General features: G+C 45.8%; 1 protein-coding gene across 4 annotated transcripts; it reads right to left on the reverse strand.

The window, feature by feature from the left end:
- Positions 1–2442: 2442 nt before the first annotated feature.
- SH3RF1 (SH3 domain containing ring finger 1) lies at positions 2443–166987 on the reverse strand. 4 transcript variants are annotated; one of them, XM_068973956.1, is made up of 12 exons: positions 166884–166987; positions 164994–165476; positions 52348–52623; positions 51511–51606; positions 36849–37151; positions 35716–35826; positions 27183–27331; positions 26051–26221; positions 23542–23801; positions 19063–19367; positions 14213–14505; positions 2443–4283 (listed from the first exon to the last, which is right to left on the reverse strand). In XM_068973956.1, the coding sequence occupies exons 2-12, from the start codon at positions 165384–165386 to the stop codon at positions 4115–4117; spliced, it is 2526 nt and encodes an 841-aa protein (XP_068830057.1). In that variant the 5' UTR covers positions 165387–165476; positions 166884–166987; the 3' UTR covers positions 2443–4114. The 4 variants fall into 4 exon arrangements, with proteins under 4 accessions (XP_068830057.1, XP_068830059.1, XP_068830058.1 ...); XM_068973958.1 differs by having other exon boundaries at positions 27183–27295; positions 164994–165481; positions 166884–166958; XM_068973957.1 differs by having other exon boundaries at positions 23542–23798; positions 164994–165481; positions 166884–166958.
- Positions 166988–252985: the final 85998 nt, after the last annotated feature.

A 252985-nucleotide genomic window follows, 5' to 3' on the forward strand; every position in this document is an offset into this window, starting at 1 on the left:
TAAGGTTTGCATGAAGGCTGGAAGGTTATAAGGGTCTCAAGTATCTTCTTTCTCTTTCTCCCCCATCATGCTAAAATGTGGCTTCCATCTTAAAGGTCACTTATGACTCAAGATAGCTGCTGGAGCACCAGCCATCATGTCTACATTGCAGGCTGCAAGAAGGAAAAAGGAAACAGCCAGAGGGTGTGTGCCTCCTCCCTTTTAGAAGCTTCACAGAAGTTCCCTTTGACACTTAGCTTCCATCTCAGCAATAACTCAGTAACGTGGCTGTATCTGAAAGAAATTGGAACATGCGGCTTTTCAACTGAGGGCATTTCCCAGGAATCAGTTAATAAGGAGGAAGAGGGCAGCAGATATTGAGAGGCAATTGGTAGTTTCTGTCCCACACTGTCAGTTTTACTTTTGGATTTTCACTTTTATTGAGTCCCATGAGCTCTTCATATATAAAGGAACCCTTGTCTACCATAAGAGTTACAAGATTTTTTTCCTACTGTTCTCTGTTGACTGTAAGGCCTTTGTCATGTAGGTATGTTTTCTGTAGTTGAAGTTATCCCTGTTTTCTTTTTTTATGGCTTCTGGTTTTTAAGTCACCCTTAGAAAGGTCTCACTTGGAAGTCTCCTCTGGTCTCTTCTAGTGCTTTTACAAGGGTCTCAGACCAAGACAGATTCAACTCGAGGTCAAAGCTTTCTGGAACTGAACTTCTCTAAGTTGTCGGCAATGCAGTGGCTGCTGGCTCACTGACCACTCAGCCATCTCTGGGCTTTAGGGCATGACTCAGGTCGTCTGACCTGTAACCATGGTACGGGATGGTGGCTTGAAGACCACGTCACCTGCAGGTCTCGCCATTGGGGCTCCTGGGTCAAGATGGCTGCAGAACAAGACTTGGCACTGGGTGGGATCAAGGTGCTGTTTTAAAGATAGAAACCTAAACAGCCAAGTCAGAAAGTTAGTAAAATTTATTAGCAGGAAAGACAAGAGAAGTAAAATAAATATTCCCTTATAAACCAGAAAGAGGGCGTTTTAAGACATCCACAGTTCACACCAGCCACCCTATTACCTCCTTCCAGTCTCTGGTGCAACTCACCACCAGGGGCAGAGCCAGGCGTTCACAGGAGTCAAGGAAAGGCAAGCCCACGCTCAGCCTGGACGTGGCAACCCTTATGGGACATCCCCTCCATTATTCTGGCGGGCTGGCACATCTGGAAAGGAGCAATGTGAATAGGCTGCTGCCTTAATAAGAGCACCGTTTTACTGGCTTGAGACCATTTAAAAAATTTCACACAGATACACACAATGAGCTTACAACTTACTCTAAAATCTATTGAAACTTGAACCCTAATATTGTAAAGAGCTCTGAACTGAACTAATTGCCTGAGTTTTGGAGGATGAAAACACTGCCCTGCTCTCACTAGGGACAGAGATGTCCACGCATCACAGGGAAATGCCGCCCTCACTGGCTCCTTCTAGACGCAGTCAGACTCAGCCAAGGGCACATGTGCACTCTGGGAGGATGAAGTGAAATATTTGAAAGCAGAGGTGAAAACAATGCACGTGTTAAAATAGCACTTTTCAATACAGGGCTGCGGTTTCCTCCTCCTCACTGTCACCCAGGGAGGAGATGGGGCAGAAACAGGAGGAAACTAAGTCATCACTGTCTTGCCCACCTGGTTACAGAGGTCACTTTTGGCAAAACCAAAGTGCCATTAGTGGTAAAGAACCCACTTGCCAATGCAGGAGATGCTAGGTATAGGGTTCGATCCCTGGGTCGGGAATATCCCCTGGAGAAGGAAATGGCAACCCACTCCAGTATTCTTGCCTGGAGAATCCCATGGACAGAGGAGCCTGGGCGGCTCCAGTCCACGGGGTCACAAAGAATTGGACACGACTTAGCAAGTCAACAGCAACAACAAAAATTAAAATAGGAAAATACATATATTTTTAACCTGGTAGACACAGTCTTTTTAAACTTAGGACTTTGTGGTTTCCAGGGGAGATTAAAGTCACAGTGAGTCTGCAGACGATGTTCCCAAGCCTTGCTGAGACCTACAGGCTGTGGCACAGGTGGTTTAGGTCTGGTCCTTCTGTAGCTAAGAAAAGACTTGCGAAGTCATCAGATGGTGTAGCCACCGTGAAAGGGGAAAGGGCAGCAGGCATGTCACTCTTTCCCTGGTGAGATGCTACACACTCTTTCAAGAAGACTTTATAACCCTTGGGGAAACCTTAATAAACAAGGTTTGCTGACTGGAGGGCTAAAATATATCATAGCCAGTAAGCTGATTATTGTAGAAGCGATTTGTCTGAGGTATATGCAAAGAATCTTTATGAAGCAGAAATGATGTCAAATGTGTCCCATGTTTAAAAAAGAAAAGAAAAAAGTAAAAGAGTCATAAAGTTTGAACGTCAAATTTTAATCTTGAACCTTTTCTCCAGTCTTCAAATTATTAACATGAAAAGGAATGATAAACTGCAATTTTATCATTACCCTATCGCCAAGTAACAAGCCCTTGTTACAAAATCTCCATCTACTGTGCCCAAAAACCAACAGAAAACCCACACATTATCTAAGTGACCTATTAACAGATGAAAGTTTAACCAACTTCATACCAGGAATCTATTAACAGAGGTACTTCAGTCACATAGCTTAAAATATGGAGAAAAGACAGGTAAAAAAGTGATCTTATCTGGTAGTAGTCTTTTTACTTCTTAAAATTTTTATAAAATACACTAATTTCCCAAAATAAAGAATATTATGACACATTGGTGTCAACTTACACAGATGAAAGCTGATGGCAGCTTTTTTTTCTAGCTGAAGTTCATTTCACCAAAACTTTATATATTACATGAATATCCCAGTATTTTTTTTAAAAAATTCAATACACAGGAACATAATGTACAGTGTCTTATAAAAAATGGTTAATTTAGGAATGATTTCATTTCAACCACATAATATATCTCTTTAAGACCATAAAACTGCTTGCAAGAAGACTCTCAGTCCATGTTTTGACTCCCTAGTTGTAATTCTTAGAGGTGAAAAATGAGAAGGGTTTTCGTTTTTGCTTTCTCATGAGAAAACTGTGGTCGCTGTCTCCACCGCTGCCAGGCCCCCTCCCTGGCTCTGCTGTGAGGGGGGCCCTGAGCCAGGCTGTGCGGCTAGCTGGGGTGGGGGCGGCATGGCTGTTGCAGAGGGGCGGCAGGGATCATGGGCTCAGCCCACACGTGCCCGGCAGCCTGCAAGGGGTGCAGCCAGGGCCTCGGCCGCCCAGGGACAGCAGCGCTCGGAGCGACCTGGGCAGACGAGGGGCTGCCCGGCCCAGCCGCATGGCCGCAGCGTTCCCTGTGGCCGCTGTGTGGGGTGCAGCCCCACCCAGGGGTGGGGGGGCATGGGAAGAACCCTGCGAAGGCCTGTGGCCCTCATGGGGCCCTCCTGCACCACACACAGAGGCCGCCTGCGGTGACAGCACAGGGACATTCAGGGCCGTTCGCAGACAGGGCGCAACCGCGTTTCTTCAACGTCCAGCCACTGAGCCGAGCCACTTCTGTGATGCAACTAAACCTATTTCTGAATACATGCTCTCCAAGGGTTGTGCTTTATTCCCCCTTCTCCTAGGAAATCGGAGACCCTCACAATTAAAGTGAGGACTGGGTTCTGCAGTGACTCCAGGCCCAACCAGAAAGACAGGTGCCCACCTTGCCACCTGGGCCTCCCTCAGTGCCCTGGGTTCACTTGCGGGCCCTGACTTCCCAGAGAGATGGCCAAGCACGACAGCCGGCATCCCGGACCCAAAGAAGGGAGTGAGCCCGGGAGGGCGGGGCCGTCTTCTTTGCCCTCTGAGCCACCAGGGGGTCACCCAGCCTCTCATTGGCTACTGTTTCATAAATTAATAACTTCTCAAAATCATAATCCAAAGAATTCATCTATTACAGGAAAAATTCAAGTTTAAAAAAGCAAATAAATTAGTTAAGCCTTGTAAACAGTTGTCCATCTCAGCTAGGTTCCTTTGTGGAGTGTATCAGACAGCTCAAGGCAGGTGGCAGGTGACCAAGGCAAGGGGCGGAGTGCCCGCGGGCCGTCGGAGGGCTGTAGAGACAGATGCGGTCCGGCCCGGCGGCCCCTCAGATGTTCTCCACGAAGCTCCCGGGGAAGAGCCCCGTCTTCCCGTTCCGCTGCAGCGTGCCCTTGAACCAGCCGTCCTCCCGCTTCTTGTGCACGAACACGATGTCGCCCTCCTTGAGCTCCAGCTCTGCCTCGCTCTGCGGTGGGTAGGAGACCACCACCCGGTGCCTGCGAGGGGGAAACAGAGAGACAGTGGGTGACAGAGAGGAGGTGGGTGACAGAGAGGAGGTGGGTGACAGAGAGACGGTGGGTGACAGAGAAATGACAGAGAGACGGTGGGTGACAGAGAGATGGTGGGTGACAGAGAGAGACGGTGGGTGACAGAGAGACGGTGGGTGACAGAGAGGAGGTGGGTGACAGAGAGGAGGTGGGTGAGAGAGAGATGGTGGGTGACAGAGAGGAGGTGGGTAACAGAGAGGAGGTGGGTGACAGAGAGACGGTGGGTGAGAGAGAGGAGGTGGGAAAGAGATGGTGGGTGACAGAGAGACAGTGGGTGACAGAGAGGTGACAGAGAGACGGTGGGTGACAGAGAGATGGTGGGTGACAGAGAGGAGGTGGGTGACAGAGAGGAGGTGGGTGAGAGAGAGACGGTGGGTGACAGAGAGACGGTGGGTGACAGAGAGATGACAGAGAGACGGTGAGTGACAGAGAGACGGTGGGTGACAGAGAGGAGGTGGGTGACAGAGAGGAGGTGGGTGACAGAGAGACGGTGGGTGACAGAGAAATGACAGAGAGACGGTGAGTGACAGAGAGACGGTGGGTGACAGAGAGGAGGTGGGTGACAGAGAGAAGGTGGGTGACAGAGAGATGGTGGGTGACAGAGACGGTGGGTGACAGAGAGATGGTGGGTGACAGAGAGAGACGGTGGGTGACAGAGAGACGGTGGGTGACAGAGAGGAGGTGGGTGACAGAGAGGAGGTGGGTGAGAGAGAGACGGTGGGTGACAGAGAGACGGTGGGTGACAGAGAGATGACAGAGAGACGGTGAGTGACAGAGAGACGGTGGGTGACAGAGAGACGGTGGGTGACAGAGAGACGGTGGGTGACAGAGAGGAGGTGGGAGAGAGATGGTGGGTGACAGAGAGACAGTGGGTGACAGAGAGGTGACAGAGAGACGGTGGGTGACAGAGAGGAGGTGGGTGAGAGAGGAGGTGGGTGACAGAGAGGTGACAGAGAGACAGTGGGTGACAGAGAGATGGTGGGTGATAGAGAGATGGTGGGTGACAGAGAGGTGGTGGGTGACAGAGAGACAGCAGATGACAGAGAGGTGACAGAGAGATGGTGGGTGACAGAGAGATGGTGGGTGAGAGAGAGGAGGTGGGTGACAGAGAGGTGACAGAGAGACGGTGGGTGACAGAGAGGTGGTGGGTGATAGAGAGATGGTGGGTGACAGAGAGACAGTGGGTGACAGAGCGACAGTGGGTGACAGAGAGACAGTGAGTGACAGAGAGGTGGGTGACAGAGAGATGGTGGGTGACAGAGACAGTGAGTGACAGAGAGGTGACAGAGAGACGGTGGGTGACAGAGAGATGGTGGGTGATAGAGAGATGGTGGGTGACAGAGAGGTGGTGGGTGACAGAGAGACGGTGGGTGACAGAGACAGTGAGTGACAGAGAGATGGTGGGTGATAGAGAGACGGTGGGTGACAGAGAGACGGTGGGTGACAGAGAGGAGGTGGGTGACAGAGAGACAGTAGGTGACAGAGAGACAGTGAGTGACAGAGAGGTGGGTGACAGAGAGATGGTGGGTGACAGAGACGGTGAGTGACAGAGAGGAAGTGGGTGACAGAGAGATGGTGACTGACAGAGAGATGGTGGGTGACAGAGAGATGGTAGGTGACAGAGAGGAGGTGGGTGACAGAGAGGAGGTGGGTGACAGAGAGACGGTGGGTGACAGAGAAATGACAGAGAGACGGTGGGTGACAGAGAGACGGTGGGTGACAGAGAAATGACAGAGAGACGGTGGGTGACAGAGAGATGGTGGGTGACAGAGACGGTGGGTGACAGAGAGATGGTGGGTGACAGAGAGAGACGGTGGGTGACAGAGAGACGGTGGGTGACAGAGAGATGACAGAGAGATGGTGAGTGACAGAGAGACGGTGGGTGACAGAGAGGAGGTGGGTGACAGAGAGGAGGTGGGTGAGAGAGAGACGGTGGGTGACAGAGAGATGACAGAGAGATGGTGAGTGACAGAGAGACGGTGGGTGACAGAGAGGAGGTGGGTGACAGAGAGACGGTGGGTGACAGAGAGATGACAGAGAGATGGTGAGTGACAGAGAGACGGTGGGTGACAGAGAGGAGGTGGGTGACAGAGAGACAGTGGGTGACAGAGACAGTGAGTGACAGAGAGGTGGGTGACAGAGAGATGGTGGGTGACAGAGACGGTGAGTGACAGAGAGGAAGTGGGTGACAGAGAGATGGTGACTGACAGAGAGATGGTGGGTGACAGAGAGATGGTAGGTGACAGAGAGATGATGGACAGTCAGGCTCCAGAGCACACAGAGAGAGATGGTACATGCGGGGAGAGAGAGTCAATGATAGACAGACGGGGGAACAGATAGATGGTAGATGGGTGACAGAGAATAGGTAGACAGATGATACACGGGGGGAGAGAGAATACATGAAAGATGGACGGGGGAATAGATGATGCACAGGGGAGTAGATAGATGGGGGAACAGACAGATGATGAGCGGCAGGAGGAGGGAAGGGGAGGATGAGAGATGACGGAGGGAGGGGGAGGAGGGGGGCAGAGGCAGATGACAGTAGAATTTGGGGAGGGAGAGGGAAGGTGGGGGCTCAGCTGCAGCTTCTCAGAGTCAGGCAAAGCCAGTGTGCATGCCTCAGATGTTGACAGAGCAGGACAGAGCACAAATCTGCCTACGATGTTGGTAAAATGAACCAAACCGCTACCATCCCGTTGAGCAGAGACCTGCTGTGAACAGCACTTGGACGTGCATAAAAGTCCACAAGTGACCAAGGACTGAGCTGGATGAGGCTGGACTCCAGGGAAGCTCTTCCCGGGGCAGCTTGTCCCAAGGTTCACACAAGGAGGGGGACTGGGGCCACCTGCTCAATCTGATCGCCACGGGTCTGACCTATGGTCTGCCTCTCCGAATGTTCTCAGGGATCACTGGGAGAAGGTGTAATTATCACTTCAAGATTCCTGAAGCCTGGCTGGTTTAAGGTCAGCTACCCCCTGCTTCCAGGCTTGTTTCCTTCTGCAAAATTATGCTCAAGAGCCACGGAAGCCATGGGGAGGTGGGCTGTGTCTCACCCTGTGTGGTCTCTGCCCACCTGTGTGACCAATAGGAGCCTGCACAAATGATGATCTGGGGTGCTGAGGCTGGGTCCTAACAGGTGTGCGGCAGCCTCCGGGAAACCACCTAGGCTGCCAGGTGAGTCATCCCCCCGCGCACAGACGTGCAGGCCCGGTAAGTCAGGTCTCTTTCCAAAAGTCGGTGGCGACGTGGGCAGCCACCTGGAAGGGATCTTCTCTCCCTACTCAAGCTTTCACAAGACTGCAGCTCAGGTGGATGTCTGGACACTAACCTCAAAAAATGCCCTAAGCCAGGACCAGTCACGTACACCACCCCCAAACTCCTAACTCTCAGAACTGTGAAACAATACATGTTCACAGTCAATTTGAGCCTCTGATTCCGGAGTAATGTTTTACACTTATAAATGTGGACACACCTCTCTCGCTGGTTGATGCTAATCAGTGAGTATTAAGCTATTCAAGTGGTTGAGTTTCTATGCTCATTTGGTTCTCAAAGTCAGAAAATGAATTTAGAGCCTAAACGGTGACCCCCTCCACTATTCTTGCCTGGGAAATCCCACGGACAGAGGAGCCTGGTGGGTACAGGCTACAGGGTTGCCAAGAGTTGGACACAACTTAGCAACTAAACAACAACAGAGCTGTAAAACCAGCTCAACTTCTACTCTCATTTGGCACTGAAAGTCAGAGCGAACGAACTTCTAGCCTCCTAGGACTCACTCTTAACAGCACATAGAGAATGTCATGGCTGAAAATATAGTCGTCGGAACTGGGTCTACACAACTGCCTCAACCTCATGAAACCCATCGGAGCGCAGTCCTTCTGGAGGATCACTGGTTTTACCAGCCTCCAATCCATAAGGACCAGAATCCATTCACGCGAGGACGTGAACAAGAGCCTCAGGCTATGACTTGCTCAATAAAGGCATCTCTGCAAAGGCCCAGTGGCCGCCTGGACCATTCCTGGGTGACCCTGGGCTCGGGAACCAAGTTGCCATCTGGGCTGTGGAGCAGAAGCGCAGCATGGAGGCTGCCTGGCTGTTCGTGAGAGGTCCTGGGAAGCCAGAGACAGGACAGGCTGTGAGCAAGCCTGTGGGTAGCCGGGGAGGCCTGGCCTCTTGTGAGAAGTGGGCCTGGGGCTTATGCTCAGAGCAGCTTTTGCTTGAGCCTCAGTCTCCTCATCTTTGCACTAGGATGGCTGTGACCACACAGGTGTTACCAGATGATGTGGGGACAACAGAGGCATGACACACTCAGCTACAGGGTTGCCAAGAGTTGTCTATGACAGAATTCACACCTTAAGTGCCAGTTCCCACCACGACTGTGTGTCTTGGGCAAGGGCGGGCGGGCGCCTGGTGCTTCCAGGAGGTATGACCTGGAGGACAGCAGCCTGAGCACACGCCTGACAAACTCTAGAACGACGGAGCCAGGGTTCTGGAAGCCCTTCTCTGACAGCTTGCAAAGCAGGATGAACGAGTCCATCGTGGGCTACTCTGGAGGAAGGGATCCAGATGAGAAGGTGTCTCAGCTCCAACGCCAACAGGCTGAAGAGCCTGTGAAAAGCTGCCATCTGGGGCAGGTTAACATTTGAGCAAGCTCCATAATTATAGAAAGAAGCACACAAGTAATTCAGAGCTAATCTCTGATGAAACGTATTGCTCCTGGTCCTCTGTGAGCTGCCTTAAAGGTGAAATGGAACAAAAGCAGTTCTTGAAAAAAGTAACTAGATTAACATTTGCATTTTAGAAAATGCACTAAACCAACTCTGTCAAACATTTTCTGAACTAGAACTGCTGCTTAGCTAAGACCACAATCTTCCTGCCGAGTCCCCAGGGGAGAGGGTTTCCATGGCTGAGTGATGAGCCTCCTGAGTTGAGTGGAACGAGAACCATGACCTTGGAAAATAGGGAGACCACTAGCTGCAGCAGAGACTCTGCTCAGACCCCGGCCCTGGCTCGAAGAGCGATGTGCCCACAGATTCCCAACAGGGACGTTCAAGACCAACGCTGGGCACAGCGGACCACCATCTCAGGCCCGGAGAAGCTTTGCCAAGTCCATATTCTCTGACCCCAGGCAACGTGAGTGCAGCCACAGAGCCCAACACCTGTTGCTCCAGCCACGCCCCCTCGAGTGTTCTGAGCAGGGATTCTGGGGCATCCGGTGCCTCAGGGGCCATACTTCTCTCCACGCCCGCCATGGACCGGGGGTCCACCTTCCACGTCTGCACCCCAGCCTTGCCGCTCTGGCGCCTCCCACCTGAGCAAATAACCTGCCTGTCCTCCCAGCCTCCAGTCTCTTCCTGTCCGCACCGCATTCTGCACATGATCAACATACTAACTTTCTTAACTGCCAGTTCTATTTGCAGCTATTTCTCGCTCAGTATTCTTTACAGCTTCCCACCTCCTCGGAGCAAGGTTACTCCCCAGTCTGGCATGTGAAGCGCTCAATGGCCTCAGTCTCTGCAGCTACAGCTAATGGTTATCCCCGTGAATGTGCACACACACCTGTGCACAGGGACACAGCCCCCAGGTATGGCCTCTGCCCCCAACCCCAGGTCTTGGTTCATACGGTCCCCTGGGGGCTCCCTTGGACAAACCCAGAGTCCACCCATGTCCAACAGGCTCTCAAAGCCTTGCTCCATCTGCCCCACGACTGAAGGAAACTTCATCCCTGACTAGATTCCAGAAGCCCTGTGCATGGTCCTTAGCACAGTACACACAGCCATCCTTCCTAAGAACGTCCAATGACAAAAGGAAAGGTTTTACTGTATAGCAAAGTGATTTTTCCAAATGTACAACGTTCCTCAGAAAGGAATGAAATTCTGACAGAAGTTACAACATGGATGAACCTTCAAAATATTATGCTAAGTGAAATCAGTCACACACAATTCCACCTATGAGGTGTGGAGACTAGTCAGACCCAGAGAGACAGAAACGAGAAGGGGGTTTGTCAGGAATTGGGGAAGGCGGGAATGGGAAGTGAGTGTTTAACGGGGTGACGAAAAAGCTCTAGAAATGGATGGCAGTGATGGTTAAACAACAATGTGAATGTACTTAAGGCTACTGAACTGTATCCCTGAAAAAAAAAATGGCACATTTTATGGACATTTTACCACAATTTTAAAAAAGATAAATGAATTTAAAAATAAATGAAGGGACTTCCCTGGTGGTCCAGGGGCTGACTCCCTCCTCACAGTGCAGGAGCCTGGCCAGGGTTTAACCCCTGGTTAGGGAAGTGGATCTCACAGGTTGCAATTAGGAATTCTTATGCTGCAACTAAGACCCGGTGCAGCCAGACAAATACATATTTTAAAAAATTAATGGAAAGCTGAAAGAAAGAAGACAGACAAGGAAGGAGCAAGGAAGGAAGGAAAACCATCCAGAGCTACGTGGCTCCTGGTTGTTGGGATGTGCCTCCTGCTCTTTTCGGACAAAGCCCGGAGGTCGCAGGGGGCACGGAGGGCGGCTCACAGGCCCGGCTGCGAGGGCCTCAGCCTCTCGTGCAACCCTGAGATCTGGGGGGTGCTGACCAGGGTGGAAGGCAAGAAAGAGACACCTGCTGTGCGAAGCAGCTCCCCGGACACCCCCAGGGCAGTCTTTCCGCTCCAGGCTCAGGCACTCTGGCCTCTGCTTCGATGGGCACTTGTAGTCTTTCGTTAGCACAAATTTCCCACTTCCTTAATTTTTTTGGTCTTTCTCATGTTTTCTGCAGTTCATGTCTTTTTGCTTCTAATCTCTCCGGATCTCGCCCAGATTTAGTCCCCAGGCTCTGGGAGGCAGGGTGCCTGCTGTCCTGTCCGGGTGGCTGACCTCTACTACGGTATGTCACTAGCACAACCAAACTTGCCTGCTTTGTAGTTTGCTTGAAGTCTGAGCAACTTGCGCTCATTGCTTCACCCAGTGGGTTTACGGTCACAGCCTCGGATTAATCATTCCGTGGAAGCCCAGCTGCCTCTCTATAAATCTATCCTGTCCAATTTGTATGTTTTCTGGTATGGTCCCTGATCAAGGGTCAGAGGTCCTTTTCCAGTTTAGCAGATAGGCTTATAGGTACATGGTTATCAGTTTAAATCCTAAACTTGAAAATATACGGAGATGACTTGCTGTGTCTCCTTTATCTGTAATTTCTTTTTCTGTGTCACATGTACTTTATTTGCCATCCCTTCTGAAATATTTTATTTCTCCTTTCTCTTTGCCGTTTCCTAATTATTTTTCTCAGTCCTTCCAAAATAGAGCCTGCACTTTCTGCTTTATTATCTCCGCTGTCATCAATTCTATTCCGCCCCCAGAATACAGCATTTCTTGCTTGTTTTCCTCAGTCTCTCTCACAAACACAAAAGATTCCTTCTGCTCCTCAGAGAACAGGCTCAGTTGGTACCAGATCTGCCAGCATGCCTCCAGGCGCCTCCCTCGCTCTCATAGTGTGAGATGGAAGCAGAGCTGCCCTTTCTCCCGCTGGAGGTTTATGGGGCAGGGTCCCACCTCGAGAGGAAATTTTATCCCTGTTGTCACTCTCCTCTGTAGATGAATCCCATCTCATACTAGACTGATATTAGACATTAAAAATATTTCTGTGGAACTCTAGAAGGAAAAATTCTACCAGAAGAGCCCCACGCTCTCGCACTTTGCGGGGGCAGGAGTCGTGACATTTAGACTCTGGTGAATTGAGGATGCTAAGATCCTGAAATGCTTCCTAAATTACACTGATGTGAAAGCTAACCTTCCCTGCATTTTTAGCATGAAGTGGTTTTTCTTAGGTTGAAATTTTTTAAATTCCAAAAGGGTAATCCCTAAAATACATCCTTGGAAGTTTTTGAGTAACCAAAAAATTTCCTTCCCAGTGGATAACATAATAGACTGTTTTCCTATGCTACTTGCTTCCATACGTTTTTCCGATTGTGTCTATAGTCAGGCAGACCTAAGCAGCTGAGTTAGACACATAGCATCACCATCACTGTAGGATGGCAAAAAGGCTGTGAGAAGCTGGCAAGGTTGGCTGTTAGACTCAATATTCCACTGAGCACGTGGATTATAAAAATATAAACGTGGGGCAGAAATTCTCTCCAAAGACCACTTTCCCACTTGTAAAAATGGAAATGCTTCCATAAAATACCAGGCAGAGGATCCCAGCGTGCCCTGCCCACGTGTAAACCCGCCTGCTCCTTGTCTGGAGGGGCAGCCGCCTGGGGCCCCTCCTGTTGAGAGGCTCTGGACTGTGGGAGCCTTCTGTAAGCAAGGAGCCCCTCTGTGAGCAAGGCTGGGGTGCAAAAGCTTGGAGACTGGCACACCTGGCCTCTGGAAAGAGCCAGCGCTGGGGGCAGGGCCAGGGAGAGGTGGCGGCGCTGGCCAGAGCCTGGCGGGGCTGGGGGGGGCTCTGGTACAGTGAAGCAGCCCCCCAGGCAGACACAGGGACACCACCAGTGACAGGAGAGCGGGCAGGCTCAGCTCGCAGGGGGACCTGCACTCAGCATCGGGGGCCGAGACTGCCTCTGTGGCCCAGAGAGAGTAAATGAGTCACTGGACTGGGTCCAGGAGCAGAGGCACCCTCCCTGGAGAGCCAAGAGACACCGTAGGAAAAGGCAAGACTCTTGGAATGAAGGGGGACGTGAACTTGGGGCAAAACCTCAACGCTTTACTGAGACTCCAGTGGATGAGGGGAAAGACAGAATGGTTTCACGGGTGAGGCAGAAACACTTTAGGGTAATGTCTCATTTCAAAACTGGTTTTAGAAGGGTCAGAGCTACACAGAATTATCTCATGCCCCCATAAAAGTACACAGCGAATGGTGTACTTTGTATTTCAGGCATAGATTGTTTGATTAATTCTTTCCCGAGTTACTTCTGGGTAATAAAGTAAGCCCCCCAAACTGTCTGAGTGCAGGCCTCAGGTTTCAGTGGGTATTTCATCTGAAATACAGAGTTCAGGTGGATTTACGTCATTGTAAAGTATAACACTTTACAGTAAGATCCTGAATCATTAACAGAAAATACTGCCCCAAAGGCGACACTTCCACAGATGAGAAACATGCTCTGTGTCAGACGCAGGGACACGGGGACTCGAGCCTGCAGAGACAGATGGCACCTCCTCCAGCAAATGCTTACATACTCATGCTAACATTACGGGAAAACAGTCCTCTAGTTTCAGAGTGCTTCAGGCCATCTTCCAGGCAGCAGACCATGCTGCACTTTTAATTCATATAATCCGAGCAGGTTTTTGGTTTTGTTTTTTTTTTGCTCTTGGATCAGCTTTATTTTTTCCCTAGCAGGTTTCTGTTTTATTAAGTAGATTTTCTTTCCTAACATGCTCCGAGAGCCCCAGCGGCGAAACAGACAGGACAGCTCCCATTTGTAAAGGTGACTCGAGGCCACAGTCACTGAACGGGGTTCACTGTTCTGAGGGTAACGGTGCCCCGTCAGCGGGTCAGCAGGGGTCAGGCCAGGAGAACCCTGCCACACTCTGGCTCAGGAAGAAGCTGAAGAGAACTCGGGGGGACGGGACACTCCAGGTGCCCTACAACTAGCAGGCAGTGGTGTTCATAAACCTTCGATAAAAAGGGCTGAAGATGAAATGAGGGTGGCTGGCTGGCCGTGAACGAGGAGCCAGGAGAAGGCAGGGACCAGGGCTGCCGTGAGCACTGCCCCGTAGAGGAGAGCTCTGGAGACGTGATGGAAAGGGGTGAGGATGTAGAGGGGACCGCAGAGATGGAGCGCGTCACCCGAGGGGCACAGGAGCCAGCGCCGGCTGTCACCGCAGACCCCAGGAAGGAGCCGGAGATGCCGCGGGTGCCACAGACCTGGCGGCTCCCAGCGCCCATGACGAGAACCCACCTCTCGCACACGGCGGGCCGCACCTCACTGGCTGTGGGGCCCAGGGACGAGCAGGGTTGCCGGGGGGGTGGCGCCACTGGGGCCGAGTCCAGGGAGCAGGCCCTGCGCTGGGGGCCGGGGGCCACGGGGTCCCCATCGCAGGGCCCGGGGCAGGCGCATGGGGGCCCCAGGGGCCCGCAGGACAGCTCGGCCCCCAGCTCAGCATCCAGCGTGGGTGAGGCCGGCGGTGATCCCCGCGGCTTGCGCTTGGTGGAGGCCCCGGACAGCAGCTTCAATAGCCCCTTTTTCTCTTTCTAAGAAAAAAAAAAAAAAGTGCATGGGTTGGAGACATGGTTCTGCTGGTAGAGTTTCAAGTTCAGATTTGAGACTTCCAAGGGACCCCTGAGGGTGTCTGGGACTCCTGGTCTGGCTCCTGGGGCTGTGCGCTCAATGCCCTTCACCTCTCTGCACAACCCCCACCCACTTGCGCATCTTCCCTGGTTCTGGACACTCAGGTGCTCACCACCAACCTCCATGGAGGTGGGATGAGCAGATAAAAAGGATGAGAAACCAAAATCCCACCAATTCACTTCCCAGGCTTGGTGAAGGCGAAGTAGACACTTGAGGACAAAATGGAAATTTCAGACAATAGCTTTAATTTCCTGAAATTCTGCCTGTTCTATACTCAACTAACATAAACCCACTTGCATTTTAGTATCTTACTCCACAGCCATAGACCTGCAGCTTATCCCTTACAGGGGATGATGTCTTGATCAGGGTGAAGGGCTAAGTCATATTCACTTATCACTATGTTGATGAAATTTAACAAGCTGATAATAACAGAAGTCAAACCATATCTGTTGTGCAAATACTTCTTTAATTAAAAAAACAAAGTCGTGTCCAACTCTTTATGACCCCATGGACTATAGCCAGGCTCCTCTGTCCATGGGATTCTCCAAGCAAGAATACTGGAGTGGGTTGCCATTACCTTCTCCAGGGGATATTCCCCACCAGGGATCAAATCTACATCTATATTTCAGGCAGATTCTTTACCAAAAACAACTACAAAATTAAAAAAAAAAAAAAGCCCATCAGTATAATGAAAAGATTTTACGTCTCTTTTTGCAAGCAAGTGTATAATTGAGAATTACTCCCATCAACCTCACGCCATAGAAGCCACCTCATGGGTCTTGGTCTCCTGGGGTCTTTTCCTTGTGGTCTTGCTCTGCTAGGAAACCAGATCTAGGGCTGGCTCTTCTCTGTGCCCAGACCCCAAGTGTCAATATTCTTCTGATGCCCAAAGTAATAACAGCCATCATTTTAAATTGCTTTACTAATGTGTCACCTGGGTCATCAAGTCCTCTGACTGAAAACACGGTCCGAAAATACAATAGTTGAGAGAAATAACCCTTTAGAATGCTCCCTAGGCAAACTGGGACTATTAAGATCCCCTAACAGGGAAGGAGAACTGTAAGCAGCCCTAGAGGAGAGAGAACACCGAGGAATTCTTCCTGAATACTGACTTAGTTCCCACTCAGTCAAATATCCCTTGGGCGCGGTGGCGGGGGGTGGGGGGATCCATAACAACAGAGTTCAGTGAGAGACAGTCTGGCAGAAGGAAATAAAGGTAAGCATTTATCAGACGATCAATCATCCCAGGCGGTCTGCACCACGGGCCCCATTTACCTAGCGTGGCCCACAGCACTGTTAACCTGCGGGGCAGGGATTTTCCCCATAAAGGTCATTATAGAACACTGATCAGAGGTCCCCGAGCTACACATTAGGCCCTTGTTAGTCATCCACTTATACAGTAGTGTGCGTATATCAATCCCATCCTGCCTCTCCCTCTCTTACCTCCTGTTAACCATGTTTGTTTTCTACATCTGCGACTCTACTCTGTTTTGTAAACAAGTTTGCTTGTGCCCTTTCTCTTTTTCTATCCCACACATAAGCAATATTATATGGTATTTGTCTCTCTGTGTCCGCCGTACTTCACGCAGTGTGACAATCTCTGGGTCCATCCATGTTGCTGCAAACGGCATTATTTTGCTCTTCCTTATGACTGTGTACATGTCCCACACCTCTTTGACCCACTCCTATGCTGACGGATACTTAGGCTGTTTCCACATCTTGGCTGCTGTAAACAGTGCTGCTGTGAACAATGGGGTGCACGTATCTTTCTGAATTATGGTTTCCTCTGGGTATATGCCCAGAAATGGGACTGCTGGGTCATATGGTTACTCTATTTTTCAGTTTTTAAGGATCCTCCACACTGCTCTCTGCACTAGTCATCATATTTACATTCCCATAACAGTGTACAAGGGTTCCCTTTCCTTCACATCCACTCCAGCCTTCTCATTTGTAGACTTTCTGATGATGGCCATTCTGACCAGTGTGAAGTGATATTGATACCTCATTGTAGTTTTGATTTGTATTTCTCTAATAATTAGTGAGAACTGATCTTAAAAGTTACAAGAAAATATATGCATGGCCTGAAATTCAGAAGGAAATCCTGAAGCTTCAAGGGCAGTGGGTGGGCTCTCCAGAAAGAAGCTCCAAGCACACACTGTAAATCACCCCAGCAGGTGAAGGTGCAGAAGCTCCCGATGATGAAGGCACTTGTGTGATGATGATGCCCCAGGAAGTGACAGAAAGGCCTCCACAAAAAGATCAGGAGATGGGCCCCCAAGAAGAACATACCACGGCTGTGGCAAGTCAAGATGCTGAAGGCCAGAATGAACTTAAACTTACAAAAATGTGAATGACCAAAAAAAGTGGGGGTGGGGTGTGTGCTGCTTTAAAGTTTTGTTGGGAACAAGAAAGACATGGATCTGGTGCCTAGGGTGGATGGTGGTCCTCAGACGCATGAAGAGTCCCTTTCAGACTAGACAGGAAGTACAAACCTTGGTAGGAGGGAAACGGGGGAGCAACTGGGATTCAGAGATGAAACCACTCCTCCCGACAGGCTGATCCACCCCGGCGGACTGAGGAAATTAACAGCTGGAACACAACTGATCTCTGACAGATCCTGGTGAACCTGGGACCAAGGTCAACTCAACATGCCAAAGATAGGCATGTGTGGTCCTCATTTTCACAGATGACCACAACAGTGCTTGCAGACCACCTGGGAAATCCTAAAACAGGGTGTCTGATGAAAGGCTGACTCAGAAAAGGAAGTGAGACCAAGGAAGTCTCCTACACGAGATGTGGGCTAACAGGTTACAGCAGAAATGGTGAGGCGACTGGGGGACTGTTTGGATGGGAGAATGAGAGACAGCTGGATCTCATCCAGGCATCCGCCAAGCTCTCTCCAAGTGTCCCGGCAAGAGGATGGAGTGATGGGGGTGAAGTGACACTCCTTGCACTAATCATGGGTCACTGAGTTTATAGCCATTAGGGACAACCTCTTTAATGAATTGGGAACATTGAATGAGGTGGCAGATTTAGAAAGGGAAATTAGAAACCTGTGACATGAAGCATATGGGGGGGGAAAGCCCTCAAGAGTGAAGCCTTTAAGAAAAGATGATAACCCTGAACTCCCTGCAGGGATCACATAGAAAGGAGACCATCATTTTCTATGCAGTCCCTCAAAGCGCAGCGCGAGGGTCTGAAGTCACAGGGAGACAGGTGTGTGCTGACAGAGCTTTCCAGGAGTTCGAGCTGCCTGAAGACAGTGTTGATGCTCCGCAACAGGACACAGGGACCACAGAGGCCAGTGGCCACTTGTCAGGAGGGGGACTGAGCGGGGCAAACAGGTCACTGCTCTCTGCTTCTGGTGTCTTCGCCCTCCGGCCCTGATCTTCCTTCCTCCCTTATAAGGAGATCCCTTTGCTTATTATATTGGGCTCACTCAGCTAATCCACTCATCTTTAGACCTTTAATTGAATCACATCTGTAAGACCCCTGCTGCAACGTAAGGAAATGTATTCTCAAATTTCAGGGATCAGGACATGGGGGCCGTTATTCTTCCTAGCACAGGCATCCTGCAGATTGCATGAATCCTTCCTTTGGAGGCCTGGGCTCCAGAGCCCGATGCTCTGAGACAATGGCCCCTGATGCCTTATCCTGGAACCTTCAGATCTAAGCTGTAAAGTAAGTTTACTTTCTGAAGATCCTGGCAGGGTTGACCACATGAGCTTGAGTACAAGTTTAATGTAGTTAATCATAAACATTGAACTGATACTGATCTTTTGCAAAAGCACTCATGTTAACTCAACAATTAAATATTAACTTTTTAGTAGGCTAAGTTTATTTCCTTATAAAGCCCTGCTCACAGGCTCCCTGGTCATTTAAAGAGCGACGTACATGACCGTGAAAGCAGGTGTGACCCCACAGCTTCCCAGAGCTGGCAAGCGGTCTGGGGGGCACGCATGAATACGGAGTGGAAGTCACGCCCGCAGCACGATTACCAGAGTCTGCTGCAGGCTGCTCTTTCTGTGCACGTTTCACCACCACACACGCCTCTGTCTACAACCCAGCCACAGGTCAGTCTTTCAAACATAGCTTCCCACTTACAATTTCTTTGAAATTCAGGCCCAAAGGATCTTTTTTTTATAAAAAAGATCAAATTAGAAGTTAATTTCCCCCTATATCTCAAGTCAAGAGAAAAACTATCCGCATCCACACAGATTATAATCAAATACAGTGCAGGAACAATGAATCCACCAGCAACACTTAGGATCTACAGTTCCAGCTCCTTCATATCCTAAGTGCATTTCTGCAGAACAGTTAACCAGAAGCAGAGCTCACTCACCGGGAGGAGTTCAGGGCAGCGAGGGGTAGGGGAGTGAGCGGCTAGGGGACAAGCCCCAGAGCTGAATGGAACCCCACCTCCCCGCACCCCAAGTGGGTCAGCAGCTGCTGGGGCTCACCTTGCCGTCCTTGTCTGGCCTGGCTGCCGAGCCGCTGTCAGGAGAGGTGGGTGTCCCCGGGAGCAGGGTCAGAGGGCGGCCGCTGGGCTCGGGCTCCAGGGAGGCGGCAGGGATGCTCGCCGGGGCTGTGGTGCAGGCCAGGGGGCCTCCGACCCGGCCCAGGCCGCTGGCAGCTGCGTGCGCAGGGGGGCCCAGTGGGGCAGGGGGCTGTGGCGACGCCAGGGGGTGGTGGGACTGCCCCGGGGTGCTCTGAACCTGGATGGGTGTCACGGCTGCCGTGGGACGCTCCTGGCTGTGCGCTGAGACTGGACAAGGGAAGAGAGGAGGAAAGCGTGAAGAGAGGAGGAAAGCATGAGTGGAGCCTCGCTGCTCACTGAGCCCTGCGCATGTCAGTGATGAGAAACCATGGCGGTTTAGACACTCTGACCCTCGAGGGGCCCCTGGACATCATCCCCTCCCTGATCCCAGGTCAGCGCCCCACTCGGTCCCATGACACAGTGTCTGCTGCCATGTCTGCTGTGTGACAGCAGGGCGACCACACCCAGGGGTGCAGGAGTTCCCCCGGGCTCCGGCCGAGGCACCACCCCTCACGCACCCAGCTGGGCAGAGCAGCCTGGCCCCAGGGTCGCTTCCTATTCTCCCTTTTCTCAGAACCTGCCATCCTCCTCTGGATTTTTGGATAGAACTGAACATGTTTTCTCTATCACTGTTAACCAAGACCCCTGGGAGGTTTTAAACGCTTCAGGAAGAAGAAAGCTACTTAAGGTCTGACTGTGTCTGAAACAGAGCGGTGACTAAGCTCATCCCAGCACCCAGACGGCAGTCCGCGGGCTGTGCCTCTGCAGCAGTGGGACCTCAGATGGCTGGTCTCGACCACAGGAGTCACATTTTCAAGTACTATCGACATTCTCAGGACCCGCCCAGGAACAGTTTCTTTCAGACTCGTGGTCTGGAGACCAGGCTTGGACTCACAAGCCGGGCAGGCGAAGCCAAATGAAGCCGATGTAAAGTGATGGTGCTGAGACTGTGCTGCACCCCCCCTTCCTGTTATTCAGTGTCTTCTTCCACCTCCCTCGGCAGAGTGCCTTAAAGTGCCACCTTCCTCTGTCAGACTGTCCCAAAGTGCCACCTTCCTGTCAGATTGTCCTAAAGTTCCACCTTGCTCTGTCAGACTGTCCCAAAATGCCACCTTCCTCTGTCAGACTGTCGCAAAGTGCCACCTTCCTCTGTCAGACTGCCCCAAAGTGCCACCTTCCTCTGTCAGACTGCCCCAAAGTGCCACCTTCCTCTGTCAGACTGACCTGAAGTGCCACCTTCCTCTGTCAGACTGTCCTAAAGTGCCACCTTCCTCTGTCAGACTGTCCCAAAGTGCCACCTTCCTCTGTCAGACTGTCCCAAAGTGCCACCTTCCTCTGTCAGACTGTCCTAAAGTGCCACCTTCCTCTGTCAGACTGTCCTAAAGTGCCACCTTCCTGTCAGACTGTCCCAAAGTGCCACCTTCCTCTGCAGACTGTCCCAAAGTGCCACCTTCCTCTGTCAGACTGTCCCAAAGTGCCACCTTCCTCTGTCAGACTGTCCTAAAGTTCCACCTTCCTCTGCAGACTGTCCCAAAGTGCCACCTTCCTCTGTCAGACTGTCCTAAAGTGCCACCTTCCTCTGTCAGACTGCCCTGAAGTGCCACCTTCCTCTGTCAGACTGTCCCAAAGTGCCACCTTCCTCTGTCAGACTGACCTGAAGTGCCACCTTCCTCTGTCAGACTGTCCCAAAGTGCCACCTTCCTCTGTCAGACTGTCCTAAAGTGCCACCTTCCTGTCAGACTGTCCTAAAGTGCCACCTTCCTCTGCAGACTGTCCCAAAGTGCCACCTTCCTCTGTCAGACTGTCCTAAAGTGCCACCTTCCTCTGTCAGACTGTCCTAAAGTGCCACCTTCCTCTGTCAGACTGTCCTAAAGTGCCACCTTCCTGTCAGATTGTCCTAAAGTGCCACCTTCCTCTGTCAGACTGTCCTAAAGTGCCACCTTCCTGTCAGATTGTCCTAAAGTGCCACCTTCCTCTGTCAGACTGTCCTAAAGTTCCACCTTGCTCTGTCAGACTGTCCCAAAATGCCACCTTCCTCTGTCAGACTGTCGCAAAGTGCCACCTTCCTCTGTCAGACTGCCCTGAAGTGCCACCTTCCTCTGTCAGACTGTCCCAAAGTGCCACCTTCCTCTGTCAGACTGTCCCAAAGTGCCACCTTCCTCTGTCAGATTGTCCTAAAGTGCCACCTTCCTCTGTCAGACTGTCCCAAAGTGCCACCTTCCTCTGTCAGACTGTCCTAAAGTGCCACCTTCCTCTGTCAGACTGTCCTAAAGTGCCACCTTCCTGTCAGATTGTCCTAAAGTGCCACCTTCCTCTGTCAGACTGTCCTAAAGTTCCACCTTCCTCTGTCAGACTGTCCTAAAGTGCCACCTTCCTGTCAGATTGTCCTAAAGTGCCACCTTCCTCTGTCAGACTGCCCTGAAGTGCCACCTTCCTCTGTCAGACTGTCCCAAAGTGCCACCTTCCTCTGTCAGACTGTCCTAAAGTGCCACCTTCCTGTCAGATTGTCCCAAAGTGCCACCTTCCTCTGTCAGACTGTCCTAAAGTGCCACCTTCCTGTCAGATTGTCCTAAAGTGCCACCTTCCTCTGTCAGACTGTCCTAAAGTTCCACCTTCCTCTGTCAGACTGTCCTAAAGTGCCACCTTCCTGTCAGATTGTCCTAAAGTGCCACCTTCCTCTGTCAGACTGTCCCAAAGTGCCACCTTCCTCTGTCAGACTGTCCCAAAGTGCCACCTTCCTCTGTCAGACTGTCCCAAAGTGCCACCTTCCTCTGTCAGACTGTCCTAAAGTGCCACCTTCCTCTGTCAGACTGTCCCAAAGTGCCACCTTCCTCTGTCAGACTGTCCTAAAGTGCCACCTTCCTGTCAGACTGTCCTAAAGTGCCACCTTCCTCTGTCAGACTGTCCCAAAGTGCCACCTTCCTCTGCAGACTGTCCCAAAGTGCCACCTTCCTCTGTCAGACTGCCCCAAAGTGCCACCTTCCTCTGTCAGACTGTCCTAAAGTTCCACCTTCCTCTGTCAGACTGTCCTAAAGTGCCACCTTCCTCTGTCAGACTGACCTGAAGTGCCACCTTCCTCTGTCAGACTGTCCCAAAGTGCCACCTTCCTCTGTCAGACTGTCCTAAAGTGCCACCTTCCTCTGTCAGACTGTCCTAAAGTGCCACCTTCCTGTCAGATTGTCCTAAAGTGCCACCTTCCTCTGTCAGACTGTCCCAAAGTGCCACCTTCCTCTGTCAGACTGTCCTAAAGTGCCACCTTCCTGTCAGATTGTCCTAAAGTGCCACCTTCCTCTGTCAGACTGTCCCAAAGTGCCACCTTCCTCTGTCAGACTGTCCTAAAGTGCCACCTTCCTCTGTCAGACTGTCCTAAAGTGCCACCTTCCTCTGTCAGACTGTCCTAAAGTTCCACCTTCCTCTGTCAGACTGTCCTAAAGTGCCACCTTCCTGTCAGATTGTCCTAAAGTGCCACCTTCCTCTGTCAGACTGTCCCAAAGTGCCACCTTCCTCTGTCAGACTGTCCTAAAGTGCCACCTTCCTCTGTCAGATTGTCCTAAAGTGCCACCTTCCTCTGTCAAACTGTCCTAAAGTGCCACCTTCCTCTGTCAGACTGTCCTAAAGTGCCACCTTCCTGTCAGATTGTCCTAAAGTGCCACCTTCCTGTCAGATTGTCCTAAAGTGCCACCTTCCTCTGTCAGACTGTCCTAAAGTGCCACCTTCCTCTGTCAGACTGTCCTAAAGTGCCACCTTCCTGTCAGATTGTCCTAAAGTGCCACCTTCCTCTGTCAGACTGTCCGGAAGTTCCACCTTGCTCTGTCAGACTGTCTTAAAGTTCCACCTCGCTCTGTCAGAGTGTCTTAAAGTTCTACCTTGTTCTCTCAGACTGTCCTAAAGTTCCACCTTGCTCTCTCAGACTGTCTTAAAGTTCCACCTTGTTCTCTCAGACTCTCTTAAAGTTCCACCTTGCTCTGTCAGTTCAGTCGCTCAGTCATGTCCGACTCTTTGTGACCCATGAATCACAGCACGCCAGGCCTCCCTGTCCATCACCATCTCCCGGAGTTCACTCAGACTCAGGTCCATCGAGTCCGTGATGCCTTGCTCTGTCAGACTGTCTTAAAGTTCCACCTTGTTCTCTCAGACTGTCCTAAAGTTCCACCTTGCTCTCTCAAACTGTCTTAAAGTTCCACCTTGCTCTGTCAGACTGTCTTAAAGTTCTACCTTCCTCTGTCAGACTGTCTTAAAGTCCCACCTTGCTCTGTCAGACTGTCTTAAAAGTTCCATCTTGCTCTCTCAGACTGTCTTAAAGTTCCACCATCCTCAGACTGTCTTCACATCCTCACAGCCTCTGGTGTACAAGGTCTGAGGCTGCTCAGGCCCCTCTCCCAGGGCCCGGCCCAGCGCCCACCTGTCCTTGCAGCGCTCCGGGCCTGGTTGACAGTCATCTGTCCGGACACGTGCAGCAGGACCTTAGCCTGGGGGCTCGTCTGGACGTGAGCTGCTGACACCACGGCTGTGGGGACCCCGGGACCGCCAGCCACGCCGTTCCCCGGGGGCTTCTGGGCAGGCCCGCCTGCAGGGGGAGGGTTGGCCGGGACTCCCCCGCGACTCGCTGGGCCAGTCGTCAGCATGGGGACTTTGCCTTGGGAAGCACTGGTCACGGCCCTGCTGAGACAGAAACCCAGTCCGTCAGCAAGAGGGAGAGAGGACGACCAATGCCAAAGAAAATGGTGCAGAGCTTCAAGATGTAACCCTGTAGAATGCGGTTATCGGACCAAAGGTAAGAACAATGCACTCAAGGAACAGCGGCCCCAAGGCAGAGAAAGCTCTGGAAACCTCTTCTGAGGGGAGAGATCGCACAGCACTCTGCTGGTGACACAGCTCCTCGGCTAGCCTCCCCTCTGGGGGTAACTCTCCCCCGGGCTTCTAGGGCCTGCACGCTTCCTCTCGGCCTGTCAGAGCGACGTCTAGGCTGTCACAGCTGGGCTCACGTGCGCCTTCTCTGTACCTGCCCGTGTACATGCACGAGTGCACGCACATACTCTTGTCATGTCCCTCGGGCTCCCTCCACCCTGCCTCCCCCTCACCTGTGTTTCAATTCTGTCATCCCGAGCAGCCTGGCCTTAGGCCCAGGGCCTCGCGACTCTCCTCTGTTTCAGGTGGATTTCCTCTATGACCCCTGATTACAAAACACGATGTGGAGTCCTATCAGTCAATTCCCAGTGAAATGCTCCTGACTCAGTACAAGTTTCCTGACAGCAGGGCCGCGTGCAGTGGTTGCTTCCCACCCTTCCTGCGTGCGCAGTCACAGCAGCACAGCTGGCCCGCAACAAGTGTTTACCGGCTGAATTTCATTACATTCGGTTCAGTGCAGCTTTATGTAACATACTTTTTAATATTCTAAATTCATTTAAACAACAGTTCTATAGATAGAAACTTTCTACCAAGCAGAAGGCTTCATTAACTCAAACCACATTATTTACCATGAGGAATAACAGAGAATTTTCCATCAGGAAGCGTCTCTCCAGAGACTTTTGATAGTTTGTATTTGAGTCTTAGGAAAATGTTTTCTTCAGAAAGTCGACATGTGGTTGTTGCTTGGTTTATCTCCCTTAGTTATTGTGGTTTTTGTTTGTTTGTTTTATCCCCCCAGGGAAGACAGAGCTACCGTCTTCTGGGCTGTGAATGTGGATTTTAGCATATACCAACAAGAACGTTTACACTGATGAAAAATCTGCAAGTCTAATTGGAGCTAGTGTTCTGTTGCCATCTGCAATGACAGTGATCTTCATTGGATTAGGCTGCCAGCCAGCCTGAGGATTGAGACCGACATCTGACAGCATGTCAGTTCGTTCAGCCACTTATTCAGAATCAGGGGCTTTGAGAAATGATTTAACACAATTAGGTTGGACCGTTTATTAAGAGCCCACTGGCCAAAACCCGGGGTTTTCTCAGCACTGACTCCATCATAGGTCATCACGATCATTCCAGGGCAAGCTTCCTCAGTGCCCAGAACGGGGACTATATTTAAATACAGTGAACAGTGTATATCAACACATCCCAAGTGCTTGCCTCCTACTATCCTAGAACAGGTTTCTCAGCCTCGATGACACTTGGGGCCAGACAGCTCCCTTCTGCGAAGGCTGTGCCATGCCCTGCAGGGTGCTGTATGCATCCCTGGTTTCTATTCACTGGCGGCGAATAGCACCTGCTTCCCCATCATGACGATCAGAAGCATGTCCAGACACTGCAAAAATCCCCTGGGGAGCAAAACCCCTCCCCTGAGAAGGGTGAGGGACTCATGTCATGTTAAAGGAGTTTCAGTTCTGATTGCATTATAAAAAGCAATTGTGAGAATTCAGACATAATCACCAAGCTATGGGAATACACACCTGGCTTTCAGCACCTCTTCACTGGGTGACCTCAAATTGTTTAACCTCTCCACCTCAACCTGCTCACCTGTGGAGTGGGGATCATAACAGCACATACACCAGGGAGCTGTTTGAGGACCTGGCGTTAATGTGCAGAACAGAGAACTCTGCGTGCCAGGTGTCAGGCAAGCATCACATAACCAAGAGGATTAATAACATCACTTGTGCTTATAGTAAACAGCACTAATTTCCTAGCAGAAAAATACTGAAAACAGTGTAGTAGAGTCTTCTCACATGTGACTTAAAAGCAAATAATTTAAAACCGGCACCTGTATTGGGAGAAACTTACAATTTCACATGTGAAGAGTAAGCTAAAATCTTGAGGATTAGAAGGGACTTTGGCAAATACAGGCAGGGACCTCTAAAATGCCAGCTGTATAACACATAACTGTAACATGAGAAGGAACTGTGGATAGGCTGGAAATCATGGGAAAGGACAAAGCTTCTGTGTTCAGGGCTCAGCAAACCACTTGCTCAGAGCCATACCTCGTGACGGGGGCCACGTAATTGCCAGGAAAAACCCCAATCTTGCTGGTGTGCATGGACGTCCCCTTGAACCAGCCGTCCTGGCAGCGCTCGAACACGAGAAACATCTCTCCCTTCCTCAGCTCCAGCTCATCCTCTTTCCGGGGAGTGTAAGGATAAATGGCAACATACCTAGAAGAGGAAAAAACATCGGACTTCAAGGTGAGTAACAGACATACCACACGATGTGCAGAACTCTTCTCTGGCACGAAGCCTTGAATGTTTTGTACAAAAGTAAACAGAAAGTAGAATCCTTTAATCTGTGGGCAGCCTCGATCACTGTCCACTGAACGGCAGCCATCCACTCTGAAAAGGCAGAAGCCGCCTGACTCAGAACCTCCCACCTGGCCCTCCTGGTGCAAAGGTGATGATCCCGCCAAACGGTACTCGTGGGTGTGGAGGAATTGATGCCACCCCCCGGCGTGCACACCTGCAGCAGGGCATCAGATGCCCGCTGGGAAACTGGGCCTGCAGATGGCCCTGGTGAGACCTGGGAAGCAGCCTTGTTGAGGACATGTGGTCCAAAATCCCGCCGGGAAGCTCGGCACACAGCCTCTCCGCGCACACTGAGCCAGCAACGGGCGGCACCTGCATCCGTGGGCTCAGTCGGGGTAGACGCTGAACTTGCAAGTCAGAGGCAAAGCAAGTCCAGATCACGGAGAGAGCCCAACAGCTCATCTGCACAGGTGACAGCCACCGACACAAGGAGAGTGGCGGCAGCGTGAACAGGCACCAAGTGTTTCCTGGGGCAGTGTGCACGGAGGGGCCTCCGCCCGCAGGCTGCACTGAGCCATGAGCAGAATGAATGGAGTAACCTGACTCTGGACACTCACTGTGGGCACCGCTGCACCTCCTCTAGGTCTGACCTGTGCGGGGCCCTCCCTGTCCCCTCGCACCCTTACTTGGGGATGAAGGTGGGAACGAAGCCCGGGTAGCACTCGCAGAGGAAGGCCAAGAAGGCCCAGCCTTAGAGCATGAGCTTCCCAATCACAAACACAGTTGGCACCAGTCTGGCACCAGCTCCCCCCAGAAAGCTGTTCTCTGCCTCTCTATTTGGGTTCGGTCCAGGGGCAGAAAGGACCCCCGCACTTACACGCTGGGGCGGGGCTGTGGCCGCGGGTGTGTGGTCTGGTCAGCGGGTCCAGCTGTGGGCCTGGGGCCCATCCCGGCAGCAGCAGCTACAGCAGTGCCCGTGGGGGTGGCCGCCTGGAGAGGGGGCGGGGGGAGAGGAGGATTCAGAGTCTGGAGAGAGAAAGAAAAAGAAGGAACAGATGACTTATCTACATCTCTTCCAGTAAGTGGAAGGGAAAAGGAATCAGAAACCCATTTAAAAAAAAGACATCAGTGGCATCTACACAGAGGAGCAGCTACACGCTATACCCAAGCCTCCTGTAAGACTCCTCTCTATCCTCCTTCAAGGTCTTAGGGCCACAGAAACCCTTCTAGCAAACAGGTAAGTAATCACAACTGGGAGGAGGGAAAGAACAAAAATTACAAGATTGCTTGCAATTTCAAGATTAATGGCACTTCTAAGCACAAACTAGGATCAGGATCCAAATGCCTTCCAAGGGGCAGCTCTGACAGCACAGGGCTTGCTGGGGATGAATTTGTGACTGTTTCTGCAACCCGAAGCTTCAACATAATAGCAGACAGTCCAGCTGCACTGTACACCATGCCCACAGAAGAAAACCTCGATGTCACGCCCAAGAAGAAAATCTCCTCGGACATCTGGGCTTCTCAAACCACAAACAACAGCGAGCCGCAATTGCAGGGCCATGCTGGCTGCTTTTGTGTACTCCTTTCTTGTTAGCTCTGCCGGCTTTTTAAGCTCAGGACTATCAAGGCTGGTAATCTTTAACAAGCACACCGCAAGCAGGTGCTGGTCCCTCTACGGGCTCTGCCCATAGGACTCCACACCTTTTCAGAATCAATGGAGCGCCTGCTATTTTCTAATCTACACAGCCCAGATCATTCTTTAGGGTCTGGATACTGAGCAAACAGGCACACACAGATTCGCCTGAACCCCTACCTTGCCCAGCTGCCCCAAATCTCTGAACCACTCAGTGTAAAACTGCATCAAGGGAGAAATAAGGAGGCTAAAGACTGCAACTTGGGCAGGGAACGTGGTGTCTCCATGTCAGAATAACGGAAGAAAAACCCCATGGTTTCTGAACACGGAGAACACCAATGGGTTTCTGTCATCTGGGAAAAAAATCTGACACTTCATTAGCAGTTACTTCATCTGTCTGTTAAGTTACACGGTTCCAGAAACACTGCAGGAGAGAAGAACCTCAAGTTTCTAGATGCACACTGCAACTGTTGCGCACATTGTGTTCCCTTTTCCCACAGTGGAGACTTTCCCCACGCTGCGGCCCAGGCAGGACAGGCTCGCTGACAGCGCTCCCAGGGCGGGCAAGGCCAGCTGGACAGTCGCACAACAGGCTGCGCTGTGACTCCAGGTGGGCACACACGGGGCCTGGAGCCCTCATGACCCTTAACGAGGAAAAGGCTGAGCACCTGAGCTGCTGGTCTCAGGACAAAGTGGGAGAAACAAAGCTAACCCCGGTAGGAGACTTAGCGCACGTGACCCGGGTGGGCCCGGCTGGGCCGCCGCACACAGCGGCACAGGAGCGCCTGAGGTCACCACTGAGCCGTCTCCTCTGTGTCTCTCCAGGCCCCACCTCATAGCTGTGTGGCTGCGGAGGCGCAGGTGACAAGTGGACAAAGGAACTCAGGCCACCCACCGCTGGAAGGACTCAGTCGAGGGCCCACTCGGCTCTGAGAATTCCACTGGCAGAGGCAAGAGAGGGAACCTGACCTTCATGGCAGCAGAGGCTGTACTCACCGGCTCTAGACAGAAGGAGGCAAAAAAAGGGAAGGGAATCCATAGGCCTGATAAAAACACAGGCCGCATTATGCTACCAAAATGCAAGAAAAGGCCACGAGAGTCGGACCATAAAGAAGGCTGAGTGCAGAAGGACTGATGCTTTCCAACTGTGGCGCTGAAGAAGGGAGTCCCTTTGACTGCAAGGAGATCAAGCCAGACAATCCTCAAGGAAATCAACCCCTGAATATTCATTGGAAGGACTGACGCTGAAGCTCCAATACTTTGGCCACCAGATGTGAGGGGCTGACTCACTGGAAAAGACCCTGATAGTGGGAAAGACTGAAGGCAGGCTAAGAAGGTGACAGACAATGAGGTGGTTGGATGGCATCATCAACTCAGTGGACAGGAATTTGAGCAAACTGTGGGAGATGGTGAAGGACAGGGAAGCCTGGCATGCTGCAATCCATGGGGTCACAAAGAGTTGGACATGACTGAGTGACTGAACTGAACTGAAGAAAAGGTCATCTCCTATAGTTAGTAAGTACAGAAAGGAAATGTTTGGTGTGTATGAATTTTATAAAGCGTAAGTTAGACTCACTTGACATCTGGCATACCCCAGCACTGGGCTGTGTATCTTCGGGAGAACACGCACGTGTGTGTGTGTGAGTATGTTGGAGGGTAAGCACACAGAGCAGACATCCTAACTGGATTCCATGACGTGGCCATCCTGTGAGGCTGGTCAGATGCCAGGGCCCAGGCACGGCCAGGGCTGGGCTGGCCAGCAGGCCCCACGGGTGCTGGTGAACAGCCCACACTGAAAGACCCCAGGGACAAAGATGCCTGGGAGGAACCTGCTGTGAGCCGTCCCGTGGGAACCACAGCCTCCCCCTCGCTGGGGCCTTCTGCAGCTGGCCTGCTTCCACTGAGTGCTGCGGAAGGGCTGAGGCTGTGGCCGGGCCTCTGAGATCCGACACAGGGGATTGGCTGTGGCCTTGTGGTCGCTGAGATGAGGTTCTGCTTGTGCTTCTGCAGATCCAGACCCTCTGCTACCGGCACTGGTGTTTGGAGACCATGAGGATGTTCCCTAAAATCAGGGCTCGGGGGTCAGCTGATGGGGGAGGGTCAGGTCCGCCACATCCAGACTGTTTCTGACCCACTGATCTTGGGACAAGGAGGCAGCCCAGGGCTGGTGTCAGAAATGCCGTGCAGACTCCAGTCCCCGCTCAGCCCCTGCAGGCCACCCTCAGTTTCCCTCCAAGAACAAAGCATCCTGTCCAGGTGGCTGGCTCCAGGCTACCGTCGGGCCATGAGACAGTGAGCGAAAGTTCAAGGCTGTGCTGTGGGCCCCTCCTGGCTGGTGCCCCCTCCCCTTTCCCCTTCCTGCGTGATGGGGCACATCGGCCAGGGGACAGTGAGGAAGAATCCAAGGCTGTGCTGTGGGCCCCTCATCACTGGCACCCCCTGCCTTCTCCCCTTCCAGTGACCAGTGCTGAGATGCCCAGGCGCTGAGCTCCACGAGGTCTTAACCATGGGTGAGGGCTACGGGCCGCTGACCAGGAAAGCGCTCTGCTTGGAGCTTGGGGTTCTGGCTGTAAATGATCTGTCCTCTCTTTCTTTAATTAACTTTTTTATTGGAGGATAGTTGATTTACGATGTTGTGTCAGTTTCTTCCCCACAGCAGTGATTCAGCCTTACACAGACACATACCCACTCTCTTCCAGGCTACATTACCATTTGTTTCCCGACAGCCCTTTGTGTGTGCACCACCCCTCTCTTTCTGGGGTAGAAAGTGACCACCAGCGTAAGACTCTGGGCATTTCTGGGTCCTCTGAGCAAAGATCATTAAACACCCTCCAATTCCATCCTTCCTAAACATCCGCTTCCAATGAATCCACTTTCAACTCTGTGCTGTGAACTCAGCTGCTCGGCCAATAGAGGGATAGTGGCTGGTCATCCCCTCGGGGAGTACTGTCACTAATTCCTGCAGCATCAACCCCTTGCACACAGCAGTGTGTGTGCACCTGAGTATCTTGCCTTTTTTAAACGATGAGTTGGAAGTAGAAAAATGGAAGCGCTGATACTAGTGATTAAAAAAGCACAGGCATCAGGATTCAGTAAAGTTAAGAAGATGGGAAGTGAGCTTTTGTCTCATCTGGATACCCAGTAGAATTAAGCCTGTCAGTCGTAGGCACAGCTATGAAAAAAAGAAAAAAAATGAAAGTACTTAAAATGCTAGAAACAGATGCTTGGAAGATGGTGTCTGAAGGGGAGATGTAATTAAGGATCTGGCAATTAGGAAGATTAATTAATTCTCTCTGGGAATGGACCTCCTCTCACAGCTGCGGATACAGGGCTCCATCTCTGACACATGAGGAGAGGGGTGCACGCGTGCTCCCTGACTCGCAGAAACGATGCACGTGGCCCTCTGCTGTCCACGGAGCTCTCAGCAACATGGCTCTGGCGCCCAGGAGTGGAGGCTTGGGGGCAGGCTCTGGTGGTTAGGATCCACGCGGCCGTGGAGCCACACGCCGCCTTGCTGTCCCCATGCTGCCGGTGCCCAGCTCTGCCCACAGGAGGTGCAGATGCTCAACGTGGTCTTTCTTTGGCAATGAGAAAACCTCCTGTGCTTCCACTGCCCTCAGGACAGTCTGATACAGATCAGGAGACCCTGGTCCCCGAGATGCCGAGCACTTCTCTGTGGTCACTGTGAAGCTGGTTCTGCTGCTGCTGCTGCTGCTGCTGCTAAGTCGCTTCAGTCATGTCCGACTCTGTGCGACCCCATAGACAGCAGCCCACTAGGCTCCTCTGTCCCTGGGATTCTCCAGGCAAGAATACTAGAGTGGGTTGCCATTGCCTTCTCCAATGCATGAAAGTAAAAAGTGAAAGTGAAGTCGCTCAGTCGTGCCCGACTCTTCGCCACCCCACGGACTGCAGCCTACCAGGCTCCTCCATCCATGGGATTTTCCAGGCAAGAGTACTGGAGTGGGTTGCCATTGCCTTCTCCGAAGTTGGTTCAGTTCAGTTCAGTTCAGTCATTCAGTCACGTTCGACTCTTTGCGACCCCATGAATCGCAGCACGCCAGGCCTCCCTGTCCATCACCAACTCCCAGAGTTCACTCAGATTCACATCCATCGAGTCAGTGATGCCATGCAGCCATCTCATCCTCTGTCATCCCCTTCTCCTCCTGCCCCTAATCCCTCCCAGCATCAGAGTTTTTTTCCAATGAGTCAACTCTTCACACGAGGTGGCCAAAGCACTGGAGTTTCAGCTTTAGCATCATTCCTTCCAAAGAAATCCCAGGGCTGATCTCCTTCAGAATGGACTGGCTGGATCTCCTTGCAGTCCAAGGGACTCTCAAGAGTCTTCTCCAACACCACAGTTCAAAAGCATCAATTCTTCAGCTCTCAGCCTTCTTCACAGTCCAACTCTCACATCCATACATGACCACAGGAAAAAGCATAGCCTTGACTAGACGGACCTTAGTCAGCAAAGTAATGTCTCTGCTTTTGAATATGCTATCTAGGTTGGTCATAACTTTCCTTCCAAGGAGTAAGCGTCTTTTAATTTCATGGCTGCAGTCACCATCTGCAGTGATTTTGGAGCCCCAAAAAATAAAGTCTGACACTGTTTCCACTGTTTCCCCATCTATTTCCCATGAAGTGATGGGACTGGATGCCATGATCTTCGTTTCCTGAATGTTGCACATCCTGCCAATTCCAAAGGCGCCACTTCTGCCTCTCCAACTGCCAAGCGTGACAGTCCCGCCCCTACATCCAGGCCCTGCCCTGACCCTCTGGACCCTCCACCATGGGCCACAGGGGCCAAGTACATCTTGGCTCTTCTGAGAAGCTGACACCGTTTACTCTGAGGTTCACACACACACACACACGGTTTAGTTGTGCTTACACACCGTTAGAATGCAATGTGACTTCAAGTTCGCCACAAGCTGCATGCAGCCTTCGCTGCCCCAGCTACCTTGTGACATCTTGTGACTAAAACCTCCTGGCTGGCCCCGGGGGTCACCCTCCCTTGTTTCACAAGGTCCACTGCTGGTGTGCAGAGGACACAGGAGCAGATCTGCACCCTCCTCCCCACAGAACCAGGCGGAGGAAAACCCACCCTGCTGTGAACAGTGGATGTGTGAATTACATGGAATACCAGAGTTGTTTCCAATGTTAGATATTTAACATTTTAACTATTACATGTGAGACAATTAGGACAACACACTCACAATTTCATTTTGCGTAAAAGATTAAACAGTTTTGCCTTGTGAAACAGTGCTGGAAACACCGCTCGCTCCCCGGTCCAGCCATGGCCTCAGGACCTAAAACCCACACCAGGGAAAGGGCGGCTTCCTTCCCATCACGCCACCTGTTCTTGCTGTGACTACACTCTAGGTTTTGGGAGGATCTCACACTTTACACAGGACACTCGCCAGGTTGATGGAAGATTCAGAGGGCACCTGTTATGGAGATTTTCCCACTTAAACCTAACACATTAAATCCAGCACTCCTGCTTGCCAACTCTGGGCTCTGAGAGCCAGGCGTCACCTGGGACAACAGGCCGTGGGTCTGCTTATAATTAGTTTTCCATTAAGGGGAAGTGGCAGAGACACATCGTTAATAAGTCCTTGTGCTGAACATTCAGGCTCTCTGATATGATCCTGAGATGAAGTGGCTGGGTGTAAATTAATTTTGTGGGTTCGTGTTCTCTTGTGATTGGTGCTCAGGATGCCCTAGGGTGCACCCAGCTAAGAGTAACTGGCCATTCCCTCATCGTAAAATAATCAGCCCACAAGGGCTGAAACACAGCCAGCTCCACATCTTTTCCACTAATTAATTTTTCTACAGGCAGAAAAATCAGCCATTTTTCCCTTAACAAATCAAGTTAGAATTTTGCCACATGAAAAGGTCATTTGGAAATGAAAATTCCAATAGCGTGTGAATGTACTGGGGTGGGTGGGAAGGAAGGAAGGATGGACAGACAGGATCTTCTCCGGAGATGAGAGGGCAGGAAGACTGGGAAACTTGATTCTGGGTGAAACACTCAGGGCCAATGGAACCTCAGGGAAACCACCTTTCCGTAAAAGTTACCTGACTCCCCTTTCTCCCCAGAGGAATCAATGCAACTTCTCCCACCCTACACAGTTGTTGTATCAAGGAAGCTGTAATTGTTCCAGAAACATTAACAAAAACCAGCCTGAATGCTAATTGGAACTTACTAACTTCTATTTAAATACAGGAACACGCTTACTTAACTCTACAGAAAGCTTGCAAAGGTACACTCGTCTCTAGTTCACTAGTATCTACTAGCTAGATACTAATCCTGCGTTTATTTATAGCCCACCTTATTCCAAAGTCAGCTTTCAACTATTCATAAAATGTATCAAGATATGATAAATAAAAGAAAAATGAGGCAAAAGGAAATGAGGAAAATACGAGTAGATGGGGCCAACAACAAGCTGTGAGGCCCCGGCCTGGGGTGGATGCAAGTCGGGCCTTCGGTCTCCCATCTTCACGACATATACAAAGTCCACGACCTGAACACAAACCAGCCCCTGGGAAGCCTCGCCACCCCTGTGCACAGAACAGAGAGGACGCTAACGACGAGCCAGACCCCAGGCTCCGAGCAAAGCGGCCGGCACGTCACAGCTGCCACCGTGCTGGCAGAGGGTGATGGGCAGCTGCCCCAGTCCCCCACCAGGCCCCAGGTGGTGCCACCTCTTCAGGGCAGACAGGATGCCTTTCATCTTATAGGAGGGGATACAGAGGCCCAAGGAGGCTGAGTAACCTCTCAGCTGCATCATTCACGCACCACTGGGCTGGTTCCCTGCCCCAGGCCTGACCCCGCTGCTGGCCACAGCTTCCCTGGGCAGCACAGCCAGCAGAGACTCTGTGGGGCGGGCAGAGGGCAGTGGGCGGTGTCCCCCTGGGAGAGGGGCATCAGGACCCCCACTGCTGGCCACAGCGTCCCCCGGGGCATCGCAGCCAGGAGGGATTCTGTGAGGCGGGCGGAGGGTGGGTCCCCCTGGGAGAGGGGAGTCAGTGATCTCTCTCCTCACTCCCCTCACACTGGAAGAAAGAGCCTGAACATGTAACAGGGTCATGTCCTGGACAAGACAGGCTCCCTCCCCACAGTTCACCTGCAAGCTCAGGAGGCACAATCTTTAGAGCCTTGCTTTCTGCCTCCCAGGGTCGCGTGCCTTGTCTCTGCTCTTTCAGTTTTCACCCCTCGGGGTTCCTCTTTGCATCAGCCTCCCAGGACTGCTCTGCTCCTCCTATCCGTTCCCCTGTTAGGGTGTCCCCCCTGTCTGATTGTGTCTGCAGGCTGCGGGGTTGTGGGCAGAATCACTCACTTCTGAGAGCCCCCAGGCACCGCAGCCACACAGGCCAACAGGAGACCAGGGACCCAGAGTGGAATTGAGATCAGAGCCAAAAGTCCCTGCTCTGGGGACCAAGGCACCGCCCAGCCTGGGGAGTCCAGCCTCCTCAGTCCCTGGATAAACCAGCCCGCCTAGAAACCGGACAGAAGCAAAGGGGAATAAGCCTGCAGAGAACCGGGCTGAGCTCTAATGAACACTGAAAGCTTCCCAGGGCTCTTTCTGTCGCCTCAGGCCACCCACCTCCACTGCTAAAATAAAGCGCCGCTGCAGGCCTGAGCCTATGCAATTTTTTGCTAAAATTAACAGAGACAGAGGTGAAAGACAGAGACCTCCGCCACCTCCAGTAAGCGTCAGCAGGGTGGACGGGCCGGGCCAGCAGGCAGGGGTGGGGGAGTGGAGGGGAGGGCTATACTCACTGCCAGGGCGGCTGGGTAAGGGGCCTCCGCCGGGAACGTGAATGAGGGGCCGGTGGTCACGGGGCTGCTGGGGGGTGGGGTCACAATCAAGCCAGTGGTACTTATGTGAACCTGCCAAGGAAACAGCAGTGAATACAAGGAAGACACCTAACGAAACAGACGAGACCAGCTAACCTTGGGAGGCCAAATCGCAATGAAACACACAAAACCTGGAGTGTCTGTTCTGGGGCAAGGCAGAGTCCTGTGCAGGTTATTGAGCCCAAACGTGTGGTGGGTGTCATGCGCGTCAGACGCCAAGGAGCCCCTTGATAAACACTGGTCTCGACATCTCATGTGTAGGATCCCATGGCCACTGCCTCAAATGGGTGTGGCCTAGACCTGTCTGGTGCATGACGAGCCAGCCCATCAGCACCTCCCCAAGGATCCAGTTCAGGGGGGCTCTCTGGATGCTCACCTATCCGCTAGCACACTGAATCTATGTACACGCTTAAGGCACATGGTGCTGTCTTCAGGATCACATCTCAGGACCTGCACCTTCCCCTGGGGACCCGTAATTAAAATGCAGCTGCCCAGATGTGCCACGGATTGCAGGCAACTGTTTACAAAACCCTTCAGGGAACGATGCCAAACCAAACTACCTGTGTTCAAAGGTGTCTTATCCAGAACACTACCTGAGATGAATTCACTAGGAAGAAACTGAGTTATTCGGGTCCCTTGGTGCCTGTGTTGAGCTACAGGATCGATTTCCCTCCTGCTGCACCCCAGCATGACTGCAGACATCTGGAGGAGGGTGGCTCCTGCCCAGATGGGCCATCCTTCTTCCACTATTAAAGGTGGAAGGAAGGTGACTGCTTGCAACCTTGCTCTCCAGCAAACAGTGTCACACCAAAACTGCTGGGCTTTGTGTAACAAGAACTTAATCCTAAACCTAGTTTCCTCAGTCCCAACGATTAGGAAGAAGATGCTCAAGACAGAGACAGGCTCCGAATGAATTCCCAGGGGACCTGAAGGAACTTTCAATTCCCCAGGACAAGGCGCTGTCAAGGTGGGGAAACCAGCACATGGCTGATCTTCACAGGTAAGTCTGTGCTGCTGGAATTCACACCCTCCTGAACCATTATGGCGGCCCGTACCTGAGAGGGTGCGCTGCAGGAGAGCCCGGCCAGCTCGCCGATGCGCGCCGCGGCTGCGGGGTTGCTGGAGCTGATGAGGACCGGGGGGCTGATCTCCATGGAGTGGCGCTGCTGGGCGGCCTGCGACGCCTTGCTGGCCATGCTCAGCGAGGTGAACGAGTGCCGCTTCTTGGTGTTCTTCTTGCCGTCTGGCTGTTTGGGGGCCGTGCTGCTCGGGGTGGTGGCCAGGGCGCCCTCCCCAGCCGCAACCCCTGGCCCGGGGGGCTGGTCCCACTCGATCAGCTGCTTGGCTGCCGAGTTAAACTGCAAAGCGACAAGAGAGGCGAGGTCACACGACAGGGACTCTCGACACACCCGTGTGTAAAGCCGAGTGTCAGTCCTTCAGAGTCTCCGTCTGCGAGTGCAGGCCTTTCCCACGTGCAGCGCCTTGTCTCAACATGGGGACTGCGCTGTTCCTACGTCACAAACAGATGCTAAACCGAGAACAAGGAATTCCAAACTCACACCAACAAGGTTGAGAACGTATTCCCCCCTCAAGAATCTTCAGAATATCTAATTGCTTTTTTCACTTAATGACAGCTTATTGTATCTAGCTCTGGGTTGTATACATAAGCATGCCTTCCATGATTGGCTGTCTTTTTTTTTTTAATTTATTTTTTGTTGAAGGATAATTGTTTTACAGAATTTTGTTGTTTTCTGTCAAACCTCAACATGAATCAGCCATAGATATGGTAACAAAGATTTATTTCAGCCTCCAGAGGAAACGCAGAGAACGGTGAGCGGCAGGCTGTGTGGTCAGCCTGTTGACACCAGTCTTGGCTCAGCCGGGCTGCTTCCGGGCAGTGACCGTGGCTGTGAGCATGTGCACACTTACAAGGAAATTCACTTCCCGCCTCCCTGCCCTGTGCAGGGGCCTCCCAGAAACATCAGTAGAAACTCCTGATTACCATCGTTCCGTCACATGCCCATTACTTTCCTGAGCTTACATTTTGAATTATAACAGGCTAAGACCTGAAACCCAAGTCCTGTTGACTGGTGAACTGGCCTGTTTGAAAAGCTGCCTGAGTGCAAAGCCAGGGCAAAGCTGCCCACGGGGCTGGGAACGCCAGCAAGAGAGGAAAAACACAGGCAGCCTGTGCTCCACGAGGGCAGAAACAATACTTCCAGAAAGCTTCCATGACAGCCAGCTGCACCCAGACAGTGCAGTAATGGGGAACACTGAGTGCAGTGTGATCTCTTAACCAACATGCAGATGACAAGTAACCTCCTCAGAGGCGAAAGCTGCTCGGTCGTGTCCAACTCTTTGCGAGCCCATGGACTGTAGCCCGCCAGGCTCCCCTGTCCATGGGATTTTCCAAGCAAGAATACGGGAGTGGGTTGCCGTTCCCTTCTCCAGGGGAGCTTCCCAAACCGGGGACTGAACCCTGGTCTCCCGCATTGCAGGCAGATTCTTTACCATCTGAGCCCCCAGGGAAGCCCAGCTGCTCAGAGGGAACCTGGAAACCGAGAGGAGAGTGGACACTGCCCCGCCCCAGCACTCTGCAGACCAGATGTACTATCACATCTTGACAGGCGAAGGCTGCCTCCCACCTACGGTTGAGGACGTCCTTCTAGAAGGATGGGAACCCTGTCAGTGATGCTCAAGGACTCCGTCTTGCTCTGGCAGCAGCAGCTTGGGAGGCGTGGTGTCCGAGCCCTGAAACCCTGGCTCCCTGGGGACTCAGTCAGAACCTAGTCTGACAGTTTTTCTAGCACGAGCTCATCCCTCCTTCAAGGCACGGGTTCTTCCCACGTGGTAACTTTCAAGACTTGTGGGGAGTAGTGCCCGCTAATGCCCAAATGCTGGGGGCGCGGGATGGATCACAGCGCCACTGTGTTGGGGATGGGGGCTGGGCTGCTAGGAAAGGGCAGCCGTATTCCAGCACCATCATGGCACATGGCCAAGAGACCCAGGATTCACGATGTTGCCCTCTACGGCCACACCACCCCGAAAACACCCGATCTCATCAGAATTCATGCTGCTGCCTCCATCCTTCTTACCCCAAACCCGTCACCCAGTGAGACGGAAGACCCGCTCTGCAATGCTAGAGCTCAGGGGTCCGGGCGCAACTCCTTCCACGGTGAGCCAATCAGACAGGAAAGCAAGGACCCGATGACTTTCCATGGAATGTCACGGGATTCTGTTTCTTCAAGTACACACACACACACACACACACAGGGATTCGTTGTGCTTACACACTGTTGGAATGCAATCTGATTTCAAGTTGGCCACTGGCTGTAGGTGGCCTTTGCTGACCTGGCTGCCCTGTGACATCTTAGGAGCTAAAACCTCTCAGCCAGCCCCAGGGGTCAGCGATCTCCCTGAACTTCTGTTCAGCTTTCTCTGCACAGCCTTCTCTGGCCACAATCCGTGTTCATGAGCACACTCCCCACCCTCAGAACACCTGTTCTGTGCCCTAGAACACCCTCCTCTAGCCCTGCGTGTGGACCAGCTGCCAAGGGTGGACATGAGGGGAAACGCAGCACCCTGGAGCGGACAGCAGGGACGCATGGGATTGGTTGATCTGAAAATAGACAATGTCCCCTTTGGGGAAACTCTGAAACAGAGAAAGAATTAGTTTTACGAGACGCATAAATAAACATGGGGGAAAATACTGACATAATAACAGCAGTAATAACAAGGCAATTTAAGAAATATGAAGATACTTTGTGTGTGTGTGGTTGGCCTGTTTCTCAAAGAGAATACCGTCTTTTTAAAAGACAGGACTTCACTTTTTCTAAACGAGAACAAAAAAATCTAATGAGAACAAAGCTGAATAGTCACCGTTTTCCATAAAGCTTTACAGGGGACTTGGTCTCTAGATTCTGAGCATCAGAGCATGGACACAGTAGGTCTGCATAGAGGAACCTTGTCTAATTCATAACCGAGTGTTTGCTCCTCAATGGGATCAGTTTTCAATAAAAGGCAAATACAGACTTTAAATATAGATTATATAAGTAATATGTTTGTTATTTTAAACAGGAAATGGTGTCGATTATCATGAATGAAAGATGACAGGCCTCGGCCAGCTTCTGCCTGCATCTCCTCCCCTGACCATCCTGGACCTGTTTCCCAGACCTCTCCTGTTTGACAGTTCAGAACACTCCCTTGCATGTACTTTCCATGGAGATGTTGTTAATTAAGCAGCTGCCTGTTTAATTTTAACACAAAAGAAACTAAACTCTCTCCATTCACAGCATCTCATGAGAAGCCTTTCCTGTGAGCAGAGGCAGGCTGGTTGTGTGGTGCCCACCCATCTCCTTTTGTGCACCCTGCCTGCACAGCCACATCCACAAGGCAAACTCCCAAAAGTGAAGCTGTCAGGTTAAAGTGCAGCCTAAAGCATTTTTGAATGATACTGCCAAGTTGTACTTTCAAAAAAGTGTCCATTCTCATCACCTCTGACAAAAAAGTGAATAAAAAGTCCGTTTCGCATACTGTTAGCAGTATCAGGCGTTACTGATGTTTTGTTAAAATTTCTAACAGTTATAGTATTAGGCATTACCATTAAAAAAAAATATCTATCAGATGAAGAGGCAATTTATATTTTCTTTTAATTTGTTTTTCTCTATTAATGAGATTAAGTATGTTTTTCTTTCCCTAGGAATTGCTTATTCCCACACTATCCATTTTTCTATTGAGTTGGTATTTTTCTTATGCATTTATGAGTTCTCTTTATATAGCATATAAATGTTTCTTTAATATATTGGAATACTATGTATGCATGTATATATATACATATACAAGAGTGTATATATCCTCCTTGGAAGAAAAGCTAGGGCAAACCTAGACAGTGTATTAAAAAGCAAAGACACCATCTTGCTGGCAAAGGTCCATCTAGTCAAAGCTATGGTTTTTCCAGTAGGTGTGTATGGATGTGAGAGTTGGACCATAAAGAAGGTTGAGCATAAAAGAACTGATGCTTTCAAACTGTGGTGCTGGAGAAGACTATTGAGAGTCCCTTGGACTGCAAGGGGATCCAACCAGTCCATCCTAAAGGAAATCAACCCTGAATATTCACTGAAAGGACTGAGGCTCAAACTGACGCTCCAATCCTTTGGCCACCTGATGTGAAGAACTGACTCACTGGAAAAGACTCTGATGCTGGGAAAGATTGAGGGCAAGAGGAGAATGGGACAACAGAGGATGGGATGGCTGGATGACATCATCGACTCTATGGACATGCATCTGAACAAACTCTGGGAGAGGGTGACGGACAGGGAAGCCTGGTGTGCTGCAGTCCATGGGGTCACAAAGAATCAGACACGACTTAGCAACTGAACAACAATATATATCCACTGAGTTAGAAATGTTGTTCCAATTCAGCTTTTAACTTGATATATATTTGTCATACATAAATATTTCTTGGATGTGTAAATTTATTCATCTTTTCCATTATGGTATCTTAAGCTAACATCATACTTTAAAAATCTTCTTTTTCTACAATTATTTTTTAAAAATAAAATCACTTTTCTTCCAGTGTATTTATGGTTCCTCCCTTTGTCCTCCTGGGTGTCTTAACCATGTGGACATTTTGTTTTGTGTAAAGACAGAGACAGGGACAGAGCGTTCTTCCTTCCATGTGGCCCAGCAATTTACATAACCCCATCTTTTCCTGCCAGCTCTGAAAACCCACCTTCACAAGTGAGGGTCTCAACAGAGACCCTTCTGCTGCACTGCCAGGCCAGTGCCCATCCCCAGGGAAGATGCTGTGTGGTGGGAATTCACGCCTCAGCCCCCTTGAAGCAGAAATGAAAAGTGTCTGCCTCACATTACAGTCCTCTGCAAGGTGCTTTCACACAGCGGCAATGGGGATTTTGTATGTTCATCAGTCTTTCATTGTTTTCTGCAATTTGCGTAACAAGGCTTTTGTTTCTGGATGATCTAAATACAAAAGCAAGCTTTGTCTTTATTCATAAAACAAGGCTCCCCCAGAGCAGAGGAATAACCAGCAGACTGGAAGCGTTACTCAGGAGTGTCTTCAAATGGGTCCCCAGGTAGCAGCTCCATTTAGATGTCTGTACAGATCCGGTGCAAGAAGAAAAACGCTGGGGTCCCAGAACCATCAGAGGGCGGGGGTGGGGAGGGCGGCCTCTAGACCGGAGCTACCCAGAGAAGCCGAACAGTAGCCACAGGTGTGGTGTGGAATTTTCCAGTAGCCCCATTTTAAACAATAAAAAGCAGCAGGTAAAATTAATAATGCATTTTATTTCATAAAACTCAGATATCACCACTATGGCATGTAATCAATATGAAAGATTCTGAGATAGGCACATTCTTTTTTTGTATGAGTTTTGCCACCCAGTGTGCTCCGGGCAACTGCCCCACATCCCAGCCGAGACAGGTGCAGCGTGAGTGTGGCCCCCCAGGATGCACGGGGGGCTCAGGGGGCACCTCCTATGGTTCACTGAACACAAGGAACGTGTGGGACAGGAAGGACCTCAACGGTCCCCGCCCCACGCAGCGGCGTCAGATGCGTCCTGAGCTGCCACAGCTGGCTGGGCGCACAGCACCCCAGCCCCATGTGCCACAGGGCCGGGAAGGGCACTCTGGGACCCGTCTCACGTCCAGTCAGGAGGGGCAGCCCCAGCCCCTGAGCTCTGAGCACATGTTAACTGTCCTCCCCTCTGGTGGGCCTGGCTGTCAGAAAATAAATACACTGGAAGGTTCTGGAACATTCTTTTTCAGGTTTCTGATTTTGAGATGTAAGAGATGAAGCGGGGGGAGCACACCATCAAAAGCCAGAAAGGATTTTCGTTCAGGAAGCTGAGGAAAGTACTCTCCAGAAAGCCACACTCTGAGCCTGGAGGTGAAACGCCCAGGGGGACTCGGGTCTCTGTCTCCACAGCTGAGTAGACCTGGGGGACGTTCAAGTGAGGTTTCTGTTTTCTCAGGAGCAGGATGGGGACCTCTGCCCTGCGTACCCAGGGGCAGGGGAACGCGCATCACCACCGTGGTGCAACACCCAGACGCCCCTGCCCTCATCATGACCTGAGACCCAGCCTGCCCGTCACCTGTCCTGTCTCCACGTGCGTCTCCTACTTTTCAGACATCACACACAGCTGGGCTTGACGATCTAGAGTTTTACATACGTACGATGTACAAATGCCTTTCCTCACCCCTTCAGAGCACACAGAGGCCGAGACCTCAGGCCTACGACTGCTGTCAGACCTGGAGGGGACATCCCCTGCCCCTACGTTCTCTGAGCGACTGTCACAAGCCCAGCAAGCTACACACTTAAGCTTCTGTAAAATACCTTGATTCTTCCATCTGAACAACAATTGAAACAAAAGCAGTCTGCAGCAGTCTTAGGAGACTCAAGTTCGATCCCTAGGTCGGGAAGATCCCCTGGAGGAGGAGATGGAAATCCACTCCAGTATTCTTGCCTGGAGAATTCCATGGACAGAGGAGCCTGGTGGGCCACAGCCCATAGGCTTAGAAAGAATCAGACACGACCGAAGTGACTTAGCACACATGCATGCACTCTGCAAGCCAAGTGTGGACGCCCTGCAAGTATTGCTAGCTGGGGTCTCTGCAGAGGCAGGAAATTCGGAGAAGACACAGGGCCAGGAGGGTGCCCAAAACCGCAGGTGAGAAGACCCCCAGCCGCCAAGGAGGCAAGAGACGGGGGCAGTAGTTGTGATGGTAACTCTTACAAGGAAAGGAAGGAGGAAGCATCACGGCAGGAGTCGCCAGCACTGGGAAAACGAATCAAGAGGAGAGCAGAGGGGACACAGTTAGCCAGCAGTCGGGAGGGCGACAACCACAGGGAATTCTGGCAGGAAAGGGAGGGGGAGGGGGTGCAGACAGGGGAATGGCCTGCGGGACGCGAGAGGCTGCCCCCTCCCAGGACGCGGAGCCTGGCGGTGAACACCTGAAATGGAAAGCAGGCACACAGGCGTGGCCCAGCCCAGGTAAGCAGGTGCACGGGGAGGCCACACCAGGAGGGCCAGAGCCCCAGAGCTGCGTTGGGGTGTGGGACTTCCCTCTTCCTGCCCGCCTGCAGAGAAATGATTGTTCACGCAGCCATGAGGCAGGGAACCCGCCACGTCGCTGTCATCAGGGCCACCAGGGCGGCTGCTCCACACCTCCTGACTCAGTTTCTGAAGCTCATCAACTTCACCACAGGGGCCGGTCCCCAGGGGCTTCACACTTAAGATGAAACAGACCACACACATGTGCAGAACAGGGCACACACGCATCCTGTCTCTCTCAGGACACAGGACAGGCCTCAACTCTTGCTTAATAGAAAGCCTCAGTTACTACCAAATTTAGTATGTACGTAACAATGTACTAAGGATTTCAAATGACAAAATTTAAGGCCTTAAAATATGGTGGGTTTGATTAAGGTATGATTTCCCTCTTAAAAAAGGCAACCTCAGTAATCTGACGTTGTTGAATATTTCATCACTTCTGAAAATCAATCTTCTGGGTGTTCAAACTTGAAAAGCTGTCATTATTCTTGATAAAATATCCTCAACACTTCTCAAGTGAAGCTTGAAGATCACAGTGACTCTGCGCTAGCCTTACGAAGACTAGCTCTCAGCACGTGAGTTCGGAGGCAACAGCAAGGCAAGGGGGTCGAGGGCAGACCCAGGCTGTTGGAGAAAGACTACAAATCACCTCTCAGTTACTGGATGGGTGTCCCCAAACAAGACGCTTAACTTATTTTAAAAACGGAAAAATAACTAAACTACAGTGTAGCTCCCAGAATCATTTCACAGTCACAAAAACTGGTGGAGAGTGGCACTCTATTTGTGCAGAGAAAGGCAGAATCAGACATGTACTGTCATTAAAGCACACAGAGCAGGAAGGAAAGAATATTTACCAAGATGACATGTGATGGGCCTAAGAGTTATTTCTCCCCAACTCCTCTGCAACACGATTATATCAGAGAAATAAAATGATTAACAGTATTCTTCACATACGACAAGGCTCCCAGGAAAACACGGAATCCTGCACACACATCACTACCCTCTAGGCACAAGCCAGGCTGTAAGAACGGACAAGCTGCAACCGGGGAAGTCTGATGCAAGGACTTTGTGTTTTGTTTCCACAAAGGAGGATCAGGAAAGAACAGCTTCCTGAGAAAGGACAGTTTCCATCAGGACCCTGAAGAGAGGTGTGTTTCCACAGACACATGGACAAAGAAACATCCCTGATGAGTTGTAAAGACAGAAATTCCAAGGGACCAGCCTAGTGAGGGCCCAGGGGGATGCGGCCAGACTAAAGAAATGGTGGACTCCGGAGGAAAGCACGGCATACATCAGACACCAGCTGGTCACTCACGTGGCCTCTGCTCCAGGCTCAACAGGACGCGAGCACGTTCATGTTCTATGGAACTGCCTGCTCATGCAGCGAGAAATAAGCAAACATTAACCCATCTTTAGAATCTCAGCTCTTGGAGGGTTTTCCTCACGGAAAACAAAGGGAAACTCTTAAATGGGAAAGAGGCTGCTGCGTAATAGAGCGTAAACTGCCGAGTAAACCCTGGCCTGATTTCCTTTTTTTCTGAGTAGGTCTGGGCAGGTTGCCTCCAGCTGTCCACAGTGAGCAGGGTTTTTCCTGGCGTCCAGAGCCGACCTGCCCTGAGAACTTTAGAGTCCTAGCCCTCACTTTCGTCCCTGTGGTAAAACGAAATGCCACTATTACACCAAGCTGACAACACTCAGAAGACCTGAGAAGCCTCAGGACAAGGCAGAGCCCATGGGCTGAAGACACTACTCAATGCGGGGCTGGTGGACTAAGCCAGCTCGACTTGCAGATGGATGAACATAAGATGCTGGGCATTCAGTAAGTCTCCCTCGTTGATTCCTAAACCGTATCTCTGAATTGCATTTATAAAACTTAATTTACCTCAGAATTGAAGGAGAAAAGCTTCCTGACTTTCCAACAACTTTATAGAAATCACTTCAGAATTGAAGGGGTATTGGGGAAGCCAAGCAATATAGTAAGTCTCTTTACAACTTCTCCCCAATTTTCCTACACTTCTCGTTTTAAAAAAATGATTTCAATGAATTGAACATTTCACTTTTGCATCTGAAAGGAAAAGAATACTCCCTTAAATGTGAATGACAGAATATCCTTTTATACCGTTTGGTCTGCTCTGACTGAGAGAGCAAAGCCAATGGCTCTGACCCTTGGCTCTCATTCTCTAGGGCAAAGACTCTAGGTGAAGGAGTGAAGTGAACCATGCTCTTCGCTCCTCTGAGGGGCACCTTGGCAAATGCCAACTCCGCACCTAAACCTCCATGTGTAACTCCCTGGAACACGGACGATGTTTCCCAAGCCCCTACATCCACAGCTCTCACTCCCCTGAAAGCTGCACCTATGCTCCTAGAGATACACATGTGGTCTTCTCTAATCAGGGCTGATGACACACTTCTGGTCTCTGGCCACAGAAGTATCTCCTAAGATTTGTCCACAGGCTGATTCTGAAAGCTGAAAACAACAAACACCACCTCATCACTACGCCTTCAACATGCATGGTTTGCTGTGTGTCACTGATAACTCCATAAAGTTAATTTAGAAAAATGAGGATCTTTAACAATTAGGCTACCCGACTTCTGCTCAAAGCGGGCCAAAGGAATAGTGCCAAGCTGCTGAAAATTCATCTCACAAACAATCAGGGAGACGACCTGGAGAGGCTGCAGGATCTAACCCACAGGGTGTCAGTACTGTTTCCTTGGTCTGGAGAAGTCTAAACTGGGCATAACCAAGCCCTCATCCAGCTCCATTTAAAAACGAACAAACAAAACCAAAGAACTTCCAGAAGTCACTAGAGAGACTCTGTGCTTCGAGGATGGTGGTGTCCGAATGTAACACTAAGATAACCTGGCAAGAAAATGTCAGTCCTCGCTGAAAGAGGTGAAGGTCAGCAACATCCAAGTCCAGCTCATTTCCGGTCAGCTCACCAGGTCCTTAGGCTGCCCACTCAACTGGCGTTCGGTGAGGCGACTAGGAGTGGCGCTGTGCACGGGAGCCCAGGTGAGCCAGAGGGAAAGACGCTGGGCCCAGGAGCTCAGGTCCCTCCAAGGGGTGCAGAGGGCAGAGGGCAACACCCACAGAGGAGACACAGACGGGGGACACTGTGCGGCGCAGAAATGCCAAGGGCAGCGGTGATGGCTGCAGTCACCCCGTAGCACACACACATCTCACGGGTGCGGGCAATGCGCAGCACTGCCAGCCCAGCTCACCCCGCGGCTCTGCTTCACAGATGAGGACACAGTCACTCCACAACCGCTGGTCCAGCCAGGACTGGGGTCCTGGCCCTCTGGGCTCAGAGTCCAAGTTCTTTCAGGACCATAGCGCCCTCTGTGTGAGGCAGGGCAGCTGCAGAGGAAGAATCACTCTGCAGGAGGCGCCGAGGGCAGGCATGCCTGCAGAGGGGTCACCGGGCCGAGATCTAATTGAGGGATACACCCCCCCACACACACATCACCCCGCCCCTGCTAGCACCAACCACAGAACAAGACTGCAGTCCAACAGGCCATGCCCACTTCACGCCACCTCCACTTTCACATTCCAGCTGTAGCAGAGTTGCTAACTAAATTTTTTGTTGGAAAAACTGAGTGATAGTTTACATGCATGACTAGATTTAATGAAAATGTACAGCTCATAAGCCCACAATACGCAACAATGTCTGAGTATCGTCCAAAATGCCAGATTTAGCACTTACTTCATCCCAACTTTTGGCATGCTAAGAATCATGTCATCTTTGTCCAAATGACCCTGAAATGTGAGTGAGTCAGCTCTGAATTAATGAGGGTGTTAAAATCTTCCGTGCGGTTTTAGAGGAGCCTGGTATTTCTGAACAAAGAAAGTAGCAAGCTACTGGTTTCTTCTGAAACCACATTCAGTCCTTGACAAACACAGCCTTTTACACATATCTTGATGTGGTTTCTCCAAGAGTCCCCTGGGTTTCCCCAGGGAACGTCTATCTTCCTTCCTTCCTAGTTTCCCACGTCCAGGGAGATCCATCCAAAGAACAGAATCCACAGCCTCGAGGCTCCGATGAGCAAGTCTCCGGCGGGGGGGCGCGGGGTATGATGCGATCAAGGCAAAGACCCCTCCTCTTCAGAGCCCTGAGGGGCAGAATTCGAGGACATGCACATGGCCTTTCTCTTCCTGCTCACTTCCCACCAGACTCTCCTCTGTTCAAACCCTTAAGATTCTGGTACTTTAACCAGAGGTCATTTGTCACCTCTTGTGACACAGGTCAGGAGCAGGATACACAGTCCTGCTGCTGGAGGGGGCTGGGATTGAGACAGGAGATGGAGGGAGGGGTGGGGGGGTCACAGGGGAGGGGACAGCACCCCAGCAGTGCCTCTAACGCCCTGGGTTCCCCACTCAGCTCTCTCCTCACCCACTGCTGATGCTGAGCTCCCAACCTGCCGCAGGCCCACCCCCCACCCCCCCCCCCACCCCCCCGCCCCCCCGCCATCCCGGTCAGAGTTGCTGCCTCAGGCAAGTCCCACCCGCAGGCATCTCTGCAGACCAGCCGCCCAGCAGGACTTGGGGTTCCAGCCCTGCCGGTGAGGCTGTGACAGCCCGCATGCTGCTCTGGAGACTTGGCCCTGAGCTGACTTCCTCATGGGATGGGACACTGGGGCCCTTAAGGACCGTGCGGCTGTCCTCTGGGTCACGTCTAATCTGAGCTCTGGACCGCAGTGCACAGGACACAGTGGGGTCAGGGCCCCTGAGATGCCTTATCACATGTACCTGCTCGGTCCTCAGGAGTAAGTCTGGGGCAGCACCGTGCAAAAGTCAGAGGCACCTAACACGGTGCAGACCTAAATGTGTGTCTGCAAGGTATAAGAAAATAATTTACAACTGGGTTTCTGTAACATCGTCTGTTTTTACAGCGGAGACAGTCTGAGCCCTGAAGGGGTTTATGGAGCAAGAGAAAGACATTACTCAGGAAAGAGCCTGTTTGTGATTCCCAACACTAGCTGGGTTCACTCCATGTGAGGCTGGCTTGTACAGCCACCTGTCCTTTACTTGAATTTTGTAGGTTGCTATTGAAATCTACCCTCCTCCCCTAAAGGCTGAACCCCATGCCAATCTCCAGGTGCCAGGAATGTCCATCCAACGGCCAGACATCAACGACAAGCTCACAGTCCCCATCCTCCCCCCAAGAGAGACGATCTGTTCACTCGTCTCAACTGGCAAAACTGCAGTTCAAATGAGGAAACTACTCTTGTGAAATTAAGAGGCAGGAGAATACAAGTACTTTGAACCTGGGCAGACGTTTATCTTCCCAACCGAAGTCAGAGTAAATAATCCTCATGACTCAAGCGACTCTCAGTGACTCTGGGTTTGCTGTGGGTGGATCATTCATGCCCGTCACTCAATTCTATACCTGCCCGGTAACAAAAGCACGGTAGTCCTCTTGCACACCTGCCTGGTGTGGAGGCCAGCACTTGCACGCCAAGTGCTGGCTTGTAGCTCAGCTCACACAAGTGGAGACAGGCTCTCATTACTAAGCTCGTGTACCCACGCTCCCAACAGTAACCATCCAAATACCTGGAAACGCATGTAACTTTCCATGACCACAGTTAGAATACGTAAACAATGTACCGGAAGGGTTACCTGAGAGCTGAGAATTTCCTCTATTCTTTACTTCCAAAGAAGGAAAAACAATTGTAATAAACAAGAACATCTGAAGGATATGAACAAAACTCAAGGTGTGTACACAATCTGAATTACCTTTCCACGGTTACATGGTAGTCAAAGTAGTTTATTATGAAAACGGGGGCCATCTCACTGTCTACAGGGAGACTGAACGACGGCTCTAATGACACAATTTGTCGTTCTTGTTCTCAGGATCATGTCAAAACAAATGCCTCAGGTGAAAAGGCACAAACGTGATGTGGTTTTACTTTGATACATGCTTAAGATACATGCGTTGACATCTTAAAAACAGAATCACCTTCAGTTTCCCAACAGTCTATGTGCCTCTTACTTTCTGGCCTGTGCACACATTGGTCATCCTGCGTGAGTGTCCTTTCTGCTGTAAAAAGGCACCTTTTCCATTTTTTTGGTGAAGTGCTACCTACTTAACCACAGAGACATCGCTAAGAACTTGCTTCTTCCCAGAAGCCTTCTGGGATCTCAGCTAACCTTGCAGGGTTGTCTGGGCTGGTGTTTCAGTCTCTGAAATGTCTTCAACTTTGTTTTTGGCATTAAATCCTTTTTTAAAAAATTATGTTCATTTTTTAATTGATGGAAAATTGCTTACAATTTTGTGTTGGTTTCTGCCACACAACAACGTAAATCAGTCATAACTATATATAAATACCCCTTTGTTTTTTGTATGAAACTCTTATGACTAAAGGACATGAAACTTTATTATAAATGATGTTACAAAGTGAAAGTGAAGTCATTCAGTCATGTCCGACTCTTTGCGACCCCATGGACGGTATCATGCCAGGGTCCTCTCTGTCTATGGGATTCTCCAGGCAAGAATACTGGAGTGGGTTGCCATTTCCTTCTCCAGGGGATCTTCCTGACCCAGGGACTGAACCCAGGTCTCCCGCATTGCAGGCAGACTCTTTACCATCTGAGCCACCAGGGAAGCCCATGATGTTATAAGGCCTACTGTAAATTATAACTTCCTAGTTCATTTTTGCAGAAGGCGATGGCACCCCACTCCAGTAATCTTGCCTGGAAAATCCCATGGACGGAGAAGCCTGGTGGGCTGCAGTCCATGGGGTCGCAAAGAGTCAGACACGACTGAGCGACTTCACTTTCACTTTTCATTTTCATGCACTGGAGAAGGAAATGGCAACCCACTCCAGTGTTCTTGCCTGGAGAATCCCAGGGACGGGGGAGCCTGGTGGGCTGCCATCTATGGGGTTGCACAGAGTTGGACATGACTGAAGAGACTTAGCAGCAGCAGCAGTTCATTTTTAATTTAGTTTGTTTATTCTTTAATACAACATATTACTTAGTACATACTCCTAAAGAGAGACTTTGCTGAATCGGATTGGCTGCATGTTTCTGAATAAAGCTGATTAAAGTGGGGAGGGTGGCTAAGTGGCTGCTGGGATGAAGTGTGGGCAGTTCATTGCTTAATTAATGCTGACTGGAGGCTACGCTGCAAATCAGTGTTTGAGTTGTGAGGTGTGGCACATAAACACAGAGATACACGCATCTCCCACCTTAGTCAGGACCTCACCACCCACCCTCTGACCTCAAAACTGCAAATGGAACCCAGAGGCTACAGGCAGCTCAGGGTCCCCACTCTACAGACATGCCAATGCTCTTAGCAGGGGACAAAGTACAGAGCTCAAACATTTCACAGTCCCCTGGTCCTCAGGAACTGTAGGGCAGGATAGAGGGATTCCACCCCACAATCTAGAGCAGGGGCATTCCTGGGGCTTTCTGCTGTGAGGGCTTTTTTTTTCCTTAAGTAGACTAGGTTTTTGTCTTTCTTTGTTCCCTAGTTTTATCCAAGAAAGGGATATGCAACACTGTATCACTTAGGTGTGCAACAGTGAGGCAACGAGTGTGTATACTGAGAAATGATGGTGAGGACTCCTGAATACTCACCCTGCACACTTAAGACTGCGCCGCTAAGCAGGATACTAACACGATTGATGCTTCCACACACTGACTCACCTCAACATATGAAATTGGGAATATTCCTATTTTGTCTGCCAGCATGCCTTCAGCCCAGTTTTCATCCACTCTGCGGATCACAGTTAGAACGTCGTCCTAAAGAGACATCAACAGGCATTACTCCTCCTGACCCTAGGAAGCGTGCCACCTAATTTTCTTTTTAACAGGAGACTCAAGTTGTAAGAGCACATGAATTAAGACGCCATGCCACGTCTTTGGGATGTGACCACAATGAGGTGATGAACTGAAGGGCACCAGACCAGACCAGCAGCCTGTCGGCACCTGCCACCCCACCCACGCCCTGAACTCCCTTTCTAGATGGACTCTCAGGCTCTGCTCACCTTCTCTCCGATAAAACACCAAAAGCCCATTTAAATGTACATCCTACTGTTTTTCTTTACCAAAAACACACAACATTCTGGTCAAAACCCCAGAGCATTTTATCAATTCAGTTGATACAGTCTGGTATGCTTTTCAGCAAAGAAATTTACATATAAAATAAGGAAGTAATGATGCTTCATTTTGTTATTCATAATTCAGGGAATTAAAATCCCCGAGTGGCATGCACCCACCCGAAATCATAGCTTAGAATTACATTTAGGCCCGAAATATGAAAATGATACCATACAGCGCGTCAACCAAAATTATCTTTCATAGAGAACACTCTGTGCACAAAATTACTGTCTTTCTGATCTGAGAAGCCTGCTTCCACATATTTTTAGAAGCACAGAGAGAGAGTTCACATAAAACTATTGTATTTTTTTGTACAGGCCATAGTTCATGCATGGAGGTACACAGAAGAGCTGGCAAACAGAAGGCAATGTGCTCTAACTTTACCTTTGCAAACGGAAGGCAGTCTTTGTCAGCTTCCTTGTCTTTAACTTCAAAGTCATAAAGTGCTTTGCACTGAGGCGGGGGCTGAGGTAACGGTTTGATGATCTGCACGAAGTTGGTGGGGAAGAAGCCGTGGACGCCGCCAACCTCGCCGTGGTACCAGTTCTCATCCACCTGTCGCCGCAGGACAATGATGTCGCCTTTGCTGAACTTTAGGTCCCCGGGCTCCTTGCCTTCGTAGTTGTATAATGCTTTGGCACATGGTAACTGAGGTATTCCCTGAAGGAAAGAGGGGAGTTTTAATGAAAGAACTGTCCCAAAATGTCTGAAAATTCAACTGTTTCACTGTGGTTGTTAATAGGTCCAGATCAAATACACACTTTGTCTTAGGAAGACAATCCCACATAAAAAACTGCATGTGTGTGTGTGTCACCAAGAGCAAACAAAACCATGTCACACGAGGAAATAACAGCAAGACACCCCCGGACCCTGAGAAGGCACTCTATTCCTAAGGCTAATGTAGCCAGGCTTCCACCCTATTCAGGGTTTTTAGGATGTGGAATACCGCTAAGCTGGCTTCCTGGCATAAAATTCAAAAACTCATTAAAAACTTAAATTCTGACATTAACTGCACCAAAAAGAAGGCTGAGTGCCAAAGGCTGCAAGGAGGTCAATCCTAAAGGAAATCAACCCTGAATATTTGTTGGAAGGACTGATGCTGAAGCTGAAGCTCCACACCTTCGGCCACCTGATACGAAGAGCCGACTCAAGAGAAAAGATCCTGATGCTGGGAAAGATTGAAGGCAGGAGGAGAAGGGGACAACAAAGGACGAGACGGTTGGATGGCATCACTAACTCAATGGACATGAGTTTGAGCAAGTTCCAGGAGATGTGAAGGACAGAGAAGCCTGCTGTGCTGCAGACCATGGGGTTGAAAAGAGTTGGACACGACTGAGCAACTGAACAGCAAAGATTGCCCAGTACTTTCAACACAGTGAGTGGCAGGAGTAAACTTCAGGCAACAGCCTGGTTATACCCTGGTGCCTGCAACCGGAAACACACTGCCTTGCGTGTTGGGTTCGTTCAGTGACCAGGAGCCCTGCAGAAGGCAGCCAGGGGTTGACGGCACTCTAACCCACCAACAGACGTTGGGCCCCTGGCCCTGTCCTGCTCCACTGGGCTGATTCAATTAAATTCCAAGAGACTGCAAAGTCAGTTTGTGTCAGACTTCCCCAAAGAAAACTTCCTGTATTAAATAAAATGAATCTCACCCTGATTTCAAACCCAGCAAAGTTCACTGATTTTTAAAAGGCTGATCCCCACAGAGACTGCCGACAATGAAGGATATAGAGTAAAGTGATTGAAAAGCAAGCAAGACTGCATTTTCCTTGTGCCAAAACCATCCCGAGAGCTGGGAGCCACAGGGGCCCCTCGGTCACCTCCTGCAAAGGCTGGGGGTTGCAGCCTCCCCTGGCCCCCAGACCTTCGGCCGCCTTCCCAAACTGCTTCCCGGGCAAGGGCCCCGGCATCCGCGGAGTTTACATTTCACTTGGCTACATATGAAAGGGAGGCTCAGGGGCAGAGCCGGCCAGAGAGAGAGCCAGAGGCGGCGGCTGGGCATCGCAGGCAATGTGAGCTTTGACAACAGTTCTTAACCCAAAAACACACTTCGGTAAACAGTGACTGCTTTCCTCCCATAAAAAAGAATAACTATGGCATGGGCCTGTTATACTTTTCTAATGTTTTTGCTTCTCCATTATATATACAGGTATTTTATAGGACATTAAATCCTCATGAGAGCGGCACACGGACACTTCTGATTCACTGCTTTCCGGCCCATTTCTGCCCTATCAGGCGTACTCCAGTACATCTGGCAAAGAGCAGCGTGGTGGTCTGGCTGAGGTCCTCACGTGTAAATAAAACCTTCACTGCCAATTGATTTTATAGACTCTAAATGCCAGTGCCCAGATATAGATGCACAACAGCCCCTCTAAATTCAAATTCCTTCATGCATTTCTTACTGCCCCATAAAGTAAAAAAGATTCCATGGCCTACTAAAAAGAACATTTAGAAGATACTCTTGTCATAGGAACAGCAATAAAATGTGTAAAGTTTAATGACTGAGCTGTATCCCAATTGGTATAAACTCTGGCTGATTGCAACTTGGCTTCCAGAAACTTCCAGAAAGAACTGAGCCCCCTGTGTGGACGCCCTCCTGCCCCGGTTTCCACCCTCAGCAGGCGGGCCAGTCTGCTGTCACCATCTCCAGTATCAGGGGCGCCTTGGCTCCGTGCTCCTGTCTGAATGTCTGTGTGCCCCTGTGATGCGGATGCTGAAGCCCACCCCCTCCAAGGCGATGCTGGAGAGCTGGGTGCTCAGGGCATGAGGTGGGGCCCTCAGCAGTGCAATTAGCAGCCCAGAAGCCCCACAGTGAGGGCGCAGCAAGGGGCACAAGCAGTGGACAGGAGGGCCTCCTCCAGACAGCTGGTCCTGGACTTGCCAGATGCTACAGTGTGAGAAATCGTGCTTGTCATTTACAAGCTGTGCCATCTGGGGTGTTTTACGAGGCAGCCTGGACGGACTGACAGTCTTCCACCGGAGCTTACCAAGGGCACCCGGCCCCCACCACGTTCCTACCTGGAGGGTCCCCAGTATGTCCCCGGAGGGACACATCCTGAGGTGACGAGGAGGCCGGCTTTCCCCCTCTTACAGTTTCCTGTCTGTCTGGCACGGAAGCTTCTGTTGTTTGGAATCACCCATAAATAAGACCAAGTTCGGGGCTGGGTGAAGGCCCACAGGACAGTCCGTTCCCACACGTACTAGCCGCATCTGCTTTAGGACTAGACTGAATGCTGCCGCCTGGGGGAGGTCCCCACCCACCCTCAGGGTAGGAGGAGCAGCTGCTCGTCCTGAGCCCACTGCACACCATCCTCACTTGGCTCCCAGCCTGGTCCCCATGAGACCAGGGTACCTGGGCACAGGGGCTGCAGGCTCCCATCTCTCCTCATGAGCACCCACCTGGGTGCCCGTGATCACAGCCCTGCTGGATGAATAAGGGAAGAATGAACCTCATCGCTGGTGGGCTGAGCACTGAACTGTGATGGCTACGTGGGAAAAACCACCTCCACAGGGTCAGCTGCTTCAAAGACAATTCTACGGTGGGTCAGGCTCACCAGCTACGGACACGCGGACCATACCCCCCAGGCTTGTGAGTCATGCTCCGTGGGGATGCATGGCTGCACACCCGTGGGGCCTGTCCCCAGCACCTCCTCTGGGCCCAGCACGTGGTGGACACACACGGTGGACACAGGAAGAGCAGAGGGAGGAAGGAGGCCTGTCACTCCGCAGCCCCTGGGGCTGCCAGGGGACCTGGCACCTGTGCACAAGGAGAACCTGGAGAAACGAGAGCCGCCGCTGCTAACTGGCGTCCCCCTCAGTGTGTGCTGCAGACAAAGCTGAAAACGTGACACGCTCTGGAAGAGGGCAGCTGAGGGCTTTGCACTGAGTGAACTGTTGGCATCTGAAAAACGCGAAGCCAAGCCTGCAGCAACCACAGCTAACAAACATCTTTCTCACCGACTCTTCTGGTGGTTATGAGGAAGCAGTCACACAGCTGATATATTGTATTTTTTCTTGGATGGCCTTAAACATGGAGCGCCCAACTGACAAACCATTACAGAAAACAAATCTTACAAATGTTTCAAAGGGAAGAGAGCTCTTGAGAATGCAGTCACTGAAATAAAATGAAGGGAACTCATGCCGCTCGTCACCCTGTTAGTTTTCTGTTTCATCACTTTTAATAATTATGATAACATTTTGCAGAGAGCAGCAAAATTTCCTGGGAAAATTAGTGACAGTAACTTGATCTGCTGTCTTGAGGATTCATGGCAGGATGAGGGCTATTTCCTGGTAAAGCATTGACTATTTTATTTGGGAAACACCTGGATTCCCGGCAAGAGCCCTGCCCTTGCCTGCCTTTCCTCCCACCTGCCCCGGGGCCATGGGCAGACAGGGAAGAACGGCCCTGCCTGAGGGGCTCTGCAAGGCCCCCGTCCAACCGTCACAGAAAGCCAGGAAGGTGGGTGAGCCGGAAGCACAGGGGCAGGGGCATATGGGAGCAGGTTCCAATACTGAACAGGACGGTCAGGTGAGATCTCTAGTTCAACTGTCTGGGCTAGATTTTTCTTTTTTTTGGTCCAGGGTTTTCATTGATGTAGTGGGGAGAGATGCTCATATAATTTGAACATGACATTAAATGCGAAAGGCAGTTCACAGTTTCAGAATTAAAACAGCACTGGAGCAGACCCACACACATATGGACAATCAAGTAAACGTGTCAAGGCAACTTAACTAGGGAAAAGAAAGTCTTTTCAACAATGGATGTGGAACTCTTAGAAGTCCATAGGAGAAACCCCTACCTCACGCCACTATAACTTGAGATGGATCTCAGAATCGAATGCAAAATCTAAACCTGTAAGTTTTCTAGGAAAACACACAGAATAATATCTTAATGATGAGGTAGGTCTCCTTTGCACCCCCCCCCATCTTAACTAAACATTAAAATTTACAAGTCGAACTTTATCAAAACTGAAAAATTCTGTTCATCAAACGAGACAATAAAACTATAAAAATTCATGCTACATACAGGAGGAAAGACTTGCAATACCTGTATCTGACAAGGGACTTAAATTCAGAAATATGAAGAACTGCAAGTAAATACCAACCCACCAACCCAGCTGACAACCAGGCAGAAGATCTGAACACACCCTTCCAAAAGGAACCGCAAAGGTACGCAACGTCCCTGGGCATCAGGGAAATATAAACTAAAACCACAACGTGTTATTGCTTCATACCCACTAGGATGATTAAAACTTAAAAGGCTGACAACAGAAACTGTTAATGAAACAGAGCCAACAACTCACACACGCTGCTGGTGGGCATTTAAAATGGTGTAACCACTCTGGAAAACTACTGAACAGTTTCTTGTAAGGTTACAAACACAGCTCCTCATGGCCCCACAATTCCAGTGCTGGGTGTTAATCCAAGAAATGAAGCTGTGTCCACATAAAGGTCTACACAGGAATGCTCCCTGCAGAGCTATTCACAATGCGAACACTGGGAACCCAGGTGGTCCATCTGCCGAAGATGAACGCTGGGCTCCTCAGCTAGTTTAAAACAGAGAAAAGGGCAACTTACAGACGCTTATGGATGGAAAACCAGAATAAACACGTATCAGAACTGTCGTTCAGTCACTCAGTCGTGCCCGACTCCTTGTGACCCCGTGGACTGCAGCACGCCAGGCTGCTCTGTCCTTCACGACCTCCTGGAGCTTGCTCAAATTCATGTGTATTGAGTTGGTGACGCTATCTAAGCATCTCATCCTCTGTCACCCACTTCTCCTTTTGCCTTCAATCTTTCCCAGCATCAGGGTCTTTTCCAATGAACTGGCTCTCTGCATCAGGTGACCAAAGGATTGGAGTTTCCGCATCAGTCCTTTCAATGAATATTCAGGGTTGATTTCCTTCAGGATCGACTGGTTTGATCTCCTGGCTGTCCAAGGGACTCAAGAGTCTTCTCCAGCACTCCCCTTAGAAAGCATCAATTCTTTGGCGCTCAGCCTTCTTTATGGTCCAGCTCTCACATCCATACATGACTAATGGAAAAACCATAGCTTTGACTAGATGGTCCATTGTTGGCAAAGTGATGTCTCTGCTTTCTTATTACACTGTTTAGGTTTGTCATAGCTTTCCTTGCAAGAAGCAAGTGTCTTTTAATTTCGTGGCTGCAGTCACCATCTGCAGTGATTTTGGAGCCCAAGAAAATAAAATCTGTCACTGTTTCCACTTTTTCCCCTTCTGTTCGCCATGAAGTAATGGGACTGATGTCATGATAGTTTATTTAATGTTGAGTTTCAAGCCAGGTTTTTCCCTCTCCTCTTTCATCCTCATCAAGAGGCTCTTTAGTTCCTCTTCACTTTCCACCATTAGAATGGTATCAGAATACATATATATAAATTACATTTATATGACTTTGAGAATAGGTAAAGCCAAACTACTATAAAGAAACCCTCACAAGGCATGAGAAAATAGATGTATTTTATATCTGGCTGGGATGTTGGTTAGTCAGCTGTAGACATGTGTCAAAACTCAGTATAATTCCACATTTGAGGATTTCCACACTGTGATTCACTTAATGGAAGTTTTACTTCAATATTAAAATGTTTTAAAAATAAACCAGTGGCCTCACAGTGAAGAAAACTTAGAAATGACCGCATACGCCGGATCTGCAACTATGTACGCATGTGGGGGGAAAGATATGCAAGTGTCTCAGTCAGTAACAAGCCTACCTGGGCAAACAAGAGACCAGCAATGCCGAAGCAGAGACCAACACCCGACAGGAAGGAGGCCCAGCACTGAGGCCGAGCAGCGGGTGTCTGTGGCCATCTGACCCCACACCAGTGCCAGCGGCCTCTCCCTGGATGGCTTGGACACAGTCTGAAATCCACAAACAGAAGGGACACAGGGCTCTCAGTGGGGAGAGAGAGGTACAGATGACTCTACTTACATCTCACCTATTCTCTCTACATAATATTTGAAAATACTATGAAAGACAAGCTGCAGAAGCTGAGATGTATTCGTGGGGCACTCAGTCTTCAAATACAACAGAGAAGTCTCATGCAGGGAGAGTAAGTCAGCTCCGTATTTGCTGATGGAAAAACACAGGCTGAAACGGATGCATACATTATTTAAGTGGGATGAAAGGATTTCCTGACAGCCAAGGGCTGTTCAATACTGCAGTGAATTATGACACCTCTGTCACTGGAGACTTGGAAGAATCCAACTTCTCACAAGATGAGTTCCGCCCAAAGGCAAAGGAAGACAGGACAACCTGTGATCTCGATGACTCCTGTGGCTACCAGACCATCCGAGAGGGTGCTTTCATGCCTGCTGGTTCTGCCTCTGTCCCCTCTTTAGGGGTGGCCTCTCCAGCATGCGGAGGGGATGAGGTGTGGGCAGGGTCACTGATGGCACATTTGGGAAGAAGACATCTGGGTGTGAAGGACCTAAATGCGACCCCAACACCCTGGGGTCTAGGTTACAGGAGAGCTGAGGCAGCTCAGCTGTGGGCCACACACACTCGGCCCGTCCTCAGACCACGTGTGCTTTCCATGCAAGAGTGACGCATAATGTGCCTGCTTTCCGAAGGACTGCTCTGCTGGCAGAGCCAATGTGAAGACGGCACGGAGTCACAGAGCGTGACATGCTCTCACTATGGAACAATCTACTCTAAGGACGGAAAGTCAACCCTGTGAACCCAGACGGCACCATCAACATCTTCAATAAGGAAACAAACTCGTGGGTGCAAAAGCTGTGGGATCTGGGCTTTCAAAAACAGGTCGAAGTACAATCTTCTGGCCTTTTCAACTAAGCTCTTTCACCTTTGACTAAGTCTGTCTTAAAAGGATGCTTAAAATACTTGAAAATATTCTGTGGGTGAGATGAGTGTTACTGAAAAACACTGTCTTTATGCCTTAATTTCTCCAAATATATGATGATATAAGAGGAAAAGAAATACCCATGTGCAATAAATAATTTTTATCAATAGCAGATTATTATTTTGAAACGAGTGATTTTATTGAAGCACTCTTAAAAAAAAAATAAACCTGTATTCCAATTCAAGTATAATGATTTCCAAAAATAAGAAATAAGAGAAACCTAAAAGGAAAGATTTACTAAGATACTTCTGATAAGCCCAAACCTAACTCTTCTTTCTCTAAATAACCAAACAATAGGTTATGAATTAAAGTATTTTCAACCAAAATGAGGGGCTTCCCTGGTGGCTCAGATGGTAAAGAATCTGCCTGCAATTCGGGAAACACAGGTTTGATCCCTGGGTAGGGAAGATCCCCTGGAGAAGGGAACAGGTGCCCACTCCAATATTCTTGCCTGGGAAATCCCATGGACAGAGGAGTCTGGCAAGCTACAGTCTAGGGTGTCACAAAGAGTTAGACATGACTGAGCAACTAACACTAACATTCAACCAAAATAAATCATAAAGAGATAAATTATTTTTTATATTTCTAGATGATTAAATATATAGCAGTGAGTGTAAATTAAGCAAGACTTGTAATAAGCATTTAAAACAAATGACAGTTTTTTCATACTGTTCCTGGGGTTCTCAAGGCAAGAATACTGGAGTGGCTTGCCAGTCCCTCCTCCAGTGGACCATGTTTTGTCACTGGAAAACACTGATGCTGGGAAAGATTGAGGGCAGGAAGAGAAGAGGAAGACAGAGGATGAAATGGTTGGATAGTATCACAGACTCAGTGGACATAAATTTGAGCAAACACCAGGAGACAGTGAAGGACAGGGAAGCCTGGTGTGCTGCAGTTCATGGGGTTGCAACAACTCAGATGCAACTCAGCGACTGAACAACAATGTACGGCATAAGAAGATACCTGATGATTCTGGCTGCATTCATAATAAAATCTGAGATGAGAAATTTGATCATTTGAGGTGGCCATGGGAATGGATTCAATTATGGCTAAAGATCTACTAAATACCTACTACATATCTGTGTTTTTAAAACTGTGTTATAACTGAATGTTTCTTTGGGTAAAGCAACTAGGCTGTCCTGTCCACAGGCTGTGTGCACAGTGAGACCAGGGCAGTCTCCTGACAGCCCAGTGGGCAGACCAGAATCAACTCACTGGATTTCACGCCAAGAGATCTACCACACTCATCTCGTTAAAACTATCATTTCTATCAGATCAGGCTTTTTCCAATTCCCTTCCAGCAAACTCGGTTCAAACTCTTCTCCTAACACTTAAGATCCCAAACAATTTTCTCAAATACCTCATCCTCCTTTCTCAGTAGGTATCCAATATTCTAACTCCCTAGTCCCCAACACAGTCTCTCTTCTCCCAGCCCTGGGACATTTCTCCAACACTCTCTCCATCTGAAGAGCCCTCTTCCCCAGACCCCACGTCCACTTGTCAGAAGCCCATTTACCTTACAAGACACAACTCAAATACAACAGTGTCCAACCCCTTTCTTATTCCTTAATAGAGATGTACATCTCCTTCTGGACCCCAGATGGTTGTCTACGGTTGTCTATGGTTGGCTTAACTGTACCTTTTAAATATACACTTGCATTCTTAGCTAGTAACAGTGTGAGACATAAAACACTCTGAGAGCAGGGATAGTCTCTGACACAGTCGTGAGTCCCCTGCAGGGCCCAGCTCTGGGCCTTACACACAGTAAGTGCATTTACTGAAAGACGAGGTCCCTCCTCCCCACACCCTTTCACAGCAACCTCACAATCCTAAGAGAGGAGAGGCGTTTCTGCCTGTCCCCCCGGCCCGCCCCCACCAGCCTCATACCCTCTGGCCAAGTCGCCAGGGTGTGTCTGGTGTCCTACGACCAGGAACTCTGTGTGAGAAGTCAGTGGGGTGGCCTATGTAGTGTTCACTGATATACAACCACCCAACAGAAGGTCAGGGCACTGAGATGGGCATCTGCTTGTACTTTGGTTGTTTTATCTGATCTAGGAAAGGAAATCAAAGAGCACCCCGCAAATCAGGGCGGTATGCAGTCGTGGCTAAACACCGGTGTTTACTTGCTTGAGTCCCTGGTGGCTCAGATGGTAAAGAATCTGCCTGCAATGTGGGAGACCCAGGATCGATCCTTGGGTCTAGAGGATCCCTGGAGAAGGACACAGCAACCCACTCCAGTATTCCTGCCTCAGAAATCCCGTGGACAGAGGAGTCTGGTGGGATGTAGCCCATGGGGTTGCAAAGAGTCAGACATGACTGAGCGACTAACACATGGAAGTTCTAGAAAAAGAGGGAAAACATGCATTTAATTTAGTTTGGTCGCTCAGTCGTGTCCGACTCAGCCCGTGTGACCCCATGCACTGCAGCACACCAGGCTTCCCTGTCCATCACCAACTCCCGGAGCTTGCTCAAACTCCTGTCCATCAAGTCAGTGATGCCATCCAACCATCTCATCCTCTGTAATCCCCTGCTCCTCTTGCCTTTAATCTTTCCCAGCATCAGGATCGTTTCTAATGAGTCAGTTCCTTGCATCAAGTGGCCAAAGTATTGGAGCTTCAGCTTCATCATCAGTCCTTCCAATGAATATTCAGGACTGATTTCCTTTAGGATTGACTGATTTGATCTCCTTGCAGTCCAAGGGACTCCTAACAGTCTTCTACAATACCACAGTTCAAAAGCATCAATTATTCGGGGCTCAACTTTATGGTCCAACCCTCACATCTATAGATGACCACTGGAAAAACCAGAGCTTTAACTATACAGACCTTTGTTGGCAAAGTGATGTCACTATTTTTTAATATGCTGTCTAGATTTGCCATAGCTTTTCTTCCAAGGCAGCGAGCATCTTCCAAGGAGCCATTTCATGGCTGCACTCACTGCAGTGATTTTGGAGTCCAAGAAAATAAAATCTGTCACTGTTTCCACCGTTTCCCCATCTATTTGCCATGAAGTGATGGGACCAGATGCCATGATCTTCGTTTTTTGAATGTTGAGTTTTAAGCCAGCTTTTTCACTCTCCTCTTTCACCTGCATCAAGAGACTCTTTAGTTCCTCTTTGCTTTCTGCCATAAAAGTGGTGTTATCTGCATATCTGAGGTTACTGACATTTCTCCTGGCAGTCTTGATTCCAGCCTGTGCTTCATCCAGCCCAGCACTATGCGTGATATACTCTGCATAGAAGTTAAATAAGCAGGGTGACAATATACAGCCTTGACGTACTCCTTTCCCAATTTGGAACCAGACTGTTGTTCCATGTCCAGTTCTAACTGTTGCTTCTTGACCTGCATTTGATTTCTCAGGAGGCAGGTAAGGTGGTCTGGTATTCCCATTTCTCGAAAATTTTCCACAATTTGCTGTGATTCACACAGTCAAAGTCAGTGAAACAGAAGTAGATATTTTCCTGAAATTCTCTTGCTTTTTCTATGATCCAACGGATGTTGGCAATTTGATCTCTGGTCCCTCTGCCTTTTCTAAATCCAGATTGAACATCTGGAAGTTCAAGGTTCACATACTGTTGAACATCTGGAAGTTCAAGGTTCACATACTGTTGAAACCTAGCTTGGAGAATTTTGAGCATTACTTTACCAGCATGTGAGGTGGGTACAACTGTGCGGTAGTTTGAACATTCTTTGGCATTTGGCTTTCTCTGGGATTGGAATGAAAACTGACCTTTTCCAACAAACATGTATTAGCATACCAGAAATTTTTAAGAACTTAGAGAAGAAGACTTGAAAGCAAGTGAAATCAGGAAAATTTCAGTGGCTGTAAATGGGTGAATTTTATTAGTATGTGAACTATATCTCAAAATGAAAGTCATTAGTTGATATCTTAAAAAAGTAAAAAACAGACCAAAAAGCCTTTGGTGTGAGTAGTCAAATTATATTCACTTTTAAGATAGTCAAATTCTTTCATTAAAGCTTATAAATACACTAAAAGCATTTCAATGGCTGGACAGAAAAATATCGACAGCAGGGCTAACGATCAAGATGGTGAGTGTCCCACTTCCCCAAAGGAACAGAAGTCCAAGCAAAGATAAACACATGAGACCAACCTACACTTATAAGCGTCTGTGCAGCAAAGGAAAGCACTGACAAAATAAAGACAGCCGAGAGCCTGGGAGAAAATATTTGCAAACGATGCAGCCTAAAAGGGCTTAGTTTCCCAAATACACAAACAGCTCATATTCAAAAGCTGAACAACCCAACAGAAAATGGGCAGATCTAAATAGACATTTCTCCAAAGAAGACATGAAGATGGCTAATGGGAGCGTGATAAGGTATCCAACATTGCTAATTATTAGGGAAATGCAGATCAGAAGAGCAATGAGGCACCACCTCATGCAGGTCGGAATGGCTGTTATCAAATACTCTGCAAATAGCAAATGCTGGAGAGGGTGTGGAGGAAAGGAAAACCGCAGTACACTGCTAGTGGGGATGTAAACTGGTGCAGCCCCTATGGAGAACAGTATGAAGGCTCCTTAAAAACTAAAGGAGAATTATCAAATGCTCTAGCAATCCTACTCCTGGGCATGCATCTGGAGAAAACCATAGCTGGAAAAGATACATGCACCCAAGTGTTCACAGCAGCACTATTTACAACAGTCAAGATGTGAAAGGTACCTACCTAAATGTCCATCAACAGATGATTAGAAAAGAAGGTGTGGAATAGATATGTATCTATATACACAGATATACATACATATATTCATATATATATATATATATATATATATATATATATATATATTTACTCAGCCACTGAAAAGAATGAAATAATGCCATTTGTAGTAACATGGATGGACCCAGAAATGATCATTCTAGGTGAAGGAAGACAGACAAAGACAAATATCATACATTACTTATACATGTGATCTTAAAAAGATGATACAAATGAACTTATTTACAAACCAGAAACAGACTCATAGACATAGAACACAAACTTATGGTTACCAGTGGGGCAAGGCGGGGAGGGATAAACTGTGAGGATGAGATTAAGAGATACAAACTACTATATATGCTATAGATGAACAGTAAGGACAGGGAACTATGTTCAATATCTTATAATAAACATGATCAGAAGATCTCAGCCAGCTAACTTGTTACTTATGTGCATGGGCAAAACAAAGACATCTTTAAACACACAAAATCTCAGGAGGTTTATGCCCTGTGCATTTCAGATGAAAAAAAAAATTATTCAAGGAGGCAACTCCTATGCAAACCCACATCCACTCACTAGAGAGATGACACATGATGCAAAAAATGTGACTCCCATATGACTGGGGAGACATGAGGAAAATGGAAAGAAATGGAAAGAGGACCCACCAGACACAGGAGCTGGGCCCATCCCACCTGTAGCGGGGCAGGACCCCCGACACTGGTTACGTGGCCTTCTGCATGGACCCAGATCCACGGCAGCGGCTAATGGTTATATAATCCCAACACTGCAAGTGCTGTTTTTATTGGGCTTCAATTTTTAGAATTAATCTCCACACACAGCAAAGAAGCCTTAATTAGAGCCACGGAAGGGAATGTTATCAACTGTAATAATGCAAAAAAAAAAAAAAAATCATATGCTGAACAAAAACCAGCTGTTCGGGAAGAGGAGGTGGGAGAAGACGTCTGAATTTTAGGACAGGGCATCTGAAGTTGATACTGTCCAAGGCTCAGCAATCAAGAAATGGAAGCGTCTTATAAGGTTGTACAGGTAACCAGCAGAACTACAGAAAACAGAGTAAGCACCTACCTCTGGAATTCAGGACCAGCTATGAAAGGACAGACACTTGCATTTTTCACTTTAGACCCCGCTGTGTAGTTGCCTATTTTTCTACCATGAATAGGTATAACTTCAAAAATAAAACGCATAAGAAAAAGGCAGGCAGTGTGTAAAGCTCAAAGGTACTCACTATAAATTGTAATAGATTCTCTTGTTTTTCAACATTCAAAGATGATGAATAACAAAAAAGATAACCCTATACTGACAACCTCACTTTAGGAATCAAGCACTGAAAATAGTAGCTGAAGCCTCCTACATGTTTCTTCACCAACCATATAGCAGCCTTTAAAAGAAAATGAAGTAAAGCTGGTGAACCCTAAACACTTGCCCCTCACTGCCAGCTCCAAGCCCCCCTCACTGATGAGGATATTCAGTTGCATAAATCATCGACTCTTGCACATTAATTCAGTATCAGCAGAATGACAGTAACATCCTCACTTCCCTCGCTTGTCATTCAGGCTCCGTCTCTCACAGTAAGTACACAGGTTTTAGTCTGCTGTGCTAATAAGTTCCTTTATGGACATAAAAAAGGAGCATATGTATACAATAAGTTCAGCTGTTTAAAAATGGGGGGAGGGGGCCTAAGTCGCGTCCACGATCATGCTCCTCACTTCCCTGCAAGAAGTTCTGGCGCTCCCGTCGGCATGACTTCACAGTGAGAGTTGACCTCTAGCTGCTGCAGAGCACAAGAAGCGGCAGAATTAACAGTTCAGCTTTGAAGAAAATAAAAACGTACACACCTTCCCTCCGCTCAAAAAGGGATTAGTTCACTAACTGCTGAGAAGCGTGGCGGTCACTTGACGTGTGAACTTCAGAAACCAGCGGGTACTCCTGATGACCAAGTATCTACTCACTGACAAGCTCCTTTAAACAGCTGGATGGAGGGGTGACACGAGAATTATTAAAACCACAGTCAGAAAAACTTGATTCATCAGAGAGAGGAGATTTTCAGATGTTTAACACAGAGACATTATTTTTCTCTGAAGTCTCGCAGAAACATAAGAGCAGGCCCACCACACCGCCATCGCTGACCTGACTTGCCAGGGCACAGCATCACACTTCAGCGCTCATCTCTCCTGCGTCGCAGGGTGGAACCACACAGGTGAGGGCTTCGCAGGTTCTTGTACAGAAGTGAGGAGTGTGACTGTGGCGACAGCATGGCTCCCCTTTTTCTTAACAACTGAACGTTGGTTTTCACGAGCTGTTCCTTTACCTTCCTAATGGAGCACCTTGTTCCTTCTCTGTATCCCAGCTTAAGGGGAGTATTGGTAACATGCTCTCTAAGCACACAAGGTCTACAGTCATGTTAGAAGGCCTTAAAAGGGGAATTCCCTGGTGGCACAGTGGGGGAGAATCCACCTGTCAATGCAGGGAACACGAGTCTGATCCTTGGTCTGGGGAGATCGCTCATGCTGATGAGCAGCTAAGCCCGTGCTCCACACGAGAAGCCTGTGCACAGCCAGGAGAGGAAGGCCGGCGGCGGGGAAGACCCAGCACCGCCAAACACACATAAATAAATGGGAGAAGCGCTCCAGAGGCTTGGGAGAAGAGAACTGGAGAGGGAAGACGACAGCAGGACTGGCTGAGCACTGACGATGCGCGCTCCACACTCGCCACAGCCGGCAGGTCAGGGATCACCATTATTCCCACTAATAGGCTACAGAAACCAAAGCTATACCTCTGGTGACCCCAAAGCTCACACTCACCTCAGGACGGAGCCTTTACAAGCCTGACAGGGTGACGTTAAAGGCCAGTATTACACTTATTCTTTATGTGCAGCTCCTGGGCCTAAAGCTAAAGGGACGTCATGACAGCCCAAGCTCACTGCAGGTAGAAGGAAAGGTTTTTCCCCGCAGCGGTGACTCCGAGAGAGGCTGGCGGCCCCGCCCGTCAGCACCCAGCCCCAGTCCTCAACGAGACACGCCTCCTTTCCCACCCAAACACCTACTCCAAACCCACAGCCAAGAACACTGCTGAGTCTTCACAGGGGTGTCAGCCAGCGCTGGAAAGGACGATGAGCCACGTCTAAGTACAGTGTGTCTGTGTTGTTGTTATTCTGAGGCTGAGCAGGGATACCAGGTATCCTGTACCAGCTCCCACCGTCTGCCTGCTGGACACAAATGGGCTGAAGAGAAGTCTTTGCTCAATTTTTTGTCTTCCACTGTTAAATTCTTTTGAAAAACAGATGTTCCATTAAAAAGATTTCCTCAGCTTGTACCCTACAGATCTTTATAAACAGCCACTTGGACCAAGGAGATATTTTTCATTCTCTACTTAAATAAGAAGATAAAAACTAAAAAAAATGAGCATTTGCAAGAACAGAAAAAAAGTTATAAAATCAAGCACTGAAAGATCTCCATGCTGAACTTAACAAACACACAATAAATTTGTAAATGCAAGGAACGTTTATTTAAACACAAAAGAACATTCACAATCCAGTGTATATGTCCACATTACTAAAAGGATTACTCTAATATAAGCTATTTTATATATTTTACATAGTCGGGAAGATCCCTTGCAGAAGGAAATGGCAACCTACTCCTGTATTCTTGCCTGAAGAATTCCATGGACAGAGAAGCCTGGTGGACTACAGTCCATGGGGTTGCAAAGAGTCGAACATGACAGCAACTTTCACTCAAGCCATTTTACAAGTTAATAATTTTATAATGAGGCACATTTCATAGAAAAAGCATGAGAATTCCAGAAAAACATCTACTTCTGTATCACTGACAATGGTAAAGCCTTTGACTGTGTAGACCACAAAAAACTGTGGAAAATTCTAAAAGAGATGGGACTACCAGACCACCTTATCTGCCTCCTGAGAAACCCAAATGGACATGGAACAACGGACTGGTTCCAAATTGGGAAAGGAGTACATCAAGGCGGTATATTTTCATCTTGCTTATTTAACTTACATGCAGAGCACATCACATGCAATGCTGGGTTGGATGAAGCACAAGCTGGAATCAAGACTGCCAGGAGAAATATCAATAATCTCAGATATGCAGATGACACCACCCTTATAGCAGAAAGTGAAGAGGAACTAAAGAGCCTCTTGATGAAGGTGAAAGAGGAGAGTGAAAAAGCTGGCTTAAAACTCAGCATTCACAAAACTAAGATTATGGCATATGATCTGATCACTTCATGGGAAACGTTCAGTTGCTAAGTCATGTCCGATTCTTTGTGACCCCATGGACTCCAGCATGTCATAGCAAATAGATGGGGGAACAATGGAAACAATGACAGACTTTATTTTCTTGGGCTCCAAAATCACTGAGGATGGTAACTGCAGCAATGAAATTAAAAGACACTTGTTCCTTGGAAGAAAAGCTATGACAAATCTAGACACTGTATTAAAAAGCAGAGACATCACTTTGCCAACAAAGGTCCATATAGTCAAAGCTACAGTTTTTCGAGTAGTCGTGTATGGATGTGAGCGTTGGACCATAAAGAAAGCTGAGCGCCAAAGTACTGATACTTTCAAACTGTGGTGCTAGAGAAAACTCTTGAGAGCCCTTTGTACTGCAAGGTAATTGAAACAGTCAATCCTAAAGGAAATCAACCCTGAATATTCATTGGAAGGAGTGATGCTGAACCTGAAGCTCCAATACTTTGGCCACCTGATGCAAAGAGCTGCCTCATTGGAAAAGACCCTGATGCTGGAATAGACTGAAGGCAAAAGGAGAAGAGGGTGACAGAGGATGAGATGGTAAATGGCATCACCAACTCAATGGATGTGAGTCTAAGCAAGCTCTGGGAGATTGTGATGGACAGGGAAGCCTGGTGTGATGCAGTCCATGGGGTCGCAGAGAGTTGGAACAACCTAGCGACTGAACAACAACATCATTTTGACTTCATGTTAACTGTATAATCTACTATTTTAAAAGTAAACTAAGTGTTAAAATGTTTTAAAATAACTCTTATTTTCAAGTTGCTTACATACGTGGAGACCAGTTTCCATGGAGTTAAGGGGTAAGAAAACAGATAAAAGATTATAAACATAGTTTCACTGATACAGTTCCCTGCGTGACTGAATAGCAAATATCAAACGTGCGCATGGGCTGAATACATACACAGATACTCACAAAGCTGATGGGTAAAGGCATTAAAGCCTTGGTTCTCACAGACAAGGTCTGTGAGAGTTAAATTTTAGCAACAGTGAACCTGATCCCTCTTCGGAGGCACAGATTCACAGGGTGCTGCTGCTGGAAGGAACCCACACGATTATTTAGACCAACTCCAGCACACTGGGGCAAAACGGCAAATCTAATGGCAGCATCACACAGCTGGTCAGTGCCAAAGTCAGGACCCTAAACCCTGAGATGTTGCTTCAGTGGGCCAGTGAGACTTGGCAGAGGTGCCGTTCAGAGCCTTCAGCTGAGCTGCTTGTCCTGGACTGAGTGGGCCACAGGTCATCACAGGATAATCAGAAACACTCCCACAGAGCTGGGAGGCAGAGACAGCAGTGATGGGGACGATGCTGCCGGCTATGGACACGACACACTGCGTCTCATGAGGCGGGAAGGTGGAGGGGGACCCGGGCCTAGGGCCGCATGGCCTCCAGACAGAGGAAAAGGCAGGAAACCTTCTTGGAGCGTCCCGGGAGCACTCGGGCTAGCCTCCGCCTTTGAATCAGCCCAGGGACACTCTGACCTACCAAACTGTAAGGAAATAAATTTACATTGTTTCAGCCCGAAGTTTCTGGTGATTCACTGCAAGAGTAAAAAAGCCAACACTGCACGTGAACCCAGAGCCAACCCTCGCTCCCCTGGCCAGTCCAAGGAGGCACAAGGCCACGGGACAGGTGCGGCCCCATCTCATCCGCCTGAGGGGACTCCCCGGGTCACACGAGGACAGCAGGCAGCGCTGTGGGGCTCACGGCCAGGGGAGACGGCTGCTGGGGGCCCGGCCCAGAGACGGACCCACGCGATGCCAGGCAAGGCCACCCTCTGTTTACCTTAGCTCATTCTTGGAACTGTGTTTGCTTCCAAGTGAAATACGATTTACTTTGAATACATTTTACAGTGTTCTACTTCAAAGAGTTGGTTGGACCTTCCAAACAGCATCTTATCAGAACTCTGTATTTTTTTTTTTCCCTAAAATGTATTCCTCCCACTAAGCTGCAGCAGAAGCCGTGCTGGTGACCCCAGATGACCGTGTGGACAGAGCCCTCCGCTGCTGTCTGCAGTCAGCGTCCCAGAGGACGGCGGGGCGGCGGCAGACCCTGCGCCTGCACGCAGAGCAGCCCCTAGCCCGCCTCCCCTCACCCCCAACAACCAGCCGCAGCCCCGGCATGGATTGCCAGGCACAGCTACAGGAAACCTCACAGCTCTGAGCCCAGGGGCCAGGACACCACGTGGAGCACAGCGAGAGCCAAGGAGGCAGACGCAGCCCAGGCAGCGGGAGCGGCTCCTCCCCTCCACCCCCGACGTGCTGCTGCTCGGCCTGGGACGGGCCCCAGGAATGAAGCAGTGAAGGAAAAGGGTGAAGCGAGCACCTGCTGAGCAGAAGCGTGTGTCAGCCAGGCTCTCCCAAGGCCCACTCGTGTAAATACTGACCCACCTCCTAACTCCAGCCATCACCAGACTGGCCCACTACAGTGGTAACAGGTCACTCTGCGCCCCGCACCATCAAGGACGCTAACAACCACTGCCCAGGTCGAAGCTTAAAAGCATGGCCAGAGAGCAAGGTGGGCGCCCCATGCACCGTGACCCATGGGGTCTCATCCCAGCGCTTCCCCAACCTCACTTGGTCTTGTTTTCCTTTATTTGCTTTAGGCTTTGGTTGTCGCTCTCATCTACTCAAGTAAATAAGATTGAGTAGAAGCATCTCAAATACACTGGGAGATAGCGAAAAATACGAATTTACATCAGAGTCCTGTGCACATGGAGCAAACTCAGACACTTTTACTCTTTGTCTCAATAGATTTTAACAGAATCACTGGCCCCTCTGGCTTCTCAGGTGGCGCAGTGGTAAATAATCTGCCTACAGTGTACCAGATGCAGGAGATATGGTTCGATCCCTGGGTCCAGAAAGATCCCCTGGAGGAGGAAATGGCAACCCACTCCAGTATTCCTGCCTGGAGAACCCCATGGACAGAGGAGCCTGGCGGGCCTCGTTCTTTCCTCCCTGATGTGGCTGGTACCCATCTTCTCCCCGCTCCACACCTGGTGTCCCAGGTCCAAAATTCTCTGAGCAAACGTTCACTTTGGAAAAACCATTTAATAGAGGATTCTGAAGATTAATAAGTTCTTTTAGATAGAAGGAGATTAAACTAATAGTGAAATCTGAGGTACCCTGATGATACATGAATGTGTAGAAAATGGTCACCACATCTTTATCCAGCCATCTGCTGATGGACACTCAGGCTGCTTCCATGTCTTAGCTACTGTGAACAGTGCTGCTGTGAACACTGGGGTGCGTGTACCTTTCCAATTTAGAATTTTCTCCACATACATGCCCAGGAGTAGGGTTGCCAGATCATATGACAACTCTCTTTTCAGTTTTCTGAGGAAGCTTCATACTATTCTCTATAGTGATACACCAATTTACATTCCAACAGTGTAGGAGGGTTCCCTTTTCTCCATACCCTCCTCAGCATTCATTATTTGTAGACTTTTTAAAAGGGCCATGCTGAGCAGTGGAGGTGGTGCCTCATTGCCGTTTTGATCTGCATTTCCCAAATAATTAGCAAAGTTGAGCATCTCTTCATGTGCCTGTTGGCGATCTGTATGTCTTCTCTGGAGAAGTGTCTGCCTAGGTCTTCTGCCCATTTTTGAATAAGTTCTTTTTTTCCTGTTGTTGTTGCATAAACTGTTGGTATATTTTAGAGATTATTCCCTTGTTGGTCACATCATTCGCAAACATTTTCTCCCATTCTATGAGTCATCTTTCCTTTTTGTTTATGGTTTCCTAAGGAGGCAAAGATTCCCTGGTGGCTCAGATGGTAAAGCGTCTGCCTCCAATGCGGGAGAACCGGGTTCGTTCCCTGGGTTGGGAAGATCCCCTGCAGAAGGAAATGGCAATCCACTCCAGTACTCCTGCCTAGAAAATTCCATGGATGGAGCAGCCTGGTGGGCTACAGTCCATGGGGTCACAAATAGTCAGACATGAGTGAGCGACTTCACGACAGAGACAAAAGACCTATACTCCAAAAACTATAGGTCACTGATGGGAAAAACTGAAGACCACACAGACAGATGTAAAGATATACTGTGTCCTTGGACTGGAAGAGTCAATACTATTAAAAATGACCATACTACCCAAGGCAATCTACAGATTCAATGTAATCCCTATCAAATCACCGATGGCATTTTTTAAAGAATTAGAACAAATAATTTTACAATGGAAATACAAAAGACCCTGAATAGCAAAAACAATATAGAGAAAGAACAGAGCTGGAGGAATCATGCTTTCTGACTTCAGACTATACTACAAAGCTACAATAATTAAGACAGTATAGTACAACAAAAACAGAAATATAGATCAATAGAAAAGGATAGAAAGCTCAGAGATAAAGCCACACACCTACTGACAATCTACCAAATAAGAGTTAACAATACATTATGGAGAAAAGATAGTCTCTACGTGGTGCTGGGGAAACCGGACAGCTACATGTAAATGAATGAGACGAGAACACTTCCTAACACCATCTATAAAAATAAACTCTAACTGTCTTATTGTTGTTGTTCAGTCACTAAGTCATGTCCAACTCTTTGTGACCCTATGGACTGCACTATGCCAGGCTTCCCTGTCCTTCACTATTTCTCAGAGTTCGCTCAGACTCATGTCCATTGAGTTGGTGATGCCATCCCATCATCTCTTACAGACCTAAAAATATAAGACCTGATATTATAAAATTCCTAGAGTGAAACATAAGCAGAACACTCTTTGACATAAATCAAAGCAATATTTTTTTAAATCTGTCTCCTACAGTAATGGAAACAAAAGCAAAAATAAATGGGACCTAATAAAACTTAAAAGCTTTTGCACAGCAAGGGAAACCATATATACTACATATCCTTGACTGAATGCAATCAAGTTAATAACTTAAGTTATTTGCATCTTACTCTATAAATTAAAAGAAATACATTATTACCACTGATTTGCTAGATACAGTAGACTTTCATATTCAAATCAGGTAAGACATAATCATTTATAAAAGAGGCTGATGGAAAAAATCACTCCCGAGCAAGTGCTTAGACACGAGGACCTGTGAAGCAGGATCCCTATTTCAACACATGCGCAATTAAGATGCCAAAACATCCTCTCTTCCAAAGTATTCTTAATTTCCTGCCTAACATCACCTTGAAATTTCAAAACTCCTCAAAAATATGATGATGGAGATGTTGAGAGAATGGAAACTAACATAACATAAAAACCAACCTTCACAATTTACAATAAAGGAGATACTTTATTTGTCCCAATCACAGACTTGTGTGGGATCTTCAGGAACAGTCTTCTCAAGTGTGACTTACAAAGGGCTTATGGGAAAAGTGTCTCCTGTACACAAGTGACTGGTTTGGGTCCCTGTTAATGACTACACTCCTTTCTTGCTGAAGAAGGACAGAAAGGAGGCCTAGACAGCCCCTCCACCTCCTTAAAGAGCTACAGCATAGGCCAGTAGGCAAGGAACAGCTTTCTTCTGCCACAAAAAGAAAGGACAAAGGTAGCTTTTAGTGGTGTTTTCCAAGACTCTTTAATAACTGTTCAAATAAAATTTTTTATGTCAACAAGAAACAAATGAGTTCGGACATGACTGCTTGTTGGAAGCCTTTGCCTAGAGAAGACGTATGTAGAAAAGGGATGGTTCATTTCTATAACATCACAAAGTTTATGAGCGTACAAAGCTCAAGCTGACAGGTTTTGTCCATTAGCAGGGCTCAAAGGAACGTTTGTTTGTTTTTAAAAGCAATAAAAGCTCATGTCATTACTTCTGCCTGAATCTGTGACCGGCGGTGGGGGGTGAAGCACCTAGAGCCTGAGCACGGCTGTTGGTGACACGCAGACCTTCACACGTGGAGGCACCAGACCCAAGCAGCCTGTGGGCAGGTGGACGTGGCCCCAGCATGCCTCCACAGCCCACGTGCTGGAGTGGGTGCTCTCCCAGGAGTCCCCTGCATCTTCCCAAACTGGCTACTGACAGCATCACACCAATGCTCTGTAGTCAGCCCTAAATACTGACATGTTTCCAGCTCCACTGGCAATGCCAGGCCCCTTACACAGGCACACCCACACACGCCTGACCCTGAAGCTGGGCGATTCTAGAAAACCAGACAGTGAGGTCTTAGAGGGGAACCAATGTGGGCTGTGAGGTAGAGAGTGGGAGGGTTGGGGAGTGCCAGACCTGGGTTTCACCCATCACAACCTCTTTGCCTCCTGAGCCTTGCTGAGGTCAGCTGCTCTTTTCCTTTCGAGACAGTCATTCAACTGAACAATATGATGATGTCCTGCATTCAGTGAAGGCTCAGGACCCTCACCTCAGTCCACAGCCATCACTAATGATCCAGGAGCCGCTCAGGAGGAGATGCCTATCTCTGGATGTTGAGGCTGGTGCAGAAAAGATCCCTGACTTCCCTATCAGCTGCGGTAGGAGACACTGCTTTTTTTTTTTTTTTTTTTTTTTGTACACTGGCTCAACAAGGAATATGCCAAGACAGATCTCGTGCCCCAGGGTGTACTCTAAGTTACAGCAGACAATTTACAGCGGAGTACCACCTCCAGGGAAACCAGCGGAAAACAGCAACAAACAAGATTACACACGTAAGGGATTATCTGCAAGATAAGGCTTTCGCTTCCTGACTCAAATTCTTGGTGGCTCCTCCTAGTTTTCAAGTGGTCCTACTTACAGGACCAGCAAGATGAAAGCTTCCTCATTCCACATTTTTGCAAGTATGCCATCTGTGTCATCTGTTTCCTACAATGATATTTCAATTGAAAGGGACAAGTTTGGGTCATCGCTACAAACAAAGCATCACTATGAACAAAGCTAGTGGAGGTGATGGAATTCCAGTTGAGTTATTTCAAATCCTAAATGATGATGCTGTGAAAGTGCTGCACTCAATATGCCAGCAAATTTGGAAAACTCAGCAGTGGCCACAGGACTGCAAAAGGTCAGTTTTCATTCCAATCCCTAAGAAAAGCAATGCCAAAGAATGCTCAAACTACCGCACAATTGCACTCATCTCACATGCTAGTAAAGTAATGCTCAAAATTCTCCAAGCCGGGCTTCGGCAATGCGTGAACCATGAACTTCCTGATGTTCAAGCTGGTTTTAGAAAAGGCAGAGGAACCAGACTGCCAACATTGGCTAGATCATGGAAAAAGCAAGAGAGTTCCAGAAAAACATCTATTTCTGCTTTACTGACTATGCCAAAGCCTTTGACTGTGTGGATCACAACAAACTGGAAAATTCTGAAAGAGATGGGAATACCAGACCACCTGACCTGCCTCTTGAGAAATCTGTATGCAGGTCAGGAAGCAACAGTTAGAACTGGACATCAAACAACAGACTGGCTCCAAATAGGAAAAGGAGTACGTCAAGGCTGTATATTGTCACCCTGCTTATTTAACTTATATGCAGAGTACATCATGAGAAACGCTGGGCTGGAAGAAGCAAAAGCTGAAATCAAGATTGCTGGGAGAAGTACCAATAACCTCAAATATGCAGATGACACCACCCTTATTGGTAGAAAGTGAAAAAGAACTAAAGAACCTCTTGATGAAAGTGAAAGAGGAGAGTGAAAAAGTTGGCTTAAAGCTCAACATTCAGAAAATTAAGATCATGGCATCCAGTCCCATCACTTCATAGGAAATAGATGAGGAAACAGTGGAAACAGTGGCAGACTTTATTTTGGGGGGGCTCCAAAATCACTACAGATGGTGACTGCAGCCATGAAATTAAAAGATGCTTACTCCTTGGCAGGAAAGTTATGACCAACCTAGACAGCATATTCAAAAGCAGAGACATTACTGACAAACATCCTTCCAGTCAAAGCTATGGTTTTTCCAGTAGTCACGTATGGATGTGAGAGTTGGACTACAGAGGAAGCTGAGCACCAAAGAATTGATGCTTTTGAACTGTGGTGTTGGAGAAGACTCTTGAGAGTCCGTTGGACTGCAAGGAGATCCGACCAGTCCATCCTAAAGGAGATCAGTCCTGGGTGTTCATTGGAAGGACTGATGTTGAAGCTGAAACTCCAATACTTTGGCCACCTAATGCGAAGAGCTGACTCATTTGAAAAGACCCTGATGCTGGAAAAGATTGAGGGCAGGAGGAGAAGGGGATGACAGAGGATGAGATGGTTGGATGGCTTCACCGACTCAATGGACATGGGTTTGGGTGGACTCTGGAAATTGGTGATGGACAGTCAAGCCTGGCGTGCTGCAGTCCACAGGGTCACAGAAAGTGGGAGATGACTGAGTGACTGAACTGAACTGAACTGATCACGGTTTCCTTCCGTGCATACAAAGAAGCTCTTCTTTCACAGTTCTCATACCCTACAAGTATTCAGAAGGTACGCATCAGATGCGAAGCTCTGCGCTGGACTCTCCAGGTAAAATGATGTACGAGGAAGACACGGCCCGTACAGGTGGGGAGCCCAGAGTTGGGTAGGGACAAATCCCAGGCCAGAAGGGCCAGAAGGAAACAGTAGCTTTTGACCCCAGAACGTCTCAATCGAAATATCCTATATACAACAGAGTGAGTTAAATTCTATAAATTTAAGAGTGAGTTGTGGTCTCAGCTGCACAGTTTAGCCGCACAGAAGAGAACTATGACTCTCGGGAAGCATCATTTTTTTCTTTCAGGAAAATATTTGAATTGAAAGGTGAACACTACTCACTGACCCTCACTCTCCAAATTGGTGGGGACAGGAAAGGAGAGGGAGGAAAAAGAGCTGTGTCCACAGAATGCGGGAGGAGGAAATAGGCTGCATGTGGAAACAGGGTCCTGCAGATGTGATCTGTCCACACGGCGTCACCCCGGGGTGGGCTGAGCCCCTGTGCAAGCAGTGGCGCCCCGACACAGAGCCCGCGTGCAGGCAGAGGGGCCGTGCTGAGGGGTAGGGGCTGGGGAGCGATGCAGGCGCCTTTAGAGAACACCAGGGGAGGGAGGTTGGCAGTGAGTCCCCCAGGGCTGGGTAGGCAGGTAAGGACCCCTCCCCAGAGCCTCCCAAGAGAGGGGCCCTGTCCCGCCTCGTCCCAGCCTCTTCTCTCCAGGCTTGTGGCTGGGAATTGACATCAGCAGACCTTGGAAATGAACATGACATCCCTGACTCCAAGGCATGAGTGGATGAAAACAGCCTTCCCAGGACCCGTTCATTCTTCATGTGAAATCCAACACAATAAAGACGCCTCGCGCTTGTGCACATCCTCGAGCCTGCCTTCTCCAGAGACCATGGGTCCCTCCCCCACCAGGCAGCCCCGTGCACCCTGCCCTGCAGCAGGGGAGACGCCCATGGAGCCGCAAGTCTAAGGGGTGTGCCAAGGCTGGCACTTCCAGGAACAAGAGTACTGGGGAGCCACACACCTGTCTCCTCCATCACTTCTGGACCCCTGCCCTCATGTGAGGTACCGAAAAGGATGAAAACGCAGTTGTAATCATTATAATTAACTGAACAGCTAACAGGAAAAAAGGCCCACATCCCCAAACACTGACACACCCAAAATCTTTAAAGCTTTTCTGGCTTATTTAATAATTTTAACCTGCCTGCCACAGTTCAGTAAATTCTAAATGGAAAGCTTTGTGCAGAAGTGGCCAGAATTGGCCAGATAATTTCTTCCATATTCCCTGTATCAGTTTTGTGTGTGTGCGTCAAGCTTTCAGCAAGGAGTGTGAAACACATGCTCTTTTCTGCTCCAGTATTTTGGCGGCTGCGTCTCTAGGGAATTACTTTATCAATGGATCACTTGTAACTGACTTTGTCAATGGAACTATGTAGCTGCCTTGACATCTTCAGCAAGTTCCGTATCATGGAAAAGAAAAAAATTTATACACACACACACAAATGAAAATTTATGGGACTACATTTAAATTCTCTCATTCTGGTAAAGACAGTTTCAGCTTTAAAAGTTACTCTGAAGAGACTCTTCGTGGTTCAAGTAGAAGCTTTGCCAAGCATCTAAGCTCCAGCTTTCTGTGCTTTTCACAATTCTATTTCCACTGACGCAACATTCAAGTGCCTTCAGAATAAAGTGACCACTGATCCCAACAATGAACACAATGCCTGCCCCAAACCACTTCAATCAACTCAGGAAGGGCTCTCTGCAGTCAGACACATCAGACTGCAGCAGCGTGGCCTCAGCATCAAGCACTGACACTCTGCTGGCATTGCAGCTCCTTCACAGAGCTGGTCCCCACGTGGGGCCGAGCGGGCACAGCCAGGAGAGTAGCAGGCGCTCCCTGCCCATCACACTCTGGCTGAGAAGCCAGACAGGCAGAGTCCCCGCGGGGGAGGACTCAGCCACAGCACAAGCACTAAGGCATGCCTGCCGGCCTCTCCTCTGCAGAAGTTTCAAGTCAAAAATTCTGTTTCAAGGGCCATCGGCACAGGATCCCAGCTTAAAAATAAACCAAGTATCTCCCTGTGTCATCAGAAAAAGGGGGCCTGCAGGGAAAAAACTGAGTCGTGGACCCCCTCTCTACCATGCTGAGTTTGCTGCATGCTCTCAGGCAGACTGTTCACCCTTCCCAAGCTTCTTCACAATCATGTTTCAGGGTGAAGTGAGGACGCACAGGCAGAGCATCTGAGGCTGTGGAGGGCCGCAGGGCGCCCCCGGCCACGCTTGGACTGAAGTGTCAGCAGGAACCCAGGGTCACCCTCCAGCAGACAAAGCATGAGGACCTCACACGCACAGTGATTTGAGGAGTCCTTTTCCCTTTCGTATAAACAAGTGCCTGTGGCCATTCCAGGGCTGTTATGTTCCACTTCAGTATACAGAGATACTAGGTCTGCAGGTTAAAGCTGGTGTTCAGAACTGCTCCTTCTGGGACAGACAGACTTGGCCCCACTAATAAGGGTGCTACAAAGGACTGAAGCTGAAGCTCCAATCCTTTGAACACCTGATGCAAAGAGCCAACTCACTGAAAAAGACCTGATGCTGAGAAAGACTGAGGACAGAAGAAAAGGGCAACAGAGGATGAGATGGCTGGATGGCATCACCAACTCAATGGACATGAATTTGAGCAAGCTCTAGGAAATGGTGAAGGACAGGGAGGCCTGGCGTGCCGCAGTCCATGGGGTCACAAAGAGTCAACACGACCGAGGGACTGAACCACAAAACAAAGGCTGCTCAGACTGCTGAGTGCCCGAGGGGTCATTACAGCGTGGCTCCATCCACAATCACACCCTGCCATCCCTGCACGGCAGGGGTGAGGTCTCCCCACAGGTTGCCAAAGGCTGCTCAGACTGCTGAGTGCCCGAGGGGTCATTACAGCGTGGCTCCATCCACAATCACACCCTGCCATCCCTGCACGGCAGGGGTGAGGTCTCCCCACGGACTGCCAAAGGCTGCTCAGACTGCTGAGTGCCCGAGGGGTCATTACGGCGTGGCTCCATCCACAATCACACCCAGTCATCCCTGCACGGCAGAGCTGAGGTCTCCCCACAGGTTGCCAAAGGCTGCTCAGACTGCTGAGTGCCCGAGGGGTCATTACGGCGTGGCTCCATCCACAATCACACCCTGCCATCCCTGCACGGCAGGGGTGAGGTCTCCCCACAGGTTGCCAAAGGCTGCTCAGACTGCTGAGTGCCCGAGGGGTCATTACAGCGTGGCTCCATCCACAATCACACCCTGCCATCCCTGCACGGCAGGGGTGAGGTCTCCCCACGGACTGCCAAAGGCTGCTCAGACTGCTGAGTGCCCGAGGGGTCATTACAGCGTGGCTCCATCCACAATCACACCCTGCCATCCCTGCATGGCAGGGGTGAGGTCTCCCCACAGGTTGCCAAAGGCTGCTCAGACTGCTGAGTGCCCAAGGGGTCATTACAGCGTGGCTCCATCCACAATCACACCCCGCCATCCCTGCACGGCAGGGCTGAGGTCTCCCCATGGACTGCCTGTCGCCTGAAGAGAAGGTCTCTGGGTCTGGGGCCTGGACTGAGGACAAGGTCTCCATTTAGAAGGTAACAGACACTCGCTGGGTGATGGAAGAAGACAGCCCACGAGCCTCGGGACTACATCAGCTGCTGTTGGACTACAAACCTGAAAGAAGGAATCCTGTCCAGGTTTACACTCCACTGATGTTACTGGGTTTTCCTCCTGCCCTTTCCCCCATGGATATCTGGTAAAATATTTTAAAATATCTTTATCTGCTGTACTAAGGCAACATAAAGGATGGAGATTTTCTTCTCATTCGGGCCAGAGTTACAAAGGGGACCAAGGGACTAGCCGACTCCCGGCAGTGAGCACGAGGGCTGTTGAGAACTTGTCCCGAGAGAACCTCCAAGGTATTAAAAGAGACACAGACACACACACACACTCAGAGAATACGAAGTCAAGACAATTCTCCATCTAAGGCCTTTCCATACAGTTCAAAAAGGACTGAGTGTGTATTTTAACCTCCTTGTTGTGAAGTAAACCATCCACAGAAACATACACAGAACAAGAGCTGCAGCTGAAAGACCCATGACACCGAGAGACACGTTAACCACTCGCAGTCAAGAGGCAAACCCCGGCAGAGCAGGAAGCCTCCACCGGATCCTGGTAGCAAGCAGCCCCTTCCTTTCCTAAAGGCATCTGCCATCCTGCCTCTGACCTAGGTCCACAGCCTTAGACACGCTGGCTCTACAGTCCTTTACGAGATGTTACTTCAGTGAATCATGCAGTGTGTATTCTGATGTGTCAATCTGCTTCGGCTCCATGCTGTGTGTGTGAAATTTATCCGTGTCGTTACATGTACTTGTCAGCTTATTCCTTTACATCGATGCATAATCCATTGTACGCATATACAATCTGTCCATCTAATCTAAGTGGACATGTGCGCTCTGTCCAGGCTTTAGTTACTATAAATATGCTGTCATGAACATTCTTGACTGTGTCTTCTGTATGAACCTCTGTTACTAAGAAGTGCACATTGGGAGTGAAAGTGCCGGATCATGGTATATGCCTATCCAAACAATTTGCACTCACACCGAATTCCTAACGTGGTTAGAGCAAGTCCGTTCCTCCCCAGGAGAGCCAAGAAGTGCTGGCTGCTCCTCCTCCTCCTCACCATACATGGAGGGGTGTCACAGCATCTCACCCCAATTGGACGTCCCAGTTTCTCATTTTCAAAAGCCCATGTGGCATGTGTTTTAACCCTCCATATATTTTAATCCAACAAGACATTGTTACTATGTAATACAGTGAGTTACTAGACTTCTCTTCATAGGCATGTTTACAGTTGCACTTCTGACCAGCTGGGATAATTTTTCTCCTACCTAAATAACCCCTCCTAATATAGTCTTAGTCTAAAATCTGTTGGCAACAAACTGTTCAATTTCTATTTGTCTGAAATGTCTTTATTCCACCCACATACTTGAAGGATATTTTTTGGGGGCAGAGAACTCTAGGTTGGCAGGTATTTTCTTTCCACAGTTCAAAGATACGACCCCATTGCCTTCTGGCTTCTGCTTTTTATGCTAAGAAGTCAGCTGTTGACTTAAGTGTAGCTTGGAAAGTAATTTGTCCTTTTTTTCCCCTCCGGTTGCTTCTAATGTCTTCTCTCTCTTTTTGCTTTCATGAGTATTATAACCATATGACTTGGTAGGAGTTGTTTATTATTTATCCTTCTTAGAGTTCACAGCAGTTCTTGAGTTTGTAGACAGAAGTTATCATTTAAGTACTGAGTCACTTCCTGTTCAAATATCACTGTGTTCCATATTAGCGGGCATCTCCTTTCCAGCTTCTGTTTGTAAGTTCATTGATACTTCTCACCACACCCTGTCACCTCTCTTCTGTGTTTTTCATCCTTCTGCTCTTTGTGTTTAACTGAATATTTCTTTTACCTATTTTTCAGGTTGCTAAATCTGTCTTTGGCAATACCTGATCTGCTGCTTGTTTTAATTTGCAGTTCTAGAATTTTCATTTGGTTCTTATCTATACTTTCCAGTTCTCTTGAATTCCTGTCTTTCCCTGAAAATAGTAAACCATTTGGAAGTCTGTTCCTCCTAATACCAATCTATGAAGCGTCTGCATTTTTCCACTGCTATTGTTTTTCAAGCTTTTGCTAATGTTGTCCTTCCTTCTCCAATGTTTATTTTTGATTGTCAGATGTTGTTTTTGGAAAACTGTTAGTAGAAATAATTTGAGGGCTGGATAACATTATATTCTTCCAGAAGGGATTTAAGCTTGTTTCTGCCAGACGCCTAAGGGACTAGTACTCTGGACTCACCCTGACGTTGTTTCGGAGAAAGAGGTGAGGTGAAGCTAGGCCTCTGTTCTCCCTAATCCTGGCCCCATAATTCTTCACTATCTTATAATCTCCCCAATGCCTCTAAGTAGAATATTCCTAAATTTAAAGACAATTTTTTAAAGAAAAGTTTTAGGGTCACATCAGAATTGAGAGGAAGGTACAGAGAATTCCCAAATGGCCTCGACCTATTCACATGTATATAGCCTCTCCCATTAACAACATTCCCCACCAGAATGGTACATTTGTTGTAACTCAAGAACCTATGTAAACACGTCCTAATCACACAAGGTCCACAGTCTACATCAGGCTTCAGCCCTGGTGCTGCATGTTCTATGGGTTTGGACAAATGTACAATGATGTCTCCCCCACTGTACTATCATACCAAGAGAGTACTTTCACTGCTAGAAAAACCTTCTGTGTTCCACCTGTTCTTCTTTGCCCATCTTACTCTCTGACAAGCATTCATCTCCACACTCTCTCCATACTTTTGTGTTTTCTAAAACATCACAGAGTTGGAATCATACAGGAAGTAGCTTTATCAAATGGGCTTCTTTCACACAGCACTATGTATTTAAGACTCCTCTCTGTCTTTGTGTGGCTTAATAGCCTATACCTTCCTAGCATTGAACATTATTCTAACACCTGGATGTGTCAGTTTATTTTTGCATGCATTTATTGCAAGACACCTTGTGGCTCCAAGAACACGTTTTTACATTTTAATTTGCTTTCCTGCTATTCCTTGGAAAGAGGGTTAACCCACCTTATTGAGCGCCCCACAAGGGCTCTGCATTCTGTTTTAACAAGCTGATCATTTACTCTATCTCCTCAAAGTCTACCCATATATTAACAAGTGACTTTGTCTACTCTTGCTTTAGTTTCATCCAACAGGATATTTATTTTCAACTTTGGTTTTATCCAACAAGACTTGTTCTTATCAACTATTTAAAATTCTTAAAATAGTTTTGACTATTTTACTTTAAAATAATGAAAAAGAAACACCCAAAGTAAACAAAGGTCACATACAAGACACAGAGGGAAGACCAGTGATGGCCATGGCAGACGGCATCTGCAAGCCGAGGAGGGAGGCCCTCAGAGGAAACCAGCTCTGCCACACTTTGACCTGCCACTTCTAGTCTCCAGAACACCAGGGAAGGAAACTGCTCTTGTGGAAAGCATTAAAAACAGTCATCTATAATTCTATGATTTTTACTTTGAATTACATGAAGGCCCACCACAGTGTATTATGTTTTATAAAAGTGAGTCTGGAATGGCATAATAATTCTTTAAATATGAATAAGATTACTGACTTTTTATATTAAAATCATAAACAGACTTAGTACTTGTTCCACAAATAAAAATAAATACATACATACATAATGAAACTTTTCTAGCACTGTATGGTTAGAATAGTAGTATCAGTTCACTTCAGTTCAGTCGCTCAGTCATGTTGAACTCTTTTTGACCCCATGGACTGCAGTATGCCAGGCCTCCCTGTCCATCACCAACTCCCGGAGCTTGCTCAAATGCATCCATCCAGTTGGTGATGCCATCCAACCATCTCATCCTCTGTCATCCTCTTCTCCTCCTGCCTTCAATCTTTCCCAGCATCAGGGGCTTTCCCAATTAGCCAGTTCTTCGCATCAAGTGGCCAAAGTACTGGAGTTTTAGCTTCAGCATCAGTCCATCCAATGAATATTCAGGACTTTCGGATTGACTGGTTTGACCTCCTAGCAGTCCAAGGGACTCTCAAGAGTCTTCTCCAACACCACACTTCAAAAGCATCAATTCTTCAATGATCAGCTTTCTTTATAGTCCAACTCTCACATCCATACATGACCACTGGAAAAACCATAGCTTTGACTAGATGGAACTTTGTCGACAAAGTAATGTCTCTGCTTTTTAATATGTTGTTTAGGTTGGTCATAGATTTTCTTCCAAGGAGTAAGCATCTTTTAATTTCATGGCCGCAGTCATCATCTGTAGTGATTCTGGAGCCCCAAAAAATAAAGTCTGTCACTGTTGCCATTGTTTCCTCATCTATTTGCCATGAAGTGGTGGGACCGGATGCCATGATCTTCGTTTTTCATATGTTGAGTTTTCAGCCAGCTTTTTCACTCTCCTCTTTCACTTTCATCAAGAGGCTCCTCAGTTCATCTTCACTTTCTGCCAATAAGGGTGGAGTCATCTGCATATCTGAGGTTATTGATATTTCTCCTGGAAATCTTTGATTCCAGCTTGTGCTTCATCCAGCCCAGCATTCTGCATGACGTACTACGCACATAAATTAAATAAGCAGGGTGACAATATACAGCCTTGATGTACTCTTTTCTCATTTTTTAACCAGTCTGTTGTTCCATGTCCAGTTCTAACTGTTGCTTGTTGCCCTGCACACAGATTTCTCAGGAGGCAGGTCAGGTGGTCTGGTATTCCCATCTCTTGAAGAATTTTCCATAGTTTTTTGTGATCCACACAGTCAAAGGCTTTGGCGTAGTCAATAGAGCAGAAGTAAATGTTTTCCTGGAATTCTCTTATTTTTCCTATGATCCAATAGATGCTGGCAATTTGATTTCTGGCTTCCCAGACTTTTGTAAATCCAGCTTGAAGCTCTGGAAGTTCTCGGTTCATGTACTGTTGAAACCTGGCTTGGAGAAGTTTGAGCATTACTTTGCTAGCGTGTGAGATGAGTGCAATTGTGCGGTAGTTTGAACATTCTTTTGCATTGCCTTTCTTTGGGATTGGAATGAAAACTGACCTTTTCTAGTCCTGTGGCCACTGCTGAGTTTCCCAAATTTGCTGGCATATTGAGTGCAGCACTTACACAGCATCATCTTTTAGGACTTCAAATAGCTCATCTCGAATTCCATCACCTACACTATCTTTGTTTACAGTGATGCTTCATAAGGCTCACTTGACTTCACACTCCAGGATGTCTGGCTCTAGGTGAGTGATCACACCATTGTGGTTATCTGAGTCATTAAAATCTTTTTTGTATAGTTCTTCTGTGTATCCTTGACACCTATTTTTAGTATCTTCTGCTTAGATCCATACCATTTCTGTCCTTTATTGTGCCCATCTTAGGATGAAATGTTCCCTTGGCATCTCTAATTTTCCTGAAGAAATTGCTAGTCTTTCCCATTCTATTGTTTTCCTCTATTTCTTTGCATTGATTAAGAAGTCCAGAGAACTTTCTTATCTCTCCTTGCTATTCTTTGGAATTGTGCATTCAGATGGGTACGTCTTTCCTTTTCGCCTTTGCCTTTAGCTTCTCTTCCTTTCTCAACTATTTGTATGGCCTCCTCAGACAACCATCTTGCCTCTCTTTTTCTTGGGATGATCTTGATCCCTGTCTCCTGTACCATGTCATGAACCTCTGTCCATAGTTCTTCAGGCACTCTATCAGATCTAATCCCTTGAATCTGTTTGTCACTTCCACTGTATAATCGTAAGGAATTTGATTTAGGTCATACCTGAATGGTATAGTGGTTTTCCCTACTTTCTTCAACTTAAGTCTGAATTTGGCAATAAGGAGTTCATGGACTGAGCCACAGTCAGCTCCCAGTCTTGTTTTTGCTGACTGTACAGAGCTTCTCCATTTTCAGTTGCAAAGAATATAATCAATCTGATTTTGGTGTTGACTGTCTGGTGATGTCCACATGTAGACGCTTCTGTTGTTGGAAAAGGGTGTTTGCCATGACCGGTGCATTCCCTTGGCAAAAATCTGTTAGCCTTTGCCCTGCTTCATTTTGTACTCCAAGGCCAAATTTGCCAGTTACTCCAGGTATCTCTTAACCTCCTACTTTTGCATTCCAGTCCCCTATGATGAAAAGGACATCTTTCTTTGGTGTTAGTTCTAGAAGGTCTTGTAGGTCCTCATAGAACCATTCAGCTTCAGCTTCTTTGACATTAGTGGTTGGGGCATAGATTTGGATCACTGTGATATTGAATGGTTCGCCTTGGAAACAAACAGAGATCATTTTGTCATTTTTAAGACTGCACCCAAGTACTGCATTTTGAATTCTTGTTGATTATGATGGCTATGCCATCTCTTCTAAGGGATTCTTGCCCACAGTAGTAGATACAGTGGTCATCTGAATTAAATTCCCCCATTCCAGTCCATGTTAGTTCACTGATTCCTAAAATGTGGATGTTCACTCTTGCTATCTCCTATTTGACCACTTCCAATTTACCTTGATTCATGGACCTAACATTCCAGGTTCCTATGCAATATTGTTCTTATAGCATCAGACTTTACTTCCATCACCAGTCACATCCACAACTGGGTGTTGTTTCTGCTTTGGCTCTGTCTCTTCATTCTTTCTGGAGTTATTTCTCCACTCTTCTCCAGTAGCATACTGGGCACCTACCCACCTGTGGAGTTCATCTTTCAGTGTCCTATCTTTTTGCCTTTCATACTGTTCATGGGGTTCTCAAGGCAAGAACACTGAAGTGGTTTGCCATTCCCTTCTCCAGTGGACCATGCTTTGTTAAACATTCACGTATATATATACACTATATATATATGTATATACCATATGTACACACACACACACACACACACAGTCCATGTAATTCTCCAGGCCAGAATACTGGAGAATACTTATACTTTCCCTTCTCCAGAGGATCTTCCCAACCCAGGGATCAAACCCAGGTATCCCGTATTGCAGGCAGACTCTTTACCAGCTGAGCCACAAGGGAAGCCTGAACAGTACTATATCCTTTTAAAAAATGAAGAAAAGTTAACTCTTGACTATAGGACACTGAGGAAGAAAAGACAGGAAAGGTTCCAACAGTTGTTTTTTTCGTTTGCTGTATAAGAAAACTATAGTTGATTTACTTGCTGGAACTGCTAAATATGCAGTGACACCTCATAATGAGAAAGTTCTCCTTTGAAGGGAAAATAAAAATGTTTTATAACAGTGGTTTAGAAAAATCAAATGGCCCAAAGTTACTGCATCAAATAAGATTTTCCACCCTTTCTAGCATTATTTTTGAGCCAGAGAATAAGTTAAATTACCTAATGAAAAGGTTAAAAACAAAGTCCTCTGAACCCACCTTTCATGTATTTTCTATAATCAAAAATTGTCAAGCTACTGTTTAATTTTCATCACTTTAAACCACAAATGAAAGGCCTCATGTTTAGACTACCAGCAAATGAATGAATATATATATATAACACCTTAAATATATTAATATTATTGTTCTTATTCTGCAGTGTATATCCATCTACACACAGTAATGTCAAAAATCCAAGTTCTTCACTCTTTTATACACTATAATTTTCCATAGGGCTGGTCAATATAAATGTGTATTTAAAATTATATACCTTTGTACATGTCCAAAAAACCTACAGATTTGTTTTTGCTCCAACTTCTAATATTATATTCTATATGGATTCAACATATGGATCCTTATTTATATAATATTTAGAAAGAAATCTGTGTTATAAGAAATAATGCATTTCCTATAGAAATAAATTTTTAATTCACCTTTTTTAGATTATCCAATTTGCATAAAACTTTAAAAATGCATAAGTGAATAAGCAAATGAATATTAAAGAGGATAAGAAATATTGGAAGAATTACTACTGTTAAAATGTCTATACCACCAACAGTCACCTATAGATTCAATGCAAACTTTAACAAGATTCCAATGCCTTTTTTTTTTAATAGAAGGAGAAAAAAAATCTAAAATTTTTATGGAATCACACAAAAAGAAAAAACCAGGAGGCCTCACAGTTCCTGACTTCATGTTCTAGTATAAAGCCAGGCATCAAACCAATATGCTCAACATCACTGAACATCAGGAAAATGCAAATCAAAACCACAACGAGGTATTACCGCATACCTGTCAGAATGGCCATCATCAAAAGGAAAACAAGTGCTGGAGAGGATGTGGATCAGAGGGAACCCTCCTGCGCCACTGGTGGGGATGCAGGTGGCAAGCAAAATGGGACCTGAAATGGGAACGTAAAAGCCACTGTGGACCACAGTGGGGAAGTTCCTCAAAGCACGCAACAGAGCTACCATGTGACCCAGCCATCTTATTTCTAGGCATGTATCGTCAAAAAAACACAAACCATTAATTTGAAAAGTCAGATGCATCCCAATGTTCATAGCAGTATTATTTACAACAGCCAAGATAGGGAAGCCCCCCTCAGTGTTCATCAACAGATGAATGGATAAAGGAGCCGTGGAATATGTTACTCAGCCATTAAAAATACATGAAATGATGCCATCTGCAAACACATGGTTGGACCTATGCTAAGTGAAGTACGTCAGAGAAGGACAAACACTGTGTAACTTCACTTACATGTAAAGTCTAAAACACAAAGCAAATGAACTAACGTGCAAAACGGAAAGAGACTCAAGGATACAGAGAACAAGCTGGGGCCTGTCGTATGCGGTGGGTGGGGGGAGAGGAGTGAGGCAGGTGAGGAAGATTAAAAGGTAGGAAGTCAGTTATGAGATAAGTCATGGGGCCGTGACGTACAGCACAGGGAATATAGTCAGTAATACTGTCCTAGTCTTGTATGGTGACACAAGGTTACTAGACTAATCACGGCAATCAGTCCACAATGAATAAAATCATCAAATCACTATGTCGTACATCGGAAACTAACACAACATGGTAAGTCAATCACACTTCAATAAAAAAGAGAGCCTCTATATAATGACAAAAAATTAGCAGGAAGTTATAACAAATCTATATATCATATATTTATTAAAATTGCCTCAACCATGTACAGATTAAATTTAATAAAAATACAGGATAAACTAATAAATCCGTCATTTGTTAGGAGATCCCAAAGCACGTTCAGTGCAGTAGAGGTAGAATGCCCAGGAGCCTTCACACTGTTTTCACATACATGTTGCAAAGCCCTGTATGTGCTAAGTCACAGAACAACTCTCAATGGATTTTCAAGGTCAGTTATTATACAGACCACATCTGGTCACAAGGCAATTAAAATTAATAATCCATGGGTAAATTTGAAATTTTTCCACGTGGAAAAAATTTTTTTTAACATTTCTAAGTAACCCTTAATTCAAAATAAAGATTGGAAAGGAAATTTATACATTAGTAAGAATGAGCCACAGCTCACAACAAAAAACACATTATGATGAATATATTTCCATTTTTTCAAAAATATTTGTACACATTTGGTAAAGCACACAACTCTATCTCTACAAGACCAGTGAATGATAAACATAACTTGGTAGATAAACAGAGCAGTGAAAGAACAACGTTACCTCCCGGTACTGGTCACGCTCTGACTCTTTAGCTGGGAGAGGTCCATCATCCATGTAAGTTTCATGGCACACATACCTCACGGTCTCTCCTGGGCACATACACACTTGGGGCCAATTCAACTCTCTCTGTGCTCCTCTCGTCACTTGAAATCCCCTTTATTAAAAAGACAGCTCCACCTCTACTTACTCTTCTCTTCCTGATCACAGATTAGCAAGATATTTCAGGTCCCAGAAGAGACTAGGGAGCAAGATGCTTCTGCACCCACAGGAATTTGTGGGGCTAACTCATGTGAGTCAGCTGACAAGCTTCTAGAGCTTTAGGGGCAGAGCCACGGGGAGGCTCCTGTCTGGGGTCCTCAGTCCTTTCACAGTCAAAGGGCAGCGGGAAGAGAAGGGACATCTCCAGAATGCCCTGGAGCCAGGCAGACACAGGGCCCACCAGAGGACTCCAGATACACAGAAAGGAGGTGGGTGACTGCTGCCACCTCCACTTACCAGGGATCTAAAGATTTTCTATGACAAGGTTTAAGACATATTATCAATGTTTTTGAAATAAGCATTTTTGGAAAAGAACTGTATTTACTTAACAACGACAGAAACAACATAATTTAGAATTTAAGTTTCTACTGGGAAAATAATGTGTTTTTTGTTGTTGTTGTTTTAACTTTACTCCCTCCATCTGGCTGCCAGAATCAGCTTTATCAATCAGCAAATACCAGTGCTAGCTCACTCCACAGGGAATCTGTTGATGCAAAACCCAGGAAACACTTTATCTCCAGTGGGAATATCTTCAAGAAGGGATTAGAGGGGGCTGGAAAGGCAGGATCCTGTGGGGGGTGGGGGTGGAAAAAAACAGTAATATGCTGAACTGAAAACACATATGCACACATGGGAATTATTTTACTTTCAACAAGTTCTGAAAGTAGTAACAACACTGGGGAAAGTAAAGAGTAATTTCACACGGATGTTTCGAGAAGGCTGAGAGGGCAGGCATTTAGCCCTCACACTGGGCTAGTGGTAAAGAACCTGCCTGCCAATGCAGGACACGAGAGATGTGGGTTGGATCCCTGGGTCAGGAAGATCCCCTGGAGAAGGACATGGCAACCCACTCCAGTATTCTTGCCTGGAGAATCCCACGGACAGAGGAGCCTGGTGGGCTATGATCCACAGGGTCGCAAAGAGTCAGATATGACTGAAAAGACAGCACGCTGCTGAATTTGTCTGCTATTTCTCAGCCTCTGTCTCCTCAGGTTGCCAATTTCCTGCTCCAGGTTATAATTCTGCATTCATAACACTGTTACTGTTTCCATGGTAACTTTCTGTGATGTCACACAGAAAACATTGCCGAGTTACCCCACAGCCTCGGTTTCCCAGTCAAATCATCTGTGGATTTTAATCTTTCCAATGGAAATAGGAGGTTTACTATTAAAAGTTCTAAGGAGAAGGTCTCAACACTGAAACCCCATCTACCATACTGGCTGAGACAAGAACCACCCTGACAGCCTGGGACCCGGGTGAAGCCCAAAGGAGCTGAGTCCACCTCCTGGATTTGCACCCAGACCCCTCCAGTTCTGAGACATTCGCCTTGGGCACATATCTAACGGTCTCCAACTTCAGTTTATCCAGCTGTAAAGTGGCCAAGTACCTCAGAACCATTAGAATGGTCCTGGGGGCCAGGTCCCCAGACCTGTCCAGTGGTCACGGCTGAGGGAGCCGGGCACCTAGACCCAGCTGGCCTCAGGCTCCTCGGGATGCCCAGACATGGGGGCAGGTCCCATGCAGATGGGCGATGCCATCAGATCACAGAGGCGGGGATGGGGAGAGGGTCACTGCGACCTGGAGGCCTGGGCTTGGCCAGCAGCGGCCTTGGTGAGGCTCTGGAGCCTGCAGGACAGAGCCCCCAGACTGCTCCTGGGCCCCCAGCTCACCCACTGGCCTGAGGCTGGGTGAGAAGACCAGGCCCGCCTCTTATCTCACTGCTCAGCCTGATGACCACCGGCCCCCGACGGCTGGCTGAGTGGGCCACTAAGGGCTGCTCACTTGGGGGCGGCACTGCAGCCCTGACCAATGGCTGAGCAGGACTGCTAATGGTCCTGTGGTAACTGTTGCCTGGTAACAGGGTGGCTGTGGGATGACTGAAGAACACCAATGGCCACGTGCTAAGGGCTGTGCACGGGCCACTAGTACATTACCACAATGCCTGGCAAATGACCACTTGAGAATGAGGTCACCTTGCCCTCCCCAGAACTCTCAGTGACCTCTGACCTCCAGATACAGAATTAAAGAGGAAGCCACAGTTGAGTCACTCAGTAAATATCTGTGGAGGGCCTGGTCTGCACCACCCAACACCTGGGCGCCAGGAAGGTGGAGGAGGGTGGTGCAAGTGCCATGGCCCGGGCAGAGGCTGCTTCTCCCCCACCTCCTCGGCAGGGGCTGGCCCCTGGGATGAGATCAGCCTTGGTTCTGGGCCCTGTTTGCTCCTGTGCCCACACATCTAGGCAAACAGAACATACGCTGAAAGCTCAAACAGTGAACCTCTGTGCTCAAGAAACGGAGTCCAGCGCAGGCAGGGCTATTTCAATTTACCATCTCCAAAGGAGGGGATGTGGTTCTTTACAGAGGGTAACTTAAAATGAACGAAAGTCTTCAGCTTGCAGACAGCTTATAATTATTATTTGGGTTTAAGGCACTGTGACAATCGTCTGAACCTCTGAAAACACAATGGAAGTAAATACCTACCTTCAGAAACCAAAGTATCAGTTAATTCAAGGCCTGCGGAAGTGCCTATTTCTAAAGAAGTAACATAATAATTTTATCTTGCAACTTTGTGACAAAAAGAGAACCAGTTTAAGCTCCCTTAGATACACTGTTGTCATCAGATATTTAATCAGTGCACCTAAAGTAACATTTAATAAATTTATCTTTAGAAACACTGAAGCAAAGACAAATATCATACAATATTACTTATATGTGGAATCTAAAAAATTGATAAAAATGAACTTATTTATAAAACAGAAATAGACTCACAGATGTAGAAAACAAATCTATGGTTAACAAGAAGTAAAGGGGGGTGGTGGTGATAAATTGGGATATTGGGGTTGAAATATGCACACTAGCATTTATAAAACAGACAGCTAATAAGGACCTACTGTATAGTACAGGGGACTCTACTCAATTCTCTGTAATGGCCTATATGGGAAAATAAGCTAAAAAAGACTGGATATATGTACATGTATAACAATCATTTTGCTATATAACTGAAACTAATGCAACATTGTAAATCAACTATATTTCAACATCTTAAAAAAGAAATGCTAAGGTATTCTTCAATAAAAAGTACTTTGAATGGCACAATTGTGTGTTTTCTGAGTAGAGAAAGGAAAAAAAAAAAAAAAACTACAGGAGGGAAATTCAGCATTCTGTACCTAGACAGCAGTGCGAGTTATAACACTGTTTGGGCTAGAAGCTCTTAGGAAAAAAGAGTTTATGATTAACTCAGCTTGGAAATCCTGCATGAGACTGACATAAGTGTTAAAGGGCTTGGGAAGATTCCTTGGAGAAGGAAATGGCAACCCATTCCAGTCCAGGATTCTTGCCATGGACAGAGGAGCCTGGCAGGCTACAGTCCATGGGGTCGCAGAGTCGGACATGACTTAGTGACTAAACAACAAGTTCTGCAGTAAAGAAACTGTCCATGGGGTCACAAAGAGCTGGACATGACTTAGCGACTCAACAATGAAACAGAGATATCCTAATCGTTCAACAACCCCCATTACAAATAAGAATGATCGTCTACGAATGTATAAAGCGTATAAAAGTGTTAGTCACTCAGTCGTGTCCAACTCTTTGCAAACCCATGGACTGCACCCCGCCAGGCTCCACTGTTCATGCGATTTCCCAGGCAAGAATACTGGAGTGGGGTTGCCATTTCCTTCTCCAGGGGATCTTCCCAACCCAAGGACTGAACTCAGGTCTCCTGCATTGCAGGCAGATTCTTTACTGTCTGAGCCACCAGGGAAGCCCATAAATGTGTTAAGTCACAGCTAAATAAAAGAAAAGAAGCCTGTTTGGTTGAGGACACACCTAGAATATACATATACAAATACACATATCTCCATATATCTGGCATATACAAATATGTGTTGAATGAATGACTGAATAATCCTCTTTCATTTTTCTCACTCTAATCAAGAGACAGCTGGTCTGATATACCCTACAGACCCCCTAAAAGGAACAGGGGGGCTGAGAGAACATGACAGAACAAGAACACAGGCCGTGTGTGAGACAGCCAGGGCTGTGTGATCTTGTGCACTTTTTGCACAAGAGGAATTAAAACATTTTCACCCCATAAGACCCCATGTGAAGAGAGTACCTGGCATGAGCTTGGCACAGAGAAGGATTCAAAAAATACCACTCCCCTCTCCCTCATTCTGACTTTTCCCTCATTTAAATCCTGAGGAAATAACAACTCAGGGGACAAGTAACACGTCATGGGGGACTGCTGAGTGAGATGAAGTAAATAGGCTAAAACAAACCCCCCACCAAATCTGAGACAAGAAGAAACTTGCTTCTAAAGCCTGTAACACTAGCCCCATTCACGTTCCTAGAGGTCTTGAGTGCTAGAGTGTCTTTTAACCTTGAGGTGTTCATCCTGTTTAATCACACTAATTCAACAAAACTCCCAGCAGATAATTGTATTAGGTCGCCCTATTCTGTCAAAGCCCTTGCATCTTCAAAATCAAAACAGTATTTGTACAATTAAATTTTGTCTCTTTCCTCCAACAACCCTGAAACATTAAAATGTCCCCAATTAAGCCAGGTTTAAAGCTCCAAATTGAAGAAGGCAATGGCACCCCACTCCAGTACTCTTGCCTGCAAAATCTCACGGACAGAGGAGCCTGGAAGGCTGCAGTCCATGGGGTCGCTGAGGGTCGGACACGACTGAGCAACTTCACTTTCACTTTTCACTTTCATGTATTGGAGAAGGAAATGGCAACCCAGTCCAGTGTTCTTGCCTGGAGAATCCCAGGGACGGGGGAGCCTTGTGGGCTGCCGTCTATGGGGTCACACAGAGTTGGACACGACTGAAGCGACTTAGCAGCAGCAGCAAAGCTCCAAATATGCTGGCAACAGCTTCCCTGGTAGCTTGGGGGGTAAGGAATCTGCCTGCACTGCAGAAGCCATAGGAGAAGTGGGTTTGATCCCAGAGTCAGAAAGATCCCTGGAGAAGGAAACGGCAATCCACTCTAGTATTCTTGACTGGTGAATCCCATGGACAAAGGAGCCTGGTGGGCTACAGTTCAAGGGGCTGCAAAAAGTTGGATGACTGAAGTGACTTAGCAGCAGCAGCAGCATGCTGGCAACAACACAAGTATGAAGATCATTACTGAATACACACCTAATTTACACAAATAAAACTGCATCTTGCCTAGTTGTCCCCCTTTGATGAGGCTGGGCTCATGCTTATGTTGTTTCTGAAATCTGAAATAATCTGACATACTGAGAAGTTGATTTGCTGAAGAGAAGGCTTTGTAAGAGGGTGGGCTTTCCTTCCTCTGTATCAATCAGTCACCAGAGAATGAAAGAGAGACAGGAATCATATATTAAGATGAAAATTTGTGGCATTACCTGACATGCTGACAGAATAAGGGGCGAGTCAGGAGGAACTGCTGCACTAAACACACTATTTACGTTCCAGTAAATCCTGCGTTTTAAAATGTTGACATTTGTTTTGAAACTAGATTCAAATTTAGTACACAGTATTTCTTTGTTGGCAAGAGCTTCAAGTGAGTGATGGTTGGTCTAACTGTTTTATACACACTCTGTATGGAGGGTATCAGAGGCCCTATGAATCAGTTCAAAAATTAACACCACATGGACAGTCTTGGAGGAAAAGAAATGACTTGTCACATTCCTATCACAAGAACAAGCCTGTATTTTTGTAATCCCACTGATAAGGCAGTACTAAACATGACAAACTGCCCCCCATTAATGCAGTCTCTCTTATATTAAGAACTCTGATTTTGCAAAAACAAGATAAAATCACCCCAAAATGGAGGCCAATTTACAGACCTGTCAAATGCACAGCCCTAATCAGAGGGGTCCAGGGTGGCCCACAGCACATCCTTCGGGGGTTATTTTTAAAGCGTCTGATCTCATTCATGTGCTGACACGCACTCACGGGTCAGAAAAGCCCCCTGCCATAGTTTCTCACTTAGTATCACAGTCAGGAACTCGGCGAGGAGCTCAATGACATTCTTACAGGACTAAAAAATTCTGTTCTTTCGCTTTCTTGAAATTTGCCAACACACCACACTGACACTCAGTGAAAGTTTTCTGACTCAAGGAAAGGAAAGATAACACCAAGAATATGTGAAGAATTTCTTAACAAAACACACACACACACACACACACACACACACACGGGAAAAACCCAAATCCTGACTTGGGAAAACAAGCAAACCATATCCACAGGAGTTCTCAAATCCACTTTGGTGGCAAAAAAAAAAATAACCTGAAAGAGCAATTCCAGCCCACTGGAGCCTTTTACAATGGGGTCTTGCCCTCACCAACAATGGAAGAACAATAAATACATTTTCAATTCATGTTTCTAAGGGGAATAAAGAGTGCCGGGATCTGGAGGGCAGCCAGCGCAGCAGCCGGAGAGGCCCTGTGACCGGACTCTCTCAGATCAGCCCTTTCGGGGGATCGGGAGAGTGGAACTAAAGAGCACCCTTGGAGAGGGTGCGGATGAAACGTGACCAGACCCAGGAACCGCCAGCTAATGTGAGCGATACCCCACTCCCAGTGACCTGAAAATGATACCGCTGTGCGTCACACGCGACTCCAGGCATGGGGGTGCCGGCAAGCTCCCAGCCTCGTGCAATAACTTTGTGACTTCACCCAGGATCCTGCCAACACTACCCTGGAGTCTAGCATCCAAGAAGACTGCACATAGGATTTAATCAAACTACATACATGAAGTAAAAAATGTCTCAGTCAACCACTTGGCCTGTACCATGATAAGTTATACTGAGCAACCCCACCTCAAGCTCTCAGGAGACAAGGTTCCTGGTGGGACATACAGCTGCTGCTACTACTGCTAAGTCACTTCAGTCATGTCTGACTCTGTGTGACCCCACAGACGGCAGCCCACCAGGCCCCCCCATCCCTGGGATTCTCCTGGCAAGAACACTGGACTGGGTTGCCATTTCCTTCTCCAATGCAGGAAAGTGAAAAGTGAAAGTGAAGTTGCTCAGTCGTGTCCAACCCTCAGCGACCCCATGGACTGCAGCCTTCCAGGCTCCTCCGTCCATGGGAGTTTCCAGGCAGGAGTACTGGGACATACAGCAAGCCTTGACAAACCAGGGAAACTACACTCAGGACCATGGTCATTTTACAGAAACAGGGCAGGGACAAAGCGGATGGGGCCACAGTCGAAAAGGACACGGGATCTGCTGGCTCCTGAACATCCCACCAAGACTCCTATATTCTAAAACAAGTCATCACAAACATGCAAAATACTTGGCTCATGCTGCCAAGTGTTAGCAGTTGCTGCCCAGAGTTGAAATGACCTATGCCCTCCCACCCACTCCAGTTTCTCTGGGATTAGGTCTGTCCTGTTGCCTACAGAGCCCACCAGGCCCCCCTCTCTGCTCCCTTTGACTGTGTTCCTAAAGGAATTCTCCATCAACGGAGGATGCAGTTACCACTGTGCTGTGCTCAGTCGTGTCCGACTCTTTGCGACCCAATGGACTGCAGCCCACCAGCCTCCTCTGTCCATGGGATTCTCCAGGCAACAATACTGGAGTGGGTTGCCATGCCCTCCTCCAGGGCATTTTCCCAACCCAGGGATTGAACCTGGGTCTCCCGCACTGCACGCAGATTCTATACGTCTGAGCCACCAAGGAAGCCCACAGTTGTCACTGGGCAGGAGAAAAAGATGAAAAATCAACCTTAAAGCTGTATTTCTTTTTCGGTAGACAAATACAAAGCTTTCTAAGAAACATATGTGCATGCACACACACACACACACACACACACACACACAAAATGTATTTTAATATTAGCTTTAGCAAAGTTTTAACAAAATTTGAGAAATGTTTCTATTAAGTCAAATACACGTGTCACTCAGTTGTATCCGACTCTGACTCCACAGACTGTAGCCCACGAGGCTCCTCTGTCTGTGGGATTCTCAGGCAAGAACACTGGAGTAGGTTGCCATTTCCTCCTCCAGGGGACCTTCCTGACCCAGTGATCAAACCCGGGTCTCCTGCAGGCAGATTCTTGACCATCTGAGCCATGAGGGAAGACCATTAGGTCAAATGTTTCCTTCCAAATAATTGAGTAAACAAGTATTTTTCATTCCTATTAAATCAAATACACATAACCTAAAAGGCCAGTAAATGACAAGCATTTTAGCTACACAAAGTTCACCACATCCTGACACCCCCAGGACAAAATGAGATGACACTAAGGCTTGAATCTGTGTCAAGTGTGGGGTCTGCAGCTGCCCGGGTTTGCCTTCTGCTCTGTCCTGCACCCACCCAGCTCCTAGAGAGCTCCCAAAGCCAAAAAGCAGGCTGAGTCCCCACTGTGCACCACCCCCCAGTAATGAATAATGGCATCAGAACTTCCTTGAGACTCTGGGTTCTAAGGCCAGAAAATAAAAACCAGTTGGAAAAAAAAAAGCAATGGAGGAAAAAGATGAAATACACACCAAACAAAATAAAAATCAGACAGCTTGTCCCAGGAGAGGACAGCGGTCTTTGCTTTTGTCCTTCAGTTCTCAAATGAGGACCCACCTCCTCCACAAAGTTTTCCCTGAAGCCAGGTCTGTCTGAGGTTCTCCCACGCATTCCCATCTACAGCTCACATCCCCTGCAGGTCACTGTGGATCCCCTGGAGCCATCTTCCCCACTGGGACTCAAGCTGAGGGAGGAGAGAGACTATATGGTGCCTGTAATTGTACTATTTTCAACATCAAGCTTGGCCCATGATGAGAGTCACTATTACTGGAAAAGTGCAATCATATGTGTTCAAACCCTGTTTCTACCACTGTGACATAAGATGCAAAATGGAGACAGTAAAGGCAGATATGCAGCCATGAAATTAAGATGCTTGCTCCTTGGAAGAAAAGCTATGACAAACCTAGACAGCGTGTTAAAAAGCAGAGAGGTTATTTTGCCAACAAAGTATAGTTTGTCTGCATAGTCAAAGCTCTGGTTTTTCCAGTAGTCATGTATGAATGTTAGAGTCTGACCGTAAAGAAGGCTGAGAGTTGAAGAATTGATGCTTTCACACTGTGGTGCTGCAGAAGACACTTGAGAGTCCCCTGGACTGGAAGGAGATCAAACCAGTCAATCCTAAAGGAAACTGGTCCTGAATGTTCATTGGAAGGACTGATGCTGAAGCTGAAACTCCAATACTTTGGCCACCTGATGCAAAGAACCAACTCATTAGAAAAGATCCTGATGCTGGGAGAGAGAAAGGGCAGGAGAAGGGGGTAACAGAAGGTGAGATGGTTGGATGGCATCACTGACTCAATGGACATGAGCTTGAGTAAACTCCAAGAGATAGTGAAGGACAGGAAGGCCTGGTGTGCTGCAGTCTATGGGGTTGCAAAGAGCTGAACACAACTGAGTGACTGAACAACAACAACAAAGGCAGATAAGATTATCCATGACACACCAGGCAGGCTGGCACAAGGGCCTCCGTGAGTATTCCGGGCTTTCCTTTCTCCCATCCCCCTTCCCTTCTCACTCCCAGCCCCAAGAGCCTTTCTGCCTTTTTACCCTTCTCCTCCCTCTGCTTCTCCTTCTGGTCCCTCCTCCTGTGTTTACCTTCCTGCTTATTTCCACCTTCTTACCACGAAGGATCATTTGCATCTGAAACTGCAAACTTCACCTTCTAATCTACAGTGAGACAAAACATTTTGTGTGGCAGCTTTGCACTTTCTCTAGATATGGCTTAACCTATGATTATGCATAATATGAGGCCAATAATGAAGCAATGCTAATCTCATAAATGACAATGAAACATAACGCAGACTTCAGTTCATTATTTCCCCAAAAAATGCAAGCCTAATGGGGTGTTTAAATTATTTTTTTTAATCTGTTGAAACAGAATTTCATTTACCTAAGTGGTTTATGAAACACATTTCTTTTCATAATAATATGTATAACTTTGCATAATTATTTCATTATTTTGATGCTACTCAAAAAAACTCTTGTTCATTAAAACAGAATTATTTTCACAAGACAATGCAAATAAGAACAGGAGGCTTTCACCACTACTATTCAACATAGTTTGGCCACAGCAATCAGAGCAGAGAAAGAAATAAAAGGAATCCAAATTGGAAAAGAAGAAGTAAAACTCTGACTGTTTGCAGATGACATGATCCTCTACATAGAAAACCCTAAAGACTCCACCAGAAAATTACTAGAGCTAATCAATGAATATAGTAAAGTTGCAGGATACAAAATCAACACACAGAAATCCCTTGCATTCCTATACACTAATAATGAGAAAATAGAAAGAGATATAAAGGAAACAATTGCATTCACCACTGCAATGAAAAGAATAAAATACTTAGAACTATATCTACCTAAAGAAACTAAAGACCTATATATAGAAAACTATAAAACACTGATGAAAGAAATCAAAGAAGACACTAATAGATGGAGAAATATACCATGTTCATGGATTGGAAGAATCAATAGAGTGAAAATGAGTATACTACCCAAAGCAATCTATAGATTCAATACAATCCCCATCAAGCTACCAACGGTATTTTTCACAGAGCTAGAACAAATAATTTCACAATTTGTATGGAAATACAAAAAACCTCGAATAGCCAAAGCAATCTTCAGAAAGAAGAATGGAACTGGAGGAATCAACCTGCCTGACTTCAGGCTCTGCTATAAAGCCACAGTCATCAAGACAGTATGATACTAGCACAAAGACAGAAATATAGATCAATGGAAAAAAATAGAAAGCCCAGAGATAAATCCACACACCTATGGACACCTTATCTTTGACAAAGGAGGCAAGAATATACAATGGATTAAAGACAATCTCTTTAACAAGTGGTGCTGGGAAAACTGGTCAGCCACTTGTAAAAGAATGAAACTAGAACACTTTCTAACACCATACACAAAAATAAACTCAAAATGGATTAAAGACCTAAACGTAAGACCAGAAACTATAAAACTCCTAGAGGAGAACATAGGCAAAACACTCTCCGACATAGATCACAGCAGGATCCTCTATGACCCACCTTCCAAAATACTAGAAATAAAAGCAAAAACAAACAAATGTGACCTAATCAAACTTAAAAGCTTCTTCACAACAAAGGAAGCTATAAGCAAGGTAAAAAGACAGCCTTCTGAATGGGAGAAAATAATAGCAAATGAAGCAACTGACAACAACTAATCTCAAAAATATACAAGCAACTCCTGCAGCTCAATTCCAGAAAAATAAATGACCCAATCAGAAAATGAGCCAAAGAACTAAATAGACATTTCTCCAAAGACATACAGATGGTTAACAAACACATGAAAGGATGCTCAACATCACTCATTATCAGAAAAATGTAAATCAAAACCACAATGAGGTATCATTTCACACCAGTAGAATGGCTGTGATCCAAAAGTCTACAAGCAATAAATGCTGGAGAGGGTGTGGAGAAAAGGGAAACCTCTTACACTGTTGGTGGGAATGCAAACTAGTACAGCCACTATGGAGAACAGTGTGGAGATTCCTTTAAAAACTGTAAATAGAACTGCCTTATGACCCAGCAATCCCACTGCTGGGCATACACACCGAGGAAACCAGAATTGAAAGAGACACGTGTACCCCAGTGTTCATCGCAGCACTGTTTATAATAGCCAGGACATGGAAGCAACCTACATGTCCATCAGCAGATGAATGGATAAGAAAGCTGTGGTACATATACACAATGGAGTATTCCTCAGCCATTAAAAAGAATACATTTGAATCATTTCTAATGAGGTGGATGAAACTGGAGCCTATTATACAGAGTGAAGTAAGCCAGAAAGAAAAACACCAATACAGTATACTAACGCATATATATGGAATTTAGAAAGATGGTAATGATAACCCTGTATGTGAGACAGCAAAAGAGACACAGATGTATCAAACAGTCTTTTGGACTCTGAGTAGGAGAGGGAGAGGGTGGGATGATTTGGGAGAATGGCATTGAAACATGTATAATATCATACATGAAACAAACGCCAGTCCAGGTTCGATGCATGATACTGGATGCTTGGGGCTGGTGCACTGGGACGACCCAGAGGGATGGTACAGGGAGGGAGGAGGGTGGGGGGTTCAGGATGGGGAACACATGTATACCTGCGGCAGATTCATGTTGATGTATGACAAAACCAATATAATATTGTAAGGTAATTAACCTCCAATTAAAAGAAATAAATTTATATTAAAAATAAAAAACATGTTGAAACAGAATTTCATTTACCTAAGTGGTTTATGAAAAACATTTCTTTTCATAATAATATGCATAACTTAGCATAATTATTTCATTATTTTGATGCTGCTCAAAAAAAATCTTGTTAATCAAAACAATTATTTTCACAAGACAATGCAAATAAGAACAAGAGACCAAAACCATTTACACCCTTAAATCCAAAGTTCCATACAAAGTCCACTAATCTAAAAAATACAACAAACTAGAGAATATAGCAAAAAAGAAGCAGACTCACAGATACAGAGAACAAACTAGTGGCTACCAGTGGGGAGAGGGATGGGGGAAGGGGCAACACGGGGGTCAGGGGTAAGAGGTACAAACTATTAGGTATAAAATACGCTCCAGGGATATAGCATACAACACAGAGAACACAGTCAATATTTTATAATAACTATAAATGGAGCTATAAACTTCAAAGCCTGTGAATCACTGTGCTGTTCACCTGTAACTTACATAATATTGTACAGCAACTATACTTCAATTTAAAAAATAATAAAAAAATTCTTAAGAAAAAAAATTAAAATCTATACACTGCTTTTTTTTTTTAAATATCAGTGTTGGAAAAGACTCTTCAGAGTCCCTTGGACTGCAAGGAGATCCAACCAGTCCATTCTAAAGGAAATCAGTCCTGAATATTCATTGGGAGGGCTGATGCTGAAGCTGAAACTCCAATGCTTTGGCCACCTGATTCAAAAAACTGACTCTTTGAAAAAGACCCTGCTGCTGGGAAAGATTGAAAGCGGGAAGAAAAGGGGACAACAGAGGATAAGATGGTTGGATGGCATCACCAACTCAATGGACATGAGTTTGAACAAGCTCCGGGAGTTGGTGATGGACAGGCAAGCCTGGTGTGCTGTAGTCCATGGGGTCGCAAAGAGTTGGACACGACTGAGTGACTGAATTGAACTGATACACTGATTAAAAAAACAAGTCTCCACTGTTGTCCATAATTGAGCAGGTTTGGAATTTCAATCCATTCTCTATGGACCTAAATCCAATGTCACCGTGCTGCCATCATTCACTGGAGAATTCAGAAAAGGCTGGGTACCACATCAGCCAGATCCACGGTGGATGAGCAACTAGGTCAAATTCTTCTTTCCTTTCAGTTCAGTCACTCAAGTCGTGTCCAACGCTTTGCGACCGCATAGACTGCAGCACGCCAGGCTTTCTTGTCCATCACCAACTCTCGGAGCTTACTCAAACTCAAGTCTATCGTGTTGGTGATGCCATCGAACCATCTCATCTTCTGTTGTCCCCTTCTCCTTCTAGCTTCAGACTTTCCCAGCATCAGGGTCTTTTCTAATGAGTTGGTTCTTCACATCAGGTGGCCAAAGTATTGGAGTTTCAGCTTCAGCATCAGCCCTCCCAATGAATATTCAGGACTGATTTCCTTTAGAATGGACTGGTTGGATCTCCTTGCAGTCCAAGGGACTCTCAAGAGTTTTCTCCAACACCACAGTTCAAAAGCATCAATTCTTCAGCGCTCAGCTTTCATTATGCTCCAACTCTCACATCCGTACATGACCACTGGAAAAACCATAGCCTTGACTAGACACACACCTTTGTTGGCAAAGTAATGTCACTGCTTTTCAGTATGCTGTCTAGGTTGGTCATAGCTTTTCTTCCAAGGAGCAAGCATCTTTTAATTTCATGGCTGCAGTTACCATCTGTAGTGATTTTGAAGCCCAAGAAAATAAAGTCTCTCACTGTTTCCATTGTTTTTCCCCATCTATTTGCCATTAAGTGATGAGATCAGATGCCATGATCTTAGTTTTCTGAATGTTGAGCTTTAAGCCAACTTTTTCACTCTCCTCTCTCACTTTCATCAAGAGGCTCTTTAGTTCTTCTTCACTTTCTGCCATAAGGGTGGTGCCATCTGTGTATCTGAGGTTATTGATATTTCTCCCGGCAATCTTGATTCCAGCTTGTACTTTATCCAGCCCGGCATTTCTCATGATGTACTCTGCATATAAGTTAAATAAGCAGGGTGACAATATACAGCCTTGACGTAATCCATTCCTCATTTGGAACCAGACTGTTGTTCCATGTCCAGTTCTAACTGTTGCTTCCTGACCTGCATACAGAATTCTCAGGAGGCAGGTCAGGGTCTGCCTTCCCATCTCTTTCACATTTGCACAGTTTGTTGTGATCCACACAGTCAAAGGCTTTGGCATAGTCAATAAAGCAGAAGTAGATGTTTTTCTGGAACTCTCTTGCTTTTTCAATGCTCCAGCAAATGTCAGCAATTTGGTTTCTGGTTCCTCTGCCTTTTCTAAATCCAGTCTGAACACCTGGAAGCTCATGATCCTTCTTAGACAGCCAGTTACCTCAGCTTGAATAAAGTCCTGTGTGTGTCCACAGCATGTTTCACAGTGGACAGTTACAGACTAGACTATGAATATACAAATGTTATATGTGTGGCCGGCAGACAAAAGCATTTAGAAGTTTTGTTCCCATTTATATTGGGCAATCTGTCAGACGCCAAGAAATCTAGCACAAAACTGTGCTGACCCTACCCAAAGACAGTATCTCATGGTCACCCCTTTGACCCACACTCACAAGTGGGGCTTTGCACCATGGTATTAACGTACATTTTACATCCCAATGCCAACAATGCAAGAAAAATTACAAAATCCAGTTTCAGATACTTCTTTCTAAATGTAGCTAATCTCTCACTTTTCATACCATGACTTAGTGTTTTGTTAATAGTGTTGGAGAGAAATAAATGCTTCTGGGATATCTTCATTATCTCCTTTGTAAAAGGGTCTCTGAAAGATATAATCATTACAGAAGAAAAAGTAAAAATTTCTAGTCTGAAGCAATAGAATGACAGGATGAATTCAGCACTCTTTTTAATACTTATTTTAAATATGCTTTCATCACTTCTATCTTTCTCTTCTTAGAGCAGTTTTAGGTTCCCAGAAAAAAAAGTAAGCCAAAGAATGAGAGTTCCCATATACCCTGACCCCTCACAGTCCCCACCATCAGCAACCCCACTAGGAAGGTGCATTTACTATTATCCATGAACCGACACTAACACATCTTGCTCACCTGAAGTCCAAAGTTTAAGTCGGAATTCACGTTTGAAGTTGTTGGGCATTCTGTGGGTCTGACAAATGTATAACGGCACTCACCAGTCATTACAGTATCAGGCAGAGGATGGAGTCACTGCTCCGAAACTCTTCCACCTGTCCCCCTTAACTGCTGGCAACCACTGATCTTTTTCCTGTCACCACAGTTTTGCCTTTTCCAGAATGTCATCTGGTTGAAATATAAAATATGCAGCTTTTCCAGATCGGCTTGTTTCCCTTGGTAATATGTATTTTATGGATCCTGCATATCTTTTTACAGCCTGATGGCTTATTCTTTTTAGTGCTGAATAATATTCCATTGTCTGGATATACAACAATTTATCCATTCACTGACTGAAGGATATCCAATTGCTTTCGTGTGTTGTTAATTATGAATAAAGCTGCTCTAAACATCTGTATTGGAGATGGCAATGGCAAGCCACTCTAGTACTCTCGCCTGCAAAATCCCATGGATGGAGGAGCCTGGTAGGCTGCAGTCCACGGGGTCACTAAGAGTTGGGCACAACTGAGCAACTTCACTTTCACTTTTCCTTTCATGCATTGGAAAAGGAAATGGCAACCCACTCCAGTGCTGCTGCCTGGAGAATCCCAGGGATGGGGGAGCCTGGTGGGCTGCCATCTATGGGGTAGCACAGAGTCGGACATGACTGAAGCGACTCAGCAGCAGCAGCAGCAAACATCTGTATGAATGAACATTTTGACTCACTGGAGTGCAAGTGCTGGACCACCTGCTAAGAGTATATGTAGTTTTATAAGCAACTGCTACACTGCCTTCTAAAGTGGCTGCACCATTCTGCACTCCCCTCAGCCATGAATGTGAGTTCCTGTTGCTCCACATTTTCAGTAAGATATGGTGTTGTCAGCATTCCAGATTTTGGCCATTCTTATTTTGGAGGGGCGAGGGGGGCTGCGCCATGCAGACTTCGGGAGAGTGGCCACTGTAACAGGTGTAGTATCTCACCGTTGTTTTAAATTGCATTTCTCTGATGACATATAATATGGAGCATTTTTCATATGCTTATTTGCTATCTGTTTTACTTTCTTGGGTGAGATGTCTGTTTAGGTGTTTTGCCCAGTTTTAAAAGGGTTGTTTTTCTTTTCTATTTTATTGAAGCATCATTGGTTTATAATACTGCATAAAATTCATATATATTTCAACTTCTATGTACACTATAGCATGCTCACTATCAAAAGTTCAGTTTCCCTTCATCACTATACAGTTAACCCCTTTACTCCTAGTTGTTTGCTTTTTTACTGTTGAGTTTTAAGAGTTTTTGCAAATCTTGGATAACAGTCCTTCATCAGATATGCGTTTTGCAAATATTAGCAAATATTAGTCTAATATTTTGCAAATATTAGCTTCCAGTCTAAAAGCTTCCATGCGGCTTTTCTTCTTATTCTCCAGACAGTGTATTTTGTAGAAAAAAATTTAAACTTTAATAAAGTTCAGCTTATCAATGTTTCCATCCTGGATCATGCCTTTACCGTTGTATTTAAAAAGACATCATGAGACCCAAGGTCACCTATATTTTCTATGTTATCTTCTAGGGAGTTTTATAATTTTACATTTTACATTCCATTTTGAGTTAATTTATGAAGAGTATAAGGTGTGTGCCTAGGTTCCTTTCACTGCCTGCTGATGTCCAGTTACTCTACTAGCTTTTATTGAAAAGACTATCTTTTCTCAACCATACTGTATGTGCTCCCATGTCAAAAATCAGTTGACTGTATTCGTGTGGGTCTATTTCTGAGCCTTATATTCTGTCCCACTCATCAACCTGTCAGTTCTTTTGAAAATTCTTTTGCCAATACCACCCAATGGTGGCTACTGTAGCTTTATATTAAGTCAAAGTCAGGTAGCATCAAGTCTCCAACTTTTTTGTTTTCCTATATTGTGTTGCCTCTTCTACATGCACATTTGGGAATCAGTTTGTTGATATTCACAAAGTGACCAGCTGGGATTTTGAATAGGATTGCACTGAATTTAGAGATCAAGTTTGGAAGACCTGATATCTTGACAATAATGAGTTTTCCTATCCATGGAAATGGACTCTCTCTCCATTTATTAAGTTCTTTGATTTCTTTCATCAGAGTTTTGCAGTTTTCTTCATATAGATCTTATACATATTTTGTTAGGTTTACACATACTTCATATTTGGAGATTATGCTGTAAATAGTATTGTGTTTTTAATTTCAAATCCCACTTCTCTGTTGCTAGTATATAGGAAAGCAACTGATTTTTATAAACTAATTTTGTTATTTGCAACTTTACTACAATTGCTTGTTAGTTCTAGGCATTTTTCCATCAGTTCTTTAGAATTTTCTACATAGACAATCATGTCATGTCAACTGTGAACAAAGACAATAATTTGTTTGTTTTAAAGAATGAAGAAATACAAGCAGAACTGCCCAAGAGCGAATGGGGGCAACAAAGAGTTTGACACCTTCCTTTCCAATCTGTGTACCTTTCACTTCTACATTGGCAAGGGCTTCTAGTATGATGTCTGGAAAAGGACTGGTGAGAGGGCACATCCTTGCCTTGTACCTGATCTTTGTGGGGAGGGTCTGAGTTTCTCACCATGAATGGAAGAAGATGTGGTAAGACACACACACACACACACACACACACACACGACCACTACTTAGCCAGAAGAATGAACTAATGCCATTAGCACCAACATGGATGGATTTAGAGATTACCATACTAAGTGAAGTGAATATGAAATCACTTATATGTGAAATCTAAACTATGACACAGATGAACGTATCTATGAGACAGAAATGGACACAGAGAACAGACTTGTGACTGCCAAGGAAGAGGGGGTTGGGGGGGGGGATGGAGCAGGAGGCTGGGGTTAGCAGATGTAAACTATATATGGAATGGATGAACAAGGTCATGCCGTATAGCATAGGAACTATATTCCATATCCTATGACAAACCACAATGGAAGAGAATATTTTAAAAATGCATATATATTTTAACTGAATCACTTTGCCACAGAGTAGAAATTAACATAACATTATAAATCAACTATATGCCAATTGAAAAAAAAAACACACATACAAATAGAAAAGGAGCCCAAACTTGGAGGGCATGTGGCCAGGCACTGACCAGGGGCTCTGGATGCATGAAAAGCCCCAAGGGCTGGACTGGATGAGACCAGGTGTGTCTGACAATGAGGAATAAAACACTGGCCTGGCCTTGGGGTGAGGAGCGGGAAGGAAGTGTTTAGCAGGGAAGATGAAAAGTTCTATAAGTGGATACACACCATGAATGGACTTAACGTCCAAGAACTATACACTTGAAATGGTAAATTTTATTATACATATTTCACTACAATAAAAAGAAATACTTTAAAAATGAGGGGGAAAATGCTTTCATTACTGTTCAAAAATACTGGGTCTCTTCAATTACCCTGGGAAACATGCCACAATTCTCCAAATCACTTCAGTGCAGTCACAGTCTGCAGACTGAATTTTGAACAAGAAATCGAATATGAACACTTTCATCCCTATGGAGAATAAGCAGTAGCCAAGATCTGCATCAGGATCAAATTTGATGTGGCTTCCCTGGTGTCTCAGTGGTAAAGAAACCACCTGCAATGCAGGAGGTCACCTGCAATGCAAGAGATACAGGTTCAATCCCTGGGTCAAGAAGACCTCCTGGAGCAGGAAATGGCAACTTGCTCTAGTATCCTTGCCTGCGAAATCCCATGGACAGAGGATCCTGGTGGGCTATAGTCCATGGGGTCTCAGAGAGTCAGATACAACTTAGCAACTAAACCCCAAACCACCACCACAGAAGTACAGGTAATCTAAAAGTAGATTTTGCTCAAGCTAGTCAGGGGTTAACTGTTCTTCCATGGCGCCCTAAAAAGTATAGCATTTAGAAATCAGACTTTGGACATATCCACCCTCGAACACACAGCCCTGGGCACAGAAGTCTGAGTCCTCCACCCAAAGGCCCAAATTCCTTCATAATCTTCCTTACATAAAAGAGAACTCACAGTAAACCCAGTTACCTGATTTCTCAATGCATAAAAAATTAAAAGGCATGTCTGATAGGTATAAGGAGAATAATATGGAAGAAGTGACAGAGTCAGGGAGAGACAGTGACTTGGGACCAGGGCAGAAGTGGAGTCACGCTGAGCACAGGGCAGGGGTGCCAAGCCGTCTGGGGAGGGTCGTCTGCTCTGTGCGGTCTTAGTCCAAGTAATGGAGGGGGCACTGATGCCTTTAAGAAAAGACTTAATAAAAACTACAGAGAGAAAAGGAGGTTCTGGTATCAAGGTAACACAACAGTCTGCCAAATGTGCATCCATGAAGATACCTTCTTTCCCAATGATGTCAAGTAAAGGAGCCGACGCTTGAGTTTCAAGATTTCCTTCCTAAAAGAAGCTATTTTCAGGCTAAAAATGAACACACTCTCCTTCGATACCTTCTCCAAGTACTGGAGGGACGTGAACAAGGGCAGCGTGCATTTGCTCTCCCGTGTCCACTGTCTTCTGCTCCCTGTGGCCACTGTGGGCAGGGCGGGGATGCAGCTGCCCTCCCCACCCACAGCAGGGTCCCTGTATTCCTGCTGCAGAAACCAGGGCCTTGTTAGTGTGGAAGGCAGGAATATTTCTTCCTTTGGGCTCCTCTGCTTTCTCTCATCAAGCCAGCAACCACCAGAAATCAATTATTTACTTGTCATCTTGTGTAAAATCATTGTGTTCACTTAAATGTCATGCTTTTTATTTTGAGGTTTTTATCTTGTCTCAGTGACAAAAATAATAGTTGGATAGACAGGGTTTTTTTTTTAATAATTTACACCCGTGCAATCAATTCAAATTAGCTTGTGGTAATCTAAATTAGGGGAAAAACAGAAGGGAGGCAAGAAAAAAAAAAAAGAGGAACTCTTCATTAATACGTTAAAGATACACTAAACTTACTTCAACTCAAAGTGAATCACCTGTCTGCCAGGATGCCTCCGCCTCACTGCCTGTCTACAACTAGAGAAAACTAAGACAGGAAATAGCTTGTGTCCCAAGCTGTGCATATTTAACAGTGAAATTGAAACTGATATAATTCTCTGTCTTCATGATGAACTTCTTGTAACTGGAAGAAAAACGCCAAGAGCTGGCTGCCTCTTCACAGGGAGCCTAATGAAGACTCCCTCTCATTCTGAATGCATGTCATTTCATGAGTTCCAGCATTAAACATTTACACTTAGCTTTCATTAGTCGGCATGAATGAGCCAAGTGAACTTCTCGGTGATCCTCTCTTCTGCAAATAAATTCCCGTCTTCTAGCACTTCTCGAGTGCCCATTTTGGAGACAGTGGCTGGAGGAGGAGGAGACCCCTATTCTGCAACGAGAGCAGCCATGGTCTGGCCTTTGGACATCTCAGCAACTCGCAGGCCGGCCCATGTCCAGCACCTGGGCACCCATCTGGGCGCCTGGGCACCCAGCTCCGGGGAAAGTCATTTCCACCACACTGGAGTCCTCAGCCAGACAGCTGAGTGCCCTGCTCCCAGCTCACTCTGGAACATGACTTTCCATGAAAACGTGACTGCATGAAAAGAGTACCATTCATACGCTTCATGAGGTAAGCACCATCATTTTCAAGAACACAGTCAAAACAGAGGTCTCAAGTGTCATGGAAATGAATGAGATCACCAGTCTGGCATAGGTAAAATGTGCCTTCAAGGGGCAGACAAACAATTCTGCTACAAGGCTAACATTAAAATTCTGTTAAAAGTTCAGTTAAATTTGGACGTCACATGTCAAAATGGTTTAAACACAACTCAGCTGTACCACTGAAAGGCCCTGAGGGGTTCACCAGAAGTGAGAGGCACACGCTGCCTGTGACGCGCCGTGCAACTTGCTGACACCACCCATTCCGTGCTCTCGGGGGACCGCGAGTAATCCCAGAGGCATGGGGCTGAGAACACGTGGCTCCGAACCACGGCGAGTCCCGGCGTGGTTTACTCCTTTTGTCATTCTTCTTTCACGTGGAAGATTCCTGACACTCTCTGCTCCTGACAATGTTTATAAACAGATTTCAGAGAAGGCTTCAAACACACACAAAAAATTGGTCTTTCCAACCGAGTGACCTAGACAGTGAAACAGCTGCATCCTTATCTGGGAGACTCAAACCTGGATGCCCTTTTAAGATCTACTTTCCACAAAACCAACTCAAAAACTGCCCAAATTGCCGGTTTTGATCTCCATCAAAGACAACTCATGCATAAGTTAAGCTTTACCATGATCCACTATACTAACAAGTCTGTTCCAGGAAAATTTAGAAAATGTTGACATTGGAAAAGAAGGTTTGGTGAAATACGCAGTAGGCTAAAATCTCCACACCAGCCTTTCATTACAACCTATAAAGACTATACTCTTAGTAACATACCTCATAATCCACAATGATGCCTTACAGTAAGAGAACACAGCTGTTTGTGACCACTTTGAAATACACAGAAATCCTGGATCACTATACTGTATACCTGGAACTAGCACAGGGTTATGCAGGTCAGTTATACCTCAAAAACATACAAACTCAGAAAAAGAGATCAGATTTATCAGAGGTGGGGTGGGGGGAGTTGGATGAAGGTGGTCAAAGGTACAAAATTTCAGTTATGAGAGAAAGAAGTACTAGGGATGTCATGTACAAGACGACAAGTACAATAAAGACTGCTCCAGGTCATATATGAAAGTTGTTGAGAGTGTAAATCCTAAGAGTTCTTATCACACAGACAATGTCTTTTTCTATTTTATTTAATCTATGAGATGCTGCTGCTGCAGCTGCTGCTGCTACTGCTAAGTCACTTCAGTCGTGTCCATCTCTGTGCGACCCCATAGACGGCAGCCCACCAGGCTCCCTCGTCCCTGGGATTCTCCGGGCAAGAACACTGGAGTGGGTTGCCATTTCCATCTCCAATGCATGAAAGTGAAAAGTGAAAGTTAAGTCACTCAGTCGTATCCGACTCTTCACTACCCCATGGACGGCAGCCTACCAGGCTCCTCCATCCATGGGGTTTTCCAGACAAGAGTACTGGAGTGGGGTGCCATTGCCTTCTCCAATCTATGAAATGGGTGTTCATTAAAGTTACTGTGGTAATCATCTCATGATGTACAGAAGGCAGATCATTATGGTGTACCCTTAACCATACACAGAGCTGTGCGTCAATTACATCTCGATGAAGCTGAAGTGAATAACACATAGGTACTCTTAAAAAGGGGACAGCTGTTAAATCCGAGATGACAAAACGTGTCATACTTTCCTCCCTAAAATTTGTCATGAATTTCTTACTTCATCACTGACACAGTATCTACATTCTACAATTCTAACACCTTTGTATAGCACATACATGGAAGTGCTAAGCTAAACATAACCTCGGTGCTTAACAGATACATAGACTTCCAATATAATCAACTGTATAATCTGCTCTTCTAAAAGTAAGCCTCCTTCCCCTCCCCCATTCAAAGAACCCCACTAGCTCCTCCAAGTCACACTGTGAAGTGTGACGTGTACTGTGTAATCATATGTCCAATCCATGTGCTTGGTTCATAAGGCTGACTTATTTTACTCCCAGGCAAAACATTCTGCAACAGAAGTCAGCAACGTGGTGATCATTATTACCTGCATATAAGCTGTTAGTTGTTCCGTATATTTTGACAACTCCCTAACAGGAATTTAAGGTAACAGAGTTTAACTCCAAGTTAACAACATTGTTGGCTATATACTGGAACAAAATGAAAACAAAGTTCACTCTAATAAAAGCGGAACTCATACTCTGAGGATAAAATTCAGACAGTTTACTGTTTCCGTGTTAATCTTTCACCTTCTAAACTGCATTTTACAACTAAAAGTGAGAGATAATGGAGGCTTAGAACTCTCTGCTCTGTGACACTTTAACTTTTATGTAGATCCGTCCTGCTCCTGATTGTACCCCTAAGTCACCAGATCTGCTCAGAAAAGGCGGTCTGGACGCTGTCTGACCAAGACCCTGCAGGGTGCGACGGCAACCCTGGGCATGTGCGGCGTGGATGGAGCCCCAGGATGCACACAGTGTGGACCGCACCCCTGGATGTCTGCAGTGTGGACGGAGCCTCCAGGATGCAGGTGGTGTGTACAGCGCCCCTGGATGTGCATGGTGTGGATGGCACCCCTGGATGCACGCAGTGTAGACAGAGCTCCTGGATGTGCATGGCGTGGATGAAGCCCCAGAACACACACGGTGTGGACAGCACCCCTGGATGTGCACAGAGTGGAGGGTGCCCCAGGACGCAGGCGGTGTAGACAGTGCCCTAGATGTGCATGGAGAGGACAGAGCCCCAGGATGCAGGCGGTGTAGACGGCACCCCTGGATGTGCATAGAGTGGATGGAGCCCCAGGATGCAGGCGGTGTAGACAGCAGCCCTGTATGTGCACAGAGTGGACGGAGCCCCAGGAGGCAGGCAGTGTAGACAGAAGCCCTGGATGTGCACGGAGTGGACAGAGCCCCAGGACGCAGGTGGTGTAGATAACAGCCCTGGATGTGCACGGAGTGGACAAAGCCCCAGGACACACATGGCATGGACAGCGCCCTGGATGTGAGCGGGGTGAACAGTGCCCCCGGATGCACACAGTGTGGACGGCACCCATGGATGTGAGAGGGGTGGGCGGTGCCCCTGGATGTGAGCAGTGTGGACGGAGCCCCAGGATGCACTCAGTGTGAACAGTGCCCCCGGATGTGAGCAGGGTGGATGGAGCCCCTGGCGCATGAGGCTTATGAGGAGCTCCACCCCGTCGCAACCCCTGCCTGCACAGCTGCAGCCCCTATGGGGGGGGGCACACACGACATCACCTCCAACGTCCCTGCAGGTGACACAGGTCCCCCTGCACATGCACACTCCCCAAGCCTCCCACAGGACGCTGAAGCCCACACCTCAGGGGCCCCTCTCCTAGGAAGGCACCGAAGGTCACCTACTCAACTGACAGGGGAGGAGACACAGATCAAGGCCAGGAGCACTCTGGGGGCCGGCCATATCAGCCTTGGTACAGCTGCAGGCTCACGGATGGTGGGAAATGGAGGTGCAGGCGGATAGAGAACAATCTCAGCAGGCTAGGGGAGAGGGGCTGGCTGGCGGGGGGTGAGGGCAGCCAAGATCAGACCGAGATCAGACCTTGCTCCCTGCCCCCCACAATGTCACCTCCAGAAACCACTCCTCAGAGAAGGGCAGCCACACTGGGCAGTCACAACAGGTTTTGGGGGCTGTGCACTGTGAATAGGGCAGGCTGGCACTCCACTTACTCACAAGCTTGTTCTCCAAAGGAGGAGAAGGACTGACAGACCCACAAACACATGCCAAGCTCATGTCAGGCTGCATCAGGTATGGAGAGAAAAAACTAAGTGGAGGAAAGGCACAGCGACCTGGAGCAGCATCAGCAAGAGGACCGAGGAGCAGGGACTCACGGACAGAGACCTGAACAAGTGGGAAAGGGAGTGACTTGGGCAAAGGAATGGGGAAAGCCGAGCAAAGGCCCTGAGCAGGATGGTGGCAGAAGCGGCTGCAGAGGTGGGCATCCTGTCCCGTCCTGCTTGGTGCCCCTGAGGCACCGAAAACCAACAGGACCTTCCCTATAACCAGCAAAGAACGCCCCGCCATTCCAAACAGCCTGCAGGCATGGGAAGGTGCACATCCGCCCGAGATCCACCAGCCAGGTCCCGTGTGAGTCACTGTCACTGTGTTCCGAGTGTCCCTGGGAAATAGTCGCTGTGTGCTCCAGGTGTCACCAGGAAACAGTCACTGTGTGTCCCAGGTGTCAGCAGGAAACAGTCACTGTGTGCTCCAGGTGTCACCAGGAAACAGTCCCTGTGTGTCCCAGGTGTCACCAGGAAACAGTTGCTGTGACTGTGTTCCAGGTGTCACGAGAAAACAGTCGCTGTGACTGTGTTTCAGGTGTCACAAGGAAATAGTCACTGTGCTTATGTTCTAGGTGTCCCCAGGAAACAGTTGTTGTCTGTTCCATGTGTTACAAGGAAACAGTCACTGTGACTGTGTTCCAGGTGTCATGAAGAAATAGTCGCTGTGACTGTATTTCAGGTGTCACAAGGAAACAGTCACTGTGCTTATGTTCCAGGTGTCCCCAGGAAACAGTCATTGTGTGTTCCATGTGTCATGAGGAAACAGTCGCTGTGACTGTGTTCCATGTGTCATGAGGAAACAGTCGCTGTGACTGTGTTCCAGGTGTCATGAGGAAACAGTTGCTGTGACTGCGTTTTAGGTGTCACCAGGAAACAGTCACTGTGCTTAGTTCCAGGTGTCTCCAGGAAACAGTCGTTGTATGTTCCATGTGTCATGAGAAAACAGTCACTGTGACTGTGTTCCAGGTGTCATGAGGAAACAGTTGCTGTGACTGTGTTTCAGGTGTCATGAGGAAACAGTCACTGTGCTTATGTTCCAGGTGTCCCCAGGAAACAGTCACTGTGTGTTCCAGATGTCCCCAGGAAACAGTCGTTGTGTGTTCCAGGTGTCACCAGGAAACAGTCACTGTGACTCTGTTCCAGGTGTCCCCAGGAAACAGTCACTGTGTGTTCCAGGTGTCCCCAGGAAACAGTCACTGTGACTGTGTTCCAGGTGTCCCCAGGAAACAGTCGTTGTGTGTTCCAGGTGTCACCAGGAAACAGTCACTGTGACTCTGTTCCAGGTGTCCCCAGGAAACAGTCACTGTGTGTTCCAGGTGTCCCCAGGAAACAGTCACTGTGACTGTGTTTCAGGTGTCCCCAGGAAACAGTCACTGTGACTGTGTTTCAGGTGTCCCCAGGAAACAGTCGTTGTGTGTTCCAGTTATCCCCAGGAACCAGTTGCTGTGACTGTGTTCCAAGTGTCATGAGGAAACAGTTGCTGTGCTTATGTTCCAGGTGTCCCCAGGAAACAGTCGCTGTGTGGTCCAGGTGTCACCAGGAAAGTCACTGTGACTGTGTTTCAGGTGTCACCAGGAAACAGTGTGACTGTGTTTCAGGTGTCACCAGGAAACAGTCACTGTGTGTTCCAGGTGTCATGAGGAAACATTTGCTGTGACTGTGTTCCAGGTGTCATGAGGAAACAGTCGGTGTGACTGTGTTTCAGGTGTCACCAGGAAACAGTTGCTGTGCTTATGTTCCAGGTGTCCCCAGGAAACAGTCCCTGTGTGTTCCAGGTCACGAGGAAACATTCGCTGTGACTGTGTTCCAGGTGTCATGAGGAAACAGTCAGTGTCACTGTGTTTCAGGTGTCACCAGGAAACAGTTGCTGTGTGTTCCAAGTGTTACCAGGAAACAGTTGCTGTGACTGTGTTCCAAGTGTGCCCAGGAAACAGTCACTGTGCTTATGTTCCAGGTGTCCCCAGAAAACAGTCATTGTGTGTTCCAAGTATCCCCAGGAAACAGTCACTGTGACTGTTCCAAGTATCCCCAGGAAACAGTCACTGTGCTGATGTTCCAAGTGTCCCCAGGAAACAGTCATTGTGTGTTTCAGGTGTCACGAGGGAACAGTCACTGTGCTTATGTTCCAGGTGTTCCCAGTAAACAGTCGCTGTGACTGTGTTCCAGGTGTCACCAGGTAACAGTCGCTATGACTGTATTTCAGGTGTCCCCAGGAAACAGTCACTGTGCTGATATTCCAAGTGTCCCCAGGAAAGTCACTGTGTGCTCAAGGTGTCACCAGGAAACAGTCACTGTGTGTTCCAGGTGTTACCAGGAAACAGTCAGTGTGACTGTGTTCCAGGTGTCCCCAGGAAACAGTCGCTGTGTGTTCCAGGTATCCCCAGGAAACAGTCGCTGTGACTGTGTTCCAAGTGTTCCCAGGAAACAGTCACTGTGTGTTCTAGATGTCATGAGGAAACATTCGCTGTGACTGTGTTCCAGGTGTCATGAGGAAACAGTCGGTATGACTGTGTTTCAGTGTCACGAGGAAACATTCGCTGTGACTGTGTTCCAGGTGTCATGAGGAAACAGTCAGTGTGCCTATGTTTCAGGTGTCACCAGGAAACAGTTGCTGTGCTGTTCCAGGTGTCCCCAGGAAACAGTCACTGTGTGTTCCAAGTGTTACCAGGAAACAGTCACTGTGACTGTGTTCCAAGTGTCCCCAGGAAACAGTCACTGTGCTGATGTTCCAAGTGTCCCCAGGAAAGGCACTGTGTGCTCAAGATGTCACCAGGAAACAGTCGCTGTCTGTTCCAGGTGTCCCCAGGAAACAGTCGCTGTGACTGTGTTCCAGGTGTCCCCAGGAAACAGTCACTGTGACTGTGTTCCAGGTGTCCCTAGGAAACAGTCACTGTGCTTATGTTCCTGGTGTTCCCAGGAAGCAGTCACTGTGTGTTCCAGGTGTCACCAGGAAACAGTTGCTATGTGTTCCAGGTGTCCCTGGGAAACTGTCGCTGTGACTGTATTCCACGTGTCACTGGGAGGCCCCCAGTGCTGGGAGCAGAGGAGAGGGCTCAGAGTCCATCCCACAGAGCTGCGAGGAAAATGGGACCTCGAGAATGTCTGTCCGTGGCTCCGGAAACTGAGCCCAGGAGGGAAAGCAGCCAGGGTGATGGGGCAGCCACTGGGGGTGTCACCAGGAAACAGTTACTGTGCTTATGTTCCAGGTGTCCCCTGGCATGGTGGGGATGGTGGGGGTGCTGGACGGTGGCCAGCTGGTGGCTGTGGTGCAGACAGGGCAGCAGAGACTGAAGGCTGAAGAGCAGATATCAGCAAGGAGACTGGACAGGAACTGAGCCTGGAGTCCCTTGGGGCTGTCCTGGGGCACACAGTGCCCTTCTGTGGGGGACAGTGTGTTGGGGTGGATCACCCTTTCAGCAGAGACCCCCACGATGTGCACACATCGCCTAGGGTTAAGGACAGAGTGCAGAGGGAGCCCAGGCACGTCAGTCCCAGAGCGGGGGAAAGGACATCATCACGGGCCCTGCGGTGAGGCTGGGTGCACAAGGTTACAGACCTTGAACAAGTGATGGCGGACACAGTGGGGCTAAGGAGGGCAGCTTGTCCACTGCAGCCTCAGCACCTGGGCGGGCACCCCCTTGGCAGGAGAGTCTCCTGGCGCTGAGTTCAGGGCCCAGGGTGAGGACAGTGTCACCACTGGGCATCAACAAGGTGGCCCTGCTACAGTCCAGACTGACGTCACACCTGGGGGCTGGCACGGGAGGAGGAGGAGCAAAGGAACCAGGCTGTGTAGTAAGCACAGTCACTCAGGTGCCAGGGCCAGGGCACAGTGAGGGGCACCTGGAGGGACAGTGAGGGCACCTGGAGCGACAGTGAGGGCACCTGGAGGGACACAGTGAGGGCACCTGAAAGACACAGTGAGGGCACCTGGAGGGACACAGTGGAGGGACACAGTGAGGGCACAGTGAGGGGACAGTGAGGGGCAGCACGTGTCAAAGCTGCTTCTAAAACATGGGGAGAGCAGTGAAGTGGCCTGAGGGAGGCGCAGGCGGAGGAAGCGGTGTGTAAACACGGGGTCCTGAAGCTGAGAGGGAAGAGCCTGGCCTGCAAGGAGAGGCCGCGACCTCGGTGGTGCACCGCAGGGACAGGATGCCACAGGCCAGCCAGCACCGCGCTCTGACCACCCCCGAGGGGAGAGACAACACCCACTGCCACCACCAGGACCATCTGACTGCAGAGCAGCCCAGGCTAGGACTCACGCTCCTCTCCTGCTGCGTGCATTTAACGTGAATGAAAGAGGTGGGTGGTTAAGTACCTTTGGTAAGTGAATGAAGATGCAGCTTCCAAACAAGGCAAAACACGCTGTACATAAAAGAGTATATTTTGCTTCTGAAATTAAGTTCAACTCCTACTGGGTTTATTTTTCACAATCACTTGACATTTACAATTCAACTTTGAATTCATAAACCAAAACGAGTCTGCTTTCCACCACAGTTGTCGTGTCTCTATATGACGTTTTTCCTGGTCACCAAAACACCACCATTCCATGACAGTGAAAAGCAAAACACACAAGATGCTATCAGGAAGAAAATTTTGATGATATTTGATTTGAAAGAGTGGGGGATAGGAGAGAAAAGAATACTTAGATGAATTAAATAATTAATGACACAATCACAGCTCACACTACCTGCATTTAACCACCCTCCATCCCCAGAGGGAGGAACAGAAACAGCACAAACCAGCAGCTAATATCTTTAGTTTAGAAACTTTCTAAACAATTGGCCATGATGCACCATCAACTTGAAACTGCTGCAGATAATAAAAGTGTATCTTTATAACTCTCTTCAGTGCACCAAAACTGTCATGAAGGTGAAAAGTCAGTTTTATAAAACTGTGACTGGATGACAGATGAATAAGTAAAAATAGTATTAGTTATCCTTTAGTTCAGTTCAGTCACTCAGTCGTGTCCAGTTCTTTGCGACCCCATGGACTGCAGCATGCAAGGCTTCCCTGTCCATCACCAACTCCCGGAGTTCACTCAAACCCATGTCCATTGAGTCAGTGATGCCATCCAGCCATCTCATCCTCTGTCATACTCTTCTCCTCCCACCTTCAATCTTTCCCAGCATCAGGGTCTTTCCAAATGAGTCAGTTCTTCGTATCAGGTGACCAAAGTATTAGTTTCAGCTTCAACATCATTCCTTCCAAGGAACACCCAGGACTGATCTCCTTTAGGATGGACTGGTTGGATCTCCTTGCAGTCCAATTAGTTATCCTTAATTCCAAACATAAATTGTATATACCTCAATTACCAAACTGGTTTTAAAACCACATAACAAAGAATTTAAATAGTTCAATTAACTTCAGTTCAGTTCAGTTCAGTTCAATCGCTCAGTCGTGTCTGACTCTTTGCAACCCCATGAATTGCAGCACGCCAGGCCTCCCTGTCCATCACCAACTCCCGGAGTTCACTCAAACTCATGTCCATTGAGTCGGTGATGCCATCCAGCCATCTCATCCCCTGTCATCCCCTTCTCCTCCTGCCCCCAATCCCTCCCAGCATCAGAGTCTTTTCCCATGAGTTAACTCTTTGCATGAGGTTTTTACAAAATGCTAAACAGGAGTAGGAGATTAAAAAAAAATCACTAGATTATAATACCAATCTGTAATCTATTTTCAGAATACTCAATTCAGATTGACTCAACTCTAAATAGATTAGAGATGGCAAATGAGAAGCAAAGAACTGTTTCACATATTTTTAAAATATTCCTCTTGAATATACTGCATCTGTTACCAAATATTCCATCTTTCACTGATAGGTACACAGTAAAATAATTCTTGGAGACCATCAATGGTGACAAAAGTAAGGGGTTTTCTTTTGTCAAGTGTCAAGTTGGGATTTATGCTGTACAACCTGTAGTGGAGCCCCCAGCAACATGACGTTTCTTTTATAAAACTCCATGAGGATTTTCTACTCTGTGACAACACTTGGCAGGGGTAGCTGGGGGTCCCTGAGCATCTTTGCACGACTCATCTCATTGTATCACGTGCTGATCGTAAGTCCCCTCCACCAGTGGACTGGAAACACACCTTGAGAGCGGAGAGCTGGCAGCCCCAGGCAGCGGGGCAGTGCCATCAAGATAAACCTGGACACTTTCAGAGGAATGTCAAGGGGCAGGAATGTCAAAGAGCAGTGGTATGAAAAGCTGCAGTGCAATTTCCCAGAGGGAAACATAACATCCTGGATTCTCAAGCAGAATCTTCTGTACCCTAAATGCTTCAATTCAGGACATTCATGAGGAAAACTTTTTTTAAAAAAAGCATGTCACAAGAGTGAATGGCAGCAACTCCATAGACCCTGGAGTCATGAAGTAACTGAATTCCAAATGCCTGATCTGAATTTTATTAAAGGTTTTATTTCCTACGCAAGTAACTGAATGTGTTTTCAATCCTTATGTTTCTTCAACAAGTTGTTTCACTGTTGTCACTTTTTACCTGTTTGCAGGAGCATTAAGCAGGTCACCACTGAATCCGTACGCTGAATGCATATCTTCTAGAAGAACTAAAAGTCTGCACAAGGAAACACTGGGGGATCGTCAGACACAGGGAGTCGACCTGAACAGCTCACAGGTGACATGTCTATCACTCTGCTGCGGCTGCTGTAACAAGTCACTACACACTCCATAGGTTCCAACAACCCAAATGTATCATCTTACAGTTCCGAGAAGTCCAAAGTGGATCTCGATGGGCTCATTTAAGTCAAGTGTAGACAAGACTGCACTTCTCTCTGCAGGCTCCAGGGAAGACCCACCCTCTGACCTTTACCCCTTTACATAGCGAGGTCAGTGGTTTACAGGTCTTTCATCCAATTCAAAGTAGGAGAAGAGGCTGGAGTGCCTCTTACGCGGCCTCACTCTGACCTCCTCTGCTGCTCTCCTCCTTCTAAAGGCCCTTGGGCTCCACGGAACCCATCTGGGCACTCCTGGGTCATCTCCTCACCTCAGAACAGCTGATTAGCAAGCTTAATCCGACCTGGGATCCTAATTCCTCTTTGCCACGGGACAACATACGCACCAGTTCCAGGGTAAGGAGGGGTCAGTGCTCTGCCTCCCACAGTGTGTAATCACCTATTAGTACACACGGGCTTCCCAGGGGCTCAGCGGTAAAGGATCCACCTGCCAATGCAAGAGACGCAGGACACTCGGGTTCAGTCCCCGGGTCGGGAAGATCCCCTGGAGGAGGAAATGGCAACCCACTCTAGTATTCTTGTCTGGAGAATCCCATGGACAGAGGAGCCTGACGGACTACAGTCCACGGGGTCGCAAAGAGTCGGACGTGACTGAGCACCTGAGCACTTAGTACACACACTATTTTATTTTCACATGTAAATACACAGACATACAGCAGCGTCTTTCTCTCCCTGCCCCCCACCCCTCACACACACACAAACAAATTCTTTGGATTTCCTGCTTCAATTCATGAGTTCTAGACTAACTCTGCTGAATTACTCCATAAATGTCTCCTAGAGTTTTACAGTAATAAAATTTTATCTTTTATCTTGAAAGAAACTTCAGATGGTTCCAAGAGGGCAATCTAGAAGATACCTTCACTTTGAGTTAAAAATGATAATAATAAAAGCATGAAAGCCCCCGTGAAAGAGCTCTTTCAGATGCACAAAGTGTTTGATACCTGCTACACACACATTTCAGGCTATATTCCACAGAAGATTCTAAGGCTCCTGTGAGTGAAGTCACTCAGTCACGTCCGACTCTTTGCGACCCCATGGACTGTAGCCCGCCAGGCTCCTCCATCCATGGGATTCTCCAGGCAAGAGTACTGGAATGGGTTGCCATTTCCTTCTCCAGGGGATCTTCCTGACCCAGGGATCGAACCCGCGTCTCCCGCATTGTAGGCAGACACTTTACCGTCTGAGCCACCAGGGAAATCCCCTGTAGGTATAATTTATTCTGCTATAGGCAGGTTACCCCACTCCAGTACTCTTGCCTGGAAAATCCTATGGACGGAGGAGCCTGGAAGGCTGCAGTCCATGGGGTCACTGAGGGTCGGACACGACTGAGCAACTTCACTTTCTCTCACTTTTCACTTTCATGAATTGGAGAAGGAAATGGCAACCCACTCCAGTGTTCTTGCCTGGAGAATCCCAAGGACGGGGGAGCCTTTTGGGCTGCCGTCTATGGGGTTGCACAGAGTTGGACATGACTGAAGTGACTTAGCAGCAGGCAGGTTAACCTATGGTTACACTTCCACTAAGTTAATTTTACTTTATCTCAAAAGAATGAGTTTCTCCAGAAACCCTCAAGGCCTCCTTTCAGTTGACCAAAGACATCTGAGTGCTCGCTCATTTGTCACGCTTTCCAAGAAGAATAAATCATGACAATTTAACTCTAACCTCAATTGTAGGAAAATGGACTCACCTTGTTTTGTTTATTTTTTAATCAAAGGAAATGGATTTATATTTGCAATTCTCCCTCTTTTATTAAATGAACAGACTCGCACAGAATAATTAAAATATGTGAATTTAGTTAAGAATAGGTTTGTCAAATTCACTTCAATTCTCTAATACTTCTGTTAGTCGTTTCCTTTAAATAAGGACCAGAGGAACAGTTTCTGAGGCTTCTAAAGAGCAATTTTAATAATAATTTACTCTAAAGTAATCTCTTTTTTGTTTCCCAAATTGACTGTGTTCCTTGGAATACTTGGAAATAAAAACTGGTATCTCTCAAAAAAAAAAAAAAAAATCCTAAAGGATCCTGAATATTCATTGGAAGGACTGATGCTGACGCTCCAATATTTTGGCCACCTGATGCAAAAAGCCAACTCATTGGAAAAGACTCTGATGCTGGGAAAGATGGAAGGCAGGAGAAGGGTGTGACAGAGGATGAGATGGTTGGATGGCGTCATCAACTCAATGGACATGAGTTTGAACAAACTCTGGGAGTTGGTGATGGACAGGGAGGCCTAGAGTGCTGCAGTCCATGGGGTCACAAACAGTGGGACACAGCTGAGCGACTGAACTGAACTGATGTTTGAGAAAGGATGTATATATTATTCTCTTAGCGGGTTGCCAATACACAGTAACCGTTTTAAAGTTACATGTCCCAAAGCACTGACAGCTCTAAGAGTTCAGCCTCACTGCTCTCAGCAGTGTTTTTCTAACACCCCTGTGACTAACCCGCACTGAGACAGGAGAATGAGGACACCACAGGGCACCACCAGGACGGGCCCAGAGCAGGCTCACCAGACAGAACATCACGGTACCACTCAGGATGGGCCCAGAGCAGACCCGCCACACGGAACACCACAGGGCACCACTCAGGACGGGCCCAGAGCAGACTCACCACACAGAACATCACGGCACCACTCAGGACGGGCCCAGAGCAGGCTCACCACACGTGGCGACAGAACCAGCCCCAGCTCAGCCCATGAGAGCTTATGGGATCTATTTGTTAATATCAAATGTATAATCAATGCCAAGTTGCAACTAGGATTAAGACTACCTTGAAACAACACAGCTATGGAAGTGCACTGTAGCCTCTAATTGTATTCATATGGGTAGGCCATTTAAAAGAAGTCATTTTCAACTCAAGACAGCTTTAAATGGTCCACAGCTAAACAAACCTTACCATGTTTATAAACAGTCAAAATATATCTCACTCAAAACGCTGGCCTTCAAACAGAGCTGTGGAGGATCCACTATACCTAAGTAACAGATTCATAAAAGGCATTCCATAGGCTATTTTTTTCCTTCATCCACTGAGTTAAAAAGAATATTCAATGAAAATAAACTGAGGTTAATTTAGAAGGGATGGGGAATTGCTTTTAAATGTTTCTCACCCTCTCAATAAAAGTCTAAAAATATTTCCATCTAAACTAAAAATCTCACCTTTAATCACCTGATGGCTGAGAAGGTAAAGAACGTATCTGCAATGTGGAAAACCCATGCTCAATCCCTGGGTAGGAAAGATTCCCTGGAGAAGGAAATGGCTACCCACCCCAGTATTCTTGCCTGGAAAATTCCATGGACAGAGGAGCCTGTCGAGCTACAGTCCACGGGATCACAAAGACACAACTGAGTGACTAACACTTTCAATCTTAAAATAGTAACTGTTCAAGTATCAGTGACTCTCTTTTTATTAAAAAAAATTCTACTTCTTGAAGTTCACAGTCATTAAGTAGAAACAATATACTAGGCTCAACAGGTTAAAAAGCACAGTCAATGAGCCACCTGCTATGAGAGATGCTGAGACCACGTGAAGAGCACACGCTCGGAGCCTACTGGATCCTAACTCTGCCCATGAGCCGCTTCCCCTGGGCTTGCTCATCTTCCCCGCACCCACATCTCTGCATTAGCAAATGGGAAAGGCAAGGATATGGTGCTAACCATGGGCGCACTGAGAACAGCCCTGTGTGCGGCTTTCAGCAGCTGTGTCCTGTCACCGCTTTCCCGCTGTCTTCATGACACTGCAGTCATGTTTGCTGCACCAAACGTGACAGGATGAACCCCTAATCCACTCAAGATTCTTGCCTGCCCAGACTAGCTTTGCCCCAAAGCTATGACAGGATACTCATTGCTTCTCCAGCAACCCGTAAGCACCAACTACCACTTCTGTTCCCATCAGAGTCCTGAACAACTGCCATCTTTTTCTACTTCTGCCTGGACCATCTCTCTTCAATTATTGCTTCCTTCAACTATATGCATCAATTACCCACCACCTCTCAGGCACTGTCTGACTTCAGAAACATGAAGATATATAAGCATCAGGTCGTTTCTTTAAAAACCTGTTAATCTAGGAGAAAAAGTGGGAAACAACTGTTTTTCAACAGTTTTTTAAAATTCCACAATGGAAATATATCCAAAACATAGAACGTATACTGTTGGCAAAAGAGAGGGCTGGCTTCCTTGCTAAAGGGAGAGGGCATGGGGCCAGGGAGACGGACAGGCAGACAAGAGAAGGGAGGCTGTCGGGGAGGCAGCTTGAACAGAGGCAGACGTGCAGGCACGCCTCCCATCAGCTGCTCTAAGTGCTAGCTGGCGGGAAGGGCATGACGAGGCTCAGTGTGGGGAGCGGTAAGCGGACGCAGGCCCCCAGCCTATGGACAGTGCCGGCTTCGTGGGGCTCTCTGCTCCGCACAGTGGAGGGCTATGAGAGATTCAAGCAAGGCTGTCAGTGCCCAGATCCACATTTGGAAAAGATCGCTGTGCCCAACATAAGGGATAAAATAAAGGAAGCAAGAACCAGAAAAAAAAAAAAGGTAGATGAAGTCATGGAGCGTCATCGCTTCCACCAAACCTCAAGAATTGGTTCCACCTCCGACAGCTGTGGGCGGACAGGGAGCCCTCACCCCTCCAATGGTGGACCCTGAGCCTCAACAGGACCGCACGACAGAGCGGGAAGGACGGCAGAGACGGTCCAGGATCTAGGCCGCCTCCTGCCACCGCCCTCTCCTCTCCAGCCCTCAGAGTTAAGACCAAAGGGCAGCTGTGGGTCACACCACGTCCCTGGCGTGGCCAGGGCACATGAACTCACTTGGGCCAGATACTTTCCGGCTGAAACAGCACCACATGCACGTCACAGTGACTCCCAGTGATGATGCTGGGTGAACCCGGGAACCCTGGGCTCCAGTCCTGAAAGCTGGCTGCGCCAAGAAATGCTTACATTCATTGGTGATCTGGTCAGACTGCCAACAAGATTCATGCCCATCAAATAATTTCACAGGACTGCAACTCTGAGTATGACAGAACCTAAGAGTCTGCTGATCAATGATGGAAACTGCCTGCATATAATACTAAGCCCTAATACGGAGCGTTGCGTGCATGCTAAATCACTTCAGTCGTGTCTGATTCTCTGTGACCCCATGAACTGCAGCCCACCAGGCTCCTCTGTCCATGGGATTTCCCAGGGAAGAATACTGGAGAGGGTTACCATTCCTCTTCCAGGGGATCTTCCTAACCTAAAGATCGAACCCAAGTCTCCTGAGGCTTGGGCACTGCAGACGGAATCTTCAGCGATGAGCCAGCAACACAGAGCAGATTACAGCAACACCAGATGCTCTGAGTAAATGGGATGATCTGGTTAATTTAATATTCTGGTTATCTGGAAGGTAATTAAGATGTGCATTATACCGTTTCTAAAGAATCAGAGTAAAATAACTTACATTTTAAACCATACTCAATACGATTATTCATGGTCTTCTTTCTCACAGCTAATGGTAACTAGAACTTAATGAAAGCTAACCGCAGGGCAGGTGCTCTTCTAAGCATTGATCTGCTACACTCTTCACCTCCTTCACTTGCTGATAAACAAGAAATGTCATTTTAAGTCATGAAAAACATATCTGGTTACTTTAGGGGTTTTTTGGGGGGGGTGATTTGGCTTCTGGAAAAATGAAAGTTCTGTATTTCACCACAATAATTCATAGTCTGGTTTTCTTCATAGCCTCCAGACAATCAGCAACTTAATCAGCAGTTGCAGAGTCCTCACCCTCGAGTCCTCCAGAGTAAAACTCGCAAGGCCAAAGGTTTTACTGTCCCTCCTCTACTCACGAGACGCCAGCTGTACCATGTTCCTCTGTCAAGGATGACAAAGGTCCAGACGCTGCCGGACATTTGTCCCTGGGGGACAAGACCACTCCCCGGACCACCGCTGCTCCAGAGCTTACACACCAGACCGCTCACTCGGGTTTCCACACTTGCATTCTCATTCACTGATTTGCTGGTTACAAACATATCTGATAATTAAATCAAGTTCTTTCATGTTATATTCTTAACACATTATTGACCTGGAGATTTTTGCAGAAACTAATGCCTGTGGCCAGAGATTTGTTATGTGAGTGAATACTGAAACATCTCTGGTCAATAACGTTTGGGATGAGGTATTAATTAATACGTTTCTGGTCAACACGTTGTTAAAATTGGACTCCACCTCTAACCCTACTGTGGGAAACAGGACTCAGAGCAACACTTCCCCAGTTCTTGATGAACACAAAGGAAATTTATGAGCACAAAACCATAAACACTGATCAGTATCCATGCATCAGTATAACCTGACTCCCAATAACACACTGACACCCTCATAGGCCAACCTGGCCGTCAGACTTTTCCTCTATAATTCTAGAGATGTCATTTACTCTCTGGCACAATGAAATTCATAATAGAAAATAGCAGCTAGCGGTCATTCAACATTTACTCCGAGTTCTACACTGGCTATTCTAACAGCAGTACACACGCACAGCTTTAAATGATACAGTGACTCTGCACAATGACGGACGCATTGTAGCACCTATCTGTACAACAGGTGCTACTGCTAATCCCATTGAAATAGGAGGCGATTAAAGCACAGAGTGGTGAAGTAACTCACCCAAGATCACACAGGGGCTCTGCAGCAATGCAAGCAGCCTAACTCCAGAGTCCATGTTCCTGCCATCCCTCTTCTCCACCTCTTGTATAAAAGCACGTCATATCAATAATTACAGATCACAGAATAATGAGCACACGGCAAGGGGAGTCTGCTTAATTTCTTCCAAGGACACGTCCTCTGTGTCATAAGTGACGAAACCGTCCTGGACGCCATCATGCCGCCTGCCGTGCACTCCCCATGGCTGTGGGCACCGTGTGGTCACTGTGCTGGGGCAGAGGCTGGGTCCCCCACCTGCTAATTGCCAGGCTGCTCACGGACTCCACTGCCCCGCCCTCTGGGGCTGTGCCCCCACGCCTTCAAGCGAGGTCAGGGCCCAGCAAAGGTTCGGACCACAGACTGAGCAGGGGTGGAATGTGTCCCTTTTAGGGGGAGGTGGGGCAGGGGGTATTTTGCAAGGCAGAGCCTGGCTGGCATCCCCACCTAGAAGCAGAAGCTGAGATGGGAGCCTCTGTGGTCCTGGGGCTCTGGGGGACCCGCCCGCAGCCCCTCATTGGGCCCACGGCACGAGTGAGTAGGGAGTATGGTCCCAAGGCGCCCTCAGACAGCTGATTCGTCCGCCACAAGTCATGGCTGAGCCTGCCCTCAGTGACGCCCTCGCTCACCAGCTAAGGGGCCCTCAGCTGATTACTCCGCTCATGGGATTAGAGATTCGGCACGCACACACCTGGTGACTCACCCTCTCTACCTCCTCCCACAGGCCAGCCACCATGCCACCAGGGCCGAGGGGATTCACAACATGAGGAAGACATGTGCAGACAGGTACCCCATGTCTTACCACTCTAAAAGTAAAACGTTACATACACAGACTCCAAAGGTAACACATAATTGACTGGCCATATGAAGGTTTTTCAAAAAACTAAACATAAAGTTTCCATATGATCCTGCAATTCCACTCCTGGGTATGTAAACAAAAAAGACAAAAACACTAATTCAAAAAGACATGTGCCCCAATGTTCACAGCAGCACTATTTACAGTAGTCAAAACATGGAAGAACCTCGGTCTCCATCAGCAGATGAATGGATAAAGAAGCTGTGGTACATGTATACAATGGAGTATTACTCAGCCATAAATAAGAGTGAAGCAAGGCCATTTACAGCAACACGCAGGGACCTACAGAGTGTCATTACTAAGTGAAGCAAGTCAGAGAAAGACACATACTCTACGGTATCACTTGCATATGGAATCAAGAAAATACAACAAATTAGAGAATAAAACAAAAAAGAACCAGACTTGCTGCTCTTTTCTTCACAGAGAAGAAACTAACGGTTACCAGTAGGGAAAGGGAAGAAGGGAGGAGCAATTTGGGGTGGGGAATTAAGAGGTACAAGCTTAGTTATGAAATGATTTGCAAGGCTGCACTGTACAACATGGACATGCAGTCAATACTTAATAACAACTATAAATGGATTATGGAGAAGGCAATGGCACCCCACTCCAGTACTCTTGCCTGGAGAATCCCACGGACAGAGGAGCCTGGTAGGCTGCAGTCCATGAGGTCGCGAAGAGTCAGACACAACTGAGCAACTTCACTTTCACTTTTCACTTTCATGCATTGGAGAAGGAAATGGCAACCCATTCCAGTGTTTTTGCCAGGAGAATCCCGGGGACGGGGAGCCTGGTGGGCTGCCATCTCTGGGGTTGCACAGAGTCAGACACGACTGAAGTGACTTAGCAGCAGCAGCAGCATAAATGGATTATAACCTTTTAAAAATGTGAATCACTATATTGTACACAGGTTTCCCTTGTGGCTCAGCTGGTAAAGAATCGCCTGCAATGCGGGAGACCTGGGTTTGATCCCTGTATTGGGAAGATCCCCTGGAGAAGGGAAAGGCTACCCACTCCAGTATTCTGGTCTGGAGAATTCCATGAACTGTATAGTCCGTGGGGTTGCAAAGAGTCAGACACGACTGAGTGACTTTCACTTTCATATTGTACACCTGTAATGTATAATGTTGCTGTTGTTTAGTCTCTAAGTCATGTCCGATTCCTGTGACCCCTGGACTGTAAGCCGCCAGGCTCCTCTGGCCATGGGATTCTCCAGGCAAGAACACTGGAGTGGGCTGCCATTTCCTCCTCCAGGGGAGCTTCCCAACCCAGGGACTGGACCTGCGTCTCCTGCACTGCAGGCAGATTCTTCCCCACTGAGCCACCAGGGAAGCCCTGTAATGCATAATACTGTACATTAATTACACTTTAATTTTTTTAAAAGAAAATAAATAGAACACATAAAAAAGAATAAAAAACTGAGTAAACACCCATGATTTCCTCTGGTACACAGTGAGGTGGAAAAAAAGGAAAATGGAAGAAAGATGGTTGCATTCAACCAGCCCAGCTCCGCTCCTGCCTCACCCTCTGCCAGTAACACGCATATAAACAAACACAAATACACACACATCCTGTTCTCAGTGAGCACACAATCTGCCAGCCAACTATAGATTCAACAGAAGGAGCCAAATGTGTGGTGCCAACTGGCTGCGTGAAGTGCACAGCGATCCACGTCTCCTGATGGCGAGGAGCGGGGACAGCATCCCAGACGGAGGAGGGGCGATGTGATGGGAACCCAGCCTGGGAGAGGCTCCCCCTGGACACACGGGACACGTGACCAGGCAGGAAGAGGGTCATGCTTACAACCACGGAACCTTTCACAGAGCATCACTGTCCAAAGGAAATTCTTATTTACTTAGAAGAAAAGCAAAACATATTTCCAGAGTTGCCATGCTCATGGGAGGTTACCCACATCAATGACCAGCCTGCTACAAATGCAAAGTTCTGAAATCTTTATGAGACACAATTTTGCTAAAGAAAACACAGGGAGACATTTTTAAAGGAAGAGAGAAGAACCACGTTTACATACTAAAAAAACATCTTACACTACTGAACAAAAACCTAGTCAGGAGCTGGTGTGATAAAATGTGTATGTGGAGCTTTACATTTAAAACAGTTTTACTGGAGTTTAACTGATTACCAACGCTGCTGGTTTCAGGTGTACAGCAAAGTGAATCAGCTCTACGTATACGTACAGCCTCTCTTGTCGACCTTTCCCATACAGGCCATTACAGAGCATCGAGCAGAATCCCCTGCGCTATACAGGAGGCACCACCCGCCCTCTCTGGGGAGAGGGCATCCAAGCTGCACAGGCTGGACCCCTGGGCCACCGCCCTTCTGGGCAAAATGACTTTCTCAAGCAGAATGACAGCACCAAGGCCAGGGATCAGCCCTGGACGCTCTTCACGAGGCACCACTCAGCGCCTCGGCTGCCCGGGTGACGGTCCTGGGTCTCAGGATTAAATCAAAACTTCCCGCCGCAGGGACTCTCAGGTCCACTCAGAACGACTTCGGCCAGAGAACCCTGGTCCTAACCGTGCTTCCCTCCACCTCACTTTTGCCCCATTAGAGCCTTCCTGGCCCCTTGCTTCCTATGTGATTTTCAGGCTCTTTAACCGTTTCAGGAATAAAGATGGACAGGTAAAGAATTCCCAAGCTGACTCTCTCTTTCTTTACCTTGATCATCCCCTTGCAGCTTTGATACCACAGTCTTTCACGCACCTTCAAAACTGAGAGCTGTACCCACTGCTGTGCTTGGTCAGGTCTTCACTATTATTGCTATTGTAAACATTTAATTTTGATGACTAGCCCATTAAAACAAAAAGTCTGTCCTGATCGCATACATCTGCAGACCAAGCCTGACCTGAGCCGGTTCTTAAACGTTACACCACACCTGGGTCATCTCAGGAATGCTTCAGTGATCTTTTTCCTATTCACCTCCATCTTTCAGTGGGATTTTTGCCTTTACAAACCATACCTGGGTTACTGCTTTGGCCACGATTACAGCAATAAGGAAGGTTACCAATCGACCCACTTTGTACAAAGGACTGTTTCTATCGACATCACACATCTCTAGTACACCATGAGGGACATTCTGGGTGTGCAAGCCACTTGCAGAAAGAAGCTGATGCCCACGAGGCCAGGCCCAAGGAAGCCAGACAGTGGCTGGAGGATGAGCTCGCAGTCACGAGGGCCGCACTGAATGCAAAACAGACAACTGCCAAGAGAACCTTGGAGCCAGTCAACAGGCAAGCATGCTTTTTCACTAAATAGCCCTTCACAGACTTTTCCAAAGAAATCGAAAGGCGTCTTCTAAGGTTAAAGCTTCCAACCATTTTAGCAACATCTGCCTCCGTTATCAAACGTTTCTATCTCAATGAAATGAGTACAGTCTGTTAAAATACCCCCAGGGAACTGCAAATAATTAACTGCACATTATAACAAAAGATCCATCAATGAAAATCTTCTCTTTAAAAATAGATAATGAACTCCAACAAGCAAGGATCACAGAGCAGACAATTACTCCTGGAATCATAAGATGGTCAACTTTCTGAAGGTCAATTAAAACCTCTCAATGAGTTTTACAGTGAACTGAGTTTCACTTAATTATTTAAGGAAGTGGTTTAAGAAATGGCAACTTGGGCCACTTGCATGATTCCTTTCCTGCCTACACAGCTGATGCTCGGCACTAGCTGGGTGACCAGTTGAGGTCTCACTGACAGAGCATCTTGCTCACCGCAGGGGCCTTGGAAGGGAGTGGGGCTTTCTCCGTAAACATTTCCTTGGAGCTATAAAATTTTACTGGGGGCTAAAAAGATCCATCTCGTCAAAGCTATGGTTTTTCCAATAGTAACGTACAGACGTGAGAGTTGGACCATAAAGAAGGCTGAGCACCAAAGAACTAAGGCTTTTGAACTGTGGTGTTCGAGAAGACTCTTGAGAGTCCCTTGGACTGCAAGGAGATCAAACCAGACAATCCTAAAGGAAATCAGCCCTGAGTATTCATTGGAAGGACTGATGCTGAAGCTGAAACTCCAATACTTTGGCCACTTGATGCAGAGAGCTGACTCACTGGAGAAGATCCTGATGCTGGGAAAGATTGAGGGCAGGAGGAGAAGGGGACGACAAAGGATGAGATGGTTGGATGGCGTCACCGACTCAATAGACATGAGTTTGAGCAAGCTCCAGGAGATGGTGAAGGACAGGGAAGTGGCATGCTGTAGTCCATGAGGTCACAAACAGTTGGCCACGACTGAGTGACCAAACAAAACAACAAATTTAAAGCTATGCCAATGGCTCAAGTCTATGTAAAATGGACCCAAGTTTCAACCTTCAAATGAATACAGGAAATGCAGGCTAGATAACACGTAGGAGGAGCTTACATAGATTTTCTTCAACAAACACACTATTGGACACAGGCTGTGAACTTCAGCCCCACTTCTAGCTAGGACTGTCTGGCCTTATCTCGTGGGGGTGCTGTCTGTGTAAGGAGGTGCAGGAGGGCTGAGCACAGGCCCACTGCCCACACAGGCACCTGAGCTCCACGCACAACACGGAGCAGGCCAGACACCCTGAGCTGTGGCCCAAGGTCAGCGGTTCCAGAAACACATCCAAACTAAAAGGAGAACTTGGCTTTTTTCCAAGAGGAAAACTCAAAAGCTGGGGCTGAGAGCCCACGGGAAAGTCATTCGAGCACCCGGGCTGGGGCTGGGAGGCCAGCTCCTTCCACAGCCCTCCATGCCCATGAAGCCAACCTGTTCTTTGCCCTTACGGCCAGTGCCTAAATTTGCAACCAAGTAGTTAAAACAGCAGAAAGCATAACATCAAAAATTGATTTGGAAAAATAAGACATGAAGCTTCAGTTCAATCACATCTCCAATAAAACCTAAAGATTTCAGATATAAACAATAATATTTATTGTTGTTGTTTAGTCACTAAGTCATGTCCTACTCTTTGTGACCCCATGGACTATAGCCCGCCAGGCTCCTCTGTCCATGGGATTCTCCAGACAAGAATACTAGAGTGGGTTGTCATGCCCTCCTCAAGGGGATTGAACCCAAGTCTCCTGCATTGGCAGGTGGATTCTTTACCACTGAGCCACCAGGGAAGCCTGATAATACTATTTACAGGCTCCAAATATTATAAATAAAATATTATAAATAGGGTCCCCTTTAGTGGCAAAGGAGGAATGGGATCAAATGTTTCTCTGGCTGAATTAGAAAACTTTTTCTAACAAAGGAGTAAAAATTATGGTAAGTGACTCTCTGTTACTCTCTCCAAAAGGGAAATACTCTGCCTAAAGCCATTGCGATCATTAAACCAAGGGATAATTTGATCACAAACATGCAGAAGCTTTCTATGAAAACTTTCCTCCTCACACAGACACCTCGCTGGTGCAGTGGCCCAAGTCCTAGCATCTGCATAATCATTTCTATCAAGCAGTAATTTTAGGGTAAAATACCACTTCCAGAATGTTCCTCGTTTCCAAAGTTAAGACAGATTTGAAACCTTCAATCACTGTGTCTTATGAGCAAAGATGTGCATTTATATTTTGGAAGTGTTTTTCCTTACACACTAGCCCAAGAACTTGTTCAAAATACAGATTTCGGAGTGCCAGCCCCAGGAAACCAAAACCAGTGGGTCTGAGGGCGGGGGGAGGGAGGGAGCAGAAATCTGCGTTTTTATGGTGTTTCTGATCCAGGTGGTCTAGAAAAATAGCACCACAGGGAAGAGTATTCATTTCCATCAGAGCGGTCTGTCCAGGCTTCAACTCCACTTGCTATTTGACACTTTTTGCACAATCCCTAGTTGAATTAGCGTTTTCCAAGGAGAATCTCTGAGATGTCATTTTCAATGCAACCGCAGACCGACATCAGAAGGCAAAACGCAGCAGACGGAGCAAGCGAAAGGGCGAAAGCTCACATGTTCTCAGTAATCACTTCAAGTTAGAGCTGCACGGGATTTCGGTCATTCTAGGCTGATTCTATCGTTTCAGTCTTTAAGCAATATCTCCAGCACTCCCCTGACTATCGATCTTGTTATTCTCCAGTTACCTCGTTCAGCTGCAAACTGAGAGGGTGCCTGACATTCAAAGCAGCCTTGGCAGCCCAGGCCCAGGGATTTCAGAAAGTCTTGCTTTCTTGTCCTGAGCTTTTCCTATTTGAACATTTTAGAATCAGAATTTATTTCTGACCTTTTATGCCACTGTTTTCCAAAAGATGACTGCAAGTCTAGAAATTCCCACCCAACCGCAAATGTAACGCACTGTATGGACTATGGTCAGCTCTCATTTTCAAATCTCACATTCAGGTTCTCACTCAGATGGCTGAGCTACCCTGGCGATGACAGTCAGTGCGCAAAGTCTATCTCTAGGGTGACCGACTAAAGAGCAGCAAGCGGGGTTCCGAGCTGCGCTGCCACCCGTTTCTGACTCAGTAACAGGCCTCCTTATGCTGGGGCCAGTGCTGTGTCTGATCTCAAAATTACATGGAATGACGTTTCAGTGGCTGTCCTACTGTTTTTTCAGGCCACCCTATTTGGATTCTTCTTGTTGCTTTCACGCATGACACTTTTTTTTGTCTAATGTTCGCTATTGAGTCATTACATGCACACACACACACACACACACACACACACACTCTGGACAGCAGCCTCACTGCCACTTTCACATTTTTCCATGTGAACTGACGACTGTAAGTATCCACTGGCTTAATTAGAAATCTGCAAACCCTCCACACAATGGCCTAGTGCTGATTCAGTAAGAACTTCCTGCTGCTTTTGTAAAAGCTCTTCCTAGTTTTGTTTTGTGTTTTTTTTTTTAAAGCCACTATACAGACGATCTCTTTCTACCCAATTCTGGAGTTTCACAATACATTGTTTTTGTTTTTGTTTTTGTTTTGGCCTGTGGACTCAAGAATTCACTATAGTCCCAATGGCAGGATGTCAATCAACCTAAATTCTCCCCACCACAAGTTAATAATTTAAATTCATCTGACGATAACCAGAATTACTTGAAGGGGAAAGACAAACAATACCTCGTGCCCTAACTAAACCAAAATGCAAATAGGAATATTTAAGACAATACTTAAGACAGAATATGGGAAGGCTGTCTAATAAAATAAGACATAGGACAAAATGATTTTTTTTTTTACATTGCACATATTTAACCAAGACACAACGGCCACCCCAATGCTATGCTTTTCTAAAATTAATCAGTGACTTTCAGTGATCAGTTCAGTTCAGTTGCTCAGTCGTGTCCGACTCTTTGCGGCCCCATGGACTGCAGCACGTCAAGCCTCCCTGTCCATCATCAATTCCTGGAGTTTACCCAAACATCCCCATTGGGTCAGTTGTGCCATCCAACCATCTCATCCTCTGTCATCCCCTTCTCCTCCTGCCCTCAATCTTTCCCAGCATCAGGGTCTTTTCAAATGAGTAAGCTCTTTGCATCAGGTAGCCAAACTATTGGAGTTTCCGCTTCAGCATCAGTCCTTCCAATGAACACCCAGGACTGATCTCCTTTAGGATGGACTGGTTGGATCTCCTTGCAGTCCAAGGGACTCTCAGGAGTCTTCTCCAACACCACAGTTCAAAAGCATCAATTCTTTGGCGCTAAGCTTTCTTTACAATCCAATTCTCACATCCATACATGACCACTGGAAAAACCATAGCCTTGACTAGATGGACGTTTGTTAGAAATAACCTGTTAATTCCTGTAATGTCTTTAAATAGTACTATTATTGAACAGTTTATTAATTAGAAACAAAAAGGACAGTAAATAAGGCTCTGTGTGAAAATGGTACTGAAACTATAACAAAAGCAAAAATGTGTGTTTCCTGGTTTTTAGTAAAGGTGATGCAAAACGCAGGTTCCACATGTGTAAAGATGACTCAACACACGAGGTGAACACGATACTATAAACACAAACACCTATTTAAAAGAATTAAAATAATACATTTACAGTTTGCTTTATTACAAACCAAATTCCTAGATTGCGCTAGATGTTAAAAGAATTCCTTACATTTACCATAACAAAAAGAGTGGTTTTGTCTCCAAGATTAAAGAATAAACTTGTCAAACTCCAACTGTTCAACAGAGTAACCTCCAAGAAGGGAGGAAGATGAAACTGTCACCTCTGAACAGATCCACTCTGTTAAGCCTGTGTCTGTGGATAAAGCATGAACAGAGGCTCCCGTGCTGATACACAAGCCTCACTGCCCAAGAAGTGACGTATTCAAATGTCCATGTTGGGTATCTCTGTCAAAAGTTGTGTATTGCTCAGTCAATCCTAAAGGAAATCATTCCTGAATATTCATTGGAAGGGCTGATGCTGAAGTTGAAGCTCCAATACTTTGGTCACCTGATGTGAAGAGCCAACTCATTGGAAAAGACCCTGATGATGGAAAGACTGAGGTCAGGAGGAGAAGGGGGCGACAGAGGACAAGACGGTTGGACGGCATCACTAACTCAGTGGACATGAGTTTGAGCAAGTTCCAGGGGACAGTGAAGGACAGGGAAGCTTGGCATGCTGCAGTCCATGGGTTTGCAAAGAACTGCTGGACGTGACTGAGCAACTGAACAAACAAACACCTCCATCCACTGTATTGACAACAGTACAATAAGCTTATGTTCTTCACAGCAGGAAGACCAAAGCAGTTAGAAAACAAAGGTCCAACTGGCCTAACGCCACCAGTCATCTACCCTCAACATCCCACTCTTGTGGGAGAAAGCCTGCAAGGAGCAAACCACACGGTCCAGCTCTCAATACGGCAATGACAGTCAACCTCAGTTTCTGCTACAAATAATATGGTCAGAAACACAGCAAATGCGGCTGAAAGAAAAAGTAAAATGGCTGTGGTAGGTCAGTGATAAAGACTGTCATTTTGTAATGGCAGGATATCCTATAAAACACAAATGTAATTCATAAATCATTTTTAACGCCGCCAGAAACCAAAGGGAGGGCGGCAGGGGGGTATTTGCAGAAGACCACCTAGCATAGTTCTTCCCATAAAACCCAAAGTATGGAAGAGAAAAGTGGGAGGTTAGTTTTTAATGAAAAGGCAGAAAATGTCTCTGGTTCCTTCTCCTGTGCAAACACCAACTGCTTACATCCAAAAGATAAAAAAAAACCCACAGTTTTGTCAGGGGTGTCAGATGTACTGCGACTGCGGCAGTTGAAGGCCTGGTGGGTGTAAAAGGCCTTCAGAAGTCCAGGCGGCCCCAGCCTCTCCCCCTGGCCAGCAGCTGAGTCTTCCAGCTAAAAGTCAGTGGTCAGGCAAGCGCCTACTTCCTCAAGTTTTGCTCTGAAACTCAAATCGGTTCATAATGTGCAGAAGAGGACCCACTTCTGGGTGGTTTAGTCACTCAGTCATGTCTGACCCTTTGCGACCCCGTGGACTGTAGCCCACCAGGCTCCTCTGTCCATGGGACTGTCCAGGCAAGAATACTGGAGTGGGTTGCCATTTCCTTCTCCAGGAGATCTTCCCGACCCAGGGATCGAACCCAGGCCTTCTGCACTGCAGGCAGATCCTTTACCGATTGAGCTACCAGGGACGATCCGGACTCACTGCTAGTTTACTCCAGACTGGAGCATGAGAAAAATATTTCAGAGAGAGCTTAGCTTTTCAAAAATAACATTTGGCGAGGGGGTGGGGGGATGGGTTGGGGGGTATGGGATGGAGGTGAGTAGTTAGAAAACAAAAATGGTCCCCAGCACACCTCAATCATCCCCTGGGTGTGCTGGGCACTCGTGATCACAGAGCAGGAGGGCACGAGCCCTTCCCCTCTGCAGCCCGTCTCTCTTCTGCTCCACAGACTCTGACCAGGTCATGCTTAATGGCCAAAAAATCCACTGACTGCCTAAAACAGAAATCAGAGAACGATAGGCCCACAAGGGTGAGGGTCTTGAGGCACGCAAGTGCATTTTAAACATAATTAGACTAATTGCCTCCCCATCTCCGCCGATGCCTCTGCACACACAATTAATTAGAACTGATTTTAAAAGCCCTGTTTGGAATCCTTTGTTCCCCACTTCCTACAAATCAAATTACCAAGGAACAAATTCAATTTTTCAACTTTCATTTTCAGAGAGGCACACATGTATATTAACTGGGCCTGATCCAGTACTGCAAGTCACTTAACCAGCAATTACTTTACTCCGAAACTACAAGCCAACTGAAGTGTTTTCACCTATAAAATAATTCCCTGGGAAATATGACCATCCTGCAAGACTGCTGGTGAAAAATGGGAAAAATCTCATGGCTCTCCATCCAGAAAGGAAGGTGGGAGAAGACAAAGTTCCATTTCGCAGAAAAATTAGAGAAAGTATCGAGCGAGCTGTCTCTTACCACATGCTTTATGCTCCACTGGTTTTTCTATCCCAAATCAAACACGGTTAACGTTAAAAAAGAACTAAGGAAACAGAACAAAGTAGTGACTATAACAAAAAAGAAGCAGATTGACAGATTTAGGGAACACACTCGTGGTTACCAGTGACGATGCTGTTGTTTCAGTCACTCAACTGTGTCTGACTCTTCTGTTATCTCATGGACTGTAGCCCTCCAGGCTCCTCTGTCCATGGGATTTCCCAGGCAAGAATACTGGAGTGGGTTGTCATTTCCTCCTCCGGGGGATCTTCCCAACTCTGGGATCAATCCTGTGTCTCCTGCATTGGCAGGCGGCTTCTTTATCACTGAGCCGCCTGGAAAGCCCAGCAGGAAGGATGGGGAAAGGCTAGGGCAGGTTCAAGGATGCACCGTACTACAGGGGGAATTCAGTCAGTACCCTGTGATTACTACAAACTGAAAGCAACCTTTAAAAGATGTATCTTTATTTTTTTACATTTTAAAAGAAAAAGGACACTAACAGCTCTTTAACAGAGTAAAGCACAATGAGGTGATTGGGGAAAATGGGAAAAGGTAAAGTCTGAGGACAAAGGTCGGATACTGGAATCAGAACCAGGCCAGGAGGGGCAGGAAGAAGAAACAAGAAGTGAGAAGATGGGAAAGAGAAAGCCACGCTTGATGGCCTGCAGCCGGGAGGTGGCTAGGAGATGTGGTGGGGCCAGCTAGCAGATTTCCTCCTGAATCAATGTCAACGGAAGGAGCGAACGGAGGGTGGGCAGTGTCCAGAGCAGTGCCGGAGGTGAGCCCAGCTGGGGACAGTGACCAGTCTCACAGGGCAGGTCTGAAGGGAGAAGGCGGACCCAGCTCCCCTGGTCTGTGCTGGGGTCCAACCTCCCGAGGATAGCTGCGACCCACAGGGGTGGAGGAGGCCCCACGACAAAAGGGGGCACAGAGAACAGGCTCACTGTTTTGAGACTACGGAGGGGCTGCTGACCAGGCACTGGAGTCTGAGAAGGTGGCACACCCCTCCTGCAGCACCACAAACCCCGGCGCTGAGCATGGGAACGGAATGGGGAGAGGGAGCCAGCCACGCAGTGTCACCAGAGCAGGGCTGGGGCGGGGGGCTGCGACACCCCCAGAGGGGACTGAGGGTCCCTCCAGCATGACCTGCATGACACTCACAGTGACCTCAGAGAACCACTCGGAGCCGTTTCTGATGACTCTCCAGCAGCCGCAGAAGGGACCGCCTCTAAATCTACGTGGAAACAGACCGAGTGCCAACGAGAGGGAGGCACAGAATTTCCTGGGAGTGAGAAACACAAGACCCCCTGCCAGACACAGGCCGGTGGCCACCCCGCAGAGGGGCATGTGGGGTGTGGCGTGGTCCCTGGTGACACACGAGGGCCCCCAGGGGATGCTCCGGTGAGTCCAGCGTGTAAGGAACACAGCCGCAACCAGCCTTAGAAAAGGAAACTCGCTTCTGACACGAACCAACAAGAACCAACCCACCCTTTGGCTGGGCTAAAAACACAGGATCTTAGGGTTGATTCGCATCCCCCACAAACCTCGGCAGGAGTATTCGGGAGTCACGACACAGCCGCGATGACACGGCATCTCCACCTCCTCCTCCAGCAGCCGTGGGCACACAAAGCAACACCCCTCCTCCTCCAGCAGTGAGTGAAGCATGGCATTTTCAGAAACACATGAAAAGCACCATGTTCCTCTCCGTGGTCTCTTTATCCTGGTAGCCTCAACAGGAGGAGGCCTGACAAAGCGCTCCATCAGTCATAAAGGGTGTGTATCATTTCTGAAAGTTAAAAACAGAGGTGCCGCTACAGCCCCAAGTCACGCCGCTCATCTCCTGGTTTGAACAAAAGGGCTCGCAGCAAGATAATTTTTTAAGCTGTTCTACATTTATCCCCATAAAACAAAATAATACCAAATGAATGGCCAAACAAGCAAATATGACACTTGAATGTGCTCATCTACAAAAGTTCTCTGTTCCAACTTAAAACATCTGAATGATTCACGATCATTTTTCCATTTGCCACATTTTTTTAGCATGAGGTGTGCAGAGTTCTGGAGCCCAAGTAAAACTCATTCACTGATTTGTTCAAGTAAGATTCTTTACTGAGGGTCTGCTCCAGCTGCTGGGATGACAGAAAGGAAAAAAGTGTAAGTCCTGGCCTTCAAAGAGCTTATCGTCTGTTTAAAGGAAAGAACAAGTCAGGAGTCCCCGATATGCAGAAGACACCACCCTAATGGCAGAAAGTAAACAGGAACTTAAGAGCCTCTTGATGAAGGTGAATGAGGAGGGTGAAGAAGATGGCTGAAAATTCAACATTCAGAAACTAAGATCATGGCAAACATATGTGGAAACAATGGAAACGGAGACAGACTTTATTTTCTTGGGCTCCAAAACCACTGAGGACATTGACTACAACCAAGAAATTAAAAGAAGCTTAAAGTTTTTCTGCTCCTTGGAAGAAAAGCTATGACAGACCTAGACAGTGGATTAAAACGCATCATCTTGCTGACAAAGATCCAGATAGTCAAAGCTATGGTTTTTCCAGCAGTCATGTACAGATATGAGAGTTGGACCTTCAGTTCAGTTCAGTCGCTCAGTCGTGTCCAATTCTTTGTGACCCCATGAATCGCAGCACGCCAGGCCTCCCTGTCCATCACCAACTCCCGGAGTTCACTCAGACTCACTTCCATCGAGTCAGTGATGCCATCCAGCCATCTCATCCTCTGTCGTCCCCTTCTACTCCTGCCCCCAATCCCTCCCAGCATCAGAGTCTTTTCCAATGAGTCAACTCTTCGCATGAGGTGGCCAAAGTACTGGAGTTTCAGCTTTAGCATCATTCCCTCCAAAGAAATCCCAGGGCTGGTCTCCTTCAGAATGGACTGGATGGATCTCCTTGCAGTCCAAGGGACTCTCAAGAGTCTTCTCCAACACCACCGTTCAATACCATCAATTCTTCGGTGCTCAGTTTTCTCACATCCATACATGACCACTGGAAAAATCATAGCCTTGATTAGACAGACCTTTGTTGGCAAAGTAATATCTCTGCTTTTCAATATGCTATCTAGGTTGGTCATAACTTTTCTTCCAAGGAGTAAGTGTCTTTTAATTTCATGGCTACAATCACCATCTGCAGTGATTCTGGAGCCCAAAAAAATAAAGTCTGACACTGTTTCCACTGTTTCCCCATCTATTTCCCATGAAGTGATGGGACCAGATTCCATGATCTTCATTTTCTGAATGTTGAGCTTTAAGCCAACTTTTTCACTCTCCTCTTTCACTTTCATCAAGAGGCTTTTTAGCTCCTCTTCACTTTCTGCCATAAGGGTGGTGTCATCTGCTTATCTGAGGTTATTGATATTTCTCCTGGCAATCTTGATTCCAGCTTGTGTTTCTTCCAGTCCAGCGTTTCTCATGATGTACTCTGCATAGAAGTTAAATAAGCAGGGTGATAATATACAGCCTTGACGTACTCCTTTTCCTATTTGGAACCAGTCTGTTGTTCCATGTCCAGTTCTAACTGTTGCTTCCTGACCTGCATACAGATTTCTCAAGAGACAGGTCATGTGGTCTGGTATTCCCATCTCTTTCAGAATTTTCCACAGTTTATTGTGATCCACACAGTCAAAGGCTTTGGCATAGTCAATAAAGCAGAAATAGATGTTTTTCTGGAACTCTCTTGCTTTTCCCATGATCCAGCAGATGTTGGCAATTTTGCCTCTAGTTCCTCTGCCTTTTCAAAAACCAGCTTGAACATCAGGAAGTTCACTGGTCACGTATTGCTGAAGCCTGGCTTGGAGAATTTTGAGCATTACTTTACTAGCATGTGAGATGAGTGCAATTGTGTGGTAGTTTGAACATTCTTTGGCATTGCCTTTCTTTGGAAATGGAATGAAAACTGACCTTTTGCAGTCCTGTGGCCACTGCTGAGTTTTCCAAATTTGCTGGCATATTGAGTGCAGCACTTTCACAGCATCATCTTTCAGGATTTGAAATAGCTCAACTGGAATTCCATCACCTCCACTAGCTTTGTTCATAGTGATGCTTTCTAAGGCCCACTTGACTTCACATTCCAGGATGTCTGGCTCTAGGTGAGTGATCACACCATAGTGATTATCTTGATCATGACGATCTTTTTTGTACAGTTCTTCTGTGTATTCTTGCCACCTCTTCTGAATATCTTCTGCTTCTGTTAGGTCCATACCATTTCTGTCCTTTATCGAGCCCATCTTTGCATGAAATATTCCCTTGGTGTCTCTAATTTTCTTGAAGAGATGTCTAGTCTTTCCCATTCTGTTGTTTTCCTCTGTTTCTTTACATTGATCACTGAGGAAGGCTTTTTTATCTCTTCTTGCTATTCCTTAGAACTCTGCATTCAGATGCTTATATCTTTCCTTTTCTCCCTTGCTTTTTGCTTCTCTTCTTTTCACAGCTATTTGTAAGACCTCCTCAGACAGCCATTTTGCTTTTTTTGCATTTCTTTTCCATGGGCCTTAAAGAAGCCTTAATGCCGAAAAACTGATGCTTTAGAACTGCGGTGTTGAAGAAGACTCTTGAGAGGTCAAACCAGTTAATCCTAAAGGAAACCAACGCTGAATATTCACTGGAAGGACTGATGCTGAAGCTGAAACTCCAATACTTTGGCCACCTGATGTGAAGGGTCAACTCACTGGAAAAGACACTGAAGCTGGGAAAGACTGAGGGCAGGAGAAGGGTCAACAGAGGATGAGATGGTTGGATGGCATCACTGATTCAACGGACATGAGTTTGAGCAAACTCTGGGAGATGGTGAAGGACAGGGCAGCCTGTTGAGCTGCAGTCCATGAGGTCAGAGAGAGTGAGACATGACTGAGCGACTGAGCAAGAACAAAGTGCCAAGAAGAAGAATGAGCAGGGCAAGGCCAGGGCAGTGACAGGAGACGAGGCTCCTTTTTTGGATATGGTGGCCAGAGAAGCAAGCTGGAGCAGGGGAGTGAGCCGTGTTAAGATGTGTGTAAAAGCAGCCCTTCCCGCCAGGCAGGGCAAAGAGCAGGTGCCAAGGCCCCAGGCCTTGGTGATTTAATAAATGACACGCAGACTCGTGTGACTGGAGCCAACAATGCAGGCATCAAAGATAAGGTGGAGGAAAGGGCAGGGCTCAGGTACTCTGCTTGTGCACCTTGGAACAAGAGGCGTCCTGTCACACCGATGGAAATGCCAGGGACCCTGAGAGACACGCCAGGGGCAAGAGGACGAGTTAGGGGACTAGTTAGGAGACAATTTCAACAGTTACAGTTTCATCTGACTCTAAATGCTTTCACCTTGCACCTGCAGGGGGTGGGGACCTACGTCTTAAATTCACCTCTTCTAAAGGAATGAGACGTAAGAAGACATAGCAGCACACATCCCTGGGTGACTTCATCAGTCTGAATAACTGAAAACGATCGTTTCCAAAGATCTCAGTTGAGCAGCCTTAAGATCAAGCACGAAACAAGGCCGACCGTCCTTCCCTCCTTCATTGTAACTACATGAAAGTCACACAGGAGTGAATAGCTCCTTTGTTCTTCAACAGGCTATCTGAGAAACAGAAGCACACTGTCTTTTATTGTCCATTCACGGCTCACAAAGCCTCTGGGGTTGGCTTTTGTCCTTCAGAAGCTTTTCACGGACAGGTACATGTAAGCTCGGCTCCGAGGTCTGTGGGAGCTCAGAGGCACAGGGAGGACCCGGGGCCGCCCTGCGTGAAAGGAAAGGCGTATCGGCTACACGGGTGACCTCACCTGTCGGGTATGCGGCAGGGCCACGGAACAAAGGTGGCTTCCTTCCTCTACAAGGAAAGCACAACCTGTCCATAAAACTGTTGCCTTACTCTTGAATGACAGCGCCGCACAGTTCACGAGAAACAGTTCCCATCTTTACCCTTTGTTTTTATTAAACAAAACTCTGTGCTACTGTGGTGCTATCCTTCTTTGGTCAAACCTTAAGGAAAAGCCCAGCATATTCACTAACCAAAACTATGTATTGTTCAGGTCACCTTTACTCATGTGTGTTTGTGCCAAATAAGTGCACTTATCAGTAGGAAGCCGTAATCGAAAGATTGTAGGTCTACAGGGTTAGGACTCTAGTGTCCGGTCTGTGTGAAATGTAACAGGAAGGCAAGTAACCCGATGCTTGAGACTGTTACTTAGTATATAAAAAGCAACACTGCCTTTTCACATTTTAGGGCGTGCTGAGTTTTCCCGCTTATGAAGTGCGCCACTGTGTTGTTTTTGAGATAGTGGTATCAATGCAAAACAGCACTGGGGACATTCTTCCACCGCTTGCCTGGACGCAACCAACAGAGCACAAAGTTACTAAAATATGACTTCACTCTTTCAAGATCACACAACATCTTGCTACAAAATTTTCCCCAAGGTCAGGTAGTCAAGAGGTTACCTTCCTGAATCCCAAAGGATCAGCTCTGAATATCATTCTGCACCATTTACAATGGATTTGCTGTCATTAAAACTGCTACTATCTTCATTCTAAAGCTGCCAATAGACAGTTGTGATCTAATTCCTCCCCAGCCTGGTGGAGGGCTTATCCAGGACGTGACTGCTACAATTACTGGCAACTCTGCACACTTGTCAGATTACACACAACTAAGAAAATTGATATGAGGTATCAAATTTAAAATCAATCTTGGCCTTGCTCTATCTTTAACTTACCCATTCTATTCTTTGGTTTAAGTTACCAGTGTGTCTGGTAACTTCCAAGAAATGGTGACCTTTCAATCCAGTCACAGAGGAAAAAAAATGTGTACTGAAGGAGCAAAATACCTGTTTTCATACCTTCTAAATTTCAGCATTTATCACTGAACACGCATGCTCAATCGCTTCACTCAAGTCCGACTCTTTGCAACCCTATGGACTATAACCCGCCAGGCTCCTCTGTCCATGGGATTCTTCAGGGCAACCTGGAGTGGGCTGCCATGCCCTCCTCCAGGGGATCATCCAGATCCAGGGATCGAACCCAGGCCTCCTGAGTCTCCTGCACTGCAGGCGGATTTTTGATCGCTGAGCCACCTGAACATAAGGTATGTTGAATAAAGCCCACCCTGGCCAACACCCCCTAGTCACAGAGGGGATGGGTGGATGGCAGCAGGACTACAGCTGCACAGACATCAGACACCAGCCAGCAGTTAATGCCTGGACTCCCTATCCAGACCTTGACCTGACGCCACCACTAGAAGGAGAACAAAGTCCCTAGAGGGGCTTGAGGAATTTATGTATCAGTTTAACATGAAAAACAAACTTGCCTCTCAGTCCAGAAGTAAAGAAAGTGAGATCACAAAGAGCAACTTAAATAAACCTAGCAACACACAAGAATTTGCAAAATAAATATTCACGAAGCATCCCGCTCCTTTGACAGGGACCTACACTTACAGAACGCCCAGAAACCCAGCATGAGGCAGTCCTCGGGTCCCCAGGCCTTGCTGGTGAGGCAGCCCTCAGGGGCCCAGGCCTTGTTGGTGAGGCAGCGCTCGGGCCGCCAGGCCTTGCAGATGAGGCAGCCCTCGGGTCCCCAGGCCTTGCTGGTGAGGCAGCCCTCGGGTCCCCAGGCCTTGCTGGTGAGGCAGCCCTTGGGTCCCCAGGCCTTGCTGGTGAGGCAGTCCTCGGGTCCCCAGGCCTTGCTGATGGGCTGTTCCTCAGGACGGACCATGCCCTCATCTGTCAAGAAACACTGGGTCGAGCTAGTGCTACTTATCTTTGATCCCACAGCTCAGCCTCCTGACAGAGGTCATGATGACTCAAGTATTTCCACACATTACAGTTAAACACCTGACACACTAACCACCACAGGGCATCAGTCTTCCAGGTGTCTTCACCAGAGAAACCAGGATCATGTTCTCCCCATAGCTGGTCAGGATTCGAGAACTAGAGTCCCTTGGAGCTCATTTTTTCTTCTAACTGCCCCCTTTCTGCTTCATGATTAGGAATTTTAATTTAATTCTGACCCTGTGTGTTGCCTCTTGCAGGATTTAGGGTGTGGAGGTGCCATTCACTGCTAACCACATCATCACCTGTGCTTCTTGCCAACCACAGGGGCTACCCAGTATCTCCATCATCTACACCAACATCAAGCCTTATTACAGGTAACACTTCCACCCCCAGAGCAGAGGTGCAGGCAGAGCGACCGGAAGGGGTTCAGGGCTTCAGCCCATGCTGTCAGCCACATGTCAGCTGACGAAGTCAACACATCCCCACACCGCACGCAAACATACGCTCAAAATGGCTTACAGACTTAAGTATGAGACGCGACACCACACAACTCTTGGAAGAGAACACAGACTAAACGTTTCCTGACATAAACCGTGCCAATGTTTTCTTAGGTCAGTCTCCCAAGGCAACAGAAATTAAAGCAAAAATAAACAAATGGGATGCAATCAAATGTACAAGCTTTTATACAGCAAAGCAAACCATCAACTAAAGGAAGACAGTCTATGGGCTGGGAGAAAATATCTGCAAATGACGCCACCCACAAGGGCTTAATTTTCAAAATATACAAACAGCTCATACAATTCAATAACAAAACAAAACAACAACAAAAATCAAAAAATGGACAGAAGAACTAAACAGACATTCCTTCCAAGAAGACACTGATGGCCAACAGGCACAGGAAAAGATGCTCAACATTGCTAATTATTAGAGAAATGCAGGTTAAAACTACAATGAAATATCACCTCACACCAGTAAAAATGGCCATCCTTAAAAAGTCTACAAACAATGTATGCTGTCTACAATGTATGCTGGAGAGGGTGTGGAGAAAACGGAACCCTCCTAGACTGTCGGTGAGAATGTAAATTGATACAATCACTATGGAGAACAGCATGAAGGTTCTTCAAACAACAAAAATAGCGTGGCCACATGATCCAGCAATCCTACTCATGGGCATATATCCAGAAAAAAAACTGTAATTTGAAAAGATACATGTACCGCTTTGTTCAAAGCAGCACTATTTACAATCGCCAAGACATGGAAACAACCTAAATATCAATCAACAGAGGAAAGGATAAAAAAGATGTGGTGTGTGTATATACAATGGAATACTACTTGTTCATAAAAAGAGTGAAACAATGCCGTCTGCAGCAACGTGAAGGGACCCAGAGATTAGCATACTCAGCAAAGTATTATAAGTCAGAAACAGAAAGACAAATACCACGGGACAACATTTATAAGTGGAACCTTAAATACAACACAAATGTATTTATCCACAAAAAAGAAACAGACTCACAGACACACAGAATAGATTTCTGGGTGCCAAGTGGGAGAGGGGCTGGGGAGGGACAGACTGGGAGTTTGGGATTAGGAGATGCAAGCCCGTATACATAGGATGGATAGACAACAAGGTCCTGCTGCACAACACAGGCAGCTGTATTCAATATCCTACGACAAACCACAATGGAAAAGAATATATACACATAACCGAACCCCTCACTGTACAGCAGACGTTAACCCAACACTGTAAATCAACTACGTGAAGTGAGATGAAAGCCGCTCAGCCATGTCTGACTCTTTGGGACTCCATGAACTATACAGTCCATGGAATTCTCCAGGCCAGAATACTGGAGTGGGTAGCCTTTCCCTTCTCCAGGGCATCTTCCCAACCCAGGGATCGAGCCCAGGTCTCCCACATTGCAGGCGGATTCCTTACCAGCTGAGCCATAGGGAAGCCCAAGGATACTGGAGTGGGGAGCCTATCCCTTCTCCAGCGGATCTTCCAGACTCAGGAATTGAACCAGGGTCGCCTGCATTGCTGGTGGATTCTTTAGCAACTGAGCTAAAAAATCAACCATACTTCAGTAAAATTTTTCAAAATTAAGCAAGTATTCAGTAAAGATCAATGTCATCCTTGGGAGCTAGCTCCTATTAGATCCACTTTATTTTCCTTGTGTCAGAGTGACAATCTGCGTGGGGGGACAGGAAATAACCAATCACATACTTTAACAAGGCTTCTGGTTCAATTCAGCAGAACATTCTTTCTAATAAACTAGGAAAACATGACTACCAGACCACCGTGGTGGGGGTCACACAAATGTTTTGAGGGCCACCCCCCAGAGAGGGTCTGATGCCAGTCAAGTTTCCATAGCCTCTGGTAATACCTTCGTAGCTGACTCAGACCATGGAGAACAAATACGGTTACAGGTGTCAAAAGTACACGTGTGGGAAGAAGATAAAAGGGTCCAAGTGGATGTGGGATTCTGGGATATGAACTTTCAAGCCCATCAAGATGTAGTCCCTGAAGCAAAACACCCACTACCTTCTCAGGAGAAGTCAGAAAAGAGACATAAAACACAAGATTCCTGCTCCCAAGTAACATATAACTTGGTACAGGAGACAACACTGAAACACCACAATACAATATGGTAAAGTAATTAACCTCCAATTAAAATAAATAAATTTATATTAAAAATTAAATTAAAAAAAAAAGAAAAGGGTCAAATACCAAATCAACCCTGAATATTCATTGGAAGGACTGATGCTGAAGCTGAAGCTCCAATACTTTGGCCACTTGATGCGAAGAGAAAAGTCTCTGCTGCTGGGAAAGACTGAGGGTAGGAGGAGGGGACAACAGAGGATGAGATGGTTGGGTGGCATCACCAACTCAATGGACATGAGTCACAGGGAAGCCTGGCATGCTGCAGTCCACGGGGTCAAAAAGAGCTGGACACAACCGAGCGACTGAGCAACAAAAAGTACCCAGTGTAGGTATTTAGTAAACATTTGAACTTTCACGGCTTCTGGTTCAATACAATAAATACAATACTCTAAATATAATAACAAATTAAGTATGTTTTTAAGATCAAGGGTCCACACAATTACTATTACTATTACAGAAGCAATTACTGTTACAGAAGCTGCATTTTTCCCATGGAGAGCTACTGACCACTGTGAGGATGACAGAGACAGGAGGTGGTTTAATTAGGAAGCAAAAACCAAAGGCTCACATAAGAGATGGGAGACAACCAAACTTAAAAGAAGAGAAAATCTGAGCGTCTGTGCAAGCATGAGTCAGCCACACAGGGAGTTATTTTTAAAGAGACAGAAGGAGCATCGCACTCAGGAGGGCCACGTGACGGCCCTCCCCCAGGGCAAGGCTCTCTTCTTCCCAGAACTCCATGAGCAGGCTCAGGGCACCCCTGGACAGGAACCCGGGCAAGGGGAGAAGCTGGCGGGCTTCCAAAGGAGAGCAACTAAAATGCCTAAACTGTCAGGAAGTGGCTCCTCTGGGGACACACAAAGGAAGTGCAGCGCTTAGGCCAGATAAGGGGCGCGCGGGAGGCGGCCGGGAGGGCGCAGGGTGCGCTTCTTTCCCACGAGGACAGGACGGGAGGAATGCGATGAGCCTGCAAGGACTTGGAGCTGGATGTCATGCAACAAAACAGAGCTGGAACTCCCTGGCTCCGATTCCGTGAGGCTCTGGACTAAGCCACCAACCAGCTTCTGAAATGTCCTTTCCAAAAGACATTTTACAGTGCAGTAGATGGCCATCCTCCTAAAATGTCCACTCAGTGTCCTTTCTTCCCCTACAAAGACAGGAAGTGAACATTTTAACTAAAAATAGAAGCTCCATTAAAAAAAAAAAAAACAACCCCAAACTTATTAAAAGTTGAAGCAGAGCAAAGCTCTTCACTGTTGCTTCATTTTCAAAATTCATCAGAAAGTTATCAGCTACATAAATGCACTTATTTAGTCAGAGATGGTTCCCAGTCAGTCAGTCAAGTCACTCAGTCGTGTCTGACCCCACGGACTGCAGCACGCCAGGCTTCCCTATCCATCACCAACTCCCAGAGCTTGCTCAAACTCCCAGAGCTTGCTCACCATCCATCAAGTCAGTGATGCCATTCCAACCATCTCATCCTCTGTTGTCCCCTTCTCCTCCCGCCTTCAATCTTTCCAAGCATCGGGGTATTTTCAGTGAGTCAGTCCTTTGCATCAGGTGGCCAAAGTATTGGAGTTTCAGCTTCAGCATCAGTCCTTCCGGTGAATATTCAGGACTGATCTCCTTTAAGATCGACTGCTTGATCTCCTTGCAGTCCAAGGGACTCTCACGAGTCTTCTCCAACACCACAGTTCAAAAGCATCAATTCTTCTGCACTCAGCTTTCTTTATAGTCCAACTCTCACATCCATACATGACTACTGGAAAAACCATAGCTTTGACTAGATGGACCTTTGTTAGCAAAGTGATGTCTCCGCTTTTTAATACGCTAAGTTGGTCATAGCTTTTCTTCCAAGGAGCAAACGTCTTTTAATTAAAAGAGATGGGCCTAGTCACATTTTAAAAAGCCATCAGCTACTCTAGATAGGAGATAAAAAATAATCAAAACACGGATAAACTGAGCAGAGTATCTATCTAAAAACACGATGTGGGCACTCTCAAAGGAGGGGCGAGGAAGGGTGAGCGGCGTAAACAAAAATCAGCCTCAAGGAATAAAGCACACATTCTACATCCAACATCCATTAAGGGACCCAGGTCGGGACATCATAATCTTCCCTAACACTAACTCTTAAAAATCAGAACCAAGCTACAAAGCTCATCTAGTCTCCCTGACAGACGTTTGGGAATCTAAGATTTTTCAAAATTCTGCCAAAGAACAGAATCAAAAGACAAGCATTTTTAATTATTTCAGCTATTATTCTCCCCATGTCATCAAAAAGAGAGAGAAAAATAGGGAGGCAGGGAGAGAAGAAGAAGAAACAGTCATGGATGGTCAGCATGTCAGGAATTCCATGGCCGCAGGGCCCCAGGAGAAGGCGGGAGAGACACAAGGCCCCAGGCTCCCCTCCCAGCCCAGGGTCAGCCCGAGGCGGTGGCAGAGCCAGGGCAAAACCAGGTGACAACCATCACTAACTCATGAACTGCTCAGGAACCTCAAGTTTAAGCTGCCTGCTTAAAACAGAACAAAATGTCCGATGACATGAACCCGACAAGTGTCAATTAAGGAAATCACCAGACTACACAAGCCTGCGTGCACTAGGGCGTGCACATACACACACAGCTTACTTCGCAACATAACTGACACGGGCCATGAAAACCTCGCATTCTGGGACGAGGACCAGAAGGCACTCACCATGCTGAGCGTCCACAAGTTCCCAGGCACTGGGCCGCAGACCAAGGGAGATGTCAGGGTGAGGAGAGAAGGTGCCCAGAGCTGCACGGGAAACGAGCGGCGCAGTCCCCCGCCATCACGTCCTCCCAGGACACAGAGAGCGGCCGCGCCCCGTCCCCTGAACCACGTGAAGCAGCCTCGTTCCTCTGGCACATCCCTTGCCCTGAATGAAGCCCCTCCACCAAGCTGCTCCCACTGCCCTCAGCTCACCGCCCACATGACCTCCTGATGCCTCCGACCACTCCGCCAAACGACCCACCGCCTCCATCCTCACTCCTGAAGCCAAGTGTGCCCACGAGCAGAAGCAGGTACGTGGCTGCCCTTGCTGCACCCCTCAAGGCTCATCTGCCCCTAGAGAAGCTCAGCCACTCCCCTGCCCCCCACTGCCAGCATCAACACACTGCCGGGACAGCCGGTCAGAGTGGGAAAGACAGATGCGGGGAGCCCAGACCCCTGCAGGGCAGCACACCTGGCTGGGTACACTCCAGTCTCAGCCCTGGGGACCCCAGCAGGCAGAACAGAGGCGGCCCGGCAAGCACCCCAGCCCCCAGCTGGGCTCCCCAGCTGCCCTCGCCTTCCTGCACGTCCCCCTGCTCCACGCCCAGCACACCTCCCACCCGTCTGAAGACACAGACACACCTCCAGGGACACTCAGGAGCTGTGGGCCCGGGGTGACGCTGAGGCACATCTCCTGCCATCTCACCCAGATGATGTCCAGACACTAGCCTCAGTCCGTCCTAAACGCTCACTGTCGAAGCTGGTCTTGGCATGGGCAATCAGGTCAGAATTCTCAGGGCTGCATAGGAACTCAGATACACAAACCTCTAGTTTTAGAAGAGAGGAAACCCTGGCCTGTGGAAGAGAAATCACTGGTGGCAAGTCACCAAGCCGGGACTGATGCCACAGTCCCATCACTTGGCACCGCACAGGTGGTCCTCACATCCCATCTCCTGACATCCTCCCAGCGCTAGCAGCACGACCAGAGTGCCTCATGCCACAGCTGTACTTTCCTGCACTCTGTAAATGCCACACGGTCTCCTACTGATGACCTCCACCTAACATTTCACTTTCAGCAAAATCACTACCCTGGTACAAGAGAGTCTGGGCTTTCAAGATCTTCTAATATTTTGGACTTGTCCTAAGAATAGGTAGAAAATAGAAACAAAAAAGTGCTAATAGTATTACATACAATGAAATACATAATACTGAATGAAAGTAATTACACTGACCAAAAATGGAAGAAAAAGTAAAAACATATGAAATGCTGGAAATAATACATCAGTGTGTTTAAAAGACACACTCAACCATGGGAAACAAAAAACCAAAAAAAAAAAAAAACAAAGAGAGAGAGAGAGAGACATTTGGTAACTAAATACCCCTTCGAATGAGCTGAGCAGATAAAAATTTAAGGTCTGAGGTTTAACTTATTCCTGACATTGTTTCCTCTATGTGGTCAATGTGTTAAAGAATTTTTAAAGTTCTATAAAGACACATGTTTAACAACTAAGCAGTTATTTAATCAGCAGTGTCAGAAGATTTTCAGCTCTATGGAAACATAATCTCCTCCTAAGAAATCTAACATTCAGCTTTCACCCTTAGTGTCCAAACACCTTCCAGGAACTTTACAAATACCAAACTGCTGGCTCCCAACATGAGGTTCTGCCCCGTTGCTGTTGCATTATTTGTGGAGGCGGACAAGCTTCCTTCCTATGACTTACAACCAGGTAGGGAGAAGGCAAAGGCACCCCACTCCAGTACTCTTGCCTGGAAAATCCCATGGACGGAGGAGCCTGGTGGGCTGCAGTCCATGGGGTCACTAAGAGTCGGACACGACTGAGCATCTTCACTTTCACTTTTCACTTTCATGCATTAGAGAAGAAAATGGCAACCCACTCCAATGTTCTTGCCTGCAGAATCCCAGGGACGGGGGAGCCTGGTGGGCTGCCGTCTATGGGGTCGCACAGAGTTGGACACAACTGAAGTGACTTAGCAGCAGCAGCAGCAGGGAGCGCTTTGGGCATTCCAGGTGGCACAGTGGTAAAGAATCCACCAGCCAATGCAGGAGACCCAGGTTCGATCCCTGGGTCGGGAAGATCCTCTGGAGAAGGGAATGGCAACCCACTCCAGAATTCTTGCCTGGAGAATTTCACGGACAGAGGAGCCTGGCAGGCTACCGTCCGTGGGGTCAGACATAATGTAGGACATGACGCAGTAGCATGCGTGGAACCCCTCCAGCAAATTCGCATTTCATCCTGGCAGTTCTCTGCTGTCCAGGAACACTCAGTACATTTTAAACACAAATAGCTGTGAAAAGAAGAGAGCCGAAAAGCCAAGGAGAAAAGGAAAGATATAAGCATATGAATGCAGAGTTCCAAAGAATAACAAGAAGAGATAAGAAAGCCTTTCTCAGCGATCAGTGCAAAGAAATAGAGGAAAACAACAGAATGGGACAGACTAGAGATCTCTTCAAGAAAATTAGAGATACCAAGGGAACATTTCATGCAAAGATGGGCTCGATAAAGGACAGAAATGGTATGGACCTAACAGAAGCAGAAGATATTAAGAAGAGGTGGCAAGAATACACAGAAGAACTGTACAAAAAAGATCTTCACGACCCAGATAATCATGATGGTGTGATCACTCACCTAGAGCCAGACATCCTGGAATGTGAAGTCAAGTGGGCCTTAGAAAGCATCACTAAGAACAAAGCCAGTGGAGGTGATGGAATTCCAGTTGAGCTGTTTCAAATCCTGAAAGATGATGCTATGAAAGTGCTGCACTCAATATGGCAGCAAATTTGGAAAACTCAGCAGTGGCCACAGCACTGGAAAAGGTCAGTCTTCATTCCAATCCCAAAGAAAGACAATGCAAAAGAATGCTCAAACTACTGCACAATTGCACTCATCTCACATGCTAGTAAAGTAATGCTCAAAATTCTCCAAGCCAGGCTTCAGCAATATGTGACCAGTGAACTTCCTGATGTTCAAGCTGGTTTTAGAAAAGGCAGAGGAACCAGAGATCAAACTGCCAACATCTGCTAGATCATGGGAAAAGCAAGAGAGTTCCAGAAAAACATCTATTTCTGCTTTATTGACTATGCCAAAGCCTTTGACTGTGTGGATCACAATAAGCTGTGGAAAACTCTGAAAGAGATGGGAATACCAGACCACCTGACCTGCTTCTTGAGAAACCTGTATGCAGGTCAGGAAGCAACAGTTAGAACTGGACATGGAACAACAGACTGGTTCCAAATAGGAAAAGGAGTACATCAAGGCTGCATATTATCACCCTGCTTATTTAACTTATATGCAGAGTACATCATGAGAAACGCTGGACTGGAAGAAGCACAAGCTGGAATCAAGATTGCCGGGAGAAATATCAATAACCTCAGATAAGCAGATGATACCACCTTTATGGCAGAAAGTTAAGAGGAGCTAAAAACCCTCTTGAAGATGAAAGAGGAGAGCGAAAAAGTTGGCTTCAAGCTCAACATTCAGAAAACGAAGATCATGGCATCTGGTCCCATCACTTCATGGTAAATAGATGGGGAAACAGTAGAAACAGTGTCAGACTTTATTTTTTGGGGCTCCAAAATCACTGCAGATGGTGAATGCAGCCATGAAATTAAAAGATGCTTACTCCTTGGAAGAAAAGTTATGACCAACCTAGATAGTATATTCAAAAGCAGAGACATTACTTTGCCAACTAAGGTCCATCTAGTCAAGGCTATGGTTTTCCTGTGGTCATGTATGGATGTGACAGTTGGACTGTGAAGAAGGCTGAGAGCCAAAGAATTGATGCTTTTGAACTGTGGTGTTGGAGAAGATGCTTGAGAGCCCCTTGGACTGCAAGGAAGTCCAACCAGTCCATTCTGAAGGAGATTAGCCCTGGGATTTATTTGGAAGGAATGATGCTAAAGCTGAAACTCCAGTACTTTGGCCACCTCATGCGAAGAGTTGACTCACTGGAAAAGACTCTGATGCTGGGAGGGATTGGGGGCAGGAGGAGAAGGGGACGACAGAGGATGAGATGGCTGGATGGCATCACAGACTCGATGGACGTGAGTCTGAGTGAACTCTGGGAGATGGTGATGGACAGGGAAGCCTGGCGTGCTGCGATTCATGGGGTCGCAAAGAGTCAGACATGACTGAGCGACTGAACTGAATTGAATGAAAAGTCACCCCTGTTCATCCGTTGCTGAGTTACATAAACAGTGAACATACAATGTTCTAAACTTTTGTCCTTGTTAAAAAATATTTGGGGAAATTTTTAATTCCTTAGTTGAACAGAAGAAAGTTGAAACTTGACAGACCAAGCCTTTCGGCACTCTACTAAATGCAACTTATCATTTCACGTGCACGCTGCTTATTGCTGCCTTTTCCCATGTTTCACAACTCAAATAATCTACTGCTCAACGGCCTTCCTCCCCATCCTGCTGTCCCAGGAGCCCACTGGCAGGCTGGCTGCGTTTGCAGTGACAGGTCCGCCAACCTCCCGGAGGCCAGCGCTCCATCCTCTGGATGGGCTACGGGCACAGAGACGCCCAGGGCAAGGACGGCCCCACACACAGCGTGCATGGAGCTCGCAAGTTCTCTTTTTATGGTCACGACTCTCAGAAGTCTTTGAAGTTGAGGGAAAAAAGTGAGGGGGCATACACAGTATGACAGCTTCCCAGGTGGCACAGTGGTAAAGAATCTGCCTGTCAATGCAGGAGACACAGGTTTGCCCCTGGGTCAGGAAGATCCCCTGGAGAAGGGCATGGCAACCCACTCAGTATTCTTGCCCGGAGAATCCCATGGACAGAGGAGCCTGGGGGGCTACAGCCCATAGGGTCACAAAGAGTCAGACACGACTCGGCGACCAAACAACAATACACACTATGACAAAAGCTTTGGGAGGCTGAGGCTGGGTTCCACAGTGAAGGAGCCCCACAGTCGGACACCACACAGCTGTGGAGAGGCTGGCTGACTCACACCAAGTGGTGCCCAGGCCCTTGCACCTTGCAGAAGCGAGCAGTATCTCCACCGTGGCCAGGCGGGACCCTGGAGGCCAAGCACCCCATGCCCACCAGGCTGCAGGAGGGAGACCAGGTCACAGCCACGTGGGGCGCCAGGCCCCGTGCAGGGGGACGGGGACGGGAGGCATGTGGGCAGCAGGCGACCACAGCAGGGTCTGCTGCGAGAGCCCGGTGCTGGGAGAGGCCCGCAGGTGCGGGGCAAGCAGGACACCCAGTGTCGGATCTGGCCCCAGGACCGCCGTTGTTCTCCACCACCCAGAGTGCTTGGGACACTCTGTCACAACAGCCGCAGGAGAGGGACATAGGGCCGGCCTGCTGCCACGCAGGGATCCTTTTCTATCGGACGAAGCATGAGCCAGGGACAGCGAGGTGGACAGAGCCCCACTGGCTGCAGTGCTGAGGCACCTGCGGTGGCGGCCGGGGGCCCTGCACCAGCTCCTGGGCCTCTCCAGCCGCCCTCCCCACGTCCACAAAATGCGGATTTCTTCCTGTGCAGCAGTGAGAGCACGGACACGCTGACAGTGACGGCACTTTGTGGAAAACTGCACATTGCTGATAGCACGTATAATAGGATCCTGTCTCTACGCAGCTGCTTCCTTAGGGAAGAAACATACCAAAAACCCCTCACAGTGGTCACCTCTGGAGATCAGGATCAGAGAGAGGAGAAGCCGTCATCTTCCCTGTACATCCTCTCTACCACAAATTTCTTAGGATGAGTACTTACTACCTTTAATTTTTTTAATGGGGACAAAAACACTATGTGGTCATTTAAAAAGAAGGAAGCATGTTAATTCACGGACTTGCATGCTCACAATTCATGCGCTCTTCTGTGTGTATAGTAAAGCTCAATAAAAAAGGTGTCTTCTTTTTAAGAAGGTAGATGCATACGTGCTCAGACAAGACAAGATTTCCCAGACATATTCTAGTCATCAGATACGCAGAGTATGGAATTCCACTTATGTAAAGAACCAAAACAACCAGATGCATACACATATAAACATATACAAAGAGATAAAGAAACACACACATTATACTTCCAAAGTGAAGAATTTTTTTTTGACAGCCAGGATGTTTTCAGGAACTCATTTTGAAATTTACATTTTAAAAATAACAATACTGTTCCAATAACAATAGTCCTTAACTGCAAAGGGCTGGTTGAGATTTACACGGTAAGATCCACGATCCATTTGTGGTACAAAACAAGAGTCATTCGGCGTTTCTCTGCTGCGTGCAGGCTTCCTGCCCAGTCCAGCCCTGAGCCTCACTGCCCTCCTGACTCAGGAACAAGGTAGCGGCCAGGGTTAGGGTGGACACAAGGACAGAACAGGGGTCAAGGAGGAGATGAATCAGTAAATAGGAGAGGTCAAGAATGTCCGCGACAGTGTTTGGCCAAAACGAGCAACACCTTTGTTTATTTTGACTCAGCCACTTGGAAACATCAAAACCTCCCGACCTCACCATCCCCTGTCCAAACCACCGCCTGAACACCCAAGTTTCTCCAGGAGGGATGCTCCCCCATAAGCTGCAAAGGGAGCTGGTCCTGCATGCCCATTCTCACGAACCTCCTCCCCCCGACCAGATGCTCACTCCAGAGTCACCGCCCTCACCTCGCGCTCTGTGGCCCCCCACCTGCTGCCTCCCTGTGTGTGTGTGCTCGGTCAGGTCTGACTCTGCGACCCCGGGGCCTGGAGCCCTCCAGGCTGCTCGGTCCATCGCATTCTCCAGGCAAGCATACTAGAGTGGGTTGCCATTCCTTTCTCCAGGGGATCTTCCTAACCCAGGGAGTCCAACTCATGTCTCCTGCATTGCAGGCAGGTTCTTCTCAGTGGAACCATCTGGGAAGTCCCAGGAACTAGGGGAGAGGACTTCAACTCTATGTCTGGGAGGACACAACTCAGCCCCTCACAGTCAGCTCCAGGGAGTGAGGGAAGTGTACCAGGGAGAAATGAAAACAGGAGAAAGGAATTCACCTGCGCCCTGGTTTCTAGAACTCCTTGCCTTCCCCGTCTACCGGTCCCCGGACACCAAGCTCCAACCTTTTCTGCCTGAGCCTGACGGTTATCTCAGGCCCAGAGGCACACACACACACACACACACACACACACACACACACCCAGCCCCTGGGAAGCTTGTGAATATGAACACATACACACACACACACCCCTCACCCTAAACCAGGCCCCTGCCCATCCTCTCTTCTACTCTCTCTCTCTCTCACACATACACCCTCATGCTAAACCTGCCCCTTATCCATCCTCTACCCAGCTCCCTGCCTAACACTGAGCACCTGGAATGACCTACCTGCACTGTTTACACACTATCAAAAGTGTGTCTCCCCACCAGATTGACACACAAGTTCCTAAGCAGCATCTGCATCTGGTTTGCCCAGTTCTATCTATTCAGCAGCTAGGGCAGTGCTTGGCACCTAGTTAAGTGCTTGATCAATATTTGCCAGATAAAGGAAAGACTACATGAAATACAAGTCAGTGTCAACCAGGGGTCATGTGATCAATGGTTGCTGAATATGCTCACTCTGAGGAAGCAGCAGTGTGAGGTTGTTATGTAACAACACCTAGACAGACAGGCACAGGCATCAGCTATGGAACCAGCAGAACCACACTCAGAAAGCAGAAATCGATTCCATTAGTCATAATTCTACAGGAACCACTCAAACATGCTGTCCATGTCTCACTGTGGGTATACCTATATATGTAAAACCCATCTTCAGTAGGTATTCTCCAGTCCATAGAAACAGTTATCTACAGCCACCCCCGCCCTGCACCTCATTCCCCTGGTCACTTTTGGCCCTTGGATCACAGGAATTCTTTACTTGAAGTAAAGAGCTGCCAGCTCCCCGTGGTGACGTCGACCCAACACTTTTCCATTTGATCCTTCATATGAGACAAAGGTCCATCTAGTCAAAACTATGGTTTTTCCAGTAGTCATGTATGGATGTGAGAGTTGGACCATAAAGAAGGCTGAGCACCAAAGAATTGGTGCTTTCGAACAGCGGTGCTGGAGAAGACTCTTGAGAGTCCCTTGGACTCCAAGGAGATCAAAACAGTCAATCCTAAGGAAATCAACAATGAATATTCATTGGAAGGGCAAATGCCGAATTGAAGCTCCAATACCTGAGGCAAAGAGCCGACTCACTGGAAAAGATGATGATGGGGGGAAGATTGAAGGCAGGAGGAGGAGGGGGCAACAAAGGATGAGGTGGTTAGATTAGATAGCATCACCGACTCAATGGACATGAGTTTGAGCAAACTCTGGAAGACAGTGGAGGACAGAGAAGCCTGGTGTGCTGCAGTCCATCAGGTCACAAAGAGCTGGACACAACTCAGTGACTGAATGATAACAAAATGTGGCAAGAAGGGCTTCGCAGGTGCCCCCAGTGGGTAAAGAACCTGCCTGCCAATGCAGGAGAAACAGGACAGCTGGGTTCAATCCCCGGTCAGGAAGACCCCCTGGAGGAGGGCACAGCAACCCACTCCAGTATTTCTGCCTGGAGAATTCCATGGAGAGAGGAGCCTGCTGCTGCTGCTGCTGCTAAGTCGCTTCAGTCATGTCCAACTCTGTGCGACCCCACAGACAGCAGCCCACCAGGCTCCGCTGTCCCTGGGATTCTCCAGGCAAGAACACTGGAGTGGGTTGCCATTTCCTTCTCCAAGGCATGAAAGTGAAAAGTGAAAGTGAAGTTGCTCAGTCGTGTCCGACTCTCAGCGACCCCATGGACTGCAGCCCACCAGGCTCCTCCGTCCATGGGATTTTCCAGGCAAGAGTGCTGGAGTGGGTCGTCATTTCCTTCTCCAATGCATGAAAGTGAAAAGTGAAAGTGAAGTCGCTCAGTTGTGTCCAACTCTCAGCGACCCCATGGACTGCAGCCCAACAGGCTCCTCCGTCCATGGGATTTTCCAGGCAAGAGCACTGGAGTGGGGTGCCTAGCAGGTCGCAAAGAGCTGGACACAACTGAAGCGACCGCACGCACACACACGAGGCAGAAATCACTAAAATTCTGGGAACAGGATGTGTGTCATATGTCAGAAATGTTCGTATCTGCTGATAACACCCAGTCTCCCTGAGACACTCTCGTGAGGAGGCCACATGGCCACGATCTAACGGAACAAGGAACATATTTGCTGTTGTTCAGTCCCTCAGTCTTGCTCGACTCTTTGCAACTGTGTGGACTGCAGCAAGCCATGCTTCCCTGGAGTGAAGACTTCCTTCAGCATCTCCTGGAGTTTGCTCAAACCCATGTCCCTTGAGTCGGTGATGCCATCCAACCATCTCATCCAATGTTGCCCCCTCTTCTTCCCACCCTCAATCTTTCCCAGCATCACGGTCTTTTCCAATGAGTCAGCTCTTCACAGGATCCTAACCAATTACCAAACAGCATAACACGTGCTACCAGCACCAGCTTCTGCCACGGTGGGTACAGGCTCTCACATCCCCTAGCTGGTATCGAAACAGTTAAGGATCTGGAATTCTCTCACCTCAGGGGACACCCCAGGGGCAGGAGGACAACTCCAGGGCTCTCACTTTCAAAAGCAGCATTTCGTAGTTTGGGATTAGCAGATGCAAACTAGCAATATACAGGATGGATAAACAATAGGTCCTACTGAAGAGCACAGGGAAATACAGTCAAGAAGCTGGGATAAACCATCATGGAAAAGATTATGAAAAGAAGGTAGGTATAACTGAATCGCTTTGTTAAATACATTTTTAAAAAGAAATAAGAAATAAAGGAACATTTTCTGAAATGTATTTATCTTTTAGGTGCTGGTGCTGTTTCTGTATACCTGGTTATTTTGAATATGTCAAAGTAAAAGGTACCAGTAACTGCTAATGAGAAATTATTTTAGACTAGGTGGGGAAGAAGTTCTTTTTATACGAATTGCAGCATCTGCATCCACCCACATTACCAAATAATTTCAGTTTGTTTCTTTTTCCTCCACTCTCAGTGTCATTCCCCCGCCGCCCCAGCCCAAGTAACAGACATCATCTCCTATTTTTAATGGCCTCAACTGCCTTATCTAAGTTATAAGGCTCAAGCTCAGTTGAGCTTCTTGGCGAGTAATTTTTCTTATGCTAAAGAAGAAACACAAAGTAAACTAAGAAAATCATAATCAGTCAGAATAATAATACTGACATCATCAAAACCTCAAAATAATGTATCTAAGAAAAGTGTCAGTCAATTTTGGGAGATTAGCAGCTCAAATAAATGAACATTCCAGCATCACACTGTCAGTTTCTACGTAAGAGAGAAACAAAACCTTAGAATTCGAAGGACACCAAGTTGAATGCTGAGCCCTCGTCTTAAATTTCTTTTTATCAGTAATCAAACATTCACCACATTCCTCACAACAGGTAAGGCAACCTGTCAACTGATGAGACGCTTCTATTCACAGCCAGAAGCTATGACTCTCCAGCATAATTAACAAGGAAACAAAATCCTTCCAAGAAGCAAATCCAATCCCTAATTAAGTGAAGCAGACCTGGGTCAGGTGTCTCAGAAACGACCAACTTGATCAGAGGTTCTCAGTTTGAAATATTCATGAGTCCATGAATGCTAATCGTGTAAACTCCATTTAAAAAAAAAAAAAACTAAGGAAACCCTATAAGCAATTTCATAACTAGGGGGTTCAAATATGCAAAGAAAACCTCCAAAACACAAAGCTCTCACTGTCTTAAAAAAAAAACAGTAAATGTGACTTAAGAGAAATATGATAGCCTGAGGATAAAACTGTTTTCCAGCGATTAACACATTTTCTGTACTTACCATCTAGTGATGCAAACACACAATTAGTAAGAGACAGGCTTGAGAAGGAAGGAGAATGGTAGAAAGTGGCCCGTCTGTTACGTCTCCAATGGAGCCACACCTGTGAAGCTGACACTATTCAACACCATCCCAAAGGTCACTCCTACATTACATGAAAAAGTCAGTTCTGTGTATTTACTATGAGTATGTGACAAAAATATTCTCATTCAGATTAACTGTTCTTTAAAACTGCATTTTCTCAATTTGGCCAATCACCAAAATCATTTCTTCCAGGATAAAAAAAAAAAAAACAGAATTGCTTTAAATGTCCGAACTACTTTTGAGGTTTACAAAAATGAGAAAAGCATGTTTCATTAAGATGTCGTCAACTGCAACATAATTCAGATTTCTTCAAAATCTCTTACCTTCCTTCTAGAAATTTCTGTTGTGGTAACTGTTGAGATATTTAGCCACACTTGAAATTACTTCAGCCCAAACCCAAAACCACAGAAAAATCTTTCTGATGGAAACATTTTGTTTCAATCCCTGTAAAAGTCAACATAAAGCTAGATTCTCTGCTGTCTTAGCATGGCTCTCAATGACAATCTGTTGCTACAGCAACAAAACTCTGCTACCTGTGGCCATGATTTGTTAAAAATTCCTCCAACCAGAAAATTCTGTGCTGTGCATTCATAAAACCCATAGAATGGCTCCAAGCCACATAAAATTAAAGCTCAATTTCCCACTTACGACCTACCCACACACCTATTTATAATATACAAACATATATGCACACATACATGCATAATTATGACTCTTTCAATGCCATCAAAAAGGTAAAACCACAACAAATTTCCATTTTACATTCCGCATAAAAAACTGCTGTGTTTTAGATTTCATTGAATAATTGCTACTGTTTCTCAAAATTTATCTTAAAAGGCAATAGAGGCCCACCATCCAGGAGAGAATTCTAAAAACAAAACCATTTATTATTTACATCCAATCTCATTCCAAAAAAGAAAAAAACAATTCCTGACTCATAATTTCCTGTCTGTTCCAATGATGTGGCTCCTTTCAGCCATGAGTTGATGTAGAAAACACCCAAAGAATAAAGAAGACATGCGAACACCTGCCTCCACGGGCTACTCACCCTCACCGGGGGGCTCCAGGCTTGCGCCCGTGGCTGGGGTCCACCCTGTGAGCTCGGGCCATCTTTAGGATTGCAGGTGACCACAGCACTACTCTGAGCCCTCAAGGCGCTGGTGCAGTTGGTGCCACTGCCCCCCACGGGGCCGGGCTTCCACGGCCGCTGCTTGATGCCGTCCAGAAGTCTGACCAGCAGGATGTTGCTCGGAAGCTGCTCCACACCCGAGCCAACCAGAGTCCGGCACTCGGGACATCTGAGTTCATTCCGGGAACCGACGATGCCCAGCAAACAGCGTTTACAGAACGTGTGCTGGCAAGGTAAGACCTTGGCAGAGGCATCCAGCCGCTCCAGGCACACAGGGCACTCCAGCAGATCCAGCAGGGCCGACTCATCCATCTTCCTCTAGTTCACCAAAGGAAATGCAGCCGTGACACGCATACTTGTGTGCAGCTCTCAAAGTGGCTCATGTAACATCCATGTCAGACGCTGCTCTGGGGCCCCCGGGGAAGAGGAGGGAAAGACAGAGAAGGAGGACCATCACTGGCGGGTAAAGGTACAAAGAAGAGCCAGGAACCCAACAGCACACAGAAGTGCTTCCTGAGAGAATGGAGCTTCGCTTTGGAATACATGGTGCCTGAACTCCAGAGTCAACAACTGAAAACAAAATAGGCTTTTTAAGCAGTTCACATTAAATCCGTGAAGACATCTAGTTCACTGTGCAGGAACAGCTATCAAGTACCACAGGGGACTCTTGCCATAAACAGGATTTATGAAATGCAATAGAAACATAATTTCTCTGGCTCTCAAAGTGAAACCTGAGGCCTTAACTAAGTCCTCAACTTATCTGAGAAGGTGAAAGTGGCAAATGAACTGTTTCCTCCACCTGAAATTCCTTTTAAATCCAACCAAGTTCCCCACCATTCAAGCCACTTTGGTGGTAAATGACCCCAGTATTAAAGACATATGTTTCTTCGCTGTTCTTAAAAATAGAATTGTTTAATCTTACCCAAGGAAAACGAGATGAAGGTTGACAATTCTAAAGGACACACTGAAGATGGGCCCGAAAGCAGCTCAAATATAAACGTACCACCCTTCAGGGCAGCGGCTGACAAACTCGGAAGCGATTTCTGAACGGCCTGTGCTAATCCCATTCAGAAAATCTGGCAAAATTATCACCCAAAGAATTTGAGAATGGAATGCTGGACTGGGAATCGCCAGCAGAATATGAAAATGGGGCCATTCAGGAAAAAGCATTCAGACCAGAGCCTGCACCGCTCTCCTCGACGAGAGCCAGGTGGCGGTGTGGACGCGGGCAGGGGCCTGGCCGTCGCTCTGCTCGCCACAGGTACTGCGGGCCCGCGTGGACGCCGGGCCAGGTGCCCGCGCCGCCAATGAAGACGTTCCCGCGGCCAGAGGCAGGGGTCGGCCCTTGCAGACGCTGGGGCCAGGTGCCCAGGGCGGCCCTCGTCGACGCCGCAGGGCCAGGTGCTAGAGCCGCCCGCGTAGACGCGCCCTGGGGCTGCTGCTAGGGCCGCCGGCGTAGACATCCCGGGGCCAGGTGCCGGGAGCTGCCCGTGTAGACGCGCCCCGGGGATGCTGCAGGGGGCCGCCCGCTTAGACCTCGCGCCCCGGCCAGCGCCGGGAAGGCAGGGCCGGGCCGGGTGGGTCCACCCGCCGCCTGGCCGCCGCCCCGGGCCTGGCCGGACAGGAGCCCCGCGCCCTCGGGAAGTTTCGGGGCTCAGGAGCGCCCGCAGAGCCGCGTCGCCAGGTCCGCCCACCGGGCGTTCGGGCGCCCGCCGCCGCAGTGCCTGGGGCCGGACGGCCGACCCTCTCCAACCCGGCCCGGGGGGCGCGGGGCTCGGGGCCGGGGGCTCGGGGCGGGGGGGGTCCTACCTCAGCGCGGCGCCCTCTTTGTCCGCACGCCCTGCGCTCTCCCGCTCGCCAGCCTCGGACGCCGGGCAGCTTTGGACTCCGCTCGTCGCCCGCGCGCTCCCGCCGCCGCCGCCTGCCGGGCCCGGGGAGGGGGAGGGGAGGGGAGGGGGCGGGGCTGGGCGGGAGGGGGAGGAGCGCGGAAGGTGAGGGGCGGGGCCAGGAAGGAGGAGGGGAGGGGAGGGGCCGGGCGGGAGGGGGAGAGGAGGGGCGGGGCCGGGAAGGAGGAGGTGGGTATGCGGGGCCGGGCGGGAAGGGGAGGAGCGCGGGAAAGGGGGCGGGGCCGGGAAGGAGGAGTGGGAGGGGAGAGGCAGGGAGGGGCGGGAAAGGAGGAGGGAGAGGGAGGAGGAGCAGGGAAGGAGGGAGGAGGCGCAGGGAGCGCCGCGCGCCCTCCTCCGGCGTGTGGGCCCTGCCGGGGGCCGGGGTCGGGGCGGATCCCGGGAGGGGACGGGGAGAGGACCCGAGCGGCCGCCGCAGAGGCTAGGAGGGAGGTCTAGGGGGGTCGCGCTGGCCGCAGAGGAGGCGCGGGCGCCGCCGGGTACCTGGACACAGACCCTGCCGCGAGCCTTGGGACCGGGCCAGGACCCAGAAAGTGGGGCGGCAGAGAAGCCCGGCCCTGCCCCGGACCCGGGGTCAGCCTGGCCGGAACCAGCGCCGTGGCCTCTGCCTGCCCTCGCTCCCCCCACCCCCCGCACACACCTGTAACACCAGACACACACGTGTTAACCGAAAGGTCCTTTGGGAAAACGTCGTCCACAGGTTGTTTCTCATACTCAGTTTAGAGGGAAGACAAGTTAAAATTTTGTGATTGATCTCAAAATTGTCATTTTATTTGCATTTACCGTCCGCTCAACAAACATTTTTCTCAACTACCCTTCCTCAGAGGTGTGCAGAAAATAAGGAGAAGCGGGGACACATACTCCTTTGCGGGAAACCGCTGCCTGCTCTTCACCCAGCCCAGCCCTTTTAAGAGAGTGGATGTTCCTCTAAGGTCCGGCTGGGGCCACGGCAAAACCCCTGCAGACAAATGAGAACCACCCGAGTTAGGACACGCTGTGACCCTGCAGTCACCGCTCCCTCGCTGGCTGCAGCCTCCTGCTCGACGTTTGAGAGGTGGTCAAGTCCTCACTGCAGCCGTCCATCTTCCCTCCGTGTGTGTGTTAGTCGTTCAGTCGTGCCTGACTCTGCGATCCCAGGGACTGTGTCCATAGGATTTTCCAGGCAAGAATACTGGAGTGGGTAGCCATGGATGGAACCCAGGGATGCAACCCACTTCTCCTACACGGCAGGCAGATTTTTTACCATCTGAGCCACCGGGGAAGCCCCTTCTCTCATTAGCTTCGCGCTAATGGTTGAATATGCGGACAGTCTACCGCATGAATGCCAGGAAGGACAGCCTACTTGCCCTCCATTAGAAGGGAATGAATACGTATACAGAAGATGGATAAACAAAGTCCTGCTGTACAGCACAGAGAACTGTATTCGGTATTCTGCGATAAACCACAATGGAAAAGAGGATTTTAAAAAGGATGTATGTGTATGTATAATAGAATCACTTTGCTGTACAGCAGGAATTAGCACACCATTGTAAACCACCCATAGTTAAGTTTTAAACTATTGCTTAAAACAAGAAGTGAGCAATGGTATAAAGGAGAAGGAAGATGCACAGAGAGGCAAAATCAAGCAGCAGAATGAGGGGGCTATGGAAATGATTTGGTTTTGAGCATTGCTGATTTCAAAGCAAAGTGACTTATTGCAAGTTTTCCATAACACACTGAATTGTAAAATGTAGACACTATTTGAAAATGTTTCATTTTTAGCTGCTAAAGTGTCTGTTTATCTGACAAATAAATGTAAACCTTAAAAAGAAAAAAAAAATAATTACCAAGTTTGGAACAGTAAAAGCATCTGCATGTAATAAAAAATGAAGTGAACAATACATACATGCATTTGAGTTGAGAAAGACAAGGGGGGACATGATCAGAACAGAGCAGTTTTAAGCCACTAATCCACCAAGTCACCTTGAAAGTGACTACTTAGTCTATCAACTTCTGCATCTGCAACAAGGTGGGTGAAGGGAAGGCTGATCGGACAGTTACAGTCAGTCAATAGGTAAATATTATGTGTCATTTATGGTTATTAAAACCAAAACTCAAACAGGTTCACTCGCCACAACTAGCCACTTTGGACTAAGACTCAACCTCATGTCTGGATTCCAAGACCGGTTTCTTCCTGCTGTCCCAAGGGTGTCTTTCGCAGGTCACCTCAGGCACCCCTGAGTGTGCTGTGTGACCTGCAAGGGAAAGCTGGCACTTAACCAGATAATGACTCTGGAGACCAAGGGACAATTACATTTTATTTTATTCTTATTTTAGTTACTGTTTGTATTTAGAGAACAGTACACAAGGTCTGGGAAGAGGGCATGGCAACCCACTCCAGTGTTCTTGGCTGGAGACTCCCATGGTCAGAGAAGCCTGATGGGCCACAGTCCATGGGGTCACACAGTCGGACGTGACTGAAGCAACTTAGCGTGCATGCACGCCCGCACACAAGGCCCTGAGTGGAATGGTCCAGCTTTTGAAACTCTAGTGCCTAGCTGCACCCCTTATCAAGGGCTTCCTGGGTGGCTCAGTGGTAAAGAACCCATCTGCCAGGGCAGAAGACTCCTGTTCAATCCCTGGGTCAGGAAGATCCCCGGAGGAGGAAATGGCAACCCACTCCAGTATTCCTGCCTGGGAAATCCCATGGACTGCCAGGCTCCTCTGTCCGTGGGGTCTCAAAGAGGCGGACAAGACTTAGTGACTGGAAAACAGCAACCAGTTATCAATGACCTGGAGACTGTCTGGGATACAAGGGATGAAAGAAGCTCACACGATTCCACAAGTGTCGCCTGGGACACGGCTCAGCTCTTTCAATACCCCTGCTGCTCATTCACTCTGTTGTTTAGAACACAATTCTTTCATTAGTTTCAATTACTCCAACTTGTACAATGAAGTTTTAGGTCAATTATTTGAACTTCTTGAGCCATCATCCCTCTGTCAAATTGGGGAGGGGGGAGGGCGGGGATCATACCTTTCCTAGACTGTTGTTGAGCATTCTGTGAGGCAGAGCCCTGGTTCTTTATAACCTGTACATCTCTTTTATAGTAAGGTATCATCATTATCTTTATAATTACCTTGGAAAGTTATACTGGGCAAAATCCTTTCTTTATAGGGTCTTTAAGAAGTCTGCAGCAAGGTTAATAACTGCAAAATTCTGTCAAGAGAATAATATAGGTGAAAGGAGGGTTAGAGAAAGAAAAACACATTCATCTGACCATTTCTGGGAACTGAACCTGAAGCAGAGGATGTACACATGGTATATGCATGGCCCCTGTGACTCTGAGCAGATACATGAGAAATAAACACGCCCTGACATGATAATGATAGCTTGGATTCATACAGTTCTCATCCAACCACGACTTCAAAGTGCTATCCCAAACGCTATCTCATTTGTCTTCTCAGCATCCCTCTGAAGTGGTGAAGACAGATATAATCATTCCCCAGTTGCAGACGGGGAAAGATGAGGTGTCAAGCAGCTCCTGCTGGCAGTGATGATGCTTTGACACAAGTCAGACTCTTCCATTCCCAGTCCAGTGTGCTCTTTGTTGAGCTCTGGTACACATGCTTTCACATACAGAAGCATGTGTGTCTGCTCACCAACTTCCTTCAAAACTAATTCCTCCTCCAACCCTCCTACACCGTCAGTGGGATGTACAATGGTGTGGCCACTGTGGAAAACAATGGGAGGTTTCTCAAAACACTAGAAATAGAATTACCATAAGAACCAGCAACGCCACTCCTGGGTATTTACCTGAAAAAAATGGAGAACCCCGATTAGAAAAGATACACGCACCCCAGTGTTCACAGCTGCACTGTTTACAATAGCCAAGATATGGAGCAGCATAAGTGTCCATTGACAGATGAATGGGTAAAGCCGTGAAAAGAGTGAAGTTTTGCCATTCACAAAATGCGGATGGACTTGGAGGGCATTATGCTAGGTGAAATAAGTCAGAGAAGGACACATACTGTATGATATCACTTATATATAGAACCTAAAATACACACAAACTACTGAAGATAACATAAAAAAAGAAACAGGCTCACAGATACAGAGAACAAACTAGTGGCTACCAGTTGGGCAAGGGAAGGGGGCAGAGGCAATATAGGTAGAGAAGATTAAGGGGTCAAACTCTTCAGTATGAAATAAGCTATAGGGGTATATTGTACAACACAGGGAATATAGCCAGAATCTTATAATAGCTATAACTAGAATGTTAGCTCCTCAGTTGTGTCCAGCTCTTGTGATCCCATGGACTGTAGCCTGAAAAGCTCCTCTGTCCATGGGATTCTCCAGGCAAGAATACTGGGGTGGGTTGCCATTCCTTTTTCCAGGGGACCTGGCCAACCCACGGATCAAACTCAGGTCTGCCTCATTGCAGGCAGATTCTTTACCATCTGAGCCACCAGGGAAGCCCCTATAACCTTTAAAAATTATGAATGACTATATTCCTTTGACTTATAATAAATATTTATTACAGGGGAGAAAAAACTAACTCCTCCTCCAGTTGTCATGATATTGGTAAATATCAGCATGATGTATCCAGTGTTTAAACCAGGAACCCATGGGTGATTCTTCCCGTTTCCTCTCCATCAACAAATCTTCCAGCTACCACCCCCAAATATATTTCAGTTTCTACCTACTTTCCTTCATCTTTTTTGCACCTTTATTTCAAGCATCATGGATCTTGGCCTCTGGCCCTCCTCATCAGCCTCCCTGCCTCTGCTCATGTCTCCATGGTCTGCCCTGGACGTAGTAGTGACATTCTGAGCAAGTGGCAACAAATGTACGTGTGTGCATTTACTTAGCTGCTCAGTTGTGTCCAGCTCTTTGTGATCCCATGGACTGTAGCCTGCCAGGCTCCTCAGTCCATGAGACTCTCCAGGCAAGAATACTGGAGTGGGTTGCCACTGCTTTCCTCCAGGGGATCTTCCCAACCCAGGAATTGAATCTGTGTCTCCTGCGTTGGCAGGTGGACTCTTTACCAACTGTACCACCTGGGAAGCCCCAATTAAAGATTTATCTCCATCCTAACTGCATAAAGGACATCTAAGGGTAATGGAATCACCATGCAGAAAGACAGGAGTCCTGAGGCACCACGGTTGTCAGGAAACAGTGCTCTTAGCAGCTCAGAGAAGGCAAACCCAGGGGGGCTATTTTGGTCTCAGGAGTGGGAAGATGCTGCAAACTCCACTGTCTGGCAAAAAAAACCCCAAGCAGATGGAATATTTATAGGCCCCTCCCTGGGGACTTCAGCTCAATCAGGATGGATGCTGGGGAGCAAGGGCGAGGAGTGGGTGGCAAATGGCACCTTCCTCCAGTCTCCCTAGGACGTCTGAGGAGCTGCTTGACTGGGGAGGAGCCAGGGCTCTCTAAGTGCCTCTAATCCTAACCCAGGCTTCAGGGATGGGTCCTCAGGTTCAGTACAGCCAGAATCACCTTCTGATTCTTTGAAGAGCTCCTTCAAAATGCAGGCTTCCAGCCCATCCCTAGGGATGCTCTCTGACCAGGACCAGCATGGGTTTGGGAATCACGCTGTTCTAACAAAATGACACTAGGACCGCAGTTAAGAAAGGACCAACCTAGTCACCCAGAGCTGAGCAGGGAAGCTAGTCCATCAAGGGCCCTCTGGGCTTTGGTTAATAAGGCCAAGGAAGCATACAGGAGCTCCAGCCAGTGCTGGTTTGCTGCGGTAACAGAAAGGACCTGCGTGTTGCAACCTACTTTCATTCTGGTCTCCCCTCTTCCTACCCACCCCACTGTCCAGGGCTCGGCCTCTCATCTTAATAAAAGCTGCACAGATTTTTATATAAAAGATATCAGTTAATAAGGGAGCCAAAATATTAGCTTTCCCAGAGAAACACGCATGGCTGCCCTGAGTTAACTCAGGACCCAGATGTGGTCCAAGGTCATCCACATCAAGCCTCAGAAGGTCCAGCGGCTTATAGTGTGAAATGTCACTGGAAGAATGCCAAAGAGACTGCTGACCCAAGCTCAAGCATAAATGTAACTTATCTGAAGAAAATGTACTAAGATGTGTTCCTTTCTGTGAAAAATACTTTCCCTTGTCAAACTCCATTTTCACTTTGAAAGTTTAAACCTTGAAGTGATCTTTTTGCTTCTAAAACAGTCTTCCTGATTATCTATCACTTTATCTAACCATCTTCAGGAAATGAAATTCTATCATCTTCCTTGGTAACCCATCTGTAGCCCGCCAGGCTCCTCTGTCCATGGAATTCTCCAGGCAAGAATACTGGAGTGGGTAGCCAGTTTCTTCTCCAGGGGATCTTCCCGACCCAGGGATCAAACCTGTATTTCTCATATTGCAGGCAGATTCTTTACCGTCTGAACCTTATATATTTGAGGTTGAAATATAAGGGGAGTGCCTTATATCTTTGAGGTTATTGTTTGTCAAATTTCAGACTTCTCTTTCTCTGTTCAAATTAAATATAAAGGTTGACTTTTCTAATGGCATTTAAATGGGCCAGTTTAAATACACACTCACATTCATGGGACACTCATAATGTAAGCCCCAGGTTTCTGTTTTCATTATAATATTGGGTCAAAAAAGTGGGCCTTTCTCCATTTACTCTCCCTGATTCATACGTACACTCAGACACAAGCCTGGATTCCATTATCTCAAAATGAGTTGAAATGATCCCATCATAACATTTTCTTTTGTCTACAGCTAACAGGTCACCTTTGCTCCTTCTTGCTCCCAGATAAACCTATTTATTCATGTTCTTAAAAGCACAGTTATCCTCACACTAGATACTGATGGTGTTACACTCCAAACCTGTTCTTCCAACACTTGCCTGAATTCAGGATGTGATTGTCCACCTTTTACTGAAGTCAGATTGCTCACTGATTTTCTGTCCTTCGGTCCCCTCAACCTGCACTGCCAGAATTTTCACCCCAACATTCACATTCTTTCTTAGAATTTCTGTCCTCATCGCTTCTTCAGCCTCAGAGCTTATTTTCTTTTTTTTGTAAATTTTGGGTAATGTGTAAATCAGACAAGCATATAAAGTTTAAAGGTGCAATGTGAAAATCTTGCTTTAAAGTAACAAGCATAATATTTAAAATTAAATTTCCATCATCCTTTAATTCCACATAAATTAATTTGATGAAATAGCTAGTAAATTTATTATAAAGCACTCCCCTATATAAATTCCATAATATATGATAAAAGCACTTAATAACTCATCAAAAAATGTATCAGTGGTTTATATTAATGGCTTAGACCTAAGCATGGCAAAATAGAAGATGTTCTTAACCATCCCACTCAATTTAATCTCTTTTCCTTGTGATTTAAAATGAGTGGACCCAATAAATAGATAAAACATGTGTACACCCGTGGTGGATTCATGTTGATGTATGGCAAAACCAATACAATATTGTAAAGTAAAAAAAAAAAAAATTAAAGTAAATAAATAAATAAGAAAAATGAGTGGGCTACAGAGCTTTTTAAAACATAGGGCACCAGGAGAGTATCAGTCCACTTGATATTCTCTCTCTTAGACAAGATTGTGGAAGACTACAGATTAAGATAATTTGCTTGTTTTCCATGATGTTTTTATGCAAAAATGATGATTTGCATAATTTCTTCTCAGTGTCAATTGAATTTCTGAAGGTTTTTTCAAGCAAACTTCCACGTCTCCAGCGTACACCATCTGTCTCATCTCTTTTTCTCTTTTTTTTAAAGTATTACAATTATCTTGTAACTGGAGCTGTCAAATCTTTATTCCCCAAGGATTCTTTCCTTTGATAAATGAAAAGGAACTGTATACACTGTTATGTGTGGTTGTACAATTGTGCTGGAGGTTCAGGAAAGGTTAAATGTTCAAAGCAGTTATGGCTATGTTGACATATTGGAGGAAATGGGATCAAGTAAGCTGACTAGACATTTTAAATCAGATTTACTCCAGGAAGATGAAGGAATGTTTAGTCAAAAGATGGGGAGGTCTTAAAGCAAAAGGAAATTGAAAATAGTCTTTCTAAGAGTTCTGTGGCCCAAACTCCAAGCATTAGAAAAAAATATGAAGAAAAGATGATGACCGTATAGACGACAAATTGCTTATAAAGCCTGCTGGCATTTGCAAATGGTTGATGCTTATACTGGGGAGTCAAGTTTTATGTTTACATAGTAAGTGTATTCGCAGCAGGAACTTCCAGGAAATCTCATGGGTTGCCAAGAAAGTACATATTGAAGTATTACATTGAAAAAAAAATTCTGCCAAAAACGTTTAAAAACCTTTTTAAAATTGATGTTTGCGAGGAAATGGCAATAGATAGAATTTATGTAGCACTCAGAATTTATGTAGCACTCAGAATTTATAACCACTATATTTTATAGCATTTCATAAAAATTTTACTTGCAACTCAATTGCAAGCAATTTATAGAACTCTAATTACTGAAATTTAGTAAGAAGCTGCAGAATACAGTTAAAGCTTCAGCTATCCAGAATTCCTGAAATATGGGTCACTCTGGAAAACCAATTTTTATTTGGATGAAAGTATCAGAGAGATAGTATACCTTTCCCTGATTTTTTGAAATAAAAAACACAAGAGGTTAACATTTACAGATGATTCCAGGCCATAATTGCAAATATCGATTATTGTAAAAACAGAATAAATAGGACTGTGGACTCAGATTTGAATAGGGCTGTAGAAAGTTTGCTTACATGACTTTAAGACAGTTATTTAATCTCTGTCAGCCTTAGTTTCATCATCTGGAAAATGGAGACAATGTACCAACCTCACAGGTTGTGGTGAAATTTAAAAGAGAGAAGACGTTTGAAGCACTTGGTGTATCTATATGGAACTAAGGATTGGGGGCAGGAGGAAAAGGGGACGACAGAGGATGAGATGGCTGGATGGCATCACTGACTCGATGGACGTAAGTTTGAGTGAACTCCGGGAGTTGGTGATGGACAGGGAGGCCCGGCGTGCTGCGATTCATGGGGTCGCAGAGTCGGACATGACTGAACAACTGAACTGAACTGAAGAGCTTAGTAAAACTTCACTAGTCTTAGTAATAGTAAGAGTATGATTATTTTATTCATGTGTTTCATTATTTTATTATTGTAGTAGATTTACAATGTTGTTAGTTTCTGGTGTACAGCAAGGTAATTTAGATGTATACACACACACACACACACACACACAGATACATTGGCTTCTCCAGTGGCCCAGTGGTAAAGAATCTGCTTGCAAGGCAGGAGTCACAGGATATGCAGGGCTGATCTTTGGGTCAGGAAGATCCCTGGAGAAGGGCATGGCTACCCACTCCAGTATTCTTGCCTGGAGAATCCCATGGAGAGAGGAGCTTGGTGGTCTACAGTCCATGGGGTCACAAAGAGTTGGACATGACTGAAGTGACTTAGCACACACCATATATATATGTGTGTGTGTGTGTGTGTGTGAGTGTACGTATATATGCATGTATACATACATACACATATATAGTGTGTGTATAGTGAAAGTCTCTCAGTTGTGTCCAACTCCTTGTGATCCCATGGACTATACAGTCCATGGAATTCTCTAGGCTAGAATACCGAGTGGGTAGACCTTCCCTTCCCCAATGGATCTTCCTGACCCAGGAATCAAACTGGAATCTCCTGCATTGCAGGCGGATTCTTTACCAACTAAGCTATGAGCGAAGCCCCTTATAGTGTATATACACATGCTTTTTCAGATGTATATAGTGTGTATATATACATGACTTTTCAGATTATTTTCCATTACAATTTATTACAAAGTATTGAAGATAGTTCTTGCCCTTGCTGTTTATCTGTGTTATGTCCAGCAGTGTGTATATGTTAATCTTAAACTCCTAATTTATCCCTCCCCACCTTTTCCCTTTGGTAACCACAGTTTTGTATTTTAGAGACTATTTCTGTTTTGTAATTGAGTTCCTTTGTATCATTTTTTTTAGATTTCACATATGTGATATCATATAATATTTGTCTTTCTCTGTGTCTCTTACTTCACTTAGTATGATAATCTCCAGGTCCATCCATGTTGCTGCAAATGGCATTCTTTCATTCTTTTTCTTCCCAGGTGGTGCTAGAGGTAAAGAACCTACCTGCCAATTCAGGATATGTAAGAGATTCAAGTTTGATCCCTGGGTCAGGAAGATCCCCTGGAGAAGGGAATGACAACTCACTCCAGTATTCTTGTCTGGAGAATCCCATATTCTTTGTCTGGACAGAGAAGCCTGGTGGGCTACAGTCCACAGTGTCACAAAGAATCACTTACACAACTGAAGCAACTTAGCACACACACACAATATTCCACTGTATATATGGATCACGTCTTCTTCACCCATTCCTCTGTTGATGGATACTTAGGTTGCTTCCATGTCCTGGCTACTGTAAACAGCACTGCCGTGAACACTGGGATGCACGCATCCTTTCAGATCATGTTTTTACCCAGCTACTTGCCCAGGAATGGGATTGTTGGATCATATGGTAGCTCTGTTTTTAGTTTTGACATGATTATTTTACACTGAGGTATTTAGGATAAGACTCTTTTTTAAAATTTTTATTTATTTATTTTAATTGGAAGCTAATTACTTTACAATATTGTGGTGGTTTTTGCCATACATTGACATGAATCAGCCACGGGTGTACATGTGTCCCCCATCCTGAAACCCCCCCAACACCTCCCTCCCCATATCCCTCTGGGTCATCCCAGTACACCGGCTCTGAGTGCCCTGTTTCATGCATCGAACTTGAACTGGCGATCTATTTCACATATGGTGATATACATATTTCAATGCTATTCTTTCAAATCATCCCACCCTCGCCTTCTCCCACAGAGTCCAAAAGTCTGTTCTTTATATCTGTGTCTCTTTGCCGTCTCGCATATAGAGTCGGCTTTACCATCTTTCTAAATTCCACATACATGCATTAATAATGTACTGGTGTTTTTCTTTCTGCCTTACTTCACTCTGTATAATAGGCCCCAGTTTCATCTACCTCATTAGAACTGATTCAAATGTGTTCTTTTTAATGGCTGAATAATATTCCATCGTGTATATGTACCACAACTTTCTTTTGGATAAGAGTCTTGAGAGTCCCTTGAACTGCAAGAAGACAAAACCAGTCAATCCTAAAGGAAATCAACCCTGAATATTCATTGGAAGGACTGATGCTGAAACTCCAATACTTTACCCATCTGATATGAAGAGCCAACTCACTGGAAAAGCCCCCAATGCTGGGAAAGACTGAAGGCAAAAGGATGAGATGTTAGAGAGCATCACCAACACAATGGACATGAATTTGAGCAAACATGGAAATAGTGGCGGACAGAGAAGCCTGGCATACTATAGTCCATTGGGTCACAAGAGTTGGACCACTTAGACTTAGCAAATGAGCAACAACAAAATTAAGGAACTTTCTTCCTTAAAAGTATAAAAATGTTAGGTTTTTAAATCTTGTGCTTAGTCTTGTTTTTGTCTTTCTCCCCTTCCTCCTGACCAGAAGCTGCCCAAACGTCTAATGGTGAGGGTTGGAAGAGCTGCAGGTGGGAGGATGGGGAGGGGAGGACGCCCCACAGCCCTGCTCTGCCCACACCTTTCCTGCCCTGAGCTGCAGACCCCCCTCCCATGAGCTGATTCTCTCCTGAGCGCCAGCCCTGAGTCCACATGCCCTTGGCCTCTGATGCTCACCCCTCGTGCTCACTCTCTTCCTCCCCTGCTCACCAGCCCCTCACTCACCTTTGGTGAATAAAATAAGCATCAGTTGTGAATCTTCTCCTAAACCTCCCTGGGACCTCTGTCTTCACAGACTTTTTCCTGAGCGTGTTCATCACTCATCCTGCCTCCAGCTGCTCGTTCTGGCTCCAGCCTCCTCTGCTGGGCAGTGGATCTGCAGACTTACATGTCACTGTCTCGCGGTAGCCATCTTTCTCTATTAATTCATCCAAACTGCTGGCGTCTCAGCAATCAGTTAATCCAGATTGTAAGGACTGTGTGTAGAGCAATAGAAATTAGTCAAAATGGAGTGATACCATCAAAATCCATCTTCTCCTTCTTATCTGTGTCCACCCCTCACCCCAAACCAATGTATGGTGCAGTAACCACGAGGGTGAGCATTCTGTAACCTGCTCCTATAACCAAACATAAAATAAATGGTTATATGCATTGGGAAATTAACTGCACTGAAAAATAGGAATATATCTTATATATTTCTCTGCATCTTGCCTTTCTCCCCTGCTACAAATATATTGTAGGAAGCCCTTTTAGTCAACTGGCAAAGAGCTTTCCTTATTTATCATGGTTGCATAGTTCTCCATGGGATGTTTGTATCCCAATCATTTCCCTATTAATAGTCATTTACTGTTCTGCTTTTTGTTACTAAAAACAAAGCTACAAGGGAAAGGATAAACTGGGAGATGAGGAAATGGCAACCCACTCCAGTGTTCTTGCCTGGAGAATCCCAGGGACGGGGGAGCCTGGTGGGCTGTCGTCTATGGGGTTGCACAGAGTCGGACATGACTGAAGTGACTTAGCAGAGGACTGATATACACATACCACTATATATAAAATAGATAACTAATGAGAACCTACTGTATAGCACAGGCAACTCTACTGAATACTCTGTAATGACCTATACAGGAAAAAAAAAATCTAAAAAAGAGGGGATATATGTATATATATAACCGATTCACTTTGCTGTACAGCAGAAAATAACACATTGTAAATCAACTACATTTCAATAAATTAAAAAAAAATAAAATAAAAACAAAATCACAGTGAAGATTCTTATCTCTACAGAATAGGCTTTCCAGGATGGAATTTCTGCATCAAGGGAAATGCGTTAAATAATTTTTTAAAATTGAGATATAACTGACATATAGCACTGTGTGAGTGTGAGGTATACCACATGTTGATTCATACATGTGAGCATCACAAGGTGATCCCACCTTGGCGTTAGCTAACCCTTGTATTATGTCACCCAATGAACGTTTCTGTTTTGTGTTGAGAGCAGTTAAGATCTAGTCTTGGTTTCTTTGAGGTTTATAATACAGTGACTAGGATTGACTAGTATCACAGTTTGTGTATTCAATCTCCAGAACTTATCTCTCTACTAGTCGTAATGTAATATCCATTTTTAACAGATATAGGTAGATTTCACTCCACAAAAACTAAACAATTTACATTTCTACCATTCATAGGATGAAAATACTCACTCCACATCCCAAGTCACCCTTTCTGGCTGCCATTCTTTAAAATTCTTATCCGTTTGACCGGTACCTTATGTTAAGTGGCTAATATTTAATTGCTCGTCCCTGACAACAATGAGGTAATCTCTGTTTATCGTTCCCTTGCCATGTGGGTTTTGTCTTATTTCCTCTTTATCTTAATCAGAGCCCCTCACATGGTAAAATATTAGTGCTCCCATGATATAGGCCTTGCTCAGCGTTCTCCCAATTGTTAGTCTTCTCATTTTCTATGCATAAACTTTTAGATTTTGTTTAATTTTGAAACAAAAATTGCGAAGACAAGATAAGGAACTTTCATTCTCCTGAACCATCTGACAGTGAGCTGCCAAAGATGATGCCAGGTCACCTCACAGACTTTCTCCTACAAACCTCAGCACCACCACTAGGATTGGTACACTGGCCTTCAGACTCACCACCAGGGAGTCTGATCAATAATTAATAACAAGAACAAGAACAAGAACAAGGAGGAGGAGCCGCCTCAGCAATGTCCTTTGGAGCAAAAATTCATTCAGTTCAGAATCATACCTTGCACACAGCTAGCAAGTCCCTTTTCTTCAACTTGGAATACTGTTCATTCTTGAATTTTCTTGAAAGTTTTAGGCCAGATATTTTGAAAAACTTGCATCTGAAACGAGTCCTCATTATTTGGGTTATTTTCCTTCAGAAGAAAATTCACAGAAGCAATGCTGTGTTCCTGTCCTGGGGTCCACCAGGGGCACATGATGTGGATTTGGTGATGGGCAGTTAGACAGCTTGTTTCAGATGGTATCTCCACTGCAGAGTTACGTTTTCCTCTCTCAACTATTTTCTTAGGAAGTATGTTGAGACAAAAATATGCTCTTACTTCTCAAACTTTCAATTTATCTATATACATATATACATATATATACACTCTCATGGGTTTCAGCTGTATCCAGAGGGTTAGGTGTTTCTCTCATTAGTCCTTTTGAGGCTTGATTTGCCCCCAATTTGTGGGCATCCTTCATGCTGGCTTCCAGTGCAAACCCCTCATCCAGACACTTTTCCCACTCATCTCTGACAGTCACACCTGCTCCCACCATCCATCCCCATGGACACCTGCTCTTCCCTGGTCTCCCCTATCCCCACCATAGCCCTCTAGCTACGACTCCTCCAGCTGAGAAAGGAGAAAGAAGACAATTAGGCTTCCAACATGGGACTAGAGAGAGTTGGCCTAGAGCTGCCAAGCCAGGTGGGAGTGTGGGATGTGCTGGGTCCCCCACTGCCCCAGCAAACTGGGTGAAGTGAGCATCAAGTACACTCGCCCACATAGACGTGTGATACAGAAGGATCCTGGCATTCTTCCCCTGGCTGTGGAAGCAGGCAAGTGTCCTGAAGTTGAGGGTCACCTGTGACTACAGCATGACAGTGGGTCTCCCCCTCCCAAGTTTGCAGGGGGCGGGTGGTCTGGAGCAGACCTTCCAAGGGCAGCAAAACAGGCTGGCAGCAGATTGAGGAGTGTTTCCAGCATCTGACAGCTTCTGTTTCTCTCATAGCACCATTAGGTAGCAGGGTGAGGGTCATCTTGAAATTATTCCTTGAGAGAGGGCTACCTGTCAGGGTAACCTGAATTCTAAAAAAGAAAACAAACACGAACAAAACCCCACGTACAAACAGCAGCAGGCAAGGAGTATGGTGGCCAGAGCATCTCAGAGGCTGGCAAATTTACCCACTGCTCCAGGGAAAGGCGTGGTGTGGTGGCCTCCACAGGCATCTCCCAGGACAGACGACAACATCAAGAGAAGCAGACAGTGAAAGCATGGCGGGAGAGACCACCAGAGGTTCTGGGGGGCCTGGGGGTGGGGGCACAGGTGCAGTGGGCAGTCCGGCCCCTTCTTCAGTGCTGGTCTTGAGGGGCAGTGAAGGGCTTGTGCTGGGAAGAGGGGAAGCATGGACCTGATGAGGCAGAGCTTTCACCTAAATGTGATCAAACCACAAGGTCCCTAAAAATGGGACTGTTGTTAGAACCAAGGGCTTCACTGGTGGCTCAGATGGTAAAGAATCTGTCTGCAATGCAGGAGACCAGTTTCGATCCCTGGGTCAGGAAGATGCCCTGGAGAAGGGAATGGCAACCCACTCCAGTATTCTTGCCTGGAGGATCCCAAGGACAGAGGAGCCTGGAGGGCTACAGTCCACGGGGTTACAAAGAGTTGGACACGACTGAGCGACTCTTAGGACCAAAGTGGGTGAAAAGCCATGGGTGCTACCAGAAATGTCACCAAGAGCAAGAAAATGTTCCTGACAAAATGGTACAAGGCAGTGGTGGGACAGAGTGAAGCACCTCCTGACTGTGCTCACTGGGCCAGCTACTTGCACTGGCTTTCATGACTTCCCTCTCATTTTCCTCATAAGGCCAGGAGCTTGTCTCATGGGGTCTTTCTCAAGAAATCAGCTTTAAGATGGACTTATCTGGTGGCTCAGTGGGTAAAGAATCCACCAACAATGCAGGAGATGCAGGAGACACATGTTCAGTCCCTGGGTTGGGAAGATCCCCTGGAGGAGGGAATGGCTACCCACTCCAGTATTCTTGCCTGGGAGATCCCAGGGACAGAGAAGCCTGGTGGGCGTCAGTCCATGGGATCACAAAGAGTCAGACATGACTGAAATGACTCAGCATGCATCCTTTCTACTACTGTTGCTTTCTATTCTTTAATTTCTATCTTTATTCATTTTTTCAACTTTTTTTCCTTTGGTTCATCTTGCTGTTCTTATTTCTTAGACTGAACTCTAAATTTATTTTTCTAGTTTTTATTTAATAATAAAGCATTTAAGGCTATAAATTCCCAGTTGGAATAGTTTGAACTGTGTCATGTATGTTTGGGTATGAAGCTTCCTCCATCATTACTTTGTAGGTGGTTTATAATTTCAGTTTTATTTACATTTTGACAAAAGTTTATTTAGGATATTGGATCTTAATTTCCAATAACAGGAGGGTTTTGGAGTGGACAGGAGTTCCTTTAAAATAACAATCAGAGAATGCGGGTTATAAAATCTCTACTTTCGTGAATCAGCTCAGATATCTTAGATATTATTTGGGAGCAAAGATGAAATTAACTTTTATAGATGTTCCATTAAAATACAAAAGAAAGGCAAAGTAGGAAGAAGTAAGAAGGCAAAGTAGAAAGACCTTGAGCTCACCTCATCCCACAGATGCACCAAAGCTACAGCTATGTATGAAACAGCTCTGAGAATGACATAATGATGAGCAGAACAGTTTTCCTACAACCGAGGACGTGAAGAAAGGTCAAGAGAGGTGGCAGGTTGGAGCCACAGTCCAGGGAGGACTCACACCCTGCACAGGGCACCTGAAGCAAGAATGGGACACCACAAACTCTGAGGTTCGCTAAGGAAAGAGGCTGCAAGCTGCACACTGGGCACCCTCACCCTGGCGACTGGCACTGGGAAGGTGAGCCCGCTTAATGGGTTTTGAAAACCAAAGGAGCTTACAACCGGGAGAACCAGAGGGCTGTGAGAAGCCAAGATTCAACTCTTACACAGTGTGAATGCTAACCCTCTCTGAGTCCCAGGACAGGGGCAGCAGACAGATGCACCCATGCTCCAGCTAACCTGCCAGTTTCACCTTCAGCTCTAGTCTCATGCACCTTGGGAACAAAATACAGGTCATGGTGAGAACCTGGATAAGGAATTAGAAAATATGAAAGAAGAATCAGTCAGAGCTGAAGAATAAACTAACTGAAATGGAAACTATACTAGGGGAAACAACAGCAGCTCAGATGATACAGAAGAATGCTTAAGTGACCTGGAAGACAGCATAGTGGGAACCACCCAATCAGAACAGTGAAGAGGAAAACAAAGTTTAAAAAATGAGGAGAGTTTACGTGACCTTTGAGACAACATTAAATGCACAACATTCACATTATAGGGGTCCCAAAAGGAGAAGAGAGAGAAGACTATACAAAATGTATTTGATAAAATAATGACAGAAATTTTCCCTAACCTGGGGAAGGAAACAGATATTAAGGTCCAGAAAGCAGAGTCTCAAACAAGATGGACCAAAGAGATCCACACAAAGATATGTTACAATTAAAATGAAAAAAGTCAAAGAGAGAATTTTAAAGGCAGCGAGAGAAAAGCAAAGATTCACTTACAGCAGAATCCCCTGTAAGTCCATCAGCTGATTTTCCAGCAGTAACTTAGCAGGCCAGAAGGGAGTGGCATGATATATTTAAAATGCTGAAAGGGAAAAAACCTACAATCAAGGATACTTTACTTGGCAAAGTTATCATTCAGAATTGAAGGAGATAGAGTTTCCCAGAAAAGCAAAAACTAAAATAGTTTATCACCACTGAACCCGCCTTCAAAGAAACTTTAAAGGATCATGTTTAAGCAAAGGCCAAAATAAGAAATACGAAAATATATGAAGGAAAAATCTCACTGGGAAAGGCAACTGATCAACCACTTAAAAAGCCATAATCAAAAGTTGCATGATCAAACATAATCAACCATAACAGGTAATAAAAGGATACACAAGAAGATGTGAAATACGTTGTTCAAAACATAAAGTGATGGGGGAGAATTAAAAACATTCAGCTTTTCAAATGTGTTTGAACTCAAATGACTATCAGACTAAAACAAATATAATAATCCTAAAATATATATGGAACCACAAAAGATCCCAAATAGCCAAAGCACGCTTAAGTGAGGAATCAGACTCCCTGAATTCAGATTACACTACAAAGCTACAATGATCAAAACAGTATGTGACTGGCACAAAACCAGAAATATACATCAATGGAGCAGAAAAGAGCCCAGAAATATATACACTCATGGTCAGTTAATCAACAAAAAAGATGACAAGAATATACAACAGGGAAAAGACACTTTTTAAAATAAATGCTGTGGGAAAAACTGGACAGCTACTTGTAAAAGAATGACTAAAACACTCCCTAACACCACATACAGAAATAAACTCAAAATGGTTTGAAGACCTAACTGTAAGATCTAGAAACACAAAACTCCAAGAAAAAAAACATTGACATTGGTGGTAGCAATATTTTTTTTTCAGATCTGTCTCCTCAGGTGAGGGAAACCAAAGCAAAAATAAACAAATAGGACTATATCAAATTGAAAAGCTTTCATGCAACAAAGGAAACCATTAACAAAACAATAAGGCAACTACTGAATAGGAGGATCTGACTGCAGTGCAGGAAACCCAGATTTGATCCCTGGGTTGGGAAGATCCCCTGGAGAAGGGAATGGCAACCCACTCCAGTATTCTTGCCTGGAGAATTCCATGGACAGAGGAGCCTGGTGGGCTACATTCCACAGGGTCACAAAGAGATGGACATGACTGAGTGACTAACATGATAAGGGTAAATACCCTAAATATATAAAGAACTCATATAAACCAGCTTAAAAAATGAACTGAGGATCTGAATAGATATTTTTCTGAAGAAGACATCCTGATGGCCACAGACACATGAAAAGATGCTCTGCATCACTAATCATCAATGAAATGTAAGTCAAATCCATAATAAACTATCACCTCACAGCTATCAGAATAGCTATCCTCAGAAAGACAAGAAATAAAAAGTGTTGTCAGGGATGGAGAGAGAAGGGAACCCATGTTCACTGTTGGTGAGAATGTATATTGGTGCAGCCAGTGTGGAAATCAGTAAAGCGGTTCCTCAAAAAATTAAAAATAGAACTACCATATGATCTAGCAATTCCTTTTCTGGTTTTTATCTGAAGAAAAGGAAAATATTAATTCAAAAAGATATATGTCCCCCTATGTTCACGGAGCGTTATTCACAGCAATCAAGATACAGAAGCACCATAAATGTCCACCAACAGGTGAGCAGATAAAGAAGGGGTCTATAGATATACAGCGGAGTGCCACTTAGCCGCAAAAGAGAGTAAGGTCTTGCCGTTTGTGACAACACGGATCGACCCAGAGAATATTATGCTTAGGAAAATAAATCAGACAGCAAAAGACCAATACCAGTTGAAACTTGAATAACACACAGGTTAAAGGTACCAACCTTCTGGCAATAGAAAACTCCCATAAAACTTTTGATGCCCCAAAACCTTAATTACAAATAGCCTACTTTGACCAGAAGCCTCACCAATAACATAAATGGACAATTAATGCATACTTGTACATTATATGCTTTGGACACAGTATTCTTACAATAAAGTAAGCTAGAAAAAAGGAAATGTTATTAAGGAAATTATAAGGGAGAGAAAATCCATTTACATCACTGGTACTGTGTTGTCAATACTGTTAAGTTCACCTTGCCTGTCTGCATGATGAATCATCTGCCTTGCACTACCAGTATCAATATTGTCTGATACAATACTACACTGTAGATGTCATTTTTACAACTAACACTAAACATCAAAAAGGAAAAGATAAGGTGAAAAACAAATATGTAGTAATGTTTTTATGGTAGCCTAACTATACACTAATGAATCAATTGTAGTAATTTTATGACATGCAGTCCTATTTATGACATAGTATTAGAAATATGCAGTTTCTTCTGCATATATGAGGCTTATATACAGTCTCTTCTGTTATGAGAGATACAGAGACATACTTTACAATAAGGTAATTCTTTGGAAGCAAAGTTACAAAACAGTAAAAAAACTAATATATTACTAATTTTATATTAAATATAACCTATGCCTGAGTAAGGATAGACTAGTATCTACATATTCTTTAAGCATTCACGACATATATTTTTCTTAATTCTTTTGATATTTCTAGTCTATTTGGTTCATCCATGACTCCTTTTCCCAATTGTATAAATCTCCAAACTTTTTTCCAATATTTTATTGAAAAATCCTAAAAAAAGAAAAAAGAAAAAATCCTCATATAAGTGGATTAAGTACAGTTCAAGCCCATCAAGCCCATGATTTCTAAGGGTCAACTACACTATATGTTTTCATTGTACAATATGATTCCACACAAAAATGTGGACTCTGAAAAACAAAACAAAGAATAGACCTCACAGAACTGAACCACACCTAGATGCAGAAGACAAACTGGTGGTTGCCAAGGACAGAAGGTAGGGGATGAATACGGTATGTGGAAGGGGTTAAGAGCACCAAGTTCTGTTTCCAAATGAGTAACATAGAGCGCAGGGAATAGAGTCGATAATAGTGTAATAACCATGCATGACGCAGAGTCTACAAAAATGTCGTATCACTATGTTATACACCTATCACTATCTTAATCGTATAGAAAAAGGGAAAGTCACTCACTCGTGTCCAACTCTTTGCAACCCCATGGACTGAAGCCCATGGATTTCTCCAGGCCAGAATACTGGAGGGGGTAGCTTTTCCCTTCTCCAGGGGATCTTCCCAACCCAGGGATCGAACCCAGATCTCCCACATTGTAGGTGGATTCTTTAACCAGCTGAGCCACCAGGGAAACTCAAGAATACTGGAGTGGGTAGCCTATCCCTTCTCCAGTGGATCTTCCCAACTCAGGAATGAAACCGGGGTCTCCTGCATTGCACGCAGATTCTTTACCAACTGAGCGATCAGGGAAGCCCGTATTATAAATAAACTCTACAAGTTCCATACATCTTGCACGTCAAATTTGTTGGTCCTTTTATTCTATTGCTCTTTTTCTTATTTTTTGTCTAGATTTGTCTGACCCTGAAAAAACATGTACTAAAATCCTCTATTATAATTGCATGTTTACTACGTTGTGTTAATACTTCTTGCTTTATATATTTAACTACTATATTGATTGATGAACATGGTGTATGGCTGTTAAACCTAGTTTATAAATTTGCCTTTTACCATTCCATAAGATGAATCCTGCTTGTTCCCGTATTAAAGGCCAGAACTGGCTTCGTTTGGTTTATATTTATCTAATGGACTCTCTTACATCCTCTGAATTTCAACCTCTCTCATTTTGTTTAAAGTGGGTTTCTTAGGTAACATGCAGTTGGGTTTTGCTTTATACCAACGCTGACAGTTATCAGTAGATACCATCCTGCTGACTTCTGATTTCAGAGTTGCAGATAGAAATCTACAGCCAGCCTGACTTTCTTTCTGTGTCAATGACTTGTTTTTCCTGTCTGGGAGACTGTGAAACTTTATCATTATCCTTGGAATGACGACATTTTACCGCAATCTGTCTTGTGTGTTCTTTTTTTTTTTTTTGATGCTCCTTCCTTGGCACGCAAAGAATCCTTTCTGTCTGAAGATTCAAGTATTTTTTTAGCTTTGTTAAGATTTTCTTCACTTATTTGCTTAAATATCAGCTCTCCTCCCTTGATTGCTTTTTCTCTGTCTCAAATCCCTGCTTATGTGTACATTACAGCTTCTGCATTTACCTCTGGTCCTCTTATATTTGCTCTGTGGTTTCTGTCCTTGCATTTCTACTGCTTCGAGAGATTTTTCTCCACTTGTTTTTTCAGGCCTCTCTTTACTTCTCAACAGTGCCATCCTCTTTTTCAGCATGCTTGCTGTGCTCTTTAAGATGAAGCTCGTGTTCCTGAGTCTGGGCTATGGCAGCCCAGCTCTCTGTGGAACCCAGTGCCCTCCTCCAGCCTGTGTTGCTGGTAGCTGCCTGCCTCCTCCCCTCCACACACACACACACACATGCACATAGCCTACTGGGCTCATCCTTCCCTACCTGCAGTGCTGACCACCCTGCAGAGACCTCTTACATAGCAGCAATTCCATGAGCTATAGGAGGCCCTGTAGAAAGACAAAGTTATCAGTTGGAAAATTCTCAACTTCTCATCCCAGCTTCTCTGCCCTGCCCCCTCAAGCCCCACCCAGGTTCCTCAGCTACAAAGGTTCGTTTTCTCATAGCCTTGAAGATAATATAGGCTTCAGCTCAACTGTTAATTCCCTGCCACTCTATGAGGGCCAGATGGGTGTGTGTATTTTATCTGTAGGGTCACCAGATAAAATAGACTCCATGGGACACATTTACACTAAAAGAATGATTCATTATTTATCTGAAATTTAAATTTAACTGGATAGCCTGTATTTCTCTCCCTGGCTAAATCTGGCCTTTCTAGTCACCTAGGTGGGTCTCCCCTAGTTCTTCCCCTTATCTATGGATTCTGTGTGCCATGCTGTCTCCAACTTGGAGGCTCTGACCCTTGCCCTCCTGACCCCTTTCTGAGGCCTCTAGCTCTGTGGCCTAGTGAAGGCACTGTCTACAATGGACCCCACAGCACTGAAGGCCCTACACTCTCTCTCTCATGGAATATGTGTGGAAAGCTCTTCTCCTTGAGCTCTGTGGTCAGCCAGTCTATCAATCACGCAGAACATGCACAAACTATTTTCAGACCCACAAACAGTCAGCAAGCCTATACCTCATGTATTTTTCAGAAGAAGTTGTGTGAAGGCGTGCTCAAGCAAACAAGGAATTGAAACAGGAGAGAAGGAACTATGGGATCTGAAAAAGAGCAGATCCAGGAAGGGAAGCTCCTGACTGCTGGCCGAGCAGTGGGCCTGGAGCCGAGCCCCGCCAAAGGGAGGCAGAACTAGGGCTAAAGAAGGGACATCAGTGCAGGTAACAGTGTGGAGAGGGCAGAGGACTGAGCGTGTAACGGGAGGCAGTCGACCCACATGCCACACCCCAGCCAACTTTGATTTGAGATGTGATTAGATTATTCCGCACTGTTCTCCCAGAGTTGATCCTATAGATTCCCACCCCCAGGGGCCAGTTGCAATCCAACCAGGATCTGAAGGATGAGATAGGATGCTTGTTCAAAACCAGTCGATGCAATCAAACCTGCTCAAAATCAGATTTCTGAGATTTCAAAATAATTCATTTCAAATTTTGAGTTCCCACTGTTTGTCCTGCCTCCACCCACTTTAGCTAAAGAAAAACAGACTGAAAAAGCACTTTTTGGTTCTGGTCTGACATGTTAGGAGTTGCAAGTTGCCACTCCATGCTAACAGGGTAAAAAGCTGAGCACACTTGAGAACTATATTGTTGCTGCCATATCTATCAACAAAGGATGCTATAGCCGTCTAGCTCTTACATTAAAGTCAAAAGGATGGTGAGCACTGAGGGGCCTCAGGAATCAGATAGACAGGCTGTTCACTGCCAAGCCCATGTAGCAGTCAGCCACTGTGTTTGCATATATAAACAGGTGATGTGTGCTAATGCGTAAGTGGACTGAGTTCAGTTCTGTTCAGTCACTCAGCTGTGTCAGACTCTTTGCGACCCCATGCACCACAGCATGACAGGCTTCCCTGTCCATCGGTAACTCCCAGAGCTTACTCAAACTCATGTCCATCAAGTCAGTGATACCATCCAACCATGTCATCCTCTGTCGCTCCCTTCTCCTCCCACCTTCAATCTTTCCTAGCATCAGGGTCTTTTCAAATGAGTCAGCTCTTCGCATCAGGTGGCCAAGGTATTGGAGTTTCAGCTTCAGCATCAGTCCTTTCAATGAATATTCAGGACTGATCTCCTTTAGGATGGACTGGTTGGATCTCCTTGCAATCCAAGGGACTCTCAAGAGTCTTCTCCAATACCACAGTTCAAAAGCATCAATTCTTCAGTGCTCAGCTTTCTCTATAGTCCAACTCTCACATCCATACCTGACTACTGGAAAAACCATAGCTTTGACTAGATGGACCTTTGTTGGTAAAATAATGTCTCAGCTTTTTAATATGCTGTCTAGGTTGGTCATAGCTTTGCTTCCAAGGAGCAAGTGTCTTTTAATTTCATGGCTGCAGTCACCATCGGCAGTGATTTCGGAGGCCCCCAAAATAAAGACTCTCACTGTTTCCATTATTTCCCCATCTTCTTGCCATGAAGTGATGGGACTGGATGCCATGATCTTAGTTTTCTGAATGTTGAGTTTTTTTAATATAAATGTATTTATTTTAATTGGAGGTTAATTACTTTACAATATTGTATTGGTTTTGCCATACATCAACATGAATCTGTCACAGGTATACACGTGTTCCCCATCCTGAACCCCCATCCTTCCTCCCTCCCCGTACCATCCCTCTGGGTCATCCCAGTGCACCAGCCCCAAGCATCCAGTATCATGCATCGAACCTGGTGACTGGCTATTCATTTCATATATGATATTATACATGTTTCAATGCCATTCTCCCAAATCATTCCACCTTCTCCCTCTCCCACAGTGTCCAAAAGTCTGTTCTATACACCTGTGTCTCTTTTGCTGTCTCTCATACAGGGGTATTGTTACCATCTTTCTAAATTCCATATATATGTATTAGTATACTGTATTGGTGTTTTTCTTTCTGGCTTACTTCACTCTGTATAACAGGCTCCAGTTTCATCCACCTCATTAGAACCGATTCAAAAGAATTCTTTTTAATGGCTGAGTAATACTCCATTGTGTATATGTACCACAGCTTCCCTGGTGGCTCAGACGGTAAAGCGTCTGTCTACAATGCGGGAGACCTGGGTTCGATCCTTGGGTCAGGAAGATCCCCTGGAGAAGGAAATGGCAATCCACTCCAGTGCTATTGCCTGGAAAATCCCATGGATTTTGGTGCATGGGGAGGAGCTTGGTGCATGGGGTCGCAAAGGGTCGGACATGACTGAGCAACTTCACTTTCCTTTCTTATCTATTCATCTGCTCATGGACATCTAGGTTGCTTCCATGTCCTGGCTATTATAAACAGTGCTGCGATGAACATTGGGGTACACGTGTCTCTTTCAATTCTGGTGTCCTCGATGTGTATGCCCAGCAGTGGGCTTGCTGGGTCATAAGGTAGTTCTATTTCCAGTTTTTTAAGGAATCTCCACACTGTTCTCCATAGTGGCTGTACTAGTTTGCATTCCCACCAACAGTGTAAGAGGTTTCCCTTTTCTCCACACCCTCTCCAGCATTTATTGCTTGTAGACTTTTGGATCGCAGCCATTCTGACTGGCGTGAAATGGTACCTCATTGTGGTCTTGATTTGCTTTCTCTGAGTGATGTTGAGCATCTTTTCATGTGTTTGTTAGCCATCTGTATGTTTTCTTTGGAGAAATGTCTGTTTAGTTCTTTGGCCCGTTTTTTGATTGGGTCGTTTATTTTTCTGGAATTGAGCTGCAGAAGTTGCTTGTATATTTTTGAGATTAGCTGTTTGTTAGTTGCTTCATTTGCTATTATTTTCTCCCATTCTGAAGGCTGTCTTTTCACCTTGCTTATAGCTTCCTTTGTTGTGCAGAAGCTTTTAAGTTTAATTAGTTCCCATTTGCTTATTTATGCTTTTATTTCCAATATTCTGGGAGGTGGATCATAGAGGATCCTGCTGTGATTTATGTCGGAGAGTGTTTTGCCTATGTTTTCTAGGAGTTTTATAGTTTCTGGTCTTACATTTAGATCTTTAATCCATTTTGAGTTTATTTTTGTGTATGGTGTTAGAAAGTGTTCTAGTTTCATTCTTTTACAAGTGGTTGACCAGTTTTCCCAGCACCACTTGTTAAAGAGATTGTCTTTACTCCATTGTATATTCTTGCCTACTTTGTCAAAGATAAGGTGACCATAGGTGCATGGATTTATTACTGGGCTTTCTATTTTTTTCCATTGATCTATATTTCTGTGTTTGTGCCAGTACCATACTGTCTTGATGACTGTGGCTTTGTAGTAGAGCCTGAAGTCAGGCAAGTTGATTCCTCCAGTTCCATTCTTCTTTCTCAAGATTGCTTTGGCTATTCGAGGTTTTTTGTATTTCCATACAAATTGTGAAATTATTTGTTCTAGCTCTGTGAAAAATACCGTTGGTAGCTTGATAGGGATTGCATTGAATGTATAGATTGCTTTGGGTAGTATACTCATTTTCACTACATTGATTCTTCCAATCCATAACATGGTATATTTATCCATCTATTAGTGTCCCCTTTGATTTCTTTCACCAGTGTTTTATAGTTTTCTATGTATATATGTCTTTAGTTTCTTTAGGTAGATATATTCCTTATTCTTTTTGTTGCAATGGTAAATGCAATTGTTCCCTTAATTTCTCTTTCTGTTTTTTTCATTGTTAGTGTATAGGAATGCAAGGGATTTCTGTGTGTTGATTTTATATCCTGCAACTTTACTATATTCATTGATTAGCTCTAGTAATTTTCTGGTGGAGTCTTTAGGGTTTTCCATGTAGAGGATCATGTCATCTGCAAACAGTGAGAGTTTTACTTCTTCTTTTCCAATTTGGATTCCTTTTATTTCTTTTTCTGCTCTGATTGCTGTGGGCAAAACTTCCAAAACTATGTTGAATAGTAGTGGTGAAAGTGGGCACCCTTGTCTTGTTCCTGACTTTAGGGGAAATGCTTTCAATTTTTCACCATTGAGGATAATGTTTGCTGTGGGTTTCTCATATATAGCTTTTATTATGTTGAGGTATGTTCCTTCTATTCCTGCTTTCTGGAGAGTTTTTATCATAAATGGATGTTGAATTTTGTCAAAGACTTTCTCTGAATCTATTGAGATAATCATATGGCTTTTATTTTTCAATTTGTTAATGTGGTGAATTACATTGATTGATTTGCGGATATTGAAGAATCCTTGCATCCCTGGGATAAAGTCCACTTGGTCATGGTGTATGATCTTTTTAATGTGTTCTTGGATTCTGATTGCTAGAATTTTGTCAAGGATTGTTGCATCTGTGTTCATCAGTGATATTGACCTGTAGTTTTCTTTTTTTGTGGCATCTTTGTCAGATTTTGGTGTTAGAGTGATGGTGGCCTCATAGAATGAGTTTGGAAGTTTACCTTTGCAATTTTCTGGAAGAGTTTGAGTAAGATAGGTGTTAGCTTTTCTCTAAATTTTTGGTAGAATTCAGCTGTGAAGCCGTCTGGACCTGGGCTTTTGTTTGCTGGAAGATTTCTGATTACAGTTTCAATTTCCGTGCTTGTGATGGGTATTTTAAGATTTTCTATTTCTTCCTGGTTCAGTTTTGGAAATTTGTACTTTTCTAAGAATTTGTCCATTTCTTCCACGTTGTCCATTTTATTGGCATATAATTTCTGATAGTAGTCTCTTATGATCCTTTGTATTTCTGTGTTGTCTGTTGTGATCTCTCCATTTTCATTTCTAATTTTATTGATTTGATTTTTCTCCCTTTGTTTCTTGATGAGTCTGGCTAATGGTTTGTCAATTTTATTTATCCTTTCAAAGAACCAGCTTTTGGCTTTATTGATTTTTGCTATGGTCTCTTTTGTTTCTTTTGCATTTATTTCTGCCCTAATTTTTAAGATTTCTTTCCTTCTACCAACCCTAGGGTTCTTCATTTCCTCCTTTTCTAGTTACTTTAGGTGTAGAGTTAGGTTATTTATTTGACTTTTTTCTTGTTTCTTGAGGTATGCCTGTATTGCTATGAACTTTCCTCTTAGCACTGCTTTTACAGTGTCCCACAGGTTTTGGGTTGTTGTGTTTTCATTTTCATTCATTTCTAGGCATATTTTGATTTCTTTTTTGATTTCTTCTGTGATTTGTTGATTATTCAGCAGCATGTTGTTCAGCCTCCATATGTTGGAATTTTTAATAGATTTTCTCCTGTAATTGAGATCTAATCTTACTGCATTGTGGTCAGAAAAGATGCTTGGAATGATTTCATTTTTTTGAATTTACCAAGGCTAGATTTATGGCCCAGGATGTGATCTATCCTGGAGAAGGTTCCGTGTGTGCTTGACAAAAAGGTGAAATTCATTGTTTTGGCATGAAATGTCCTATAGATATCAATTAGGTCTACTGGTCTATTGTATCATTTAAAGTTTGCATTTCCTTGTTAATTTTCTGTTTAGTTGATCTATCCATAGGTGTGAGTGAGGTATTAAAGTCTCCCACTATTATTGTGTTATTGTTAATTTCCCCTTTCATACTTGTTAGCATTTGTCTTATATATTGCAGTGCTCCTATGTTGGGTGCATATATGTTTATGATTGTTATATCTTCTTCTTCTTGGATTGATCCTTTGATCATTATGTAGTGTTCTTCTTTGTCTCTTTTCACATGCTTTGTTTTAAAGTCTATTTTATCTGATGTGAGTATTGCTACTCCTGGTTTCTTTTCACCTCTATTTGCATGGAAAATCTTTTTCCAGTCCTTCACTTTCAGTCTGTATGTGTCCACTGTTTTGAGGTGGGTCTCTTGTAGACAACATATATAGGGGTCTTGTTTTTGTATCCATCCAGCTAGTCTTTGTCTTTTGGTTGAGGCATTCAACCCATTTATGTTTAAGGTAATTATTGATAAGTATGATCCCATTGCCATTTACTTTATTGTTTTGGGTTCTGGTTTATATACCCTTTCTGTGTTTCCTGTCTAGAGAATATCCTTTAGCATTTGTTGGAGAGCTGGTTTGGTGGTGCTGAATTCTCTCAGCTTTCGCTTGTCTGTAAAGCTTTTGATTTCTCCTTCATATTTGAATGAGATCCTTGCTGGGTACAGTAATCTGGGCTGTAGGTTATTTTTTTTTCATCACTTTAAGTATGTCTTGCCATTCCCTCCTGGCCTGAAGAGTTTCTATTGAAAGATCAGCTGTTATCCTTGTGGGAATCCCCTCGTGTGTTATTTGTTGTTTTTCCCTAGCTGCTTTTAATATTTGCTGTTTGTGTTTGATCTTTGTTAATTTGATTAATATTTGTTTTGGGGTGTTTCGCCTTGGGTTTATCCTGTTTGGGACTGTCTGGGTTTCTTGGACTTGGGTGATTATTTCCTTCCCCATTTTAGGGACGTTTTCAACTATTATCTCCTCAAGTATTTTCTCATGGTCTTTCTTTTTGTCTTCTTCTTCTGAGACTCCTATGATTTGAATGTTGAAGCGTTTAATGTTGTCTTTGAGATTGTCCTCATTTCTTTTAATTCGTTTTTCTTTTTTCCTCTCTGATTCATTTATTTCTACCATTCTATCTTCTACTTCATTAATCCTATCTTCTGCCTCTGTTATTCTACTATTTGTTGCCTCCAGAGTGTTTCTGATCTCATTTATTGCATTATTCATTATATACTGACTCTTTTTTATTTCTTCTAGGTCCTTGTTAAACCTTTCTTGCATCTTCTCAATCCTTGTCTCCAGGCTATTTATCTGTGATTCCATTTTGATTTCAAGATTTTGGATCATTTTCACTATCATTATTTGGAATTCTTTATCAGGTTGATTCCCTATTTCTTCCTCTTTTGTTTGGTTTGGTGGGCATTTATCCTGTTCCTTTACCTGCTGGGTATTCCTCTATCTCTTCATCTTGTTTATATTGCTGAGTTTGGGGTGGCCTTTCTGTATTCTGAAAGTTTGTGGAGTTCTCTTTCTTGTGGAGTTTCCTCACTGTGGGTGGGGTTGGACGGGTGGCTTGTCAAGGTTTCTTGGTTAGGGAAGTATGTGTCGGTGTTCTGGTGGGTGGAGCTGGATTTCTTCTCTCTGGAGTGCAATGAAGTGTCCAGTAATGAGTTATGAGATGTCAATGGTTTTGAAATAACTTTGGGCAGCCTGTATATTGGAGCTCAGGGCTGTGTTCCTGTGTTGCTGGAGAATTTGTGTGGTATGTCTTGCTCTGGAACTTGTTGGCCCTTGGGTGGTGCTTGGTTTCAGTGTAGGTATGGAGGTGTTTGATGAGCCCCTGTCAGTTAATGTTCCCTGGAGTCAGGAGTTCTCTGGTGTTCTCAGGGTTTGGACTTAAGCCTCCTGCTTCTGGTTTTCAGTCTTATTTTTACAGTAGTCTCAAGGTTTCTCCTTCTGTACAACACCATTGATACAACATATAGGTTAAAGATGAAAAGTTTCTCCACAGTGAGGGACACCCAGAGAGGTTCACAGAGTTACATGGAGAAGAGAAGAGGGAGGTGGGAGTTAGAGGTGACCTGAAAGAGATGAGGTGGAATCAATAGAGGAGAGAGCAAGCTAGCCAGTAATCACTTCCTTATGTGCACTCCACAACTGGACCGCTCAGAGATGTTCACAGAGTTATACAGAGAAGAGAAGAGGGAGGAAGGAGACAGAGGTGGCCAGGAGGATAAAAGGGGGGAATCAAAAGGAGAGAGACAGATCCAGCCAGCAATCCGTTCCCTAAGTGTTCTCCACCGTCTGGAACACACAGAGATTCACAGAGTTGGGTAGAGACGAGAGGGAGGAGACAGAGGGAGGGAGGAGACGAGGGAGGGAGGAGACAGAGGCGACCTGGTAGAGAAAAAGGAGAGTCCAACGGGGAAGAGAGCAGTCAAGCCAGTAATCTTGCTTCCAAGTAAAAATGGGTACTGAAGACTGGGTTCTTAAAGGTACAAAATTGATAACAAATACCAAAAAGCAAAGATCAAAAATCTAGAGTAGAGTTTGAAATTTCAAAAATACAATATTAAAGAAAAGAAGAAAAAAAGAAAGAGAAAAAATAAAAAAACAAAGTCACAAAAAATATAAGATATATATGAAGTTTGCTTTTAAAAAATAGGGTCTTTTTTTGCAAAACAATAGTAGGTTATGACAGTGAAAATTAAAGGAGTAATAGAGGACTTAAAATTTTAAAAAAATAGATCATAATAATAGTAAAAATATATCTAGGATTTTCTCTCATGTTGTTGTGGGTATTGTGCAGTCAGTTCATTTTCAGATAGTTCATTGGTCCGGCTTTTATTTCTCAAGATCTATAGGCCCCTTCCTATGTAGTCAGTACCAATGACCGGGTTTTAATCTATTACACCTGTCACTTCCAAGGCGGTTCCCTCTGTTTTAGCTTCTTCTGTTTGCTGGTCTCTTCAGTGTCTGATTTCCGCCCTGACACAAATGGGGCAGTGGTGGACACTTTTTTAAGGCTCCCTTATTTAGTCGTGCTGTGGGGAGGGAGGTACGCTGCAAAGAAATAACACTGGCATGTGCTCGCAGTGCCTCAGCCACACTGGGCCTTTCCCCCCCTGCTCACGGCGTATGTGCCCTCCCTGCCCACACTGCTCAGGCTCTAGCTTGCTCTGCCAGGAACCCTTTGAGGCCGGCCCTGGGCTGCATGCACCTCCCAGGTCTAAACCGCTCAGGTTCAGGCACTCGGATAGTCCTCAGAGGCTCAGACTTGGTTGGGCCTGCGTTTTGTGCCCTTCCCAGGTCCGAACAGCTCAGGTGATGAGGTGTTTGGCGAGCGCGGTCGCTGCTACTTATCGCCTCCCCCATCCCTGCCGCTCGGTTTTCCGGGTGTACAACTGGCGCACCTTCTCAGGTGGATGTTGACTGTCCAGAACTCCAAGAAGTCTTAGTTAGCAAAGAAGCCTGCTTGCAGTTTTGTAGATAATGTCTCTCTGTGGCTGTGATTGCCCCCTTCCGACTCTGGCTGCCTGTCACTGGAGGGGGAAGGTCTGCAGCCGGCTAGCTCTGTTCAGTCCTTTGTTCTGTGCATGGGCCTGGTGATGTCTTAGGTTAGGGCTGGTTTTTCACGTGGTAGTTATCCCACAGTCTGGTTTGCTAGCCCAAGTTAGTTCGCTCAGATTGCTCTCAGGCATTCAGGCCAGACCCTTACTCTAAGCAATGCAGCCCGCGCCTCCCTGCCCAGCCCCCGCTTGCTAGTGGCAGATGCAGGCATCTGCGCTGCTTCTCTGCTGGGGGAGTTACCATTGGGCTCATAATCTGTGGGATTTAATTATTTATTAATTTTTCCTCCCTGTTCTGTTGCCCTCTGTGCTTCCAAGGCTCGCCACAGACTCGGCAGTGAGAGTGTTTCTTGGTGTTTGGAAACTTCTCTCTTTTTAAGACTCCCTTCCTGGGACAGAGCTCTGTCTCTACCTCTTTTTTCCCTTTTTTTGTCTTTTATACTTTTCCCTACCTCCTTTTGAAGACAATGGGCTGCTTTTCTGGGTGCCTGATGTCCTCTGCCGGCATTCAGAAGTTGTTTTGTGGAATTTACTCAGCGTTTAAATGTTCTTTTGATGAATTTGTGGGGGAGAAAGTGGTGTCCCCGTCCTATTCCTCTGCCATCTTAGGACCACCCCTGAATGTTGAGTTTTAAGCCAGCTTTTTCACTCTCATCTTTCACTTTCATCAAGAGGCTCTTTAATTCTTCTTCACATTCTGCCATAAGGGTGGTGTCACCTGCATATCTGAGGTTATTGAAATTTCTCCTGGCAATCTTGATTCCAGCTTGTGCTTCATCCAGCCCAGCATTTCTCATGATGTACTCTGCTTATAAGTTAAATAAGCAGGGTGACAATATACAGCCCTGATGTACTCCTTTCCTGATTTGGGACCAGTCTGTTGTTCCATGTCCAGTTCTAACTGCTGCTTCTTGACCTGCGTACAGATTTCTCAGGAGGCAGGTCTGGTGGTCTGGTATTCCCAACTCTTTAAGAATTTTCCAGTTTGTTGTGATCCATACAAAGGCTTTGGCATAGCCAGTAAAGCAGAAGTAGATGTTTTTCTGGAACTCTCATGCTTTTTTGATGATCCCAAACGGATGTTGGCAATTTGACCTCTGGCCCTTCTGTCTTTTCTAAATTCAGCTTGAACATCTGGAACTGAATGACAGCAATAATACATGTAAAATGTTAGTTGCTCAGACATGTCCAACTCTGTGGGATCCCATGGACTGCACCCCACCAGGCTCCTCTGTCCATGGGATTCTCCAGGCAAGAATCCTGGAGTGGGTTGCCATTTCCTTCTCCAGAGGGTCTTCCTGACCCAGGGATCAAACCTGTGTCTCCTGCATTGGTAGGTGGATTCTTTACCACTGAACCACCTGGGAAGCATTACATCTAGGGCAACAACTAAAAAAGAAAGAAGAAGCATACCTGATGTGCTGAGAGGGGGAGAAAATAGGAGTACACGTGTGCTCAATCATGTCCGACTCTGTGCGACCCCATGGACAGAAGAATCTGGCAGGCTGAAATTTCTTATTTAATCCATGTGTTATTTAGGAGTTTGTTGTCCCTCATTCAGTATTTGGGGATTTTCCACCTATCTTTCATTTTTTTATTTCTAGCTTATTTCCGTTGTGTTCTGGGAATAGACATTATATGCTTTCTTTTCTTTTAAATTTGTGAAGGTGTGTTTTATGGTTGAGAATGTGATCTCTTTGTAAATGTTCCAGGTGAGCTTGGGAGTTTGCTTGGTAGTTCAGTGGTTAAGACTTGGTACTTTCATTGCCAAAGGTCTGGGTTCAAACCCAGGTCAGGGAACAAAGATCCCACAAGATACGTGGCGTAGCCAAAAATTAAAAAAAAAATAAATTTAGGTGAGCTTGAAAAGAATGTGTATCCTGCCGTGACTGGATGAAATAGTACATGTGTCCAGTAAATCTAGATGATTGATGTTCTTGATTTCAACTATGTCCTTACTGACTTTCTGCCTGTTAGAGCTGTACATTTCTGATAGAAATGAAGTCTCCAACTATAATAATAGATTCATCTGGTAAGTTTTTGCCTCATATTTTGAAATGGTTGTTAAGTGCATACACATTATGGACTGGTATGAGATTTAGAGAACAGATCCCTTTATCATCACGTAATGCCCTTCCTTTCATTTTCCTTGGTATATCAATGTCTTAGTGTAGTGCAAATGAAATACCATATTTTATTGCTGTCAATTTACTGTGGTGTTTTGTATTTTGGTGTGTATTAAAATATAATCATACTAAAATAAATAAATAAATAAATCTCTGATAACTTTCTTTAGTCTGAAGTCTACTCAGTCTGAAATTAACATAGTTATTCCTGATGGCTTTTTGTTTGTGTTTACATGGTATACCTTCCTCTATCCTTTCACTTCTAAGTACATGTCTTTATATTTAAAGTTGGTTTCTTGTAGACGACATATAGTTGGGTCTCATTTGATCCACTTTGACAGTCTCTGTCTTTTGTTTGGTGTGTTTTGGCCCACTGACACTCAAAATGGTTATTGATATGGTTGAACTAATGTGCATCATAGTTGTTACTATTTTCTACTTATATCCTTGTTCTATGTTCCTTTTTTTCATCTTCTAGTCTTTTTCTTTTTTGCCTTTTGTGATTTTAATTAAGCAATTCTTATGATCCTATTTTCTTCTCAACTTCCAAGGTGGTAGTGATGGTGGTGGTGGTGCTGCTGCTGCTGCTGCTGCTAAGTTGCTTCAGTCATGTCTGACTCTGCGACCCCATAGACGGCAGCCCACCAGGCTCTGCCATCCTTGGGATTCTCCAGGCAAGAACACTGGAGTGGGTTGCCATTTCCTTCTCCAAGGCGTGAAAGTGAAGTTGCTCAGTCGTGTCCGACTCTTAGCGACCCCATGGACTGCAGCCCACCAGGCTTCTCCATCCATGGGATTTTCCAGGCAAGAGTACTGGAGTGGGGTGCCACTGCCTTCTCCAAGGTGGTGCTAGTGGTAAAGAATCCTCCTGCCAATGCAGGAGATGCAAAAGATGCAGGTTCAGTCCCTCGGTCAGGAAGACTGCCCTGGAGAAGGAAATGGCCACCCACTCCAGTTTTCTTGCCTGGGAAACCCCATAGACAGAGGAACCTGGTGGGCTCACTGGTGAATTCTTCCAAATATTTAAGAAAGAAATATTAATTATCTACAATCTCCTTCAGAGGTTGGAAGCAGAGTGAATATTTCCTAACTCATTCAATGAAATCACCACTGCTGCTGTTGCTGCTGCTAAGTCGCTTCAGTCATGTCCGACTCTGTGTGACCTCATAGACGGCAGCCCACGAGGCTCCCCCGTCTCTGGGATTCTCCAGGCAAGAACACTGGTGTGGGTCGCCACTTCCTTCTCCAATGCATGAAAGTGAAAAGTGAAAGCGAAGATGCTCAGTCATATCCAATTCTTAGCGACCCCCATGGACTAGCCCACCAGGCTCCTCCGTCCATGGGATTTTCCAGGCAAGAGTACTGGAGTGGGTTGCCATTGCCTTCTCCTAATAAAAAAACCATGTAAAAACATTATTAAGAAATAATAATTATTAAGACAATAAAGGTAAAGGAAAGGATGCACCCTCTCACCATCCATTTTCAACATCATACTAGAAGTCCTAGCTAATGCAATAAAAACAATAAAAGGAAATAGAAAGCATACAGACTGAGAAGGAAGAAATAAAACTGTCTCTGTTTGCAGCTGACCTGATTGTCTATGTAGAACTCCTGAAACTAATCAGTTATTGTAATAAGGTTGCAAAATACACGGTTAATATACAATTGCTTTCTCCTATATACTAGCAATAAACAAGAATAATTTGAAATTAAAAACACAATATAATTGATATCAGCAATCCATAATATGGAATACTTGAATATAAATCTTAAAAAAATATGTCCCAGGTCATGAGGAATACTTCAAAACTCTGATGAAGGAAATCAAGAAGAACTAAAGAAATGAATAGATATTCATGTTCATAGATAGGAAGACTCAATATGGTAAAGATGTCAGTTATTGTCAACTTGACCTGTAGATTTAATGGAATCCCAATTAAACTTCCAGCAAGTTTTTTGTGGATATTGACAAACTGATTCTAAAATTTACATGCAGAGGCAAAAGACCCAGAACAACAAATAAAATATGGAGGAAAATATATTATTTTACTTCAAAACTTATGGTACAGCTATAGTAATTAAGGCTGTGAGGTATTGGTAGAAGAACAGAAAAATGGATCAATGGAATAGAATAGAGAAAAGCCCATAAATAGAGTCAACTGATCTTTGACAAAGGAGCAAAGACAGTGCAATAGAGCCAAGATAGTCTCTTCAACAATGTTAGGAAAACTGAACATTAACCAGCAAAGACATTATCTAGACATAGGCTTTAAATTTTTCCCAGTGGTAACTGAAAATGATGGAAATAAAAACAAAATACACAAATGGGATCTAATTAAATTTATTATTTTTAAAATTAATTTATTCATTTTAATTGGAGGCTAATTACTTTACAGTATTGTAGTGGTTTTTGCCATACATTGACATGAATCAGCCATGGGTGTAAATGTGTTCCCCATCCTCAACCCCCCTCCCACCTCCCTCCCCATCCCATCCCTCAGGGTCATCCCAGTGCACCAGCCCTGAGCACCATATCTCATGCATCGAACCTGGACTGGTGATCAATTTCGCATATAATATACGTGTTTCAATACTATTCTCTCAAATCATCCCATCCTCACCTTCTCCCACAGAGTCCGAAAGACTTCTTTACATCCATGTCTCTTTTGCTGTCTTGAATATAGGGTCATTGTTACCATCTTTCTAAATTCCACATATATGCGTTAATATACTATATTTGTGTTTCTCTTTCTGACTTACTTCACTCTGTATAATAGGCTCCAGTTTCATCCACCTCATTAGAATGGATTCAAATGCATTCTTTTTAACAGCTGAGTAATATTCCATTGTGTATATGTACCACGACTTTCTTATCCATTCATCTGCTGATGGACATCTAGGTTGCTTCCATGTCCTGCCTATCATAAACAGTGCTGCGATGAACATTGGGGTACACATGTTTCTTTCAATTCTGGTTTCCTTGGTGTGTATGCCCAGCAGTGGGATTATTGGGTCATATGGCAGTTCTATTTGCAATTTTTAAAGGAATATCCACACTGTTCTCCATAGTGGCTGTATTAGTTTGCATTCCCATCAACAGTGTAAGAGGGTTCCCTTTTCTCCACACCCTCTCCAGCATTTATTGTTCATAGACTTTTTGATAACAGCCTTTCTGACCAGCGTGAGATAATACCTCATTGTGGTTTTGATTTGCATTTCTCTGATAATGAGTGGTGACTGCAGCCATGAAATTAAAAGACGCTTACTCCTTGGAAGAAAAGTTATGACCAACCTAGATAGCATATTCAAAAGCAGAGACATTACTTTGCTGACTAAGGTCCGTCTAGTCAAGGCTATGCTTTTTCCAGTAGTCATGTATGGATGTGAGAGTTGGACTGTGAAGAAGGCTGAGTGCCGAAGAATTGATGCCTTTGAACTGTGGTGTTGGAGAAGACTCTTGAGAGTCCCTTGGACTGCAAGGAGATCCAACCAGTCCATTCTGAAGGAGATCAGCCCTGGGATTTCTTTGGAAGGAATGATGCTAAAGCTGAAGCTCCAGTACTTTGGCCACCTCATGAGAAGAGTTGACTCATTGGAAAAGACTCTGATGCTGGAAGGGGTTGGGGGCAGGAGGAGAAGGGGACGACAGAGGATGAGATGGCTGGATGGCATCACTGAGTCGATGGACATGAGTCTGAGTGAACTCTGGGAGATGGTGATGGACAGGGAGGCCTGGTGTGCTGCAATTCATGGGGTCACAAAGAGTTGGACACAACTGAGCGACTGAACTGAACTGAACTGATAATGAGTGATGTTGAGCATCTTTTCATGTGTTTATTAGCCATCTGTATGTCTTCTTTGGAGAAATATCTGTTTAGTTCTTTGGCCCATTTTTTTTTTATTGGGTCATTTATTTTCCTGGGATTGAGCTGCAGAGACTACACCAGAAAATTACTAGAGCTAATCAATGAATATAGTAAAGTTGCAGAGTATAAAATTAACACACAGAAATCCTTTGCATTTCTATACACTAACAATGAGAAAATAGAGAAATTAAGGAAACAATTCCATTCACCATTACAATGAAAAGAATATAATACTTAGGAATAAATCTACCTAAAGAAACAAAAGACCTATGTATAGAAAACTATAAAACACTGATGAAAGAAATCAAAGATGACACAAATAGATGGAGAAATATACCATGTTCATGCACTGGAAGAATCAATAGAGTGAAAATGAGTATACTACCCAAAGCACCCTATAGATTCAATGCAATTCCTATCAAACTACCAAGAGTATTTTTCAGAGAACTAGAACAAATAATTTCACAATTTGTATGGAAATACAAAAAAAACTCAAATAGCCAAAGCAATCTTGAGAAAGAAGAATGGAACTGGAGGAATCAACCTGCCTGACTTCAGACTATACTACAAAGCTACAATCATCAAGACAGTATGGTACTGGCACAAAGAGAGAAATATAGATCAATGGAACAAAATAGAAAGCCCAGAGATAAATCCACGCATCTATGGACACCTTATCTTTGACAAAGAGGCAAGAATATACAATGGAGAAAACACAGTCTCTTTTTAACAAGCGGTGCTGGGCAAGCCACTCCAGTCCTCTTGCCTAGAAAATCCCATGGACGGAGGAGCCTGGTAGACTGCAGTCCATGGGGTCGCTATGAGTTGGACACAACTGACTGACTTTACTTTCACTTTTCACTTTCACACATTGGAGAAGGAAATGGCAACCCACTCCAGTGTTCTTGTCTGGAGAATCCCAGGGACGGGGGAGCCTGATGGGCTGCCATCTATGGGGTCATACAGAGTCAGACACGACTGAAGTGACTTGGCAGCAGCAGCAGCTGGGAGAACTGGTCAACCACTTGTAAAAGAATGAAACTAGAACACTTTGTAACACCAAATAAACTCAAAATGGATTAAAGATCTAAATGTAAGACCAGAAACTATAAAACTCCTAGAGGAAAACATAGGCAAAACATTCTTCGACATAAATCACAGCAGGATCCTCTCTGACCCACCTCCCAGAGTAATAGAAATAAAAGTAGAAATAAACAAATGGTACCCAATTAAACTTGAAAGCTTTTGCACAATGAAGGGATCTAATTAAATTTAAAAGCTTTTGCACAGCGAAGGAAACCATAAACAAAACAAAAAGACAACCCTTAGAATGGAAGAAAATATTTGCAAATGAAGCAACTGTCAATGGATTTATCTCCAAAATATACAAACAGCTCATGCAGCTCAATATCAAAAACAAACCAAAACCAAATAACCCAATCAAAAAAATCGGCAGAAGACCTAAATAGACATTTCTTCAAATAAGACAAACAGATGACCAACAAACACATGAAAAGATGCTCAGTATCACCAATTATTAGGGAATGCAACTCAAAACTACAAAGAGGTATCACCTCACAATGATCAGAATGGCTTTCTTACCGTTGCTGTTCACTCAGTCATGACTGACTCATTGCAACCCCATGGACTGCAGCATGCCAGGTTTCCCTGTCCTTCATCATTTCCTGGAGATTGCTCAAACTCATGTCCACTGAGTCAGTGACACCATCCAACGATCTCATCCTCTGTTATCCCCTTCTCTTCCTGCCTTCAATCTTTCCCAGCATCAGGGTCTTTCCCAATGAGTGGGCTCTTAGCATCAGCTGGTGCTTCAGCTTCAGCATCAGCATCAGCACTTCCAATGGATATACAGGGTTGATTTCCTCTAGGATCCCTGATAGCTCAGTTGGTAAAGAATCCACCTGCAATTCAGGAGACCCCCGGTTCAATTCCTGGGTTGGGAAGATCTGATGGAGAAGGGATAGGCTACCCAGTCCAGTACTCTTGGGCTCCCCTTGTGGCTCAGCTGGTAAAGAATCCATCTGCAATGCAGGAGACCTGGGTTGGGAAGATTCCCTGGAGAAGAGAAAGGTTACCCACTCCAGTATGCTGGCCTGGAGAATTCCCTGTATTTCAGTCCATGGGGTTGCAGAGTTAGACATGACAGAGCAACTTTCACTTTCCTTTAGGATTGACTGGTTCAATCTCCTTCCAGTCCAAGGGACTCTTAAGAGTCTTCTCCAACACCACAGTGCAAAAGCACCAATTCTTCAGTGCTCAGCTTCTTTATGGTCCAGTTCTCACATCCACACATGACTATTGGAAAAACCATAGCTTTGACTCTGCTTTTTAATATGCTCTCTAGGTTTGTCATAGTTTTTCTTCCACGGAGCAAGGATCTTTTTATTTCATGGCTGCAGTCACCATCTGCTGTGATTTTGAAACCCAAGAAAATAAAGTAAGTCACTGTTTTCATTGTCTCCCCATCTACTTGCCATGAAGTGATGGGACCAGATGCCATGATCTTCATTTTTTGAATGTTGAGTTTTAAGACAGCTTTTTCACTCTCCTCTTTCACTTTCATCAAGAGGCTTTTTAGTTCCTCTTCACTTTCTGCCATAAGGGTGGTGTCATCCGCATATCTGAGGTTATTTATATTTCTCCCAGCAATCTTGATTCCAGCTTGTGCTTCATCCAGCCCGGCACTTCACATGATGTACTCTGCATAGAAATTAAGTAAGCAGGGTGACAATATACAGCTTTGATGTACTCTTTTCCCCATTTTGAACCCGTCTGTTGTTCCATGTCCAGCTGTAACTGTTGCTTCTTGACCTGCATATAGGTTTCACAGGAGGCACATAAAGTGATTCCCATCTTTTTAAGAATTTGCTGTAGCTTGTTGTGATCCACCCAGTCTAAGGATTTAGCATAGTCAATGAAGCAGAGGTAGATGTTTTTCTGGAACTCTCTTGCTTTTTCTATGATCCAACGAACATTGGCAATTTGATCTCTGGTTCCTCTGCCTTTCCTAAACCAAGCTTGTATACCTGGAAGTTCTTGGTTCATGTACTATTGAAGCCTTGCTTGGAGAATATTGAGCATTATTGTGCTAGTATATGAAATGAGTGCAATTGTGTGGTAGTCTGAACATTCTTGGGCATTATCTTTCTTTGGGATTGGAATGAAACAGACTTTTTACAGTCCTGTGGCCACTGGTAAGTTTCCCAGATTTGCTGGCATATTGAGTGCAGCAATTTAACAGCATTAGCTTTTATGATTTGAAATAGCTCAGCTGGAATTCTGTCACCTCCACTAGCTTTGTTCATAGTGATGCTTTCTAAGGCCCACTTGACTTCACACTCCAGGATGTCTGGCTCTAGGTGAGTGATCACACCATTGTGGTTACCCAGGCAATTAAGATATTTTTTGTATAGTTTTTCTATGTACTCTTGCTACCTCTTCTTAATATCTTTTGCTTCTGTTAGGAACTTGCCATTTCTTTCCTTTATCTGCACAACAAACTGTGGAAAATTCTTAAAGAGATGGAAATACCAGACCACCTGACCTGCCTCCTAAGAAATCTGTATGCAGGTCAAGAAGCAACAGTTAGAACTGGACATGGAACAACAGACCGGTTCTAAATAGTAAAAGGAGTATGTCAAGGCTGTATACTGTCACCCTGCTTATTTAACTTTTATGCAAAATACATCATGAGAAACACTGGGCTGGATGAAACACAAGCTGGAATCAAGATTGCCATATCAATAACCTCAGATATGCAGGTGACACCACCCTTATGGCAGAAAGTGAAGAACTAAAGAGCCTCTTGATGAAAATGAAAGAAGAGAGTGAAAAAGTTGGCTTAAAGCTCAACATTCAGAAAACTAAGATCATGGCATCCAGTCCCATCACTTCATGGGAAATAGATGGGGAAACAGTGGAAACAGTGGCAGACTTCATTATTTTGAGCTCCAAAATCACTGCAGATGGTGACTGCAGCCATGAAGTTAAAAGACGCTTGCTCCTTGGAAGAAAAGCTATGACCAACCTAGACGGCATATTAAAAAGCAGAGACATTACTTTACCAACAAAGGTCCATCTAATCAAAGCTATGGTTTTTCCAGTAGTAATGTATGGATGTGAATTGGACCATAAAGAAAATTGAGTGCCAAAGAACTGATGCTTTTGAACTGTGGTGTTGGAGAAGACTCTTGAGAGTCCCTTGGACTACAAGGAGATTCAACCAGTCCATCCTAAAGGAAATCAGTCCTGACTATTCATTGAAAGGACTGATGCTGAAGCTGAAACTCTGATACTTTGACCATCTGATGCAAAGAGCTGACTCATTTGAAAACACCCTGATGCTAGGAAAGATTGAAGGTGGGAGGAGAAGGGGATGACAGAGGGTGAGTTGGTTGGATGGTATCACCGATTTGATGTACATGAGTTTGAGTAAACTCCAGGAGTTGGTGGTGGACAGGGAGGCCTGCTGTGCTGCAGTCCATGGGGTTGCAGAGTTGGACACGACTTAGTGACTGAACTGAATTGAACTGTGCCTATCTTTACATGAAATGTTCCCTTCATATTTCTAATTTTCTTGAAGAGATCTCTAGTCTTTCCCATTCTATAATTTTCCTCTATTTCTTTGCCTTGTTTACTTAGAAAGGCTTTCTTTTCTTTCCTTGGCATTCTTTGGAATTCTGCATTCAGATGGGTATATCTTTCCTTTCTCTTTGCCTTTCACTTCTCTTCTTTTCTCAGCTACTTGTAAGTCCTCCTCAGACAATCATTTTGCTTTGTTGCATTTCTTTTTCTTGGGGATGGTTTTGATCACTGCCTTATGTATAATGTGACGAACCTCTGTCTCATAGTTCTTCAGGCACTCTGCCTATCAGATCTAATCCCTTGAATCTATTTGGTACTTTCACTGCATAATTGTAAGGGATTTGATTTAGATCATACCTGAATGGCCTAATGGTTTTCCCTACTTTCTTCAATTTAAGTCTGAATTTGGCAATACGGAGTTCATGATCTGAGCTGCTGTCAGCTTCCAGTCTTGTTTTTGCTGACTGTATAGAACTTCTCCATCTTTAGCTGCAAAGAATATAATCAATCTAATTTTGGTATTGACCATCTGGTGATGTCCATGTGTAGAGTCATCTCTTGTGTTGTTGGAAGAGGGTGTTTGTGTTTGCTATGACCAGTGTGTTCTCTTCGCAGAGTTCTTGTTAGGTTTGCCCTGCTTCATTCTGTACTCCAAGGCCAAATTTGCCTGTTACTCCAGGTCACTCTTGACTTGCTACTTTTGCACTCCAATCCCCTATGATGAAAAGGACATGTTTTTATGGTGTTAGTTCTATAAGGTCTGGTAGGTCTTCTTTATAGAACCATTCAACTTCAGCTTCTTTGGCAGTAGGGGCTGGGGCATAGAATTGGATTATTGTGATGTTGAATGGTTTGCCTTGTAAATGAACAGAGATCATTCTGTCATTTTTGAGACTGCACCCAAGTACTGCATTTCAAAGTCTTGTTGACTATGAGGGCTACTACTCCATTTGTTCTAAGGGATTCTTGCCCACAATAGTAGATAAATGGTCATCTGAATTAAAGTTGCCCATTCTGATCTATTTTAGTTCACTGATTCCTGGAATGACAATGTTCACTTCACCATCTCCTGTTTGACCACTTCCAATTTACCTTGATTCATGGACCTAACATTTCAGGTTCCTATGCAGTATTGTTCTTTATAGCATCGGACTTTACTTTCACCACCAGACACATCTACAACTGGGTGTTGTTTCCACTTTGGCTCAGCCTCTTCATTCCTTCTGGAGCTGGGCTACTATCAAAAAATTTACAGACAAGAAGTGCTGGAGAGGGTATAGAGGAAAGGAAACCCTCTTGCACTATTGGTGGGAATGTAAATTGATATAGCTACTTTGGAAAACAGATGGATGTTCCTTAAAAAACTAAAAATAGAACTACCATATGACACAACAATCCCACTCTGGGCATACACGTGGAGAAAACCATAATTTGAAAAGATACATACACCTTAATATTCATTGCAATACTATTCACAATAGCCAGATCATGGAAGCATCCTAAATGTCCATCCACAGAGGAATGGATAAAGAAGGCAAGGTACATATATAGAATGGAATATCACTCAGTCATTAAAAAAGGACAAAATGATACCATGTGCAGCAACATGGATGGACCTGAAGATTGTCATATTGAGTGAAGTAAGGCAGAGTTCAGATTTCATTGAAAAGCATTCAGTGTACCACTCACTGGAACCCTGGTTTTGTATTTGTTGCAAAAAGGAGGAATTCTATTGAGGGCATCACCCGTTTCAGTGCCATCTCATCACCCGTGATTTTAATTTATGTGAAGCAATTTAAGGGACCGTGGGTAGGAAGAGGGAAAGGATTTAAATTATACAATGTAGAGTGAAAATCGCATTTTGCATGTGTTCTACGTACCACATACTGCACAGTTCTTCCTCTGTTGGATGTAATTATGCTTTATTTTATGAATGATATAAGGAATTTTGCAAGAGTAATTTTGACTCAATGTCATGTTTTCTCATGCCCTGATCTAAAACTGAGCTTGTGTGAAAGGCCAGTCCTGCTGACATCAGCATGAGGGAGCCCCTCTCTGGTGCCCGACTCTGTGAGCTGAGCAGACCCATGCACACGGCTCACCCCGCTGTGTCAGGGCCCACCCTCTGCTCTGCTACCCTACACCTGGACTCTGCCCAGCCATCCACAAGCTGCCAGCTCAGGTTGCTGCCTTTGCCTCTCCCTGCAGCTGCAGTGCCACCGGGCCATTAGCCTCCTCCTCCCTGCTCCTCCAGCATTCGGTGGACTGTCTGACACATAGGAAATGGCAGGTGAATATCTCTTGCACAGAACATATCTGCACGTGGCTCCTCTGTTGCTCCTGCTGCTGCGTCCCTGAGATGGAGCCATGGGTGACAGCCTCGCACTCAGCCAGCAGCCTCCCAGACCCCCATCCAGTGAATCTGAGCCTCTCCTCTGTGAAGACCCCTTACACAAATATTCTACAGTGTGTAGGGTCAGGAGAACACTTTTCTCCTAACAAATAGTACACTTTCACTTTTGTAATAGTAAGAGCTCTGTAAATTTTTATCTTTGTCTTTTTCTTGGTAACAGTTGCCAAGTCTCAAAATAAATGTAAGGTATATTACAGCCACTCACATATCCAGATGAAACTACAATTTGAAAAGACACATGCAGCCCAGTGTTCACAGCAGCACTATTCACAATAGCCAAGACATGGAAACAGCCTAAATATCCATCAATAGATGACTGGATAAAGAAGATGTGGAACACATCCACAGTGGGATATTACTCGGCTACAAAAAACGATGAAATAATGCCATTTTCAGCAACACGGATGGACTGAGAGATTATCATACTAGGTGAAGTAAGTCAGACAGAGAAAGACAAATATCATATGATATTATTTGTACGTGGAATCTAAGATAAGACACAAATGAACTTATCTATGAAACAGAAACAGACTCATAGGCTCAGAGAACAGACCTGGGGCTGCCTCGGAGGAGGGAGGTAGGGGAGGCAAGGACTGGGAGTTTAGCAGATGGAAAGTAGGATTGATTAACTGGGATTAGCAGATGCAAACTCATGTATGGAATGGATAAACAAGGTCCTATTGTGTATAGCACAGAGAACTATATTCAATACCCTGTAATAAATGATAATGAGAAAGAAATAACAAAGAATATATAAATGCATATAACTGAGTCACTTTGCGTTGAACAGCAGAAACTAACACAACATTGTGAATCAACTACATTTCAATAAAACTTAAAAAATAATTACAGACATTGACCTTGGCCATTTCTATATGCTTTCTTCTCTTGGACCTTGATCTTGTTTGACTGCTGTGCTAGGTTTTCCCCGAGTGTGATCAAGGAGCCTCTTGGGTCAATCTCTGCGGGAGTCTGTGAGTGACACTGATTCCTGGACCCTCCACAGAGTCACCAGGAGTGGGGCTCAGGAATGCGCTTTATACACAGACACCCCAGGAATGTGATGGCTCAACTAAATTTGAGAGCCCCTGGCCCATTTATATATGCTATCTGCTATAAAAATACCCCGACATTCTTCTTGAAAGGAAAGGGAATTTGTGATATAAAAGTGTCCTCTGTAATACGATGATGATGGTCTTAGGTAATGGTAACAGCATTACTTTCAGTAATGATTAATTATTATCTTCACTGTACTTGACCTTTGCACAGTGAATGAAAACTGTTCTCTATTAAGATTTATGTCCACAATGTTCCACAATAATTTCTCTGGAAATTAAGACAAGCATTAAGCAGGTGTAAGCAAAACAAAAACCAGTGCCTAAGAGCTATACATAAACTGAATAACATATTCACGTAAGAAAACCTTTCCTGGGGGCCACTGTGCTCCTGAGCTGGCTCTTGTCAGGGAGATGCTGTAACAAATGGGACTTCCTTCTGCCCTCAGCTTGCCGAGGCCTGTGCAACTGCAGACAGACAGGTACAGAAAACCTCTCAGGTGTGCCCACAGCATCTGGAGGGGCCTGAGGGTACCACACTGGGAAGAAAGTCATCAGTGAGTCACACAAAGCTCAGAAATCAATGCAAAACCAGTTCTCCCCTGGTTATTCAAAACCAGGCAAATGAACTCCTTTCTAGCCTCACAGGAGACACCAGAGTTCTTCAGGAACCCTAGGTCTGCTCTGCCCTCCCGACTCCTGCAACGTGCAAATGCGACTTCCTAGAACTGGCCTCTGACCAGGTCCCAAGGTGCCCCTGTGAGAGGAAGGAGTAGTCAAGCCAGAAGGGCCCTCTAGACCCTGCACACATAGAGGGGACTCCAAGTCATTCTAGATCCCCAGAGAAAGAATAGAAATCTGAGTCACCTTTTCAGGTTGTGTCTGACTCACACCTTGTCTGGGAGTTTTCTGGGCCATGCTGCCCTCGTGTATCCCCTGTTTCTAAGCACCTACAACATCAGCAGCATCCTGGTGACTGGACCTCATTCCACAGTGATTTCTGCTGCTTTCTTGTTCCACATGAACAAACTGGTGACCTTAACTGGACTGCAAACCAGGGCAGGAGCCAGGCCTTAAGGTTGTGCTTTTAATAACAGCTTCATCAGGATACAATTCACAGACCATATGATGCATCTGTTTAAAGAGTGCAATTCCATAGTTTTTTGCATATTTGTAGAGTTGGGCAACCACCATCACAATTCTAGAACATCTTCTCTCCCCCTGAAGAAACGCCGGGCCCATGAGCAGCATCCCCCTAGTTCTCCACGTCATGGACTGAATCGTGTCCCCTGAGAGATAATGTGTTCAAGTCCTAATCCCTGGAACTTGAAGGGGTGACCTAGTATGGAAACAGGGTCATTGTAGACACCATTAAGTTAAGGTACAGTCACACTAGATTCGAGTGGCCTGAAGTCCAATGTGACTTGTGTCCTTAGTCTGCACATACAGACATAGACACCCCAGAGACATACGGAGTGAAAGCCACGCAAAGATGGGGAGAGAGGCCAGCACGATGCTTCTACAAACCCAGGAAAGTCATGGACGGCAACCAACCAGACACTAGATGAGGTAAGGAAGGCTTCTTCCCCAGGTCCCTGGGACCTTCCTCTCTAGGCCCTCTTGGGAAGCAGGGCCCAGCCAGCGGGAATTGAAGACTTGTAGCCTCCAAAAATGAGAGAGGATCCATCTTGAAGCCACCCAGTTACGGCAGCCTGGGAAAGCGACACACTTCCCTCCCCAAAATCCACTCAACCTTGCCCTAGGCAACCGTAATCTACTTCCTGTCTCTATAGATCAGTGTATTCTGGACACTATGCATAAAAAGAATTACACGATATGTGCTCTTCCTTTTCACTTAGTACAAGGCTCATCCAGGTTGTAGCATGTTACTACAGCACTTCATTTCCTTTTCCTGCTAAATGACATTCCATTAGATGCATGACCTCATCTTCATCCGTTCATCAGTTGAGGGACGTTTGGGTGACTCCACTATCAGTTCTTTTGAATATTGCTGCTACAAAGATTCACATGCACATTTTCTCATGGATGTGTTTTCATTTCATACCAAGGGACTGTTTCATGCAAGTTCAGTTCAGTTCAGTTGCTCAGTCGTGTCAGACTCTTTGCAAGCCCATGAATAACAGCACTCCAGGCCTCCCTGTCCATCACCAACTCCCGGAGTTCACTCAGACTCATGTCCATCGAGTCGGTGATGCCATCCAGCCATCTCATCCTCTGTTGTCTCCTTCTCCTCCTGCCCCCAGTCCCTCCCAGCATCAGAGTCTTTTCCAAAGAGTCAACTCTTCGCATGAGGTGGCCAAAGTACTGGAGTTTCAGCTTCAGCATCACTCCTTCCAATGAACACCCAGGACTGATCTCCTTTAGGATGGAGTGATTGGATCTTTTTGCAGTCCAAGGGATTCTCAAGAGTCTTCTCCAACACCACAGTTCAAAAGCATCAATTCTTCGGCACTCAGCCTTCTTCACAGTCTAACTCTCGCATCCATACATGACTACTGGAAAAACCATAGCCTTGACTAGACGGACCTCTGTTGGCAAAGTAATATCTCTGCTTTTGAATATGCTATCTTGATTGGTCATAACTTTTCTTCCAAGGAGTAAGCATCTTTTAATTTCATGGCAGTAATCACCATCTGCAGTGATTTTAGAGCCCAACAAAATAAAGTCTGCCACTGTTTCCACTGTTTCCCCATCTATTTCCCATGAAGTGATGGGACCAGATGACAGGATCTTCGTTTTCTGAATGTTGAGCTTTGAGCCAATTTTTTCACTCTCCTCTTTCATCTTCATCATAAGTCTCTTTAGTTCTTCACTTTCTGTCATAAGGTTGGTATCATCTGCATATCTGAGGTTATTGATATTTCTCCCAGCAATCTTGATTCCAGCTTGTGCTTCTTCCAGCCCAGCGTTTCTCATGATGTACTCTGCATCTAAGTTAAATAATCAGGGTGACAATATACAGCCTTGACATACTCCTTTTCCTATTTGGAACCAGTTTGTTGTTCCATGTCCAGTTTTAACTGTTACTTCCTTACCTACATATAGGTTTCTCAAGATGAGCTCAATAAAGGACAGAAATGGTATGGACCTAACAGAAGCAGAAGATATTAAGAAGAGGTGGCAAGAATACACAGAAGAACTGTACGAAAAAGATCTTCATGATCCAGATAATCACAATGGTGTAATCATTCATCTAGAGCCAGACATCCTGGAATGTGAAGTCAAGTGGGCCTTAGGAAGCATCACTATGAACAAAGCTAGTAGAGGTGATGGAATTCCACCTGAGCTATTTCAAATCCTAAAAGATGATGCTGTGAAAGTGCTGCACTCAATATGCCAGCAAATTTGGAAAACTCAGCAGTGGCCACAGGACTGGAAAAGGTCAGTTTTCATTCCAATCCCAAAGAAAGGCAATGCAAAAGAATGCTCAAACTACTGCACAATTGCACTCATCTCACATGCTAGTAAAGTAATGCTCAAAATTCTCCAAGCCAGGCTTCAGCAATACGTGAACTGTGAACTTCCAGATGTTCAAGTTGGTTTTAGAAAAGGCAGAAGAGCCAGAGATCAAATCACCAACATCCGCTGGATCATCAATAAAGCAAGACAGTTCCAGAAAAACATCTACTTCTGCTTTATTGACTACGCCAAAGACTTTGACTGCATGGATCACAATAAACTGGAAAATTCTGAAAAAGATGGGAATGCCAGACCACCTGACCTGCCTCTTGAGAAATCTATATGCAGGTCAGGAAGCAACAGTTAGAACTGGACATGGAACAACAGACTGGTTCCAAATAGTAAAAGGAGTATGTCAAGGCTGTATATTGTCACCCTGATTATTTAACTTATATGCAGAGTACATCATGAGAAACGCTGGGCTGGAAGAAGCCACAAACTGGAATCAAGATTGCCGGGAGAAGTATATCAATAACCTCAGATATACAGATGATAGCACCCTTATGGAAGAAAGTGAAGAAGAACTGAAGAGCCTCTTGATGAAAGTGACAGAGGAGAGTGAAAAAGTTGGCTCAAAGCTCAACATTCAGAAAACAAAGATCATGTCATCTGGTCCCATCACTTCATGGGAAATAGATGGGAAACAGTGGAAACAGTGGCAGACTTTATTTTTTTTGAGCTCCAAAATCACTGCAGATGGTGATTGTAGCCATGAAATTAAAAGATACTCCTTGGAAGGAAAGTTATGACCAACTTAGATAGCATATTAAAAAGCAGAGACATTACTTTACCAACAAAGTTCCGTCTAGTCAAGGCTATGGTTTTTCCAGTAGTCATGTTTGGATGTGAGTGTTGGACTATAAAGAAAGCTGAGCACCGAAAAATTGATGCTTTTGAACTGTGGTGTTGGAGAAGACTCTTGAGAGTCCCTTGGACTGCAAGGAGATCCAACCAGTCCATCCTAAAGGAGATCAGTCCTGGGTGTCCATTGGAAGGAGTGATGCTGAAGCTGAAACTCCAATAGTTTGGCCACCTGATGCGAAGGGCTGACTCATCTGAAAAGACCCTGATGCTGGGAAAGATTGAGGGAAGGAGAAGGGTTCAGCAGAGGATGAGATGGTTGGATGGTATCACCAACTCAATGGACATGAGTTTGGGTAAACTCCAAGAGTTGGTGATGGACAGGAGGCCTGGTGTGCTGTGGTTCATGAGGTCACAAAGAGTCAGACACAACTGAGCGACTGGACTGAACTGAGCTGAACTGAGTATATACCTAGGAGTGGGACTGCTGAGTCATAGGGTGACTCTATATTTAACCTTTCCAGGAAATGCCATGCTGTTTTCCAAAGTTGCTGCACCATGTTACGCTTCCCATCAGCGGTGTCTGAGGATACCAATTTACCCACATCTTTTCTGACATGTGTTATTTTCTGTCTTGTAATCACAGCCATCCTCATGGATGTGAAGGGCATCTCATTGTGACTTTGGCTTGCATCTTCCTGATGGCAAGTGAAGTCGAGCATCTTTTCACGTGCTTATTGATAACTTATTTGGAGAAATGTCTATTCAGATCTCTTGCCCATTAAAAAAAAATTATTTATTTGGCTGCACTGGGTCTTAGTTGTGGCATGTGGGATCTAGTTCTCAGAAGAGGGATTGAAACCATTGCCATGGCCCCTGAATTGGAAGCCACTGGATCACCAAGGAAGCACCATCTCTTGCCCAATTTTAAAAACTGGATTGTCTTTGTTGCTGAGTTGTAGGAGTTCTTTACATATGCTAGATAAGTGGGGTGTCTTTTGCTTATTGAGTTGTGTATTTTGTATATTTTATAGTGTTCAGCTTCCCAGGTGATGCTAGCAGAGCCAGTGGTAAAGAATCTGCCTGCAGGAGGCGAGAGATGTGGGTTCAATCTCTGGGTAAGGAAGATCCCTTGAATTAGGAAATGGCAACCCATCCCAGTATTCTTGCCTGGGAAATCCTCTGGACAGAAGAGCCTGGCAGGCTACAGCCCATGGGGTCGCGAAGAGTCAGACACAACTGAGCACGCACACACACAGTGTTCAGCTACTCCTCGCTGCTGAGCGAAGGACGCGGAGCATGCGTGTCTCTTGTGCATTGCTGCTGTTCAGAAAGGGTCATGTGGTTTTCATTTTACGCTGCACGAGCAGACTGGAATAACATCTTCCAGAGCTGTTGCGTCACAGTTTTCACTGACTGCCCACCGAGGCTGGTATTGTCACCAGGCGACTCTCACAGCAACCTAAGGAAATTCCATCTCACTATTCCCAAGAAATAGGTGGGCCCAAGGAAATTACTTCCCAGACATCACACAGTTGATTAGCAGTAGAGCTGCTTCTGTGTCTAAAGCCTGTGCTTTTTAAACATCCTGCCCCTTTGTCCCTTCATGGAGTGGTAAAACAAAGAGATATCAAAGTGGAAAGACCCTCCCCTGGGGCCTCTAACACAGATACATGTCACCTCCAGACTTCACATCTCACCCAAGTGGTATAAACAGTTTACACGCATTTGTGCTCATAAATGCAGTAAGCTTGTGCAAACGCTTCTCTCGCAGTGACGTACAGGAACGTTCCTATTGCACCAACTCTTCGGTTAAAAACTGAAGCCCAAGACGGGAATAAGCAGAAATTCACTGAGTAGGAGAAGATGGAGCCTGAGTTTCTGGAGTTTGAGCAGGGAGCACATGAGTCCTGGAGGGGCTCCCTCATGGACCCACCTTGAACTTCAGCAATATTCCTGGAGGAGGGGTCCAAAGTGCACAGGGCTCCAACAGCTCATGGTTCTGGCTACAGGCCAGCAGCGTGCTCCGGGGACCTGCAGCCAAAGGCCTCGGACTCTCTGCCGAGTGTGTGATCTGTGTGTTCCTGCCAGAGTGCCTGCCTGGAGCCCTGCCGACGCCCAGTTCTCAGGGATCCAATTTCATTTCTACAGACAAGTGTCTTCACCCTTCTAGACCTAAAAATAGAAGTGAGATGAAAAATAGGAGTCATAGTTTGGAGGGTCTTAAAAGCTCTCTATAAAGTCCCGCAAACATGTCAAATCCTGAGATTCATCTCCAGGTAACATTACACCTGATTATCTTAATTTATAGCCTATTCTGGAAATTTCTCTTTTTGGGATAAAAGCCATCGGCAAACCATTTTTGTTTGTAAGTGAATTATTTTCTTAAACGTCAAAGGAAGACATCAGAATGTAGGAAAGTAATTAAAAGTGGAACAATGTCTTGAAATTACCCAAATAGATTATGGGTGAGACAACCCATAGATCTCAGGAAAAATGGGAGTGAGATGCCAGGTCAGTATATTGCCTTATTTTCACACGGCTACCCAAGCAGAGTGAGAAAAAGGAATCATTTTGCCATGAGATGAGGCTAAGTCATCCCTGGGAGAGGATCCCCAGAAAGATGGCTGCTTCTGCAGGAAAGACCATGCTGTTGGGGTTTCCTCACACAGCTGGTGCATGCGTATGGTTCTGTCCTGTGCGGCACGTCAAGGCAGGCCAATGAATGCCCTCAGGACACCACTCTTGCCAGAATTCTAGAGAAGATGTTACATTGGAATTTTGCCTCTCTGGTCTCAGAAAAAGGCAAAGAAATGTCAGCTTATCCCAAAGGCCAATTGAAAAATGAAGTGCAGCCTGGCTCTTCCCCCTGTGCTCCTGGCCCCTGCCCCCTCCATGGCTGGGCATCGCTGGGCCTCAGAAGAAACTGACAGCTGCTGGTGCTGATGCTTTTTTATATCATGGTGGAAAGTGGCTTCTGCAGCTTCTGAGACCCCACTCACAGTCTGTATGTTTGAAAGCATGAAACCTTCCCTATGGACGGCAGCGCACTGTGCTTCCCTGTCCTGCACTGTCTCCTGGAGTTTGCTCAAACTCATGTGCATTGAGTCTGTGATGATAGCCAAGCATCTTATCCTCTGTTACCCCTTTTCCTTTTGCCTTCAATGTTTCCCAGCATCAGGGTCTTTTCCATTGAGTCAGTTCTTTGCATCAGGTGGCCAAAGTATTGGAGCTTCAGCATCAGTCCTTCCAGTGAATAGTCAGGACTGATTTCCTTTAGGATTGACTGGTTTGATCTCTTTGCTGTCCAAAGGACTCTCAAGAGTGTTCTTCAGCATCACAGTTCAAAACATCGATTCTTCGGGGTTCACCCTTCTTTATGGGCCACCTCTCACATTTGTACGTGACTCCTGGAAAACTATGGCTTCACCCATATGGACCTTTGGCAAAGTGATGTCTCTGCTTTTTAATACACTGTCTAGGTTTGTCATAGCTTTTCTTCCAAGGAGCAAGTGTCTTTTAATTTCATGGGTGCAGTCACCGTCTGCAGTGATTTTGAAACCCAAGAAAACAAAATCTGTCACTATTTCCATTTTTCCCCATTTATTTGCCATGAAGTGATGGAACCAGATGCCATGCATGATCTTAGTTTTTTGAATGTTGAGCTTTTAAAAAAATGTATTTATTTGACTGCTCTGGGTCTTAGTTGCACCATGTGAGATCTAGTTCCTTGACCAGGGATTGAACCTGTATTGGGAGCTCCCAGTTTTAACCACTGGACCACCAGGGAAGTCCTGAAGGTTGAGTTTTAAGTCAGCTTTTTAATTCTCCTCCTTTACCTTCATCAGGAGGCTCTTTAGTTCCTCTTTGCTTTCTGTCGTTAGAGTGGTATCATCTGCATATCTGAGGTTGTTGATAATTTCTCCTGGGAATCTTGATTCCAACTTGTGATTCATCCAACCTGGCATTTCGTGTGATGTACTCTGCATATAAGTTAAATAAGCAGGGTGACAATATACAGCCTTGACGTACGGCTTTCCCAGTTTTGTCCAATCCGTTGTTCCATGTCTGGTTCTGTTGTTGCTTAGCCTGCATACAGTTTTCACAGGAGGCAGGTAAGGTGGTCTATATTCCCATCTTTTTAAGAATTTTCCACAGTTTGTTGTGGTCCACAGAGTCTAAGGATTTAGTGTAGTCAATGAAGCAGAAATAGGTGTTTTTTTCTGGAATTCTCTTGCTTTTTCTATGATCCAACAGATGTTGGTAATTTGATCTCTGGTGTCTGTGCCTTTTCTAAATACAGCTTGTACATCTCGAAGTTTCTTGTTCACATACTATTGAAGTGTAGCTTGAAGGATTTTGAGCATTACCTCACTAGCATGTGAAATGAGAACAATTGGACAGTAGTATGAACATTTTTTAGTATTGCTTTTCTTTGGGATTGGGATGAAAACTGACCTTTTCCAGTCCTGGGGCCACTGGTGAGTTTTCCAGGTTTGCTGGCATATTGAGTGCAGCACTTTAACAGCATCAGCTTTTATGATTTGAAATAGCTCAGCTGGAATTCTGTCACCTCCACTAGCTTTGTTCATGTTGATGCTTTCTAAGGCCCACTTTACTTCACACTCCAGGATGTCTGGCTCTAGGTGAGTGATCACACCATCATGGTTTTCCAGGCAATTAAGATCTTTTTTGTATAGTTCTTCTGGGTATTCTTGCCACCTCTTCTTAATATTTTTTGCTTGTTTCTGTCCTTTATTGTGCTCATCTTTGCACGAAATGTTCCCTTGGTATCTCTGATTTTCTTGAAGAGATCTCTAGTCTTTCCCATTCTATTGTTTTCCTCTATTTCTTTGTCTTGTTCACTTAGGAAGGCTTTCTTATCCCTCCATGCTATTCTTTGGAACTCTGCATTCAGTTGGGTATATCTTTTCCTTTCTCCTTTGCCCTTCTCTTCCCTTCTTTTCTCAGCTATTTGTAAGGCCTCCTCAGACAACCGTTTTGTCTTGCTACATTTCTTTTTCTTGGGGATGGTTAAGATCTCCAACTCCTGTACAATGTCATGAACCTCTGTCCACAGTTCTTCAGGCACTCTGTCTATCGGATCTAACCCCTTGAATATATTAGTCACTTCTACTGTACAATCATAAGGGCTTTGGCCTTTTACTTTAGTTAAATCCTGTGAATTTCTGGACTGAATACACCTTTCAGCTGCAGCACGCACAGGGCTGTGGGTCTCTGGGTGAGCAGGTACTGCAGGTTCAGGGGATGTGGCAGGGAGGAGGGTCCTGACGTGGAAACAGTGTGCAGCCCCGGCTCCGCCCCCAGCCGGAAAGCTGCCTGAGGCGCTGGGCAGGGAGAATCGCGTGCAGAGTTGCCTCTGGTCCACACTGCCTGCAGCCAGCCCTCATCAACAACCCGATCATCCTCATCCTTCCACCTGCTCGGAGCTGTGCCGACCGCACTGCTGACAGGATGGGCTGAAGACATTTAAGCGCAGAGAGCCCCAGTAATCATCTCAAGATGTTCAACACACACCAGGATGACTCCTATCTCAGCTCTCCAGGCTGGCAGGGCACCAGGAGAGGAATGCATGCCTCTTGCCTGCAGAAGAGTTGTTGACAAATCAGCTCCGTGTCTAATTGAGGGGACAAAAAGGGGTGATTTGTTTTCATGAGAGCACTTTTAACTCCACGGGACTTTGCAGAGATAACAACACATGTTCATGTTCCTACTTGCCTGTCTCCACTCCCACACTCAGCAGATTTTTAAAAGCAAACACTTCTCTCTTCTCTACTCCCCATGCCTCACGGACACAAATACAAAATGTTATAACAAATTAATCTCTTTACAACTGATCTGCCTCTCTGATAAGTGGGGCTCACATATTTTAGAAAGTCTCAAAGGAGGGGATGGAATTAAGCTAGGCATCTGCAGAGGGCGGCAGCAGAGCTAGAGTGGAAGTCACAGCCTGATTACAGAAAAGCGGCTGTTAGTAACTGGAAAGAGGCTGACATTTAACCCACAGTCAGAACAACAACTGTATCCAAGGTTGTCCCTCAAAATGAAAATTCGGGACAAACGGCACTCACTGCCTTCTCTTTAAGACACAGAAAAATGAGGCACTCACCACGGAAGCAATCTGAATGTCCATTGACAGATGAATGGATAAAGATGTGGTATATATGTGAATATATGGAATATGACTCAGCCATAAAAAAGAACAAAACTATGCCATATGCAGCAACATGGATGGACCTAGAGATGATCTTACTGACGGAAGTAAGTCAGATAAAGACAAATATCAGATGGTATTGCGTATATATAGAATTTAAAAAATGATAAAAATGAACTAATTTACAAAACAAACAGAGTCACAGATACAGAAAACAGACATGATTACCAAAGAGAAGTCTGGGATTAGCAGATAGTTAAGGTCCTAATGTACAGCACAGGGAACTATATCTTACAATAAACCATAATGGAAAAGAATATATATATATATAATCACTTTACTATACTCCTGAAACTATTGCAGCTATAAATCAACTATGCTGCTGCTGCTGCGAAGTCGCTTCAGTCATGTCTGACTCTTTGCGACCCCATGGACTGCAGCCTGCCAGGCTCCTCCATCTGTGGGATTTTCCAGGCAAGAGGACTGGAGTGGGGTGCCATTGCCTTCTCCATAAATCAGCTATATTTTACTTAAAAAAATGAGACAATCATGGAAAATTTTCCCCCACCAATAACTAAACTTCATCTTAACATGGTTGTATTCATTTCCTGAAACCCCCAGTAAATGACCATAAATTAGGTGCCTCAAAACAGCATAACTTGTTCCTGCAAGAGTCCCGGGGTCTGGAATCAAGCTGGTGGCCCAGGCCTGTCCCCTCCAAAGGCTCCTGGCCTCCCTCCATTCAGCTCCAGTGGCTCCGGGCAGATGCACCTGAGTCGTGGCACTTCAGCCTCTGCCTTCTCGCATCCTCCTCTGTCTCTCCTCTCTTTGCCCCTTACCAGGCCTTGTCACTGGAATGAGGGCCCATCTGGATAAGCTGGGATTTCATCTCAAGATTCTCAACTTAATTACTCTGAAAAGACCTTTTTCTAGACCAGGTCACATTTAGACTTGCCTGGTGGTGCCATGTCTAAGATCCTGAGCTCCCCACGCGGGGGCCCAGGTTTGATCTCTGGTCAGGGAACTAGAGCCCACCTGCCCCAGTAAAGATCCCACATGTACCAATAAGACGTGGAGCAGCCAGATGAACCAAACAAATATGAAATACGGTCACATTTACAGGTTCCGGGTATCTTTGTGGTGGGCAGGGGGTTGGAAGGGGGCCACCATCCAACCCACACATCTCAGCTTCTGGTACATTTTTCCATGAACTTGTCCTTCATCAGCCAAGCTGATTAATCTGACAGAGGCTAAGACCAAATCTACTCAAACTTTCTCAGACAGCCTCTCTCTAGAGGTCCTAGCCACAGGACTCTTGAGCACCAGGATAAGGCCAAATCATACAGGGAACCCTGACCGTGCCCCCAGAGGCCCTACTCCAAGTTGAAGAAATGCTATGAACCCTGAGAGTCTACCTCAGAAATCCTCCTGGCTGGAGGCCTTGCTCCACATACAGCAGGGTGACTAGCAATCGCATGAGGCGGAAGTCATGGGCCATTCTACCTTCCAGAACAGTCTTGGCAGGGGTGAAGTTACCTGGACACCTTGCAGGGCAGAGGTGTGTTCCCACAAACACTTGCAGATCTTGAAGACGACTCCTAACGTGCACGTCAGTACGTCTCCAGGAGGGAGGTAAGTGAACACCCGGCACTGATGAAAAAGTTACAGTCTCCAGGAAGCAGCTGAAAAGACAACGCTGTTTACAAGCATTGGTACTACATTCACTGGGAACTATGGCTGGCAGAGCCTCAGACACCATCTCCAGCTGGCTGCAAGCCCTGGGGCTGCCAGTGCAGGGGAAGAGCTGGGTCTAATCTGCGCTTTCAGTGGGACTGTCTGATGGTTGTCAGCCCAACCTGCCACCGGCAGACCCCAGAGTTGTTACAGGAACTGCACTCATGTCAGGTTAAGGGGGGTGGAGATCAGATCCTGGGTGGAGTTGTCTGGAAGGGGCTGGAGACCCAGGACCAGGTAAGAGCAAGGCACCTAATGTCCCTGTGTACTCCCATTCCTGCGGAGGGTGTCAGGGCGATTTGGAGAGATGAAGGGGGTCAGGGTTTTCCCTCCCTCAAACCTGTACTTCCCAGGGCCTGGGTATCCCCTTCCCCCTGTTCTAGCACCACAAGATCATGGCCCATCTCAGCAGTTATTTTTCTAATGATTTCCTACTTGCATGCAGACCTCTCGTCTGGACAGGTTAGATGCAAGAGAGATGAGGGTGTTTTTTATGAGACCTAGAGAGGCCTGCTACACCCTCATATCAGCTCCTGGGGTCATGGCAAGAAGGCTGGGTGAGCATGCCCTCGCCACTGTGCTTACGACCCAGGATAGCCCCCCAGCCAGACAGGCCCCACATCAGAACCAGAACTCAGCCTGGTTCCTCAGGCCCTGTTCTGGACAGGCTGCCTCCCAGACTGTGAACAAACCAGGCCAGATTGGGGTTGCTCTCAGGGGAAAGAAAGACAGCCTGCCCAGGCCTCCCGGGACAGAATCCTGAATGTCCCAAAGAGAGCTCCACACCGCTTCTGTGCAGACACTATCTAGGGGCAGTTGAGAGGTGCTGGCGGCTCTCTGGCCGACTCTGCGGCCACACTGCCTGGGGCCTTTCAAATGCTCAGCAGTATCCGGGGCCTGTGGGTGCCAGGGGTAGGACAGGTCTACTGTGTGCCTTGACCTTCAGCACCATGGTGAATAGCTCCTGTGATGAAAGTGCACCATCCTCAGATGAGCCATCCTGAAAGACAAAAGCCTGCCACGAAGCCCCCGGGCCACAGGGCTATGGGCAGTCCCAGCTGCTCAGACAACAGCAACCACACTGCAACCTAGAAAAGTGTCAACAGTGATGAGGCATCCCCAATGGCCTCTAGAAGGATCCAAGCTTTGATGAATTTAATCTGCCAGGTCCTCACAGAGGTAATACCCCAGGCACGGTGGCCTCTCACCCTACACAACCAAGGGCAGCTCGCGGCAGGAATCCCAGGTTCAGCTGCAGCCATGGCCTCAGCTGCAGACCCAAGAATCCTCTGCTTGGTGCAGAATCCCTGATGGGGATGTGCAGCCGTGTCCAGTAAGAGGATGCACCCAGCTGGGCTCATTCAAGACCGGCACCGTGGGATGGGCTTCTGCAGGAGTGGCCCAGATAGAGCCACCAGCAGCCCTGCTTTGTCCCCACACTTCACTTCCTCGCCTGCCGGCAGGTTCTCACCCTACTAGTCACCTCCACCAGCATTTTAAACCCAAACCAGTGCAGTAAGAGCCCCAGTACTAGTCAGTGCCTCACTGATGGGTTCCTCTGAGAACCTCCCAGAACAGTCAGAATTTTTCTCCAGCAGCCATGATCCTATGCAAATGTTCTCTCATCTCCAAATGGACCTGGGGGTGTTCTGAGGGGCTGTGAAAGGGGCTGAGCCACAAGGCACATGACTGTGGCCAGGCTTTCTTAGTAAAGCTGCCTCGTCTCCCACACAAAGCAGCCCTGTTCTGATGACCTACTTGGTTTCTGCCTGCAGCAGTCATGAGTTTCCTTCCTTTCATACACTGTGTAGGTGCAGCTCTCAGTAACTTTTATTTGAGGGGGAGACTCTTCTGCCTACCCAGGGCAAATCTAGGTGCTGGTCTCACAGTGGGTGGACCTGCCAGATTGGAAGGAATTCCCCCATGTGCACACAGGGAGCAGCCACTAAGGAACCTTTGGTGCAGCTGTCTTCAAACCTACCCCCATCTGCAAACTTCTTCCCAATTTCTCCTGCTTAAGAGCAAATAAAGGGAAAGACCACGTATTACTTTGTTGACTACAGATTTTCATCATTATGCCTGCTGTCAGTTCCCATGGATTTTCCTCAAATCCCATTAGCTAGTCCACAAGGCCCTCATCCTTCCTATCCCAGAGGTCACATCTCTATCAGCACCCAGCCTAATCACCAGAACTGTCAGGAGCTCCCAAGGGTCTGGGTTTACCCCACATGCAGCCTAAGTCAGCCCAGTCCAGTCTCATGGATGCTGCTAGAAGATGGGGGACTCTTGAGTCAGAGACAGAGGACTGTGCGGAACTTACAGCAGTGCAGTTGCTTGAGGACCAGCGGGCTTTCCAGATTGTCACTGATTCCCCGAACCCCAGCTCTCCTTCGGGTGACCGAAAGGGATCAGGTGACACCTCCACATGTAGTGGATGTGTTCCAGATGGGACTCTGAGCCCAGGGAACCCACACATTTTTTAACGGGCAGTGCACATGCCTGTCCTCTGCTTTGAACGGAGGCACTATTTTCCAAGGCTGTTCACAAAACACACCTCCCTCAGGGATCGACCAGAGCAGAGAGCAGTCAGTGCAGAAATGCAGGAGACCTGAGGAGAGTTAGTTGATCCTCAATAATACATGTTCTTATTTGACAGAATGCTCTTCCACTTGGCCATGGAGATTTGGATATGTAGTTCTGTGGCCTAAAGTATTACAGGACAAGGCAACACAATTTTTATCAACATCATTAAGAGAGGATATTAAATGTCCACCTCCAGAATCACCTCCACAATAACAATGGAGACTTTCGGCCTTTAACGTACCTAAGAAATAGCAGAGTGGTACCTTTCAGGGGCTATTTAAAAATTGAATCTTTTATTTTGAGATAATTGTACATTCACATGTAGTAGTAAAAAATAATACAGAGGGATCCTACATACCCTTTCCTCAATTTTTCTCAGTGATAACATCTTGTAAAACCAAAGGACAATATCACAGCTAGGATGCTGACAGCAACACAGTCAAGACACAACATTCCATCATCACCAGGACCATAGAGTTGACATTTATAGCCAGCAGTATACTTTCTTAGCTAACACAAGCCATTTTATCTCTAAAGAAATAGAGTTTTAAGTAACCCAAGTGTTGCATCAAGTCGCTTCAGTCGTGTCCAACTCTTTGTGACCCTATGGACTGTAGCCCACCAGGTTTCTCTGTCCATGAGATTCTCCAGGCAAGAATACTGGAGTGGGTTGTCATGCCCTCCCTGAGGGGGTCTTCCAGACCCAGAGATCAAACCAGCGTCTCTTATATCTCCTGCTCTGGCATGCAGGTTCTTTACCACTAGTGCCAGCTGGGAAGCCCTTAAGTAATCCATCTTCTTGGTTTTATGTTAAATCAGTGCTTTAGCTAATTGTTTGCCACAGAGCAAAGAGATAAGGTGGTTCACACTTAATAGAGAAATATTTTATACATGTCTTTGCAGATATAAATAAAGCAGCTCATTATAGAACATTTAGAAAGCACAGTCACAAGGAAGTAGAAAAGGTCAACTCTTTCTTAGAGACAATGACTGTTTACCAATTTGGTATATTTTCTTTCAATCGTTTTTATTTCCCAGATAGGGAGATGCATACGTGGATGCAGAGAGGAAAGACTCTTTCTATCTACATACCTATGAGCAAACACATTTGTTATGTTCTGGAAATCAATATCAGGGAAAAAGACAGACAGTCCTTACACCCTTTCCTCTCTCCTTTGGTATAAAGACAAAGGATGGGGTGTCAGATCTCTAGGACCCCAACCCACCACCCCTACCTTCCACGTGGTCAGAGGTCCAGGAACTTCTGGAGGGGCTATGAAGAAGACAAGCCCACTCGTCTCTGGGTTTGACCAAGAGCTTTCTAGGTGCCACAGTGATAAAGAATCTGCCTGCCAATGCAGGAGACACAAGGGATGTGGGTTCCATCCCCCAGGTGGGAAAATCCCCTAGAGAAGGAAATGGCAACCCACTCCAGTATTCTTGCCTGTGAAATCCCATGGACAGAGGAGCCTGGTGGGCTGCAGTCCACGGGGTCACAAGAGTCAGACATGACTGAGCAACTAAAGCATCGCCACCCTACAAGCTAGCTTCTCAGCTTCTTTCTCCCTTTTCCACAGTATTTTATATAGGATGTGTTATTAACAGTGGAACTTAAGTAGAATATAGAACTATTGGGACCAAGTTGTGCCAAACCAGAGGAGGAGGAAGTTCTCTGCAGTAACTGACAAGGCTTTGGGTTGTGTACCATTAGGAAGAGGATGTGATAGAAATGTGCTTTTTCTTTGGTTGCTGTCGCATATTTTGGTTAGATAATATCCTTTTTTAAAAAACTGTAGGTATGGGGGCAAAAAGCATGTGCAGGCTGTGAGGCAGGCAAATGGGGGTGCACTGGAGTTGACAGTTGTCATTTTGCTAAGGTATGAACGTTCTTATTTTGGGGCCATTCTCTATTGGGTGAGTGTGAAAAGAACCCTCTTTTCACTGTAAAGATTGAAAAGATCATATCAGAAAGAAGATGCTTAAAAACCAGAACTCATTTCCCAGGTGCCTTTGCAACTAGACAAGGGTCATGTGATGAGCCTCAGCCAGTGAGCGGCTCCACCCGTGACTTTGAATCAGGAGCAGCTATGCTGAGGAAAGAAGGCTAAAAGCCGGCCAAGAGGCCACAGAGTAGCTGTGTGACGGAGGGGATGGTGCAGGCAGGGGCCGCAGCTCAGAACCACAGAATCACTGGTCTGACGGCCTTTGCACTGTGACCCCCTTGAGCCTGGTGATTTCTTAGGCATGGTTCTCCAGCACTCCTGGTGATTTCCTGACCTACCCCATACCCTTGAAATCAATTCCTTTTCTATTTGTAATAATAATTAAAAAAAAAAAAAAACAGGACAGTAAGGCGAAATACAGCTTCCCTGGTGGCTCAGAGGTTAAAGCATCTGCCTCCAATGCAGGAGATCCAGGTTCTATCCCTGGGTCGGGAAGATCCCCTGGAGAAGGAAATGGCAATCCACTCCAGTATTCTTGCCTGGAGAATCCCATGGATGGAGAAGCCTAGTTGGTTACAGTCCCTGGGGTCGCAAAGAGTCGGACACGACTGAGCGACTTCACCTTCAAGGCTAAATAAGTTTTGATGAGCACACTTTTGAGGGGAAAATAGCACAGAGAACAGGGAAATCCTCCATTATTAGGTTTGTCAAAGGAAATTAACAAGGTGCTTCGGTCTGTTTTTACTTCCCCTTTCCAACTGATGTTTGTTGCCATGGAAGATGACAAGTCATACATATTTCTCTGTGTCTCCTATATGCTTCCCAGGATTACAGACAGCGTATAAGATATACATCAAGATCACAGATATTACATGTCGGTAAAAATATGTTGTAACACGAAAAAATGGATAGACAAAATAGAACTAGGAAGGAAGCTAACAAAAGGGCATATATTTCTAAAGATTAAGTGACAAATTTGATTCTAAGTTTTCTACTAGCCAATGGAAAGAGACAAATGAGATCAATTACACACTTTGTAGTTCAAAAACAGCAACAACAAACTAGGTGCTTGTGTTACTGAATCAGATTCATTTTGCCCAAATCAGAGCCGAGATTTGAAGCAGAGAGTTTATTTGAGAAGCAGCCAAGGGAGGACATGGAATACCAGACCTCAAATCTGCCCCCTGAAGGCAAGAGGCTCGTGATATTTATAGAACAACCAGCAAAGAAGCTGGGCAGTCTGAGGCATGCAGAGCGTGGGAAAGGGGATTGGAAACAGGTGCATAATCAACATTCAGGGAAGTATACCTAGTCTACAGGCCTCTGCACGGTCTAGAGGTCACGAAGTGGACACTTGGTACAGACCCAGTTGTAGGGTCTGGGGTCCCATCCAGTCTCAACCAGCTCAGCTTGAACTAGACACAGCTGACTCCCTGCTCCTGGGAAACAATTCAGGCAAACACTTCATTGTTTAGGTCCATGCTCAGAGGAATTCAGGCAAACACTTCATTGTTTAGGTCCATGCTCAGAGGAACTGAAAGACTGGATTACGGCCTTGATTACTGGTGGTAGGTGAAATGGATTTGGTTAATAATTACACATGGTTTCACTTGTGGGGCTTCCTTGGTGGAGCAGGGGTTAGAAATCTGCCTGCCAAAACAAGGGACATGGATTCGAGCCTCCATCTGGGAAGATTCCACATGCCGCAGAGCAACTAAGCCTATGCCGCAGAGCAACTAAGCCTATGCCGCAACTACTGAACCTGTGCTCTGGAGCCCAGGAGCTGCAGCAAGAGAAGCTGCCCAGTGAGAAGCTGGTGCGCTACAATGGAGAGGAGCCCCACTTGCCGTAACCAGAGAAAGCCCAAGCACAGCAACGGAGACTCTGCACAGCCAAAAATAAACAAAACCATTTTTAAAAATATTAGGAACTCATGTACACCTGTAGTGGATTCATGTCAATGTATGGCAAAACCAATACAGCATTGTAAAGTAAAAAAATAAAAGGAAAAAAAAATATTAAGCCTGGATCATAAACTTGCCCAAGGGTCTTTAATTGGGTATAATGTAATTAAATGAGCACAAATCTCAGCAAAAAGGGGCTGTAGGAAATTTTTAGGGCAGTGCTGAATGAGGAAAATCTCTCAGCCTGTTCTGTTTTGTCCATGCATCGGCAGCCGCATCACACTGACTTTGGAACTGTTCAAAACAGAACGCAAAAGGGAAAAAGGGTGCCTGCATGTGTTTATTGAGTGCTCACTGAGGGCCAGACGCATGTTACATGCTGTCTCACTCAACAAGGCATTTATATGATATCTCACTCAGCAGGACTTTGAGGCAGCCCTGTTTAACAGATGTACAGCCTGAAGTGACCTGACCGAGGTCCCCAGGCTAGAAATCACTTCTTTCTGGGGCAAGTTCCATCAGTCCAAGTGACTTCCTCAGAGTAGATTACTGTTTCATGTCTGTGACCTAAAGAAGCCTCTCATTTGTATTAAATGCCCCAAGTATATTCATAAAACATCCATTCAATGAACTCCTGAACTTCTATTCTGGACACCCCCGGGAAGCCAAGGAGAACTAGTCACTTTCCCAACTGTGGAGCTCACAGCTATGGAACAAGCAAGCGAGTTGTTCCCAGTGACACACTCTGGTTAGGTGAGTACATATCTCAAAGAAACGTGAAAACTTTGTACAAATTTCTGTGGCCAAAAGTGAAGGTTTTCAACTTAAACATGATACTGTATTTTGTAATGGCCTTTGGCTAAACTCGTGAATTGGCAACAAGAACTAAAACAGTCGCGCTACAATTCAGGGAACCACTTCAGAACACACCGTCCCTCTCCCATGACCCACCTCTCTGCCTTTCCAGTCCCCCATGGGGCAGAAAATCCACACAGAGCATTTTTAACTTAATAAAGAGTGACCACTAATAGATTTACATAGAAACAAGTGACAAATTCCAAATTCCCTTGGAAAATGCAAGAAGGGTCTTTGGAAGCAGAGACAGGACTCCCAGAACCTCTGTAGGGTGGGGTGGCGGCTCTAGTGGACATGAGCCAGGGAAAAGCTGTTGCCAATTTAGAGAAAAACAATCTGAAGACAGATTCTCAGAGAAGATACAATGGGCAGAATGGCTGATGTATTGCTGGGAAAGAGGAATTCAAGAGAGAGAAACTAAAATCTGAGAAACAGATTTTTTTTCCCCATGTCAAAGCTGAAGACAAAGTCAAAAGTATTCATCCCATCCCAGAGATTTCTTTTTTTTTTTTTTCCTGCTCTTCGGAATATCTACAGGTCACCTTTCTTCAGGTACATTCCATTCCAAGTATCCAAAGTTTTAGTGTTCTGAGAAGCATTTTTGTGTCACAAGAAAAAACAAAAACGAAATAGCTCATTTTGTTGAAGTCCTTGTGATCTCACCAGACGGCTCCCCTTGGAGCTCGGAAGCAATAACTAGCTGGTAATCTCTTCCAGAGTGATGTCAGGGAAGGGCCTGAGCCTCTGCAAACACGGCCTGTGGCGGGGCAGGCGTGAGACCAAACCAGGGCAGGATGAAAGGAGCTTAGTCCTTATAAAAACAGTTTTGTTTTTTGGTAATGAGCTCTTTTTAATCAAGTGCTCTCCATCAGGAATACTTTGTTCAACTGAAGTCTTGAGTTTCTGTTTTCAGTAAGAAGCTTTCTGAGGCAAATGTAAGAGTTATCTGCTGCGCCTCCGTCACTTTTATTGGCCAGCTACAGGGAGTTTGTCATTTCCATTGCTTTTGTCTAATCAATACAAGACTCAAACTTGATACTGAAGATAAAATTTATTTTCTAGAATTTCCACAGGCTGTAAAGGATTTCTGTATTCATTTATTCAACGAACATGTATTGAATCCCTAGTTTAAGCCAGCCACAGGGCCGGATGTCAGAAATGCAAAGATGAATAAGACAGTCGCTGCTGTAAGAGCATTGTGGAGCCCTTTGGGAAGGAAAACTCAAGCAATCATTTTTCTGCAATGTAGGGGGCACAGAGCTTTGTGTGTTGAAGTGTTCACAGAGGAAGAGGAATTAGCAATGTCTGGGACAGTAGAACGTCAGAGAAGACCGCAGAGGCCACCCCCAGATGTCACCTCGGCTCCTGGTGGAGACTGTGAGAACAGGCCCTGGACCAGCATGGCCCCTTCAACAATCTTCATGCCAACCTAGTCGCTTTTACCTTGAGTATCACGTACGCCATGTTCTCTTAAATGACTCACTTTGAAGATTCAGAGTCTGGGTGTGCTCTGACATTTGTCTAACTGCGTTTGTAGTGCTGACCTTGGTCACCATCCACCACCTTGTGGGTCACAAGGCCTCATGTGCTTCCGTCCCTGACAGTCACCACCTGGGACTTTTCTTGACCAGCTGCCCTCAGACCATTGGCACCCAGGAGCTTCTTTTATCTATTCAATATGCATTTAAACTGTGTTTCTCTTAGACAGGCATAGACTTGGGTCTTATTTTTCTTTCATCCAAACTGACAACTTCTGCTTTTCAATTTGGATGTTTAAGCCATTGACATAAAATGTGATTATTGATATGGATATGGCTGGGTTTAAATCTGTCATCTCCGTATTTGTTCTTGACTTGTCCCATTTCTCGTATGTTTCCCTTATTCTCTATTTTTGTTGTTAATTGAATAATCATTATAATTCCACTTCACCTCTGGTTGGTTTAGGTTTATTATACATAGCATAGCTGTTTTTGTCTTTTAGTGGATGTTTTAGAGTTTATAATATACATCTTTGCTATATACTATATAAAATTTATACTGTAAATTTTTACTGTCTAATATAAGTAAAAATGGAGAACTACTGAAAACTTTCTCCTCCATAAAAGCAATGATAAAATTGGCATAAGTGCTCAAGTTTAACTTCTTTAGAGCTCTGGAAATTAAACAGAGGTTTTAGCAATCCGGGAAGCATTTATTTTTTTAAAAATGACAGTCTCAGCAAGAGCAGTGAGATGGGTGGTATTTTAACTTGCCTTACTCTCATCTCCCTTTCTCAGATTCTGCAGCAGCTTGGAGAATCAGCAGCCCATAATCCCAATGAAGAACAGCACTCCAGCACCCACTAGAGGGGGCAAATCCAGATTGCAACTCCTTCAAAGCCTCATTCCCAGAGAACTGTGATTATGTAACAGGTTTGGTGGTTCCCTGGAAGACCCCACCGGCAGGGCTGTTCTATTCAACCTGACTTAGAGCTCACTAAGTACAGAGGTCTTTTCTCCAAAAGCCATCTGTGGAAAAGAACCAGAGGCACTTGCTGAATATTGTGTCTGCCTCAGGCAGTAGCCAACAGCTGGGGACAAAAGGTGGCACCAGTGGTGAGAACCTGCCTGCCGGTGCAGGAGACAGAAGACACAGGTTCGAGCCCTGGGTTGGGAAAATCCCCTGGAGGATGCCATGGGCAGAGGAGCCTGGCGGGCTACAGTCCATGGGTCGCAAAGAGTCGGACATGACAAAAGCGATCTAGCACACAGCTGAAAACTTAAAAGGAATGTCTGTGGAAGGACAGTCCACAGGGCCTCCGAATGCTCTGACATATTCCTGGGCTGTGTGCCTGCCACGGGGCTGTGAACAATCTCAGGAGAGATCTGAGAAGGCGCTAAGCTCTCACTCTCGCAGACAGTTTGATCCTTTTGAGGCTTACCTTCAAGTTGATCCGGTTAGGGTCAGAACAGTTTTGGGTCTAGGAAGAATTCTGCACTGCTACTGAGGTGGTATATGGTTGTTAGAGTTGGACCATAAAGAAGGGTGAGTGCTGAAGAATTGATGCTTTCAAACTGTGGTGCTGGAGAAGACTCTTGAGAGTCCCTTGGACTGCAAGGAGATTAAACCAGTCAATTCTAAAGGAAATCAACCCTGAATACTCATTGGAATGACTGATGCTGAAGCTGAAGCTCCAACACTTTGGCCACCTGATGTGAAGAGCTGACTCACTGGAAAAGACCCTGATGCTGGGAGGGACTGAGGGCAGGAGAAGGGGGAGGCAGAGGATGAGGGGGCTGGATGGCATCACTGACTCAATGGACATGAGTCTGAGCAAATTCCGGGAGACAGTGCAGGACAAGGGAGCCTGGCCTGCTGCAGTCCATGGGATCACGAAGAGCTGGATGTGACTTAGCAACCGAACAACTGAGGTGATATTTTTCTGAGTCGTCTACCCAATGCCCCATGTACTGCCAGGTTTCTCCACTCCAGAAGGTGGGGACACAAATGCTTCCTGGCCATCTCTTTGCTCCACAGATTGTTCCACCTGTTCCATTCCAGTAGTACCTTCCCCGGAGTCTACACACACTCACGCACACACGCAGACACACACAAATCAGAACTAAGGTGGGGACTTGAGGCAAGACTTCCATTCATTTCAACTCTTCACATGCAGCTCTTTCCCACCCACGGCTTTATTCTGCAAGTTTCAGCCACCTTGATGTCCTCAAATTCTCCACTCTGTCTCCTCATCCAGGAGTGTGTGCCTGACTCCCTCTCTGTACTACATCCTCACAGCTTTTCCCAGGCAGTAAGCTGGGTGACCACAAGGCTCACTTCCTCTGCTGCCTTTCACTCAGACAGCATCGTTCTGCAGGGTTTTGTGGCCAGTGTCTGAACACTGTACTTTGTCTGTTTTTGAAGTCATTTAAGGAAGGAGGGTGTGAAGGTTAATTTTATGTATTTACTTGAAAAGTGCTTCTGTGTGAGATTAAGGTTAAACCCGGTGGACACTGAGTGTAACATAGTGCCCTCCATAAATGTGCTGGGCCTCCTCCAATGGGCTGGAGGCCTGAGGAGAACAGAGACTGGCCCCGCCAACCACGAGAAAACTCTTCCAGCAGACAGACTTGAGATTCCGCCTGCATCACCAGCTTTTCTGGGTGTCTGCCTGCCAGTCTTTGCACCATCGACTCTCCCCAGTCTCCAGGCTAATGGCCTTCGAACGAGACCTGCACCACTGCCTTGCCTGAAGCTTGAGCCTGGGTCACACTGCAGATTGTGTATTCCCTGCCCCCATAATCATGTGAGCCAATTTCTTATAATAAACATGCTTCCTATCTCTTCTGATTCTCTGGAGAGCCCTAAAATTTACAGAGGGTAAATCTGTTCCTTGTTATTCCATCATGACTTGAACAGACGCTCATGACACATTCTAAAGCTATGATAATTAAGACAGTTTGGCATTTATGCTTTGCAAAGAAATAATGGACATGCCTGTAATCTTCTTGAGTCCTGACTCTGCTGAGAAGCACAGAGAACCAACATTTTCATATTAATTCTCTAGAATGTTTTCTGTTGAATAATTTACAAAATTTCTATAATTATCATAAAACGCAGTCTTCTTAAGCTTGATTTCCTTTCTAATCATTGGGGACACTGATTTAAGTATAATTAAATAATTATAACTTGGTGTTTTTAACAATAAATGCACATTATAAAATCTTGATAAATATTAGATACAATTTTTTAAAAACTGTGTCTTGCATTACCTTTATTTTTGCCTTGTAAATTTGTTGTTGTTCAGTCACTAAATCTGTCTGACTCTTTGTGACCCCATGGACTGCAGCAGGCAGGCTTCCCTATCCCTCATTATCTCATTGAGTTTGCTCAAATTCATGTGCACTGAGTCAGTGATACCTTCCAACCGTCTCATCCTCTGCTGCCCCTTTCTCCTCCTGCCCTCAATCTTTCCCAGCATCATGGTCTTTTCCAATGAGTCAGCTCTTCCCATTAAGTGGCTAAGTATTGGAGCTTCAGCTTCGGCATCAGTCCTTCCAGTGAATATTCAGGATTGATTTCCTTTAGGATTGACTGGTTTCATTTCCTTGTAGTCCAAGGGACTCTCAAGAGAATTCTCCAACACCACAGTTCAAAAGCATCAATTCTCCAGTGCTCAGCCTTCTTTATGGTCCAGCTATCACATCTGTATATGACTACTGGAAAAACTGTAGCTTTGACCATACATACTTGGTATATGTACATCACAACAAAGTGATGTCTCTGCTTTTTAATAGGCTGTCTAGGTCTGTCTTAGCTTCCAAGGAGAAAGTGTCTTACTGAGGCTTCAGTCCCTGTCCATAGTGATTTTGGAGCCCAGGAAAATAAGATCTGTTACTGCTTCTACTTTTCCCCCTTCTATTTGCCACATAATGATGGGGCCAGATGCCATGATCTTAGTTTTTAGAATTTGAGTTTGAAGCCAGCTTTTTCACTCTCCCCTTTCACATTTATCAAGTGGCATTTTAATTCCTCTTTCAGTTCAGCTCAGTCGCTCACTCGTGTCCGACTCTTTGCGACCCCATGAATCATAGCAGGCCTCCCTGTCCATCACCAACTCCCGGAGTTCACTCAGACTCACGTCCATCGAGTTGGTGAGGCCATCCAGCCATTTCATCCTCTGTTGTCCCCTTCTCCTCCTCCCCTCAATCCCTCCCAGCATCAGAGTCTTTTCCAATGAGTCAACTCTTTGCATGAGGTGGCCAAAGTATTGGAGTTTCAGCTTCAGCATCAGTCCTTCCAATGAACACCTAGGACTGATCTCCTTTAGGATGGAATGGTTGGATCTTCTTGCAGTCCAAGGGACTCTCAAGAGTCTTCTCCAACACCACCGTTCAATACCATCAATTCTTCGGTGCTCAGCTTTCTTCACAGTCGAACTCTCACATCCATACATGACCACTGGAAAAACCATAGCCTTGACTAGACGAATCTTTGTTGGCAAAGTAATATCTCTGCTTTTCAATATGCTATCTAGGTTGGTCATAACTTTCCTTCCAAGGAGTAAGCGTCTTTTAATTTCATGGCTGCAGTCACCATCTGCAGTGATTTTGGAGCCCAACAAAATAAAGTCTGCCACTGTTTCCACTGTTTCCCCATCTATTTCCCATGAAGTGATGGGACCGGATGACATGATCTTAGTTTTCTGAATGTTGAGTTTTAAGCCATCTTTTCGCTCTCCTCTTTCACTTCCATCAAGAGGCTTTTTAGTTCCTCTTCACTTTCTGCCGTAAGGGTGGTGTCATCTGCATATCTGAGGTTATTGATATTTCTCCCAGCAATCTTGATTCCAGCTTGTGCTTCTTCCAGCCCAGCGTTTCTCATGATGTACTCTGCATATAAGTTAAATAATTCCTCTTTACTTTCTGCCATTAGAGATCTCTGCATATCTGAGGTTGTTGATATTTCTCCCTGCAGTCTTGATTCCACCTTGTGATTCATCCATTCTGGTATTTCACATGATATACTCTGCATGTAAGTAAAATAAGCAGGGTGACAATATATAGACTTGTATTCTTTTTCCCAATTTTGAACCTATTTATAATGTTAATAGGGCTTCCCTGGTAGCTCAGCTGGTAAAGAATCTCCCTGCAATGCAGGAGACCCTGGTATGATTCCTGGTGGGAATCAGGATCTTCCAGTCAGGAAGGTCCCCTGGAGAAGAGATAGGCTACCCACTCCAGTATTCTTGAGCTTCTCTGCTGGCTCAGATGGTAAAGAATCCACCTACAATGGGGGAGACCTGGGTTTGATCCCTGGGTTGGGAAGCTCCTCTGGAGGAGGGCATGGCAACCCACTCCAGTGTTCTTGCCTGGAGAATCCCCATGGACAGAGGAGTCTGGCGGGCTACAGTCCATGGGGTCACAAAGAGTCAGACACGACTGAGTGACTAAGTGCACACACACACACACACACACACACTATGTTAATAGAACCTATAACTCCCTCCCAGAGATGGATTTTTTTCTATTCTTACAACTAGTAAACAATTATGAAAGTGCAGTTAATGCTCCAAGGAATCTGTCTCAGTGTGGGACACCAATTCTTAGTAGAACATTTTTAGAGACATCATTCCTCGTGGTTCCTGGTTGAGAGGACTGTGTTTCACTATACCCTCAAAATTTCAGTTTTACATGTTAAAAACAAATCCAAACAAGAACAAGGCAAAGGTCTTTAGCAAATTTTTAACAGTTTTGAAAGAGGGATGAATTTGCTAACATTTTCAGTGAGCTACAGTTTATGAAACATTCCTGCAGAGAATTTCTCCTTTGATGAAACCACTCACTTTGCAGTTGAGGGCTCAGGATCTGGAGCACTGGTCTCCTCAGGGAGACCTCAGGTCAACTGGCAGATAAATAACAGCCTTAGGTCAACTGAGTTAACCAGGCAGCCAACCAAGCCTGGGAATTGGGTCTTCTTACTACATGCCTGGCAAGAATATTAAATACACATTTGCAGGCACTCATTTTGTATTTTGGCATGTTACAATCATGGAAATAAATATATATCCTAGGTCACTTGTTAGAATGGTTGGTCCTGTGTCTCCTAACTACAACCCCTTCTCCCTTTTATGATAATCTACTTCCTTGTTCTTTTCTATAATTTTACCCTCTATGATTGTTTCCCTAAGCCTATTTCTTTGAGGCTTTGAGTAAGTGGAATCTTGTTGGATATGTTCTTTGTTATCTTGATTAATTCACTCAAAATTTTTAAGGTTCACTCATGTTTTTGAACGTGGTAGAATATTCCTTCATACAAACATAGTACAGTTTAGCTATACCTTTTTTTTTTTAAATGTTGATGGACATTTGGGATTCTTCCAGGTTGGAGCTGCTAAAAATGATGTTGCATTGAGCATTTTTGGCATGAATCCTCATGAACACGTGCACACATTTCTGTTGGTTATACAGCCAGGACTGGAATACTAATCATCAGATTTGTGTATCTTCAACCTTCTACAAGACAATATCAAATTGTTTCCAAAATAGTTGTACCAATTAATACTCCCATCACAACATATGAGTGCATTTTGCTCCACAAAATTACCAAGTATTGGATTCATCTAATTCTCGCTAATCTAATGAAGGTACAATGGCTTTGTGTTGTGGTTAAGTTGCATTTCCTTATGTATCAATGAGATCAATCATCTTATCAACTCTATTGATCATGAAGACTTTTTATATATTCTAAACACTGGTCACATTTTTTACTTTGTGGCTTCTCTTTTCCATTCTGGCGTCTCTTGTGGAATGGAGATCTGTTGCTTTTCTTTTTTATTATGGTTTATTACAGGATATCAGATATACTTCCTTGTGCCATACAATATGACCTCCTTTTTTAGAGACCTGAATATAATAATTTGCACCTCCTGGACCCAAGAGTCTCTTTCCCCAGTCCTGTGTAAGTTCTGGCGGCTCTATGGTGGGGTTAATGGTGACCTCCTCCAAGAGGGCTTACGCCATACCCAGGTCTGCTGCACCCAGAGCCCCTGCGGCAGGCCGCTGCTGACCCGGACCTCCACCGGAGACGCTCAGACACAGTTCTGGCTCAATCTCTGTGGGTTTCTGGGTCCTGGTGCACACAAGGTTTTGTTTGAACCCTCTAAGTGTCTCTGGAGGGTATGGGGTTTGATTCTAAACGTGATTTTGCCTCTCCTACCATCTTGCTGGGGCTTCTCCTTTGCCCTTGGACGTGGAATCCAACATTCTCCTGTTTACTCCTATCAGAACCTAAATAGGCCCCAAGATGAAAGTTGGATAAGACAAGGTTCCTGCTCTTGCTGAGCACACAGTCATCTTTCACTAGGTTATCAGAAACCAAATTTGGAAAATAACTGGAAATGCTGGTGTAGGTTAAAGAACCCCAGGCGAAATACTTGATTCAAAACAACAAACTATCCATGGTGGAATTTGTCTCATAACAGTAGGTTATAAAAATGAAAATTAAAGGTGTAATAAAAACTTAAATTCAAAAACCTTTAAAAGTGACAATAGTCAAAGTATGTCTAGGAATTTCTCTGGAGCTGCTGTGGGTGCTGAGGGGTCAGTTCAGTTTCAGGTGGTCTCTTGTTCCAGCCTGTGCTTGTTCTCTGGGGGCCCCTCCAATGCTCAGTTGGTGCTAACGGCAGGGCTTTCACCTGGTGCACCCGTCACATCCAGAGCAGTTCTGTCTTCTTTATTTTGGCTTCCTCTATTTGCAACTCTCTTCTTTGGTGTCTAATTCCCACCCTGACACAAGAGGCGAAGGTTGTCACTTATTTAGGCTCACTTGCTCAGTTGTGTTGTGGGGAGGGAGGGACACTGCAAACAAATACCACTGGCGTGTGTGGGGAGTGCTCGCAGTGTATGCACCACTGGGTTTGCCGCCGCTTACGGCAGTGTATGCCTTCCAGGTCTACACTGCCCAGGCTCCAGGCTGACCCAGATAAAGATTTTAATGACCTGGATAACATAACCATGATGGTGTGATCACTCACCTAGAGTCAGACATCCTGGAATGCAAATTCAGGTGGGCTTTAGGAAACATCACTATGAACAAAGCTAGTGGAGGTGATGATGGAATTCCAGTTGAGCTATTTCAAATCCTGAAAGATGATGCTGTGAAAGTGCTGCACTCAATATGCCAGCAAATTTGGATAACTCAGCAGTGGCCACAGGACTGGAAAATGTCAGTTGTCATTCCAATCCCTAACAAAGGCAATGCCAAAGAATATTCAAACTACTGCACAATTGCACTCATCTCACACACTAGCTAAGTAATGCTCAAAATTCTCCAAGCCAGGCTTTAAGAATACGTGAACTTCCAGATGTTCAAGCTGGATTTAGAAAAGGCAGAGGAACCAGAGATCAAATTGTCAACATCCATTGGATCATCCAAAAAGCAAGTGGGTTTGAGAAAAACATCTAATTCTGGTTTACTGACTACGCCAAAGCCTTTGACTACGTGGATCACAACAAACTGTGGAAAATTCTGAAAGAGATGAGAATACCAGACCACCTGACCTGCCTCCTGAGAAATCTGTACGCAGGTCAGGAAGCAACAGTTAGAACTGGACATGGAACAACAGACTGGTTCCAAAGAGGGAAAGGAGTACATCAAGGCTGTATATTGTCACCCTGCTTAATTAACTTATATACAGAGTACATCATGAGAAATGCTGGGCTGGAGGAAGCACAAACTGGAATGAAGATTGCCAGGAGAAATATCAATAACCTCAGATATGCTGATGACACCACCCTTATGGCAGAAAGTGAAGAACTAAAGAGCCTCTTGATGAAAGTGAAAGAGGAGAGTGAAAAAGAATGCTTAAAACTCAACATTCAGAAAACTAAGATCATGGCATCTGGTCCCATCACTTCATGGGAAATAGATGGGGAAACAATGAAAACAGTGAGAGACTTTATTTTCTTGGGCTCCAAAATCACTGCAGATGGTGACTGCAGCCATGAAATTAAAAGACACTTGCTCCTTGGAAGAAAAGCTATGACCAACCTAGACAGCATATTAAAAAGCTGAGACATTACTTAGCCAACAAAGGTCCATCTAGTCAAAGGTATGGTTTTTCCAGTGGTCATGTATGGATGTGAGGGTTGGACTATAAAGAAAGCTGAGCGCCAAAGAATTGATGCTTTTGAACTGTGGTTTTGGAGAAGACTCTTGAGAGTGCCTTGGACTGCAAGAAGATCCAACCAGTCCATCCTAAAGGAAATCAGTCCTGAATGTTCACTGGAAGGACAGATGCCGAAGCTGAAACTCCAATACCTTGGCCACCTGATGTGAAGAACTGATTCGTGTGAAAAGATCCTGATGTTGGGGAAGATTGAAGGTGGGAGGAGAAGGGGACAACAGAGGATGACATGGTTGGATGGCATCACCGACTCGATGGACCTGAGTTTGGGTAAACTCCGGGAGTTGGTGGTGGACAGGGAGGCCTGGCGTGCTGCAGCCCATGGGGTCGCAAAGAGTCAGACACGACTGAGCAACTGAACTGAAATGAACTGATACACACACGAACACACAAACATACACACTGCATCTTCTTTAGCCATTCATCTGTTGATGGACATTTAAGGTTTCCCATGTCTTGGGTATTGTGAATAGTGCTGCTATGAACATTGAGCTGACCTGTATCTGCTTGAATTACAGATCTGCCTGGATATATGCCCAGGAGTGGGATTGCAGGATCATGTGGTAGCTCTATTTTTAGCTTCTTGAGAAACTCCATACTGCTCTCCCTCTTGATTGTACCAATTTACATTCCCACTAACAGTGTAGGAGGCTTCCTTTTTTTCCACACCCTCACAAACACATATTATTTGTAGACTTTTTGATAGCCATTCTCACTGGTCTGAGGCGTTATCGCATTGCAGTTTTTATTTCCCTTTCTCTGATAATTAATGATGATAAGCATCTTTTCATGTGCTTCTGGGCCATCTGTCTGTGTTCTTTGGAGAAATGTCTACTTAGGTCTTCTGTTCATTTTTCCATTGGGTTGTTTCTGTTGTTGTTATTGAGTGCATGAGCGGTTTGTATGTTTTGCAAATTAAGCCCTTGTGTTTGCAAATATTTTGTCCCATTTTGTAGACTGTCTTTTCATTTTGTTTATGGTTTCCTTTGCTGTGCAAAAGCTTGTAAATTTGATTAGGTCCCATTTACTTTTGCTTTTATTTCTATTGCCTTGGGAGACTGGCCTAAGAAAACATTGGTGTGATTTATGCCAGAATGTTTTGCCTATGTTCTGTTCTAGGAGTTTTATGGTATCATGTCTTATAAGTCTTTAAGCCATTTTGAGTCTTATTTGTTCTAGTTCTGTGGAATATGTCATAGATAATTTGACAGGAATCACATTAAGTTTGTAAATTGCTGTGGTTAGTCTTGCCATTTTAACAATATTAATTCTTCCAATCCAAGAGTATGCGCTATCTTTCCACTTCTTTGAATCATCTTCAGTCCTTTACCATTGTTTTCTAGTTCTGAGCATATGCCTTTTACCTATTTGGTCTTGTTTATTCTTAAGTATTAACTTTTTAAATGTGATTTTAAAAGGATTTTTTTTTAAACTTTCTGATAGCTCATTGTTAGTGTAAAGAAATGCAACCAATTTCTGCATGTTAATCACATCCTGCTACCTTGCTGTCTGCTACCCTGCTGAATTCATTTATCAGTCCTATTCGTTTTTTGTGGAGTTTTTAGGGTTTTCTACATACAACATCATGCCTTCTGCATATAATGACTGTTTACCTCTTCCCTTTCAATCTGGAGACCTTTCATTTCTTTTTCTTATGATTGCTGTGAAGAGGACTTGAGTAATGGAAAAATCTTAACTTTGATATACTTGAATTTATCAATCTTTCCTTTATAATGAGTACTTTTAGAGTTGCTTAACAATTCCTCCCTACCGTGAGTTTGCTTCTGAAAACTTTTTATTTTTCATGTTAATATTTTGCCTGGAATTGATCTTTGCATGGGGTAAATCAGGGTCCCATGTCCTTCCTCCCTCCATCTCACTCTTCCTTATTTCCTTCCCTCCCTCCCTTTTGCTCCTTCCTCTCTTCTTTGCTGTATTAGATACACTGTCCCAGCACCAATTATTTAAGAGACTCTTCTCAACAACCCAGAAGTGACACTTCTATGAATTTCAAATATCCATATACAGATGAATCTGTTTCTGGGATATCTGTCCTGTTCCATTGGCCTACTGATTTTTCTCTGTGCTATAACCTCATATTTTAATCACTATAATTTTATAATAAATCTTGACATCTGAAGCAACTAGCCTCTCTTTTTACTTCTAAGTCTCTTCACTATATCCAGCCTTTTCTATTTTTATATAAGTTCAACAATGACCTTATCAAATTCAGATTTAGATTGTGATTGCACTAAATCGATAGATATATCAGTTAGGTAGGAACTGACATTTTTATCCTGTTGAGTCTTCTAATTCATGAATGTGGTACTCTATTACTTTCATTTTTCTGACTCTTGATAATATTTTACAATTTCCCCCTTGGAGGATTACATATCTTTTGTTGCTTAATATTTTTAATGCTATTATAAATAGAACCTTTTATTTTCTATATTTTTCTTGATGATACACAGAAATATAATTTACTATTTTTTTTTTTTACCTAGGAGCCTAAGATCATTTATTCTAAAAATTTCAGTTGTGGGGGGTTTCCTATGCACATAAGGGTTCTATCTGTGAAAAATGATTTTCCTTCTTTTCAAAACTTCCAATTTTCTTATATTATTGCACCAAGACCCCCCACCCAGTAAAATTCTGAAGAGAAATGAGAATAGCTGGCATCCAGTTTATCTCTCCATTTATTTATGTCTTTTAAAATTTCTCTGATATTTTGTACTTCTCAGGGTATAAAGCTGTTTACATACTTTGTCAGATGTATCTCTCAAGTATTTAAAATAATTTATGCAATTTAAATGGGTGATTTAAAAATTCAATTTCTGACTGTTGCTAGCATATTGGAAACCAGTCAATTTTGGTTTATTGAGCTCAGATCCTGCATTCCTTCCAAATTCATGTATTAGTTCTAGCAACTACTTTGTAGATCCAATCATGTTCTCTACATGGAGAATCTTGCTACTTGTCAAAAAAATAGTTATATTTCTTCCTTGCAATCTGGATTATTTCTTTTTTCTCTAGTGTCTTATTGTACTAACTAAAACTTGCAGCACAATGTTAAATGGAAACAAACATTACAATTTTCATCACATATCATGTTAGCTGTGGCCTTTTTCATAGATTTCCTTTATCGAGTCAAGAAAATTCCCTTGTATTTCTAGATGCTTAGATTTCTTATTAAGAATAGGTGGTGCATTTTCTCAAATACTTTTTCTGAGACTATTCAGATAACCATTCAATGTACTTTTAAAATTTTGTGTCTTTATATGTTCCATGGTGTGTTTTCTTCATAGTTTTTCTGCATGAGGTTTGTTGAGTTTTTTGAATCTCTCTCTCTACAGTTTTAATCAAACTTGGAAAATTTTCAGCCTCTCTTCTAATGTTTTTTAGTATCTCCTCCTTTTCTCTTCTCCAGAGATTGCAATTAGACATAGTTAGGCCACTTGGATTTGTTCCAAAGCTCCCTGCTGCTCTTACCATTACTACTATTATTTTCTTGGTTTTATTACTAGAAACCTAGCTTCTACTGCCATGTTTTTCTTCCTTTGCAATGTCTAATCTGCCATTTATTCTCTTTAGGGTATTTTTCATGTGACAAGTGGGAGGTTTCATCTTTAAGGTTTTCATTGGGTCTTTTATTTCTTCCAGACCTACTTTTGAACACATGTAATAGAGTCATAATAACTATTTTCTTTTTTTAAAGTCTTATTTATTTAATTTTGGCTGTGGTGGTCTTCGTTGCTGTACATAGGCTATCTCAAGTTGCAGCGCGCGGGGCCTCCCCTCTGGCTGAGGGTTCCAGTCGCAGCGGCTCCTCCTGTGGAGCACAGGCTCGAGGGCACATGGGCTTCAGCAGCTGCGGCTTGCGGGCTCTGGAGTGTGGGCTCAGGAGCTGTGGCGCACAGCTCCAGGCGCCCGTCTTCCAAGACCAGGATTGAAGCCATGTCTCCTGCACTGGCAGGTGGACATCCGACCACTGGACCCCCAGGAAAGCCCAATAACTATGTTCTAATTGAAATCTCTGAAGTAACTATAGTTTACATGCAGTTTAAAGAAGTAGAGATCCTAGGTACATTTTATTCAGTTACACCAAATGTTAGCATTTTGTAAAACTATGGTACAATCGATATCACAGCCAGGAATATTGGCATTGACATAATCCATCTCTTTTTCAAATTTCCCCAAATCTCTCTTCTACCAACTGTGTATATCTGTGTCCCTAGTTCTCCAATTTCATCACATATATGTTCATGTATTCATCACCAGAGTCAAAATAAAGAACAGTCCCATCACCACAAGCATCCACCAACTTGCCTTTTTATAAACACACTCATTCCTACTCCCTGATAAACACTGATGATCTTCTCTAAGTTTTTGTTCCTTTGGAAATATTATGCAAATGGAATCATACAGTAACTAACATTTTGAAATTGGCTTTTTAAAAAAATTGACATAATTCTCTGAAGAGGCATCCAAGTCGTTCCATATATCAATAGTGTTCCTATCATTGCTGAGTAGTATTCCCATGAGGTAGATGTATAGTTTTATTTAAACACTCACCTGCTGAAGAAACTCTGGGTTGTTTACAGATTTTGGCTATAGCAAATAAATCTGCTATGAGCAGTTTTTGATAAAATGTATGTTTTTATGGTTCCTTAGATAAATGCCTGATATATCTGGGTCAGGTGCATAGTAGGTAGATGTAGCTTCATAAGAAACTGACAAATTTACATTCCTTCAACAGGGTATCTACAGTCTGGTTTCTGTGCACCCTCATCAGCATTTGCTGGTGTCTCTACTTTTTATTTATTTGCTTCTGATAGGTGTGTGGTGACATCTCATTGACAATTTGCATTTCCAACAGCTAAGGATTTTAAGTCCCTTTTCATGTATATATTTGATATTTGTGTATTCTCTCTGGTGAAGTATCTATCATGTCTTCTACCTACTTCTAATTAGACTGATTTTACTGTTGAGTTTGGAGAGTTCTTTATATATTCTAGATTTTAGTCCTCTGTTGGACTATGGTTTTCTTGCAGTGTCTTTGTCTGGTTCTAGTACCAGGATAATGGTAGCTTTGTAAATTAATTTGGGAGCATTCTGTCCTCTTCAACTTTCTGGAATAATTCAAAATAATCAGATTTCCTTTAGATGTTCGCTACAATTCTCTGTGACAGCGCATGGTTCTCAACTTGTTTGCTGGCAGCTTTTAAAGAGATGAATTCAGCTTTACTCCCAGTGACTGCTCTCTTCCGCTGTCTCTTTTTTCTTGATTTGTTGTTGGCTGGTTGCTTTTTTCTAGAAATTAGTCCACTTCTAGGTCAACTTTTTGGCATCTAACTGCTTACAAGCAGTCCCTCATGATTTTTTGTGTCTCTGTGGTATCAGTTACTACTTCTCTTTCACTTCTTTTTTGGGTCCTCTCTTATCCTTGGTGAGTCTGGCCAGAGGTTTGTTAATTTTATTATTTCAAAAAAAAAAAAAAAAACCAGCTCTTGCTTTAATTGAATTTTTCTATTATTTGCTTTGTATTTTGTATTTACCCTCTGATCTTTATTATTTCCTTCCTTCTGATGATTTTAGGTTTTGTTATTCTTTTTCTAATTCTTTTAGGTGGTAGGTTAGGTTGTTTACTTGGGATTTTTCTTACTTGTTGATGAAGGCCTCTATTGCTATGAACTTCCCTCTTAAGACTGCTTTTGTTTCATCCCAAAGATATTTATATGGCTATCACTGTCTCAAGGTGTTATTAAATTTCCCAACTTCACTATTCAACCACTGGGTTTCTTATTAACATGTTGGTTATTCTTCATGTAATTTTTTCTTGTTTCTCTTTCTGTGATTTCTGTTTTTGTGCTGTTGTGTTCAGAAAAGCTTACTGAAATGACTTCTATCCTCTTTAATTTGTTCAGGCTTCTTTTATGCCCTGGTATGTTGTCTATCCTAGACAACTGTTCCATGTGCACTTGAAAAAACATGGGTTCTGTTGCTTGGGGATGTAATCTCCTTTAAAGTCTAACTGTGCTATTGTTTCATTTAGAATCTCTGTTGTTTTATTTTCTGCTTGGAAGTTCTGTCTGTTGAATGTCAGTGGAGTGTTAACATCACCTACTGTTATTGTAGTCTTGTCAATTTTTCCCTTTAAGTCCCTCGATACTGGTTTTATGTACTTAGGCTCTCCTATGGGAGAGGGGCATGTATGTTAAATAATGTAATATCTTCTTGTATTGATTAGCTTAGGATTATATAGTGTCCTTTATCTTTATGACCTTTAAATTCTGCTTTGTCTGACATGATTATTGCCACTCTCACTTTCATGTCATTTCCATTTGCAAGAAATATCATTTCCATCCCATAATTTATATCTGATGCAACTTGCTGTACACCAGAAACACAGTATTGTAAATCAACAATATTTCAATTTTAAAAAACAAATATGTTTACTTTCCAAATACTGGGGGATTTTACTGCTTCTCACTGCTTCTCTGTGTGACTCTCTTCATTTTGAAACTCTGTATTGCAAATTCTGGCTGCTTCCTCTCTCTAAATTCTAACTTCTACACTTTCAATTTAGGGAGATTCCAGAGTTATTTTTATGAGTCCCCTTTAATGAGTTATTTGTATGATCTCCATCCTATTTTTATACAGTAACTTTGGGCAATCACAGGGTTTAATCATTTGTTTCCTTTTGTTGTCTGTTACCCACTGTCTGAGAAGCACTGGTTCACAGCTTTTGTCCAGTGTTTAAGTTATTAACGGTGGCAAGGTAAATCTCCTGTCTTTTACTTATGGCCAGCAGTAGAGTCAAAATTAATTTTTATCCATTCATCAGACATCCTTATTATTTACATAATTTGGAACGACAATTATTTTCTTTTAGCCCACTGAAGGTACCATTTCACTGTCTCACTGCTACTGTTGGAAAGCCAAGAGTCGGTCTTTAACATTCCTTTGAAGCGTAGTATGTCTTTTTATTTTCCACTTCTTTTGATTCTTCCTGTCTTCTATTTTACACGCTTACTTTGAAGACACCATCCTTACCCTATCCGCCTTGAGATTCACTATTCATCTGCAATCTGTGGATGTTTGCCAACAGTTCAGAAAAATGCTCAGCCTTTCTATGAATAACTTTGTTTTTTCTAGGACTCTAATCAAACATACATTAAGCATTCTCACTGAATTTCTTTCCTTCTCGTATACATTCCGTCTTTTTCTATGTGTGCTTTATTATGGATAATTGCTTCCAATTTGTTAATTCTCTTTCCTGTCATGTATACTGTGCTGCTAAGCATGTTCACTCACTTTCAAAACTTTGATTATTGTATTTTTCATTTAAATGAATTCTATTTTGTGCTTCAAATCTACATCACTTTTTAAACACAGTAAGTATAGTTGTTTTACAACACATCTCTGATAATTCCAAATCTAAAGTCTGTGCATATCCTGTTCCTGTAATTTCCCACTTACATCGCCTTAATACTTTACCATTATATCCTTAACTCTGTATTCACTGCTCTTACATTTTTATTTGTTTTCCAAGACACAAAGTAAATATGCCTTCCTTCAGAGAACCACTGGAATGGCTTCTGCTAGGTCCATGGACCACTACCAGTTGGGAACCACCTCAAACTATATGTTTGAGTCTAAATTCCCCAATCCACCCAAATTTTGGTGCTCAAGATAGAAAAGCAATCGAGGGCTAGTCTGTGGCTATAACTTTAAGGATCTCTGGTCCTTTTCTCTTCTCTTCTGACAGTCCCTGAGTTTGGGGGTCTCCTTGAGCTTTCTGGAGCCTCACCTTGACATGGAATTTTCTACAGGATCCTCCAACATGATGGATACTTGGCCTAACTTTTGCCCCTTTAATCTATGAGTCTGATCTACCCAAGAGTAAGGCACTGGACATATACTCCAGTGCCCACTTTCTCTTAAACATTTCATCTCTGGGGTTGAGGCTTTCTCCAAAGTGCTGGCCTTTCAATTCATCATCTTACCTCACTTGGTTTCAAGTGTATATGAAACACACACATACATAAGCAGTCTTGAAAGATCCATCAATAAAGTTATAAAGGGTAGAGTACATCCTAACTTATGGATAAAAAGCCAACTTTATTTAGCATTTAAAAGTTTTTTTGAATCAGTTCAGTTTAGTTGCTCAGCTGTGTCTGACTCTTTGTGACCCCATGGACTGCAGGCATGCGAGGCTTCCTTGTCCATCACCAACTCCCAGAGTTTGCTCAAACTCATGTTCATTAAGTAGATGATGCCATCCAACCATCTCATCCTCTGTCATCCCCGTCTCCTCCTGCCTTCAATCTTTCCCAGCATCAGGGTCTTTTCCAATGAGTCAGTTCTTCCCATCAGGTAGGCAAAGTACTGCAGCTTCAGCTTCACCATCAGCCCTTCCAATGAATATTCAGGACTGATTTCCTTGAGGACAGACTGGTTGGATCTCCTTGCTGTCCAAGGGACTCTCAAGAGTCTTTTCCAACACACAGTTCAAAAACATCAATTCTTCAGCACTCAGTTTTCTTTATGGTACAACTCTCACATCTATACAGGACTACTGGAAAAACCATGGTTTTGACTATACAGACCTTTGCTGTCTAGGTTGGTCATAGCTTTTCTTCCAAGGAGCAAGCATCTTTTCATTTCATGGTTTCAGTCACCATCTGCAGTGATTGTGAAGCCCAAGAAAATAAAGTTTATCACTGTTTCCATTGTTTTCCCATCTATTTGCCATGAAGTGATGGGACTGGATGCTATGATCTTCGTTTTCTGAATGTTGAATTTTAAGCCAACTTTTTCACTTTCCTCTTTTACTTTCCTTAAGAGGTGCTTTACTTTCTCTTCACTTTATGCCATAAAGGTAGTGTCATCTGCATATCTGAGGTTATTGATTATTTTTCCTGGCATTCTTGATTCCAGCTTCTGCTTCATCCACCCTGGCATTTCACATGAGGTATTCTGCATTTTAGTTAAATAAGCAAGGTGACAATATACAGCCTTGATGTACTCCTTTCCCAATTTGGAAACAGTCCGTTGTTCCACGTCCGGTTCTAACCATTGCTTCTTGACCTGAGTACAGGTTTCTCAGGAGGCAGGTAAGGTAGTCTGAATTCCTATCTCTTTAAAAACTTTCCAGTTTGTTGTGATCCACAAGTCAAAGGCTTTAGCATAGTCAATGCGGCAGATGTTTTTCTGGCATTCTCTTGCTTTTTCTATGATCCAATGGATATTGGCATTTTGATCTCTGGTTCCTCTGCCTTTTCTAAATCCAGCTTGAACATCTGGAAGTTCTCGGCTCACATACTGTTGAAGCCTGGCTTGGAGAATTTTGAGCATTACTTTGCTAGTGTGTGAGATGGGGAAACAGTGGAAACAGTGTCAGACTATTTTTTTGGGCTCCAAAATCACTGCAGATGGTGATTGCAGCCATGAAATTAAAAGACACTCCTTGGAAGGAAAGTTATGACCAACCTAGATAGCATATTCAAAAGCAGAGACATTACTTTGCCAACAAAGGTCCATCTAGACAAGGCTATGGTTTTTCCAGTGATCGTGTATGGCTGTGAGACTTGGACTGTGAACAAGAAAGCTGAGCGCCGAAGAATTGATGCTTTTGAACTGTGGTGTTGGAGAAGACTCTTGAGAGTCCCTTGGACTGCAAGGAGATCCAACCAGTCCATTCTGAAGATCAGTCCTGGGTGTTCTTTGGAAGGAATGATGCTAAAGCTGAAACTCCAATACTTTGGCCACCTCATGTGAAGAGTTGACTCATTAGAAAAGACTCTGATGCTGGGAGGGATTGGGGGCAGGAGGAGAAGGGGACGACAGAGGATGAGATGGCTGGATGGTATCACCAACTCGATGGACATGAGTTTGGGTGAACTCTGGGAGTTGGTGATGGACAGGGAGGCCTGGCATGCTGCAATTCATGCGGTCACAAAGAGTCAGACATGACTGAGCAACTGAACTGAACTGAGATGCATGCATGTGATTTTTTTAAACAGAGAGGTAAATTAGAATAGTGTGGTATTCCCAGAAACAGGACATTTCCATAGAGTTCTTTTATGTACTGATGCTAAGTATACTGCTTCTTATTGAATCTATTTCTTTTCACTCTTTAGAGGAGATAAATTTTAAAAGAATGTATAACTAACAGCACAGGGTAAAGACAGGAAATGATCTGACTGTAGTCATCTATATAAGTGAATTTATTCATGTGACAATGCAGTGCCTTTGGATGT

Source organism: Capricornis sumatraensis, chromosome 6 (genome assembly GCF_032405125.1).
Source record: "Capricornis sumatraensis isolate serow.1 chromosome 6, serow.2, whole genome shotgun sequence".
NCBI lineage: Eukaryota > Metazoa > Chordata > Mammalia > Artiodactyla > Bovidae > Capricornis > Capricornis sumatraensis.

What these genes read in the sequence shown, in the direction of transcription:
- SH3RF1 (XM_068973956.1), bottom strand. Translation starts at nt 165,386, where the DNA reads ATGGATGAGTCGGCCCTGCTGGATCTGCTGGAGTGCCCTGTGTGCCTG. An exon ending in CTTACCCAGCCGCCCTGGCA is followed by an intron (nt 27,332 to 35,715) that starts GTGAGTATAGCC and finishes TTCTCTCTCCAG; the next exon opens with ACTCTGAATCCTCCTCTCCC. An exon ending in CCGGAGCGCTGCAAGGACAG is followed by an intron (nt 19,368 to 23,541) that starts GTGGGCGCTGGG and finishes TCCCTTGTCCAG; the next exon opens with TCTCAGCGCACAGCCAGGAG.